Genomic DNA, 243,576 nt, shown 5'->3' with positions numbered 1-243,576 from the left:
TTTCAGCCAGTCACATATGTGGGAATCTAATCCATATGCTCACACCTTCATCAACAGTCAGCAGTGGGTCACTGTGTCAAATGGTTTATTCCGTATGACATCAGAGAGTGAAAGTATGTAAAGTATGTTAGCTTGCTAATTTCTGTATCCTTAAAATTAGCGATTATTCTCATTGCAAAAGTTGCTGAACCTAGTCGCTTTAGGAGATCCAAAACATGAATTTTCCAATTAAGAATCTCAATCTATATGTACACCTAAAAACTTAATATGCTCTACCCAGGCTAATGACTTCTGTTGATGTTTTATATTTAGTGGAGGAACTGTACTCCTTTCAGTAGAAAATTAGATGTACTGTGTTTTTTCAAAGTTAAGAGCAAACCAATTTGCAGAAAACCACTCAATAACTTTTTCAAAGACATTATTTGTATGCTTTTCTTTTACTGGGTTAATAATTATGCTTGTACGATCAGCAAACAGTCAGTTTAGCTTTCTTTCTCAGATAAGAAGAGAGATCAGTCACAGATATCAAGAACAGTAGGGGACACATGATTGAACCTTGTGGAAAACCTAATGTAATTTCACCCTACTTAGATGAAGTGGGAAACTTCTGTAGATCACTTAATCCTTATAAAGAAACTTTTCACTTTCTGTTCTGTAGATATGACTTAAACCACTCATATACTGTTCCATTCATACCATAGAATTGTAATTTCTGTAACATGCTGTCTGAGACTGCCACACACATCTCCCCTTGGGGAACAGAGCTTGTTGGTGCAAGAGGTGAAAACGTTGCTTTTGCAGCCACATATGTTTGTGCTTTGTGCATTTGTGGTGATATCTGTGCAAGTGCAGTGGTGGCGGTACATGACATCAGCATCAGCATGAAGGCAGCAGTGTTTGATATCATGATCCGCTGGTGGGGCATGCAGGGATGTGTTGCTGTTGTAGCAGCTCTGCCTGCTTTATTTATTTCTTCATTTGTTGCCCTTGGTGACGACGTACTGTATTGCTACACTGTCTGAAAAATGGGTTGTGGATTCCAACAATGACTTCTGTAAATAATGTAGGCAACAGGTGCACAGTTGCATTTCACAGTACTTTAATATCGCTGTTCATGCCCCTATAATAATACACAGTTATATGGCCAGTGCACTATTGTTTAACTTTCAATAAGCCTTATTAATAGTTTTCAAACAAACTCTGGTTAACTGCTATGAGGAATACGAAATGAAGTGTTGATGAAGATGCACAGTTCCTAACACTGAGTTTACACACAAGGTCTCATTAACCATGGGAAAAGAAGTAAACAAAACATTCATGGAGATGTACTTGTCATAAAATACTGTTTTTTTGTTTGACAAACCTGACGCAGAAGCATGACGCAGCACTTGATCTGGTTCCAGCTCTCATGGCAGCAGAGACTGTGGAGAGTTTAACACGCACAAAAACACAATGTTGTTGGGGCTCAAATGCAGCTTCTGGAGCTGTGGTGGACACACCTGGTGGCATAGGATGTGGTGTCCAGAGCTCAACGGGGATGTAATAGGGAACCAGCGAAGGAGTCAGTCTGGCCTTGATGCCCAATATGGCAGAGGTGGAGACTCGCGACAATGATTCCTGGTGCTGTGATGGGCAAACAGATGGTGAGAAGGGTAGCAGTGTCTGGAGCTTGACTGGAGATTTGTTATCAGCTGGTGGGGTGGCCCGCCAGATATAGGATCTCAACAGCAGGCAGTGGGCGCTGTGCGTGTGGGCTGCTGTGTACAACGTGTCGTGATTATGACACAGCACAGGCAATTGAAGGGCACACAGCAGCAAGCGTGTGTGATGTAGTCCACTGGCTGCTACAATGTGGCTGGCCAGTGCGCCTGTGTGGGGCTCAATCCGGGTGGCTGCCTGGGTGGGGCAGGCGTAGGCTGAAATGCATGTGGCTGCTCGGTGACAGCTTGTGGCATTCATGAGTCACTGGAAACTGCTGGGGCGAGCTCTGCCTGGCCGGTAGTGTGCAGAGTGCTGTCCATTACCATGTCCTCCACTAGGTGAAAGAAGTGTGCAGCAGCGGGTTCAGTCCAAATGTACCCTAGTTTGACCCTATCACTCAATCTACAATGTCTTCCCATTGCGAGTTATCACACAGTGTCATCGTAAGTAGTGTGGCCAAAGTTTTGGATGTACTGCATCTGTGCACAGCATCACATGCATTCATTGCTGTAGGTCTGAAATGGACAAAGGCTTTGCTGGTGTCACGCCACAGGGGTGGGTGTGGTCAGAGGCCAGCCATGTGACTGGACAGGCATTCTACTAGTGGTGGGACTGAGGTGTCATGTAGCAGTGATATTTCCTCTATAAATTCTATGGGAATGGTGAGCTAGTGACTGTACATGAGGTCTGCAGATGAGACACTGATCTCTTCCTTTGGTGTCACTCACAGGCTGAGGAGTATGAGCAGTAGTGCTTCCATCCAAGTGGTTTTGTGGCACATCAGGGACACCTTCAATGACTGTCCAATGAAGCTGCTCGACCATGCTGTTAGATGCCAGACGGTAGCTTGTTGCCCAGTGTAGCCATGTGCCATACAGTCAGGTGATGTGTTTGAACAGTGCCCAGTTGAACTGGTAGCCACGGTCCATAGTTATGTGGCTGGGGCAACTGGAGTCCGCCACCCAGATGTCAAGAAAGGCAGCAGTGACTGTCTTGATGGTGCTATCCGCCATGGGCACTGCTTCCAGCCAGCAGGTGAAGCAGTTCACCACTGTAAGGAGGCAGCGCTTGCCTAGGGATGGAGGAACCAGTCCCACAGTGTCTGTGTGGACATGAGTGTCGCATCAGGGAAGGCACCAGTGGGTGTGTGGATGGGTCTCCTGACTTTGGAATGCTGGCATGCTGTGCAGGCTCGTGCTCACTGAGGGCAGTCCTTCCATAGTCCAGGCCAGATGAAAAGTGCTGCACCAGAATTGTTTCAGAAGAAACGGGCAATGTATGCCTGTCATAGCTGCACACCAAATCTTCCAGAAGGAGCTGCGGATGGGCACCAGTTCTAGACATAGGCCACTGGAGGAATTTTGTTGGAAACTGTCCAGTTCTCCATTGCCTTCCTGGTCTTGTGTGATGTACTCGTACTTCACCACAGAGGAGACGACTGCAAAATCACGAGAGAAGCATATAGGGATGATGTTGTCCATCCTATGTCCATCCTATGTCAGATGTACTCTGTGAACTGGGACATATACTCCAACTGCTGTAATTGACACAGTGAACAGTTGCTGTTGTTCGTTCAGAAAATATTTGTTATAGGTTTGTGGTCAGTGAAGATATGAAGGGGTGGGCTTCTAACAATGAATGGAAGTGTTTCACTGCCTGATATACGGTGAGCAGTTATGGTCATATAATGGTCATACGCACTCCAAGAGCACTGCACAGCTGACGACTTTCACGAGGAGAAGCCAAGTGGCTGCCAGCTGCCGTCAACGCATTGTCAAAGCACTGCATCGATAGTGGTCTGGCTGGCATTCACAACAATGGCTAACTCTACATTGTCTATTGCATGAGCAAGAAGCACCACTTTGGTGAGGCACCATTTAGATACAATAAAACTGCTCCATTTCATTTCGTGAGTCCAGGTAATGGGAGCCCTTTCTTTTGCCATGGGACCACGTTGCTCTGTAGTCACAGGTTCGAGCACCACAACAGCATTACACAGATGGTGCTGGTAGAAGTTGATCATCCTGAAATAACAACATAGGCCTTTGTGAGTCTCTGGGCATGGCATGTTCAGGATCACCTTCACTTTGTCTGCTAGAGGTGTGGGTCTGTTATGAGTTATTAGGTGACTGAAAAACTCAATCTCATTGACACTGAATACACATTTCAATGATTTCATCACTATGCCAGCTTCACTGAGGTGCCAGAAAACAGTTGTCTGGTGTCTCCAGTGGACTTAGAGAACATCGGTCAGGTACGTGAATCAGCATGGTAACCATTGCAAGACACCATCAGGAAATGCTGCCAAGCCTGGGTAGCATTCATAAGGCTGAAATTCACAAACATGCTCTCAAAGAACCCGAAGGGAGTGGTAGTCATTTTTCTTTCTATATCCTCAGGTACCAAGGGGATCTGCATCTATGCCCTGAAGCAGTTGATTTTACTAAACACAGACGCACACACCAAGGGATGACTAAAGTGCAGCAGATATGGCACTGGATATCTGTCTAGCACTGTCCTTGAATTTAGTGTATGGTAGTCCCAACATGGGCGCCAAAAATTGTTCTTTTTGGGCACCAAATGTAAGATGGAAGACCATGGGCTACTCAGTCGTTGGACAATGCCTTGTTGCAACATTGCCTCAAACTCGGCCTTTGTAGCTGTGAGCCTGGTGGGTGAAAGGCAACATGCGTGACTCGAGATGGGGGGACTGGCGATAGTGATGATATGGTTGAGCGTTCAAAGCTGGACGGCCCCTGGTGCCTCAGATTGCTGAGTTAACTCCAGAAATTTGTTTAGAACATCTACGAATGGTTGTGAGCATGCCACAAGTTTAACAGTGAAGAGGGCAGCCTGCTGTTGCTGTCCTGCTATCTTCAGACCCGTCATAGTGGCGTCTGTAATGTCCGTAAGCAGCTGGTAGTGTCTGAGGAAATCTGAACCCAGGGTCATCTTGTGAGTGAACCTCGATGTGAATGTGTGGCACAGTCGAAAAACCACATTCTGAGGGTGAACACGTAAGTTTTTATGGCAAAATTGTTTTTTGTAGTGTGGCACAGTGTTTCAGTCTTCCTATGATCTTTTAACATGATTTTGGGAAAAATCGATAATCCAACCCAATGTCTACCAGGTACTTCACACTCCCACTCTGTTCTGCCACAAAAGATGCTTCAATATACAACTGCAGCTGGGTGTGTCTATGTTTGGCCACAGCTGGCATTTGGGTGCCAGCAAAGGGTGCAGCACATGGTTGCTTCACTGGCAAAATGGGCGTGATACCAGCAGTCGGTGCTTGGAGTCTTCTCTGATGGCAGCAGGATACCATTAGAGTAGTTGTTCCTCCAGTGCTGGCTGTGTAATCCGCGCCACCCCTAGCCTGATCTGCTGCTGCTGTGATGCCTGCTACCCTCTTGCCATGAGCATTTCAACTGGTCGACGTGTTTCCTGAGTGCTACCACTTGGATGACCACATGAAGGGGTCACGGGGCCAAAAGCGGACAGCTTAACCAACACACGTCCAGTGCTGGTAGCTGCTCCAGCAGTGGTGAAGGGCAGTGGTGTGGCACTGTTTTGCGTAGGTGAATTTTTATGGGCTGACTCATGTTGTGCAGAGTCTGTGCGTGTGGGCTGTGCCTGTAGCTCACCTTCCAGCAACCAATTACAACCCAACAGCTCTTCTAGGTGTCTTTGGAGATCCTCTGAACTATTGAACAAAATTAAGGACTTTGAACTTACCCTAAATGAATTACCCAATTTATCGACTGGGTTGACACCTTCAGTTCTTATAGGCAAACCTTTTATAGGAGAACCTCTAATTAAATGTTTTAATTGGCCTGAACAACCTAGTGTCAACTACGAAGTAAATCAGGAAATAGTTTCTAAGAATTTAATTGGAAATGTGCTACAAAGAGTAAGTAAGCATAACAAAAAGGCTGTGGAACCTCAGTACCAAGTCGATGATCTGGTTCTTATAAAACATCATCTTCACAGCTTGACTCTGAAGAAAGAGACTCATAAGTTTTTCCAAAAATATGAGGGACCTTACCAGGATGCAGAGAATGTAAAATTGTATGTCCTCCAGGGACGTTAACATTCTGAGTTAACTGGTGGAGTAACGACTGTTGGATCCTGAGTTGTCTTTGGTGTCTCTTCCAAAATAGTTTTCCTGACCCAAATTCCTTTAAAATCTAGAATGATCCTGTAAACTTATTGCTTAGAAAACTGGATATGACTATAAAATAGAGAACAACTTAAGAGAATAACAGAAAAAAAGTTATATCTAGATGAAATAAACTGAATACAGTATTATATTTGTGGAAAATATAATATGATGTGACTAGCTGAACAGCTGTTATACTGTAGTGTATAGATTTTCTATTTTGTGTAGAGTATTTTACACCTTTTATGAGATGTGATATAGATGGGAGGGTTTGTGTAAATTTTGAAAGGGGTGGGTATTGAAGCTAAAAGCTTGATTAACAAGAACAGATAAATCATAACCAACACAAAACACACGTACCACCTTTCAAATAACCCTCACAAACAAGTGTGCCTGATTTTTCATCATTTGCTGTATCCGTAGGGTTGCTAGGATTTCCTTTAGGAACCTCAAAGGGTGAAAGAGGGACAAGTCCCTTCTGTAGGAGACAATTTAACATCAGACCTCCTCCGGCGTCTCACTCAAGTACCTGAGAGGTAGGGATCTTGGGGAAGGGGGCTGGGGGTGGGGGGTGGGAATGGTTTCCTGTCTTCTTTCTCTTCTTTAATCCTAGCAGCCACATCTATTTTTTCCTTTCTTACTTCTCATTTGAGGACCTGCCTATTTTTCGCTCTTTTCATATTCATAAACTTCTATTGCTGAAGTCTTTCCTTATTTCCGTGTTTACTAGAAACCTAAATCTTATCTTCAGATACGAGGCCGAAAAATCAGACTACACAAACACACATCCACATATAAACAAATATACACTTCTACACAAACATTAAATTACGTAAGACAAAGCCTGTCACGATGTGAGAACCGTCAGGTGTTGTCGGGGAAAATGTGTGTACATATGGAAATATATGCCCATATATAAGAAGCTATGAGTGTTCTCCATTTGATTGCACATAAGAAGAAGTGCACATAAACAAAGAACAGTGTAAGTTTTAAATAGAGATTAGAATAGGCACAATGAACTCATGCGCAAAGAGAGACAAAAGCATATAAGTTTATGGAACGAAAATGCTACATAACGAACAACTATAATGTAGTAATGAGTAATGGATAAATAAGAGAGAGGCATGAGCAAAGAAAGAAAACGAAAGTAGGAGAGTAATTAGTTGTGTTGATCATTAAGAAATGTCACTGTAAGAAATACTCTGATGAATTGGAGGATAGTGGGACGTAAATAGTATATGTAGACATAGTATCTATTGAAAATATATAAGCTCATAAGTAGAGGAGGACTCTAGGGAGTAAATGATGTATTAAAGAATGAGTGTGAAGTTTAAGATAGATTTATATCTTTACCAGAAGATACTTAGTTATGGTATACATAGAAATGAATACTAGGGGAATGAACCGTGAGGCCTACTCAGAAAGGATAAGTGGCGTACCCGGCATTCACTAAGTATAAAGGGCAGGCGTACCTGTGTGTAGATAGGATGATCTGTGGCCTAAGGGGCATACCTACCAGAATGGAAAGAGGAAGTGCTCTCCTAAGGTCAACCCACTAGCAAAGAATAGGTGCTGATCCTAGGAGAAGGGGCAGTATCATGAAAAAAGTCCCAAATTTTATAGGGATTATTCTGGGAAGTGTGAATTCTGTGAGCGACTAGTATTATTATGTTTAAAGGAAATAAATGAGTGTCAAAAGAACACTTTCATTTTGTCCAGAGTTCCTCTAAACTACAAATAATGAAAATAGTATATACTAGGAGAAAGATAGTACAAAAGATAGAAATAGAAAATAGATTACTCATATGTCATAAACACCTGAAGTTAACGATTGGAAAAAAAGGGGGAAATGAAGAAAAGGGAAACAGTCTTCACAATTCCTAAATATAAGTAAAGCTGACTAAAAGCATGGGTAAATGCTCGCATCTTAAATAACAAAGTAAAATAAGAAAAGTGTAGAGAAACAATAAGCTAAAGATTGTTCAAGAGAGGACAGAGAATTGTTATGGAAAGGAAAGATATGTATATAAACATATGTAATAAATGTATACTGTTAATATATGAAATGTTATTATGAGTGATATTATTTGCATAATGATTATTTATAAAATATCTTGTGTTCAATCTGTGGGGGGGGATATGTAGATATGTAGTGATTCGAGAATTTCTGTGTAAATTCTAGAATCACTCAGCCTTCTACCATCTCATACACACAATATTCTAGATATTGGTGTGGGATGGTAAAATCCTATCTACTGTGTGTCACATGTTCATTGGTGCAGGTTTAAAATCAGTTACGGGAAGAAAGTAGACGTGGCGGATGAACGGCACTGACAAGTACCTGTCGGGCAATCCATAGGTGTTTTAGTGAGTGTCTACATCTACATCTACATCTACATTTATACTCCGCAAGCCACCCAACGGTGTGTGGCGGAGGGCGAAGGAGTAAGGAAGAACCATGGAGTTTATATGCAGCTCTATGCTTATTGTGTCATTGACTATTGTTATTAAAACAAAGACAGTTGAAAAAGAACTCTTCACATAACCTTGCTATAGGCAAGATTTATTTTCTGATTTATGTTAAGAAATGTTGTGGTGTCAAAGCCAACTTTCATTTAACTGTAATTTAATTTGTTTCTGACATTCGACTGTATGAGGGACTTACCGGAAGTTATATATTTATGTTGAAAGTGAGAGTTTTATTGTGTATGAAACTCAAATACATCGTTAATTGACAAAAAGCAAAGTTTGTATGTCTACTTATTTCATAAGTAGAAAGAGTCTAGAAATTCCTGTATCTAGCTTTATATGTGTATCTGTTGTGTTTATTAAACTATTGGAAAGATACTATGGACTTATGTGTCAATCAAATATTTTTTATTATATTTTTTCATTTCAAGAAGTGCCTAGTTTCACATTTTTGAACAATTCAAAGCAAGTAGTCAGTATTAGCATTACTCTGAAAACTTATCAAGATGATACTGAGTATTTGTGAAGAGGTTTTGAGACAAAACATCATCATAGAAACTGCATGTGCAAAATATCTGAGGTTATTACTCATACTGTCTGCTGTGTCAACATTATACTGTTATATTATAGAAACTGCAAGATCCCCAACGCATTTCCCTGTGGCATGCCTGAAGTTACTTGTACACTTGTAGATGATCCTCCTTTCAAGATAACTTGTTCATTCTCACTACCAAGAGATCCTCCACCCTGTCACTAATTTTGTTTGACACCCCATATGATCACGCTTTTGTTAACACGTGTCGTGGCAGTACTGAGTCTAATGCATTTCAGAAGTCAAGAAATACTGCATACACCTGACTGGCTTGCTCCATGACTTTAAGGGCATCATATATGAAAAAGTAGAAGCTGGATGTTGCACGAAAAATGTTTCCAGAATTCATACCAGTTAATATGGGACATGTCATTCTCTTGAAGATAGTTTACTATATTTGAACTCAGAATATATTCTAAGATTCTAATAGATGGATATCAAGTACAGTGATAGTAGTTTTGTGGTTCACTTCTGCTAGCCTTCTTGTGGATGGATGCAACTTGTGCTTTCTTCCAATTACTGTACAACAGCTTTTTTTTCTTTTTTAATCAAGGTATGTATGTTATATTATGGTTAAAAGAGAATATAACTCAGCTGCAAATCCTGTTGAATATAATAGGGATACCACAAGGTCCTGGAGCTGCGTCCAGTTTCAGCTATTTCAACTGTTCTTAATACTACTGACACAAATATCTGTATCAATCATCACAGAATAGCATTAGAATAATACAGTGACAGTAGTTCTGAATTTTTGTGGAGAATTATTTGAGAACAACTTCAGCATATGTGCTTTCACCTTGCTGCTTAGCCTTCAATTACAGTTCTAGTGTCCAATACTAACTTTGGTGCCACGGATGGCCTTTCCCCATGATCAGACTTTCTTTCTTCACAATATTGTTGTAGACTTTCTTTGTGTTTTGTGAAGGTCATTCAATACAATTCTGCTATGGTTTGTAGAGTTTCTGTATCTATACACTTATAGTATGTTTTACACCCATGTAGACTTTTTATAGAAGCTGAATACCACAAAGGATCTTATCCATCATGAACTGTTTTACTGGGTGCATATGTATACAGTACCCAGTGCTTGGTCAACTGTTCCTCCAAACTTCAGCCAAAGTTCCCATACATGCTCCTACATGGAGCTAAATGTTTCAAGTTCCTCATTGAGATGTGTTGTTACTGCTTCTTTATCTACTTCAGTGAACATATAAATCTTCCTACTTATTTTAATTGTACTTTGTACAAAGTATTTTGTTAATGTTGTTGTTGCATCTGTCTTGTGGTCACTGATACCAGTTTGTACATGGACATTCTTAAAGAGGCCAGTTTGCCATAACATATAATACATTTCCATCACTGTAAACTTCAACAGAAGGGACCAAAATTGTATCATTGTGTAGTAGCATATACATTCATTTTCCAAGATTTTTCCCCCTTTTAATGCTATATGTGTAACAAAGACTAACACATTGATCAACAGTAAAATTCAACCCCTGTAATCATAAGCAGTATGTAGCACTATAGCAACAGGTTATTGTTAATACAGTTTACAGACTAGTTTTCTAACAGTTGTTGCTCTTTCATAATGTGTACCTCAATTCCTCCTATATCCATGAAGGTTCTCCTCTATGTTGGAATCCACAGAATGAGATGAATGAATGTTTTTTCACTTTGAACATAGTGATTGAGACATTTCAGAATTGTGATAAATAATGAAATTTTGATGGAAAAGATAATCCGTTAAGGAGTCATTGAAGCTGAATGAAGCCAATGGTAGCAGTTGCTGTTCAGCTGAAATCTACTGCAGGTTCACTGCTAGCAGGCAGGAGTCATGACCACAGCTTGACTGAGGACAAGATAAAAAATTCTTGACCTGCAATGTAAAACCTGATTTTAGGCCAACATATTTTTAACTTTCTGTCTAATTCATTTTAGATCAGTGAGTACATTCCAGTCAAAATATGTGACAATGGGAAGCCTGCAGAATAACTTGCTACAACTGCTGTAATATGCTATTGGAGTGAAATGTTTTACAATCACAAATTTCCCTCTGTGTGAAACAGGTGAAAGTCAGAGTCAGAACTGTCAAGTAAGGTGAATCTGCAAACAGTTTATTGTTAAATTACTTCAGTTTTCCTATTGCCAAAACACCTTTGTAGTCAGCTGTATTGTCATGATGAAATACATGAGTTTTTTCCTTCTTTTTTTGTAATATATGCTTCTGCTTAAGTACTTTTTCATCCAGGTATTCAGAAAAGTTGCTCAGTATTCATCAGATACTGGTTTACACTTTGTTAGACAAATCATGTGAAGAATCCCTTTTGCACCCCAGAAAATACTGGTCATAGCCTTTCCAGAAGCTGAAATTGTTTATATCTTTCTTGACGGAGGTCACTGCTTCAGTTGCCATTTTATTTCTGGCAGGAAGCAGTGGACCCACAGTCACAAATCAGCATAAAATCAGATAGTTCCTATTTATAAAATGGCCCACACTCTGAGAAAAGTTTATTTTTACATTTGTTTTTGGTCACTCTTCAACAAATATATGATCCATCTTATGCAATGTTTTATCATTGTCAGTTCTTCATAATGTACTCTTCCCTCTGTTGTGTCATATATTTAATACACCTTTAATTAGCAATTAGCCATAACTTATTGCACACTTTCTAGATTTTTTTCTGAGGTTATAGTTTCAGAGTGCCCTTAATGTGAATCATCTACAGGGAAATTGTGTCCACCCCATTTGAAAATAACAGCCCATATCTTAAAAAATGAAGAAAATAAAAAAGACTGTTTGCAAATCCACTTCACCTTTGGATTACTTTCACCAACGAAGGAAGGAAATTAGAGTTCCATATCCACCAATAATGAAGTCATCAGAGTCAGAGCACATGCTCAGATCATAAAAGAAATCAGCCAAGCTCTTTACAAAGGAACCATTCCAGAAGTTGCCTTTAATGATGTCAGAAAATACAAATCTGGATCGCTGGATAGGGCTTTGAAATACTTTCCCCCAATATGATTGTAGAGCATCTTGCCACTGTGTGACCTCACAGAATACCATTCGTGATAAACTGTCTAAATAAAGAATTTTGGGACGGTTTTGTATTCAAGATTACATAAAGAACAGAAAAAAGACAAGAAAAGAAAAATAGAATAGAATAGGATAGGATAGAGATGAAATGAATTTATAAAAATTAAGGGTATCTCACTGCTGGGATAAGAACTTTTTGCTTAACATCACATACAGAAAATACTGAATGGAAAATTCTGTACAAGCACTATACAAAATAATTATAAAAGAATTAACATTTCATTGTGGAACTGAAAAGGGGCTCTCTAGAGCATTGCTTTACTTACTTTAACTGTTCATTAAATTTTATTTGCAATTTGATGCAATGCACTTTAGCTGAGGAATAACTTATTACTTCATTAAAGCTAAAAAGTAAAATACCCTGGAGAATAAAACTGATATTTATAGAGAAATTATGGAAAAAATTTAAGTCCTATCTGTGTCTTTTGAACTTATAAGAACTCAGGAAAGCATAAACAGCAGAAAACTCTAATATATAAGCAGCACAAAGACACATTTGAATGGCTGAAGAAGTTAGTATGGTCTTTCAAATGCAAAATATGGCTTGTTGCAGCTCATCATTTTCAAATGAAAAATTCTAGATTTATCTATTTCTTTATTATTTAAAAATGGAAGCTCACTGCAGATAGTGTAAGTGACAGAAAAAAGTGCCTACTAATCTATAACTCTAATATTATCAAAGATAACAAACATTACTGAAGATATTTAGGCATATAACAAATAAATGAAGACCCAATGTAAGCTTACTTTAGACAATACAAAGACTAAGAATTTGTCCTGTTAAAGTTGGATGTCCCTTGAAAAACAAAACAGAAGTGTGGCATTGTTAAAAAGAAAATTGGGTAGCAGTGTATGTTGTTGAAGTTTAATATATTTGAAGGACAGTAGTGGAAACTTTCTATGCAAATATGTGTAAGTTGTTCAGATATAGTGAATTCTTTTTGGTTACAATGGATGTATGAACATTGTTGCCAAACTTAGAAGGAAAACTTTAAAAACAGTAAAGAGCTCTAAATGATAGCTATTAATGACTTAAAAATTGTGGCTACATTTTTTTAGTCATTAACATGTGTCTGTTATCTCTAGAAACATGTTAGAGACTGAACTGAATGAAAGAGACATGCCTACAAAGAGTAAATAAGGAACAGAGAACTTACAAAAACTGAGAAAATCAATTTACATGCTCCACACTATGACTTAATATTTTCCAGTTATTGAATGGAAAAAAATAAGTAAGTGTACATAATTAAACAGTTTTGGTGAAATTAGCAAAGGTGGTTTCCTGTGTCTTAGTGCAGTAGCAGTGTTTCATTAAAGCTGCATACATTCTCCATCATCATTCCAGCAAATATAATGTTTTCATAAATTGTGTTTGCTTTATAAGAGCTATGTCTGCAAAATTTTTATCTGTAGGCTGCAGCTAATATGATGACCTAAGTGCTCAGCTGATAACATTACTACTGCAGTTGCAATTCTTGACAAACGTCTTGGCAGACTAGTCCTATTTCACCTAAGATCTGGGAACTACAAATCTGGCCCAGTGCATTCTATATGATCTGAAATAACTTGGAAGATGCTCTGTGAATGAATTGATCATTCATTAGTACTGCATGTTTACTTGAAAGTCTACAAGAGTAAATTTAATTTTTGTATCCAAAGACTTGTTTCACGTTTAGTTTGATGTGTTTTCAGGTGAACATCTATATGAGAAGACTTAGTACTTCTTGTACAGTCTAAATATTTGAGCAGATACTAAGTTAAACATTAATAAAAATGAATATGGCCAATAAGTATTTGCTTCTGATATTCATATTGATATCTTACAACAGTGTACTTGAAGTAAGTTTGCCTCTAAAACATAGTCTTATATTACAATGCACATATATTTTTTGTATGTTAAGCTTATGTCACGTGATAAGAACTAGACCCAAGGGGTTATATGATACAACTAAAATTTTTGTACTACCAGTATGCAGTATCTTAATTCTTTCTGGCTTATAAGCAAACAATTTTAAATGATTACTTCCTTGAATACATAATTAACATTATAGCAAAATATTTTTGAGTACTTAATATATTTTAGGTATACTAATGAAAGTGTAGAATCAAAAAGTTCTGTTATTGACTTCAGTACAGAAATGCAACCAATCTATCCTCTGTTTTAGTAAATTTATGAATCTTTCAGACATAGTTCATGAGAAGAAGTTAGATACGTACAGAAATGCCGGTAACTTATATGCTCTACAGTGTGGCTATGGTTTTAAAATAACTGTCCATCATAGCTGAGACAAATTCTGTGCAATGTCTCTTTGAAATAATACACATATATTAAATGAAAAAGACAAAAAAAGGAAAGTAAATGTTGTATAATTTTAAGAAAAATATTGATCTGCTGTAGAAACTTCATTGGAGATTATACATACGGTATATCTTACCACATTGTACTGTAGTTCTTTACTAAACCAGGGTAGTACTAATTAATTGTACACTGCTATGTTTTGTTTCAGGCACTGAGACCAAAAATAAAGCGACAAAGACAACCAAATAGATATTCAGTAGATAAACTCAGACACTTTTATTGCTTGCTGGAACGTCTAAATGAACCAGTTTCTGTACGGAAGGGAATTAACAGGACTATAGTATACAAAGTTCCAATGGAGTATTTGGCAAGTTAGGCTTCTGTTCTTAAATATAATGCATTTTAGATTTCTAATATTCTACTGACATATTCTGTATACAATACCAAACAGAATAACCATATTGTATATGACTCTTTTACTTTTTATTTACCTGCACTATTTAAAGGCTAAAATTCTTATTTTGGTAGCATAAAATATTAGAAGTTTAGAGCCAAATGTACATTTTTATCTCACTTGATTTTCAGTTGGATGCAAATGCACAGACTAGACCTACATTGTCATACAAAAAATGCTTTTATGAGAATCTTAAAATATGTTTTTCTTTCCTCTTCTGCAATCTCATATTTTTGCTGCATAGCTCAGCCTTGGCATTTCATTCCACAAAATATGATATTTAAGAATTTTTTTTAATACAATGTGTATGCTGATTATGGTTTGTATATATAATATACGCTGATTATGGTTTGAAAAAAAGTCTTGCATTTGGGTGAATTCTAAATTAAGTGCATAAGATCATGCATTAAAATCATTTTATCTAAGAAAGAGTCTTTTCTAGAATTTTCATATGTGTTTTACATCTGGAATATCTCTCTTGAGGCACCAACAGTAATCCATGTCTACATCCCAACAACTCTGGTATCTCCTCTCTGTCACTCTAATATCTCTATGAAAATGCTCACCCTGCTCCTCACTATAATTTCCACAGTTGTCAGAGAAGTAATCTAAACGTGAGCTGAGAAACTGCATCGTCAATGACATATGAGCTCCAAGAACCTGGGAGTTTTGTGGTAGTTCCTCAATGGTGTTTTCAAACTCTGGGCTCCTACAATTGCAGAGAAAGTATTTTATTATTGATTTCAGTGATACTCATACATTCCTCTCTGTATCCTCCATACTCTCATTGAATTGTGGATCATTCATAAGCTCCGTGATCTAAGAACAGTCAAAAATTTCTGCATTATGTTTGGCTTCACAGACATGTGGGAATTTCTGTTTTAAGAATGTAAGCTACTACTACTACTACTTTCTTAGTACACAGTCTTTATTAAGTATGATTTGTAGAGATGGCAGTAGAATTTCCTGAGCACTTCTGGATATTTTACATGCTCTTTGTTCTTTTGGTTCATACTGAAAAGTAAAGGGAGATACATTCATTAAGATATCCTCAGTAAATTAATTCAATTATGGTCCTTGTTCTAATTAAAAGGTACCCTTAAAGAGACATACTATGCACATGAAAATCAAAGTCATTAACTTTGCCTGTAAATATGTCAGGTAGAAATAACACTTGCAGTATGCTCTCTTCCTTCCCTTGAACTCACAGGTACATCAAAAGTGACACTTCTGTTGCTTTTTACTCCAGCACCACAGAATTTCAACACAAGTGGTGCTTGTCTTCACCGCATGCTTTAACTTCAAAGTATGCATGATACATTTTCGTCACAAAATGAGTAATTTTTAACTTCCTGTGTGGCATGATGACTTTATTACAAATCTAGCAAACTTGCTCAGGATTATTTTTGCACTTTCAATTAATTTTGAAACATTGTTGCTGTTGCTCAATGAGCTCAAGTTATACTACCTTGCAGATAAGTACAAGCTAGAAGCAAGTCAAGTGCCACCTCCATCTCTGTATGCAGAGGTGCCAGCTATGACTGGACTTACAGATTCATTTGAAGATCTTAAACAAAACACAGATACTTCAAAGAATCATTTCATCCTTGTTAACTACTTTTATTTGAATTTCATATATTTCATGTAGCTCTACAATACAGAAATAATTGTGCTTTGTGATAATAAACTAATTTCAAACACTTGAATGGATTATATGCCTAATAAGCTACTTCATAAATGGAGAGGAAGTGAAGAAATATGTGACTGAGCAAAATGAGTTACATTTTTGAATTCACTGTACACTAAATATAAGATGTCACCTAAAAACCCATGACTTCAGAAAAAAGTTTTGGAACACAGACCAGCATTGTACACAATTGATCTGAAACTACATATTACTTAAGATGATGACTTCAAACAAACTAAACACTGAAGTAGAAGCTGGACCACTGATCTTAGCGCACAACATTGAATGTGTCAGATAGGTCTAAAAATAAATGAGACTCTGGTAACAATTGCATGTAGTGTTCCAAACCTCCTAAACAAGTACTTCATTTCTGTAAGTGACAGCTTGGGATTATCAAGTTTGGTGAACAGTGCAATGGAGTATCCGAGACTTTAACTTAAGTAAAATGGAAATGGCACTCATGTCTCCCAAAGAAGTAGTATCTACCATATAATCCCTAAAATCTAAGTATTCTAGTGGTATGATAACATATCAACAAAGTTTATCAATGAGCGCTCATGTGAGTTGAGTTCTGTATTAAGTTATTTGTGTGATCAATCTCTTATCAACAGAACATTTCCAGACTGCCTAAAATATGCTGAAGTTAAGCCTCTTTACAAGAAGGGGGATAAAAAGATAACCATCAAACTATCAACCAATTTCACTTTTGCCAGCTTTCTCAAAAATATTTGGAAAGGTTGTGTTCAAGCATCTCCTTAAGCATCTGACTGCAAATACTATATTGTCCAAGTCACAGTTTGGGTTCCTTAAGGGTTCTGATATAGAGAAAGCTATTTACACTTACAGTGACAATGTACTTAATTAATTAGATATTAAGTTAGAGGCTACTGACATTTTCTGTGGCCTGTCAAAAGCCTTTGACTGTGTGAACCACAGCATTCTCTAATGTAAATTAGAATATTATGGTGTCACCTGCAAAGCTATGAAATGTTTTGAATCTTATCTAGCTAACAGGAAACAAAGGGTGTCATTGTGAAATACCTCTGGAATAAGCAGTCAGTCTTCATCTATTGGGAATTAATTACATGCTGTGTTCCTCAAGGTTCCATCTTGGGTCTGTTGCTTTTTCTTGTGTACATTAATGACCCCTCATCTATTACATTACCAGACACTAAGTTTGTTTTGTTTGAAGATGATGCAAACATTGCAAAAAGTAGCAAGTCAAGTACAGATTTAGAAATAGCTGCTAATCAAATTTTCATTTACATTAATAAATCATTCAAGGCTATTTCACTGTCATTAGACTTTGGAAAGGCGCACTATATGCAGTTAAGAGATTTTTTTCCAGCATGTGTGTAGCATATGGAGACATGCAGATCAAAGAGGTTAAGAGTGTTAAATCTCTGGGATTATAACTCGATAATAAATTCAGTTGGGAAGAACATAACACAGAATTGCTTAAGCTCCTAAACAGGTCTGCATTTGCAGTGAGAATAATGTCAGATGTAGGAGATATAAATATAAAAAAACTTCCATACTTTGTTTACTTTCGTTCTATTATGTCATACAGGATCATATTCTCGGGTAACTCGTCAAACTGAGCAAAAGTTTTTAGCATGCAAAAGCATGTAATAAGAATCATTTGTGGTGTAAATTCAAGAACATTATGTAGAAACCTGTTCAAGAAACTTTGTATTCTAACAACTGCTTCTCAGTATATTTTTTCCTTAATGAAATTTGTTGGAAGTAATATATCTCTATTTTCAACCAATAGCTCAATACATAGTATCAATACTGAGAATAAGAACAATCTACATAAAGACCTAAAATCACTTACCTTGGTCCAAAAAGTGGTCCAATACTCAGGAACACACATTTTCAATAAATTGCCAACAACCATTAGAAACATGGTTCCAGGTAACACATAGTTTAAACAGTGTTTGAAAGACTTCCTGATAGACAACACCTTATACTCTGTAGATGAATATCTTAACAGGGACTGTTAGACCAGATTAAGTAAAAATGTCTGTTAGATTTCAGTTTTGACAGCACTTGTTCACAGCAGTCAACATTAGGTATTTTGTGTATGATAAAGTTATTAAAAGTACATAACAGTGTTTCATTCTGATAGCATATTAATTCTGTAAATATTAGCAGTTCCAGTTACTTTAATGTATTCAGCTATGTTGACTATCTCCTGACAAATGACCAGGATAGTAAGTATTATATTCAGATATTTTATATTTTTTACATTATTCTTTCTGACATATTGCACATGCATGAGAATCATCTCACTTTTTGGGTTTATAGAATGAAAACTGAATCTAATCTAATCTAGAGGAGTCAATTGAAATGTTCATAGTGGGTCTATTCAGCTGGATGTTATTATACTGTTTAGGGCATAACAGGAATATATTGCTGGACTTCAAAGATTATAGAGGATTTCTTCATGAACAATTTGAGAATGTCCAGAAATGCCATCCGATGACACTACAGCATATTAAAAGTACAAGGGAAAATGGTTGCTTCTAGGCCACTCTTTTAATAAGTATCATGAGTTAAACTGATGAGCTGTTGACTGAACTGCTTGCAATGGACCTGACAGTATTCAGGATGTTGTATGGTGCCTAATGTATCAACATCTGTCATAACAGCACTGTAGAGACTGCTTAGTACAGTGATGCCAAAGGCATTAGCATTACAGCTCACATTTCCTGATGAAGGACTGGTCCAGTGGCAGGTGTCCTGCCATGTAATAACTGCATTCTGCAGTACTGGCCTCCTCTACGAACTCTCAAAGGTTGTCACTATACTTTTGTTACAGCCTCTTCAACAAACAGAACATATGCAAAATATCTTTTTGAGTCATGTTTTATTCCAAAGAGTCATCTTGCACTTACCATTCTTCTACATAAATTATGTTATTGTAGTTTATTTTTAAAGATTCGAATACGCAAATAACAAAGGGCATCTTTTGGCATATTTTTCACTTGTTGCTTTTACTAACATTGCACAATTGTCCCTGATGTGAATTTTTCTGGGTAGTTGGTATACTAAAACTACCCTCCATCCAAAGGTTGGTTTCAATACCACAGTGCTTTACTGGTGGGAACTAGCCCTGTTGCAGATGGAATGTCCTTGTCTTCCTTTAACATTATCCAAAAATTCATAGAGGACTTACAGCTAAGCATGCCTCCTAAAGCATGGAGTATGTGAATGGTTGTCACATACAAATCATCACTAGGGATAAAAGGTGCAAAAGTTACAGCAAAAATCGCAAGGTAAACTAAAGTTTAAACACAAAACCTTCATATTTTTTTGTCTGACACACAAGTAATCATAAATATTTTTATGAAAATTGTCTTGATTGTCTTTCAACAAAATGGTTTGAGTAAAAACATTTGTAAATATTAGATCATGTACTCTACAAACCTTGTCTAGTTTCATGAAACTTAATGGCAATTCTTATGTAGGCAGTATATTTTCAGAAAAAAAAAGTTTGTTACTAGGCTGTTCAGACCAACACCTGAAGAATTAACAATTAAGTGACAGTTGTCCCATTATATCGCAAAAGAATTCTCTATGACTAACATGAAGAGGAATATTTTTTTAAATTTTTTGCCTATTTTTTCCAGCTGAAGCACAAATGCATTAGTGATATCCTTTACAAGCAAATAAAAGAACATTGATCTTTAAAAATAAAAGAACATTGATCTTTATGTATACCCTCTCCACTGTTACCATTATCACTGAAGCTCTCCATACAGTTACAGCTAGTAATTTACAAAGTGCTGTTGAAAACAACATATAGTTCAGAATCTGAGTTCCTTCCTTGTGAAATCTAAAGTATTCTCAACACAAGGCACCAAGTGCAATTGTACCTATATATATTTTACACACAGCATAAGTCATGTACAATAGACACCCACAAAATTGTTTCTAATGGCCAGAGTCATTCTAGGGCCCCTCTCCACATTTGCCAATACTTTGCTTAGTAGATTCTGAATTAAAGATTTGTGTGAAATCCATGTAAACTGAGTGCTTGCTTTTCACCTCATATTTCCCTTAAGCTGTTGCAATGATATAATTGCTTTATAAATTCATATTAACTTGTTGTTTATGACTGAACAATGTTCTTGTTTACAGCATTTTTAGAATTGGTAATTAATGTTTGGATATAAATGACAAACAAGTGCCATAATACATGCTGGAGAGCTCTATTAATTACTCATAAATGCTGCATGAAGATGATCATTTAACCAAGAAATATGCAGTATACTTGGGCAATTACAATAATAATAAAGTTTTGTGCATGTTACTTCAATGAAAAGGTATTTAAATAGTTGTGACCAGAACAACTCCTTACGGTTGACAAAAGAAAATGCAAATGATTTCACACATATAAATCACTGCTAAGAAGAAAAGAGCAATAAGTAACGGGAGATTTAAAGAAAAATTACACAATAAATGTGCCTATGTCAGCTCGGTATAATTATCCTCATATTAATGATGATAATTATACTGAGCTGACATTTGAACCCAACAATTACATTTGTTATCCTCATATTAAGTGTTACTGTGAAATGAGGCAACTTAGTAGTGCAGTTTTACATGACCATCATTGGATTTAGTTTGAATTTCTGACTGTTGCAAAAAGTCAGTATAGCGCCATCTATATATAGAGCAGTGAGCAGTTAGTAGTAAAAGTTTGTGTATTTTACTAAGGCTAGGCTGCCAACTTTTCCCATACCTATTAAGTCAGTTCTTTAACTGTCAGACCAGATACAGAATGAGTCACAGATAGGTACAACAGAAAGAATGTGCTACATCAGACCTTTATGCCAAAAGGCCTTCTTCTAATGTAGAGAATACTCGCACATTCACACAAGCACAGCTCACACACACATGACCACTGTCTGGCCACTGAAGCTGGACTGTGAGTGACTGTGCCTCATGGGAGAAGCAGTCTATGGATGGTGGGAGTAATGTGGAGGCAGGGGCAGGGAGGGTAAGGGATAGCAGGGTGGCATGTAGTGCTGCTTGTGAGGATAAGCAGGGATACATTGGGGACAGGGTAGGGCTGCTAAATGCAGTTTGGAGGATTGATGGACAATGAGGTGTGGGAAGTGGAGTGGAAAAGGAGAGAAGTGGAGGAGGGGAAAAAGCTAGTGGGTGTGTTGGGGGAGTAGAATTCTGTGTAGTGCTGGAATGGAAACAGGGAAGGAGATAGGTGGCTGAAGGACAGGGACTAATGAAGGTTAGGCCAGGGAGATTATGGGCAGGGAGATAATGGGAATGTGGGATATATTGCAGGAGAGTCCTCACCTTTGCATTTCAGAAAATCTGGAGTTGACAGGAAGGATCCAGACGGTGAAAGATATGAAGCAGTCACTGAAATGAAGCATGTTGCGTTGGACAGCATGCTCAGCAACTCGGTGGTCCAGATTTCTCTTTGGCACAGTTTGTTGGTGAACATTCACGCAGGCAGATAGCTCATTGGTTGTCAAACCTACATAGAAAGCAGCAGGGTGGTTGCAACTTAGTTTGTCGATCACATGACAGCTTTCAAAGGTAGCTTTGTGTCTGATTGGATAGGTGATGCCTGTGAATATATTGGAGTACATGGTGGTGGGAATATTTCCCTTTCCAACTATTTCCTCTATGGACTCCACAGTTTCTGTTTCTTTACCACATGGTGTGCTGCCCATCATTGTTGACACCACAATTTTCTATACAAACATTTCCAATTCCGATGGTACTACCACTATTGCACGCTACATTTCCCAACACCCAACTGACTCCAAACCCACAACTTCCTTCCTTACATTATGTTGAAGGCATGATCTACAAACACATTCATGGTACAGGAATGGGCATCGTCATGGGACCTTCTTATGCCAACCTGTTGATGGGCCATCTGGAGGAATCCGCCATACCCACTAAGAATCCCAAACCCCTCACCTGATTCAAGTTCATTGATGATATATTTGTGGTCTGGACTGAGGTTGAGGATACAGTATCCACATTGCTCCAGAACCTAAACAGCTTATCCCAGTTTGCCTCCTCTGATCCTCCTCAACCCAACAAGCTGCCTTCTTTGCTGTAGACATCAACCTCAAAGATGGTTGCAACAGTGCCTCCTTCCACAACAGACCTTCCAACAACCAGCAATACCTCCACTTTGACAGGTGCCACCCATTCCACATGAACAAATCCTTTCCACACAGCCTAGCCACTAACAGCCATCACATCTGTAGTGACGAGCAGTCCTCTCAAAATATACCTAGAGTCTCAATGAGGCATTCACACATGAAAGTTACCCTCTCAACCTTGTATGGAGAAAGGTCTCCCATGTCTTGTCTCCCCAGCCACCAGTCACTTCCCACATTTGGACCATCCAGCTGCACAGGAGCGCTCCCTCTTGACTCAGTACCACCCAGGACTGCAGCGCTACTGAATCAAATTCTCCACCAGAGTTTCAACTACCTCTCATTATGCCATGAAAATAGGAGTATCCTATCCACTATCCTTTCCACCCCTCTCACAGTGGAATTTTGATGACCATTGAATGTGTGCAATATCTGTGTCCATCTCTACTCCACCCTCACTCCCAACCCCTTGTCTCATGGCTTATATGCCTGTACTAGAACTAGATGCAAGACCTCTCCCACACATTCTCCCACCACTACCTATTCCAGTCCAGTCATGGGCATCACATATCCCATCAAAGGCAGGGCTACCCGTGAAAGCAGTCATGTGATATAAAAACTAAGCTGAAGCCAATGGGCTACTTTCTGCATGGGCTTGACAACCAACAAGCTGTCCGTTCGCATGAATGGCCCTGACAAACTGTGGCCAAGAGGCAGCTGGAGCACCCACTTGCTGAACATGCTGTCCAACACATTGTGCTTCACTTCAATGAGTGCTTCACAGTCTGAGCTATCTGCATCTTTCCCACCAAGAACAGCTTTTCTGAATTGGACAGTTGTGAACTTTTTCCTAAAATATATCCTGCATTCCTGTAAGCCCCTGGCATCAACCTCTGCTAGCCCCTGTCCTTCACCCACCTATCCCCTTCTCTGCTCTCTGCTCCCACTCCAGCACTGCACAGTTTTCTATTCCAGCAATGCTTCCACTAGTCTGTTTCCCCTCTCTGCTTCTCTCCTTTTCTGCTGCCCCCACACCTCAAAATGGCAGACAGCACCTAACAGTTCTACCCTGTTCCCACTACTTCCCTACTTGTTCCCACAAGCAGCACTATATCCTCCCACATACCTACCCTGCTACCCCACCCTCTTCCTATCCTACCTTCCTCCTTACTCCCACCACCCACAGACTGCTTCTCCTATCAGGCACAGCTGGGTTGCTCACAGTCTGGCTTCAGTGGCCAGAGACAGTGGTCATGTGTATATATATATGTGTGTGTGTGTGTGTGTTCATGTACGTGTGTGTGTGTGTGTGTGTGTGTGTGTGTGTGTGTGTTATCTACTTTAAAGAATATCTTTTGCCCGTAAGCTCAGATATACAGCAGTCTTTTTGTTGTTGTATCTGTCTTTGACTCAGCATCTCCTTTTCATGGCAGTCTGTCCATTTTGTAATATCATCATTTTTCCACCCTGGGCTTTCCATTCTTTGATTAGACCAGATACATGTTAGATTGAATTAATTGGTTCCTGTACTTAGATTGAACTGATAACCCCATATGCCATGGGACAGTCCTTGATGAGTAAGAATGCAGGGGAAACTGATTCCTATTGTTAAATGCTGGCAGCAAATCATAGCTTATGTCAAAACCAATGACACTTATCACATGGGATCAGTAGCAATTCTTGGTCCCTTTTGGCATCTGGTTGAAGTGGAGGATGTTTCTACCCTCTCTCATGGGATAAAAGCATGGTTTGTGATTTACAGCATCATCCCTAGGACTGACTGTGACTCTCTGGTTTAGAGCTGAGTGAAAGTCATAAGCTAGAGGCTCCATTGACTCTCAGTCAATCTAGGCAGCAGAGTCGTTGATCAGTGCTATTGACTATAAAATAACAAGTCAGGCATGCACTATATTTCAAAATCAGCTTCCTAGGTTGCATAGTATGTACATGAGAAGTTTTAGGTTAGAGTAATCCCACCAAATACCAAACAAACTATTGTATGTGGTACACAGTGGAAACAATGAGAAATCATGTACAGGTAGTCAGTTATTATTATGAAAGGGAATAAGCATTAATGAAAGTAAAGAAGAAAATTTAAACGTTGTATCAGATAACTGTGGCACAGAGGTACTACCACTCATTAACAGTGTAAAATTACTCATGACAAAAACTGATTGAAACTAGATCTATCATAATCAGCAGTGAAATAGCTAACTCAGAATGGAAAAAAATACTAAATACAACTGACAGTGGCACACATAAGTTAATGCAGATGAGTAGGAAATTCTATTAAGATTGAATACAGTAATAGTGGTATACTGTTTGACAAAGCCACTTCTGTTAAATATATATGTGTAACATTGCAAACTGATATGAAACAGAATGAGAAAGTAAAGTCAGTAGTGGGGAAGGTGAATGGTTGAATTCAATTTATTGGGACATTTATAAGAAAGTGTAGCTCATCTTTGAAGGAGGCAACATATAGAATGCTGGTACAACGAATTACTGAGTACTCTTTTGAGTGTTTGAGGTTCCTGCCAGGTCAAACTGAAGGAAGACATTGAAGCTGTTCAGTGACATGCTGCTAAATTTGTCACAAGTAGGTTTGATCAACATGCGAGTTTTACAGAGAGGCTTCGTGAACCCATATGACAATCTTTGGAGGAAAGACAAAATTCTTTCCATGAAACATCATTTTGAAAATTTAGAGAAATGGTTTTTGCAGCTGACTGCTGCTGCCACTGTACATTTCAAGTGAGGATCACAAAGACAAGATAAGAGAAATTGAGGCTCATACAGAGATATATAGACAGTTATTTTTCCCTCATTCCATTTGCGTATGGCGTGATGGGCATGTAGTATCCAGAAGGAGGGACATAGCTCTGAATGCACAATTATAAGCCTAAGATATCATAAACAGATGTGGGCATGTACTATCAAAAGCCTCATGAAGTGATGGTTTCCATCCAGGATAAGTGTCTGTCATTCTTGAATGGTTAATTTGGCATAATGGACACAGCCACCTAGATGCAACAGGTTCTCACCCAATTTACTACTGACATTCTTTGTTTTCAGTCCACTAGATAGTGATGTATTTTCCTTCAAAGTCTTGATTTGATGAAAAAAAAAAGCGTGGTTCTTGTACAATCCTGACCCCAAAATGTTGAGTTGCTGCCATTTCTTCTGCTGTAAATTCAGCATGTAAATCCACCTTGCCAATATATTTTGTTTTCAATTGCAGAATGTGGGCACTGATTTACAGTAATTTCTATTAGGAAATAAACCTTTCAATATCTGTTAGTGGCTAGGGTATCTCCATAAGGAGGACTTGTGGTACTAGGTGCAAGTTTTTAGTTTCCACCAAAGGAACTTGCGATATTGATCTGGCCAGTGACTGGGATGTTGTGAAAACCAATGTGGCCTATGCTATCACATGTCTGTTGTACGAGGCATTTTTCCTCATGGCAGATGAACTGCAGGATTGTCTCTAGCTGGACAGCATCTCCATTGGGATGGTGAGATGGACTTGTGACTTTCTGTGACACTGTTATATTCAAAAGTTGTCCAAGTGTTTGGACTATACCTTAATCAACCAAGGGCCACCGTGGAGTCAGTTGCTTTGCTTATGCTCATGTTGGTAGTACTGAGGTAGTAAAGTAAAAGTCTCATCCCTATTAATATGCCAGCAGTTCGTGTCATGGCTGCATAACACTCCTCATGGGTCCTAGTCTGGTTTTGCAAAACATCAATTGGATGTGAAACTCACTCTTTACAGTGCATCTGGCATACAAGACTGCATGATATTCTTGCTCAGAATCATCACAGAAAACATGGTGCAAATGTTTCCATCTTCAGAGGTTTTGGTATTTAAATATGCAATGGGTTTGGAAGAGCTGATGTCCAACTGTGACACTGAGTGGCAGAATGCTGAAACAAAAGTTCATCTCACCCTCATCCATGCAACTAAGTATTCAGAAACAAAATTTTATTTATTATGGATATGAGGTTTATTTAGCCTAGGGGACATAAAAATTAGTCACTGCTTGTAATAAGCTTCTTATGGTTGCTACTGTCTGTGATATTTTATCAGTGGGTTCATGCTGATCCGCACAAAATATATCACTTGCTGTATCCCAGAGAGCTCTCAGCATCCGCCAAGTTAGTATGATCTTTCATCCTTTTGTTTTATATATTCCAACCAGATACTGAGAGTTCATTAATAATTTTGACACAGGCAGCTGAAACTGACGTATGAGTGATGTCAGTTTATAATAATGGTTTATCACTACATTTTTGTCTGCAGCACCTACTGCAAATCATCAACATAATTGTTATAGTTTCATTAGACAATTGCGGTGGAGCACTATGAGTGGTATATGATTGACAACTCCTTAATTGCAGCTGAAAGTAGGTATGGACTACATACATGCCCAAAAGGAATATGTTTGAATTGGTAAGCAGTTCTTCTTTGTATGCCGATTACTTCATTTGTTCTGTGATAATGATCTCTGTAATAGTAAAAGTTTGTTAGGTCTCTAACATCTGGAATAAAAACTAACTGCAAACAGACTTGGGAAATATCTGTAATGATAGAAAAATGTTATATTCAAAGACACATGAGTACTAAAGCTACTTTGGGAAGAAGGTTAAGCCCTCTTTCCAGGACATCATTAGGTGAGGGGTAGCCCTTTGTTGTGAAGATGCATCAAATATGACTCTCCACTTCATGCTGCTGTATCTCTTTCTCATAACTATTTGATGAGCCAATAAAAGATGTTGGTGGAAATTTGAGGTTGGAACCACTTTGATATGTCAGCTTCAGATATAATTTGTCACCTGTGTCTTGTGGGGAGCATTGATGATGTCATTCTTCTCCAGATGCCTCTGCCAAATGAAGAAACATTTTCAGCATTACAGATGTTATCTGGAAAAATAGCTGCCAATATTTGTGGTAGAAGAACTACTCTTTTCTGATCCTTGATAGAATGGGAAGTGTGAAATCCCTCAAGAGATGCAATCATTTTCTACTAATGATCTAGCCAAATTCTAAAGGTGCGAAAGCCATTGATGGGGAGATGAGTGTTGGATCAGTGTCCCTTTAGCTATTCACTTCAATTAGTAGCTCAATGGGAAGATCATCATTTCCTTCTGTGGGATCAGCCAGTAGTTCATTACTAATGTGTGTCTTTTGAACTCATGAGGTACTGACAGATGTCTCAAAAAGGAATGAAAACTATTGAAAATAGTAACTGTAACTTGAGCATTGTTCCATATACTTTTCAACATATGATGGACCAGTTGACGCAAGTATGATATAGTAAATGAAGGCTCAAAGGCAGTGACAGCCAGTGGGTGATTTGCAACAACTTCCACTTTTAAATTACATATTTAAGTTCTGCTGGAGAAGGTAGATTTGCTAAACACATCTAAAACACAATGAGCAAGTACAGGGTGGCAAATATTGAACTATATGAAACAAAATTGTGAAAACTTCTGAACGGTTTGCATTAGGATATTCAAATTGCATGGTTAACCATGGGGAATGATGGGAATTAGTTTGCACATTGTTGGTTGGTTTAGCGATGAAGCCCACTTTCATTTGAGTGGGTTCATCATTAAGCAAAACTGGTGCATTTAAGGGACTGTGAACCACATTTCATGATCAAGAAGTCTCTTCACCCTCAATGCTTCACTGTGTGGCATGCAATGTCCATCACAGAATAATTGGTGCAATATTCCTTGATAGCACAGTGACTACTGAATGATACGTTAAGGTATTGGAAGATGATTTCATCCCTATTATCCAAAAGTGACCCTGATGTTGACAAGATGTGGTTCATGCAAGATGAAGCTTGACCCCATCAAAGCAGGAAAGTGTTTGATATCCTGGAGGAGCACTTTGAGGATCACATTCTGGCTCTGGGGTACCCAGAGGCCACTGGTGTGGACCTTGATTGGCTGTCATATTCCCCAGATCTGAACACATACAACTTCTTTTGGTGGGGCTATATTAAAGACAAGGTATACAGCAATAACCCAAAAACCATAGCTGAGCTGAAAACAGCCATTCAGGAGGTCATCAACAGCATCAATGTTCCAACACTTCAGCATATCATGCAGAATTTTGCTATTTGTCTGTGCCACATCATCGCCAATGATAGCAGGCATATCAAAAATGTCATAACCTAAATCCAAATATCTAGCGATGTTTACATGTTGAATAAAGAGTGTATGCCATAGTTTGTAAATAATTTATGTTTTTTCATATAGCTCAATAATTGTCACCCTGTACATTTTCACCTGTGGGGCCCTGTTACATACACAAGGACTGTCTGCAAGTAAACAAATCCAACACAACTCTGATTCTCATTGTCAGCTCAGTTGTGTTTGGCAGGAGTTTTCACTAGTGTAGAGTACCAAAATGGGCACAGAATACAGGATTAAAACTCAATCCATCAAAAATCCAAGCAGTACTGGTTAGTCAATCTAGACTCATTAGCTTGAAATATCAGGAATCCCTATCATCTTCAATCCTAAATGGGGAAAATATCAGCTTCTCTCCCCCCAGCAAAGAATCAAGGAGTAATAATAGATGAAAATCTAAATTCGAATGAGCACATAACTGCAATGTGCAATAAGACATCAGCATCTCTCCATCACCTACAGAAACTTAAAATGCTCTTCCCTTAACCTGAAAAAGAATCTTCTACATACACCTATACTTTCAATCATTCATTACAGCTATGTTATCCTACAAGGTCTTTCCAAAGAAAGTTCACAGTGCCTGGAACTACTTATGAATGTCTGTGTTTGTTATATCTGTAATGTTCAATTTTTTTATCACATTTCACCACCATATACATAGCTATCCAGGCTGTGTTCAGACAAGCATATAGATTTCCATCTCCTCTCTCTTCTCTACTGTCTTACCAACACACACCATTCCTCATATCTCTCCTCAATCTTAATGCTTTGTCTGAACAAAATGGCAGAAACACCCATTCCCACCAGCAAAAAATCATTTCTCTTCCACTCCATCATTGAGCCACTTTCTCAGTGTTCTTCCCAGTAGCAGGAACTCCTCTTTGGAGTTACCTCCCTCCTTATGTTAGAGAAGTGCATAACATGTCCAGCTTCAGAAGACAGTTAATGACATATCTTCTGAAGCAATAATAATGGCTACCATTGTCCCTGTATACACTCATTACTGCTGTACAGCCTTCTTTGCAATCAGATATTTATCGTTTCCCAGTATTGTTAAAATGGTTCAAATGACTCTGAGCACTATGGAACTTAACTTCTGAGGTCATCAGTCCCATAGAACTTAGAACTACTTAAACCTAACTAACCTAAGGACATCACACACATCCATGCCCAAGGTAGGATTCGAACCTGTGACCGTAGCGGTCGCGCAGTTCCAGACTGTAGCGCCTTGAACCGTTTGGCCACTCCAGCCGGCCCCAGTGTTCTTAGCTGAGGCTGTTTCCTTAAATTTCCTTTCTCCAGAACTCTCTATATTGGGGAACATCTACTTTTTAAACCAATAAATTTTACCACTATCATTATTGTTGTTACGGTCATTATTATTATTTCTTTCCTTTCTCAGACGTTATGTCTGGTTAAAAATGGAAAGCGACCCGGATCTTGATCAAGTGTGACTTCCTTTTAACTGTACGGTATATGTTACATTGCATTTAGGAACTTTCGGGTAATTGAACATGTATCAATAATTACAGATTTCTGTAGTTGTATATATACGTTTGGATGTAGCTGTATTGCGTTGATGCACTGGTGGATATTGTGTGGTATGACTCCTGTAGTTGATGGTATAATTGGTATAATGTCAACTTTATCCTGATGCCACATGTGCTTGAATTCCTCAGCCAGTTGAATGTATTTTTCAATTTTTTCTCCTGTTTTCTTCTGTATATTTGTTGTATTGGGTATGGATATTTTGATTAGTTGTGTTAATTTCTTCTTTTTATTGGTGAGTATGATGTCAAGTTTGTTATGTGGTGTTGTTTTATCTGTTATAATGGTTCTGTTCCAGTATAATTTGTATTCATCATTCTCCAGTACATTTTGTGGTGCATACTTATATGTGGGAACATGTTGTTTTATTAGTTGATGTTGTATGGCAAGTTGTTGATGTATTATTTTTGCTACATTGTCATGTCTTCTGGTGTATTCTGTATTTGCTAGTATTGTACATCCGCTTCTGATGTGATCTACTGTTTCTATTTGTTGTTTGCAAAGTCTGCATCTATCGGTTGTGGTATTGGGATCTTTAATAATATGCTTGCTGTAATATCTGGTGTTTATTGTTTGATCCTGTATTGCAATCATGAATCCTTCCGTCTCACTATATATATTGCCTTTTCTTAGCCATGTGTAGGGATGTGTCTTGATCGATGTGTGGCTGTGTTAGATGATACAGGTGCTTGCCATGTAATGTTTTCTTTTTCCAATTTACTTTCTTTGTATCTGTTGATGTTATGTGATCTAAAGGGTTGTAGAACTGGTTATGAAATTGCAATGGTGTAGCCGATGTATTTATATGAGTGATTGCTTTGTGTATTTTGCTATTATTATTATTATTACTATTATTATTATCATTATTAGTGACAGAAACAGCAGTAGCAGAAGTACTACCAGTATTAACTTCATTAGTTCATAGTATTATACACTCACTTTGTGTCTATAAACATTTAAATCATTTTAATAATATTTGTCACATTAAATTTGTTATTTCTTAGGTAAATATGACATAAAGAAGGTACTGAATGTATGAAACCTTACTCTGTTCTAAGAGAGGGCCTGATGGCTCCATCGGATCAGGTTAAGTAAATAAATAAATAAAATATCCCAAATTGCTGCAGCCTGACTTGTAACGGTTTTCTTGCAAAAGAAACAAAATGCTCTTGCTTTCTTCTGACAGCCTTTTACTGTGTGACCCTGGTTGAGGCAAGGAAAGCATCTATTACGGGATAAGCTGGATATCAAAATCTTGAAGCAGTCACGAACATCCTTCACCTTCTTGTAATCTCGCACTTAGTGGTCAAACTGTTTACAAATGATACGCTAGGCATGTACCTTCTGTATGTCCTGACTTACATTGAACATTGATGATTGCTATGTGTCTTACTATTGTAGTTGATCTGCAAGTTTCCCCACAGATCTTTGGCACCATCAAGACCCCATCTACCTCTTCTAACAAGAATTCCATCAGTTTCAGGATATTCCCCTCTGACAATCATTTTCTCTCCATATGAATTATCAAGTGTTGACACATGTTTTCTGAGAAAGCATGAAGTATCTTTGGAACTAAGAATGAATCATAAGCCTTTAAGCTCTCCCCTAGTGCCTGTACATCCTGGATGTGCTTATTGCATTCAATAAATGTTAAGTTAATAAAATTTAGGAAATCAGATGTTATAGATGTGATGTCTTCCACAAAGTCAAGACACACCTTTATAATTCTATTTCTGTCAACATAACATGAGCATAGAATTTCCTTGGCTTGTTTATAAGCAGCTGCAGTTACAATAACGTCTTGTACCAAGTTTTTGGGTTCCCTTTCCAGATATCTCAAAGAAATACATATTTGTTGACCATTGAAAAGTTCAGGTCTGCCTCAAATGGGGATTCAAATTGATCTCAGAAACAAGTCCAATGCTCAATGTCACTGAAAAATGGCTATAACTTGATTGGTGGCAGCTGAACACACCAACTGCATAACCATGTCAAAATCTTAGAAGGTGTCCTGTTGCTTGGGGCATCTGAAAGTCTTCCTCAAATACTGTATTTTACCTTCAGGATCACTCACTTGACAGAGTTTGTCTAGTCTTCACATGCAAATACATCAACTTCAGTTTCCACTTTGTCAAGTTAGTCTGGATTAGTACTGTCCAAGTGTATTGGTTCAAATGGTTCTGAGTACTATGCGACTTAACTTCTGAGGTCATCAGTCACCTAGAACTTAGAACTAATTAAACCTAACTAACCTAAGGACATCATACACATCCATGCCCGAGGCAGGATTTGAACCTGCGAGCGTAGCGGTTGCTTGGCTCCAGACTGTAGCGCCCAAGGTTATTAAACTAGAAAAAGTTTTCTGCAATCGACTGCTAACATATTCTATCTCATTGTCTGGCAAGAAATCATCAAATTAATTTGATTAAAGAAGCACATAGCATTGGAATGTTATGTTCTTTGTTTACATTTCAAATTAGAGAGATAGATTGCTACTCAGCATAAAGATGATACCTTGAGTTGAAGACAAGCATGACAAAAAGACTTACACATTATACCTTTTGACCAAAACCCTCTTCTGCAAAGAAAACACATGCATATTCATGCAAGCAAATACACCTCACACACACACATGCACACTACCACCAGCAGCTCTGAATGGAATGTGACTGTCACGTGAATAGCAGTCTAGAGTGGGGCAGAGAGAGGGTAGGATAACAGAATACAGTTGGGGGTGGGGGGGTGGGGGGGGTGGGAGGGGGGAGAAGAGCACTTCCTGGCAGGACATGCAGGGACTAGAGATTGCCAGGTGCAGCATTGAGAGGTAAGTGTGTAAGTGTGAGGAAAAAATGTGAGGAGGGGGGAGTGGGGGTGGGGGTGGAAAAGGAGGGGAGCAGAAAAGCAGGGTAGCAGAAAAGGAGAGGGGCAAGGAAGGGGAAAGGATTGGGGGGGGGGGTACCTTGACAGAGGATGGTACTCAGAAAGGGTCAGGAAATGTGAAAAGAGAGGAGGTAATAGGACAAGGGAGCAGAAACTGTTGGTTGGAGGGTGTGGGGACAGTAGCCTGAGGCTAAGATAATTTTGGGAGTGAAGAATGTGTTGTGAAGATAACTCCCATCTGCACAGCTCAGAAAAGCTGGTGGTGAAGGGGAGGATGAAGATGGTAAAGGGATGAACTAGGATGTTCCCATTGCCAATCCCAACCCCTTGCCCTGTGGAAGATTCAGGTGCAAGACCTGGCCAATCCATCCATCCACCCAGCCTCAATCTACAGTATGATAACCTTCTGTCCCTACACCTTCCACCCAGCAGTTTCCACCCCTTTGTCCTATCATCTCCTCCCTTTTCACATTCGCTCACCCTCTTTGTGTGCCACCAATGCCAGTGTGCCCACCTGTACTTTCCCTTCCCTGCTCCTGTCATTTTCCGCTCCTCTCCTTTTCTGTTTTCCGCTTTTTCCCCGTACCTCATCTCCTGATACTGCACTTGGCAGTCTCTAGTCCACGCACACCCCATCAAACAGTGCTCATCTATCTCTCCACCTGTACTCTGCTATTTCTCCCCATTCCCCACCCCTCTAGATTGATATTCAGATGACAGTTGCATTCCTGTTGAAGCTGCTGGTCGTAGCACTCGTGTGCATGAGGTGTGCTTACTTGTGTGAACATGTTTGGGTGATCTTTGCTGAATAAGACTGTAGTTGAAAGCTATAATGTGTAACAGTCTTTCTGTTGTTTCTGTCACCAACTCAACATATCATCTTTACAGCGAGTAGCAACCTATCCTTTTCATATTGTTGATATTCCAATCTGGAGTTTCCATTGTTTGAATTTAGAGATAATTTTTGCTCATGTTTAGTTATAATTGCAATATTGCTAACAGGTGGTTACACTTCATAAGCCTTGATGTAAAAATTCCTCACTAGAGGTCATTCATACTCTGGAATGTAATTTAATAACTATTCTTCAACCCTGTACTACACTACTACAATATTATTCCAATGACTAGGATATGTGCAAAAAGTTCATATAAGTTGATATGAGGGCCATACTGAAAGTAATGAGCAATAATTTTTAAAATTTTTATTTTTTATTTATTTATTTTTAACTTAATCTACATACTTTCTGCCACTTTTCAACATAGTTCCCATATCTTTGCCTATATTTTCCCAATATTTTTGCACGTATGAAAATAACCTTATGATACAACTCATTTCCAACTTCCCAAAGACACTGATGCACTGTCTGGCAAATATTCTCCACCATCTTGTTACAATGGCCTTGCACATTTTCGTTAACAGACTCAAAAAGATGATAGTTGGAGGGTGGAGGCTGTGGAGGAGTCTTCCACTCGAATGTTCTCATATTCCCCACAGTGACATGAGTAGTGTGAGGATGTGAGTTATCCTGTTGCTGGATGATCTACTTCCTCAGAGGGAGGGGGGAGGGGGGTGCTGTGCATTGCATGACGGAGCTTCAGAAGTGCTTGGCTGTAGCAGACAGCATTTATGGTTTGTCAGTGCTGAATACTTTCTCATCAGATGACACTGCCTTTATTTTCTTCTTCAGTGGCGAATGTAAGTGACAACATTCCATTTTCTAGTGTTTTACTTCAAACTCATAATGGTGGAATCACAATACTCATAAAAAAAGATCATTTTCATTTTGAAATCTCTAAAGAAAGTTTCAGGTGATGGCTCTTTCTTGAAGTTTATGATCTTTGGTCAATAAATGTGGAACCCACTGGGCAAAACTTTTTAATAACCTAAGGTTTGAATTATTTTTTCCGTTGCACAATGTCATACTGCAAGTTTTGCAGTGATTTCATTCACTGTGACATGCCTGTCTTCTCTAATGAGCTGATTAACTCTTTCCATGTTGCCTTCCTTGGAGGTAGTTCAAGGGCAACCACTACTAGGCTCATCATGGATATTCATGTTTCCATCTTTGAAGTGTTTCACCCATCTCCTAATACAGCTCATGGCCATGAAGAACTCTCCAAAGGCACACTGAAGCCTGTGACAAATTTCAGCAGCAGATTTTCTCTATTTAACAAGTAATACAATGATGACATACTGTCAAAATGAAATATTGATGTCAGCAACTTTTGGAAGTACTGCCTGTGGTCACATCATAATGCTTAAGTAACTTAGCTAAGAGCATGTGCTATGTGTTACACATGAAGGAAGTCCATTGTTTAGACCCTTAGAATTAATATGTAAGTCATCTCATATTACTGTAGACATCCCAGATTCCAAAAGGTACTGTCCATGGCACTTTTCCTGGGTTTCAGCACCAGAAAATGTGTGGGAGCTATTAGTAAGTGATATAGTGTCAGTCAACATATAACTTTATTTTACACAATACATACAGATCATGGAATATCTGATTGGTTAGCCAAGCGCACTAATGCACTGCTTTCTGTACTCGGGTAGGCTCGTCAACCATGGATCGAATCCACCCCGTGGATTAATGATGGGGGCCGGTATGCCGGCCAGCCTGGATGTGGTTTTTAGGCGGTATCCCACATCTCGCTAGGTGAATACCAGGCTGCCTCAGTTACATGACTTGCAGGCATTTGAAAACGGTTGCACTATTCCATGGCTTACACTAGACACAGACAGCTGGGGTACACTAATTCAGTCCCGGAGGGTTTGTGGTGGCAGCAGGAAGGACATCTGGCCATCCTCTGTAACTAACATTGCCAAATCAATAGTAACACGGCCTACCCCTTGTAGAGCAGGAATAAGGTCCCAAGAAAGGAAGGAAGAAATACACATCATGTAAGTTACATAACACCATTAGCTATAGATGCAAAGGTGCCAATACAAATCAGAGATGCTATTTAAAGATCCCCCAAAAAGTGTTGCTCTGTCTACAGGAGGGCTACAACTTTAGAAATTTTTCATGAAATGGAGGGAGATTTGAATACAATTAGTGTCTGGTAAAAAGATCTGCAAGTGACCCTAACCTATCAGGAAAAGGATAAGATTGCTGCTCACTGTAAAGACGACTTGTTGAGTTGCTGACAGGCACTGCAAAAATTCTGTTACTCATTAGAGCTTTCAGCCAAAGCCTTCCTCAGCAAATGAATAACACATGCCTTCACACATACCGAGCGAGGTGGCGCAGTGGTTAGCACACTGGACTCGCATTCGGGAGGACGACAGTTCAATCCCGTCTCCGGCCATCCTGATTTAGGTTTTCCGTGATTTCCCTAAATCGCTTCAGGCAAATGCCGGGATGGTTCCTTTGAAAGGGCACGGCCGATTTCCTTCCCCATCCTTCCCTCACCCGAGCTTGCGCTCCGTCTCTAATGACCTTGTTGTCGACGGGACGTTAAACACTAATATCCTCCTCCTCCTCCTCCTTCACACATGGAAGCAGACCTTGTGCACACATGTACGTTACCACTGGCATTAAATAATAATAATTTTATGTTTGTTACAGACAGATCGATTTCAAGGTTTGGAACTAATTGATAGGTCTGATTTAACTGTTGGTGTGGAAGAAGTTGATATTAAACCAATAACCTTGCCGGATATAAGTACTGCCATGGATCTTGATTGGAAAGCAACTTTCTCTATTTTTTTACCAAAGCACCAAAAATGTGCGACACAGCTTATGGAAATTTTCTTAGGTAATGTATATTTTTAGTTATTTACAAGCTATTTAATAAACCACATTTCCTGCAAAGGCTAACAAATTACACAAACTAATGTCTTGCTATTTGTTGAAATTTTCTTATATGTATTATGTGCATTAAAAAATGTAAGACGTTTTTGAGACCTTATTTACATTCATTATTGTGTTTTGTCTACATGATCAACATATCCATGCACATGTGAATTTGCACCATTGATACAATGAGAAACAACTTTAATGTACCCTTAGAAAGATCTCTGATATGTAGAAGATACTCTCATAATTATCAAATGGTAGAAAATAATCCAGGTTCAAAGAGAAAATTCATTTGAATGTAGGATGACAGTTTGTTAAGTTGATTTAGGTGTAGATACCAAACTGGGCATTTTGAATTAGGACAGATTGCTACCCACACATGTGTGTCAGTTGTTCACTTATGAATGTGTGTGTGTTTTTCTAAATCTGAATAAGGACTCTGTCTGATAGCTTAGTTAACTTTAGATGTACTTTCAAATGTGCCTGTCTGCCATTCAGTGCCTTCTCTATGTTGTAAATAGCTATCTACCCCAATTCATACTGTTGTTATTTCATCCCAGATTTTTGACTGTTCGATACAAACAGTTGTGAAATTCTTATTACTATCTCCTGGGCTTTTGGATGTTTATTTATTTATTTATTATCTTTTTTTGCATATAGTCACCAAGTGGTGACTTTTGCAAATGTCATAGCATTTTATACAAATTTTGTACAAACAGTAGGAATTTGCAATTCACATGTACAAGATGCACTTGGAAATATATGGTACAGTATTTCATAATGCAACATACAGTTGTTACATAGTATAGGTATCTGAATTTACAGCATGTTGTTACAAAAATAATATGTATTACAGTCACCTCAGAATAGTACACCATACCGAGTGAGGTGGCACAGTGGTTAGCACACTGGACTCGCATTCGGGAGGACGACGGTTCAATCCCGTCTCCGGCCATCCTGATTTAGGTTTTCCATGATTTTGCTAAATCGTTTCAGGTGAATGCCAAGATGGTTCCTTTGAAAGGGCATGGCCAATTTCCTTCCCAATCCTTCCCTAACCCGAGCTTGCGCTCCGTCTCTAATGACCTCGTTGTCGACGGGACGTTAAACACTAACCACCACCACCAGTATACCATATAGATAGAAGAGTTAGGCCAACATGTGAGAATAGCTAGTTTTAATATCTGTATTCATTCAGTGAGTACAAACATTTGAGAGTTAAGAGTGATTTTAATTCCCTTTTGAATACTTTACCTCTGTGGCATCTTATAGCACTTGAAAGTTTGTTAAACCATATCTGACCATAAATCCAAGGACTATGATCTGTTGTCTTTAGTTTGGTTCTGTTTATGAAGAAGCAATCTTTTTGTCTTGTGTTATTATGGGTATGCACATTAGAGCACTTACTTTCATTATTTTTATAGTCCACAAAGAATATACTGTTAGATATTTGTGTTGTACGAAGGTTCCCCTACACGAATCGCTGTATCCTAGTTGATGCATGGTCCTGATTGCTCTTTTCTGTTAGGATTCTGTTCATGTGTCTGCAGCATACCTCTATTCCATAACTAATATATGCAAATATTGTCCCATAATAAGCAGTTTTTAATGTTTGTTCAGAGACTAATTTTGATAGTTTGCTAATTAAGTGCACTGAACTGCTGATTTTGTTGCATACAAATTTGATGTGGTCTACTCATCTAAGATTTTTGTCTAGGCATATCCCCAAAAATTTACATTTGTTAGTGTCTACTTTTTTGATGCCAATTACATTATCAATACAAGTTTGGTCTGAATTACCAAGTTCAAATGGTAATAGCTGGGATTTGCTAATTGATCATGGAAGTAAGTACACTCCTGGAAATTGAAATAAGAACACCGTGAATTCATTGTCCCAGGAAGGGGAAACTTTATTGACACATTCCTGGGGTCAGATACATCACATGATCACACTGACAGAACCACAGGCACATAGACACAGGCAACAGAGCATGCACAATGTCGGCACTAGTACAGTGTATATCCACCTTTTGCAGCAATGCAGGCTGCTATTCTCCCATGGAGACGATCGTAGAGATGCTGGAGGTAGTCCTGTGGAACGGCTTGCCATGCCATTTCCACCTGGCGCCTCAGTTGGACCAGCGTTCGTGCTGGACGTGCAGACCGCGTGAGACGACGCTTCATCCAGTCCCAAACATGCTCAATGGGGGACAGATCCGGAGATCTTGCTGGCCAGGGTAGTTGACTTACACCTTCTAGAGCACGTTGGGTGGCACGGGATACATGCGGACGTGCATTGTCCTGTTGGAACAGCAAGTTCCTTTGCCGGTCTAGGAATGGTAGAACGATGGGTTCGATGACGGTTTGGATGTACCGTGCACTATTCAGTGTCCCCTCGACGATCACCAGTGGTGTACGGCCAGTGTAGGAGATTGCTCCCCATACCATGATGCCGGGTGTTGGCCCTGTGTGCCTCGGTCGTATGCAGTCCTGATTGTGGCGCTCACCTGCACGGCGCCAAACACGCATACGACCATCATTGGCACCAAGGCAGAAGCGACTCTCATCGCTGAAGACGACACGTCTCCATTCGTCCCTCCATTCACGCCTGTCGCGACACCACTGGAGGCGGGCTGCACGATGTTGGGGCGTGAGCGGAAGACGGCCTAACGGTGTGCGGGACCGTAGCCCAGCTTCATGGAGACGGTTGCGAATGGTCCTCGCCGATACCCCAGGAGCAACAGTGTCCCTAATTTGCTGGGAAGTGGCAGTGCGGTCCCCTACGGCACTGCGTAGGATCCTACGGCCTTGGCGTGCATCCGTGCGTCGCTGCGGTCCGGTCCCAGGTCGACAGGCACGTGCACCTTCCGCCGACCACTGGCGACAACATCGATGTACTGTGGAGACCTCACGCCCCACGTGTTGAGCAATTCGGTGGTACGTCCACCCGGCCTCCCGCATGCCCACTATACGCCCTCGCTCAAAGTCCGTCAACTGCACATATGGTTCACGTCCATGCTGTCGCGGCATGCTACCAGTGTTAAAGACTGCGATGGAGCTCCGTATGCCACGGCAAACTGGCTGACACTGACGGCGGCAGTGAACAAATGCTGCGCAGCTAGCGCCATTCGACGGCCAACACCGTGGTTCCTGGTGTGTCCGCTGTGCCGTGCGTGTGATCATTGCTTGTACAGCCCTCTCGCAGTGTCCGGAGCAAGTATGGTGGGTCTGACACACCGGTGTCAATGTGTTCTTTTTTCCAAGGTACACCTTGTTTTACTGTTTCATAGCTGGATTGGAAATGTTTGATCTGACCATTAATTTCATAACTCAGCTTAGGACACTGCTTACAATTGGTCAGGTAAGTGATCAGTAGTTGTATGCATGTGCCATTTATATTGTAAGTTTCCAGCTTGCTTAGTAGTAACTCATGGTTCACAGAGTCAAATGCATTGCTAAGGTCTAGAAATATCCCTGCTGTCTGTATTCCTTCATCCAGGGCATAATACATCTTGTGGAGAAATTTGGTAATTGCTGTAATGGTACTGTGATGTTTTCTGAAGTCATGCTGTGTTTATGCTAGTAAATTATTCTTTGTGAAATAATCAATATATTATGTCAACAAAACAATTTAAAATATTTTACTGAAAATTGCTATTAGTGATATGGGCCTGAAGTTTGACAGCTCTTCTCTTGATCCTTTTTTATGCACGGGTTTAACTGTACTTTTCTTCAATATATTTGGAAATGTGTGCTCCATGATACTACTGTTGATCATATGGGTAATTATTCCAACTAAATCCTTATTGCATTTTTAATTATAATACTACTCAGTCCATCCCAGCTAGATGAGGTCTTATTCTTTAAGTTATTTATTATTTTTCCTATTTCCTCCACACACACTTCCTTGAATTCAAAACCAGTTTCCAGCCTAGGGTAAGGCTTTACCATCCAAGTCAGTCCTGTGTTATTAACTGGATTCACAGATGAAGATATAAAATATTCATTAAATGTATTGCAGATTTTATCTGGATCATTAATATGGTTTCCTTCATGTTGGATTCTGTCAATTTGAGCATCGAACTTAGCGGTGACTTTGCGATATCTATTTATTATATTCTATGAAGTCTTCCCTATATTTGTTGACTGAGCTATTTCCTTATCTAGGATCTGTTTTCTTAAATTTGAGAGCTGTTCCTGAAATTGTTTTCTAGTTTGATTGTACTTATCCTTACATATTTGCAATTTACTTGACTTATGTAGCACCCTTATGTCCTCAATATTTTGCCTGAGTTTAATCATGTAAGCTGAAAGAGTCAGTCTGGTGTGTTTTACATTTTGGTTGTGAGTTACTACTATCTTGATTTCTTTCACTGGGCAGCAAAAATTAAGATATTATAAAATAATATCATAAAATTTGGCCCATTTATATTTGGACCCTCTTTGCTGAAGAACTAATTGCCATTCCTCAGATGCTAGTTTACTTTTAAAATCATTAATGTTTTTCTCTTTAAGCATTCTTTTATGTTCTATGACCTGAGTTCTTTCTTGGAGGCTTGTGTGTTCATAGCCTGCAAATTGACATTTGTCACCTGTTTAGTGGAAGTCCACATTCCAGCATCTAATAGTAGCTTTTACCTCTTTACTTAGTATTATGTAGTCTATTCTACTAAAGTTGACTGAGTGACTCTTATATCTGAATTTACTGAATTCATAAGATTATAGGATTTAAGGGTATCTATTAGCCTGCTGCTGTGGTTATTGCAAGATGTTGCCTCTATATTCAAGTCACCAAGTATTGTTACCTTGTTTGGGTCACAGTGTCCCACTATTCTACTGAAAATATCTATAAAACGCCCTACCTCTGATTTTGGTGGATGATAAATCCCAATAATTTTCTGTTTCACCATGCCCTCTCCGCAACCTTTGATATGGAGTTCAACGTCTGTCACTTCAGTCAAGCTTTCATTATTATACAGATCTAGATTGTTTAATTTATTTACTTTAAGCTGCTCTCTAACAAATACTGCTACATCTCCACCTTTAAGATGCTGTCTACAGTAGCTATTTCCTAGGAAATAGCCATCTAGTTTAAAGTAAATAATTTCCTCAGATTTCAGTCCATGCTCAGTTAACACAACTACATGAGGTGAATGATCATTTACAAAAGTCTGCAAAACATTGAACTTATTTCTAAGATATTGTATATTTAAGTGCATGAGCCTTAATGGTACTTTTAGTTTGTCACTTTGAATTTCCTCCTGTTCTGGACTGTTTATATTGGGCCAAATCCAGTTGGAGTTGGCCCTTTCCACTAGTTTCCCTGCATGTTGGGATTTAGGGTAATAGCCAGTCTGTTTTCACAGCTGTTTTCACGAATTATTACGTCAACAGCTTTGTTTATGTCTGATGCAAGTCCTTTTTTATCAGATAGATTTAAATGTTGAGCATGCGTTGTGAAACTAGTGTTTTCATAGCTTTTGACGTCAAGAAGTTTTTAAACTTGGAGCAAAAATGTTGTAATTTTTGATTTGTTCATCGAATTTCACTATTTAAACAAGACTAGTCCGCTAAAACAAATCTCAGAGGTAAATTCACTACTATCACATTTGTAGTTGATAGCAACTGCAAGATAACGATCAGATTTCTTATAAATGCACTGGCCTTGTTGCAGCAAACATCATTTGATACTGCTATGAGAACAACACAGTCACTTTTAGTGGAACTGGCACTTACTTTTTTTTTTTTTTTTTTTTTTTTTTGTGCTGGTTAAATTTCCGAATGTCGCTCCAGGCTTAACAACAGCCGATACACTCACGTTCTCCTCAGCAGAGTTTGATGCAAAGTTTGAAACATTGCGTGCATGGTTGTCTCCAAATATTTTTAATTTGAATCCATTATCTATTTGTTTTTGCGTGGCTGAAGAATTGTTTTTTGGAGATTTTGTGTTTGTTTTAGTGATTTTTACAACTGCAGAGCTGTCTTCAACATTGTCAGACACAACCTTTTTTTTGTTTGGGTTTTGACTATTCCTGGAACTCTTGTACTCATCTGCTGTTCTTACACTATTTTTACCTGAGTTGTCATGTTCTATTTTTTTTGCTGCAGCACATTTCTTGGGTTGACTTGACTTAACAGTTAGAGTTATTTGTTTTCATTCACTTTTAAATTATTGCTGCTCCCCAGGATTTTGCATTTGTGTTCTAAAGCAGCACATGTTATTTGTAGTGCTTCAATATCATTTTGCAACATTTCAATTATTGAATTCTTGTCTCTGATAATGTTTATATACTTCTTTTCCCACGTTTCAGTTACACACACATCACATGACCACAATTAGTCCACAATTTTTAATTTTATGTTTATTTTGCAACAGTTTTCATGAAACCACCATTTACATTATTTGCACTGGATTCCTTTCCTGAAATTTTTTTTCATAACTTGCAATTGTCACCACTTTTCATGTCACTTTAATCAGAACTATTTACACCCGCTAGTCTGATCGGCACCATCATGCAGTCTTCCCAAGGTAACAGAAGGCCCCTACTATCGTATCCCGCAACTACCCTCCCGACCTGGTACAGAAGCAAATAACCAGAGCCACTTCCTCATCCTCTCAAACCCAGAACCTCCCACAGAAGAAACACAAAAGTGCCCCACTTGTGACAGGATACTTTCCGGGACTGGATCAGACTCTGAATGTGGCTCTCCAGCAGGGATACGACTTCCTCAAATCCTGCCCTGAAATGAGATCCATCCTTCATGAAATCCTCCCCACTGCACCAAGAGTGTCTTTCCGCCGTCCACCTAACCTTCGTAACCTCTTAGTTCATCCCTATGAAATCCCCAAACCACCTTCCCTACCCTCTGGCTCCTACCCTTGTAACCGCCCCCAGTGTAAAATCTGTCCCATGCACCCTCCCACCACCACCTACTCCAGTCCTGTAGCCCGGGAGGTGTGCACGATCAAAGGCAGAGCCACGTGTGAAAGCACCCACGTGATTTACCAATTGACCTGCCTTCACTGTGATGTATTCTATGTGGGAATGACCAGCAACAAACTGTCCATTCGCATGAATGGACACAGGCAGACAGTGTTTGTTGGTAATGAGGATCACCCTGTGGCTAAACATGCCTTGGTGCATGGCCAGCACATCTTGGCACAGTGTTACACCGTCCGGGTTATCTGGATACTTCCCACTAACACCAACCTATCCAAACTCCGGAGATGGGAACTTGCTCTTCAATATATCCTCTCTTCCCGTTATCCACCCGGCCTCAATCTCCGCTAATTTCAAGTTGCCGCCACTCATACCTCACCTGTCATTCAACAACATCTTTGCCTCTGCACTTCCGCCTCGACTGACATCTCTGCCCAAACTCTTTGTCTTTAAATATGACTGCTTGTGTCTGTATATGTGTGGATGGATATGTGTGTGTGTGTGCGAGTGTATACCCGTCCTTTTTTCCCCCTAAGGTAAGTCTTTCTGCTCCCGGGATTGGAATGACTCCTTACCCTCTCCCTTAAAACCCACATCCTTTCGTCCTTCCCTCTCCTTCCCTCTTTCCTGATGAGGCAACAGTTTGTTGTGAAAGCTTGAATTTTGTGTGTATGTTTGTGTTTGTTTGTGTGTCTATCGACGTGCCAGCGCTTTCGTTTGGTAAGTCATATCATCTTTGTTTTTAGATATGTCTTAGATATTTGTTAGGGGAAATTAGAAACACACCGTGTATGGCACTATTTATGAATGAGAAGACTGTTGTTAATAAAATTCATTTGTAGAAGATGTTACATCATATATATTGGTATTAAAAATAGCTTCAGATGTTGTTATTTTGTTAATAGCTCAAATTTTAAATAAAATAAAATTTTTAAGATTAAAAAAAGGAAAAATGCAAAGGAATCTACTAACCCATGTAGATAAGATTGGTCTGTAGTATAAGAGATGACAGAGTCACAATAACAGAGAAGGAAAGTTGCTACTCACCATATAGCGGAGATGCTGAGTCGCGATAGGCACAATAAAAAGATTCACACAATCAGCAGTAGACACACATACACACACGCACTCACACACTCACGCAAACGCAACTTGCACACACATATGCAGTCTCAGAGAGCTGGAACTACACAGCGAGCAGCAGCACCGGTGCATGATGGGGGTGGCGACTGGGTGGGGGTAAGGAGGAGGCTGGGGCGGGGAGGGGGAGGGATAGTATGGTGGGACTGCCATATGGATCCTTCCCACCAGCACCAGCTTTTCTGAATTGCACAGGTGGGAACTTTCCCTGCAATACACCCAATGTTCCCGTAACCCTTCTGGCTTCAACCTTCGTTAGTCACTGTCCTTACCCATCCAGCCACCTCCCTGTTCCCATTCCAGCACTACACAGCTGTCATTTCACCACCACACCCAGTCTTTTAATTTCTTTTTATTTCTCTCCTTTCTGCTACTTACCCCTTCCCCCTCCGCACATTCTCTCCTGCCCTCCGTCTAAACTGCAACACTTCATTGTCCACCACTCCCACCATACTATCCCTCCCCCTCCCCGGCCCAGCCTCCTCCTTACCCCCACCCAGTCGCCACTCCCATCATGCACTTGTGCTGCTGCTCACAGTGTAGTTTCAGCTCTCTGGGACTGCAGACATGTGTGCAAGTTGTGTTTGCCTGAGTGTGAGTGTGTGTGTGTGTGTGTGTGTGTGTGTGTGTGTGTGTGTGTGTCTACTGCTGACAAAGGCCTTAATGGCCAAAAGCTATGATTGTGTGAATCTTTTTATTGTGCCTATCGCAACTCAGCATCTCTGCTATATGGTGAGTAGCAACATTCCTTTTCTTGTATTGCTACATTCCAGCCTGGATTTTCCATTGTTTGATTTTAGATGACAGAGTCATTAATTTTTGGTGTCTACTCATTTCCATCTGCAAAAACAGAATGGCAAAGGCCAAAATAAATGTGACTCTCGAAAATGTAGGCTGCAGAATTAAACAGTGATCTGAATAGTGGGAGTTATGGCACAAGAAACTATTGAGGAAATTGATTGGCATATGTTATTATACATTCACATTCTGTTTAATCCTTTAGAGGTCCCATTTCTTCCAAGTTGTTCCTATTTCATTTGCCAGCAAACACATAACACACAGAAAAAGTGATTTATTTAGTTTCAGTACCAGAACTCCCATGTTTTAAGAATTAATTTTCTTTCTTTGGGTGTAGTTTCATTCTAGCCTTTTTTTCACGGAAAGGTTAATTGAAGTTTATCATGTTTTTGAAAATGTTCCTAAATTTTTTCTCTTCTTGTGTTTTGATATTTCTGATGACGAAGATGTGTTCCTCCAAAACACATTAAATTAGACATTTTATGTCATGTGTGGCCATCAACAGTTTAATTTTCTGGTTGAGTTTAGCTATGGACTCATATAAGATCATGAATAAATTCAAAAATTGATACCAGAAGTCACTGTGAATTCAGTGAAATGCTTGTGCCTCACAGGAAACCTGTGTTACTCTTTAATGACCAGATTGAAATAAGATGCTTTTTCCTTCACCAAAAGAACTTGCTAAACAATAGAGCTTAGAAATACGTATTTTGGTGTGCATTGATGTGAACTGAAAACTTAAATTCCATGCTCAGATGATGGCACAGACTTATTTGCAAACTGTGAGAATGAGTAGCACAGTGGCATGGTCATCATTTTTTAATGAACGCTATATGAAAGAATCATTTTACAAATACTAATGCATTGAATTTAAAATAAAAAAGTTTTTTATTTATTTGAAGGGTAATAAGCGTGTAATAGAACTACTAAATACTTATTTACAATGAACACATTACTGCACTGAACTGGCGCAGAAGTTAGATTGTACTTACACACACACACACACACACACACACACACACACACTTATTTATTATTTACAATGAACACATTACTGCACTGAAATTGTGCAGAAGTTATATTGTACTTATATATACACACACAAATCAGTTGGTTTTACTGAGAAATTCATCAATGGAGTATAAGGAGTTGGCCACCAATAAATCCTTTAGGCTTCTCTTAAACTGAATTTCATTGGTTGTTAAGCTTTTTATGGCTGCTGGCAAGTTATTGAAAATGTGTGTGTGTGTGTGTGTGTGTGTGTGTGTGTGTGTGTGTGTGTGTATTCTGAAATAGGTAACTTTTGAGCAGGACACCATCTCAAAGCTTTGCCATATTAGGGAGTTGAAGAGGGAGACAGAGAGGGGCGCGAGCAAGGAAGGGGGGTGGGGTGGGGGGGAACAGCTGGCTGTACTGTCAAACGTGTCAAATCAGCAAGAAGTGTAATGATGCTGCAAGTTGGTTAGCTTCAGTCTAGACATAACCATCAACTTCAGTGCTCAACAGACTGTGGAAAACAGTGTCCAGACAACTCATGGAATAGCCAGACAAGATAGGGGAGGGGGGGAAGAGTCAAGGCTAAAAAGTCCAAAAAAGTGCTTCTGCTTGGGACTAGTTTTGGGAGGAGTACTTACAAATCCATAAAGAACTCTTATGTAATAACATCAAGTAACTACCAGTTTTGAGCCAAGTGTAAGGCTCAGCAGTGTCATATTTGATGCAGTTTCCCTCGGGGAATATCTTGGTAAAGAACACTGCATAATACTTAATGGAGACTGTAATGTCAAGTATGCAATTGAGAATGATATCACACACATAACCAAGGTTGCCAAGTTTTTCTAAACCAAAGTTGGGATTTTTTCATCACATATGACACTTTTAAATTGAACAAAATTGGAATTTTTAACGTGTGTCTTTAATGTCAATTTTGCCTCAGTGAATCATGCTAAACTATGAGAGGCATACAATACACTGGACTGAATAGCTAATCATTTTCATCTTTGTGAAGCCATGGGGAGACCTTACACCATTCGTCATTAAAATTGGTTATCAGTTTCACCTTTTGCTTCATTAGTTTCACTGGTGATAGATAGACTACAGTAAAAATGCTTCACCATCAGTGACAATAACCAACTCTTTCCATCAATATCTAACTTGCTAGTGAATTCATTGTAACTTAGCCTACTGCAAACCCTGCCCTCACATTCATTGCCATCAACAAGCCACAGCTGCTTCTGCAAACAGAAGTCAGATGTAAAAATTGATTAAATGATGTTTGCAGTTGAAACTATGGATATAGCAATCAGATTCTAAGCTGCACGCATCTAGGTGCATATATTCCATTTCTGTGATTTGTAAATGACATCTTGTTATGCATGGCACGTCTGAAGAAATACCTTAAAATTTTTTAATATCCTGTAGTGATATCAGGAGCTCATCTTTATAATTTAACAAGCTTCTTAAGTTTTGTTGGAAAATATGGAGGTTGGTGCACTTGATGTGAACAGATGTATTTAAGGAGCCATCTGAGAGGTGAGCTGAATATCTAGGAAGGTGGCTTGTTGAGTTGAGAAGGAGTGAGTGAAGTGGGTTTAGGAGTAGGCATTGAGGTTATGGAGGAATGACCAATGGTTTCCTTGCCATTAATCCAGAACCTGAAAATGTCATCAATGTATCTGAACCAGATGTGAGGTTCTAGGAGTTGACTGCATAGGAAGGATTCTCCAGATAGTTCATAAATATGTCAGGATAGGATGGTGGTATGTGAGTACTTCTGACAGTACTATGGATCTGTTTGTAGATTTGGCCTTTAAAAACGAAATACATGTGGGTCAGGATGTGGTTTGACTAGGAGGATTAGGAAAGAGGTGGTGGGCCTGATATCATGACATCAGGAAGCCACTGAGAAAGGTAGTGTTCCATGGTCACAAGGCCATAGCCATGAGGAACAGTGGTGTATAAGAACACCACATCCACAAAACCAGCAAGGATGGGAGGTTATGGACAATAGTTTTGAGGTGTTGGTCAACAAAGGCAGAGCTTTGTTTTGCAGTAGCATTGTACCTACTCACAATGATACAACCAGTAGGGAGACCTTTGTGGCTGGATTTACAGAGTTTGGGGAGTACTTAAAATGTAGGAGTATGTGGGATTGTTGATGTGAGAAGGAGATGGATTCAGGAGCCAGGTTTTGTGATGGACTTATGGTCTTGAGTGGTTGCTGGCCATGTTGGATGTCTGAGTTTGGACCTCGGTTATAAGATATGTATACTGAGGAGTGCAAAAATTGGTGGAGACTCTTAGTGACATAGCCATTAGGATTCATGAGAACTGCAGTGGAATTTTTGTCTGCAGAAAGGATGATAAGGTCTGGACTGGTTTTTACATAATGGATAGCTATGTGTTCCATAGGAGTAATATTGGACTCGCTGGGGAGGGATTTAGGAAAGGAATGTGAGTAATTCCTTATATATTACCATGGGATGACTGGGTGGAAGAGGAGGATCATGGATGCAGGGAGGCTGGGACTGTTTTAAATAAGGTTGTTATGTAAGGTTGTGGTTGGCCATTTTCAATGAGGTGCATGGTAAAGAAATGTCTCCACAAATGGAATGAGTAAAGGAAATAAGGACATTTGTAAGTCCAATGTGGTTGAACTTAGGCTTGGGTCTAAAAGTGAGGCCTCTAAAGTACTGAGACCTCTGCAGGGGTCAGAGTTTTGGCAGAAAGTTTGACAATGGCATTAAGGAGTGTGTTTTCAGGAGCAGTGTATTTTATGGAGAGTGGAAGAAGTTTTTTGGGGATGTGGAAGGTGAAGTATATCAGCAACATGTGGTTGGTGAATTATGAAGTGTTGATTGAGAGGAAGGGAGGGTTGGACCAGAATGGCAGGGTCTTGCTTGGCTTTGGTAATACCATATGGGCATAAGATAGGAGCAGCTGGGACAGCTTCCTCAGATACTGTTGGGAAATCTGTTCCATCTATAGAAGGGCAAGAGTTTCTATTTCATTGATGGTGTTTAGGAAGTTGTCATCACAGAGTAGAAGGATTTTGTGAAACGAGTAGAAGCTGTCAGACATGGTTTGAACTTGGACTGCATGATTATGGAAGACCAGACAGGTGAGGGTTAGGGATTGATGAGATTGGAAGAGGTGAAGGCTCTTGTAGTAGGCTGTGTGACAGCTCAATATGGCAATTTAATGGTAATACCGTTAGATGAGATACCATGAGCTAGACAGTATTTCAGAAAGAGGTTGTGTGACTGGAGTTTTGTAGGGCAAAGGAGAGTTATTAAAATTGGTTGTTGAAATTGTCAGAAGTGAAATGAGCAGGGATTCATGGCTAGATGGTTGGGAGACACTAGGAGTGATTGAAAAACTAGTTAAGACAGGTGTAAAATGAGAAAGTGAAAACTTGGGATCAAAGTGTTATAACAGAAATATATGGTAGGCACTATGGTTGGTCAGGACAGTCCAGAAAGATTGTGAGGGTGATGCAGGGTAGGTAGCACTGAGAAATAATTGTTAAGAACAAAATTTATATGCTGTGCCATTTCTGAGTTAACTAGCATTGAAGTTAGCCATTCAGGCCATTACACACACAAATTCAAGCAGCCTGCTGGAGATGGTGTCACCAAATGTGTTCATTATTTGGTTTCATAAACCAAACAAGAGAGCAATACAATAATTAGATATGGAATGGCAGTAAGAATCGAACTCAAGTTAAAGGCTGAACAGTCTGAAGCACTAAAATCTGTGTCCTGAGAATGACTGACACTAATTGTATCTGGTGGGCCACTTGAATTTGTGCAGGCAATGGCCTGAATGACTAACTTCAATGCCAATTAACTCAGAAATGGTGCAAAATAGCAAATTTTTTCTTAACAATTATTTCTCAGTACAAACTACCCTCCAACATGCTTACAAACTTCTCGGACTGTTTCCAGCCACCCTGCATAGAGAGCTATTTACAAAGCTAGAAGGAAGGTCAGAAAATGTTTGAAAGAAACAGGAAGTAGTAGGTCTGCTCATAAATCAGTATGTTCAGTCTCAATATTATGAGAAGGAAAGTTGCTACTTACCATATAGTGGAGATACTGAGTCACAGATAGGCACAACAAAAAGATTTTCACACTTACAGCTTTCAGTCAATGGCCTTTGTCAACACACACACACACACACACACACACACACAAACACACACACACACACACACACACACACACACACACACACACACACACACACACACAAACCTGCCTGAGACTGCAGCTGTGTGTGTGAGTTGCGTTTGCATGAGCATGTATGTGCGTATGTGTATCTATTGTTGACAAAGGCCATTGGCCGAAAGCTTTAAATGTGAAAATCTTTTTGTTGTGCCTATCTGATGCAGCATCTCTACTATATGGTGAGCAACAACTTTTCTTTTCGTAATATTGTTACATTCCATCCTGGATTCTCCATTGTTTGATTTATGTTCAGTCTCAAATTGACATGCATGAATAAACATGCACAACTGATTAACAGTCAAGTTGGTAGTATGAGTTGTGACGGTTCACCTGCTTTCTTTCTTTCTTCGTTTTTTGTCCTCAGTGTTAACATACTGGCTGAAAAAATAGGAGGTGGAAGTGCAGTACTGTCTACTGTAAGTGATGTAGCTGACAGGTGCACATGTGTGTTCCACAGTTGTTTACTTTCACTTTTCACAACCCCCCTCCCCATATACACATTTAATGCGGCCAGTACACTATTGTTTAACTTTTGATAAGCCTCATTAATAGTTTTCAGTTATGTATATTTTAAAGTTTTTGAAAACTGTTTCTCCATGAGTCTCTTGGGCGCAGTTCACATATAACTCTTAAAGCTCGCTTCTGAGCAATGAACAATAGATGACCATGAATATATGTGAGTCATGGAAAATTCCTACAGATGTGTTGACAGACATCAAAAAACATGTCTAATGAATACAAGAACTAATTTTCATGGGGAAATATGTAAATGGTCCTTACCACTTCGCTCGTCCCACTTGTGTTTTTTTCATGGAAAGATTGTAAAAATAAGATTAGAATAACCACATAAGTAGTCTTTCATTTATTATCCATGCAAATCACTGTGGCTGTGCGGTGTTGGTGTGCAACATGACATCGCTGCAACATTGCAGGTCAGCTTGCACAAACACTTTGCCTGTACCATGCCATGTCAGCACGTGCAGTCGGAGATCAGCCATGTGTGCGCGTAAACCAGTGGTGGGGCCAAATGGTCATGTGGCAGTAGTGGTTCCTCTACAAAGTCCCCTGGAATAGCCAATGACTGCTCGTACACGAGGTCAGCAGATGAAACGCCGATTTCCTCCATGGGAGTAACTCGTAGGCTGAGCAGTACCAGGTGAAGTGCCTCTGTCACTCTCATGTCATGGCAAGTTAAGGCGACTTTTAGCATCCTGTGGAGCCTCTCTACCATGCTGTTTGACGCTGGATGGTAGCTTGTCATTTTGTGCAGCTGCACTCCACACAGTCGGGTGACGTGTGTGAACAGCATGCAGTCAAACTGGTGGCTGTGGTCAGTTGTCACCTGACTGGGGCAGCCGAAGTGGGCCACCCACGTTTCGATGAAGGCTGTCTCGGTGGTGTCGTCTGCAATCGGCATCGCTTCCGGCCAGCATGTAAAACAGTCTACCATGGTCAGCAGGTAGTGCTTGCCATGGGACGAGGGAAGAGGACCCACGATGTCCACGTGAATGTGGGCGAAGTGCCGTGTTGCATCAGGGAACACGCTGATGGGCGCATGGGTGTATCTGCCAAACTTGGCGCACCGGCATGCAATGCAGGTGTGTGCCCACTGATGGCAGTTTTTCCACATCCTTGGCCAGACAAAACATGCGCCCACAAGGGACGTAGTGCTGTTGACACTGGGGTGTGAGAGTCCATGCACATGGTTGAAGACACTGCACCAGAATTTCTCGGGGAGAAATGGCCGCTGCATGCCTGTCCAAGTGTTGTACCAGATCTTGCGATCGGAGCTGAGCACAGGCTCCAGTTTGAGTTGTAGGCCACTGGAGGCATTGTGGCAGAGGCTATTTAGTTTGTCATCACTTTCCTGTATGTCGGCAATGTCCTCAAAGTTCACCAGGGGAGAGATGACACCACACAAGCCAGATAAGCAGTCGGCCATGATGTTGTCAATGCCAGAGATGTGGCAGATGTCTGTGGAGAACTGCGAGATGTACTCCGTCTGCCGGAACTGGCATGGTGAACACTTATTGCATGATCGGTTTATGGTACATGAATATAATAAAAGGACGAGCTTTGACAGATGGGCAGAAGTGTTTCACAGCCTCAAATATCGCTAGTAGCTCACGGTCACAAGTGATCCAAAGGGGTTGCAATTCCGAGAGCTTCCTGGAGAAGAAGGCGAGAGGCTGCCAGCTGCCGCTGATGCGTTGTTGTAACGCCATGTCTATAGCTGTCTGGCTGGCATCTGCTATGACGGCTAGTTCTGTGTCATGCACTGTGTGCACGAGTAGCGATGCTTCTGCAAGAGCATGTTTTGAATCGTTGAAACTTTTTTCCAGTGTGTCTGTCCAGGGAATGGGAGCCTTGCCTTTTGCTGTCAGGCCTTGTAGGGCTTCAGTCAGAGGTTCCTGGATGGCAGCAGCATTCGGTATGTGACGTCGGAAAAAATTCAGCACCCTAGGTAATGATGTAATTCTTTGTTCATCTGTGGACGAGGCATCTCCATGATTGTTCGTATGTTTTTGGGAAGTGGTTTGCAGCCGCTGGGGTTGATGAGGTGTCCGAGGAATTCTATCTCAGCGACTCCAAACACACACCTTGCCGGATTGATGATGATTCCGGCTTCGCTGAGACGCTGAAAGTGGTTGTCAGGTGTTGGTGGTGGAGCTCCGGCGACCTTGAAAACACCAGGATGTCGTTGAGGTACGCGGAGCACCACGGTAGGCCTCGTAGCACACTGTCCAGGAAACGCTGCCAAGTCTGGGGCGCATTTCGGAGTCCAAAAGTCATAAAGAGGCTCTCACACATTCTGAAGGGTGTTGCTATTGTCGTTTTTGGAACATCCTCAGGCGCCACAGGGATCTGTGTGAATGTCTTCGCACAGTCGAACTTGCTGTGCATTACTGACTGCACCAGAGCGTGACTGAAGTCCTGCTGGTGTGGTACTGGGTAGTGATCTGGCACTGTTCGTGCATTGGCACCACAGTTTGTCTTTTTTTCGAGCGAGATGCAAGGCGGAAGACCATGGACTGCTTGTTGTAGCATAGCCTTGAATTTGGACTTAGCTATGGTGAGCCAATTGGGTGCAAGGCGACATGGTTGGCTTGAGGTGGGGGGACCGGTTGTGGTTAATATGTGGTGTACCGTGGAATGTTTGACTTCTTTCAGCGTGCCAGGTGGTCGAGTCAATTCCGGAAATCGTTCTAGTATGTAGGCGTAGGGACCGGAGCACTGCACTGGTTTCACGTTGAAGAAGGCAGCCCTGTCGCCACTGTCCTGCTATCTTCAAACCGGTTGTAGAGTTGATCAGCTGGATGTTCACTGTGTTGGCTAGCAAACTGAAATGCGCCAGAAAGTCCATGGTCAGGATTGGCTCATTGACATCCGCCACAGTAAATGTCCATGTGAGTATGCAGTGCAGCCTGAGGTTCAATTCTCGGTAGTGTGTGCCATACCTTCTTATTGCGGAATTGTTAGCCATGGACAGTTACTTGGCAGATCTTTTGTCCCTGAACATAGGTCACAGTTGTATAGACAGGTCGAAGTGCATGTCTACTAGGTAGCTGACACTGTCATCCTGCTCTGCTATGTAGAGATGCCTCGATATGGCACTGCAGCTGGGTGCGTCTAATTCTGGCTGCAGTTGGCATTTGGTTGTGAGTATGGCAGCTGGAAGTTTGTCAATTAATTGCCAAAGTGAGCGTGGTACCAGCAGTAGCCATCGGGCATCAGTTCGGACATCAGTGATGTACCGCCAGGCTGGCTACTGTAGTTTGGGTCACGTCGTCAGAAGCTAGAACGGCTGTTGCTGCAATTCCTGCTGTGCTCTGGCGGTGAATGCACCAAACACTCAAACTCCATGGTTAGTGATGCCACCTGAGCAGTCAAGTTGCGAACTTCAGTGCTGAGCTCGGCATCCACTGCAGCGTGACCGGGGACAGTGTTTCGACGTGGGCTGACTGCTGGTGCCGGGTCTACAGTGGCACAGGCTGCAGAAGTGGCAGTGTTTGGCACCATTGTGAGTGCATTGAGGACTCTGTCGGCCAGGTACACTACGCCATCCAACTCCAACTTGGGCTGGGCCACAATCACTGCTTGTACTTGCGTTGGCAGGCTGCACACCCCAATGGTGTGTAATAGTGAATCCAGGACCGTACCGAGCTGCGCCAGGTCCCGGAGATGGCGCAGGGACTGCGAGGGCCTCCTGTCACGACATTCTTGATGTTGCATCAGCTGATGCACCCGTTGCTCCTGTGATGCTGAAATATGGTGGATTTGACTGTCCTTCAGCCGCTTATAAGAGGACTGTGTTGGTGGGGCGGTGATAATGTCTTGCACTTTGGCAACGACGTTCTGGTCAACTGGCTTACGATGTGGTCGAATTTCGTGAGCTCACACGTCACATTGTAGCTATAGAACATTGCCTCCACTTGGCTAAACCTCACCAACAGATCACGTGGCCAGAATGACAGCAGCCTAATTAACAATTGTCCCATGTTTGTTGTAGGGTTTGCCAGTTCGAAGGTGGCATGCTTGTGTGAATTTTCGAGGGTTGGCTCCTTGTGGGCTGTTTGTGCCCATATCTCAGCCTCCAGTGCCCAGTTGCACCTTAGCAGGTTCTGGACTGTCCTTTCCAGCTCCTCTGCAGTTATCATCTTACTCGATACAAGGCAAATTCAAACAAAATTTTAACACAAATATCACTTTGCATGAGGCCGTAAGCTTGGATTAGCAGTTCATGGCATGGCAAACGGTAAAAAGAAATGTTTGTCACCACGCATTGGCCTTTATATCACGTCTGGTTACCAGTGTGAGGGGATTGCTCATAATTCGTTTACGATTATTTGTGCGATGAGCCAACCCTGTAGTCATGCCCATGCACTCTGCTCAGAGGAGGCCAAGGTGACTGAATACAAATGAAATGCTGGTGTGAGGCAAACATGTTTATTAAAATCATTGAGACGCGTGCAATCGAGCCTGAAATAGTCCATCGCTGACTGTGTGACCGTGGTTGATGACTGAAGGTGGAGCGGTGCACGATCTGGATGGTTTACACTCCTCAAGACATTGTGTAGCAGTCTGCTCGTGGGCAAGTCTCTGTACGGCTGGCTCCCAGCACTATCCATAGAGTGTGGAGTTTTTCGCAAGTGAGGCAGAAGCAGCTACATAGACAGATGGGCCGGCTTCTCCATGTGCATACGTGGGGAGCCCACGATCGCTTGACACACGTGCTTTGCAGCAAGGCAGGACAGCTCTTCCCATGATGCGTCCAGTGTGTTCCGATGCCTGGCTTGCACTGATTCTCACTTTGTCTTCACATGTCCGGAGCACACTGCGCCGTTCCCAGGCTTTCAGCTAACGGTAAATCTGTGCGTGCGCACTGCAAATGCTGTGTCGGCTGTGATAGTAGTTCTAGCATTCGCATGGCTTTGTGGCGGGCCACCACAATATTGTCTGCAAGACCATTGATATACAACATGAACAGCAAGGGTGCCAACACACTTCCCTGGGGGCACTAGAAGTTACTCCTACACCTGACAATGACTCTCAATCCAAGATAACATGCTGAGACCTCCATACCAAAGTCCTCAATCCAGTCACAAATTTCACTTGATACCCCATATGAGCATACTTTTGACAGTAAATGCAGATGTGGTACTGAGTCAAATGCTTTTCAGAAATCAAGAAATAATGCACCTATCTAATTGCCTCGATCCAAAGCTTTCAGTATGTCATGTCAGAAAGGTGTGAGTTGGGTTTCACATGATAGATGTTTTCAGAATCCATGCTGATTGGCACTGACAAGATCAATGTGTTGTATGTACCTCATTTGTTTGAGCTCAGAATATGTTCTAAGATTCTACAACAAATTGATGTCAAGGACATTGGATGGAAGTGTTGTTGATCACTTCTCCTACCATTCTTGTAGATGAGTGTGAATTGTATTTTTTTCTGAGAACTGGGCATAGTTTTTTGTTCAAGGAGTCTATGATAGATTATAGTTACAAGAGGGGCTAACTTGCTGCAAATTCAGCATAGAATTTGATTGGGATTCCATTGGACCCTGGAGCTTTGTTCAACTTTAACAATTTCAGCTGTTTCCCAACACCATTCACACTAATACTTATTTCATTCATTTTTTCAGTTGTACAAGGATTAAATTGGGGCAGTTCTGCTCTTTGGTGCCACTGACAGCCTTTGCATATGACCATAATTTCTTTGGGTTTTGTCAAATATCATTTGACAATATTCTGCTACAATCACTAAAAGCATCACGCATTGCTCCCTTGACAACCAAATGTGTTTCATTCAATATCTCTCTCTCTATAGACATATGCTTTGTTTTACATCTATTATGCAGTAATCCTTGTTTCTTCAGAAGTTTCTTTATAGTCACTGTACACCATGGAGGGTCGTTCCTGTTATGAACTGTTCTACTGGATACATACCTATCTTGTGCATGGCCAACTATTCTTTTAAACTTGAGACATAGTTTCTCTACACACTCCTGCCCTGTGCTGAAAGTTTCAGCTTCCTCATTGAGGTATGACATTACTGATTTTTTATCTAGTTTACTGAATGTAATCTTTCTGCTTGTTTCAGTTGACCTTTGTACTTTGGTAATCATTGTTGCCACAACCAGCTTGTGATCATTAATAGCTGTTTCGATATGGGCATCCTCGAAGAGGTCAGGGCTATTTGTTGCTATTAGTTCCAATATATCTTCATCATTAGTGAGGTTCTGAACGGAAATGTATGGGTCATCTGGGCAGAATGGCTCCCACACATTGTTAGGTTCATGTGTTCCGAGGTGGGCGGAGGAACTATGAGAGGCTCCCCCCCTCCCCCCCCAAAAAAGACACACAAATATGCATTCTATTACACTGTGATACTTAAGTTGTACAGCAACTTGTTGGATGTGTTTGTGGACAGATACAATGAAGCAGTGGCCTGTCAAGATGCATGTTTGTGAAAAGAATGACAATAATACTATGTCTGTCCTAGGTGCCACAATGTCAATCCCTGTTGTAAACACTTGTTCCTATGCAAAGGCACTGGTAGAGTGAGTCTCACAGGCTGATTTTCAATATGAACTGTAGCTGTGAACAGCAGACCTGGAACTCAATAGTAGAGTTGCTACATGCCAATACTGAACATGAACCTCCATTGTTGCCTATGGCTGCTGCTCATTACAATGTGGAAGTCCACCTCAATCACCACAGTTCGGAGGTTGCTGATTGGACCATGCTTGTGGTTGGCACCAAACTTCAAAGTACCACCTGTGGGGACAGTTGGAAACTCTCAGCATGCCAGGCATGGTTGCATCTGTTGGTGAGGACACAACTCTATCTGTTGTAGGTAGCTTTCAGAGAAACCATTTAGTAAACTGTAATTTTTTCAATTAATTATTGGATGATTAAGATCTCCACTATTGATTACACAGTTATTGAGGGATGTAGATGCAAGTGAACTGTGGTTTTCTGTAAAGTTTTTGTTTACCTCAGGGCATGAGTCTGGTGGGTGACAAAAGGATCCAGTTATCATTTTATCCTTACCCCTGATACTGAGTCTTACCCAAACAATCTCACATGCAGCTTCAATTTCTATCTTGGTGGATTTGAGTTTCTTGTCTACTGGGACAAATATACCACCTCCATTTCCCATTTGCCTAGCCTTTCTATATACACTCAAATTTTCCCCAAAAATCTCACTATTATCAATTTCATGTTTCAACTAGCTTTTTGTACCTAGTACCATGTGAGCTTTGTTGCTTTCAAGGAGTGCTTCAAACTCTGTCACTTGGTTGTGAATGCTTCAGCAGTTAGTAATTACGATTTTACTACTCTCACCCGTGGGAGGCATTTTTTTCTATTTTTCACTGATATGTCTCGGTTTCCTACAGCAATCATTATCTCTGTGTGGCTGGTCCCGGTGGAGGTTCGAGTCCTCTCTCGGGCATGAGTGTGTGTGTTCATCGTTAGGATAATTTAGGTTAAGTAGTGTGTAAGCTTAGGGACTGATGACCTTAGCAGTTAAGTCCCATAAGATTTCACACACATTTGAACATTTTTTGAATTATTATCTCAATTGGATAGAGAGTTGCCTAATGTAAAAAACCTTTGTGTCCAACCCACATACAGTCAGCTACCCGAGTAGCAGGCACTGACGTGTAGTGCAGTTTAAAGAGAGTTTGAAAGACTTTTTGATACACTACTCCTTCTACTGCCAGTTGCTGGAATGACCCATTTAAGATCTCAGAGCTCAGATGAAAGTCATCATTTGTTCCAACATGTGCCACAATCTGCAATTGGTTGCACCTTGTTCCCTCAATGGCTGCTGGAATAGCTCTTTCAACATGTTGAATGAGGCACCCCTGCATACAAACTGAGTGCACCTAGTGTCCTGTCCTGTTGATTTCTGTTATTTCCATTAGGGGTACCATCATTCACTGTATGTTTGAACTGTCCATGATTAATAGACCCAACCATTTTGTGTTTGCCTCCTCTTGACACCTTACAGAACAGGTTTCCCCAAAACAGGTGAAGTGAGTCCTGCCAGCTCACTTACAATTTCAGTTTTAATGAAAGACAGCATTTCAGACTTATTGGTTAAGGGTATTGGTACAACACCCTGAGTCCTCTCTGGTTCCTGTCAACCCTTTACAGGATGCCTAGATATACCATTGGTTTGCCACTTGCAGTCAGGTGGATGAGTGAAGACAGATTCTGTACTTTCTGCAGAGGAGGCAGGATCCACAGGAAAGGATAATACTTGAGGTACCTTTGGTACCAGTATCAGAGGTACATGACTTTCAGAAGCTCTTTTGACACACCAGTTTTCAGCATGAATTGAAGCATGTGCACGAATAATGCTGTATGGCACATTTTGCAGTTGTTGGTAAATTGACAAAAACTGTTAGTTCCAGAGAATTAATATGATATAATAATGTAATAGCAGATATGTATTGTTTGTGCATACAGACTGTGGAAAATACTAATTTCTAGTTTTTAAAATTGCACTAAGCACAGATTTTTCAAAAATAAGTAAGTTTTAAAATGGAATAATGCTTTATGGCAATGGATATACAGTGTTATTCCAGATCAGCCAGTGCTCTGCTGTAATTATAAAGTGTCTAGAATCCAAAAATAGTAAGTAAGAGATTTAAAACAAGATACTAAATAATATTTATTGTAACCTGAATTGCTGGATCTTAGAAGGAAAAAAAATTACAACATTAGTTTATCAAGTTTAGGCTCAAATCTAGTATATTATAGTCAGTTGGCACACTGCAGGTTTTCATAAAACTGCCTGTATTTTGGTTCCATATATTTCGTCATGTCCAATAGATCCCTTTTCTTCTCCTTATGAACTTTCAGTGTCCCGTTATAGAGCAAGCGGAATTCAGAAGGCAATGGACAATTTTTTACTTGATGTTCACAACCATGCTTTACAATACAATGTCTTTCCCATGGGCGAAGCACATTGTGGGTATGGCACACGCTTAAACCTCGAGGATCATCACTACACAGCTTCAACCAAAGTACATCGGTAATTTTCAGAGCTAGTGGCTTCTTCAAAAACAACTCATTGGATCCTATGTCCTTGAAGACTTCCACCATCATCTCATGAATGGTCAGTTTTGAAGGATCGACAAAGGCCTCAGCAATGACGCGCTTCCATTCTGAAGGAACCATAACTTTTGACACTTTCTTTCTTTTCTCGATGACTGCAAAATCCCTGTCACAAGGTAGGAAACTGTGACCCAAACATAAAAACTTCTGATGTATTTCTGTAAAATACTTGGAGCTGATCAGATAGAAATAAAGTGCTAAAACTCTCCAGTTGTTGTTCTGCCTGACACAGCGGTCAGACCAAACAATCAGTTTTCGTTCCATACCTTCTTCAAGTGTATCATAATTGTGCGTCACAAATTTAAGCAGACAGGAAACTATCTCAGCTGAACCTCTCCTTGTGGTGGATTCACCCACAAATTTACGGTGATGTTTCCAGTACCAATGTCATGAATCGTGAACTTATACAACGACAGCTGTCTCTGGTAGAATACCATGGAATGAGTCAATGTAGGACAAAGTAAAACCTGTGGTGGGTCAACACACATAACATGTATATTGTTATTCCTCTTAGCCATTTCTGTATCGTTTTTTAGGTCTTTGTATGCTTGGTCTGCCCTTGAATGATGCAACTGACTCTCAATTTTGATCTTGTGCAGTTCTATTTCATCTGAAGCTGCAATCACTTTGTTAAACAACAAATCACACAGTCTGCAAGTATCTGATCTAGGTGTTCTGAAACACAGATTAAAATCTGTTTGAAACACACTTTGATAGTATGACCTGCTTATTGACTTATCAGGAAACTTTTTGGTAAACGACCGATACATTCTACAGAGGTTGAGATCGGGGTGCAGACATTCTTTTGATGATTTATTCCTGCTGTAATGGCTCATCTGCTTTGGGAAACTCGATATGTGTTGCCGAATAAGGGCCCTGTCGTCATTTGATATGGCCTGTGGCCTATTGCAATGTTTTCCTCTACTGTCTTTAGGAGTGGTTATTCCACCTTTTACTTTACGTAGCTGGGTGATGGAGAATATGTCAAGCAATGTTTTTTGACACACTTCTTTTGAGTAAACTTTGTATTTGAAAGTAGCTTGTTTCCATGAAGCATCGTCTGTCTTACCTCTCTTGCGCCTGGCTGGCACGCCTATTTCCATGGATTTTATTAAGTATATGGACTGCTCATCGTATGTTAAGGCATGATATTCTTTGTACAGCTTTAACTTCATTTCCAGGTTTATGTCCTTGCATCCTTCTTTTAGGCACACTTCTGCATTGCATACACGATCCTGATTCACGAAAACAATCACTATTACTACCTAATATTCAACTAGATTATCAAATTTCACATTCTCTTTTAATAATATAGCATTACTCAGACTGAGTATTCTATTTTTTCGCCAATGATAACTACATAACTGTAGTTAATTTCATTCATGTTACATACTTTTACAGTAATGTTTTCAGAAGATACACATAACATGTCATTAGAGCCATGTACTGTACAGGGCACATCACCGCTTTACAGGACACATATACTTCTCTAAAGACATACACCTTTTTACAAAACCCATACAGCATTATTCCACTCACCTGTGTTGGAAGCTGTTTCATAGGAACTACCTTTCCTTTTCATGATTTATGTTCCAGTCCAGCATCACGAAGCCTTTTCCTCTTAATATCCTGCCAACTACCAATGTTAATTTTCCTTTTCTGTGCATCATTTGCACGTTTCAAACCACTTGTGGTAAGCATCACCTTGCTGCACTCCGCCATTCTTGTAACATACATCATTGTTCGTGCAAAGGCACGAACACTGTGCGTGTCTCATCGCTATTTAGTGCTGCCCTCGGACGGTGAACATGTCAATTATAACAGTAGGCGATGCAGACTGCCGTATACAGCATTATTACATGAGATTCTACGAAATGTCAAAATGTGCCCTACAGCATTATTCATGCACATGCTTTAATTAACTTATGTTTGGTAATTGGTGTTGAGAAAGGTACAAAGCAACAAATCTTTATTACATTGTTAAATAACTTTTTTTGCAGAAGTGTATAAACATCTTACACTTTGAGCTCAACATCTCACTCATTATGGAAGGCTGCTGACTCAATTTTTCAGGCAAGCAAATGGTAAATTGGGGTAAATACAATGGTTACCAAACATCATTGTCATGGTCCTTAACTCAGCTAACAGTGTGTGTATAATCTGTGTAGTGGCTAATGTTGAGAAATGAATGGTATTGTTGGTGTTAAGAAATATACAAAGTAAGAAATATTTTTTACATTGTTAAACAGCTCTTTGGCAAAAATTTGTAAGCAAAACAATGTTGTGCACTAGGAGACTCTACTCCTCATTCAGTCATCCTGATTTAGGTTGTCCAATGTTTCCCTAAATTTCTTAAGGCAAATGACTGAATGGTTACCAGTATAAGGCCACAGCTGACTATCTGGCCCATTATTGCCAAACTGAAGTCCTAAGTATGTTAATGATGGTGTATATGCATTACATTTTCTTGTGAAATAATACCACAACCTGTATAATATCCATGTAAAAGAGGTACCATAAACAGGGGTGTATAGGGATACAAGGGTGAGTAGGTACATCAGCTCATGAAAAAGTTTTATTTGTCACTAATTCAATGTGAAATTATGCAACTGTAGTGATATCTGGCATCTGGAACACCTTATGAATTTGTTCCTTGTTTACTATAATCCTTAAATCATTTCAGAAGTTGGCAACCACGTCCAAACTCATCAGCTGTTTCTGTTGTAGTTTTTTGGTGATAAAACTTGTGCTGTACAAGTGTGAAATAATTTCAAAAGTTTCCAGGTAAATACTACTATATATAAGACACATAATCAGAGATTTATGCTACAATTGTGTTTTTATAGACACTATAAAAATTTTTTCTCTTATGCTGTAGTTTTGTTTTACATTCAGTGGTGAATAGGGGGAGGATGGTTAGGAGGTATCAGTCTGATCCTAGAGGTTGTCACCACAAACATGCTGCACAAGCCATTAGAAAAGGGATGTCACTCCAAAATGCTTCAAACAAATTAAAAATTTCAAAATCTGCATTGAAAAGGTACAGCAAAATGTCTAATGAGAAAACTAGAAACAGGAAAAAGAAAGGAAGCCAAACAGCCTTTGGAGTACCTACTGCAGTGATGATCATAAAAGGTGTTGATGCTTGTGCAAAATGGGGATATCCACTAAGCACCTTTGACTTACAATGTTTTGTGAAGTAGCATTTGAACAAAGAAGGAAGAGTAATGAAACAATTTCAAAGCCATCTTCCAGGTCTCGACTGGGTGCTGTGTTTCATCAATAGACATAAAGATAATGCTCCACAAATATGACAAAATGTATCCCAAAGCAGGGCTAAAGTTAACTCACAGGATATTGTTAATTATTTTGAAGAGTTGAAAATAACTCTTGATGGTGTTCCCCCAAAGCAAATATTAAATTATGAAGAGATGAATATGGTGGCTGACCCTGGAAGGAGAAAACTTCTGTACAAAGGAGGCTGCAAATACCCTGACAGGGTTATGATTCAAACAAAATCCAATGTATGTGTTACGTTGGCTGCTACTGGCAATGACACACAACTGCCATCTCACATAATATACAAAGCAAAACACCTATATGATCTATGGAGTGAAGGTGTTCCTGCTGGGGTAAGGTTCAACAGAAGTAAATCAGGTTGGATGGAGGGCAGCTGTTTTGTAGATTGGTTTAAGTCTATAATGATACCTTATTTTCATTGCTTTGAGGGAATAAAAGACATTATCTGTGAAAACTTGAGCTCTCATCTGTCTCCAGCTCTCATAGATTGGTGTGAAAAAAATGTCCATGTGTGTGTTTTATTACTACTGAACGCAGCACACATTACACAACCTCTAGATGTTGCAATGGTGGTAGGCCATTGAAACAGGTTTGGCAAGAGATACTGGAGAACTGGAAGAACAGATCTAACAACAGATATTGAGAGATTGATATAAAGTACTTTGCTTGCCTTTTGGAACAAGCCCTTGACAAGTCGTCACCAACCATGAAGAAAAACAGCAGATTGGGTTGCAATTTATCTTTTCAATGAGGATCAAGTTCTTGAAATGTTACCATCTGAAAAAAATAGGGGAAGACAAATCTGTTAATAACAACCTGGTTGATTTCTTAAAGAACCAAGGGTAGCCTGATGATAATTTGAAAAAACTAGGGGAAAAAGGAAACTGAATGTACCACCTGGCAGGAGTTTCCATGCACATGACATTGCAAACTCAGTGGATGAATCAGAAGATGAAGATGAAGATAGTGATGGTACAACAACAGTGACCACAGATTTGAAGAAAGAGAAGACTCCTCAACTAATCAGAATGGAGAAGAACAATCTACTGATCACGTTTTACATGTCGGGGAATAGGAAAAGTGAAACTTGAGAGACTTAAGGGACATCCAAAATACTTTATTGGGAGAATTACCAAAGTTGTGCTTGAAGGAGGAGATATGTGACATCAGTTTTGAGACAAACCTCCACAGATGATAGTGTTTATGTTTTCCCAAATGTAGAAGATATATCTGAATTTGATTTCGTTCAGCTGATCCAAATCACGAAAGAACCATTAGTAAGATGAAGCAGACTTATGTTTAAATGTTTTTTTTTTTATATTCTACAGGTTAATTTGTATTTTACAGTCTGCCCCTGGAAGCTGAGTGGTCAGTGCGATGGACTGTCAATCCTAAGGGCCCAGGTTCGATTCCCGGCTGGGTCGGAGATTTTCTCTGCTCAGGGACTGGGTGTTGTGTTGTCCTAATCATCATCATTTCATCTCCATTGATGCACAAGTCGCCGAAGTGGCGTCAAATCGAAAGACTTGCACCAGGCGAGTGGTCTACCCGACGGGAGGCCCTCGTCACATGCCCATCTACCCCATCTTGTATTTTACAGAAGCATTTTTGTATCCCTATTGACCCAAATGCCTTTTACAATATGATTCTGTGTTTATATTTATGATAGTTCCTATTGATTCCATTCATGAGGTTAACAGGGACATTTTTTAATTGCAAATTAGTACAACTTATATTCAGCTATACCAAATATACTTGGTTTCTAGGATTACCATCTCCCTCTGGAATGAGTAAAAGATCTGTTGTAGTTTTTATTTCTGGATTTATTATTTAAAACCCTTAAAATCTGTCCCTATTTACCCCTGGTTATGGTGCACAAATGAATGAAACTACTACTACTACTTCTGCTCAGAAATAATGTTCATAAAATTTAAATTCTTATTTTAATAATTTCTAGAACAATTGGGAGCCTGGATCAGACAGGAATGAATCATGTACAAATGAAACTTTAAGAGTTGATTGTGCTAATAATCCATGAAACCTCAAAGGAAAATCATAGGAAATGAAACTAAAAACAGGCAATTTGATAAAGATTGTATAATATTCATTTTGGAAAAGAAGTAACTTCTGATATGGTTTTCAGTTTGTTTGAATCCTACAGTGAATGTATCAACATTGCTATCAGTTTGGATATGCACAGCATGATAGCAATTTTATGTTCTTACTGTCAAGGCATATCCACTGTCCATGTGATTATGTATTAATTTATTGTAGTCTTAGTTTTTTCTACTGTTAAGTAATGAAAAGGATAGTGAAACAATTTTGAACATTATAAATAACTGATAATTAGTAAATGACTCTGGGGTATTAGCTCTGCAAATAACAAATGTTATTATGATATTTTATTTTTATTTTCTTGTGTGAATTTTGTTCCAGGACTAGAGACAATTGACGATTTCACATCAGCTTCTGTTTACTGCAGAGAGAGAATCAACCCTAATCTATATGTGTATGCAGTAGCAGTAGCTTTGTTTCACAGACCAGACACACAAAACTGGCCTCCTCCATCCATAGCAGAGATATTTCCTGACAAATTCCTAGAGAGAGGAACTTTTTTAAAAGCTAGACAAGAAGCAAATATTGCACCAGCAGAATCAAGAGTGAGTGTTGTTCTCATTCATCACATGTTTTATGACTTGTTACACAAAATTGTAACTTTACTTACTGAACAAAGCTACCATCTATTCAATAACTGTAGTAAATAAAAACTTGTACAAAATGACTTTTCAGGTTATTCATCATACAATGCAACCAACAAATTAAGAACAGAATATTTGCAATATAGATAATAATAAAATATCAGGTATCCATTGCCCAAGGCTACCTCTTTTCTTTAGACAGATAACTTGTTGCATAGCTAATGGAGAGGGAAAATATATTTCCTGACTGCTGTCTAATGACAGATTACCTAAGTGGAAACAAGATTACTTATTAATGGTAACATGTTTCCTGGCTGCAAAAGGTGACTTCACTAATAGGAGGGGGAGAGTTTTAAGTACATTTCAGTCATGATTAAGGGAAGCATGAAGGGTGAATCCCAGTATCCAAGCTAGATGTTCGTGTGATGCAGCAATTAATATTAACAATGTAGCAATATTTATGGACTGCCTTGTGGGGTATAAGTGTGAATTGGTTATTCACCAATCTGAATTGTAGACAGCATGGTGATTCAAGTTTGCAGTATACTTGATCATATGTATTACAGGAGACGCAAAGGCTGACTGATTGTCAAATGACAGTATAGACTGGAGACCTGATGGAACGATTGGTCTGTGAAGCGAAGTGGTCAAGTTCATGCCAAGGTTAGAGTTTCAGAAGCAATCAGATCTTGACAGTGACTGCTGTCAGCTTAGTTGTGCTGAGGATTAGCAATGTTTCCCTGTATCATCAAATTCTTTGGGTTCAGGCAGGCTAGCAAATCATGAGTAGTTTTGTTGGAGGCTCTTCTGCTACATTTACTTTCTGGAATATTGGTATTCGGTCACAGGTGAAAGGAAGTAGAGGAGAGAGTGTGAATGGAAGAGGAAATATGGAAAAATAGTGGACTCACAGAGGTGAGAGCACAGAAGAAAATGGAGAGACCTCTATTCCAAATGGACCCAGACAGATACTGGAAATTGTTGATGTAAATACTGTAACAATAGAATCCTGTTTCCAGTTAAAATTGTGTGTCGCTATGTTACTAACAGGAGCTCTCATCAATTCTTCTTCTGGTTCATTAGGACCCTTCAGGATCACTTGTGGCTTGTTTAGCACATCTTCTTTCTTCCCAGTACCTCTTCATTCTTTCACTTCTTCTGTTTCTTTCTTCTTCTGTTAAGACAACTTTGATTTTAGTGTCTGGCTACCTGTGACCATCCACCAACTCCTTATACTTCTCCCTGTCCTGTACTATTGCCTGCAGATTCCTTTCTTTTATTCCTATGACCTTCCAGTCATCTCTGACTTCCTTCACCTAGTTGTTTCCCATATGACATGTTGCATTCCATATCTTCTTAGTCAACCTCTTCTAACCCATCCTCATGATGTGCCCAGCAAATCGTAACCTCCTCTTCTGTATCTCGCTTGATATTGGTTGAATATTTTCATACGGTTCCTGTTGTGTTCTGTGTATCTAGATATCCCCATGTTGTTTGGTTCCCTATATGTCTCTCAGAATTTTTTGGTCCCCCTTCTCCAGCTGCATACAAGCTCTCTTGCTGAGTGTGATCATTTCTGATGCATACAGAGCAGCATTTCTTACAGTTGCTGTGTAATGTCACAATTTGACATTCCGTGACCGATTTTTCTTGCCATATGTTGTTTTCGCCACATACTGAAGCTTCTGCAAAAGCTGCACCCTGTCTTCTGCCCTACTGTTGCTCTGTATGCCATCAGTTATCCTCTCCCCCAAATGGCAAAAACTGTTGACTTTCTCAACCACTTGGCCATCTATCTTCCAGTCAGACTCAGTGTTCAATGTCTTGCTCTTCTTATATGCAAACTTCAGTCAGACCTTTTCTGCTGCTTTGGCTAGATTTTTTAGTGCTGTCTTTGCCTCTTCTTCTGTCTCATTTAAGAGTGCCATGTCATCTGTTGCATTATGTTTGACCTTTTCCCATATTTGCACGCCTTTGATCTTCATGTTACTATTTAGTTGTCTCCACTGTCTCACCACTTCGTCCAAAACCAGGTTAAATAAAATTGATGATGACAGTCTGTCCTCTTGCTTTTATTGTGCTTTTATTTCAAAGCTGTCTGACAACATACTGTGATGCCTAATTCTGGCAGGAGTGTTGCTTAATGTTTCCTTTATTAATTCATGTGTTGTAGCATCCAGTCCTCCATCTTCTAACACATCAGGCAGAGTACTTCTGTCAACTGAATCATAGAACTTTTGAAAGCCCACAAATGTCACTATTGTTTTTTTTCCCTTTCCTGTGTCTGTGTTCTAGTATCCTTTTTATTCCAAATATTTGTTCTGTACAGTTCCTCCCTTTTTTAAAGACACACTGGTACTATCCTATTGTCAGCCCCAGTTGTTCTTCAACTCTGTTCAGCAAGATTCTTGACAAAACCTTGTACCCTATGTTTAAGAGAGTACTTTCTTGTCCCCTTTCTTTTATGGTGGTATTATAATGGCTTCTTTTCAGTCTACAGGTATCTTCTTACTTCTCCAGCTACCAATTATTATATTGTATATACTTCTTTCCATTTCAGGCCCACCCCACTTGATCTCTTCAGCACAGATACTGTCATTGCCTGATGCCTTGCTTTTTTTTTTTTTTGAGGTTTTTAACTGCCTCTGCTACTTCTGTCCTGATGGGTACATTGTCTAGACTATCCAGACTTTTGTTCCTAGAGTGTAAGTGTGTCCACTTTACTGTTGGTGCTTCTGTATTCAGCAGATCCCTAAAATACCTAGCCATTTCCTCGCACACCTCTATCTTGCCAATTTTTATTGTGCTATTTTGTCCTATTATGAAGGGTTCTTTTGCCTTGAAACCTTTAATTCTGCTTGTCATTTCCTTGCAAAAGATACATGATTTGTGTTTCTTGAAGGCTGTGTTTGCTTCTTCAAGTTTCTAATTCCATCTACTTCTCTTGTCATTTCTGATCGTTTTGCTAGCAATTTTTCTCACATTCTGGAATTTTGACCAGTCTTCTTGCTTTTTACAGGACTGCCATTTCATCCATGCTTTCTTCCTGGTCTTGACTGCATTCTCATGATCATCTGTCAGCCACTCATGCTTCCTTTTCTTATTGTTAGTGGCCAGTTGCATTACCTCTTCTTCCATCATATCTCTCACTCTATTCCAATCACTCTGAACTACCATTCTGTTTGCATACTCTGTTCTGTGTTTCTTCAGAAGATCTATGTTGATTCTGTGGTTATTTATCGTCCTACATTTCCTTGCTCTGTTGGGTATTCATTTGCATTTTATTTTGACAAGGTAGTGATCTGATTCCATCCTGCTATTTTTCCTCACTTTCATTTAGATAATCTCTATGTGATTCCTGTCATGGATTGCTACATGGTCTAGCTGTTTTTCCCCAATCCTGTTTCCAGGGCTGACCCACGTTGTTTTCTTGCTTGCCTTAGCTTGGTAATGGGTGGTCATTATTCTCATCTTGTGTCTCCTACACAGGTCCACTAATCTCTCACCATTCTTGTTTGTTCTCTTGTGGGCTGAATAATCTCCCACAGGGCCTCTAAACTTCCTTTCCATGCCTATTTGTGCAATAAAACCTCCTAGCAAACTAGTGACACCTCTTTTGTCAACATCTGTCACTACCTTATCCAAAGTGGACCACAAATGTTAAGTTCCTGCTTTGACTTTTTTGTTCTTATCGTTTGTTGATGCATGTGCATTTACTATTGTATAGGTTTTGTTTCCTATATTCACCGTCAGATATGACAGCGTCTCATTTATGCCCTTCCACTCAGTGATACTATCCAGGTATCTACAATCTACTACAAAGGCTATGCCAAATATAAAAGGTTGCTTTGCCCCCCCCCCCCCACCCCCCTCAAACCAGGTTTCCCTTTCCCTTTCATCCTTTATATTTAGTTAAAGAGATAATTTGTGTTTTAATAGTTAAATGTGACTTTAATTTTTTCTGTGGATCTGTGATTATGTAAATATTTACTTTATGAATGATGGGAGCTTGCTGAGACCTTTTAACCAAAATATGGGAAACCACTCTCAATCCAAGACTAGGAGACAAGGTCTAAATGTAAATTATGTCTGTATTATACTGTGGCAGTGTAGATCAAATTTCAACTAATAATAATGATGTCGTGTGACACAACGACCTGGCACAAGTCTTTCAATTGGGTGCCACTTCAGCAACTTGTGTGTCCCTGAGCCAATGGCATCTGGAGTTCCCAGGGAGTTATCTGTGCTAGCACTTAATGGGTCCAACAGTATTATTGTTGACAAATGTTATTACCTTATACATGTGTTTGGTAGTCAGTTAAGAATTCAAAAATCTTTGAAAGAGCCCTTTAAGATGACATGTTATTTATTTTATATGATATTTTTATTCTTTATTTTTTACTAACTAAACACTTTATTCATATTAACTGTGTTACTCTAAAAGATGATTCTGCAGGGCAGTGGACAGTGGAAGTAATCAAAGTAAAATATTGCTCTTGTCTTCAAGTTATTCAATGTAATGAAATATGGTAATGACTCCATTTCAGTGTTCACATCACTCACACTGTTGATGGGTGTACAATGTTGGCAATACTGGTTTCAACCCAGTCACTGAAGTTCAGCAATGTTGGGCCTAGCCAGTATTTGCATGGGTGACCATCTGAGGAAAACCAGGTGGTTGGTTTTAAGGATGCACAAGTCACTCAAGTGGCATTCAGTTGAAAGACTTACAGCAAACAGTCATGCCGCATGGCTTTTTTTATCATTCACATTACCGGTACATGTTTTACTAAGATTTGGCAATGATGGTAATAAACATGCTCATATCACGTATTCATGTACACTGAAAGGCTTTCATATGCAGCATTCCTTAGGTTGGCAGTGTGAAATGTTAGCCAGTGATTCTTGGGACTTTCAGGAACAGGATCTTACACAACAAATATAAGAAATCACGGCAGAACTTGGACAGCTTCCATGTCAAATATAGAGGAATACATGTTGAGACAGAAAAATTAACCATATGATTGCCTGGTAGGCTCTGCAAAAGCAGCTACTTTATCCATATCCCTTACATTATGTGCAAGGTCTCAGGAGAGAAGATTGTCTTGCCATATTATGACTCTGTTGATGACTTCTGAGACAGAGTGCTGAAGACCCACAGTCCCCAGCTAACATGTTATTTACAGATGGGTAAAATAATAATTAACCTTAATATTCATAAATGAGCAGATGCAAATTCTTCAGGAATCATAAATGCAAGGCACTACATTAGCTTTAGGGCCAATTTATGGTCAGTAATTTGTGTTACAGATTTTCAGGACTATATCTTTTGTACTTTTAGTCAACACATCAACAGATTCAGCCTATCAACAATTTCTGAATGATAAATTATCTGTGCTAATGGAGAATGTGACCCCTACAGAAAAACAGTTGGCGTAGGTTACACACAGTGGGGCACTACACAATTACTATGCTATGTACTACAAAGTCTTACACAAATGCTTAATTAGTCATGAGTTGATGGGTTGGAGTGAGGAGTGGGGAAGTTGTACTACAGCATGGCCTCTCTGCTCAACTGACTTGAATTGACTGTAATTCTGAATATGGAGGTTTTTAGAAATGCTGATGTATGCCACATCCATTGACAACACAAACATTACAGGAGTGGATGTCACAAACATGGGACTAATTATGAGGACAGCTAGGTGAATTTACATATGTTCATAAAGGTTGTGTGAAATTGAGTGTTAAGTACCTGGAACACACCTTGCAGTCTTAACAGATAAATGGCTATCATAGGACAGAAAACGCCACAGCCCAACAAATATTTGTGGACCTGTTTAAAGGACTTTTAATTTTGACTAATAGTATTTCCTAGAACAATACAGGACACTTTTTAAAAACATTCTGTGCTTCTAAGCATAATACATGCTATCTACTCCAACAACTCTTGTTGGAGCAGATGGAGAGGAATACTGACTTCCTAAACATAACAATTGTTGAATATGCAAAAGAAGGAAAGAACTCAGCTTGGCTGTATGGGAAATGTGTTTCTCACTGTCTTGCTACACATGTGCTCAAATTGTCCCATGGGCTAGCACATGCAGGACTGGGTCTGCAGAAAGGAATAATGGGACACAGAAACATTCTCACAGTTCCTTTATTGGAACTGGACACAACTACACTTAACATAAAATAGGACTACATAAGCTAACGTACTAACTTAAGCTGTCCCAGAAAAAGCACTATTCTTTTCTTGTCAACACTACTATTCACGTGCACAGATCTGGCGTGTATACCAAAGTGAAACTAAATACTAGGTTGAAGGTGTCCGTATCATTTAATATTCATGATTACAGGGGCACTGTCTGTATTTGGCTTAGAGATGGCAGATAGCAAACCGTGAATAAGTCATTGTGGGGGGTACGCAGTGGGTGCTCACAGTTTGAGGCATGAACACTATTTATCGCACAAGACCCTATCATCAAGCCTCTAAGTAATCTGTAGTTTGCAAATATGTACGTGGCAGTCTCTATAAGTTAGACAAATGTGTCAGCACATAGTTATAACAAGCTGGACACACACAATGTATTGTGACAACAAAATACCGTCATGCACTCATAATACAAAAGTGACAAAGGATGAATTTTCTATAATCTTAACCATGCGTGACAGAAACAGTGCAATTAAATACTCTCACTATAGTAGTGAGGGAAATGGCATGCTATCTGTGGGGGTACTGTTACACGTTAACACCTTAACATACACGAGACATAAAGGAAACTGGCAGGCCATGTATGAATTTACTTTATAATAATTACAGTGGAGTAAGGCAATTTATTTAAATTCTTCCTGTACCATGGAGAAGGAACTGAATGGTTATTGCTGAGAAGACAGTGAACATGTGCACTTGTTTGATAATCTGCATAGCAAGAGTGATGCAGTCCATCAAGCCATAGACATTAATACAAGGTATTCCGTGTGGTGGATGTAGTAAGCAGTGAAAATGAAACTCCTTTGCAGTGCATAGGGATCAATTGTAAAACTTGGCTTTTATCAAGAGTAAATAAAACACCCTGCCACAAGCTCTCAATAAGGCTTACAGATGGCAGCAATTACAGTTTGGCCAAAATATGTGGTACTGACTTACCAGCATTGTCTTCACTTAACTCATACCTATCTGGAACACTGGTACGGCAAGGCATTAAATGTTAATTCTTCTAATACAAAACACTCCAGAATTAAAGCTCAGAAAAACATTATCTTGCTTAAAGGAATATGTGAGTCACTTGGTGTTGGCATGGGAAATGATGCTCAGGGAGCACTTTCTGCAGCGTAGCTTTCTGGGAAAACCACTGAGCTGCAGCAAGGAAGTGCATGGTGGAGAGAGACTCCATTTCTTGGGTTTGCTTTTGCTGATGACCTGATTTGGCATTCTGCAATGTGTCATCTACTGTCGACATCTGCTGAAGCACGGTAGTGGGTGCATATGTACTGTAGTGTGTCAACACACAGTTCCCTCCATGTAAGAAGGAGACGGTGTGTGTGTGTGTGTGTGTGTGTGTGTGTGTGTGTGTGTGTGTGTGTGTGTGTGTGCGTGTGTTTGTTTGTTAGCAATGGAGGCAGTGATGTGGTGATTACACATGCTGCAGCCCTTGCTCTGGGGAGCAGCAATATGTTGACGAGGGCCTGCATCATCTTCAGCAGTGAAAGCAGAGGTGGGATGACACCTATGGTCTCTGTGGTCGACAGTAGCATGGATTCAGTGGACCAGCATGTGCTGCAGTTACTGGCACGTGATGATGTGTGTGGCAGGCCAGGTGATGTTTCACGATGAGCCTGGGGCAATGGTGATGACACCGCACACACCACCAGTCAGTGCGGCAGGGCAGTGTTGCACTGCCATCTGTTGGTGCAGTGCAGCATAGTGTGATGTGGAAGTGGGGTTTGGCAGGAGTAGCAGTAATGTACCAGGGAATGGGCAGGTAGTATATGGTTGAGGCACATAGTGTGCCCCCTACGGATGGTATACTATGTAGTGTGTTATGTTGGTTCTTAGGTCTCTGTTGTTAGCACCCTGTGTTGGTAGGCTGAATCATGTATCACTATGGTTGTGTGCACCAGTGTTGTGGTTGTGCTGACTGATCCCTCGGTGCCAGGGTTGAGATGTGAGGGTCTGCAGTTTTGGCCACGGTACAGTCATCGTCACTTTCTACCATCTCAGTCTCGATGGCTGCCGGCATGCAGGGCTCGGGGAGTTGAGTATGAATCCTGGCTTCAGGCAATCAGGGAGATCACAATAGTGGTGCTATGCAGCTGCATGAAGGACTCTTAGTATTACATGAAAGGACAAGATGCAGACCCGAGTGCAGCGGTGGAGCAGCCCCTAGCTGGCATCCAACCAGAGCATTATGTGTGTGCACTTGCTGAGGTCCCAATTTACGAACAACTGGTGCTGTCTGTGTTACTTGAGGGATGCACTGAGCACAGGTGTGCCATTGAGTTATGGAGCTGCTGCACAAAGACTGGCGTGCAGGTTGTAGGCAGTAGATGGTGCTGCTCAAAGAGGCCACCTGGGATGGTGAGCAAACCCAAGTTTCCGTGAGAGTCTAAATGAATGAGAGGTAAACTTTTGTCTGCATCCATGGTGACATGGCAGGGGCATGAGACCTACTTGTCTATAAAGGCCTTGCCCACTGTGTCCACAATTATAATGGACAGCAACATGGCTTTGGGCCACTGGATAAATCTGTCCATGGCCATTGGATGATGGTAGGAGTCATATGACTTTCATAAGTATGTATGAGAAGTGATGATTCACAAGGGAAAAAGAGGCAATGGGGGAATGCACATGCCTGCATACTTTTAATTGCTGGCATGGGACGCAGTCACGGGACCAGTTGTTGCAGCTGCACTGGCTACTGGGGTAAACAAAATGCTCCTGAATGAGTGCAGTAGACACACAGTTGCCATGGAGCCAGCTTGCAGAAGTGTGAGGGATACTAGGAGTGGACACACTCTGAAGTGGGTCACAGGTATCCAATACTGGTGCAAGACATAGTAGTCCATTGGAGTGGTAAGGGTGCAAGATCATCTAAAGCAATCAATGACTATGTTTTCAATGAAAGACATGTGCCACAGATTATTTAATACCCTGTATAATATATTCCTGTTGTCTGAACTGGCAGTGTCAGATCTACTTTCCCTCCTTGCCATGGGGCAGTGGTCACTAGAACCCAGAAATGAAACCCATCCACTGAGGGGCAGAAATACCCAACTGCCTCGTACACACTGAGGAGCTTGCAATCACACATGGCTCAACACTGCTGTGACTCTATGAGCTTTGCTAAGAAAAACACCAGAGGTTGTGAAGTCCCCATGATGCATTGCTGTAGGACTGCATCTATGGCAGTTTTGTCATTGGTAACAATTGTTATGGTATGGTCAGATGGGGGTAGGCTAGGAGGGAACTAGTGAGAGATCTTGCTACATTTGCTACTGTACATGAGAAATGGAAGGAGAAATAGATAAGTGACAAACAATGACTTGAGTATGTAAATCAGATTATAAATTATGTTGTACTTAGTAGATATATGAAGCTCTAATTGACAATGTAAAAACTCAAATGGAAGGTTGTGTGTGTGCCAAAATCATCAGATATTTGGGATTATTATGGCTACAAGAATATTGCATGATGCCTTGGTAGATAATCAGAATTGTCTTATATTTTCATTGTTACTATATATCCAATGGATAAATGGAACCTGCTCATTACATCTTCAGCTGAAAGACTGATTTTACTACAATCACAGATTCCATGTAACCTGTCACCTGCTCCAATTATACTGATTCCATGTACAAAGCTGACTCAATCCTAGTCCTCTTGAAAACCGGGTGATACATATGTCTCATTTGAAGTCCTATTACAGTCTTGATCTGTGGCATAGTAAATTATGGTAGTGATTTTAAATGACATGCTCAGAACTGCATGTATACAGATTATTGTAATTTAGAATTCTGAAATGATGATCTGCTAGTTGTTTCAAATTTTCCAGTATTTGATTAAAAAAATACATTATTAACATGCATAGACTCTCATTGACAATATGTGAACTCTGTTCGAAAAGTGGCAAATTTTCACCTATTAACACAAGTTCTTCTCACTTATTTTTCTTGATCATGACTGTTTGCGACACTCACTATTATGGCTATTTATAAATTCATCCTGTAAATGTGTAGGAAATTGTCTATGAATAATTTATAAAATCATAAAATATAGCTCAGTTAATTTACAATAATGAAGAGAAGAGTAGTTATATGTAGCAATTATATGTATGATGAAATGAAGTCACTTTATTTCATTAATCAATAGATATTGTTCAGATAGCTTTTATGTTAGTTTCCATTTTCATGGATGGAGTTTCAGGCATGAAAATTTATGGTGACTTTTGTATCAGAGTCTGTGAAGATTGTTCCAGAAACAATATTTTATACTTCAAATATTTTACTGAATAACATACGTCTGCGGTAATGATATAGGCCTACATTTGTTAGGAGTGAAAATTTTGAGTGTACCCTGTCTTATAAATATTAAATATTTCTTTGAATAAAATTTTTCTTGAAAGAAGTTTTGTGTGTTGACAATTGACTAAATAAATATCAGAAAAATATAGCCCTTACAGGAATTTTGATGTTTTAGGTAGCAGTTCAATATAGACTAGACACATACTATAATGAAAAAAGTTAAATGTAGTTGAAGTGATATCAGGATAAGTGGATCAGTTTCACCTTGCTAAGTGTCACTCTCCATCTTAGTAACATCCCTAAAAGTGATACAGTTATTTACGATTAATTTTGTATACATTTTAATAGTTCAACTTGCTGCAGGATTCCAACAACTCTCATAGCAATCTTCCGATGTGCAGCCACAATAAAACAAATTATTCCTCTGTCATGTGTGTATAACTTTCTTTGTGTAATCATTAAAAGTACATATTCCAGATGTTTATTCATAACTATTTAGACATGGAGTGTGAATAATCATTCCTATTTATGGTATAGACAGACTGGTATTAATTATGCCTATTTGTTAATATCACAAACAGACATAGTTTAAATAACTGCCTCTCTTGACTTCTTTCAGTTTCATGAAGGTTTTATTTTATGATAGAAACCATAATACGTGTTTTTGCTAAATAGGGTAATGAGCTTGTACTACATGAGTTATTTTCAGTCATCGTGATGCAACTATTGCATCTAGTGAGTAATTGACAATAAGACAAATTAATGAATAATTTTTCTGAAAACAAAGTACAAATGGTGCTTACTTTTCTGTAAAATGGAATAAACTTGTGTTTTCATATATGTATTTCAACATTGGATGCTTTGAACAAATAGAGCTGTTATGAACTGATAATATAAATGTCTGATATTGGACCATATGTTGAAGTTAAGTGAAGTGAAGATAGAATGAAAAAATAATTATGTTTTAGGGGCTTAGATACAGAACAATTCATGTTGTACTAATTTGTTTCTCAGATAACAGAGGCGTAATCAAACAATGGAAAATCCTTGATGAAGTAATGACAATATTTTCATAATATTGTCAGAACAAAGACATGTTTTATTTATTACTAACACCCACTTCACCTGTTATAGGTTCCTATTGAAATTCCTATGGATTACACTGCTTCTAACCTTGAGCCTGAGCATCATGTGGCTTATTTCCGTGAAGACGTTGGAGTTGGACTGGTTTATTGGTACTGGCATATGACATACCCACAAAGAGGACCTCCTGAGGTTTTAAGGAAAGATCGTTCTGGGGAATTATTCTATTACTTCCATCAACAAATCATTGCCAGGTTAGTACACATTTGTTACTCATGGTTCAAACTTTATTTCACTGACAGTACACTGCTGTAGCATAAACTATGTATTGTGAAAGCCCGCCCAGTTTAACCTTGCAGTCTAATGCACTGCTTTCCGGGCAGGAAGGCATGCCGGTTCCCAGCATGAATTCCCCAAGTGGATTAGTGTTGAGGTCTGGTATGCCAGCCAGCCTGTGGATGGTTTTTACTGTGGTTTTCCATCTACCTCAGTGAATGCAGACTGGTTCCCCTTATTCTGACTCAGTGACACTATGTTGGTGATTGCTGTGCAAACACTTTCTCCACATATGCATACACCATCATTACTCTACCATGCAAACATTGGGGTTGCACTCGTCTGGTGGGAGATGTTCCCAAGGGGTCCACTGGAGGATGTACCGCACAATAACACTGGGTTCGGTGTGGGGCGGCAGTGGGGTGAGTGGACTGCTGTAGCCTGTTGTGGGGTTGTGTACCACTGTGGACTATGGCAGGGATGAAGTCCCTACATCATTTCTAGGTCCCCAGTTCCATACAATACAATACAATACAATACGTGAAAAACAACTAGTAATGTACCAGTATGTAAAAAGATGTTTCTTATTTCAGTAGTATAGCTTAGAGGTCATATATTGTTTATAGGGTTACACAGGACAAAAATCCTTGGTGTTAATGATTAAAAGAATGAATGTCTCAGTTTTACACATTTACTTAACTTGCAATATGTTGCTGCTTTATTGGTGGATGTAAAGAAGTTGATGAAGTCCATATTGTTTGATTAACTTTCCATGAAGATTGTTAAGCATTACCAAAATGATGGGTCATCACTTTACTTAAAATAGTGTACACAACACACTGATTTTATCAGACAATATTCGTATCCAAAAAATATAAAAATCTCACATCAGATTGGCATTGCTTCTGAGGACAAAATTCTGCTCAACCATGTTAACAGTAATATGTAACACATTCTCTCATTGTTCATTACATGCTTTTTACAAAATTACAATCAAAATTTTCTTAATTTAACAGATTTAGAAATGGTTAAGGCAATACTCTATTACAGAGTTTCCTGCTTGATAATTATGCTACAATCTCATAATACTATCACACAGTTGATTACATAATAAAGGACATACATTAATTACAAATTACTATATCAAATTACTACAGGTCCCCAGTTCCATACAATACAATACAATACAATGTATTGTAAAAAACAACTAGTAATTTACCAGTATGTAAAAGGATTTTTTTTATTGCTGCTTTATTGGTGGGTGAAAAGCATTTGATGAAGTCTACGTCTACATCCATACTCCGCAAGCCACCTGACGGTGTGTGGCAGAGGGTACCTTCAGTAACTCTGTTGGTTCTCCCTTCTATTCCAGTTTTGTATTGTTTGTGGAAAGAAAGATTGTTGGTATGCCTCTGTGTGGGCTCTAATCTCTCTGATTTTATCCTCATGGTCTCACAAGTTATACGTAGGAGGGAGCAATATACTGCTTGACTCCTTGGTGAAGGTACGTTCTTGAAACTTCAATAAAAGCCCGTCCTGAGCTACTGAGGGTCTCTCTTGCAGAGTCCTCCACTGGAGTTTATCTATCATCTCCGTAACACTTTCACCATTACTAAATGATCCTGTAATGAAGTGTGCTGTTCTCTGTTGGATCTTCTCTATCTCTTCTATCAACCGTATCTGGTACGGATCCCACACCGGTGAGCAGTATTCAAGCAGTGGGTGAATAAGTGTACTGTAACCTACTTCCTTTGTTTTCGGATTGCATTTCCTTAGGATTCTTCCAATGAATCTTAGTCTGGCATCTGCTTTACCGACAATTAATGTCTACTCCCATATAATTTATGGAATTAACTGCTTCCAGTTGCTGACCTGCTATATTGTAGCTAAATGATAGAGGATCTTTCTTTCTATGTATTTGCAGAAATTTACACTTGTCTACATTGAGATTCAATTGCCATTCCCTGCACCATGTGTCAATTTGTTGCAAATCCTCCTGCATTTCAGTACAACTTTCCATTGTTACAACCTCTCGATATACTACAGCATCATCCGCAAAAAGCCTCAGTGAACTTCTGATGTTATCCACAAGGTCATTTATAAATATTGTGAATAGCAATGGTTCTATGACACTCCCCTGTGGCATATCTGAAGTCACTCTTACTTCGTAAGACTTCTCTCCCTTGAGAATGACATGCTGCATTCTTTTATCTAGGAACTCTTCAATCCAATCACACAATTGGTCTGATAGTCCTTATACTCTTACTTTGTTCATTAAAGACTGTGGGGAACTGTATCAAACGCCTTGTGGAAGTCAAAAAACACGGCATCTACCTGGGAACCTGTGTCTATGGCCCTCTGAGTCTCGTGGACGAATAGTGCGAGCTGGGTTTCACATGGTCATCTGTTTCATAACCCATGCTGATTCCTACAGAGTAGATTTCTAGTCTCCAGAAAAGTCATTATACTCACATATAATATGTGTTCCAAAATTCCACAATTGATCGATGTTAGAGATATAGGTCTATAGTTCTGCACATCTGTTCGATGTCCCTTCTTGAAAATGGGGATGACCTGTGCCCTTTTCCAATCTTTTGGAATGCTATGCTCTTCTAGAGACCTAGGGTACACTGCTGCAAGAAGGGGGGCAAGTTCCTTTGTGTACTCTGTGTAAAATCGAACTGGTATCCCATCAGGTCCAGCGGCCTTTCCTCTTTTGAGTGATTTTAATTTTTTTTCTATCCCTCTGTCATCTATTTCAATATCTACCATTTTGTCATCTGTGCGACAATCTAGAGAAGGAACTACAGTACAGTCTTCCTCTGTGAAACAGCTTTGGAAAAAGACATTTAGTATTTCAGGCTTTAGTCTGTCATCCTCTGTTTCAGTACCATTTTGGCCACAGTGTGTCTGGACATTTTGTTTTGATTCACCTACCGCTTTGACATAAGACCAAAATTTCTTAGGATTTTCTGCCAAGTCAGTACATAGAACTTTACTTTTGAATTCATTGAATGCCTCTCACATAGCCCTCCTCACACTACGTTTTGCTTCATGTAATTTTTGTTTGTCTGCAAAGCTTTGGGTATGTTTATGTTTGCTGTGAAGTTTCCTTTGCTACTGTAGCAGTTTTCTAACTCAGTTTTTGTACCACAGTGGCTCTTCTCCATCTCTTACGATCTTGCTTGGCACATACTCATCTAATGCATATTGTACGATGGTTTTGAACTTCGTCCACTGATCCTCAACAGTATCTGTACTTGAGATAAAACTTTTGTGTTGAGCCATCAAGTACTCTGAAATCTGCTTTTTTTCACATTTGCCAAACAGAAAAATCTTCCTACCTTTTTTAATATTTCTATTTATGGCTGAAATTATCGATGCAGTAACAACTTTATGATCGCTGATTCTCTGTTCTGCATTAACTGTTTCAAATAGTTTGGGTCTGTTTGTCACCAGAAGGTCTAATATGTTATTTCCACAAGTTGGTTCTCTGTTTAACTGCTCAAAGTAGTTTTCAGATAATGCACCTAAAAAAATTTCACTAGATTCTTTGTCCCTGCACCCGTTTATAAACGTTTGAGTCTCCCAGTCTATATCTGGTAAATTAAAATCTCCACCCGGAACTATAACATGGTCACGAAATCTATTCAAAATATTTTCCAACTTTTCCTTCAGGTGCTCTGCCACAACAGCTGCTGAGCCAGGGGGCCTATAGAGACAGCCAATTACCATGTCTGAGCCTGCTTTAATCGTGGCCTTCACACAAATTATTTCACATTTCGGATCTCCTTCAGTTTCCTTTGATACTATTGCACTTTTTATCACTATAAACACACCTCCACCTTCATTGTTCAGCCTGTCTCTATGGTATACATTCCAATCTGACTGTTTACTCCTGGTTTCAGCTAACTTTCCGTCCCTAGTACTATGTGGGCATTGTGAACGTTTATTAATGAGAGCAGTTCTGGGACCTTTCTATAGATGCTCCTGCAGTTTACTATTACCACATTAATATTGTTATTCCCTGTAGCATTTCGCCTACTGCTACCTTGTCGCATCTCAGGAGGCGTCTTGTCGGGCCTAGGGAGATAATTTTCTAACCTAAAAAACCCACATGTGCACTCCACACATACTCTGCTACCCTTGTAGCCGCTTCCTGCGTGTAGTGCATGCCTGCCCTATTCAGGGGAACCCTACATTTCTCTATCCGATAGCGGAGGTCGAGAAATTTGTAACCCAGATCTCCGCAGAATCGTCTGAGCCTCTGGCTTAAGCCTTCCACTCGGCTCCAAACCAGAGGACCACAATCGGTTCTGGGAATGATACTGCAAATAGTTAGCTCAGATTCCACCCTGCGAGCAAGGCTTTCTGCTTTTACCAACTCTGCCAACCACCTGTATGAACTGGGGATGACCTCTGAACCCAGACGGCAGGAGTCATTGGTGCTGACATGAGCAACAATTTGCAGTTGGGTGCATATTGTTTGACTAACTTTGCATGAATATTGTTAAGAATTATCAAAATGATGGGTCAGCACTTTACTTAAAATAGTGTACACAGCACACTGATTTTATCAGACAATATTACATATTCAGAAAAGATAAAAATCTCACATCAGATCCACATCGCTTCTGAGGACAAAATTCTGCTCAAGACTTCCATGATATAGCTTCAACCATGTGCCTTAAATAGATTAACAGTAATATGTAACACATTCTCTCATTGTTCATTACATACTTTTTACAAAATTACGATCAAAATTTTCTTAATTTAACAGATTTAGAAATGGTTAAGGCAATATTCTACTACAGAGTTTTCTGCTTGATAATTATGCTACAAATTCATAATACTATGACACAGTTGATTAAATTATAAACGACATACATTAATTACAAATTTCTATAGCATTTCAGAATCAGTTAAATACCAGTTGTTAAAAACATAAATGTTAATACAGTGACACAATGAAGTGTGGTACTGAAAGTAATCTGTAATGAATAGACACAAATGTGATAAGGGTATCATAAACTCTGGTTGACACAATGTGATTATAGTATCACTAGATTCACAGTGTTTAGTCACATTCAGCCGTGGTACGAATGGGGGGGGGGGGGGGGGGAACCTTGTACGTCTCTGTTTATGTAAGACATGTGAATAAGACATAGGAAATCATATGTATGGATGCTATAAATAAAGTGACACGGATCTTTACTTTTTCTGTCCAATATATATTAGCAAATTTGTAATAATGAATCCAGAATACATTTTCTTACAGAATTAATCGTAATATAACAATTAAGTGCAACTACATTCAAAATATTAAATGAAATTCTCAAACTGCTTACAGCAACATGCTTGCTTAAACAAAATTAGAAAGTTATGTTAGTTAGGCAATTGCTCTTTATGCAACTAATAATAATGTTTCTCCAAATCTGGCAATATATTACAGTAAATCAAAATTCTATTTGTGTCTCCTTCACTTAGATGGTATCTTTTTTTGACTAGCTTTAACATTATCTTATTTCTATTAAACAGTTAGTTAGAATTTTAATTATTTCTTCACCAGTACCTCAGATATTTTCTTTCAAGTTGTAGTTCACAGTTCAATCCAGATATTATCACATTTATGAAATTGACTCTAAACAATACCAACATTTCTCTCATATCCTTTGTTTTACATCCGTATATTCTCACACGTCATGTACATTCCATTCTTAAGTATACCTGCATTACTTCATAGTCGCTCCCTAAACTGTACAGAAGCAGTGGTCTAACAAGAATGCCCTTGGGGGTTTATAAATAAGTAAAAATGAGAAAACAGCTGTTTTATGGAGCATACCATTGTAGATTTGTGTTGAACTATTTTTAGTGGGATTTGCAAAGGCCGATGTCCTTACAGACTGCTCTTGGAGTTTGTCTTTTCATCTGTATTATGTTTGTGTATGTTGAAGTTTTTATTTATCTAATTTAAGTTTTTTATCACATATTTACATGTTTCTAAATAAAAATGCAAGTCTATAATAGGATCAAAGATTTTTGAAAGTGAGGCCTGTAGGAATCTGTTTGCTATGCATGGCGCATTGCTGTTATAGCTCTTTCTTGGGTCAAGAAGGTGACTGAGCTAGTAGTTGCACTATCTCAGAATATAATCCCATTCTGTAGAATGCTGTGGAATTGGTCAAAGTATGCAATTCAGTGTGGGAGCTTACTTTGTGTGCAAGTAAACATACGCTGTAGCATGCTTCCGTCAGTGTTGCATTTGTTTGGTTATGTATTTATGCCTTTTATAATCATGTTCAAGCCATATACCCAAAATTTTGTGTCCATTAAGGGTGTAATTGTCACAGGGGTGTTGGGGGCTTCCTCCCATAAAAAAAGTTAAGAAAAGTTGTTTCTCATGTATCTGTTATTTGCATCAAACTGGTCGTTCAGCTCCTCTGTAGTTTTTTTATGTTTGCTTACAGTTTTTTTGGGATCGTCCTGTAAGAAGGATGGTAGTGTCAACTGCAAACAAGGTATTTGTTTGTGATTCAGTGTTTAGATCTAGGTCGTTTATGTACAGAAGGAAAGAACTGGCCCAAGAATGGATATTTGAGGGCCTCTACTTTTGTTCTGTCATTCAGTTCATGTGTTATTGCAATGTTTTATTTCCAATTTGTTAAGCGTGAGTAGAACCATTTTGATGCAATGTCTCTAATGCTGTACTTTAGGAGCTTTTCCAACCACACTTTCTGTTCCAATATGTCAAAAGCTTGGCTTGGATCTAAAAACTACCAGTAGCATTTTGATTTTTGTCCATTGCTTCTAGAGTGTTTTGAAAAAAATTATGCATATTTGTAGATTTATTTTGCTGGAAACTCTGTTGGACATTGGTACGGATTGTGTTCTGATCCATGAATTTCATTAATCTGTTATATATAATTCTTTCAGTGATTTAGGGAAAACCTGCTGGTAAAGAGACTGGTCTACAGTTTTCTAAATTTGCTTTGTCAACTTTTGTAAGAATAGCATCTCTATGCTAATATTAAGACAGCCAGAAAAAATTCCTCTTGATCACATCTGCAAGTAACGTTGCAATGTTTATAATACATTCCTTTATAAAGAAGTCTGGAATATTGTTAGATCTTGAGGAAATTTTTTAAAGGTTTTTGCTACTTGAAGGACTTCATTTAGGGTTGTTTCATAGAGAAGATCATGTGGCAGCAAGAATTTACTTTGTTCTGGTGGTTTATTGGGCTACCTCTCCTATCAACGATTATTAAATTTTTTGTATTGTCTACATAGTACAGCCTGAAGAGTTCTGCGCTCTCTTTGGGGGTCAGTATCTTTATTATTGAAACTGTTCATAGTGATATTTTACTTTTTACTATCGGCTTCCTGCTTTATTACCCACAAGATTGCTTTGCTTTTATTTCATGACTGTGATATACACTGAATTGCCAAAGAAACTGGTATAGGCATGCTTATTCAAATGCAGAGATATGTAAACAGGCAGAATGTGGTGCTGTGGTCGACAATGCCAATATAAGACAGCAAATGTCTGGTGCAGTTGTTATATTGGTAACTGTTGCTACAGTGGCAAGTCATCAAGATTTAAGTGAGTTTGAACATGGTGTTTTAGTTGGTGCATGAGCGATGCGACACAGAAGACCATTTCATGAGTGTACCATGAATATCAGGAATTAGGTAAAACATCAAATTTCTGACAACACTGTGGCCAGAAAAAGATCATGCAAGAATGGGACCAAGGACAACTGAAGAGAATCATTCAACAAATTGCTGCAGATATCAATGCTGGGCCATCAACAAGTGTCACCTTGCAAACCATTCAATGAAACATCATTGATATGGGCTTTTGGAGCCAAAGGCCCACTCGTATACCCTTGATGACTGCAAGACACAAAGCTTTACGCCTTGCCTGGACCCGTCAGCACCAACATTGGACGGTTGATGGCTGTAAACATATTGTCAGGTTGGATGAATGTCATTTCAAATTGTATTGAGCAGATGGACATGTATGGGTTATGGAGACAACCTCATGAATCCATGGACCATGCAAATCAGCAGGGGACTGTTCAAGTTGGTGGAGGCTCTGTAATGGTACAGGGCATGTGCAGTTGTAGCGATATGGGACCTCTGATATGTCTAGATACAAATCTGACAGGTGGCACATATGTAAGCATCCTGTCTGATGACCTGCATCCATTCATATCCATTATGCATTCCGATGGACTTGGGCAATTCCAGGAGTTAATGTTGCACCCCACAAGTCCAGAGTTCCTACAAAGTGGCTCCAGGAACACTCTTCTGAGTTTAAACATTTCCGCTGGCCACCAAACTCCCCAGAAATGAACATTTTGGAGCCTATCTGAGATGCCTTGCAATGAGCTGTTCGGAAGAGACCTCCACTCCCTCGTGCTCTTGCGGATTTATGGACAGCCCTGCAGGACATGGTGTCAATTCCCTCCGGCACTACTTCAGACATTAGTCGAGACCATGCCACGTTGTGTTGTGGCACTTCTGCATGCTCGTGTGGGCCCTACATGATATTAGGCAGGTGTACCAATTTCTTTAGCTCTTCAGTGTAAATTGATCATTATCAATTATTTTTGGTTGATGTTCGGCTTTTCTAAAAATCTGAAGGAGAGGGGGTATGTTGTGGTCTTTTCTGTATCTGAGTAATTCTCTTCTTGTGTTGCTTGAGATTTTTAGAGTTATATTCCTTACCGCGCATGTGTTGAGAGGAAACACTTTTTCAAATTATAGCTGAAAATGTCAGAGAACTTTTCAAACTTTTTTTGTTGGTGTCACACATCTGAGAAATTTCTTTCCATCTTTCTCTTGATAACAAGTGATCAACTGTTTCTACACTCTAAGTGTCAGCCACAGTTCTTTTATGTTTTTGGTTGAACAATAAGTAGTCTGAGAGGGTTACCATATGGGCTATGCATTTTGCAGTATAGGTTGTGATTACAAATACTTGGTCCAGAATAGTAACAGTAGTTTTGATAATTCTTGTTGAGGTCGTTGTTGTTTATTTTAAATCAAAGTGTCTTTTAGGCTGAGTAATAGTACCTTTTCCCAGCTTGTTCCAAGAAAATCTGTGTTAAAATCGTCACACAGTACTGTTAAATTCTTACATACATGTATCCTATTTAGTAATGTTTTAATTTGATTGAGAAATGACTAAAAGTTCCCATTTGGAGTGTGATAAAAAGTGTAAATGTCATGTAACTTTTAACAGACCTCTTCCTATGATGTCCACTGTATATAAGTTGTCCTACTCCTTTGTCCACATGGTGACTTCAGGTACTACAGGAGATTCAAATTTATAGTCCGAGGTCGTTAACAAGTACGAATAGTTTGGTACTTAACTCATATCGATGGCTGCGTTGTTGTCTTCGTGAAGTCTAGAGGTGATTCCACTGCGATGTTCCCGCGGTTTTCTTTGTGTTTGGATGAGACTAACTGGTTTGTAGGGCGATGTGGTATTTTGATTTTTAGAGAGCAAACGTTACATTAGTTTTGCAAATCACTATTTAATTCATTTATTCACATTTAACACTTCTACAATAATATGCAATAAGACATTGTTTTACACCACATCTGTATTCGCCCCTCCTCTAGCCCACGCTTTTTCTCCAAAGTCCTTTAACCACCTCTCCCAAAGATCGACCTCCTTTCCACATGTCCAAAGATAACTGTCTCTTAGTCGTTAAACTCGCAGTCAAAGGCTATATTTACATAAAACATTACACGTAAAGAAATTACTGACATACACGAAAATTACTGACATACACGATCTTACGTTCTGTTACAATACCCCCCCCCCCCCCCCCCCCCACACAAGTCCGTGCATGGCATGCATGGGATTGTGTGTCGTGTCACTATGGAATAAAATATGTCTAATACACACATCATAATAAAATTTCCAGTTCCGAAAGTTAGTAATAAAATTGGTTCCCAAGTGATCTTAGTTATATATATATATATATATATATATATATATATATATATATATATACACTTTCCATGGTATACAATTTGAAAGTTACATTGGCTGTATTGAGCAATAAGTGTAATGAGCTTATAACTAACGATAAAATATGGCACCTTTTATTTAATTGATCATGGTAGCTGAACAGCCGTGTTAAGATGGGTACATAATTATATAGTATATGCATAAACCCAAGTTTACTTCAATACTGACTTAATGCATCTTAGTTAACCTCATTCTTCTGATTGTCAGTGGTTTCTTTAGAATATATTAAGTGAATTGTGGAATGCAGGCATCTCTCACAATCTTTTAATATAAGTGCTTCAACAAAATACCTTATGGCATGGATTGTGCCCAAAACAACCATTAAATCTAAAGAAATCATTATTCTAAAATACACAGGTTCTTTTAACCACATACATAAAATAGACATAATTCAAAATATTGTAATACTTATACACAATGTTAAATGGTTGTCTCTTAGGGAAAATTCATGTATACGTGATGAATGGAATCACATGGTGAATCCAGTGCAAATTCAATTATGTGCGATCAGCACTGTATTTTCAGAGTCAGATTGGTTTACATATTTATGATTTAATGTTTCCTTTATAATGAGATAGCTGAGACGTTCCATATAATTGCGACTATAATTGCAGTATCCTCACATTGTACATCTATTTCAGCTTTATAGGTCAAATTATGACAAACTCTACACTTAAATTGTGTAAGATTGTTAGTATTTATACCTTAACTTTACATCATTATTAAGCAGCGTTTCATTTTTATTTACTCTCCTGTGCTCAAATAGCATATTGCCATGAATAGAAATTATTCCAAATTGTGTAACAGGGTATGGGATAAATTCCTAACAGCTCTTCATTCACTTTAACATTAAATTATCTAAACTATTACAAAATATTCTCCCACAACATAAACTTCAAAATTAGTGTCACATAACCTTCAATCCATCACAAGTGTTTCAAAAGTAATACACCAACATCTGTTTCCATAATGCTCTAAACCTCAATACATTCTTAATTTGCATGATTAAATTTCATGACTACCCACTATATTTTTAACACACTATAACATACCTGGTCTTTCAAAGTACACTCTCATAATCTGACAAGTACCTCCAGTTTGCTTTATCCATTAAATAACGTTCCATCTGACATAGCTTACAAATGACAAGGTTTTGTCTTCTTACACACAATCACTATTCATATCTTATTACTTTAAAAGTGTCCACATCATTAACTTTGGTTTCTGTTAAGAGACATTACTATGACACTGTAGAATGGTTCGTAGCCAGACACACTGATCTCATACCAAATTTAATGAATGGGTATAGTAGAGAACAAAGAGAAATTAGTACAGACATAATTCACATTAACACAAAATCTACTTCATACTTTTAGCTGACCTAGTCCCACACTTTGACATGAAGTTTTCCTTGAATGATAAAACAATAAAGTGATGTAGTTGGGCCAGTCAACTAGTTCTTTCCGAGCAGCATTTTACTTATTAAAGACTATTTTATGGGGTCATGTTTGTAGAGTTTTAACTCTGTAACATTGCGCAGTCCAAATAACTTCTTGGATTTTGGGTAGATTAGCCTGTAGGCATTAGGGTGTGGGTTTTCCTTGATTTCAAAGGGGCCTATATAGATGTCAAAAAATTTCTTTATTTCAGAACTCATCAATCTAGATTTTTCCTGTGTTTTTACTAAAACCAGATCTCCTGCCCTGAACTGTACTCCTTTACTTCTTGCATCATGTCTCCGCTTTCTTACCTCTCCTTGTCTTTTCATAGTGTTCCTAACAGCTGTCTCTCTTTCCTGGGGTGTCATAGTTTGACAAGGTGGGAAATCAACATTCTCAGAAATCAAATTTGCAGGTCGTCTATTAAAAATTACTTCGTAAGGTGAGAAACCAGTGGATGAATCCTGTAGGCTGTTCATTATATCCTCAAAGTCAGTAACATTTTCAATCCAATTAACATGATTTTTACTACAGTATGTTCTGCAGAGCCTTCCAATTTCCCTCATGTACCTTTCTGCTGGGTTACTTGATGGGTGACAAACCGAAATCAAGATATGTTTTATTCCTGTATCTTCAATAAAATTTTTCCATAATTTAGATGTAAACTGTGACATTATCAGACATGATGGCCTGGGGAATACCAACATTTGTGAAATAATGATTCGTCAGCTTGATGATAATTTGTTTACTGGTTGCTCTCTTTAATGTATATAATTTTATAAATTTAGAGAAAATGTCAACTATAACGAAGATGTAACTATACCCTCCCCTTGACCTTGGTAGTGGTCCATATAGATCAATAGCTGTTAATTCAAGGTTTTTATCTGGTAAAATGTTTTGCATCAATCCTTTAGATGTTTGGTTGCTCACTTTTACTCTCTGACAACGATCACAGGTTTCAAGTTTTTTCTTCACTCTCCTACTGATATTATAGAAGTATACATTTTCCTGTATCTTCTGTATACATTTTGTTGCCCCGCAGTGTCCGAAGCTTTCGTGTATGTAACTGATTAACGTGTCAATACATTGCTCAGGCCAACATAGTTTCCAATTGTCTAAGTCAGGTCTAGGTCTCCTAAACAAAATCCCTTTTTGTACTTTATAATACTGATCTACCTTTTCTCCTCCCTTTTTCCCTATATAACTTTTAACCAACTTCCAATTTTCATCATGGTTTTGGTTTCTACGAATATCATTACAGATTTTCAGTATTTCAGCTTCATCTTTTACACCCTTTAAGTACATAAGTTTGAACTCTTTCTCCTCTTTTCCATAAGTATTTTCAACATCTGCACCTACTGGTAGTCTGGAAAGGGCATCTGCAATGACATTATGTTTACCCTGAATAAATTTGATCTCGTAGTCAAACTGTTGAAGGAATAAAACCCACCTTGTTATACGGTCATGATAGAGTCTGCACTCCTGAATGTACGATAGAGCTTTATGGTCACAGAAAACAATTACCTTGTGGCCTAAAAGATAACTTTTAAACTTATTAAATGCCCAGTGGATGGCAAGTAGTTCCTTCTCTGTGACTGTATATGATTTTTCATACTTTTGTAAAACCCGGCTAGCAAAAGCAATAGAATGGTGTTCTAATTTTCCTTCTACTTCTATGTTTCGAAACAAGTGTGCCCCTAAACCTGTCTCACTACTATCTGTCATTATACAGAATGGTAACGACATAACAGGTCTATACAACATTTGACTTTGGGACAGTTGTTGTTTTATTTCCACGAACGCATCCTGACATTCTTGTGTCCAATCCCAAACAGTATTCTTTTTTAGTAAGTTACATAAGCAGTTTGCATTTAAAGCTTGGGTACTAAGAAATTTTCTATAGAATCCAGTGAGACCAAAAAAGGACTTGAGTTGTTTTTTGTTCTTGGGAGTAGGGAAGTTTACAATGGCCTCAAGTTTATCCTTATCAGGTAAGATTCCCTTTTCTGAAATATTATGCCCCAAAAATTTCAGTTCATTAACTCCAAAACAACATTTTTCCAATTTTACGGTCATTCTCCCTTCCCTCAATTTTGAACAGACTTGTCTCAGAAGGTTTAGATGATCTTCCCAGGTTTTTCCAGTTACAAGAATGTCATCTACATATACTATTAATTTTGAAGACAATTCATCACCTAATACAAAATCCAGTGCTCTGATAAATTCAGCCACCGATACATTCAATCCAAAAGGGACAACACAATATTGGTAACTTTTGCCACCATACAAAAAGGCAGTATACTTCCTAGAATCAAGTTCAAGTGGTATTTGGTGAAAACCAGATGTCAAGTCTAGGCTACTCATAAATTTTACATTATCAAATTTGTGCAGGAGTTCATCCATATTGTCAGGATGGTCATTTTCTCTAATCAAAAACTTATTAAGGTGCCTAGAGTCAAGTACAAGTCTAACCCCACCATTTCTCTTAGACACAACTACTAATGGGTTGTTGTAAGCACTTCTACTCCTTTCTATAATCCCCCAAGTTTCCATTTTTTGGATTTCCCTTTCTACATCTTTTTTCCTGGAGAATGGAATGCCATATGGTTTTAGGAAGAAAGGATGATGATCTCTGAGTTGAAGTCTGCACTGATAGTCGTTTACCTTCCCTGGTCTCTCACTGAATGTATCCTGAAATTCCCATAACACTTCTCTTAACTGATTTTTCTGACTTTCACTTAGATTTACAGCTTCCTTCAATTTTACTCCGACTAATTCTTCGAAATTTTGTTCATTTATAAGATCAAAGGATGTGTTAACACTTATGGCTCGATTATCTACCTTGCTTACAACAGCTTTGATATGGTTGCAAGAATTACTACAGTTAAGGATGTACATTTCTGTTTTCAGAATACTATTTTTCTCAGGTTCAGTAATTATAACAGTCTTATCTTCCCAAGAGAAGCTTACACCCACTTTTAAGACCCAATCCATGCCAAAAATGATATTTTCTTCTAACCTTGGGACCACAAGGCAACCCTGCTCAAACTCCACATTTTCAATTTGAAACGTTAACAATACTTGACTCTTAACTACCTTACTTTGCCTACCAGTGGCACCTCTGATTTTTACCCCTACAACCGGCATTTCTACAAAGTTCTTACCATCTCTAATTTTATCTCTAAATTTTTCTGAAATTGCGCATATGGGGCTTCCTGTATCAATAAGACAGTGCCCTTCCCACTGATTTACTCTTATTTTAATGTATGGACAGCCTAATTCCTTTTCATCTGCCTTCCCCTCGGGGACTTCATATAATAAATCTTTTTCAATTTCTTTATAATTTCCATCTCCTTCCTCCCTTTCAGTCTTCATCAGGTTTACCTGATTTTCAGATTCTAAGTTACTAGTGTCAAGTTTACACTTTGGCTGCACACAAAATATCTCCTTACTGTTTATGTACCTTTCACTCAGACTCTTTCTTTTACTCTCCCACCAGCGCGGGCATAAAACTCTACTAATTATACTTAGACGATACCAAAACACTTTGCTACTACAATTCTCATTATACTGGTTCCACAGGATTTCTAAAAATTGGCTTCCTTTACTTTCAATAATATCACGCAAATCTAATTCTTTCACAATATTTTCACTTTTGTTATCACCACTTTGATTAACCATGAGCTCATCAGGAAAGGCATGTAGCAATTGATTTTCAGCTGTCACTTCATTATTCTTATCATATTCCTGTACTTCGTCACCACAACTATCATCAAGTTCCAAAACTTCATTATTTATTTCAATAAAAACATTGTACTCACTTACTGGTTTGCTTACCATACTTTTCACATCAAAAATACTAACATCATCACTACTATGGTATACTTCACTGCCAGTTTCATCTATTTCTCTCTGTTTTTCACTTTCTATGGTTGATTCTTTTTCCTGTTGCTTAGGTTTATCATCAGCTGATTCACTATTACCTTCTTGTGTGAACAACCCCCCCCAATTCTGAACTAAAACATTTGTTACTCTCTTCATTATTAGCTTGCTCTCCCCTTTTTGCCCACCTGTAAAAATCATTTAACATCTCCTCATCCAGAATTGAGTCAGAACTTTGGTCTCTCCTATGTTTATTTTGTGGTGGTCTACTGTGCCACATAGCATCCCAAAATTTTTTATCAAAATTTATATAATTCACTTGGTATTCCTGGTTTTTAACCTGTTTGCTAATGGTACAGTTATTTACAGTATTGGGTTTTGTGTGAAAGTTAGTGGTCCTATTATGTTTAAATCGGTTCGCCCCAAAGCTGTGGACCTTCATTGAGGCGGTCCGGAGTTTTCCGGATGTCTACCTCTATTGTCACCCCTCCAATTTGTATTCATTCTGTTGTTACCTTCCCATCTGTTGTTCCTAGTTACACCATTGCTTTCCCAGTTACTCCCTCTCCAATTAGCATTGTACCCTCTTGTTCTATCATATTGGTGTTCATTCCGAAAATCTCTATCGTCCCTTCTAGGGTTCTCTCCACGGTAATCAGAATTCCACCTCCCACTGTAACGGTTTCCGTTACTAAACTGTTGCACATTTCTCTCCATTGCCCTGTCTAATTTGTCTATATATTTTAGAGACTGGTCTAAACAGTCGTCAGGTCCATGCACTAATTCCCACTGTATTCTTTCAGGTAACCTCCTTTTAAGGGCATCAATTTGCGTCATTTCGTCAAAGGGTTTATCTAGATGCACCAATTTCCTAAGTTGATCCCTGCAAAAGTCTTTCATTGAGTGGTTTCTGCCCCTGAAGATAGGCCCATTTAAAAATTCACTTTTTATTCTACCCTGTCCAGTCTCAGACCAAAACTTATTTAAGAAACTCTTCTTAAAATCATCAAACGTTTTCCACTCATCAAAATGTTGGTTTGCCCAAGACAAAGCTTCTCCCTCAAGAAATTTTTTAACAAATTTAATCTTTAGATTATCAGACATGCCAGTAACAAGGTTGTCAGAGCAGTGTTGCAAAAAATCTACAGGGTGTAAATTATCACAAGGAAAACTTTTTACAGGTGAATTACTACACACACTTCCACCATTCATACATAAATTTCTAGACACAAAATTATCTTGCATTTCAGTGAATCTCTTGTCTATTACACTTAAATTACATGTTACAGACTCTTGTATCTTATTTAATTCAGCATCTAAGGAGTTAACTTTTGATTCTGTATCTAGACTTAATTTGTCTACCCTCTCCTCCACAGTTCTTTGAGCTGCAGTTAACCTATCAATCTCTTTCCCTTGACTTGAGCTAACTTATTTTCTAAGGTCACAAACTTATTCTCTATAGCTTCAATTTTGGAGTTCACGCCCTTCAAACTTTCTCCTAATTGAAGTTTTAAATTTGAGATCTCTTCTTTCAGTACATCACCGTTGCTTTTCATTTTTGCTTCCAGCGCTTCACTAGATGCATTTATTTTCGATTCTAGGAATTCACTATTTGAGTTCATTGCCCTTGTTAATTCGGTCTGCATTTGTCCCATTCTGGCAAAGAGTAAACTTACCCAGTCCTGTTGATCCGGTTTTCTTTCGGTTTGTGAGTCATCTGAATCGTCACTTACACCACACACGTTCGAGTCTAACATTTCTCCAACTTCCTTTTTAATTTCTTCTGATAGCGTCATGATGGCACCACGTGTTCGGATACAGTTTTGACGAAAAGTTTAAAACACACTACTTTTTCTGGTCCAGGAAACGTGTACAATGTTATTCACGTTTTACGAATTATAAAGTTTGTAATGTTCCGCAAACGAAGCGCAATTAGTCCCATCGCATTTAACTGTAATATCCCGGACGAGCCCCCAAGTTTAACAGACCTCTTCCTATGATGTCCACTGTATATAAGTTGTCCTACTCCTTTGTCCACATGGTGACTTCAGGTACTACAGGAGATTCAAATTTATAGTCCGAGGTCGTTAACAAGTACGAACAATTTGGTACTTAACTCATATCGATGGCTGCGTTGTTGTCTTCGTGAAGTCTAGAGGTGATTCCACTGCGATGTTCCCGCGGTTTTCTTTGTGTTTGGATGAGACTAACTGGTTTGTAGGGCGATGTGGTATTTTGATTTTTAGAGAGCAAACGTTACATTAGTTTTGCAAATCACTATTTAATTCATTTATTCACATTTAACACTTCTACAATAATATGCAATAAGAGATTGTTTTACACCACATCTGTATTCGCCCCTCCTCTAGCCCACGCTTTTTCTCCAAAGTCCTTTAACCACCTCTCCCAAAGATCGACCTCCTTTCCACATGTCCAAAGATAACTGTCTCTTAGTCGTTAAACTCGCAGTCAAAGGCTATATTTACATAAAACATTACACGTAAAGAAATTACTGACATACACGAAAATTACTGATATACACGATCTTACGTTCTGTTACAAACTGGAGTATGATAGATACACATAACAACTGTATTTACACTACTGATTTCTACACCTGTCTCTTTGTGCAGTGAGGTACTGAAAACTTAATAGTTTTGAATTTCAGCCTCCTTTTAAGGATTAGCCTGGTATAAAAAATGAAGCAGTCTGCTCTACCTGTGACCAGTGTTCCATGAGGCAGAGAACATTGGCAAAATAAAGTTCAGTATTTAGCAAAACCTCAGTGTCTAAAACTTTGTAACTGGTTGGACATTCTGGTGGTATATGGAGACAGACCAGTCACAGCAATTTATTTTTCTTGATTTTGAATTACCATATAAATTTCCTGAAGGGTAATTCACAATATACTTCATTAGTAACCCCAACCTCTCACCTTTCTAAAACATCATGTCAGTAATAAAAGTACATTCATTTTATTATTATCTGATTGTTAATGAAACTATTTTCAAAGTCATTACCAACATACATTCAGCTATTTTTATTTCAAACAGGACAGGAGTGAATATTGTTTCATTGCTTTGATATAAGATGGCCACTGAACATGTGGGTTGACCCTTCAAAAAGCATTTCTCCCTCAAGAATTATCATGCATTTTTTTGGTTGTAGTGGGATAATCAATACCAGATGTTACATAAGACAAATACTTCCCCACTAATCTCTGTACCTTGAAGGTTGACACCGTCTTCTCCAATATGACTACTCATCAGTTTTTAACTTCATTACTGGAACATGACAGTAGAAAATACAAGGCGAATCCTCCTCTTAGTATTGAGACCAATTAAGGATAGCAATTATTTTTCTAGTCACAAGCAAATAATTATTTGAAAAGTAATACAAACACAAGACAGAATGAACTAGCAAAATAGGAATCATTTAAATATAGTGCTATTGATTTTTCCTTCAGCTAATTGCACAATAATTAAGAATGAATGTCACCATATTCTGAAATTCATCAGCTTAGCATCAATTTGAACTTATGTTATGTTCTCTTAATATTATTGCAAATTCCACAAAAGTTTCAATTCAATAACTAAACTAAGCATTGTATTAGTAAATGAACTAGTCATAAGTTTGCCTATATCCTAGCCAACAAAATAAAAGTCTAGATGTTTTCTGTTGTGCAACAGAAGGGAATACGCCAATAACAAGCATACACGAACATTACAAGCTAAACATATATTTCTGACTTCACAATACAAAAGGCTTCCTCTCTCTCTCATCATTCAACACAAACTGACTGTTCAAAGCACAAATTGTAGAGGCTCCATACCTCCACTTGCCCACATTGATCAGCAGCTCTCTTTGCCCTGATGTTCCCATAGAGTTCCCCGGCCCCTTCCCCAGGGTGTGGAGCGTTGGAGGGTGTGGCACAAAGTTGGCATCTGTGAGGCTTGAGGGTTGTCAGTCAACATCACTGAGTGTTGCATGGATACTGTGTATGTTTGGTATGGTGTGAACTGAGGCAGAAAGTGATGTGGCCAACCATAGCAGGAGGTAGAGGGGCCAGCAATGGTTCTTGCACTTTTGGCAACAGTGTTGAATTTTCTGAGATTTGCATGCTGTTAGGATCCATAGGAAATGTGCTGCTCAGGGTGGTAATTTGCAGAGTGATAATTAGTTGACATGCCAGGGAGAGTTGGGAAGACAATGACGTGAAATTCACTGTTATTGGCAGATGGCAGGTTCTAATGTGGCTGTTGGTGATTGTTCATTATGACATCTGAGGCTGCATGTGTTGCTTCCACAGAGGTCATAGACAACTAGCATTAAGGTGATTTCATCTGGTTAAAAGTCTTGTATGTCAACCATGAGCATTTCTGGTTTGGTGGGTCGTGATAACATCATATGAGGGACATCTGGATTGTTGCCTTCCTGTAGATTGTTCGTATCTTCTTCAGAGATGAGGATCCATGCTAGTTTTGGTCTGTTAATGGATCTTAAATGTACCTGAGAGAAGTGCCTGCATGGTATTTAGAAATGAAGAGGGGTACCTGCACATGTGAGCCAACTTTGCTTCACTGACACTCGAGGCACACATGTGCCCACTGGCAACAACCTGTGTGACACGTGGTAAAACAAAATTTTAGTGACAAACTGAGTCATTAGTTGAAGACCTGTGTGTGAGAGATTGTGTAGGCAATTGAATACTGTGCACCGCATAGATGTGGATAGTATTTATCAGATCTTGAGTTATGACATATCACAAAGGAAACTGACCTCCAACCCCAGGATAGATCACCATTCACTGTCTTAGTTGCTCAGAGAAGAGGTTGTTTGATGCACCATGCATTGTGGTGATTGGGTGGACCTGGGATCAAGCTGATGCAGTGCACTGTGCTATTTCTAAAAGTGAACTGGTAGAGTCTAAATCAGCAAGCATCAGGCGAGAGGTCAGAGTACAATTGTTGAAGTGGAGGTAGTGAGGCACATAGCACTGTACTGAGCTGTCTAATTTGTCAGCAAGACACATTATATGTTGTGGTGCTTACTGGCTGGAAGTTTGGGGTGTGGCCATCTAGTGGGGGCATGGCCAAGCAAGCTGGTGCCACTGCAGTTTGACATTTGTCAGAGCCCATTGTGTGCATGCACATCTGCAAGGGATGTCTCGTGTATTTTCTGACACAGGTCGTCATTGGCCAAGTGTAGTTGCTGTGATTCGACACTGGTCTTCTGGAGTCATTCTTGGATAATGTCGATGGTTTGAGTGATATTAACACATTTTTGTAGAAGTGGATTTGATGCAGGACGTAGGCAGATGTGAGTATTCATTCTTGGCCTGTGGTGTAATTGGTCAAGAAAACCCTAAGATGACCTGCTGTGTGGAATAGTGGAATAGAGCACCATGGGTGAAGTCAGGTGAGAGGTGGAATCTGTGAAGGAAGTTAAACCCTGTCCTGGTTTTAACCACACTGATGATGTAAAAGGTCCAAGGCCAACTTAGCTCATCCAAAAGTGTATCCACACTGCCGCGCATGTGGATAGAGTCTTATTTACCTGCATGTACCTGCAGTCTCAAGTTTTCAGAGTGCAGTTCAAATGTTTGACAAGGAACAGTGCACACATCTGAACCCATGTTGACAAGAAAATATAAGTCTGTGGAAAGGTCATAGATATCCAGATGTCTTTCAGAGGGCGTTGTTTTTATAGAAGAAAGGCAACTTGGTGACATGGCGGAGAGTGGCACACCCATCGTAGTCCACTTTGTCAGTTTTTGGTAAGAACAAGGCTGCAGAGAGTTGTTGATGGCAACAGCATACTGCATGAGACACGAGCAGTGACACAGCCTGCCAGGAAAGGCAAGGGGGGCCAGAAAAGCTGGCTCAATGTTTGCAGCTGGCAGTGTGGTGCTGTGTGTAAACTGGGATTCGACATGTGTGAAAGGGCCCATGACATTAGCTTCACTTGAGATTGGATGGCCCTGAGTTTCTTTGGAGAGTGTGCCAGGTGGACAGTGATGCACAAAGGTATGCTCAAAGTGAGGTGCTGTGTTAGTGAATACAAGCTGTCTGCTTGGGCAAATTTTTTGTCTAACAATTTTGTATCATGTGCAATCACTGCAAGTTGTAGCTGAGGCAGGAGTTTGATAATCCATAATGCCCAAATGGCCGGGTCTGGTATCAAAGTGGGATCCACTAGTGAATGTATTTGATTTCACTGTTGTGAAGGAGATTCCTCTGTGAGCTGCTGGTCAAAAATCATGTGTTGCCCATCTTGCTCAGGCGTGCAAGCAGTCTGTTGCAGCAATGCTGTTTTTGCTGTGTTGTAATTGTTGTGTGTCAGCAGTGATAGGACATCGTCACTGATTAATTCTGCATGTTTGGTGAGGTGGCAGATCAACATCACAAATTCTGAGTTGTCATTTACAACGTCTAGTGAAGTGAATACACTCAACCATTGCAAACCACAATGTCACCTGATCAGACTAGAAAGGTGGATGTTTAGATTGTGGTGCAGCTCTACACTGGCTGTACCACCTGAGCTGAATAGTAAGGCAGGATTGGTGCCAAAACTATTGTTTGCAGCATGGCTGAAGCTGGGAACATGGCTTCAACATTGCACAACAGATGTGCATTTGAACTGATGGCACCAAATGTTGGTGAGTGCATTGCAGTAGATGCAATTGATACGATGTCCATTCACATGGGAACCAAATGTGAATAGTCTGTGAAGCTGGTTGTTGTGTGACCAGCATGTAAGTTCACTAACAAAGGCTCTGATGGTGACAACTGTTGTTTTACATGCATTGTGTCTTGTGTAGTGACGTTTGTGAACACTGTGTTGATGAAGGTAATAAGAACACTGAACCACAGCCAGTGTCAAAGAATTCAGAGCAGTAGAGCTGCGAGAAATGATGAACACAACAAATTTGTGTCCATTATTAACAAGTAATAAAGTAATATGAGATGGTATTTCAAGAATAACTCAGGGTCCTCTGCAGTTGCGTCTCCAATGTAGGTGTTTTCCTCTCTATAGTGGAAGAGAATGCAACAATAACTACCATATGTCAATATTACAAATTAAACAATTGTTTCTAACTGTGCAGCACAAAAGACTTCCTCTCTTTCTTATCACTCAGTGTAAACTAACTGCCCAAAGCACAGAGGCTCTACACCTTGGCTTTGGAATCTCTCCCCCCCCCCCTCCCTCCCTCCATAGTTTGTTGTAATTAATGAGAACTGAGATAATATTAGAAAATTTAATTATCAGATTTTGCTTGTTGTACAAAGTCAGCTTGCTTTCACGTAGAGAAAGTGTCACCAAAGTTTAATCACTTTACATTGTCTCATACTAGTATTATGGTTGATCGAGTTTCATGCTGGGTAGGAGCGTTCCCTCAGACAGATATTACAGTGCAATCAATGGGCAAGGCCTTCAGAATGGCATGGATATTACTTTTTTGGTTGCCAGCATTCCATCACCACAGATCGGGGTGCCAGTTAGAGTTGGCACTCTTCACCACAGTTCATAGCATTTGCGGCATCTCCCTCCATTGCACAGCAGCTTGCTATCCCCAGGGTACTGGCCCAGACCCCATTACAATTGTGTCTAGTAGGAACACATATATAAAAGGGTTGATATGTTTACTAAACACTTGAACATCTCAGAGGTAGAATAGTCAGAACAGGGGTATGATTATCAGCTTCTCATTATCCATAAATCAGGTCAACCTAGCTTAATATCTATACATTTTTCCTATGTATGAAGACCTTTACGTGCTTGCCTTATTGCAAGCGGATATTTACAAAGAAGTCACTGAAAAGAAGGAAAGTTGGTATCCACACATTAATTACAGACCACATGTGTATATGAGACATCACAGCATATTATAGTATAATATATGTACAGATACAGAAATTAATACATCATTAGCAATGTAATTAATTAACAACTGCTAGTGCAATTGGTTAAGAAGGTACACAAATAACCAATGAGAGGAAATTGTGAAAACCCTACCTAGCAATGTAGATAATCAGTGGCAAGTGTTCTAGATACACAAATTCTAGCAATGTTTATGCACAGTATATTTGAACCAAGATTTAATATAAAGAACACAATTGAATCTACATGCAGAAAAAAATAATAACTAATAGGTATTCCTCTATGTACAACATAAATATGCTAGTCAGAATGTCAGTCTCTCATAGGGCATGACTTTGAAATTCGTATCCTCATAACAACACAAAAAACTTCATCCTATGACTAAATGTCTTACTGACATTTTAATTTCAAATGAGTTGGCGCTAGCAATGTCTTCCCATAGATGCAAATGTATATGTGGTGGTGATCCAGCCTGATGAGGTGCATTAATGTTTTTGACTAATTTTGTTTTCTAAACTACTGCACACAATTCATTTACAGTCCATGTATTTGCCTACTCATGTCAACATATAGTCAAAGTGCTATGTTTCTCTTTCCATGTATTTCATCGCTGACTATGAGATGTCATACAGCATTGAATCCATGCTAAATTACATCTCTGTTTTTGCATGCATAATGAAGGTTCTAAAAAAGCAAAGTTTATGGATAACTGCAGAATTATTCTGCTGCCACTAATGCACATTTCCCACAAGGTGTGTAGAATACATGAGAGGTAGGCCATTCCAGGGGTATAGCGCCACTGATTACCATGAAAGGATGTCATGAAGTGGACAGCAGTGGTGCCGACTTCAAGTCTCCATATAGTGTGTACACACCTCACGATATTTACAACCACATATCTACAACTTGTCCTGCAAAACGGCAGTTATTGTCCCCATTATGCCTTAAGCCTTATTTTTATTGGTTAACAAACGTATATTAGCTCCTAAACAACTACAGGCAGATTGAAAGTGCATGGCTTTGTTGCCTTTCTCTAGTTAGTTACGAATGTTGTCAATATGAATAAAATGTGTTTTCAAAATTGCAATATTTTCATACTCCACCAATGCTGCAAGCTGTTTAGGTAAATTAGACCTCCTTCAAATATTATATCGATCTAGTCATGATTCAGAAACTCTTTTGGACCTAAATGACAAATTTCTGGTGACCCTAATAGTGTTTGAAGGTGACGAAGCCTGCCAAGTACTATGCTTCAAAGCACCATGTGCAACATCTTTGCTGTAACACTCTTGGCCCTCAAAGTCGATGTCCAGAAGCAGATGTTCTTCTTTTCTAGTATCAGAATCAATGAAAGCATTATTTTTGACATACTTAGTGAATGCACTCGAACACAAAAAATTGTAAGTGCCTCCTTCGATCCTGATTATCATACAGGTGGAAGTTGACAGAGGAATGACAGGATGAAGGTATTTAATCGGGGTCTTCTGTTAGTATTAAAACATGCATTCTTTGGTGCTAAAGTAGTAGGTTTCATGTAGACTGTGCCGAGACCCCAAAGTCTAGTAAAATAATTTTCTAAACAGTGCTGATTTAACCAGTATGTCAATATAGCTATAGGTTACACTAAGATTTTTAATTCAATTAAAAGAGAACTGTAATTGAAGCTTTTGACATTAAAAACCCTTTCCTAAACAGAAGGGGACTGCATCTTTTTCCTGCCTTCATAACTGAACTGATTTTTTTTAAAAAAGAAAGTGTGTTAGTGTGCGTACTTGATTGAATTGATGACCACTTCTGAGACGAGTCTTTTCATCTGTCAGGAATCTCGAGTTTAGCGCATTGAAAACATCATTTACTAATTCATTCTACGATATCAGCCTGCTGAGCCTTCTTGAGGACAAACTTTACAGCTTACGCAGCACACCTTGAAAATAACTGAGCAATAACTGTGACACTTTGGCGAATATGTCCAGTAACATTCACATATGCTTCTGATAAGTGATGTGTAGTTAAAAAAATCACAAGTGTCACGACTCAAATGGTCCAGTACTATATGATTATTAATAACTGTTCCATTAGTCAGCGAAATTCTTCGCTGAGAAAAAAGTTTCGGAGCAGCTTCAAGAGCGAGGCACCCTTATCTTCTGTTCACTGTCCACAGGATATGAGTAATGTATTTTGTCTATTGTTAAGTTTAGTTGTTTCCGTACTCTCAGACTCTTGAATACCACGTTGCAAGTAATGGGAACAACGCCCAATCAAGCGTCTTAATGGTGTTTTATTATTGACTGCAGCAGCTCATGTGTCTTTGTGATGCCAAAATCATAATATACAAACTGTTTCCATGTTAAAAATAAGCTTTGAACTATCACCATTTGAACATTTTTGTATGGACTGAACCGGAAATAATTCGTCCATCAGTGTTCATTTTGTCGAAACTGAGAACAGCCATCGCTTCAAATGGTTTAATCATAACCACTTTGGCTTTAATCAGATTTATCACTTCTTTTACTTGTCAAATAATAACATACTTTAGGAGAGGCTGATCTCAACGTGAGTGCATTTGTTTCACCCTCTCGACTCATTTAAAACATCTTTCTTTTCTCTCTTTTTTATCAAGAATCAAATTTGGTTGGCCATGAAACACTGCGACAAACTTGCCACCATTTTCTTTTTAGAGCCACATGACTGGTGCTTCATTGTACTTTCTTCAGAAGTGCAGCCTCTGTTTTCAAGATAGAGTTGCTTGCTCTTAGAAAAGGCAATTCACCTTTCAGCTCCTTAATTATTGTCTTTTTTACTATCTGATTTGATTTGATTTTTATTGTTGTAGAGACCTCAGAGATCATATGAGGCATTATGAAAGTAAACATTACAGAGTATAATTGTTACACAAATAATCACAAAAACAAGAAAAATATTACACAATATAAATATTACGCAAATAATTATAGTACCTTCACACAAATACAAAAGAGAGGAACTTCTGGTACAAATTGATATTGCATAGTAAATTTGGCCAATTACAGACTTATTTAGATATAGAAGCACATACAAACTGATCACATAAAGTGTAGTCATACCATATTCTTTGGCTCTCCTAAAAATTCATCAGTTTCATAAATGCTGAGCTCAAGAAGAATTTTTTTTACTTTTCTTTTGAATTGTTGAATTGGAAGATCCCTGATATGTTCGAGTATGGCATTAAAAATTTTTATGGACTTGTATATGAAGCACTTTTGTGTATTTTTTATAGTTGTGGTAGATTGGAAAGAAAATATATCCTGCTTGTTTCTTGTGTTGTAATTATGTAACATGTCATACTGTTGATAACTTGAATAGTTTTCCTTAATATGCATTACACACTGTAGTATAAATATTGATGGTAGGATCGTAAATGTAATTTTTTAAAGCTTGGCCTACAGTGAGCTCTGGGTGCCAAGCTACATATCAGTCTTATTGCCTTCTTTTGTACCCTTGAAGACAGAGATGAAGCTTCCTTAGAGCAAATATTCCTTTGCTAATGTTGCTTCCCACTTTTTCTATATGGCTGCCCTGGGATAATTTTGAATCAATTGAGATTCCAATAAAATTAACAGCATTTGATTTCTGCTCAAATTCAGTGTTATTATTCCACAATACATACAGGTCTTGTATTTTTTTTCAGTAGAAACAAAGGGAATTAGCTTTACACCAATTTTCAACTTAGAGAGTGCACTGGTCTGTTTCATATTTCACCTTCTGTGCTGTTTCTGCAGTTATACAGACTGCAAGATCATCTGCAAATAAATAAGTCCTAGTTGACGGCACAACTAGGTTACATGGTAAATCATTTACATAAATAATAAATAGAATTGGGCCAAGTACAGAACCTTGTGGGACACCCATGCTCACAGGTAAGTAATCTGCACCATTAAAAACCACTTTCTGCGCTCTATGACTTAGTTGAGATTGTATCAGTTCAGGAGCACTTCCTGTAAAGCCACAGAATTGCAGTTCGTTCAATAAGATTTCGTGAGACACAGTGTCAAAAGCTTTTGATAAATCAAAGAGTTTATTCTGAACCACTAGCTTGCTTTCTAGTTGCTTCACACACTGTGTTAAAAGTGATAAGGCAGATTTAACAGTTCCTAACCCTGATCTGAAGCCAAATTGACTGTCAGTGAAGATTTTGTTTCCTTCAAAGTATTTTACTATTTGATTATTTAGTATAGCTTCTATCACTTTAGACTAGATTGACACAACTGAAACGGGCCTAAAATTATCACAACTTGAGAGGCTGCCGTTTTTATGTACTGGAGTGACTTTAACAAACTTTAGTGCCTTTGGGAACTGAGCCTCCATTATACATGTATTTACTACATGTGTTATCAATTCTAGCAGTTGAACTGAATCACACTTTAACATTGCTGAACTTAATCATAAACATCATTACTGAAACTGTTTTTCATTTTCTTCAGTATATTAGTAACATCCTGTACCTTGACCAGTTTAAAGCTAAATGTAGTTTAAGGCTTTGTGGTGTTTCTCAGGTAATAATTATGGTCAATGACTATATTGGAAGTGACAATGACCTTTATTATTTCTTGCTCCTTCTCAGAGAAGAATGTAATTAACTGTGCAGCATTCAGATTGCTGCTTTCAGCCTGTGAATTCATTTTCCTATTGCACTGATTATTGATGATCTTCCACATTGAACTTGTCTTATTTTCAGATTGTAGTATTATATCTTCATTTTTTTTCACCTAGATTCCTTTAAGGCATGTCTTAATCCTTTCTTTTTCACTGTGAGCATGTTTTAATTACTTGAGAACCTGTACTTCTATACCAGTCATAATACTGATCACACTCCTTCTTGATCTTCAACACCTTTTCATCCTTGGCCTTACTTACTCTAAGTGCCTTTTTATTATTGAGTAACTTAATGAGAAAGGGCATATTAGCATATACAGAAAGAATAGATATGAGATCTTCCACCTTTTTATCTATTGCATGTTCTTGATAAACCTGCAACCAATTACTTTGATCAATATGAGACTTAACATATTTAGACTATCATAATTAACCACACATACTTTCTTTCTTGCCATGTGCACTGAGTCAGTGTTACAATTTCTTGTTATATCTGTTCTAAGAAGTAGTGGCCAGTGGTCAGATACCCAGGTCTTAATTACCTCTGACTTGAGGAGCATTAACTCATTTGATACAACTATACTGTCAACACAGGTACCTGTACCTTTATAATCTGGCCTTGTTATTTCAGTGGTTGTAATAGAAAGTCCAAAAGAATCTAATAAATTATTTACATATGAGTTTTAGGCAGCAGATAACTGAAAATTCAAATTGAAATCTCCGCAGATTATTATCCTATACTTATACTTACAGACTGTCTCACATACTGACTCTAACATGTTAACAAAATAATCTGTTGCATTGCCTCCAGTCTTAGTTGAGTATACAGCTACAACTATTACATTTGAATCTGTTAATCTAACAGCTGCAATTTCACAGAGCATTTCTAAAGATAATGCATTAACTTTTGCTATTGTTTCATATTTAATCCTCCCCCCCATTTTTTTAGAAATAACACACACCCACCATGATTTTTATTAGTTCTACAATATTTGTCAGCTAGGGTGTAGCCCTCAGGGCAGTATAGATCTATTTCATCATGTATTAACCAGTGTTCTACGAGACAGACTACATCTATGTGGTAAGTCTCTAGACATCTTTTCACTACTTCCGACTTATTAGATAAACATTGTACATTGGAGTGAAGGACATTAAAACTGTCTGATCTGTGCTTGAGTATGTTTACCTTGAGAACTTCCTCCCCCTTTGGCTTACCACTAAAAAATCATTTAGATGGGAGGGAAGCACTGTTTTCTGTTTACTCACCCTGTTAGTATTTGGTCTTGTTACTGGGATTCATCTGCTGCTGCTGCTGGTGGTGGTGGTAGTGGTTCTGTCATGGATGATGGTGGATTGTCAGCTACTATTGTGATTATGCCTACCATTGCTGTTGGTGCTCCTGGTGATTTCACAGTCTCCATTGTGATTAATTCTTTATGAGATGAAGCTGTGGCTTGACTGTCTGCTGATGTTTATGCTGCTACTGCTGATGGTGGTTCTGTTGTGGCATCTGATATTTGTACTGCTGCAGTTGTTACCATTACTTCTTTTTGAACTGAAGCCACCAATCCTGCTGTGGCTTGACTGACTTCTGCACTTGTTGGTGATTCTGTTGTAGCATCTGATGGTTGTACTACTGTTGTTGTTGATACTGTAGCTGTTGTTCCTAGTGTATTTGCCATTTCCACTGTGGTTTCATGTTTTTCATTTAGTACTACTATTACTGGTATTGCTAGGCCTAACTCTCTAAGATTTTCACTACTTTTTGTAGGTGCAATTGTTTTTAAGGTATGTTTTACCTTCCAGCAGGACTTATTAATATGGCAATGCTTCCACATTTATTATTTATTTATTTATTGTATTTTTTTGCATGGAGACACTAACTGGTGTCTTTTGCAAACGTCATAGCATTTTTTTTACAAGTTTAGTACAGTCATACACACTTATGTGATTACATATACATGATACAAATGTTACACTTTACCTAATAAGGCACAATATTGGGTGTCACCACGTACCTATTACAAAATTTCAGATTTTACACAAATATATATATATATGATTCAATATAATGGAAGGAAACATTCCACGTGGGAAAAATTATATATATATCCCTTTGTGGCACCTTATAGAGCTCGGTAATCTCTTGTACCATATTTGACCACCAATGCATGTACTATGGTCTGTTCTTTTTAATTTTGTTCTTTGTCTGTAGTAGCAGTCTTTATTTCTTGTATTATAGGCATGCATACCAGAGAACTTTGTTGCTTTGTTTTGATGTGTCACAAAAAATATAATTAATTTGTAGAGATACAGTGAGTAGACTGTGAGGTATTTATGATGAACAAAGATTTCCCTTCATGAATCTCTATACCCTAATCCATGGATAATTCTGATTGCTCTTTTCTGTAGGGTTAATATTCTGTTCATATGTATGTCGGCAGCGCAACCCCATATCTCTATCCCGTAATTAATCTGTGCAAAAATGGTTCCATAATAAATTGTTTTTAATGTCTGATGTGGGACTACTTTTGATAACTGGCTGATTATATGTAATGAACTGCTGATTTTATTGCATAAAAATTTGATATGGTTTACCCATCTTAGATTTTCATCTAGGTGAATACCTAGAAATCTGCAGCCTTCTGTGTCCACTAATTCAATTCCACCTATGTTACTGATAGAGGTTTGGTGTGAGTTTGTAAGTTTAAATCGCAATAACTGACATTTAATGATATTAACTTTCAAACCTTGATCTAGGAAATAAGTAATTATTTGATGTAATCCCACAGTTGCTACCAACGTTAACTCATCATTTTGTTTACCAAGAAATAACAGTGAGGTATCGTCTGCATAGGTTACCAATTGGGAGTTGAAAGGTTGCTCTATATCATTTATGTACACTAGGAAAAGGAAAGGGCCCAAAATTGAGCTCTGGGGTACACCTTGTGTGACTGGGTCATATTTGGACTGGAAATTAATGATCTGATTATTGATTTTGTAAGTCAGCTTTGTACACTGCTTGCGGTTAAATAAATATGTAGCCAGCAATTGCATGGATACAGCATTTACATTGTATGACTCATGTTTACTTAAAAGTAACTCATGGGTTACCGAGTCAAAGGCTTTAGTAAGGTCAGGAAATATGCCAGCTGTTTGCATTCCTTGATCAAGGGCACCATACGTTTCGTGAAGAAATTCCGTAATTGCTGTGATAGTACTATGATCTTTTCGGAATCCATGTTGTGTCTCTGTTAGGAACTTATTTTTCAAGAAATAGTCACTAAGTGGTGTCAGCAGCACAACTTCAAATACTTTGCTGAAGACAGGTATTAATGATATGGGCCTGAAATTTGAAACCTCTTCCTTGGATCCTTTTTTTATGCGCTGGTTTAACTGTGCTCCATTTCAATACATTTGGAAATGTATGTTCTCTCATACTGCAGTTTATCAGGTGGGTGATTATTTTAACTAATTCGTTATTAGATTTTTTAATCACGATACTTCTCAAACCATCCCATCCAGATGAGAACTTATTCTTTAGGTTATTTATTATCCTGCCTATTTCTTTTTCACTTACTTGTTTGAATTCAAAAGGTGGCTCTTCAAAGGGGCAGAGCTTTACCTCACTACTCACAATTGTGTTATTAATTGGACTAACAGCTGCAGATATAAAGTATTTATTGAAAACATTGCAGATTTTATTAGGATCTTTAATTGTGTTTCCTTCATGTCTTATATATACAATTTCAGTTTCTGGCTTTGCGAAATTGATTTACAATTCTCCATGAGGTCTTGGCTATATTGTTTGATTGAGCTATTTCACTGCTGTATATCTGTTTTCTTAGATTGGAAAGCTCTTTCTTAAAGATTTTCTTGGCTTCGTTGTACTTGGCCTTAAAAACCTGCAAGGTTTGTTGACTTGTGTAACACATCCAGGTCCTGGATGTTTTGCTATAGTTTGCTTTTTCCTCTTCTATTTAAGTACGATGATGTATGAAGTGCCCTCTGTGCAATATAGCAGTCAAATACAAGTCACTGACATTGGACTACACACCTGCACATTATTGCACTGTTTAGTGTATAGATTGCTAGGGTGTTTTCTGGTTTATCACAACGATAGGGAATTGTACACATCACAGTTCTGGTATTAGTAATTACTGAACATAATCTTTTTGTGGTAATCATAAGATTGTTACTGTTTTTATAGCAGTCGTTTGAGCGCGAAAGAATTACAATTACATCATCTAAGGTAAAGTCTTTTGTTAACTTGTCTACATCCTTCATCACATTCCCAAACAATGCATTGGGTTTGGTTATTGCAGACACACTGAACGGTGCCTCCAGAGTTTCCCTTGAAATTAAAGCACAATGTCTGGAAGAAGGAAGGAAGATTGTGTTTAACGTCCCGTCGACATCGAGGTCATTAGAGACGGCACAATGTCTGCCTTGATCATATGACAACAGTAGAATCATTTTTGATCCATTAACATCACGTTTCACAGTGTCCCTGCTTTCATAGTTAATATTTACACTTCTGTCTACAGTGTTACTGTCACATAACTTCAATACAGATCCGTGATTATCAGTCTCAATTTTAGATACTTCTGTGACAATGTCCTTGTCTATCTCTAGGTCGGCGATCAGCTCCGTGGATATGACCTAGATTTCGAAGAAATCGAATGTCACATAGTCAACAGCACTCTTTAGTACGAATCTGTTGTAGGCTAACACCAGTGCTCTCTTTCATTTGTGACCTACAAGAAAAAATAAATTTTTGTAAACATACATACATACTATCCCGCTCCCAGCGTTTAGTATTAGTAACAAATTAATTCGTAATTTATCTTGTGTAGTACTAGAAAACGATTTAGCCTCCTGGAGATTGTTTCAGTGCCTGTTAGGTATTTTATGCTGCGCAGCAGCGTCGGGTTTAAGCATTTCCCTGACTGGCACACCTCATATTTCATTTCTTAAATCTCGTATTACAGTCACTTGGAAGGAAATGTTCAGAGCATATTCTTGCATGGCCTCTTTAACTTCATCCTTGCGCTTGCATCGAGCAACACACGTGTTTAGACGCATGAAGCCTTCTGCTAATCGGTGATAAAATACTCCCAGAGTTTCGTAAGCAATATTTTTGCACTTAGCAGCAGCGCAATTAGACTTTCTCTTAATCATTTTCAGTAATGACTACGATATCTATACTACTATCCAGGGTGATTCAGCTGCCACTACCGATAGGTTTTATGCCTTCAAAATCCACACGCGAGGTTTTCATATTGTCTCGCTTGCTACCTGCAGGCTGTTCGTCCTTCAGAAAAAAAATAAACAGGAGCTTTCTTGTGGGAAATTTAATGTAGTTAAATTTTGTACTAGGATACGTTTTTGTTGCATGCCATACCATTCAAGAAAAACATAACTGAGGTTACTTTCATATGTTTTTATTGAACATTTAGAAAATTACAGCCTCCCAAAACTAATACCAGTCCAAGATATATCGGCATTTAATTTCTTACAAAAAGATCCTGTCCATAATTCCTGTAGGACTAACTATTTAGACGTAGCAAGTGAGAGAATATGAAAATCTTACGTGTGGTATTTGAAGGCGTTGCGGGTTGTGTAAAACCCAAGGGTAGGGGCAGCTAAATCACCTTGTATAATGGGTTGTTGTTTGTCATTATTACCAAAAATTTCGATAGGTTCTTGATCGATTTACTTCCAATTTTTATGCGATACTCTAACGAACATTCAGATGGACCGAGGCTATATGCTTTTTAGAATAAGTATAACACACACATAAATAAGTAAAATATAAATGGGAAAAAGGTGTTACCAAAAATCTCGAAAAGCTCTTAAACCATTTACTTCAAATTTGGCACCATGCTCTAATGGACATTTAGACGGACATAGGCTACATAATTTTTTTATCGCTGTGGTGCACTTTCCCACTGCAGTGGACAGCTGTTAATATCGTTTCTTTGGCGTTTTTAATCAGTTCTGATATTGTATATGCACGTAGTCCACTCCAGTGGGTAGGACATACTAATGTTGTGCACTGTGTGTGTTTGCAGCTTCAGGACATTAAAAACGTCAGAAAAGCGTCATTAATAGCGTCCATTGCAGTGGACAACTGCATCACCGGATTAATATAGATATCAAGAAAAAGAGAGTAAAATACCAAATTTCCTTGTCACAAATACAACACAGACATAAAGTAATAAGCAAAGAATACAATTTTTTTGTTAAATGTCTGTTAAAGTAGTGCATGTAATCTTACTGAGAAACGGTAGGTTCTATTTTATCGTGTTCCTCATCAAAGCAGTACCACCAGGCTCTTCACCAGTCATTGCAGTCGCTTTATCTGTTGCAATCAACGAAAGTTTTTCCCAACGAAGATAATTTTGTCAATAATGTTTTCTAAGCAAGTAAATATGTCCTCGGCCGGATTTGTATCGTACATTGGCACTTAATCCATGAGTTCCTCCATCTTGCTGAACCCAGCCTCTCAGAAATACAGCAATCTGGGCAACATCCGTTACATTCATGCTTTCATCCAAAACCAAAGAAAAAGAACAAATGTTCACTCTCATCTTTCAGTTGCATTTCCACTTCGTTTGCTATTTCTTTGATGCGTCTGAAACCTCTCCTTCCAAAAGCGGAAGAGTCGTTGGACACAAGATTGTTGAGGCAGCAACAAAACACTCTTTAACAAATTCTGCATCGCTGACGGAACACACTTTTTGGCTATTTTAAGAACTGTGTGATAGCTCACTTTCATTGCACCGTCATTGTGGATGACATGGTTCTCTTCTTGTAGATACGCTACAAGGAAAGAGACTTCGACACCGACAACACTAACGACACGAAGTGAACCAGCCCGTCATGTGGTCACACCTGTAACAACCGGGTAGTGTTAGCAGAACTCCCCAGCATGGGGCCTCCCGGCCAACAATGGCATACGATCATTTCATTTTGTGTTAGCAGAGAGGTGGAGGTGGAACTTCTGTCTGACTGCGCCTACGGGGAAGCAGTGTGGATGCTCATGTGCGCCCGCGCCGGCGGTGGCGCATTTGCACACCACGCTCTAGCGAGCGTCGAGAGTTTCATTTGAGCTGAGACAGCAACAAAGTACCCAATACTTGAGTAAGTCCTCATACGAGTGATCTTACGACATCAGGTGTTTGAAGAGGGCAGCAGATGACTGGTGGCAGAGAATATGTTTATTTACATGAGAGCTCAACTTAGATGAACAGAATATAGCTTTCTATATTCACAACAAATAACTCTGGTAATATTAATAATAAGCCAAAGAAGTCTTAGTCTTGGGTTCTGTCCTATTAATACGCAGCAGAACGTTTTCTGATTGCTCACGTTCGATTCCTCAGCCGGCAGAGTTAGACAAAAGTCGGAACCCTTTGGTCAAATGGCACAATACTTCGGCTCGACCTGTGAGATCCTATAATATCTTAGACAAATAACAGTACTCCATTGCTGAAAACGAGAGCTGTGTGTACAGCATCTGTGCGAACCAGGCCTACTGTCCCCAGATAAGCGGTGTTAACGATACACTTCTGTTACGTATTGACCATTTTGACGCTACTTGGGCGAAATGACATTGTGATAACAGAATGGTAAGAGAAATGCTTGTTCTCGTAGGCAGAAGAAAGGAACACAAGGGGGTAGGAGAGACTCGATTAGATCCACTTCTGCCGCTTACTTCTTAAACTGTCTTTCTTTTTTGGATTTTTTTGCTGGGCAGCTTTTGCGCCTCTCCTGTATTTACGCGCTTGGTGGGGATCCTTCTCACCAACCCCTCAGTATAGTCATGGGTTTAAAGCCTCCATTATCAAGTGAAATGTCAGAACTACCTCTCTGATGCCGTTCTCTTTCGTCACGTGACAGATCCTGAGTTTTGTTTTAATTCTGTTAATCTTATCGGTACATCGGTGTATGAGCTGGTAAGCTGTTTGCATGAAAGTTCTTGCTTTTACCTACTCTTCTTATCTTCGAGATTCTTCCGCGAGTCCGATATTCAATAGACAACGTAGGTAGCCTGTGTATGAATTATGCACCAATCACTAGAGGTCGTAAAAACTTTTTCTTCGAGTCGAAATAATTCTTTGGTTAACTGACATCGTTTCAGTTGCGGCACTAAGTTAGATTCAGTACTATAACACGTGTACGGTCAACGCAAAAGTTCATGGTCAACGCAAAAGTTACTGATGACAGTAATGCGGGTCCCATCTTGTTCCTGCTATGCTAGGGTCATAAACTTCCTACAACAAACACTCTGCCCCTGGCAACAGGCCAGGTTGCTACCACCTTTATTCCCACTTTTTTCAGCCTTCCCCAGCCTTTCTCGCAATAACTGGTTGTAGCAGATGAAACTGACTCGTTGCTACAGACATGCTACTACTCCACATTAATCTGATTTGTGGTCAGAAAGCTTTGATCAACAACGCTTCCTCAAGGAAGAAGCAGAGTCCACAAATAGGGGACAGCAGGTCAAAAGTGGGTACCTTAACTTTTAATTCATATGAATTATTTTCAGTGAGCTATAAGTTTTCAAATTAAGATTCCTGAGATCTCTTTTATACCCGACAACATGATACTGATTTGGTTTGAACTTAAATAAAACCATCTCAGCATGAAAAATAACAACCTCATTAGAAGCAAAATTTTCGATTTGGCACCACCAGTGAGGTAAGACTAGGCACCAACCAAAATGAATTCTAATGAAAAAAACGAAGAGAAACAGAAATATTTATAAATACTACCAAGGGTTATAATAAGTCTCTGTTAAGTACCAAAATCGGTATTCCCACTAAGAAGTTCACATTTTCAAAATATTTTACTAATAAATGCAAAGTTCTCAATAACTAGCCCTAATAAAAAACAAGAACGCACGTTATTAAGAACAGAAATGGCAGACAAAGTAGTTGTCTTCTTTCTCAACAATGGAACAATTTTCAAGAGCACAGCGATGACAAGATAGACACTGGATCCATCTCTCCTTCGACAATGAGTCTGAAAATAGCCTATTGCAAAGTATATATACTTGAAACTTCCTGGCAGATTAAAACTGTGTGCCCGACCGAGACTCGAACTCGGGACCTTTGCCTTTCGCGGGCAAGTGCTCTACCATCTGAGCTACCGAAGCACGACTCACGCCCGGTACTCACAGCTTTATTTCTGCCAGTATCTCGTCTCCTACCTTCCAAACTTTACAGAAGCTCTCATGCGAACCTTGCAGAACGGGCACTCCTGAAAGAAAGGATATAGCGGAGACATGGCTTAGCCACAGCCAGGGGGATGTTTCCAGAATGAGATTTTCACTCTGCTCCTTCTTCGCCTGATGAAATCGAAGAACCTTACTTTTACAATTTTATTTGGAGTTGGTGTAGTCTTTACAACTGTCGTTTGCTGCTTCTTCATCTTCTTTATGGCTTGGCCCTTTTCGTTCTCCGTCTGAAAGAGTTTTCGTTTTATGGTTTTCTTTTCTTCTCTCTCTTTGTTGGCTTTTTTCTTCAGCTTCCAGTTGACTTTGCTTGAAGAGAAGACCCATATTACTGTTTTGCTCTTTTCCTATTAGTGATTTTCTTTGGACTTTCTACCAAGAAAATCTTCAGACGAAGGCCTTAGAAGTTTTGGTGACACAGAAAATAACAATGGCATACCAGAAATTCCAGCAACTGTAACCAATCCGTCCAATGTCTTTTCCAAAGTCCCAAGAGCAGCTACCAATTCATCTTGTAGTTCTGGAAATTCTTCGATTGTAAAAGATCGACAGTATTTGCCTTAGTGCACACTGACTTGAGGACCATCATCTTGAAATGTCTCAGTTTATGATACTTCCTCTTGTGGTGCTTTGCTGGGTGGTTTTCTTTATTTTTTTTGTTTAAAGTGAGGGGAAAACCAAGTTGGCTTGGTTCTGGGTCGAATAGCGTGCCTGGTTTTGCCCCACAGTGCAAAACTGAACGAAACATGGCACTGGCAAGTTAGAATTCGATTTATGTTCGTCACACAAACACTGAAATACACTGGCAACCATGTTTAATCGAATTATTTACTACCTATTTCATATTGGGCAATGTTTCTCTTCAGGACGCTGCTCCAAGAATAGCCAACAACAGAGAAAATTTCAGCAAAAACATTAAAATATTCTAGAAGGAAAATGAACAGGCATCTGTTTGTTGACGACTATCTACAATTCCCTGAATGGCGGCTTCTAGTAGTTCCGAGTATTACCAGGCCAATGCCAGTACTTGTCACGGAGATGTGGACGGACCTGGTTTTCCCTAACTCGCCCCTATGTAAATAAGATGAAAAATAGAAGTTTCTTATTAATTTTACTGCCGAGATATTAATGAAAGAAAATGCTAATTAACATTCCAACAAGCCATAACATTGACAGAATTATCAAGCAAAGGTGACTGAGGCACTTAAAACATTGTCTGAAATTATGATCTAATGAATATACACTTGTCTTGGTCGCCAAAAATTTAGCGACCAAGACAAGTGTGTAATCAGTGCCAACATGGTAGCAAATCTCCTCAAAGACTTCTTGTATAAGGCGATGAAATTATGATTCTCGCATTCTCTGTTGTTGCGGTATTTTAGTACCAATGATTTGGGCAAGCTGATGCGAGGCAGGTCCCTATCTGCTCTGATACTATTCCCAACTAGATTTGCAATGGAGGGTATGCAACGGAGGAGAGACAGTCATTTGCAATGAAGGGGATGATTCAGTGATCTTTATGAATGTTATTTCCAATAAAGTTGGTAGCTTATATAAAATTAATCTTGAATCCTTGCTAGAGCGCTAAGATGAGTTGATAAAATGTTCATCTAGCACATCTTTGAAGCTACAGGGGTTACTTCACCGGTAGGTTTCGATCCTTTCCTATATATAGCGCAGAAAATAGCAGCCATCTTTATTTTGGATAGTAATTCTCTGATGTAATTGACGATTCCTAGGTGTTATGAGCTGGTTTATTCCAGTTTTTGATGGAGTCTTCAGAATGGCAGGGGATGCAACGCCTACAATGATAGCATCAAGTCGATCTTCATTGCACCTCATCAAAGACCCACTGTTGATTTCATGCATCTCACTCACATGCTGTGGTAAGCCTCTGCATCTGGCGAACTTCAGCCTGCTTCTGTCTTTAAGGACCAGCTCTCGTGTCTCTTCCACCATTCAGCTGCCACCACCAAGGAAGGCTTTCATTGGTTGTCTTTCACTCTCGTTTTTACGTTAACGATTTTGATCCTTAAGTGACTCAGAATAGTGCAAAAATTTAGTAGTTATGTTCTTCGTCTAAATTAAAACTTTAAAATCTAAGTACATAATAAATATAGTATTATAACAATTTATATAATAACATAAAATATTTCCCTTTGAATTTGTCTCTAAGCTTTTTTCCTTATGACAAGCTTTTGTCTGATCTTAGTGACACACGCCCCACTATCTCTCTGTAAGGCGTCCATCTTTGTAGCCTCCAACAGTATTGCGTCATAGCTAATAACTTTTTGTAACAACATGTTATATCAAAATATATCAGAACCGTTAACATTGGACCAAAAATGATGATGGTGTATCTGCATTCTCGTAGATTCTACACACTAACTCGAGTAATACTTGAACCGTTGGTGGCTCCAACGAATTTAGAGATTCTGTACAACTGATACCTATGCTTTTGATCTTGGTTGATCGCAAGTCTTCTGCAGCTCTGTCAAACTCCCACATTCGTTGTTTCTATCATACCTATTTTAATAAAAACAGTTCCCAGTCTGAATATTGTACAATTCCTTTATACTCAAGGCAAGCAAAACCTGTGGCTATAAACATTTACAAAAACGGAACTGTAGATATGTGTACAGTTTCATGAACTATTCCAGTGTAAAGCAAATCCACGAACATGTTTGCTGTAAAACTTTATTTTTTAATGTGGATTAAGGAAAAAGTTTTGGTTACACCTCATGTCTATGAACTTGCGAGGATTAATTGTTCTGTACGCTGATACAAGGGACCTGGAGGAATACGTACTCATACAGTATGGAGTCACGCATAAAGTATCTAATTATGTAATACTCGCATCTCGCAAGGCAAGACTACAGATTTGCGCGTCATATTTTCTCATATTCGATGTTCACTACAGGGTCACTAGCAGCTCTACTGTCGTTTCCTGTTTCCATATCGTAACATGGGCCTTGCGTGTCTCATAATTTTGTGGTGTAGACTGCACACCAGACTGGTCGGTTAGTCAAGTGGTATGTGTGTAAGGCTACTAGTATACGAAGTACTACAACAAAGATTCTGTTCTATGCTATCACGCTGGCTGTTTCAGATTGGTATAATGTTAACTATATGAAATTTTTCTCACATTCGACATTATATTACAGAAAATATTGCAGTTACTAACATATACATAGGTTATTTGACAATCTTTAAACAATATTCATTTTTGGTCATGATGAATCATATAATTACTTATGTAATGAAAAGGTAAGAAAATCAATTTTTCAAAGGTGTTAGCTGTTGTAGTGTCAGAACTTCATGCATAATCAGCAGTTAAATATGTGACCAGGTTAAGGGTATTTTGTAAGATATTTTCTTTTCATAGACGATGGTTATCTCAGAGAATGAGACGATTTTGATGGAACATGCGTTTACAGAAAAAAGGTTGTGTCTTAAATATCACGTATTGTGTGTGATTGGGCGCAGTAAATGAAGCTCGAAAATAAGCATGTTTGCGCAAAGTTTATTGTAATGTGTAACACCTTTATCTAATGGCAGACAACGATACACACAGAATAAACGGAAAAAGTCAAAGCATCGAAAGACTGGAAGATAACACAAATCAAAGAAAAACAGTGTTGTTTTTTTAAGATAACATTAACATTGTGCCTGAACACCCTCCCTCAATCCCCTAATTATCAGTGTTACAAAAACAAATTACAAGCTCTAAGTAAGTCCTAACAGCGCTCAAAATTTTTCATATTTTATTTTACTTAGTGGCTTTGTTAGAATATCAGCTTGTTGGTCATTTGTGCTAATGTGCTTTAACATACTGTCTTGGTAAAAACTTTCTCTCTCACAAATAAAATTTTCACATCAATATGCTTTAGTGCATGATGGAACTGAGGGTTCTTGCAAAGGCTTATTTCTGGTATATTGTCTTCATAAAGTACAGCAGCTCTTTGACTGCCAGAAAGACTACGATACAAATTATTGAGCCAACAGGCTTCACTAGTTGCCATGCTTAAAGCCACAAATTCCGTTTTTGTTGATGATAGAGACACATTTTACCTGGGTTCCTCTGGAAGAATCCTTGCAATTAATTGGTGAGAAACTGGATGAGGAAACAACCAAGCTTTGTCGCCATGTGGTGACGTCGACGTACTTTTTATTCAATGACAAATATTTTGAACAGACTGACGGAGTGGCTATGGGGAAACCATTGTCCCCTATAGTCGCCAATCTTTTTATGGAGGATTTTGAGGAGATGGCGTCTTTAGAACCAACCTGTTTCTGGAGGTTTTTCAACGATACGTTTATGGTGTGGCTTCATGAGAGAGAAGCTCTTGACCGCCTCCTAGATCATTTTAGTTCCCTGCATCCTAGCGTCAAGTTTACGATGGAGGTGGAATGTGATGGAAAGCTTCCGTTTCTGGATGTTCTGGTGTACAGAAAGGATGATGGGACACTGGGACACAGTGTTTATCGAAAGCCTACGCACACGGACCGTTACCTGCATGCTTCTAGCTGTCATCCATCGTTCCTGCGGACGTTGGAGAGAAGTGGACCATCTCAAAGTTGTGTTCAAGCAGGATGGCTATACAGATAAACAGATCCGTCGTGCTATCCAGTTTGGACCTTCGCCTGAACCACCAGCAGACACCTGCAAATCGGTGGCTCTTCTACCTTTTGCTGCGAGAATTCCCTTGAAAATAGGAAGAATTCTAAAGAGATATCATATCAAAAGTATTTTTCGTCCGCCAGCCAAGATTAGAGCGCTTTATGGCTCAGTTAAGGATGAATTGGGTCTGAGGAAGCCTGGTGTGTACAAGATCCCTTGCCACTGTGGGAGGGCTTATATTGGTCAAACAATCCGGACCATTCAGGACCGATGTGTTGAGCACCAGCGGCACAAACGGTTGCTTCAGCCTGAGAAATCGGCAGTGGCGGAGCACTGTCTCACCGAGGCACATAGAAAGGTGTATGAAGAGACAAAAATGGTTGCCCCTGCATCTCGCTGTTGGGACTGTGTTTTAAAAGAATCCATAGAGATTCGATTAGCTAATAATCTTATTAATAGAGACATGGGTTGCCTTTTAAACAAGACTTGGAACCCAGTGTGTCAGACATTAAAAACAACGGTCTGTGTTTCGATCGTAGGAATAATGTTTAGTTTTTGATAGCGATATCTCGATTTCGCCTGTTTCCACCACTGGGGCGCTGTGTGTTTACTTGCACTAGAAGGCACCTTCTCACGCACGCGTTGTGGGCCTCCTGCGGCCTATATAGGGGCCGCCGCTTGCGCTGAGAAGTCTGTTCCGGCGAGATAGTGTACCAGCTCTCTCACCTGAAGATGGCGGCCAGTTGGACCGCTGAAATATTGTGTCAAGATGACGTTATGATCCGGCTGCACAAGCAAGAATATTATCAATTATTACGCCGGGAAAGCCTTCGGAGTCAAATCTGTCTTGTTTTTGGCATCTAGTGCCAGTGTCTTTCCTTTGGGTACCAGGAACATAATACGAGTTCCAAATATTTTCAAATCTGCTAAACGTAATTCTCTGTCATAAAGAGCTTCAGAAGGATCTGCACCTTTTACAGGACAGACCAGTTCCATTTAGTGCATAAGCTGCAGTGTTAAATGCTGCGGCCCAGAAATGTTTGGGCATTCCTGAAACCACTGAACGAGCAGCTTCAACCAAGCTGTGCACTTACTTTCAGCTCTTCCATTTTTCTGGGGTGTGTAAACAACGCTTCTTTGATGGGTTACGCAATTGTCACTAAAAAATGCACCTAAGTCAGTATTCATAAACGCGTCCATTATCCCTCCTTAGAACGTTAATTTTCAGACCAGATTCTCTCTCAGTTTTTGCACTAAAATTCCTAATGAAGCCTTTAGCTTCATTCTTCTGTTTCACAAAGAATACTTTGCGATTACAAGACTAGTCATCCTTCAAAAGCAAAAAATACCTTGCTCTTCCAAGTGAATGCATCTCCATGGGTCCACAGATATCTGCATGAACCAGTTAAAATGGGGCATTAGCTCTTGACGAACTAACAGGAAAAGACGAGAGATGTTATTTACCTGCCAAACATTTTTCACAAGTGACAAAGCCGTCAAGGTCCATTACGTGACAAAAACTCTTTCACATGTGTGATGCTGTGCTGGCACATTTTTTTATGCCCGACACTCAAGTTTTCAACACATTTAGACAAACTGACGAGGCCACTATCAATATGGACTGATGAAAGTTCACTAGTGTCATTACTGTCAATGATAGTGTGTGTTTTACCCGCACATATCAAAGTAACCAGATACAGTTCTGACTGTTTCGTTTAGTGAAAACAACAAGCGATACATTTTGTTGATACGTTTGGATAATGCACGAACTTTACGTTGTTCCATGTTTGACACTAAACACATGCCTTTGTCTAGCACAATTCCTACAGAAAGCAGACTGAATTTCAGTTCAGGTACAAAAAGCACTCCACTAAGTACTATTTTGATAAATTTAACTCAGTTCCATGCACACAGTTCCCCAGTTCCAAGTCCAATCACATCAAGAAGTTTACCATCACACACAGTAACTTTCATTCAGCTTTTCACGCTATCCAGTTTCATAAACATTTCTCTCTTATTGCACATATGCTAGCTAGCACCTGTATCCATGATCCAACAACCTTCTAGGTCAACTCCTTGATTTATCACATAAAGGGATTTACATTCTGAGCCTGTCTGCCTTCCTTCGATTTCAAAAGCCTATAATGTGACATCAGATGATCTCGTTTCTTACAATAATTGCACCTTATCGTTTCTCTCTTCGCTTTACTTTTACAATCCTTTGCATCATGGCCCTTCTTACCACAAGCATAACAGGTAAATTTTTGCTGCCTGCTTACACTGGCCAAAGCTACCTCCCGCTGACTGAACTGATTATTTCTCTCTTCCTCAATGAGCAGTCTTGAAGTTGTCTCAGTAAGCATTTGCTTATCAAAGGGGACAGACTCCCTGCTGAACGGAAAAGTTTATATCGCTCTGACAATGACATTAACGCTTTTGTTTTTATCATTTGATATATAAGTGATTAACCCACTTGCTTCAATTTCGTGTTGATTTCTTCTTTTCTCAACATAACTGTAAACACCGAGTCATCACGAAACTGGAACGAGAAATTTTTTTTCAGAAGTGTTGAATACTCAATGCGGACTGTTTTTCGTAGACAGTCTTCAGTTTCGTCCACATGCCGGCTGACGTCATACACGAAATTAGATGAGTGAGTGGTGCTACTACCGTCCGCGTCACAATAACTTCCTGTGCTTTTGCGTCCTTTTTCAGCCATGTTTTTACCTCAGCCTCTTTCTCTTGTGGTGGCTTAATAAAGATGTCGTGACAATATTTAAAAGGCCTTTTCCTCTGAATAACACTTCCATTTGGAATTTCCACGTCGCCCAGTTGTCCCCTCCAGAAAACTTTATACACGGAAACAGATGCGTAGGTTGTTCCATTGCCCCACGCCAACACTACGCCGGTAACGTCAAATTATACTGTTGTGCAGGACACAACCAAACAAATCTCTGTCACTACACTGAAAAACAAACTTATGCACCTGGGCCCATAGCCTACGATCGGGCGCAGTAAGTGAAGCACGGAAATAAACTTTGCTGTACAGTGTTTATTGTAATGTAATGTGTGACAGCTTACAAATAATGGCGGACAACGATACACACACATAATAAACAGAAAAAGCCAAAGCATGTAATGAATGAAAGACAACACTAATCAAAGAAAAACAGTGTTGCTTCTTTAAGATAACATTAACGTTGTGCCACTAACACATATGAGGTAAATAAATGTATGCCAAAATCCACGCCCTACTCACCACTCTGTAGAGGCTGCAAACTGTGATGCCCTAAGAAAGTTACATTCATAATTGTAGAATCAAAGCTATATTCAGGTTTTTTGTTGCCCTAAGCGTGTAATATATTTGGCACTCCCTCATGCCCCTCCCTCCGAAAAAAAAGAAACAGTTACGCTCCAACAAAAAATACTCGAAGTTAGTTAGAATAACGTGTACGATATTCAGACGCAAACACGACAGTTATGTTACTGTATAGCGAGGCTACTTTGGTCCAATATTTAGACACTTTGTACCGATGCTTGAAAATACCTAAGTTAAAGCTAAGAAACAAGTTTGATAATTTCCAAGTAGCTAACTAAAGCACAAAGGAATAATGTCTGAGTGAAGAGGTCTTTGGATTTTCATTTTATAATGAGTTACACAATTTTTAAAAGAGAGGCAAAGTTTCCCATGTGGGCGGGTTACATTTCTCCACTTTCAAAATAAGTTTTAATTCTAGTCGAAAAATTGTGTGGAGCAACGTTAGACACATAGTAAAGTTCAATTTTAACATTTATCGAACAGAAAAAGTCCACACATAAAAATACAGTATTTATTTTTCAAAATTGCAAAATTATTCTTATAAAGTAGTAAATATTAGATTTTCTTGGATATACCATATTCACCAAAATTACAACATGTTATATACTCTAGATACCACAACCTAACTACCACACAATTCAGCCATGTCACTCAACACCACTCAGTTCAGGAATATGGAAAAAAAACACCTATTCACCATGTGTGGTGGATCTATGCCCCCTACAATATCTCTCCATTCATAAAAGAGTTCATTTGGTTTTGATGGACATTTCCATGATTTTTGACTTAGTCATAGCACTTTTTGCTGTCCCAGTCTGATTAAAGTTTTGAATAACACCTGGATACAGATGATACTCATAATGAAAGATAAAAAAAGGCACCGACTTCTCTGTTTACCGGTTTCATTTGTGGTCCTTCAGAGTTCTGTAAGTTTTCCTCTTCTTTTTTGTGCTCTGCTTCCAGAAGACATCTGTTCCTGTAAGACCCCCAGGATTCTTTGCCAAAAGAGTCTTGTGTATAGTGATCTTCATTTCTCTCAGAATGCCAAATTTGCTTTGTTTTACGTTTTCCTGGTTGGCGTCTAGGTGTCGGTGAAGCGGTTTCTGCTGCACCACCCACATTCTCCACCATTCTACTACTGGTACTAGTTGCATGAGAGACAATTTTTTCAGGTGAGACTGGAATCTTTCTTCTTTTCATGTGATCTTTATCCCCCGGAATGTTGAGAGTTTTGTTCCTTTGAAGAGCGAGCAGAAATGAATTATCCAGATCATCTTGTTGTACCTTTCTGTGCCTGATGCGCTCAAGCAATGGGTCAACATTACAAAGAATTGTCCCACACTTCCTAAAGCCACTTTCAAGGTTACTTTTTACGTTTGGCTGCATCACATCAAGAGCCCTTTTCAGCAGATCAGGATCTGGTGTTTAGGAAGAACAGCACACATCATTCCTTCAAGGGATTGCATCCACTCTTTCATACGCTACCTGCTGCCATGCAGCTTTCATGGGATGGAAAAAGGCAACATCTAAAGGTTGAGTGAGATGAGTCGACACATGAAATGAATGTCATTTTCTTTACATGTCAGAAAAAACTGGACGTCCAAATATGTAGAGAGATTTTCAGCAATGACAACCTTTTTTCCTTCCAGTTTCTTCAGTTTGGGAAGCAGTATGGTCTTATGCCAGTCACTGTAGGTCAGTGCACAAACTGAACTAGAATGATTATACTTGCATCCTTTTGGACCTCCCTCCATTCATGTGTCCCACAGCTGCCCAGACTTGTAGATGACATAGGGTGGTAAACGTTCCCATGCTGCCTGCCACACATCAGAATGTAGCAACTATATTTAGAAAAGTTACAAATTCTTTCTGGGTATTTTGCACCTCAGTGACAGATAACTCTGCTTTTACCTGGATCGTCAGCGAGATTTGTCTCATCTAGATTCCAGATATGTGATGGTGTTGCATCTCTAGTTACACTGGACAGATTTTCAATGTATTTATGCAACACAGTTTCATCAATAGCTGCCCTACTGCATTTGATATTGGTGTAAATCTTTCAGTCATTTGAGGATGTGGTTGAAGGAAACCTGTTGTCCAATCTTTCCCTAATATATTGTTGTAAAATACTTTGACATTAGACCCCGTTCTATCCAGATGAGATTTTACTACATAACATAGATCAGCAGCATTTAAGGGGAAGCCATAATCGCTCATCATTTCTATATATGATGCCAAAGCATTCTCCTGATCTTCGTTTTTGCTCCATTTTATGAGTGATGCAAAGTAGGCCCGAAATTGTTGAAAGTGTAAACTTACTTATTTATTTTTGAATTACAGGAAAACTAACACAACCGCTTTATCAGGCAATGTAAATTTTGATTCAGCATTAAATTCTACATCAAATGGTCGTATACTTATCCTTTCAGTAATAAAATACGGTTCTGTAGAGACAACTTTTCAAAGGCAAATTTCAGTTTAATAAATAACACTTCAACTCAATGGCTTCCACTCAACAACTAAGCACAAAAGGCAGATCCAGAAAGTACTGGAAGGAAGACTGTGATGCCATCTATGATTTAAGGCAGAAAGCTTTTAATTTTAGTTAAAGACTTTCCATTCAGAGGGTGTTGAAACTTTTTTCATTTCTGGAGCAAAGTAACTCCCATAGCAGCAATGTAACCCCAATTTACAATATGTTATTAATTGTCCTGTAATAATTTGCTTCATTTAATTGCAAAACGCAGAACAACAGAATATTAACAAACTTTTAAAAATATGAGATGCGAAGAAGCAATAATGATAATGTTGACTGGTCCTCAGCTGTACTGCGTGAAAGTACAGATTCATATTCTTACATAATTTCATTTACACACATATACAACATTTGTAAAGCTGATTTTGACTGACTGGCAAAGACTGGATCATATTCGAATGTTGCTCTCATTCTCCTCCAGGTGAATTCCCCCTAAGCTTTTAGTCTCTTATGAATGAGGACGGTTTTAGAAGTAGGAAGTGGATTACATCCACACGATTTTGACACTACAGTTTACACGTCGGCAAGGGGCAGTGGAGGCCATCTGCCCCTCCTTTTTCCCCAAGAAAATATTGGTATAATCTTCGCAAAGTGAGCTTACATCGTGCACAGTCATCAGATTGACATATAAGTCCATTATCAGTTTGTGGAAAGACGCAACATATAATGGATATTTATTGGTAGCAAGTGTATTCAGAGCTATTTGCTGTGACATCTCAAAACTATTTCGCCCGTCACCGCCATTCACTTGCAACTAAAAAGGTGTACTTTCAATCTAGACACAAAAATAATTTATACGAATCTCATACAAACTAAACTGTTTTCCTGATAAAGTTGTAACAAGCCGATGCTGGTTTGGTGTGATCTACTCCACCACTTAGTGCTTAAGGAATGCTCTGAGAAGGAAAATTAAATCTTAAGCCGGCGAACCCAGGCCCTGCCAGATGTGCAGGTCCCAGACACGCTGTTAGACATCCAAAGAATAGCTGCGGTCGGTGCACCTAAAATATATCAGTGAGTAAAGGGGGGGAACTCTACTTTGGGACAAACAACAGTCTACTACTTGCACGAAAGAATTTATTACAAGAATTACCATACACATTTGAGTTCAAGATGTGGAAACAGTAATCTTAGGAAAATCCTATAAAAACTAAGAAGATCCCGCAGAAAAATAAACACGAGGAAAATATTGATTAGGGTCACAAGCAACTTAATGCCGAAAATCTACTAAAAGTACTTCAAAAGATGTTGCTATCAAAACCAAAACTGTATACTCTGGCAATATAAAGTAAACTACTGTAGCTGGGCAATAATTTGTGTCTGACAGATCACTTCCTGAAATTTAAAAGATCACACATGAATTATCTGGCTGTCATGGACACGAGGGGATGCGAATAATTACCCCAATCTAATGCAGACCTGCTGTCAAAGCATGCTGTTGACATCATTTAACGGCTGAGCAATGGGTCATTTACCTTTTGCAGAATGCAGTGATAACCTCAGCGGCAGTCGGCTGTTGCGTGTGTCGCCTCTCGTACCTGTTAATTTGACAAAAAAACTATGCTGGCGCCTGACTGAATTTAACAGTCTAAAACTTCCGAAGCTAAGGCAAATGGCTTTGTACACTCGTCAAGGCTGGATGACGTGCACGATGTTGCCCTCAAAAATTCTCAGAAGGATGTTGACTGTAACAGCTCTTCTCGTGTCCTCCGGTATGAACAAACGAGAAATCCAGCACCGAATCAACAAAGCGTTCACTGAAAAATATCTCTCTCAATATCACCACAGAGCATTAAGTGCTCCGTGCAAAGCACACCATCTCCAGACAGAGACAGTGGCCTCAATTATCCCTACATAATTGTCTACATTGTCGCTAATTTCCCCACCGTACAGCAGCTCCGGTTCTTTCCACGACTGGTACCGGCCAATGGGCGTGCTTTTTACACAATGCATCGTCACTTACTCGAGCAATAAGAATATCCAAAACAAACTTCTGTGTATGCTGGTTTCTTCCTGTCCAACCAGCGTTCGAGATTCCCTTCTTGCGTTAAAAGCACAATGGGGCTAGGGGCTTAGCATGTGAAGCACACGCACTGTCCACAGCTGTGTCATGTAATTTTACTGTTTAGTGAAGACATGTGACGCTGTATTTTGTGTCCACTAGTTGGCCTTCCTGCAGCGAGGGTTGCTCTCTTATGGTCCGCTAAATGGATTTCTCTGTCACACTTCTACGTTGTCACTTCAGTTCCACTTTACTACCAAAATACTACGTATTTATCTGCTTGCTAATGAGGCAGGAATTGTTAGTACCTTTTTTATGCAAACCATAGGCATGGTTTGCACCTCGTACTAAACAAATTACCTAACTGAGTTCAAAGTGTGACTTGTGACAAAACAAACGAATCGGGTTAACTAATAGAATTGACCTAACTAGGAGATGAACATGTTAGGTGGTAAATATTACCTTGCCATCTTACAATGTCACAAGAACCAATATGAATGATGTTAACACATGTATGATAAAATCCAGCTGGCAGCACTTTCTTATTGTTGTTGATACTTTTCCATACTTTCTTATTGTTCCTGATAATTTTTGATGAGAAAACATCAAATGCATTTTTAAAATGAAACATTTATTTAAAACACCACAATAGTACGGCTGTATTGGTAGAATACCCCAAAACCATCAAAGCACAAGCAACACCACTCTGAAGCGAATTCAAGAAGTTTGTATAACGACAACTGTCAACCCCCAAAGGTGATCAATGCGTATATATAACAATACTGAATCCCGCAAAGTTTTATATATACGATGAAGTAGACACAATATCAGCAAGTTCCTTGATCATCTGTAATTTTGGAACTACATATGTGATCTGAAAGCTCCACTTGCAGCACATACTGGCTCCATTGAAGAGAGAACTGTAATTTACTTTCCCACATAACCGTGTCTTTAAGAAACTTGAGTGAAATGCCACTTGTAGTTGTTGGTCTTGTGCCTCTGTCCCCGCCATGATGAGCCTCGCTATAAGATTCAATATTACAGTATTCATTCTTCTCAAACTTCATGTCCTTCAGTATCCATACGTGCTTAAATGGTAAAGATAACTGTTTTGTATCCATCATACCATATTTCTCTTCACATATTCATAGTGATTTATGTGGGAAAAATTATCGAATTTGTTGACTTGTAAGCCCAGAAAGTAATCGCCCTTTTCTACTGTGGAAACGTTTACCCAATTGTTAAATAAATTTAGTTGTTGCATCAATAGAGTCCATACCCAATCCATCATCAGCTTAAAGCTGCAGTACCATGTTTTCACCATAGAATATACATGGATCTGAATAGCTCTCCCATGATTTACATTCAGTAAGAAATTTAACAAGACTTACATACCAGCATTTTGAGGCTTGCTTTAAGGCATACAGACTCTTCAGCAACTTATGTGTAGGTTCTGTGCCAAGCCCTTTGGTTGATACATGTAGATTTCTTCCTTCAAAATACAATTGAGAAATGCTGTCCTCACACCAAATTGACTTATATACCAATCATGTTGAATTGCAACATTGAGCAAGGCTCTCATCGTCTCAGATCGTGCTACAGGGCTAAATGTGTCAACACAATATATTCCAAAATCTTGGGTATATCCTTTTGTCACAAATCGAGTCTTATGTCGAACCACTTCATTATTTGCATTTAGTTTTGTAGCAAAAACACATCGATTTTCAGTCATTTTATTTGTTTTAGTTTTGTAAAATAGTTTCCACATTTTAATTGTCTTCAGGAGCATTCATTTCTTCCTCCAGCGCTTTCTTCACTCTTCAGAATTTTCTGACTACACTGCTTCTTTATAATTCTTTGTTTCTTACAAAGAAGCACCTTGGATGCTGCGCTGAATCTTCATAGTGAGGGGACTGTTTCTTCAAATTTCGCCATTCAGGTAAGTTGTGGCTTCCTCTATCTTCATTTCTTGTTTCCAAGCTATTCTCTACTTGTCCCTCAGTGTCATACAAGTGGCTGACAATCAGTTCAACACTTATAGCTGCATCTTGGTCCATACAATCCCGTTGGCTATCCTCTTCAATAACATTTCACGTTCACTTTCTGTAACCGCTTTTTTTTCATCTACATCCCACATCAACAACCCATTTTAGTTTCTTGAGTAAGTGGTTGCTGTAATTGTTTCTGCCGGCCGAAGTGGCCGTGCGGTTAAAGGCGCTGCAGTCTGGAACCGCAAGTCCGCTACGGTCGCAGGTTCGAATCCTGCCTCGGGCATGGATGTTTGTGATGTCCTTAGGTTAGTTAGGTTTAACTAGTTCTAAGTTCTAGGGGACTAATGACCTCAGAAGTTGAGTCCCATAGTGCTCAGAGCCATTGTAATTGTTTCTGTTAAACTTTACATCTCTGCGAACGCGCGCGCGCCCACACAAACACACACACACACACAGATTTTTTCAGGAAAAGAACTACTGTATCAACAGTGCTCATAATCATCCAGATATCTTTTTGAAGATTTAGCATCAAACTTCTACTGCGTAGAAATTGAAGTGTAGCACTGTGTTCCAAATATCGCTAAATTATTAAAACCACTTTCTTTCTTCAAAACTTTCTCAATTGGAGTTTTACCTTTAATTTTCGTGGGGTCTGTTAGACTCAAAGTGTATGTCGCAGCCAAAATTGCCTCATCCCAAAACGCTTTTAGTAGGTATTCAGCAGAGAAGAGCCAAGAACATGAAATCTATTTTATCACTCTGCTGTTGAGGAGTATGTGGTGTAGTAATAGAATGTTTTAGTCCACTTGAATCAGCAAACTTATTTACATCTTTTTATAGAATTCCTTAAAATAGTCTGTACATAATTCTTCCACAGTAACATCATCTTGGGTTTTTATCATTGTAATGAACGGTGGTAGCTTTTGTTTCATTTCATCTTTGTGTTGCAAAAGCTACATTATTCTGGAACTGGAAAAATTATCCTCAAAATCAACAAAGTATCGATGATCCCACAAGTTATTTATTCCATTAGTCCAAAATATCTAGAGAAACTGATTCTGCAGGTTTAGTCTGTCGCCAAACGCTAGCTTATGATGTCTATCATACATGCACCCCTCACAAAGGCAACTACCAAACGTTGTCTCTAACTACGATCCTTCAAAAACTGGTGCACATAGTGCCTATTTTTATGGCACATTTTATCGTTTCATCTCTGTAAGATGTCATCAGTTTCAGGAATAACATAAGACTTTTTTTTCATGAACAGGCTTCACAGCCAAATGATAACGGTCATTTTCGTCCTTGGATGTAGCATATGCATCTGAGTATTGTTTAAAAAATTAGAATTTTGGATTTTTCCTTTTATTTGATTTATTCCTTTTTGGGCAACTTTCTTAGCAGAAAGTAGGCTTCCCAATACATCTGCGCAAACTCAAAAGTCTTCAAAATATTGATCTGTTCTTTCTGTCCAATGATTATTTGTATATCAGTTCGACCTATACCATATGCTTTAGTTTTTACACCATTTTTGGCACTATCCATCTTCCTTTGAGTTTCGGATGTTTCATATCAAGTGTACCAACACGCTGATTTGCTATGTGATGTGTCGCACCATCGTCAGTGTACCACTCATCACAGCCCAGTTTGTGTACATTCACAGAAAAATTGTTGCGTCTCATCATTAAAACATCTCCTTAATTTTTGAAGTGTCTGTGTGGCTGCAGTTTCTTGAACTTCTCACTGATGTGCACTAGTTGGCAAGATGACAGTCTTTTTCTTTTTGTCTAAGCCAGTACACTCATTTCATCGACATCCCTTTTTCTTGCATTTAAAACAAATGACCTGTTTCATACTTTTCCTTAAGTGACCTCCTTTCTTTATTCTTTTTATAATGAGGTGTTTTTGATATATATTCTTCAGATTAAATTAGATTGCGCCTTTGTCACTGTTTGTTGATCTTCATTTTCGACACCTATACCAACACTTCATCAATGATCTGTTATTCCCAGCTCATAATTTAAACACCGTTTTTGTATCTTACGCCACGTTTTCTCTACAGCAGGTATATCGTGCCATGTAACATAAATGTAATCGAAGTCATTGGGGAAAGTTTTCAAAAACGGTACACAAAGTTCAGCCCAGCTGGTCGACTTGGCTAACAAAGTAAGTTGAGCTCGTACTTCCATCAAATTTGGCTAGATGGCCATATATACCACCAGCTGCTTCCCACACAATTTCAAGGAATTTGTATCTAATGCAGCTTATCCCAAATCTGCCCCGCAGTCTTGCATTCTCCAACACAAAGTAAAGTAGAATTAGCCGTATCCTTGCCGTGGTCCATTTCGCAAGATCTGTTTAGTAATTTTGCTCACTTTCTTTTGCCTTGATCAGCTTACCATTTACGACGTCAGATTTCGTCGCACTTTAAAAGAGATCTCACTGTGATTCACCCGGTTCCCCGATTATGTTCGCCAGTGAGTTTTACAAATTGTCGTTTTCGTCGACAACTGTGTACGTCGATAACGTCGAGCTATCGGGTTCAACTGTCACACTTCATGAAAACTTTAGTAACCGCGCAAGTCTGGTACCAGTTTCATAAAATATAAAATGCAGTTTTAAAACGAAACATTTATTTGAAGCACCACGAAAGTACTACGATGCTGGAAGAATACCTTAAAACCACACGGCATGAACAACAACACTTAAAGTAAACACAAGACATTTCTGTAACGAGAACTAACAACCTTTAAAAATTAATAATGTATGTATATATAACAACATTGAATAAACATTGATACTTTCAATTTTTCACTCACATCAAATTCCGTAAAAATACTACAAAGAGCCAACTTAGATTACAAATAATAAAAATTAGACTGCACTGTATTATGAATTTGTGCTTTGTTGTGTAAGATGTTATTTAGCCTCAGTACAACAGCTGAATTTTTAAATCTCATAAGTTCTGTTTACGCTCTTCTGCTTTATGTACCAGCATGTTCTTGAACTTATTTTGTTACGTGCCTTACAACGCAAAAAATTGTTAATATTACTTCTAAATTGTTAATGAAATGTTCGGATGTTACATTGCAGAGAAATAACTACCTCGACTGCATAAATTTCACTTTTGTCGACAGAAGAAGAATACATGGCAGGGTAGTTATAAGGTGAAGGGAGAGGGAATGGTGGATTCAGAAAATGTATTTTCCCTTCCTTATGTTTTAAAGATGGAGTTATCTTAAGTGTATTGTTTTCATTGGAGAGCGGAACAAAATTTAGTAATCGTCATAGGGATAGCCCGCACAGGAACCCCGGAATATTTGAATAGGAAGCATCACAGCCAAGGGGGCTGCAAATGGCTGCAACATACATTGCGGCAAGGGTAATGCAATGGTGAAGAATCAAAATTGCAAAAAAGTGAATAGACGAAAAATCTCAATATGTTGAAACATTCTGCATTGTCACTATACATTTGGCTCCTTCCAAATACTGGTACCCTAAGCTGAAGCCTAATCCGTCAGTGTGTAGAGATAGATGTGGATAGTAAAAATAACAATCTTTTACTCACATGATATAATTAAATGCTTTAAGGAGGTAGAAGTACAGTAGGTCATAACTCAACTTGAAGTAACTTATATCTAATTTGTTATGACTGAAGACGTATTTCGCTGATATTTTTACTTTGCAGATATGATTTTGAACGACTGAGCAACAACATGGGAAGAGTAGAAAGACTACTTCACTGGGATAAACCTATTGAAGAAGCTTATTTTCCTAAACTTGATAACATACTTGCGAGTAGAGTCTGGCCTTCACGTCTGAAAAATGCTAAACTTCAAGTAAGAAATTTATTTCATATACAGCTTGCATATTATTAACTTGAATGTGATTAGAATCATAATTACTTATGGAAGATCTGTAAAACATCAGGATATCAATCGAGAAACGGATGGACTCATGATTGACGTTCAAGACTTGCAACGATATCAAGAAAGAATCTATGAAGCTATTCATCAGCGGGCAGCTGTAAACGTGAGTAACATCTTTCATGTGTAACTTGTAACAATTGACTGGGTCAGCTGAGAAAGACCTGCTTCGTTTGTCTTCTCTTCTTTTTGCTTTCTAAAATGGAAGAATATGTGAAATTAATAATTGCATTTGTATAGCATCCAACTTATAGAAGTATTGGCAATTTTTGTCTCGGTATCGAGACACGTCTGTTTAATGATTTTTCTGAAGTTTCGCTAGCACGAATAGCTAGCTTGGCCCAAGTCAGAAAAATCAATAAACGCGGAAGACCCCGAGACAAATGTCAATAGGTAATACGTCAACAAATGCCCACGAAACCCTCAAAATGATCTATATTCATATAAACTATACTTCGGTTGCAAAGACGAATACGTTTTGTGGTTATCCAAACACGAACACGCTACGTACATTTGTCTGTGCGAGAAATACGATTCTTTTAAATTCATTCTGTCGTATTGCAATGTATCCTGCTGTTGTGCTTTATTGCGAGTCATGCTGTACACCAATTTTACTGGAGTCTTTCAAAGCTGTATTATAAGTTACCGGTAGTTGAAATAATTGGGATTCGTGGTATGAATACCAACTTACCCTTTTCTTTATCGGTGAACATTTCCTCAACGATGTTTTATTGAGAGTTAACTATTTTTCTGTGTCTTGTTATTATATGTTACGCAAGGTGCTGTTGTATACGTTCCATGTATTTTCTAATAATGCTTTATGTAACAATTACTCTTTGCTAAGTCAGTTGTCTGTTCTTTCTTGTGCAAGCGTATTTTAAGTGACCCTGAAGTGTACTCCTGTAAGAATAGCAAAATAGTTACTTACCTTTAAAACAAAAATTTATCAAGAGGTCGTGGGTTCAGATACACGCAAGTAGAAAACTTGTTACGTAACTATTCGTCAGGTGTTATAAAGGAGTACACCAAGTCAGAGGGGTGTTGCATATCAGCAAATAGTAGGAAGTAGCGTCAACCGGCAAGTTAGTTGCAGTGAGTGAAAGTCGCAAAATCATTTTGTTGATCGTCAGTCAAAAGACAGTCTGAAAAGTCAGTTACGTGCTTTCACAGATTGTAAATTTGTCTATTATCAGTGGTTTTTATTAAGTGACAACTGGAACTTTTGCTAGAGGATCATTACGGAAAAGGCAATTACTTCTCTTGGTGATCTGGACTGGGCTTCGCATTAAAGTCGAAAAGTTGTATTCATTAGCAACCGGACAGGAAGTTTACCTGACAGGAGGACAAACTGAATAAAATATAAAGTCTTGGATTGAGAAAGATCATGAGGCCCAAATTTTATAGGTTCGAGTGTAAGCAGCAATACAGCCAGGAAAATAGCCAACTGCAAATCTGTTGCTCAAGTGCTTAAAAAATTAGAAACGCTAAATAGCAAGAAATCAGATTTAACGAGTGAAGTTTTGCAGATCTCTATGCATATTCAAGAATACGCGAAAAATTTAGCGACAGAAGGTGAAGTTATGAAAAAGAGTTGGATTATGTCGCGGATTCTTGGAATGTTACTGCCAAAACTTCATCACTTCCGTATTGCGTGGGATAATGTAGCAGCTTCCGACAAAATTCTCGACACATTATCTGAACATTTGCGTCTGGAAATAAACGAGACAGAACAACGTAACATATCCCAAAATGTTTTCATCTCGTAAGAATATAAACACCTTGTCAAAATAAGTCAGCAGGAAAAGTTTACAGTTCAGTGTTTCAAACGAGGAAAAAACGGGCCTCCAAAGAAAGGAATAAATCATGAGCCAAATATTTAGCATATTGAAGAGTCAATTATTCATGTAACAACTGCAATCAAAAGCGTCATTTTTCCGGAATGTCCAGATTTAACATTAGACCGAAATGACACTAACGAATAGCCCGACAGCAAAGAATCGAAAGGTTTCAAACGAAAAGCACTAGTCGAAATGCGACTGTGGAATCTGTGGGGCAATTAGAAAGTAATTTAATGTAACTCTACAGTAATTACGGAGAACTTACAGGTCATGGAAGTTACATAGTGCTTTTAGGGACAAAAGCAGACATACAGATACACATCAGAGACGCCGTATAACATTCCCCCACAACCTCCACAACGTGGTCTACCTCTATGGATGTGACCAGCTGGACAGGCCTAATTAGGCGTCTTCTACCGGCTGTGACAACTGCTTATTGTAGAAGGACGACGTCACTGACTTGGGTTCACGCAACAACTGCAAACAAAATGGTCATTTTGCCATGGAGTGAATAATTGTCTCTACAATATGCTGAATATTTGTCTCAGTATTTATTTCTGCAATGTTTCTTTGCATGCCTGTATTTATCGCATTTGAGACATTGAACTGTAGACTTTTCCTGCTGACTTGCTTTGACAAAGTGTTTATATTGTTCTGAAATGAAAGCATTTTGGGAAAAGTCTGACGGTTCTGTCTCATTTAAGCTATCTTCTTTCAGACGCAAACGTTGAAATAGTGTGTCGAGAATTTTATCGGATACTGCTACGTTATCCCGTGAAGTACGGAAGTGATGAAATGTTGGTGGTAACATTCCGAGAACTCGCTACGAATTCAGCTGTCTTTAACATCTTCACCATCTACGGCTATATCTCCCACTATTCTTGAATCTGCATAGAATTTTTAAGCGCTGACTTACGAGTATCGTATTTCTAACTAATGAAATTTCTCTGCAGACCTACACTAGTTAAATCTGATTTCTTACCGTATAGCGTTTCTTATTTTTTAAGCATTTGACTAACAGATTTGCAGTTTGCTATTTTGCTGGCTATATTGATACTGACATTCAAGCCTATAAAATTTGAAACGCCTTAATTGTTTGCTGGATGGTTTTCCGCTTGTGTCATTTCTGTTTAATTTTACATTTTCATATTACCGACTTGGGTCGTCGTCGACGTTCCATTTGCGCGTTTGACTTGGTGGAAATAGTGGAACAGCATAGTATACTCTTCGCTCCGGTACTACCAGAAATCCTAAGCTGTTTTCTAACAGAGTCTAAATTCGCTCGTCAGATCTGTTAGAACTGGTGGATGTGGTCCTCTTGGTAATGTCATGAGTCTGTTCCTAACGAGGAAATATGGTGATGGTGGGGTGAGGGCAGCACTTCGTCTTCATATTGGGTTGTTGGCTTCGAGTTGTGGGCACAGCCTGTAGCTGTTTCTCACCCGTGCTGCCGAGCGTCCGGATAGCTTTTAGTTGAACCCAGTCTCTCCCTGCTTCCATCTCACCTGCCTATACGCGGAGCTATAAACTTCCACGTTATGCCTTGCTGTGCGAGATATTGGTGGGCCTTATCAGCAGAGCTGGCCGTGCACAATTCCATTACCTTTTTGTTGGCTGCTTGGAATGTTTAGACATTGCCACTATAAATGGTGTGTAGAACACCGTGTCTGTTAATAAAACTTGGTTGTGCCAAGGAAAACCGATTCGTTGTTGCATTGCGTATTTGCTCTAGGCGAACGGCTCTAGTCACAGCACAGGTGAACAGTAAAATATGGCGCTTATTTGTGGTACTTACTACGTCTTTGGCGTACAACAGCACTGCAAAATCAGCATCAGTGACTTGGAAGGGTTTGTGCGATGTCACCCAGTCGTTTGACAGTGGAGTTTCCATTCCTCGACCGGCATCGTCGCGCGTTATTTTACGTGAGAGGCAGCGATGAGCAGCCTTCTTACCGTAATAACTGCAGTATTCTCCACAGAATCGATGGCTTCAAGAGAGCCAGACTCAGTAGCCTCACACGTCCGTGCAGGATCGTACAGCCTCGTCAAGTACCTTGAGTCAGGAAATGAGCCTGCCTGCAGCAAGACAAGTATCAACACAGAGGGTGCGACGACGTGTGGAGCACTGAATGCGCAACGACTATTACTGCGGACTCCTTCGAATAGAGTCACCATGAGAGTATACGCGTGTCATGGTTCCGAGTTGGACGAATGTAGCCAGGTTGCATTTGTCATCGTTATACGCGCCCAGCACCTGGTGTCATGATATGACCTGTCATTGGGTATACACTGCTGGTTCACATGACCGGTAGTTCAAAAATGGTTCAAATGGCTCTGAGCACTATGGGACTCAACTGCTGTGGTCATAAGTCCCCTAGAACTTAGAACTACTTAAACCTAACTAACCTAAGGACATCACACACATCCATGCCCGAGGCAGGATTCGAACCTGCGACCGTAGCGGTCGTGCGGTTCCAGACTGTAGCGCCTTTAACCGCTCGGCCACCCCGGCCGGCTGACCGGTAGTTTGAACACCAGTAGTTACATTTCTGACGTGTTAAGGTCAGTGGGTGTACACTATCTTCGAGGTCTCTCTCATGTTATCTTTTAACACGATTACGTACGACCGCATGATGTGCATGCTGTTCTAAACAACAACTGTACAGAGGGCGTTCGATGACTGGCTTGGCCAATACGTTGATCATGTTCCCAGCATCTCTCACTGACTGAAACATTCGGTTGTGGGACGAATTACAGACTGGCACGCCACAACTCTCTGGGCACTACGACTACTGAAGCCTGTCGTAGAACGGAAGCAACGTGGATTGACGTAACTGTATGTAACATACAGGCTCTCTTCGACATTATGCCCAGCCGGGATAAAAGCTCTGTTGCTACCAGAGGTGTCAGCTGTCTGTACAAAATTTCGTACCCTGTATACCACCGAACACCTACAAATTTCATCATGTTCTCTTCCTGCTACAATGTATAGGCGCAATAACATAAATTTCTTTATTTATTAGCATGCTGTCGTAGTTTTATTGGGCAATAGTGTATTTATATTTACAAGGTGTGAGATCGTCGTGAATGAAGACAGTGATCAGGAAGAAGAGAATTTGTTTCTTTGATCGTAGTTCACGAACACAAAAATTATTGCTAAGCTATCGATTTGGTGGACCTTATCAGCAGAGCTGGCCGTGCACAATTCCATTACCTTTTTGTTGGCTGCTTGGAATGTTTAGACATTGCCACTAAATGGTGTGTAGAACACCGTGTCTGCTAATAAAACTTGGTTGTGCCAAGGAAAACCGATTCGTTGTTGCATTGCGTATTTGCTCTAGGCGAATGGCTCTAGTCACAGCACAGGTGAACAGTAAAATATGGCGCTTATTTGTGGTACTTACTACGTCTTTGGCGTACAACAGCACTGCAAAATCAGCATCAGTGACTTGGAAGGGTTTGTGCGATGTCACCCAGTCGTTTGACAGTGGAGTTTCCATTCCTCGACCGGCATCGTCGCGCGTTATTTTACGTGAGAGGCAGCGATGAGCAGCCTTCTTACCAATGACAGGTTTTATGCTCATCGACTAGAAACAAAGTGTATTTATTGTGACAGGGCTCCACACTGAAAGTGCTACGTACTTGACGCTGCTCAGTGAATACGCCGGCAGTGTCAATGATTGAGCTAGCATCTGAGGGCACACATCAGCGGTGTAGGAGCGAATCTTCAGTACGCTTGACACTGGACGTCAGTGGGCGAGTGGTGGGCGACGTCATCAGAAAACTGGACCAAACGTCAACGCTACATCACTTCGCTTAGTCCAGTGCCGAACGATGAAGATGAGGTTATGAGATACCTTCTGTGATATAAAAAGTCGTAATATGGTGTCAGAATTAAGGAACTATTATTGATAAAGTTTGCTAATGACCAAAGCAAAATCCATAAATTGACCAAGTTTGCATGGTAAGCTGCTGCGAATCGAAAAAAAATAAAAAAAACTGAAAGAAAAGTGTACGTTAAACGTTTCAAAATATCGGCATTATTTTTCTTAGAAAATATGTGCCCTCCTTTTTTTTTGGGTCATCAGTCTTCTGACTGGTTTGGTGCGGCCCGCCAAGAATTCTTCTCCTGTGCCAGCCTCTTCATCTCAGAGTAGAACTTGCAACCTACGTCCTCAATTATTTGCTGGATGTATTCCAGTCTCTGTCGTCCTCTACAGTTTTTGCCCTCTACCGCTCACTCTAGTACCATGAAAGTCATTCCCTGATGTCTTAACGTATGTCCTATCGTCCTGTCAATTCTCCTTGTCAGCGTTTTCCACAAATTCCGTTCCTCTCCGATTCTGCGCAGAACCTCCTCGTTCCTTACTTTATAATTCCACCTAATTTCCAACATTCGCCTGTAGCACTCTAAGGGGAAAAACGAAAAGAAACGACGCACCACGAAGGAATATCCGAATGGGATGGAAATCGATAGATGTAATGTGCATGTACAGACAAACAAATGATTAAAATTTGAGAAAAACTGGACGATTTATTCAAGAGAAAGAGCTTCACAAACTGAGAAAGTCAATAACGTATTGATTTGCCTCTGGACCTTAAGCAGACAGTTATTCGGCTTGGCATTGATTGACAGAGTTGTTGGCTGTGCTCCTGAGGGATATCGTAAGAAATTCTGTCCAACTGGCGCGTAAGATCGTCAAAATGTCAGGGATGGTTGGAAGGCCCTACCCATAATGCTCCAAACGTTCTCAGTTCGGCAGAGATCTGAGGACGTTGCTGGCCAAGACAGCCTTTGGTAAGCATGAAGACAAGCAGTAGAAGCTCTCACCGTGTGCGGGAGGTTGGCTTGGCTCTGAGCACTATGGGACTTAACTTCTGAGGTCATCAGTCCCCTAGAACTTAGAACTACTTACACCTAACTAACCTAAGGACATCACACACATCCATGCCCGAAGCAGGATTCGAACCTGCGACCGTAACGGACGCGCCGTTCCAGACTGTAGCGCCTAGAACCGCTCGGCCACTCCGGCCTGTGCGGGAGGCATTGTGTCGTTGAAGAACAGGGTGGCGCGTCATTAAGGGCAACAAAACGGGGCACAGAATATCGTCGAGGTACCGCTTGGCTGTAAGGACGCCGCGGGAGACAACCAAAGGGTCCTGCCATGAAATGAAACGTTACCCCAGACTATCACTCCTGTATGTCGAGTCATCTGGTTGGCTACAGTCAAGCTGGCATCCCACCGCTGTGAGCCATGTTTCCGGACACGTCTTCACTGGTCATCGGGTCATTTTGAAGAGGGGCTCATCGCTGAAGACAATTCTACGTCAATAAATGAAACTGTAGCATGTTATTGACTTGCTCAGTTTGTAAAGCTTTTTCTCGTGAATAAATCATCCAGTTTTTCTGAAATCGTAATCATTTGTTTGTCTGTAAAAGGACATCGTATTTACCGATTTCCGACTCATTCGGATGATTTCTTGACGATGCGGCGTTTCTGTCTTTTTTGGTTTCGAGTGTGCATGCAGACACATTAAACAATGTTTAGGAAGCGATACATAGAACGTTTTACTTTATGCATGATTTTTTCCTTTCTTAATTTCAAAGAAAATAAAGAAACAACTCCATTTTTCTCCTACAGCAGCGCTGACTTTCTCACTGCTAAAAAAGGTTATTAAATGAAAATTGTTTCATCAATTCATGTTTATATTCAGGCCAAGGATTTGCTAATTTTTTTTGTATACGTATTGTAAAACCCAAGCCATGCTTCGTTTTCAGATATTTGGCCTGGAAAGAAAAAAATCAAGTCCTCATAGAACTTTTGCAGTGAAACGAAGACAAAGCAAACTTTACAGTAAAGACTAAGAAGTCAGAAAAAACACTACTGTAACATGAGTCAATAATCAACAGGTACAGCACACAACGCACAACAAAGAATAATGTAACGACCCTCAGACGAAACACTGTACTGTGACGTGGCTGCCGTCGCTGCGGGAACCGTCCAGCACAGTGCGTCGTTGTGCCGCTCTTTCCATTGCATTTAGCGACCCCATCCATACACGAAGTGCATGTCAGCAAACTCAGTCAGTATACCTGTCCATACAGCTGCGTCAACAGCAGGCATCGAGAGCGAATGGAAGCAAGAAACACAGCGTTTAGGCCTACCGCCGAGACTTAAACTGCTGTTCGCAATTTTCTGGGCAATACACCTACAATGCTGGCAAGAAACCGAACGAAATGCCGTAACTCTGTGCTGGGCGGGCGGAGACCGTGGTTCCTTATACAAAAGTGCACAGAAGATATCCATCGGGTGCACGCTCATCATCGACAGCTTGATGTACGTGACGTCCCGGGAGAATTGGCAATATAAGGGATATGACAACAACCATAATTCGAAGCAAAAATGTCTAGTATACGTGGGCCCTACTATGCATACCGTAAGAGCCATGAGCCCTTCTCCATCTACGATACTGTGAAACAAATTTTTTCTGCTGCAAGTTTCAAGGTGAAAAAGGGTAAAGTTCCCCGTTCTGGCTCTGAACGAGTCAATCAAGCCCGAGCGACCACCGTGTCATCCTCTGACAATGGGGTCACTGGATGTGGTGTGGACGGCCATGTGGTCTGCACACGCTCTCCCGGTTGGAGTCGGGTTTCTTGTCCTTGGAACCGCAACAGATCGGCCGAGTAGCTCCTTAATTGACCTCGCTAGACTGAGTGCACCCCGTACCAGTCCTCCCACGAAGGAAACATCACTGAAACTTCTGTGAACGGAATCCATGCATTTTAGAGCCCATGTTTACTAGACTTTTTTTGCTTCGAACGATCGTTTCTGTCATTTTCCTGAATATCGACCACACTTCCTGGGGTACACTGTATACTGCTTTCTTAGCACAGGCCAATAAGTCATTTAATTATTTAATTATATGAAGATTTTAATGAACATATTAATTTAGGATATTATGTACACTACTGGCCATTAAAATTGCTACACCACGAAGATGATGTGCTACAGACGCGAAATTTAACCGACAGGAAGAAGATGCTGTGATATGCAAATGATTACCTTTCAGAGCATTCACACAAGGTTGGCGCCGGTGGCGACACCTGCAACGTGCTGACATGAGCTAAGTTTCCAATCGATTTCTCATACACAAACATCAGTTGACCGGCGTTGCCTGGTGAAACGTTGTTGTGATGCCTCGTGTAAGGAGGAGAAATGCGTACCATCACGTTTCCGACTTTGATAAAGGTCGGATTGTAGCCTATCGCGATTGCGGTTTATCGTATCGCGACATTGCTGCTCGCATTGGTCGAGATCCAATGACTGTTAACAGAATATGGAATCGGTGGGTTCAGGAGGATAATACGGAACGCCCTGCTGGATCCCAGCGGCCTCGTATCACTAGCGGTCGAGATGACAGGCATCTTACCCGCATGGCTGTAACGGATCGTGCAGCCACGTCTCGATCCCTGAGTCAACAGATGGGGACGTTTGCAAGACAACAACCATCTGCACAAACAGTTCGACGACTTTTGCAGCAGCATGGACTATCAGCTCGGAGACCAAGGCTGCGGTTACCCTTGATGCTGCATCACAGACAGGAGCGCCTGTGATGATGTACTCAACGACGAACCTGGGCGCACGAATGGCAAAACGTCATTTTTTCGAATGAATCCAGGTTCTGTTTACAGCATCATGATGGTCGCATTCATGTTTGGCGACATCACGGTGAACGCACATTGGAAGCGTGTATTTGTCATCGCCATACAGGCGTATCATCCGGCGTGATGGTATGGGATGCCATTGGTTACACGTCTTGTTCACCCCTTGTTCGCAATGACGGCACTTTGAACAGTGGACGTTACATTTCAGATGTGTTACGACCCAAGGCTCTACCCTTCATTCGATCCCTTCGAAACCCTACATTTCAGCAGGATAATGCACGACCGCATGTTGCAGGTCTTCTAGGTGCCTTTCTGGATACAGGAAATGTTCGACTGCTGCCCTGGCAAGCACGTTCTCCAGATCTCTCACCAACTGAATACGTCTGGTCAATGGTGGCCGGGCAACTGGCTCGTCACAATACGCCAGTCACTACTCTTGATGAACTGTGGTATCGTTTTGAAGCTGCATGGGCATCTGTACCTGTACACGCCATCCAAGCTCTGTTTGACTCAATGCCCAGGCGTATCAAGGCCGTTATTACGGTCAGAGGTGGTTGTTGTGGGTACTGATTTCTCAGGATCTACGCACCCAAATTGGGTGAAAATGTAATCACATGTCAGTTCTAGTATAAGATATTTGTCCAATGAATACCCGTTTATCATCTGCATTTCTTCTTGGTGTACCAATTTTAATGGCCAGTAGTGTACTTTTTAATGCAGGTATCTAGATGTTAAGCACACCTCGATTCACAAGTATATCATATCTAAAATTGGTATGTTTACTCAAACCTTCATATAATTATACAGTTATGTGAGTGTTTTAGGGAAATGTCCTCCGCACGTGTTTATGAATCAGTATAAGGCGTGCTGCTGATCACGGACATGCGCCAATAAAAGTTATATATGCTGCTTTCTAAGTATTGAACGTTGTGTTTCTGTGTGTATACTGTCTTTTCTAGAGCAAATGTACATTGATGTTTTGAAACATAGTACTTCTACGGTACTTCGCCTGTTCTTTCAGTTTGTCAGCATTGTGTAAACTTTACCAAACGAAGTTTGTGGGTATCATTCAGTATGAATATTACTTTCGTCATTAATAAACTCGACTGACATTATATATGACAATAGTATCTGTTCCCGAAAGAACAGTTACCGTTGATGACCATCCAGCTTTGCTAGAATGAACTAAAAATTAAATAACACCGTAGCTGCAAAGAGGATTTCCTTCCAGTTCCAGCTGCGTAAGGAGTGCAGGAGGAATGACTGTTTGAATACCACTGAGCGACCTGCAAATAGTCCAATATTGTCTTCACAAGCTCTACTTGAACGGTACGTCGGGGCTCCTTGAAAGTCTAGAAATTGGCTTTACCAGAATAATTTGCACGTATCTTCAAGAGCCCCCTACATCAATTTACTTCAAGAGCTCGTCATCTCAGATTCTTCAACATTTCCGTGACGTCCGAGGTACCCGAGATTTCTCAGATTCTGTATTGTTTCACGTGAATTAATTCTTGACTCATACAGAACTTTTGCAAAGGATGGTTCTCACGGGTTGTTTCCAAATACGCATAGAACAGATAAAGGTCCTACCAGAGGTAATACGGACCAAATGTTTACAAAGATACACAGAGACAAAGTGTTGTGACCACAACCAACAGCGGGAACGCCTTGGGCTGCAGAGCGGGGCCGCCAGGTGGGGAAGCCGCCGGCGGTGGAGCATGCACCACCAGGTAAACACAGGACGAGTCGGACGACAGACCAACGACAACTGACAACAGCCGACCACGACCGACTATGAGCAACACAACAAGGAAGAGATAAACAACGGAGGCTTGTGGAAACCACAACACCAAATACCAAACGTAAATCCACTCGGAACCAGAGCCAGGCAAATGTCAACAACGAGCAACGACAGGAACGCAGTACCGCCGAGATAGAAACGAAATCCAGAGCGAGTACCAGACTGGCTGGACTAGGTTTTTTTTTTTTTTGTTTTCTTTATTGTCATTTCGAAACCTGTATACAGGCAGGCCTGCAGCAGCATACTACGCCGCTCTTTGGCCGCAGAGAAACACAAAGATACAATGAAGACAATTAGAGAAAAAAGATGGTGGAAATATAAATGGAGACAAACACTTTTTAAAATACAAGGTGCCGTTCACGGGCGTAGAGTCCAAGATTAAATTGTTCAGACACTTGGACACAGACAGAAACGAAAATTGTCACACGTGAACGTAGGTGCACAAAACAAATAACACTGAACCACTTAAGCACAAAACGACGGCACACACAGAACACGAGGCGTTGATCTCTGGCGCGCGAATGTTCACGAACTGTGTATGAGTCCGGGGACCCGCCAAGAGAGGAGGAGGGGGGGTAGGAGAGGGAGAGGGGAGAGCAGATGCCATGCGCAGGGGAGACAGGGGGAAGGGAGGAAGGGGGAGGGGTAGCCTGGGGGAAGAGGGGTGGAGGGAGGGGACGGGGGAAAAGGAAAAGGAAGGGAGGGAGGGTGCCTAAAGGAAAGGACACAGGAAGTGGCGGGGGAGGATCAAAGTTGATAGGAGGGGTAGATGGAGGGGAGGAGGATGTCATCAAGGAGAGGGAGCTGGCGGAAGCCACCTAGGGAGAGGGTAAGGAGGGTGGAGAGATGGAGACCGGGTGGGCCGTGGGAATACAGGCGCGGCAGTGGGTGGGGGTGGGAGAGGAAGGGTGACACAAGTGGATGAGGAGGATCGAGTTTGCGGGAGGTGTACAGGATCCGTATCCTTTCAAGGAAAAGGAGGAGGTGGGGGAAGGGGATGAGATCGTACAGGATCCGCGTGGGGGAGGGGAGACGGATGCGATAGGTGAGGTGGAGAGCATGGCGTTCAAGGATTTGGAGGGATTTATAAAAGGTAGGGGGGGGGCGGAGATCCAGGCTGGATGGGCGTAACAAAGGATAGGGCGGATGAGGGATTTATGGGTGTGGAGGATGGTGGAGGGGCCAGACCCCACGTACAGCCAGAAACGAGCTTGAGGAGACGGAGTCGGGAGCATGCCTTGGCTTGGATTGTCCGGAGATGGGGAGTCCAGGAGAGGCGATGGTCGAGGGTGACGCCAAGGTACTTAAGGGTGGGAGTGAGGGCGATAGGACGGCCATAGATGGTGAGATAGAAATCAAGGAGGCGGAAGGAAGGGGTGGTTTTGCCTACAATGATCGCCCGGGTTTTGGAGGGATTGACCTTGAGCAACCACTGGTTGCACCAAGCGGTGAACCAGTCAAGATGGGATTGGAGAAGGTGTTGGGAGCACTGCAGGGTGGGGGGAAGGGCAAGGAGGGCGGTGTCATCGGCAAACTGGAGAAGGTGGACGGGGGGGGGGGGGGTGACGGCGGCGGCATGTCCACTGTATACAAAAGGTACAGAAGGGGGGAGAGGACGGAGCCTTGAGGCACACCGGCGGAGGGGAAAAAGGTGTAGGAGTCGGTGTTATGGATGGTGACGTAGGAAGGACAGTGGGAGAGAAAGTAGCCGATCAGACGGACGTAGTTAATGGGAAGGGCGAAGGTTTGGAGCTTGAAGAGGAGACCGGAATGCCATACGCGGTCATAAGCTCGTTCGAGGTCCAGGGACAGGAAGATTGCGGAGCGACAGAAATTAAGCTGGTTGGAAAGGAGATGAGTGAGGTGAAGGAGAAAAACGTTGGAAGAGAAGGACAGCCGAAAGCCACACTGGGTAATGGGAAGGAGGTGGTGCTGGCGGAGATGCTGGTGGATGCGGTGGGTGAGGATAGATTCCAGGACCTTGCTGAAGACCAAGGTAAGGCTGATGGGATGATAGGAGGAGACGGCAGACGGCGGTTTGCCAGGTTTAAGGAACATCGGGATATGGGAGGTTTTCCACAGGTCGGGGTAGTAACCGGTGGACAGGACTACATTGTAGAGCCTGGCCAGGGTGGAGAGGAGAGAGACAGGAGCTTCACGAAGGTGACAGTAGGTGACACGATCGTGACCAGGAGCGGCGTTGCGTTTTGTGCGGAGTGTAGCAATGAGATCCTGTGTAGTGATAGGGGCATTGAGTTCCGTGTGTGCAATGTTGTCCAAGTACTGGAAACCAGGCGCGAGGGGAGGGACAGAGGTGTCAGTTCGATTGCAGACATCCGGGAAGAGGGAGTAATCGAACTGGGGATCATCGAGGATGGAGAAAACATCAGAGAGGTAGGAGGCAAAGTGATTGGCCTTACTAAGGGTGTCAGGGAAGGGGTGATCATCATGGAGAAGAGGATAGAAGGGGGAGGGTTTAGTTCCGGTAAGGCGACGGAAGGCTGACCCGAACTTGGACGAGTTGATACGCAGGGTAGCATTTAAACGGGTGCACGTCTATTGCCAGTCCCGGCATTTATTAGCCGCAAGCAAATTACAAATGTGTCGCTGGAGTTGCCGGTGGCATCGTAGTGTGTCCGGGTCACGTGTGCGGAGGAAGGCATGGTAGAGATGGCGGGATTCATGGAGGAGGAGGACGGCCTGTGGGGGTAAGGTAGGACGGTGGGAGTGGACGGCGACAGTAGGGACATGGGCTTCCATGGCCTCAGACAAGGTCTGCTGGAGAAAGGAGGCGGCATGGGTGACATCATCAGCATGGTGGTAGGTGAAGGGGTGGCTATCGACCTGGGTGGAAAGGGTATCCCGGTAGGCATTCCAGTTGGCATGGGAATAGTCATGGACATACTTAGGGGCAGGGTTATTGCGAGGGTCGGGGCGGGGGCGACGACCGTCTGAAATGGTGAGGAGGACAGGGAGATGGTCGCTACCAATAGGCTCCAGGACATCCACCGTTGTGTTGCCAAGGAGGTTGGGGGAGGAAAGGATAACATCGGGAGTGGAGTTGGATTCGGGATGGGTGTGCTGGGGGATGGGGATGAGGTCGCCTTGAAGGGAGGAGAGGAACCGATGCCACCGCCGTAACTGGGCAGCAGAACGACTATGGATGTTGAGGTCAGTGGCCATCACGTAGGAGTAGAAGGTACAGTCAATGTGGGAGAGGAAGTCGAAGGGAATAGGGGCGTTAGGGCGAACATAGATAGTGGCGCAGGTAACGGTAAGGCTGCGGAAGAAGAGACTAAGGATCAGGTGTTCGGTTGGGTTGGGAAGGAGAGGTTGGAGCCGAATGGGGATCTGGCGGTGGTGACCAATGGCAACTCCACCATGCGCAATCGGGAGGGGATTATCGGAGCGGTGGAGGAGCTAGAGCGAAGTGTGGATGGTGTGGTGGGGTTGGAGGAAGGTTTCATTGAGGCGGAAGGCATCCACGCGGGGGGTGGCAAGGGTGTGCAGGAAGAGGTTCTTGTTGGCGGGAAGGGAGCAGATGTTGTTGAAAAGGATACGGTGCTGTCGCGCCATGACAGGGATTTAAACAAGGGTGTCAAGACGGGAGAAGGTGAAATGGGCCTGGTTATTGGAGTAGGTGGCGTACATTTTTAGTTGGAAAATGAAATGGGTGGCGAGGGATATCTGTTGGAGGGTGTGTGGGCGCTGAAAAAGATGAACATTCTGACAGATGATGGTGAGGAATCTAATGATGTCCTCAGCGGTAGGGGGCGGGCGAAGGGAATTGCCAGGAGGGGTGGGGGCGTCCAGAGGGTGGACAGGAATGGTGAGTTCAGGAGTGGTAGGAGGGGGTCGGGCCTTACATTTTTGGGAGTATGTAGGATGAGGGAGGTTACAGGTATTACAGGAGGGGGGGGGGGACTGGAGATCGGGGCACTGCCGAAAAAAGTGGGCTTGCTTACAGTGCGGACAGGTGGGGGCCTCACGGCACTCAGATGTCGGGTGTGCATTATACTGCAAGCACCTTTGGCAGTGGAGGGAACGGGAGGAGTCAACTATATAACGTTAGTTACAAGGGAGGCACCCTCCTTCAGGAGACGGTCTATGGAGGGGGCGTGCTCAGAAAAGACCCGCATAAGGCGGGTGGGGCCGGCAGTGTTGTGGATGCGACGAACCGCACGCACCTCCAGATGGGGATGTGCCTGAAGCTCCACCAACATCTCCTCCTCCGTGAGGGTCGTCGGGCAACGCGGGGATTGGGGCTGGCGGGAGAGAGGCGGGTAAGGAGCAGGGGTGAGGGAGGCATTAGGGCCAAAACGGGTGACAGGGATGTGGGAAAGGAGGTCTGTGTGGAGGGTAGGGCTGGGGGAGGAGATGAGCACCGAATCACGGCGAGGAGTGAGGAGGGAGATGGGGGCACCAGGAAAATTCTGCCAAAGGAAGAGGGTGAGGTTCCGGGCTTCAGGAAGGGAGGGATCAGGACAGGAGAGGAGGTAGTGGTAGGAGGAGGGGGTGGAGGAGGAGGAGGAGGAGGGGGCTGAGGGGGTGAGGTTCTGGGCTTCAAGATGGGAGGGATCAGGACAGGAGAGGAGGTAGCGGTTGTAGGAGGGGGCAGAGACAGGTGGGGAGACATCCATGGCATCATGGGTGGGGGAAGGGGGACGAGGCGGAGCCTTTTTGGGAGTAGAGCAGGCAGGGGTGCCACTGGGGCGCTTGATGGCGGCGGAGGAGGTGTGGGGGATGGGAGCGACTGGAATGTGGCGGGGAGTGGCAGGCCCCAGTGCGGGAGGTGGCGCCGGAGATGGTGAGGGCGATGGCGAAGGCGACGGTGAAGACGATGACGATGAAGGCGAAGGGGAGAGTGGAGCGTGCGTCGTAGCCCTCCGGGCGACCACCCAAGTGGGGGCCGGAGAAACGGAAGGAGCAAAGGGAGGGAGTGGAGGGAAGGGATCAGAGGAGGCGTGGGAGGGAGGAGCCGGGGATGGGGCGACAAATAGGGAGGGAGACGGGAGAGTGAGGAGGGGGGGATGGACTGAGGGGGGAGTGATGCGGCACACCACGTGATAGTGGTGGCAGCGGCGGAGGGGGAAGTGTATATGATGGCAGTGGTGGTGGCTGTAGAAGAGGTGGTGGGGGTTGACATTATGAGAAGGGGGAAAAAAACACAGGACAAGACAAAGAAGCAAACGAGAGACTGGCAGGGCGACGAGAAACACAGAGTAGAAAGGGACGGCTGCGACCGCTGGTGGCTGCGACCGCTGGCGGGGACCGCTGCTGGCCGCTGTCTGCTGGCGGGGACCGCCGCTGGCTGCTGGCGGGGACCGCTGCTGGCTGCTGGCGGGGACCGCTGCTGGCTGCTGGCGGGGACCACTGCTGGCTGGACTGCTGCTGGCTGGACCGCTGCACGCCGACGGGCTGGCTGGCTGGAACCTGCATCACCTATCGCTTCGATTGGTACCGGAATAGCACAATCGAAGGGCGGTATTCAACCGAATTACCGCCGGAGATCGGCTGGACTAGGGCAGAGCGTGTCCCTATATAAGAAACTGGAGGGAGCGGCTATTGGCCGCTGTTTGCACGTGGCTTAGCGGTGGCGCCCTCGCTGCGCGAGAGCCGCTGCGCGGAATAGCCGGCGGGGAGGCGGAGCCCTCTATGGGCTGACCACGTCCATTTGTTCTGCCGCGTGTTCGACTTCCGCGGCGGAAGGTACTAGACAATGACTCAGTTATGTTATGCCGTGATGCTACGGACTATGGGACAGATGGCATTTATGGTAACAGAACTGGGGCAAAAACTTAATGTTTGAAATTTACTGTCACCACCCTTGATTTTGATTTGATTAATGCAAGGAGAGAAAAATAACAGTGATCGTAACCCATTGGTGCCCACGCCGACACTGAATTCGTTGTGTGGTTCCGCTTCGTGTGCTTCTACTGAAGTCAATTGATAGCCTTAAGAAGCAGTAAGATACAATTTACTAGTTCCTTATTAGACATGATTTCTCCAGGCTGTACCGACCCGATTATTCTGTGTCTTTCGTCGTCCAGAGCTCTGTATTGGAAGATTAGATGTGGTGCAGTTTCATTCTCCGCACCACAAATTCTACACCTAGGCGCTTCTTCCTCTATACCCATTGCGTGTAGTTTTTTCTTGAAGTCCTCATGTTCAGTGATGCTGTTAGAGTCAGAGTGAAAAGGGGATGCAGTAATATGCTGCATTCTATTTCGGGTGTAAAACCGTTGAAAACCAGTAGATGCACACTGTCGTCCATTTTTAGTTACAAGTAAGTGATCATGGGGCTCCTTTAATAGAGAAAACAGTGACCAAGGCCTTTATTGTATTCTTATTTGTGGCTTGTTGCATTTCAATGATATATGCAAAATGAAAGTACATATCTATTAAAAACCGCCACATGGCACCATGGGATGCATCCACATAATTGACAAGTACTCGGTCCAGCGGCTGGCTAGGTATTGGCTTTGGGTGGTGGTGGCTGCTGCATCTGACAAGCTTGGCGGTTTTGAATCATACACTCAATATCCCCAGTGCAGTAAACTCGTCCTGGTGCCCTTTAGACTATGCACATACACTGTGAGCTGTGGGAAAAGTAGCATTGTTCTGCTGGTAGACGCCATTGTTCCGAGCAAAAACAAACTGCATGTAGGCGTGGACATGTTCCCAAAGGGTAGATGCGTTCTTTTGGTGATCCGTTGTGCCGTCCAGAATGATGAGATCACTCAAAGAATGCCATGAAAACATTCCATGCACTATAACGCTCTCTCCTCTTGCCTGGATGATTCTAACGATTCTTGGAATGTGTCTGCTTTCGGATTTTTCACACTGTACTCACCAATGTCCATCTGTGCAATGGAGCAGCCGGCCGGAGTGGTCGTGCGGTTCTAGGCGCTACAGTCTGGAGCCGAGCGACCGCTACGGTCGCAGGTGCGAGTCCTGCCTCGGGCATGGATGTGTGTGATGTCCTTAGGTTAGTTAGGTTTAATTAGTTCTAAGTTCTAGGCAACTGATGACCCCAGAAGTTGAGTCGCATAGTGCTCAGAGCCATTTGAGCCATCCAATGGAGCATAAAACGTAATTCATGAGTTCTACCATCAGTTGAAACTGTTTGCTGATCAAGTTCAGCATTACAGAACTTCGTTTGAGACATGACTTCAGCATTATTAGCTTACCATGTTTTCGTTTCTGGATCGTAGTCTAATATTCTACTTGCTATCTCCCGATGCAGCTACGTAGTTTTGATTTTACCGTCGCTTAAGTGATGGTTACGAAAGGTTCCGGTCCAATAAAGGGAGTCATTCGCCTATCCTGGCCAGTCTATCAGCTTGTTCATTGGCGGTGATTTCTGAGTGACCAGGGACCCAAGCAGGTTTGTCCTGTTACTTCGTCCTAGTCTCCCACGGGCTTCATAGCATTCTGCAACGCTCTTCGATCTCGTTGCAGGGTCTGATAACGATTTCAAGATGCTTGGCTGCCTGAATAAACTCAGAAGCTACGATCCTTGTGGCACCTACTCAGTTCTCCTTCGTGCACACTTTGACAGTGGATATTTCCGCCTGGAACAATGTGGTCAGCTTCCCTAAAGAGACTGTTCTCTCTAATCTACGCTGTACCCAGAATACTGAGGCCTCAGCGCCTTTATCTGTTTTAAAACCGTCAGTAAACCAGACTGTGTGTCCTGAACGGTGTCGTGGTTTGGTCTTCCACTGATCCCACCTTCTAACTGTTACTCTGGAAGATTGATTGAAGCAGCTAGAAGTTATTGTATGTTCAGCCGGCTTTCACCTGGTTATTCCTATACACCACACTCACTATATTGGTGTGAGATTCTGGATATCCTAAACGAATGCTGTTGTTTCCAGTTTTTAACGTGCCATGAATATAATTCAAAGGCCTCCATACCAACAATACGTGTTCTGCTAATTCTACATGTTACGGCTAAGCAGGCCAATCTCTGCACCTTGCCAAGCTCTTTACAATTAGCAGCCGCCCTCTGTTCTACTTTATTACACCATATTGTAGCCCCATCAATTATCACAGGTCTTAATGTATTGGTGTATATCCAGTACAAAATCCTGGGGTTTAGACCCCAGTTTTTACCACAGGCCCTTTAGTGCTTATAAGAGTACTTTTTGCTTTGGAATATAAATTTTTAATATGAGGGGACCATCTTGAGTCATCCCTAGACACTTCACTACCCCCACTGAGGAGCTTGAGTTTCCAGTATGTGAGCTGGATTCGTTTTCTCGTAAATAGTACTACAACAGTTTTCTTAGGACTGAACATTAGAGTCTATTTTCTTCACCAGTTTTCCACAGTGCCTAGGGCACATTGTACCATTGCTCTAACAATACTAGCAAAATTACCAAGTATTATAGTGAGTAGATCGTCTGCGTATCCTTGGCAAAAGTAGCCTCTAATATTTAATTCTTCAATGACCTTATTCACCACTAGATTTCACAGTAGCGGGGACGAAACCTCGTGGACACCCCCTGATGATGTTGATCGCCATTTCCTCATTCCTCATGGTGGATTCTACCTTCCTTCTACTTACAAGGGAAACATCCCATCGCAGCCCTCTCAGATTTAGTGGTAACATGGCCCAGTAGATAGCCCTTCAAAAACTGAACACAGATCAAGCATAAAACCAGGAGGAAGGTGTGATAAAAAGCAAAACAGAAACAGTGAACGGGCCAAACTAAGCAAGTGCAGTATTGAGCCAATCTCAACAGCAGTGGCGTCGTGGTTAACGCTGGTACGGTAGCCCAGCGTGTTCGGTCAAAGGGTTAGCTCCCCTCTATAATAAAAAATGAAAGAAACTGAGGGAATGTATCAACGGTGAACTTGAAGGGTTGTCATGCGACGTCCGGTGCGAACAAATGCAACGATCAATGACGTACAAAATGAAAGAAAACAAAGTGGTCACGGTGCTCGACTGTGTAGCGGTCGTGACTTGTTCAAAACGGCCTCGTGCCATTTATTTTTTTCCTCACAACACTATGAACTGTCCGTCCGGTCATTGAAATGTTTGTTATTTTTCTGCAATCTTGGCTGTTCTCATACTATACAATGGTTATAGAATATGAGTCATGTGGTAAGAATACGTTACTGTCGCAAGTAAACGCGATGCATAGTGAGAGCGGGCGAGATACCACATAGACGTCTCACAGAAATGACACTAACAAATAAACGGGTGTGGACTATGTTATAAAAAACGAATACAAGAGTCAAACTGACAAAACGGAACGCAACCTCAAAAACGTTAAAAACATATGTTTTGACAGAGCACAGAGAAACAGTGTAATAAAGACACTCTTGCGTTCATTTGTTGCAACTTATGTGATAAACTTACGTTTTCATCATTTCCTTGGGAGTGATTATATTCACGTTCATATGGACACCTAAATCGAGCAAGAAGGACGAACTCACTCACCCGCCGTACAAGTCGGGTGCTTCGATTGGAGATTCCTGTCATATGACACACGTACTGTCATTTATGCTGTGTGTGACGCACCAGACGTGTTACCCGGTGGAGGATTCGACTGACTTGTCGCTTTGTCGTCAAACGTTTTCGGTTTCCTTTCGAAAACCCCCCTTTCGGCTGTAATAGAGTATTTGTGCAGAATCAACTGCAATTATAGGTCCCTTCCTTACACCTCGCTATCGCAAACGGATGTCACACCACGACACAGACACAAATTTGAATAAAGCACAAAAAAAAGAAAGAAACACGAAGGAGGTTCGAATACTGCTCGCCCGCTTGGCAGTCTAACACAGTGACAAGTAGTAAACCACAACAGCCTTGCAATGGAAGACTGTTCTAAATTGCGCTTAATGTCCTTGTACCGTTCACTGTTTCTATTTTGCTTTCTTTTCGCAGTTGAGTATACTTTCTTCTAGTTTTCATGCTTGATCTGTGTTCAGGTCTTGACGGGCTATCCACTGGGCCCTCTTACCACAAAATCTGAGGGGCCGCGATGAGGTGGTTCCCTTATTAGCAGGGTCTTTCTCCACCTGCATATGGCGGTTTCAGTGCCACGCACCTCTGCAGCTCTAACCATGGATTCGTAGGTCAAATTAGTAAAAGACGTCTCGATATCTAGGAAGACGCAGACAGCTATTTCTTGGAAATGTAGAGGTTTCTTCCAACTTCCCAACCAGGTGATGAAGTGTTGTTTCAAATGACTTACCGGGTTGATAAGCGTGTTGGTTTATATGAAGAGTAACCTCAGTTAACTTCTTTCTAACATGCATATTAACCAGTTTTTCTGATGTTTTTAGAAGAAGGGTGGACAGACTAGTCGATCTTATATCCTTAACCTTGGTATGATCATTTTTTGCTGACTTCAGAAAGAAAACAATCCTCTCTGTCCTCGAAACATTAGGAATGATTTCTCCTGCTAGGCTGACCCTAAACAATCTACATCGAAATCTAATTAAATCCTCTCCTGCTTGCTGCAGTAGATCTTGGTGGATACCGCATCGGCGTGGTGACTTGAATGGTGTAAAGTTCCCACCGGCCATAGGATTTTTTTGAAATCAACGCTTTTTTGTCATATTCCCAGTTTTCCATCGCCTGTGAACCAGTGCCTCTAGTTTCTGGCTCCTGGTCTGTGTTATCTGCCAGAGTGCACTTAGGGAAATGAGTCTTCAGGTGCACATCTAAATTCTCTCTCGCTGACCTTATATACCCACCATCCTGCTTCTTTAGAGTACCTCCGGGTTAGTTGGTATTCTAGTGATGCTTTCATGAAGTATGGCGCAACTAGTTGTGTCTTCCATTTCCTCATAGAACACGTTTCAGGAAGATATCTTCACGTGCTTGATCGAAAGGTTGTATTTGATAAAGGCTTCCCTTTCTTCCTTGCAAGGCTAAACTGATTTCTTACCTAGATTGTTGTTCCCTCTAAGTCTTTCGAGATGGCATGCTTCAATAAATTTTTTTCGGTTTTCAAGCCACGTTACTTCTGCTTAATAGGTGCAATGGCAGCGCCGGAGCGTTCCAGAGAAGACTGGAGTGACTCATGCGCCAAAGAAAGTTGGGCAGTTCCTAGCAGCTATGGATTGCCGATGATACACAAGGAAAATGTTCCTCTAAAGCCTACAGTTAGCGCAATCAGTTTACCCACCTACAGATTACCAAAACATCTGGCACGGTTATTAGCATCCGAACTGGACACTGCGAACATCACGTTGTTGATTCGTAGTCATTTGTTGAGACCTCAGGAAAATAAAGATAGGCCAAAATGACGTAATGGTTATTCTGGATGTTGAGTCGTTTTTTACTAGAGTGCTGGTACAAGACAAGTTGGATCTTTTGTCCATCCGATATCATCGAGCTTTTCTGCCATGACTTAGCAACAACGTACTTTCTTTGCCACAAGGAATGTTATGAGATGACGGATGGCATGGCTATGGGATCCCCACTGTCTCCGGCTGACACGAACTTTTTCATGAAGCATTTTGAGAAGGAAACTCTGAACCCTTCCAGGTTGCATCAGTCTTGCTTCAAAAAATGGTTGAAATGGCTCTGAGCAACATGGTTCTTAACATCTGAGGTCATCAGTCCTCTAGACTTAGAACTACTTAAACCTAACTAACCTAAGGACATCACACACGCCCATGCCCGAGGCAGGTTTCGAACCTGCGACCGTAGCGGTCGCGCGGTTCCAGACTGAAGCGCCTAGAACCGCTCGGCCACAACGGCAGGCTAGTATCACTTCCTACGGCACGCTGACGACATCTTTGTGATATGAGCTCATTATGAAAATGCATTGCAGAAGTTCGTCGACCACATGAACGGTACCCATTGCAACATTAGATTTATTATCGAGTTGAAGAGGGATGGTAAGCTTCTGTTCTTGGATGTTTTAGTTGAACGGAAGGCAGGAGGCCGACTTCGTCATTCAGTGTCTCCACACTTCCTGGGAAGGGGTAGTACTATCCTCTTCAGGAAGGTAAGCTGAGACCAATACAATTTCACTCATGTTTCCTTCCTCACGTTGTTTCATTCTAATGGTCACAAGTCCCTGGGACATAATTCTTGAGGGTATTTTTGTTCTGTTAGTGCAACTACAAAAATGCTCAATTTTTTCCCTTGGACGTAAGTCTGCAATCGGCATTAATAAAGTCCTTTCTTAATATAAATGCACGTCCTGGAGTTCTTGAGATTTCAAGCATAACTCAGCTCACTTCCAGTTCCTCCGAGGCGTGAAACGTCCCCTTTATACACATAACTTTTCTGGATCAGGGCCACGTCTATCTCCTGTCTTCGCAGAAAACGACTAAGGGTGGCAGTTACCCCTTTACTCTGTTGCAGGATTACCTGCAATACATGCAGCCGACAAATTGCCGCCATGGTCACTTCTAATATCTTTGATCATTCTGACGGCAACGTGCGAGAATCCTAAGTTCAATGTGCGGCCCTATTCTCGCATTGTCGTCGGGGATTTTTCGCAGACTCAAAGGTTTGGCCGTCGGGCAGAACGTTTTGGTTTATTAACACCCAATCTTCTGTCGAGACCTTCTGGTTCTGCGCCCTTATTTTCTCAGAGAAGGAGTATCCTTGAGAAGTTTTGGTTCCCAAATTGATACCTTTGCGGTCTTGAAGAGGTCAGTCACTGTCTTGACCAACAGCTTCGCCTCCTCCCACGGAGATATCTTGAGCACCATCTCCTTAAGCCACTCCACTGTTCTCATCTCATCAAAGACAAAGTTAAGAGCAACTTTGTTTAAATAGACCCTCCTGTATAGTGGGTATTGCTGTTGGAGAACCACCATCTTCAGAACTGAGACTGATGTTTCCATATTTCCTCCTCAGCTTTTTCTGGATCCGTTTACCCCGCGAAGTGGAAGTATTAGACGCCTCCCTTGTTCTCTTTCACCCTGTCTTATAGCCAGAAAGCGTCTGATTATTTCCTTCACTCTGATACAGTATTTTTTTGGAAATCTCAGGTTCAACACCTTTTAATTCCTTCCTTTTATGTTTAGGTAGCTATTATTTACTTGCCTTTTCTGTTTGTTCGTCGAGACATGTTCTCTTCTCAGCCCCAGACAACGGTTTGATCTTGTTCTGTTTCAACTTCTCAATAACAGTTCCCTGATCCAGTTGCGGGAACTGCTTCTATTCGTTCCATTCCTGACAATTGATGTTTGTGGTCCCATCAAGTCCCTCAGTTTTTGTTTTGTTTTCTGTGTTCTCCATTTTGATCCCACAACAATTGGAGAGCTATTCAGTTGACACCACGGAATCGCACGCAGTGCAAGGCTAATTACTCATACAGATCGCCTGGTATCCCTGACGCTCCGTTAATGTCATATCTTCCCACGTGGAACGCACTCCTCGGCACGGATCGCATCTCACCTTGGGTTGGATACTTGGGGAAATGGGGAAGGGCTTTGAGAGTGGACATGGGAGAGATGAGGCGTTGTGGGACACCCTTCACCTGCTGAGGGCTGGGAGACCCTGCGAGCAGCTGCGCCACAGCTGGCATAGCCCTCCGCTCCACGTGAACACGTAAGCCTCTCCGCCTGCAAGATACGAACTTCGACAATGCAGTGTCCCCCAGAGGGTTATCCCCCTTAGCCAATGGCGTATCTTTCCTGTTACAAATATATACGAGCAAAAGAAGCTACAAATGTTGATGTCATTTGTTCAGACACGTTGTTCCTGTTAACACCGTAAAAATATTTTAAAATCGAGTTTAGTCTTGATTTCACGGAGTACCTCACATGGCTATAAATTTTATCCAAAGTAGTTGACACACAAAAAGTGTATACATCTGCTTTGTAGGGATATTTCCCACTTCTTTTTTCAGAAATGATTTAACAGAAGTGTGTAAGTTTAAAAGTCTTACATTTAAATATGGAACATTTAAAACAGAAACATCTGCTTTACAAGTGGACTGACGGAATAACTCAGGAGAATAATAATAAAAGCGCTGTCAGGTAAAAGCGTAAAACTGATTATTTCAAGGACTATTATTGGATTATGCGAATTATGGTGGAGTACTATTAACCTCAATGAAAAATTACTGCACTATCGCAAGTCCTTTCTAAAAGGTTACTGAGAAATGTATTTTCTTACACAAAACATGCCGCAGCTAAAGTGTGTAATAGTAGAAAATTAAAAAAAAATGTCGTTCTGAATATGTTTCATTGTCACAGCTGATTTTGGAATTTGTGTACTGACTTATCAGCTACTACTCCATTGAATCATTCTTGTTGAGTATCAGTTCGCTTTCTGTAAGTATCTGTGTGTGTGTGTGTGTGTGTGTGTGTGTGTGTGTGTGTGTATAGTAATACCTTTTTTGTTTTTGCAGGAGAATGGAGAATTAGTGCCCTTAACAGAAAGTAATGGCATTGAAATTTTAAGCCATCTGGTTCAGTCTACTGGTCTGTCTATCAACGAGCCTTATTATGGTGCTCTGAATAACGATGGGCATACTGTAATTGCCTTTATCCATGACCCTGATGGAAGACATTTGGTAAGTGTTTAGCTAAATAATTATAATCCATTTTGATATTTCTAAAGAGTTTGAATGGGAACCTTTTTTGAAAGTGAATCTTCATACGTGATTTCTATTAATGAAATATTTATTTATAATTTGCAGTGTGACTCACTGTCAGTGGTTCTAGTCTACAGGTCGAGATAAAAGTGTCTTTCATCCTGGCAAAGTGTTGTTTTCCTTAGACAGCATAAATTTGTAGGAGGTGCACCATTAAACCGTGCGTAAGATCAACAACTAGTCCTAATTTAAAATACATTTTTACTGAAATTTCAATCAGTAGCTCCTGTTTTGAAACAAGAGACTGAATACTTTTCATTTGAAGAAAGCAAAGTTCTGAAACATCGCGTCGGATTAAATCTATGCGCTGGACCAGAACTCGAAGGTGGAACTTTTCTTTTCACGGGCAATTGTTTTACCGACCGAGCTATCAAGGCGTGATTAATGACTTGCCCTCACAGCTTCAGTTATGCGTCTTTTGGCGCGCCGGGACTCTAACCGGGACCTGTACTTCTGTTGGAAATACTCTTATCGGATGTGCACACTTCGTAGCGTGTTGCAGACAATCCCCTATGGTATGGCTAAGTCACTTCTCCGCAACGTCTTTTCTTTCAGGAGTCTTAGACTCTTAAGGTCTGCAGGAGGACTTCTGTGAAGTCTCAAAGTTAGGAGACGAGTTTGTGGCGGAAGTAAAGCTGTGAGAGGGAGTCGTGAATAACTCACCGTTAAAAGCATTACCCGTCAAACGCAAGGCCCCGGAAGGAGGCGTTGTCTGCCACACAGTTTTAATGTGTCGAGGAGTTTCGAAACGTGCACACTCAGCTGCTGGGTGAAAGATTCATTCTGGAAATCACCGGCTAGATGCCTTTCTCTTGACTGTTGATAAGGTAATGAAAACAAGTTGGTCTCTATTTCAGAGTACTTTGTTACTAATTCGTGTTGTGACGATGAAAATAAACGTTTTTGGTCAAAAACGCACGTTGTAGGCTCCCTTAGATCAATGCAATTTGCCCAAAGTTTCTTCTGTGAATACATTCCACCCCTGTTATCCGATTTTGAAAGGTTTGTAAAATATCTGTCAATTTCTTTAGTTGTGGGAATACGTAAGAGTTGAAGTTTATCAAACATGGTGAACAGGCAAAAGTTCCAACGAGAAGTCTACTCGCGTAGTTTTGGTCAATAATTTGTCCCGAAAATGTGGGCAGTATATGTTTGCAATTATTTCATCATTAGTCCAGAAGAATCTCTTTCATATCCCACGAAATATCAGCCATAGTTTGAGACAGATGAAATTAGCATCTTTTTTCTTGTGGTCAACTGAACCTACTGATTCCGGACGTTGGCTTTGACTAACGATGTAATGATTTTGTGGCGTGTGTCATTATATATGTCACTAGCCCGAAGTTTAAATTACGTTGAAAGGTGAGTCGCTCAAGCAGAAGGCCGCTGCTGCTGCTATTGCTGTTACTGTTGCTCGCTCGTCAATTCTCACTTAGAATACATTTTATCACGATGAAACTTCTAGTCTCACATAACGTTTTGATAGTAATTGTGAAGGTGGTGCAAGCCCTTTAGTATTCTCCTGAAAACTGTTCGGCAAACAATTTTTAAGCTGTTTCAGTATTTTACTGACGTTTGTTAGTGATTTCAGACTTACTGCTTGTGAAACTGCTGCGATTACTGTATACTGAGTAAAAAAAAAAAAAAAAAAAAAAAAAAAAAAAAAAAAAAAAAAAAAAAAAAACGAGTATCAAACGTGACTGAAGGTGCGGCGCATAATCCTCATGAATAAATTTTAATTTTACTTCCGTGACCCTTGTGTTATCTGTTCACCTTTCCACACATAACCAAGTTTGGTTCCCACGTAGTATGCAACTGCGATAGTTATTTGTCTGTCACGCGATAGATACTTGCTTAGCTCTAGAAATATATTCTCTGTTTCACACTGTGTTCGTACGTTTTAATTAGTTTTAATAGTTTTATTTGCTGTAAAGTGATATGTTAAATCTTAGATGATTTCTATTAAAAATACATTATATAACACTCTAAGCTGCTGCTTAATTTTTTTAAAGTATACGACCAGTTTCGATCAAAGACTAGTACCCAGCATGCGCTGTACAGACGTGATGGATACAGGAAAATATCACGACAAAGTCTGCTTAAAAACTGTAGTACAAATACAAGCTATATTTACAGTTTGGTTAATTTATTTCCAGCAAAGAAGAAATCCCCTGCCTATGAGAAATAAGAGTAATACTTCTCAAAACTCTGCAATGGCAACGGCAATGCTCTGTGTCAGAAATAATGAATGCGAACGACTACTACAGCTGATCTCTATAAGAAAAGACGCTCCTGTGATCCTGAAACGCGTCAGGAGCGATTAGAAGCCTAATAGCCGGGCGGAGGGGAAGGGGGACGATTGGAAGCTAACGCAACTAAAATTGGACCACAGCATTTGGCACAAACCCTAAAACTGCAACTAATTTTGCAAGCCGATGGATGCTGGGTATGCGAACCACAGATTTCACAAATTGCTAAACACCTTACCGTCCTTCAAAGTAGGTTCAAAAATGGTTCAAATGGCTCTGAGCACTATGGGACTTAATTTCTGAGGTCACCAGTCCCCTAGAACTTAGAACTACTTAAACCTAACTAACCTAGGAACATCACACACATCCATGCCCGAGGCAGGATTCGAACCTGGTTCCAGACTGCAGCGCCTAGAACCGCTCGGCCACCTCGGCCGGCTCAAAGTAGGATTCTCTGAGAACAAAATGGTGCATTTACGTATGATCCTATGGCGGACTGTAACAGCCATGGGTTTCTTTCCATTGAAGGCATTTAGGTGGAAAGTCGAATGTGTTAGTTGGTGGTTTGCAGACGAAACAGTGAAGTTTTCTTTACTAGACCCACTGTTATGCACTTGCAATAAGATGTTTCGTGCTTGGTTCCCATTGCTCCCTATATTAGCGTTCACGTTGTGAGAAGAACGAAAATGCACTAGAAACTATCCCTGGTATTTGATTAAGGACATTAAACAATGGGGACGGCTACTCCTTGTTCAGAAGACGCAGTGTGACGGTGGGTCATAGAGAAAGTAACTGAAAGTGATTCTGTTGCAAATGGCTTGTTATAGATTCCGTCGTTTCTTGATAAAGGTATTTAATTACAAATCAAAGTTGAGTGCTGCAGCAGTACGTATACAAGAATAGAGGAAAGTGGTGTTTAATGTGCTGAACAAGGTAGCTTCTGAGATCAGCAAGGATCTACGTAGAGAATTGAGAAAGTATGTTACACATGTCATCCCTCGCTAAAATCATTGCGCAAGAAGAATGGCGCATTCTCAGAAGGAAGCGCATGTTCTGGATTTCCTGCAGACAAAGCTCTGCTTCGGTACGGTTAACAGTTGCACCACAGTATGGGAGTCAAAATGAACTGCTAATAGAAACATAGTCCCAAGTCGAAGTACGTAAGCCAGTATGATTCTTGTGGGAGAAACGTCTAAATTGCAGGCAGGTTTACAGTGAAATTCTATTGCTATACGAACCGAACGCTATGTCGGATCCAACCGTAGTGAAATTGTGCCAATAGTTTGACCAAAGTCGCACAGATGTGGATGATGCTGATCTGGAAGTCCAAAATGGTTCAAAAATTGGTTCAAATGGCTCTGACTACTATGGGACTCAACTGCTGTGGTCATCAGTCCCCTAGAACTTAGAACTACTTAAACTTAACTAACCTAAGGACATCACACACATCCATGCCCGAGGCAGGATTCGAACCTGCGACCGTAGCGGTCACGCGGTTCCAGACTGTAGCGCCTAGAACCGCCCGGTCACTCCGGCCGGCTCCAAAATGGTTCAAATGGCTCTAAGCACTATGGGACTTAACATATGAGGTCATCAGTCCACTAGACTAAGAACTACGTAAACCTAACAAACCTATGGACATCACACACGTCCATGCCCGAGGCAGGATTCGAACCTGCGACCGTAGCAGGAACGTGGTTCCGGACTGAAGCGCTTAGAACCGCTCGGTCACAGCGGCCGGCTCTGGAAGTCCAGACCTTGTATCATGAGACATCTATCTCTTCAGCTGACTGAAGGATCATCTGGCGGAAATCTTCCAACGATGAGGACGTCCACACAGCGGCTCTCGAATGGTTCTGTGACCAAAATATAGATTTCTGTCGTCGAGGAACTGACCGTTCTTCACAGAGATATGATGACCATGCTGAAAAATGGTGTCGTGTATCTGTGTCACTTTGAACTGTAGAGCAGCATTCAGGAAAATTTACTTGGTCTGCCATAATAATGTGTAACATAACTTTTGAAGCCCTGCGTAGCCGCTCTCCACCAACCGGTCCGCTACTGGAGTAGCAACGGAAATGATTAGCATATCCCTAAATCGGCGTACAAGACGTAGGCCTCAGAGTAATTTTTACCGTAGTTCATCTTGTGAACAGTCGGTGTATATTTAAATGACAGTAAGTCCCTAGTGTAGCTTGCTGACTTGAGTGGACAGTATAAAAGGGTGCAATCGATTGACTGAGTTAAGTTTAACATTTCGACACTTATTCATTTATTAATAACTTGAGTCAAGATGGTTGCAAAAGTGCAGTTTTACTTGAACAATAAAACTGACCTAATAACTGAAATAAAACTGGGGACAGAAAAATATTTTAAACTCTCTAACTCAATAAAATTCTACAGCATTTAGTACCACAAACATAGCGACCATTGGAACAGTAATTCCAGTTTTTACTCAGTTTTAAAAACGAAATATTTATAGAAACATACAGTAATCGAATTTTCTAAAATGACGTCCACTAGTTTGCTTTTAAGTCTAATAAAACTTTAATTCAACTGTGTTTTAGAAAAACACATGGTCATTTCATCAATTTACAACCAGGTCAGTACCAAATCTTAATTTATCTAGAACCAAGAGGACAACGGTAACTCCTCTGGGATAGTGCGTTGGATCTCCAGGGCTCATTCTGTCATAGCTTCTTCGTATGAAAATCAGTGCGCTCCAACTCATGCACATCTAAGGAAATGTTACAGACTACCCTGAAACAACTCAGTATTAGAAACAGGAAACCATGGCTTCTCAGCACAGCCAGACAGTGTAGTAGTACTACACATAAGTCTGATAAGCGGGCTGTGCATCAACAACGTGCACTCGTCCAAAACCTGTCGCTCCAGAATAACATTAAAATGCAATGGGCAGTAACAAATCACCGTACCTGTTTCTATCTCAGCCATAAACGCATCAAGGCCAGAATTCACTGTGTGCATCCCTGTTGGCTGGACACACTACAATCATTGCTGTAAGTTCACTCTGCACCGTCTTCAGAAACCACAATAAAGCAGGCCAACGATGACTACATGCATGTGGCCGGCTCCATGAACAAAGCACATTCACAACTTGGGGCAGCGCACACATACAAAGCGAGCGAATAACTGCCTTTCCTTATGGCTCCATGCACCGGCTGACTTCTTCCCCGTTCTCATTGCTGCCAGTGAGGGAGCAGACCACAGGGCATCGGGAAGTATAGTCGACCTATGACTTGGGCCTGGTAGTGCCAACCTAGGAAATAGTGCCGCACACAGCCCATTAGTAAAATAGTAAAATCCACTTAACTCCAACCTGACCGCTATCGATCATTGGTGATGTGGTCAAATGGTTCAAATGGCTCTGAGCACTATGCGACTTAACTTCTGAGGTCATCAGTCGCCTAGAACTTAGAACTAATTAAACCTAAGAACATCACGCACATCCATGCCCGAGGCAAGATTCGAACCTGCGACCATAGCGGTCGCTCGGTTCCAGACTGTAGCGCCTAGAACCGCACGGCCACTCCGGCCGGCTATTGGTGATGTAACGATAACTTTACTATCATTTCTTTTACGAGAAGTTCTTCGTTATTACACCAATACATTATCAAAACACGTGCGAACTGCTCGAAAAATGTCAACACTGGGGAGTTACCATGCAAATAGTCGAGACAGTAGCCTATAAAATTGGCTGGATGGACAGTATACGTACGGTACACAAAGCATCGGAATACTTAATGAGCATGTGGCCATCAACGTAATTTTTCCATTTTTGTCCACCAGGTATAATAACGAAGAACTTCTCAGTATAGATGTGTGTTAGTAACGTTATCGTCTCATCGCAAATTATTTGATGGATTTTACAATTTTTATTGGGGGTATAGCACCAGTTGCTGACGCGAGAGTAACCTCTAGCAGCAACGGAGCATCTGGGCTGATGTTTAACAACATTGTCTAAGTGCACTTTTATTTTCTTCGAGTATCAACTTCTGCATGACCAGACTTGCTAATGTTCTGTAACTGATTTTGCGGTCATTAGTGTAAATTGAAAATTTCGTAGAGTACATTTTAATGCTATCTTTTATCTTTCTTGTTTATGTTTTGCGTATCTCGTAACTTTGTTAGCGCCACAGTCGAATAATTTCATTCCTTGCTGCGGGCTGTTTGTAATTTCTAAATTAGTCGTGAGTGTTTTGATCAGTATACATCCTTCGTGATTTTGTACAGTTTTCACACAGTACTAAATGGAGAGGGACTGTATTTGTTGTGTGGGAACACAAGGAGAATTGCGTACTCTCCGGAAACAGCTGAAAGCTGCGGTAGTCTCGGCTGACAGTGTTCAGGCTGGTACTTTAAGCTGCAGCGACCTTGGAGCACCAGTGGCGAAAGATGTGATACTTTTGGTGCCGCTGGAATCCCCCTAAAACCACAATGTGAGTATGTAGTCAGGTACGCAACATCAGAGTGGTTTGTCGTCACTCGATGGTGAGTGGCGGACAATGTCTGCGTGGATGACGAAAGAGGAAACTGGCAGCACAGCTTCCCCTCACGCTTTAGCAACAGGTATGAGGTGTTGCCATGTGTAGATAAAATATCTGAGCCAGTATGGGATGCCTCGTTTGTTTCTCCAGTGTCCAATTTTTCGGCCAAGTCTCGACAAGTGAATAGGGAAGCAAGCTTGTTACTAAAAGATCCAACGTTATGCATTAGACTTGGAAAGGAGGCCAGTATACAGTCGATGTGTTCGCTTGGAGGTCTCGTATGAGATGTGGACGGTGCTCTGATAGCGCAATTGAGTGCACTGGAAGAAACCAGCTGCAAATCGTTGGTCATGGCGGCACTAATGGAGCTTGCCGATTGGGTTCTGGAGCAATTGTCGGTTCCTTTAGAAGGTTGATAGCGCCGGTTAAGGCAGCTAACACTGCACTCAGGGCGCAAGCACTACTTAATATTTGCAGCATCACACTTAACGATCGATCGCGGTCCTCTGCTTTGGAGCCTAGTGGAAGATCTAAACCAGAGGCATGATAAGAGTTTTGTGAGAATAGTATCGCCCTGCTTTACTGAAATGTAATGCGGAGGCTACGTCTGGTAATGAGCATGGCTGGGGCCAGGTTCAGATGCGTAGAGGAGGGTATGGACAGAGTGAAGGGTAGGTGGAAAGAGCAGTGAGTGGGGAGAAGCGTGAGTTGCTTGAGCAGGTGGAAGGCGTTGAGAGGATGTTGCAGGTGTAAAAGGTAGAAGGGGAGGCGAGAGGAGGATATTGCCAGAGAGAGGGGCGAAGGAAATGGACGAGAGGGGAAGGAAGAGACGAAGATATAGGGAGAGTGAGGAGGAGGGGAGAGATGGAGGTGGGAGGATGAGGACATACCGAGGCAGGAAGAGATCGACAATGAGAGGGGGAGGAGCAGGTGTTTTGAATGTGTGTGTTGAATGCATAAAGGTGATAATGACCATACATTGTTAGCAGGTTGACTGAAACCGGAAGTGTATAACAGCGAAATCCTAAATTCAGTTTTAAAGCGTATCACAAGGATGGCGACATATTTATTGCCGCAGGGAATTTGACAATATCTACTTAGATTATTACACATTCTGAACGTGAAATACGTGAAGATGGCGATGATCCGTTCTACTCTACATTTACGATATTTATTTGGTGTTTTGATGTGTCGGCATTGAATCGTCATACCTGAACTTTACTTAAGTGACGCCATTTGCAACAAAATTCTACTGGCTGTTCAAAGACTGGGTGATTCAATGTTGGCAAGCAGATTAGGTTCATTTAGTCTAGCTATTAGCTAATGACATAAAAGCCCATATAAGAAGAGTAAATTGTTGCAACGTTTCGTTAGAATGACAATGGACTGTGGACCAGGGCGGTTCAAATGCCCCAAAGTGCTTAAGGCAAATGCTGTGGTGATTCTTTTGAAAGCGCACGGTCGATTTTCTTCCCCCTACTTGCCCAGTCCAAGCTTGTGTTCCACATCTGATGATCTCGTCGCCGACTGGACGTTAAATTCCGTGTTCCATTTTCTTTACAACGTTCATCAGTTACCAAGCTAAGCTCTGGAGAGGTGATAGCAGTCAAAATAGTGTGGGACAATAAGCTGATCGCATGGAATGTTTTACAACAATTGAGAACTTATTTATTAAACTGTAAACTCCATAGGATAATTAAAATATTTGTGCCGGACGGCCTTATTTCCTCAAAATTGAGAATTCAACTTTTCAACAAAACAAAATAGGTTACCCTAAGAAAATTAGAAACTGTATTTAACGGTAATGGACTCGGTTCCTTAAAACCGCTTTAAAAATGAACGTTGACTTCGCTGGATTTAAAATACAAAATCAAATCATTGCCTTAAAACTTCTTTTTCATCCCCGTGAAATAGCTTTTATGCACAAGATAAGCTAGGACAACAATTTAATTACAGATTTTATTTTAAAAAATTATCAGCAAGGACATATACACCACAGACTATTAAATCACGGAACTGTTACTTAAGGGTGCACTCTTACTGGTGACCGTTGTGTCACATAGGAACTAACTTGATCAAGAAGATCACTTTGAACAATAACGAATCTGAAATGCACATGACTTCCATCAGAGGAAATTACAACATTTTACACATGCGTAGCCGACATGAAGTCCGCAACTTGTAGTCAGACAGTGTGTCACACAGACAAATGCTGACGAATTTTCTTTTAATTTGTTCAACGAAGAAACTATCTTTCTTGCCCGCAGAAGTGTCACCATTAACTTCCTTAAAAATAAAGTTATGAACTGGAATCGTCGGTTGAGAACACCTTACTGTCCACCGATAAAGTACTCGCTTCGAAATAAGCAGTACGTGACAGAATTAAGCTTCTAAATGGCCTTGATACAGCCTTGAGTTGCTCCCTACAAACTTGGTGCGAAGATAGAGTTTCCAGTAATATTCTACAGAATATAATATAATTGGCATTTAACTGTAAGTGCTAAAAGCGAAGTCATATTCATTCCTAGGTTCCCTCTAATAGTAACAGATGTTATGTAAGTTGAAGGTGGAGGGGAGGAAAACGATAGGAAGTAGTAGGTGCTACTGATGTCAGCTGCGTCGGGACTTTATGCGGAATGAGCCGCGAGGCCTGAAAATGGCTGGCAGACTGGGATTCGAACCATGGATCTCCTACTTACTAGGCAGTGGCGTTAACCATTGAGCCACCCGCACACAGTGTTTATTGCACTTGCGCGGACTGTCTCGTCACGCCTCTCGGCGACCCACACTCCCACCTAGAGCCACCTATCGCAGTCCCTGTCCATGTCCTCCATGCTTGCTACTTTCAGATTCGAACGTAATTCTGCATCAGCACTGAAGGTGATGGATTCACTGCCCATCGAGGCGAATTAATAGTATGTAAGTGTGGTGTCTCTTCTTTCTGATTATGTCCGAGACGACAGACACCTCACATTCATATAAGTTACATATTTGCTTTCCACGGTCAAGTGTCTTCATATTTTTAAAATAATTGAAAAGCCACGAGCGCTTCAATATCGTTTATTAGACGACCGGTTTCAGCACTCTGAAGGCGCCATCATCGGATCTGAAACGTTGATTAACATTTATAAAGCCATATTGACATCATGGCACATGAGGTAGACCATCTGATAAAGATAATTGTCACAACCAATAAAAAATAATAAAAAACTGCTCTCATGGTGGTTCTTTCCATAAAAAATAAAACTGAAGTCACCAGATGAAACTATCACTGCTCCCTAACACCGGTCGGCACCATCTCTCATGATGATGCCGACTGGTGTTAGGCGAGCAATGGTATATACCCCGCTATCGTCATGTCTCCTGTTTACTATCCTTGCCAGCTGCGCAGTGAAATTGCGCTGCAGCATCATACATTGATCTATAGACCGCCGAAGTTTACAATTCTGCATTTTGCTTTGTTACCTGTACGAATATCAATTTGTGAACAATCTTCGTGGTGCGTGACTTTTTTTTTCTTAGAGTGTACACGTCGCCTACAGCGTAAATAGATACAAAAGGGTCACTTGCATTTCATCACAACTTTTACGTTTTATTAAAAAAATGCAGCTATGATGAAATGTAAATCTACCCTTTTTACATGTTTATGCTGCAACCTTAAGTAAGTACGACCAGTCGTATCTATCTTCTTCTGATATTAATAGGTGTGTCACACTGTCAATGAGTGGCTCTTCGTCAGAAGAGCGGCTCCATCTTTTTATTTTTCTTTGTCTAATTTTTTCTGTTGTGCAGTGATGATGTCTCAAACGATTAACACTATTTTTTAGGAACAATCGGGCGTAATGGGAGGCATTGCAACGTCAGTGAGAGATCCCGTCTTCTACAGATGGCACAAATATATCGATGATATCTTCCAAGAGTACAAAAACTTGTTACCCAGGTACACTGAACAACAGGTAATGTTCAACGGTGATCTTCCTCAGTCCTGTGTACTATGTGTTGTTAGTAGTTAGCACTACGTTCTCGTGGCTCCTGCCTCATATTGTGGGTTCGCATTCTGCTTCTATTAGTTGAAATGTGGGTGAACAGGCCAGTAAATTCAGCAACTACATCGCAGCGGGTATTAGGAATACAAACTTGGAGATGATTGGTGCAGAGGCGATAAGCGGAAAACGGTATCATGTTACTACTGTTACTGTATGAACCTATTCATGTTAATCATCGGAACTTCCAGCGTCTTTCCATCCACTAACAGCTATGTTTATAGCCATTTTCATTACTTCTGTCAATATCTGTAGCCACCACAGCAGTACTATCCAAGTTCTAATTTGTTAGTTCGTTAGCTAGTCAGTCAGTTTTTTGTTCCGTGGATGATATTCCCGATAAAGGTTAGGATGTACAGCATGTCAACAGAAATATTTCTGTGGTTTCAAGCTAGACATTTATAGATTCTTTTCTGTAAAAATGACTAATTATTTCTATTCAAGATTTCCTCTATGGTATAGAAGGAGTTGTTAAGGAGAGACGTCGGTAATATATATTTGAAAAGACTTCTGCTGTTCATCCGACATTTTATTTTTGTGGGTACATTATCAAAGAGTTTTATAGCTGCGTATTTCACTCCTTGCTGTGCCAAAGTTAGATTCATTGAAGTGCAGTGCATATCATTTTCTCTTCTAATGTTCTGCTTGTGAATATCTGTCCCTTTCAAACTAAAATGGATTGTTGATAAAAAGTTTGATAAGAATAAATATACAGCGAGGCGTGGTTAATATTCTTAGATGCTTCAAGAGATGCCTGCAAGATGTATGTGTCTAAACCCCACACATTTCATTTTACTTATTATTGTCGAAGGAGTACTCTTTACCTAAGTGAGGAATTACCCACAGTATTATCCAGTAAGACATCAGTAAATGTAAATATTCAATTTATGTTAACTTACTGACTTAAGTATTTCCAAAGTTGGCTATTATTCTTAATGCAGAAGTAGTCGCACCCAAACACTTAAACAACTCATCTATATGGTTTTCCCACTTTCTAGTTTCTGTTATTATGCACACCTAAAAAAGTAGATTTTCGTACTATGTTTATTATTTCTTGTTGGTGTAGTAGGTGAATAGGAGATGGAATATTCTTAACATTACAAAATTAATGAACTGTGTTTTTTTTCAAAATTTTTAGCTAGCATATTTGCGCAAAACCAGTCAGTAACTCTCACGAAAACATCATTTATTATATTCTCTGTTGATGTTTCCGTTCTCGACTTCACAACAACGCATACCGTCAGCAGACTGCACTAATTTCGCCTCCTGACTGAAATAAAATCACACATGTGCAGCTACGCTATAGCTCCAGAATTTCCCCATCTGCTTGCATGTCCTTACGATTAGCAGACACTGATGTGGGCCGTTGGTGATGAACGGTAGCTCCAAGTCTGAGGTCTGCACTATCTATTTCAGAATTCCTTACTGAACATATTTTTTGTTTCAAAATGTTCTAAGACACCGTAAGAACAAGGACTATTGCCCGTTTAAATATTAACCTTAGATTTACGTTTACCACCACGTTTCATAATCATCTTTCTATCCATTTCAGACACTTTCGAACCACTGCAACTAAATAGGTTGTTTGGTAAGTAAACTTCTGTCTGAGGTCGCAGCAAACTGACTAGAAGCGGCAAAAGGAAGAAAGACGTGCACTGTGAATGCGGCGAGACAGAAGCAATGTAGTGTCTATCACAAAGGCATGCGCTTCCGTTTCGGTTATTTGCTTGTTGCTATACTTGTTAAGTGACCGGCATTCTCATGAAACAGGCATCTATCTATGATTTTCAGGAGGAAAGAAGAAAGAATACGATTGAACGTTCCGTTGCTCATGGTCGTGGAAGGATTGCGCAGCAAATTAACCGTAACCTTTCAAAGTAACTATTTCGGTATTTACCTGAAGTGATTTAGGGTGGCCAGAGTGGGATTCGAAGCGCCGTCTTCTTGAATACGAGTTCAGGGCCTTACCACTGCGCACCTCTCTCGACTTTACAGTAGGTCTGTTGTTCAGCCTAAACCTGGCTATTAAGATTTATTTTACTCTTAGTCTTACTCAATTATTTAAATACCTGGATGAATACTTGAAAAGTACACCTCTGAATTCCTTCCCATTCTAGTCCAAACCGAACTTGCGTTCTCTCTCTAATGACCACGTCGTCGACTGGACGTTTATCGTTGAAGTTCTTTCTTGTTTAATTTTGTGGCTTATTTGATGAAATGTACGCTTGTTTTTCGTTTTTGTTTTTGATTTTAGAGATTGTTACGCCTTTAAAAACTGATCTTTACTGATGTCAGCTCATACGGTTGAATTCCAGTGACAGTTTCTAACATTGGCATTACCTTCGCGTTTGTGTAACCTGTATTCAGTATAAAGAGATTCACATGCCACAAGGAGTTTTAGATGTCTAGTAGGAAAACACTGATAGTTCTCTTACAGAATTAAATTTCTGTTGACATCATGTTCTCTGGAAATGTAGTTATGGTAAATAATACGTTTTTTGTAAAAAGAAGAAGTTCGAGTTTCTGTTCAAATGGCTCTGAGCACTATGGGACTCAACTTCTGGGGTCATTAATCCCCTATAACGTAGAAATAGTTAAACCTAACTAACCTAAGGACGTCACACACATCTATGCCCGAGGCAGGATTCGAACCTGCGACCGTAGCGGTCACGCGGTTCCAGACTGCAGCGCCTGGAACCGCCCGGCCACTTCGGCCGGCCTTCGAGTTTCTGTGTTCAGCTTCTGCTCATGCATCGTCCACTGGAGATAAGCAAGACGAACTCGTTAACCGAAAAATGAGCGACATTTTAATCGACCAAGTCTACTTTGTTTTGACAGGCTGTCACCACCAAGCCAACATCTCGCAGCTTTACAAAGATATTTCTTTCTGCAGCAAAGGGAGCTTGTATAACTGCCTGGCTCTGAGCGGTACTAACTCCGTTTGAAATTGCTGCATATTATGTACTCTAAGTTTTTAATATGTTGTAAGCTAGAAGTTTCTTTCAACCTAAATGAAACTTCGGTGTGTTGCCTTTCGATCGGAGTGATTTCATCACCAGGAACGGTGGTAGCTCATTCCTCGTATCCTAACTCTGCTAACGCCAATTACGTCAGCGATAAAAATACGAGTAAATTGACTATTTAAAATTTGCTGTAAATACGAGAAGTTAACAGACTTACTGTGCAGTTATTATCGATTTATTAAATATTTCTACATTAGACTACTACAGAAATATTTAGCACCTTATGATCAGTAATGTCTTGCTAAAGAGATTCTGTTAATATTTCCGTCGTTAAATGGAGTAACATTACGATCAAGCTAGTTAATCTTTACAATTAGTCTTGGTTTCTCTACCTTAATATTGCTGCAGTTAAAGAGTATTTTTGCACCAGACGCGTTTCGCTTTAATTTATAAAGCATCTTCTGTGGTCATTCTGGAAACATCGATTCATAATATGTCTCTACATTTTGCCATTTATGAATTAAAAACAGCAATTACTTAGATTACTGGCTTACTATTTAGTTACGGAGTTTTGACCTCCTGTTTACACTTTTGCAAACACCACTCTCACCTTCACCGTTAACGGAGGTTGAGGTCGAAAGAAAGTTGGCTACACATTCACTTTCGGCAATTTTTCGTCTTTTTTAAACCCGCTATTTCTCACGTCGTTTTGGTGTTTTTTACATTTTCCGCTCTCACCACTCTCTTTATATTTATCTACATTGAAGCGCCAAAGAGACTGGTATGGGCATACGTATTCACATACAGAGATACGTAAACAGGCAGAATACGGCGCTGCGGTTGGTAACGCCTATATAAGACAACAAGTACCTGGCGCAATTGTTGAAACGGTTGCTGCTGTTACAATGGCCGGTTATCAAGATTTAAGTGAGTTTGAACGTGGTGTTATAGTTGGCACATGAGCGATGCGACACAGCATCTCTGAGGTAGCGATAAAGTGGAGAGTTTCCCGCACGACCATTTCACGAGTGTACCATGAATATCAGGAATCCAGTAAAACATCAAATCTCCAACATCACTGCGGCCGGAAGAAGATCCTGCAACAACGGGACCAATGACGACTGAAGAGAATCTTTCAACATGACAGAGTGCAACCACTCTGCAAATTGCTGCAGATTTCAACGCTGGGCCTTGAACAAGTGACAGCGTGCGAACCATTCAACGAAACATCATCGATGTGGGCTTTCACAACCTCATGAATCAATGTTCAAGCTGGTGGAGACTATTTAATGGTGTGGCGCGTGCGCAGTTAGATTGGTTGGGACACCTGATAAGTCTAGGTACTACTCTGACAGGTGACACATACGTAAGCATCCTGTCTGATCACCTGCATCCATTCACGTTCATTGTGCACTCCGACGGACTTGGGCAATTCCAGCAGGACAATGCGATACTCCACATGTCCAGAATTGCTACATAGTGTTCAAAATGGCTCTGAGCACTATGGGACTTAATATGTTAGGTCATCAGTCCCCTAGAACTTAGAACTACTTAAACCTAACTAACCTACATACATCCATGCCTGAGGCAGGATTCGAACCTGCGACCGTAGCAGTCCCGCGGTTCCGGACTGCAGCGCCTAGAACCGCACGACCACCGCGGCCGGCTGCTACATAAAGGCTCCAGGAAAACTCTTCTGGGTTTAAACACTTCCGCTGGCCACCAAACTCGCCACACATGAATATTATTGAGCATATCTGGGGCGCCCTGCAACGTGCTGTTCAGAAGAGATCTCCACCCTCTCGTACACCTACGGATTTATGGACAGACCTGCAGGATTCTTGGTGTCAATTCCCTCCAGCACTACTTCAGACATTAATCGAGTCTATGCCACGTCGTGTTGCGGCACTTCTGTGTGTTCGCGGGGGCGCTACACGATATTAGGCAGGTGACCCATTTTCTTTGGCTCTTCAGCATATTTTGAAAGGTATCTGTTCTTTCGGACATGTCCAAAAGAATAGACACGGCCCATACTTGCGCCTTGAAGGCTAATATGATGATTCAGTGTAGAAGACGCTTTGCCCGACTTCATGCGGGGTTCCTCATAATGCGACGAGCAAAAATGAGGACAAGGGCTGGGGGACGCTACTTCGGTAGTGTGTGATAAATGGGAATTTGGGTTGAGGAGGAGGAATCTTTGGGTAGTCCATGCAGTTGTGTCTAATCAATGTGCCAAGGTGGCTGGATGATTAACACATCAGCCTAGTAATCGAGAGACTTGGGTTCGAATCCTGGTCTTGGTAGAAATTTACATTTTCGCTAATGAATTCCTTCATTGCCGTTCAGCAGAGATGTAGGTGAATTTTTTTTTTCTTTGGGGGGGGGGGGGGTGAAGTGGAGAGGCAGTGATCACGACGAAGCAGCTGAGGTGTGGTGTGTCTATGACATATATTACATACCAAAATTTGATGGAAGATACATAGTTCACACCAGAAGAACATTTGGCACTAGACACAAAGATCATGGAAGCAAAGGAAAATCATTAAACTTTTGCGAAGCTAACACCAATATTGTTGTTGTAGGCTACAGTCAAATGGTTCAAACGGCTCTGAGCACTATGGGACTTAACATCTGAGGTCATCAGTCCCCTAGAACTTAGAACTACTTAAACCTAACTAACCTAACGACATCACACACATCCATGCCCGAGGGAGAATTCGAACCTGCGACCGTAGCGGTCATACGGTTCCAAACTGAAGCGCCTAGAACCGCACGGCCACTACGCCCGGCGTAGGCTTCAGTCCAGAGACTAGTTTGATGCAGCTCTGCATGCTACAACACAAGATGTGTTGTGTGCGTAACGTCGAAGCAATCTCTACAGTGAATTACGTTGGCAATCTGTGACAAAATACAATGTGCAATAGTGTAATCACAATCAACAGCTCCGCCATTACACCAGTGATGCAAGTGAAGCAGCAAGACCGAGCGAGGTGGCGTAGTGGATAGCACACTGGACTCGCATTCGGGAGGGTGACGGTTCAATCCCGTCTCCAGCCATCCTGATTTAGGTTTTCCGTGATTTCCCTAAATCGTTTCAGGCAAATGCCGGAATGGTTCCTTTGAAAGGGCACGGCCGATTTCCTTCCCCGTCCTTCCCTAACCCGAGCTTGCGCTCCGTCTCTAATGACCTCGTTGTCGACGGGACGTTAAACAACACTAACCTAACCCGAAGCAGCAAGACGATGAAATCGCTGTGATACCATGCGTAGTCAACCACAAGGAAGAAAACCAGCAGAAGACACCACTGATTTCGATTTCTAGCCATACACCCCCCCCCCCCCCCAAATGCCGCAGCAGCCGCTACAGTAACAAACAACGGACAAAGAGTTCTAGATTAATCTAGTTTAAGACTGTTTCTTTTTAAGTAACATTTCTCTGTATGTATGTATAAAGGCCTGAAGAACATGTTCGAAATGCGTTGTATTATGTTAGATTAAACATAAAATAAAAAGTGACTGGTAGCAGAAATTAGAAATAAATAAATATTTTTGTTTATTTTTGGAGGATTTGTGGGCTACAATATTCAATCTCACTACGACAACCCTGTGTTCACTAATCCTTGTATCTGTTTTGATGGTCGTTATTAACTCACGATTATTTGTTGCTATTTGTTGCTACGACCCTTGTAACTGCCATCTGATTTCTGTACAAATTGTAAATAGCCTTTCGCTCCCTATATTTTACCCCTGCCACCATTAGAATTTGAACGAGAGTGTTCCCGTCGATGTAGTCTAAAGTTTTCTGTAAGTCAACTATTGCTATAAACATAGGTTTGACTTTCCTTAACCTATATTGTATGAGAAGTCGTAGGGTCTGATTTTCCCCGAGGTCAGCTTCTACCAGTTTTTCCATTCTTCCGTAAATCATTCGTATTAATATTTTACAGCGGTGACTTATTAAACTGAGAGTTCGTTAATTTTCACATTTTTCAACACCTGCTTTCTTTGGAACTGGAATTATTATATTCTTCTTGAAGTCTGAGAGTATTTCGCCTGTCTCATACATCTTGCTCACCAGATGGTGTTTTGTCATGGCTGGCTCTCCCAAGGCTATCAGTAGTTCTAATGGAATGTTGTCTGTTCCCGGAGTCTTGTTTCGACTCAGGTCTTTCAGTGCTCTGTCAAACTCTTTACGCAGTATCATATCTCCCATTTCATCTTCATCTACATCCTCTTCCATTTCCATAATATTGTCCTCAAGTACATCGCCCTTGTATAAACCCTCTATATACTCCTTCCGCCTTTCTGCTTTCCCTTCTTTGCTTAGAACTGATTTCCCATCTGAGCTCTTGATACTCATACAAGTCGTCCTCTTTTCTTCAAAGGTCTCTTTAATTTTCCTGTAGGCGGCATCTATTTTACTCCTAATGATTTATGCCTCTATATCCTTACATTTTTCCTCTAGCCATCCCAGCTTAGCTATTTTGCACTTCTTGTCGATCTCATTTTTGAGACGTTTGTATTTCTTTTTGCCTGCTTAATTTACTGCATTATTATATTTTCTCCATTCATCAATCAATTTCAATATCTCTTCCGTTACCCAAGGATTTCTACTACCTCTCGTCCTTTTAACTACTCGATCCTCTCTGCCTTCACTCTTTCATCTCTCAAAGCTACCCATTCTTCTTCTACTGCATTTCTTTCCCCCGTTCTTGTCAATTGTTCCCTAATGCTCTCTCTGAAACTTTCTACAACCTCTGGTTATTTCAATTTATCCAGGTCCCATCTCCTTAAATTCCCATCTTTTTGCAGTTTCTTCAGATTTAATCTACGGTTCGTAACCAATAGTTTGTGGTCAGAGTCCACATCTGCCCCTGGAAATGTCTTACAATTTCAAATCTGGTTCCTAAATCTCTGTCTTACTATTATATAATCTATATGAAACCTTACAGTGTGTCCAGACCTCTTCCACGTGTACAACCTTCTTTCATGATCCTTAAACCAAGTGTTAGCTACGATTATGTTATGCTCTGTGCAAAATTCTACCAGGCGGCTTCCACTTTCATTCCTTACCCAATTCCATATTCACCTACTACTTTTCCTTCTTTTACTTTTCTTACTATTGAATTCCAGTCTCCCATGACTATTTTAAATTTTCGACTCCCTTCTATATCTGAATAAATTCTTCGTCGTCTGCGGAGCTAGTTGGCATATAAACTTGTACTGCTCTGGTAGGCGTGGGCTTCGTGTCCATCTTGGTTGCAATAATGCTTTCACTATGCTGTTCTTAGTAGCTTTCCCGCGCTTCTACTTTTTTTTATTCATTATTAAACCTACACCTGCATTACCCCTATTTGATTTTGTATTGATAATCCTGCATAGATCTGACCAGAAGTCTTGTTCCTCCTGCCACCGAAGTTTAATAATTCCCACTGTATCTAACTTTAACCTGTACATTTCCCTTTTTAAATTTTCTAAACTACCTGCCCGATTAGGGGATCTGACATTCCTCGCTCCGATCCGTAGGACGCCCGTTTTCTTTCTTCTGATGACGACGTCCTCCTGAGTAGTCCCCGCCGAATGAGGGACTATTTTACCTCTGGAATACTTTACCCAAGAGGATGCCATCATCATTTAACCATACAGTAAAGCTGCATGCCCTCGGGAAAAATTACGGCTGTAGTTTCCCCTTGCTTTCAGCCGTTCGCTGTACCAGCACAGCAAGGCCGTTACAAGGCCAGGTCAGTCAATCATCCAGACTGTGGCCCCTGCAACTACTGAAAAGACTGCTGCCCCTCTTCTGGAACCACACGTTTGTCTGGCCTCTCAACAGATACTCTCTGTTGTGGTTGCACCTACTGTATGGCTATCTATATCGCTGAAGCACCCACCAACGGCAATTCCATGGTTCATGGACACAAATATTGACGCAAAATTACCATTAGAGACAGAGACATGGTAATCATAAAGATAATCAGCAAAAAACACCTTCCACCCTACAGGAAAACTACCACATTAGTAACACCATGGCATAAAATAAACAACTGATAGACGATCAGATTAACACGACAAGCCACACACTTTAATAGCGCTGAATACAGAATTAAGTGTAGACGTATTAAGTAGAAAAAAATGGCTCTGAGCACTATGGGACCCAACATGTGAGGTCATCAGCCGGCCACGGTGGTCTAGCGGTTCTAGGCGCGCAGTCCGGAACCGCGCGCCTGCTACGGTCGCAGGTTCGAATCCTGCCTCGGGCATGGATGTGTATGATGTCCTTAGGTTAGTTAGGGTTAAGTAGTTCTAAGTTCTAGGGGACTGATGACCACAGTGGTTAAGTCCCATAGTGCTCAGAGCCATTTGAACCATTTTGAGGTCATCAGTTCCCTAGAACTTAGAACTACTTAAACCTAACCAACCTAAGGACATCACACACATCCATGCCCGAGGCAGGATTCGAACCTGCGACCGTAGCGGTCGCGCCGTTCCAGACTGAAGCGTCTAGAACTGCTCGGCCACACCGGCCTGCTAAGTACAGACATATGACCATGCTACACCGTGTGTCAGCTCACTGCAACCTCTTACCCATTCAGTTTCCATTCACAATTAGCGGAACGCCAATTTCATAAGAAAATACTGTTTTTAATCTATAAATACCAAAATGTAGACAGCTTATGTATCCTTATCTCCAGAATGACCATAGATAATACCTTATAGGTAAAAGCGAAACGCATATGGTGAAAAATACTCTTTAATTGCAGTAAGCTGAAGACGGAGAAACCAATAATAATTTTCTCTATAAGCTACTGGCTGAAGATGGTCATGCAAACGAGAAATATTATTCTCGTTTTAAGATTGGTCTTTTATAAACTGCATATGGGCAACGATTAGGAACTAGAGATGGCAGATAATTCTATGTGAATGTCATTGCTCAGGACAAGCTAAACTGTACTAGGTGGCCGACTAGCAGGAGCCTCTGGCGTGCGAGGTACATGGTATGAATTCGAACGAACAAAATTTGCATTTTTACCAACAACAGGAGGAAGAGCAAGAAATTCTAACTCTTGAGGTTAACATACACTCATACTCATAAATTAATTATAATGCTGATACATGGTGAAACAACGCTCTTGTGGGCGGTTTGCGGGTTGAAATCAACTCGGGGTATGACCATGCGGTGCATTTGACCTGCGGTCGTCGCAAGATGGCGCTGGCAGCAATCCACATACGCAGAGATGTGTTGGTACATGTCAGAGTACGGTGCAGCGAGTAAGTGTGCAGACGTTTTCAGACGCGCTAAGGGTGACTGTGTGTTGAAAATGGCTCAAAGAACACATATTGCTGACGTTATGAGGAGTAGAATACTAGGGCGACTGGAGGTTGGTCAAACACAGCAGGTCGTACCACGGGCCCACTGTGTGCCAAAAAGTGTGATCTCACGATTATGGCAACGATTCCAGGAAACGTGTCCAAGCGCTACAGTACGGGACGTCCACGGCGTACAACACCACAAGAAGACCGATATCTCGCCATCAGTGCCCGCAGACGGCCACGGAGTACTGCAGGTAGCCTTGCTCGGGACCTTACCACAGCCATTAGAACAGTTGTCTCCAGACACACAGTCTACAGACGACTGAACAGACATGGTTTATTCGCCCGGAGACCTGCAAAGTGCATTCTACTGACCACTGGTCACAGGAGAGCCTGTAAAGCCTGGTGTCAAGAACACAGTACATGGTCACTGGAACAGTGGTCCCAGGTTATGTTCACGGATGAGTCCAGTCAGGTGTATGGGGACGTCATTTTACACCAGTATGTTCGCCTTTTCAGGTGTGCTGTGGGTCCCACCTTCCTCCTGATGGATGATAACGCACGGCCCCACAGAGCTGCCATCGTGGAGGAGTACCTTGATACAGAAAATATCAGGCGAATGGAGTGGCCTGCCTCTTCTCCAGATCTAAACCCCATCGAGCACGTCTGGGATGCTCTCAGTCGACGTATCGCTGCCCGTCTTCAAACCCCTACGACACTTCAGGAGCTCCGACAGGCACTGGTGTAAGAATGGGAGGCTATACCCCAACAGCTGCTCGACCACCCGATCCAGAGTATGCCAACCTGTTGTGTGGCCTGTGTACGTGTGGATGGTGATCATATCCCATATTGATGTCGGGGTACATGCGCAGGAAACGGTGGCGTTTTGTACCACATGTGTTTCGGGACGGTTTTCTCAACTTATCACCAATACCGTGGACTTAACACATCTATGTCGTGCGTGTTTCCTATGTGCCTATGCTATTAGCGCCAGTTTTGTGTAGTGCCACGTTGTGTGGCACCAAATTCTGCAATTATCCTTAATTTATGAGCATGAGTGTAGTTTTGCCTTGTGATCTTGACAGACTGCTAGTGTACATGTTAACGGTAGAACTTGTTAGAACTTCAAATCATACACAATGTGACATTGTGAACCCACTTTTGATGAAAGTGGAGGACTGGTTATTAATTGTCACGTGTGAGTTGAATGAAATCTCTCTATTTCTTTAAACAGTTCCAAATAATAAAAGGGTGAAGCCCTCTAGGTTGGTCAGCGGCTGACACCCGTTGATGACGGGAGGATGGAGGCGCCCCTCGGTGCTGCTGGTAGAGTCCTGGATCTCGGTCTAATCTCAGAGACACATCTTGCAGGACCAGATGGTGAGACTTGACTCTGGTCGAAACTGCAACATGCTGTGGCAGGATCCGTGAAACTACCACCTCATTTACTACTTTCGTTCTGCAAATTACTTAGCACAGACTAAATATCTGGCGACAACAATAACAAAACAAAGTTCCTTCAACATAAACATAAGAGCTTAAAATTCAGTAAACAGGTAATTATTATTCAATTTCTTTCGCTTGTGCCTTTGTCCCACAGTTTCCGCAGGGTCGGCATTGTTACGATCGGATTTGTCATGGGTTATCTTAAGAGGCGAACGGATGCCCTTCCTGCCACCATTCCGTACCCCCCAGGATGGAATCAGTGTACACCAGCAGTCTGCGTCTAGTGTAAATCGTGAGATAGTGCGAACGTGTATCAAATGTCTGTGAGTTGTGTAACTGAGGCGGGACGTGGGGACCAGCCCGGTATTCACCTAGCAGGATGTGGAAAACCGCCTAAAAATCACCAGGTAGACCGGCACCCTGGCCCTCGTCGTTAAGTTGCTGGGCGGATTCGATCGGGTGCCGGCGCGCCTACCCGAGTCCAGGAAGCATCGCATTAGCGCTCTCGGCCACCGTGGTGGGTCAGATAAATGTTATTCAATTTGTGGTCCCTTACATAGAACGAGTATGCCCTTTGGTGCCTCTGGAGTGCGATGCCAACGCCAGGAACACAACTACTTTACACTACTATATGCTTACGTATCACAGCCCTCAAGAGCGGCAGGCAGCTTAAATACCGAGGCTTCATTTTATCAACTTAAATGGCAGGAGAAGCAGAGCTAAAGCCTTAGCAAAAAAACTTTTAAAAGTTGCACAAGTTCCGACGTCGTCGCGAATGGAACAGTGATCCAGAAAGTGTAGAATAAATTTCTTTGTTTCACGTCTATGAGTACAAACATGTTTTTAACAACATATCTGAAGATGGTCATTGCTGACCGAAACCGGTGGTCTGAGAACCTACAAGTTTGTGATCATAGATGTCAAATAAAGACATTTATTTTGAAATTTACTGTACTTAAAAAAAAGAGTTAAGACTGGCCAAGTTCATAACTACTCTGCTTAAATAGATATAAGTTACTGCCACACAGGCTGCCAAGTACGCCCACAGAATCACATGAGCTACAGATGCCGATGAACTTAACTATAAGTGAACGTGGTCGCGCGGGCAAGGGCAAACACCGGACAGGCTGTAACACGACTGACCGTGGGGTGCTGTGCAGTCCAAGTCAAGTAAGACAGTCCGACCGTACGCAGATCAGTACTTTCGGTCAAGCACGCTTAATTAAAATAACGTGGTACACCGCTATTGTACTCGAGCGGGACGCCCTACTTTACACAAAAGGTCTCGGCAGTAACAGCCGCAATAGAAAAAAAAAACAATACCAATTACAAACAGCACAACTGATCTCACAACGGCCTGCACTGTCGGGAACAGCATGACCATCCGACAACACACCACAGGGAAGCGTAAATGTTTCACCGTTTTGCAAATCACACTAAGGCGGTAGCCCACCAGTTCTCTTTAATCCGATAACAGGGAGAAGACAGGAAAAAATCGATGCATATCACCCACTTGAGAGATGACCAATAACTCAGTAACGGTCGTTTCCGTCACATTTCGACGGCAGGTGTGCGTTATAACACACCTTCCAAGTGATAGACTTAAACAAACAACATTGCTGTTGTACCCAGTCCTTACAGTAATCCACAACGGGAGGACCAAACAACTTCTTAACGGCTGCGTACTATATCGACGTTTCCTTCAAGTAAACCACTTTAAGACAGCGTTAACCACCTTACTGACAACGGTGAAGCTGCGTACAACGGAGAATGACCGGCCACTGATTTAACCACCACTCTTGTCTACAATTTGAGCAAGCCTGTATCTTGACTGTGGCCAATGCAATAACCAGAAACAGCGCGCAACAACGTTAGGACCCTACATACAACGACGTGCTTAGTAACACCAGACAATAGAGCTTTTCACCAGACTACGGCCGAGCTATCGAAACCCTCAACAGTGGCCTACACCACCGCTTCATCGTTGCCGTAGCGCCCCTATCGAAAGCTGTGTTCGCAAACACGGGCGGTCAGGAACTGAGAGCCAGCCCAGGCGGGCACCACACTTCGCGGCCACCGCGGACGCCGCTGTCGCCACTGCATGGCGACGCGCGCATGCAGGATGTCAAACTCTCCGTCGAATACAGAGGAACTACACATGGTAGCGCGATGGGGAGGAAACCAACCGACTCAAGTGATATTCAAATTTTCAGAATTTACGGAATTCCTCAGAAAAACACTAGACTGCATCAGAGTAAGCAGCAGCCGACTTCCCGCACTCAGTCGTGCTTATCGTGGTCCTTTAACACTCAAATGCATGAATAAAATGGCCAAGGGTCACTCTAAGCTCCACCCCCCCCCCACCCTCCCCAGTTGGGCAATACCTTTGATGCCACACACGCATCTTCGTTAATACTTCGCCTTCGACACCCCTCAGATTCCACATCCCTGCTAAAAGGAATTCCAGCACCAGTGTATGCCACTCAGTTGTATAGTGTCGAAGGGTTTGGCTGCTCGCAGGCGCCAAGGTATTGGTAGGGGGTTGTCTCTGTACAGGTATATTTTTAAAGTGCTCAACAAGGGTACAAATGGCACCGACGGTGTTGCCAATCTGGTGTGTGTGTGTGGGGGGGAGTGGACCTTGCCCCGCTTTATTCATGCATGTGTCAATGTCGCACCCCACGAGATCAAACCAAAGGACGGCGCGAAACGGGAGGGTTGAAAAATCATAAATACCGTTTGCTGCTTCGGATCACGTGCAAGTTTGGTGTCCCTCCACGCAAACGTTACTTGTCTTGAATTCGAAACTAAAGGTCACTGGAACTTCTGCAGATTTACGCCATCTTTAATATTTCATCAATTAACTGATTGATGATCATGAAAATTGCTCCACCCCGCCATTCGACAGTCTTCTACTTAGCAAGTTATAGGCGGCTTCCGTTGGCTTGGGAAAATTAGTTTTAATGCATAAATTGGCAGATTAAGTTCATCGCATTTTTAATTAAAGTGCACTCATATTTGCATAAGCCTTCCGAATCTGTGGTTGGAAACACGGTTATAATTTTATTTTACTATATCTCCTTTTAATGGGGCGTGGCTGGACAACTGTAGAAACTTTGCTACGTACTCTAAACGTCTCCGTAAGTCTCGGTGTCACAAGCGCGAATTGGAATAAAGTATTCGGAACCTGCCGAGAAACGGGGAAAATGTACAGGGACAGTAGTATAATTTACGATCAGGAAAAGTGAAAAAGGAGGACGAGTACAAGAAATTGGTCTTGAAAGGATCTAAATTGGAAAATGACGTGTATATCGGTGTAACATGACTACTACTGAATTTTTATGTTGATGGAAGTGAAAATAAAATTCAGAATAGAAGCAAAATTAAAAAGAAAACAGGTATCAAGAACATGGTTCGTTCAGGTATTGCACTTTAGGCTGGAAAAAAGAGAGCTGGAAAAGAAGTCAAGGAGCCCTTTGATCTCAGAAATTATAAAATGGGAACATGGCTGAGGAAAAATTAAAATCTGTACGTTTGCAACACAGGACAGTAAGAATTAAAATTGCAAACCACAAAGAATAGTCTTTGCGTCCGCGGAAACTTATTGGACGAACTCTACTTCGAAACGGAAGACACCGTGCATCTTTCACAATGTGCATGGCTTCCAAATACGAGCAACGAAATCTGCGATGGCACCTGACGAGGACAATTAGGGTAGCTGAAAGAGAAAATGACAGCTCGACTGGAAAGACAAAAACTAGTAAATCAAAAGTGATTTGGCTACAATAACAAGCGCGTAATGAAGTCGAACTCATTATTAATGGAAAACAAATCAATAAGGGAGAAACTGACGCTAGAAAATAATAACGATTTACACAATCATTAATACTTTCTAGAATAATAAATTGCTTTAAGTTTGTTATTATTGTTCTTGCAGCTAGATTTTCCAGGAATCACGGTGACTTCTGTGGAAGTAGTTTCAGAAAACGCGCCAAGGAATGAGTTCGCCACATTTAGGCAGAAGAGTGATATTGACCTGTATAGAGGACTTGACTTCACACCCCGTGGACCAGTGCTTGCTCGTGTTACTCATCTGCAACATTCTCCTTTTTCGTATCTGATACAGGTGAGTTTTTCTATATCTGACTAATATTTTTGCCATGTTTATGTTAATGGTATGTTTGTAATACGAGTTCTCGGAAGATAACCGTATCTTTTATTCGGAAAATTTGTAGTAAGTTCCTACGGGACCGAACTGGTGAGGTCATCGGTGCCTACTTAATCTAACTTAAACTAACTTATGCTAAGGACAACACACACACCCATGCCCGAGGGAGGACTCGAACCTGCGACAGGGGGAGCCACACGGACCGTGGCAAGGCGCCCTGTACCGTGCGGCTTTCCCGCGCAGCGTATCTTTTACGCTGCACGATGCAGCCGCAAGGAGGCAGAGTACAAATCCTAATTTAACTTTCGAAAACTGCTATATCATGTGACTAGCTCATTTTAAACGTTGCAGTGCTATTCGTATTCAATTTTAGACATAGAAAAAAGTCGGTGAACGCGAGTAGAAGAAGGGGATGATCAAGTTATATCTGGTTGGGTTTTTGGAACGCAATGTAATGACGCCTCTCGTGGAGTGGTTGTAGCAGCTACGGATTACACCGTTTCATTTATGATAATAACTTACGGACTCGCATAACCCAAGCAATTTATTAATTTTATTTTGTCACGATGGTCTCACGATTCTCGCATGGTTTTGCTAATATAATGTTAGCAAAATAATAATAATATGCGAGTCGATTGACAGAGGTGCTAAGGGAATTATTATTTCATATGGTACAGCTTCAGTGTGGAAAATTCAGTCTACAAAGTGGCGAAATAAGTGATTGTGTTATAATGATAGAAGCTTACGAAATGAATTAAAATTTGTTCCACGCCAATACTCGAACCCTTCCTTAAGTTATTATCATAGATGAGACTTAAATCACTCAAGGAAAATTGAATTATATTAGACCTATAGATCAGCTAATCCTGAGGTACAGGCAGGATCTTCCCAGTACGTCCAACGCTGGGTTGCTATTCCAGTACCGGTGAGCCTCGGCAATAGTGACGATCTAAGGAAGGGAAAATAAACTCAAGTTCTGAATTGAAGTTAGGGAGGACATCGGACTAGAATAATCCGTGCAGGTGTGTGACTCTTACCGCTGCAGTGGTGTTATGGCGCAAACGCCTGCCTAGTAAGCAAGGAGACATAGATTCAAGCCCCAGCCGTGTCATAAATTTTATTCATTTCTTAAGCTTCTATCATTATCGTAGATAAAGATGAGTCTCAAGTGTCTCAAGGAAAATTTATTGATTGTGTTATGTCAACTCAGGTTGGACAAACTCTCAGAAACGACTTGGTAAAATAAAATTGATGAAAACTGGCTGATTGCTGTGTTTCTTCAAGTGACTGAAACGGTTTATTCTGTGTATTTCTACGTTGGCTTATTGCTTGGAATTTTATTGCTCATTGGTCCCGAATGTACTTCAGACTGCACATTAGCAGTCACAAATTTATAAAAGCTGTAATGAGGAAATGTTCGCATGCAGCTAATGTGAATCTCATTACACATGACCAAATGCGATTACTAATGTTTTCATTATTCTCGACTCTGAGACGGGACCTAATGATTTCTCTCTTACTTCTCCTTTCTCCTTCTTCATGACTTCTAATTAAATCTGCAATTAAGAGTCATGACTAAAATATGAAGTGTCGAAGGAAGTACTGAAGCATAAACATATCTTTCTTTGCTAATTTCTTAATGTTGGAATTTCAGACTGCTCTATACATAGACTTTCTTATGTCAGTCATCTTGCATGCATATGAACGGTATTATTCTCAACACTTCTAGTAGGCCTACAGGTCACTCACCTGGCAAGTATCAAACGATCCTGGCTGAGGGGTTGGTAGTGTACTAAGTTTATAGAGTTAATAGATCGTTGTTTCTAAACACATCCTTTTTCGTAGAATCATATCGATGATTAGCAGTCTTTCTCTGTTGATACCAGAAGCTTGTTTTACTTACGAAGAGCTGAATTAGAACTGCTATCTTCGAGACGGAGCTCTCCTGCCACCAGGTTTAATGCAGCAGTTCAACGTATAACTTGACTAGAAAGTCTTGAAAATGTTTTCTTGCCGTCAGCGTGATTACCCTTTTGTAAAACCGTGTGTACTTCCATTTGTGTACTGGTGGTAACATTAAAAATACCCACTGTTGGTAAGTAAAAGAGACATGGAGATTTTTCTTAACTAACATCTTCATCTAAACCTTGACAAACCACTTTATGATGTGTAATGGAGTGTAAGATAAAGAGCGACAGTGATCCAGGAACCTTGAAGCAGGACGTATTGACGCTCATGATGCAGGCGCTCTGGGAATGAAGCGAGTGTCAACCGATGATCTTGTTCGGCGATTGGATAAGGCGATCCAAGGGAATCGTTTATGAAGACAATTGATAATAAGTGAAGAGGAATGTTGTAATAGGCGTTTTCTTCTTCATGTTAATGCTTGGCCTCACGGTGCAGTTGCAACATAGACACTCCTGCAGCATTTTCGATGGGAAAGTGTGATCACCCACCATACAGCCGGAACTTGGGTCCCTCTGATTTTCATTTCTTTGCACACATGAACCACTGGCTCTGAGGTCAGCATTTTGGCACAAATAACGAGTTGCAGACCAGAATAGAGAATTTCCGGAAAGCACAGGCGGCTACCTTGTGTCACGAGGTTATTGGAAAGTTGGTACCACAAAGTGACAAACGGCTAAGTCGAAGTGATTACTATGTAGGCATATAGCTGGAACCTGTTGCTAAAAGCTGAAAATAAAACATTTTTGAATTTCAGTGTGGTTTCCATTTCGCTACTGATCTGACCTTAAAATAAAAATAGCCCTTGTACTACGGGCACCATGCTTCGAGGACTACTATCACTTCCACACAGGCCAAATCTAGTGACGGATGGTGCGCGGGAAGACCAACTATTGGTAAGCTTCGTATGACGTCGAATCTTCCCAGTGTTACTTTCGCAGTCCGTTCACGATACATATTGCCTGAGAAAAAAGTGAAGCGTCTAGAAGGGGAAGAGGAACCGAAATAAAAATTGTGAGGGTACGTATGTTATTTCGGCGATTACAAAATCGAATCAAATTTATAAAGAATTTGGCAATATGAGCCCTCTAATCACTATGAAGTAGCACCCCTTCAGTCCTGGATGCGTGCTCTGATTTGGTTGGGAAAGATGACATGAAGCTGCTGTGTTCTCTCCTGTGGCAAGCTGGCACACAACTTCTGTAACTGCTCATTTATGCCGTGGATACTGACACTGGTTCTAATGGCTCTGAGCACTATGGGACTTAACTTCTGAGGTCATCAGAGCAAAAGTATCCGACAACCTGGCTGAAAACGACTTACAGGTTCGTGGCGCCCTCCATCGGTAATACTGGAATTCAATACGGTGTTGGTCCACCCTTAGCCTTGATGAAAGCTTCCACTCTCGCAGACATACGTTAAATCAGGTGTTGGAAGATTTCTTGGGGAATGGCAGCCCATTCTTCACGGAGTGCTGCAATGAGGAGAGGTATCGATGTCAGTCGGTGAGGCCTGGCACGAAGTCGGCGTTCCAAAACATCCCAAAGGTGTTCTATAGGATTCAGGTCAGGACTCTGTGCAGGCGCCGGCCGCGGTGGCCGAGTGGCTCTAGGCGCTTCAGTCCGGAACCGCGCTGCTGCTACGGTCGCAGGTTCGAATCTTGCCTCGGGCATGGTTGTGTGTGATGTCCTTAGGTTAGTTAGGTTTAAGTAGTTGTAAGTCTAGGGGACTGATGACCTCAGATATTCAGTCCCATAGTGCTTAGAGCCATTTGAATCTGTGCAGGCCAGTCCATTACAGGGATGTTATTGTCGTGTAACTACTCCTCCATAGGCTGTGCATTATGAACAAGTGCTCGCTCGTGTTTAAAGATGAAGAATTGCTCTTCAACAGTGGGAATCAAGAAGGCGGTTAAAACATGAATGTAGGCCTGCGCTGTGATAGTGCCACGCAAAACAACAAGGGGTGCAACTCCCCTCCATGAAAAACACGACCACACCATAACACTACCGCCTCCCAAGTTTACTGTTGGCACTATACACGCTGGCAGATGACGTTCACAGGGCATTCGCCGTACCCAAGCCCTGCCATCGGATAGCAACGTTGTTTACCGTGATTCGTCTCTCCATACAAAGTTTTTCCACAGTTCAATCGTCCAATGTTTACGCTCCTTACACCAAGCTAGGCGTCGTTTGGCATTTACCGCCGTGATGTGTGGCTTATGAGCAGCCGCTCGACCATGAAATCCAAGTTTTCTCAAATGATCAAATGGCTCTAAGCACTGTAGGACTTAACATCTTAGATCATCAGTCCCCTAGACTCAGAACTACTTAAACCTAACTAACCTAAGGACATCACACACAGCCATGCCCGAGGCAGGATTCGAACCTGCGACCGTAGGAGCAGCGCGGTTCGGTCTGAAGCGCCTAGAACCACTCGGCCACAGCGGCGGGCTCAATTTTTCTCACCTTCAGCCTAAGTGTCAGAGTACTAGCAGTGGATCCTGATGCAGTTTGGAATTCCTATGTGGTGGTCTGGATAGAAGTCTGCGTATTACACGTTACGACCCTCTTCAACTCGGCTGGCAGTCAACAGACGAGGTCGGCCTCTACGCTTTCGTGCTGTATGTGTCCCTTCTCGTTTCCATTTAATTATCATCGGACCTAGGGATGTTTAGGAATGTGGAAATCTCGCTTACTGACGTATGACACAAGTGACATCCAATCAGCTGACCACGTTCCAAGTGCGTGAGTTCCGCGGAGCGCCTCATTCTGCTCTCACGATGACTACTGAGGTCGCTGATATGGAGTACCTGGCAGCAGGCTGCAGCACAAAGCACCTAATACGAAAAATGTATGTTTTCGGGGGTGCCCAGATACTTTTGATCACGTGGTGTATATTACATAGGGGACAGACTTGGGATATTACTGCCCACGGGAGAACATTAACATCGCACAAGGAATTTGTAGATACACACGTCTTGTGTGGACGGGATTGTGCTGTTGAAAAATGGCACCACGATATTTATGTATTGCGGCTAGTCTCCAACCAACGCTGCCAGATGAAACAGAATGTTGCAGGGAATCCATTACCTGTTCCCGGGTGACAGGCGCAGTTATGAAGGGGTTACGATGTGCTTGGTGCACAAGATGTAGTCGACGCAACTTTTGCGAATAGTATGCTTGCCCTCACGTTCCCACGCAGTCCAACATCGGGCCACTGTTGTTTGGGAACACCTAAAAAATTAATATGTTGCACGATTAGACAAGCCGGCTAAAGAGTGACCCATAATAAGGCCACTGTCAAATGTTGTCAGGTGATGGTAACACGCTACCTACCAGGGGACCGTGGTACCTCCGTGTCCTTCACACTGATCACTCAACATCTGACTCTCGTCAGTTTATACACCCTACTAGGCCTGGTAACAACACTAGACACGAACAACACTAATGTACTCTCGCGGTCGTTCTGCCTGTCTCAGAGAATTGCAACTCTAGTCATTTACATACCCACTGAGGGTGTGTGCATGTACTAAGTTACACTGACATCCGACTTCTGGGTGCATCACATTTGTTGTCAGGAAGTGTATATAAGTAGGAAGAAGCAATATGTTGCTTCACTCTTCTACGGAAGAATGGTCTCGGAATTTCAATAGTAAACCACACCGAGATACACAACGCCTCTCTTTTAGCGCATACCACTCGAATAACATAATCATCTCCGTGCCGCTTTCGCACGTATTGAACGAACTCGTGACGGAGCGTGTTACTCTTCTTTGGAACTTCTCTGTTCCCTCTACAAGTCGTACCTGGTAAGGGTCGTAGGTAATGCTGAAATTTGCTGTGACTGTATTTTATTTGTAGCTCCGTTACTTTAACAGTTAGAACATTGTTCCTTCTGACATAAATGCAACAGAGTTTTTAAAAATCATGTGTACCACATTGAAGAGACTTTGATCTTGTTTTGGATGTTGGTAAATGTACTCTGCTTGTGATACCACCGATTTGGTGAGTTTTAAGCAATGAAATGTCTTTGTAACTTCACCCTACTCCAGGCCAGTGTGCCTCTATTGCAAGCGTCTTGCAGCAAGGGTGCCCGTTTCCGGACGAACACTGTATTACATCTAATGCGTTTATACTGTCAAATGACTTTGCATAATTAAAGACGTCTACCCCGATTTACAGGGTGACAATTACTGATCTATATAAAAAAACGTAAATTAGTCACAAACTACGGCGTGCACACACTTTATTCAAGATGTAATTGCCACTACAGATATTCGGTATGCCTGCCATTATTGGCGATGATGTGGTGCAGACGAATAGCAAAATTCTGCATGACCCGCTGAAGTGACGGAACATCGATGCTGTCGATGACCTCCAGAATGGCTGTTTTCAGCGCAGCAATGATTTTGGGGTTATTGTTGTGCGCCTTATCTTTAATATAGCCTCTCAAAAAGGAGTCCCATATGTTCCGATCCAGAGAACATGGCGGCCAATCGAGACCCATGCCACTGGCCTCTGGATACCCCAGAGCCAGATTGTGGTCCTCCAGGACATCAAACTCTCTCCTGCTCCGATGGGGTCGAGTTCCGTCTTGCATGAACCACATCTTGTAAAGATCATGGCCACTCTGGACAATGGGAATAAAATCATCTTACAAACCCTTCACGTACAGTTCGGTAGTCACCGTGCCATCAAGGAATATTGCACCGATTATTCCGTTATTGGATATTGCACGTCACACAGACACCCGTTGAGGGTGAAGAGACTTCTCGATTGCGAAATGCGCATTCTCAGTCCCTCCAACGCACCAATTTTGCTTGTATGTTGTTAAAGTTGTGGGGAGGTTTTGATTCTAATAGTGTAACAAACTTCCAAAATGGAGAGAAGGCAGTAAATGTAGTGATTTATTTTCATTTTTTTAATGAAACTCTATGGAAACTAATTTCACGCGTATTTTGGTATAAGAGAAGCAGCTCTTGTTGATTCTGAGTGAGAGTTTACTGCAACTACTTCGAAGGACGACCTACAGTCTCTTGTATTGGTCGCGAAGACGCAACAGATCTCGGCAATTCACTCGCCGTCTCCCGCCACGCTGTACAAAATGCTATTCTGTGTCTTGCGCTTGGGACTGTACCGAAATGCTTGCAGTTTTAACGTGGGATCCATTTTAGAGCAGGCTCGTATTATCTTACAGAATAACGGAATTGATAGAGCCAACATATGTAGAAGCCGAGTGAAGAACTTTACAAGATCTCAGCCAGCGCAACTGTTATTTGGATCGTTTAGTTTTCTCATATGCTCTTGTATCAATTACGACAAATGTTTTTTGTCTTTATTCTTTTTCGTTATTTTACCGTTCTAAATATGCTCACTTTTTTCTTAAAATACAGGTGGAAAATGCAGGACCTCCGGTAAGAGGCACCGTGAGAATATTTTTGGCACCTAAGTATGATGAAGGAGGTCTGCCTATGTTGTTCCGAGAGCAAAAACTTCAATTCATTGAAATGGATCGTTTCAGTGTTGACCGTAAGTAACGTTCATCTCTTCCCATATGTAGGAAACAGATTAATCTTGTTTCCTACATATTGTATTAGTGAATGGACTGCGGTTAGTAATTGAGATGTGCTCACTAACAACTTTTAAACTGATACTGAACCTCAAAATAGCTTATACTTTCTTACAAAACTTTTTGTTAAGCAACAATTCTTCAGAGTTCAGTCATTACGTATGTATTTCGAAACATTCAGTTTCTCATGTGCTCTGATATTACCAATAGCAAGTAAAAGAACACTATAGCAACTGTAACGAACCATACAAATGTTGGCTTGATTCATGCTTTCACGCGGTATGATCGGCCCCAATTGAACAGCTCCATCAGAAGAGTGAATATGGAGCCAGATCACCCGCTTCGGGTAGCTACCGTATTTTGTCAGGCATAGGTTTGGTTCCTGTTGATGCTATTGGTAGATGGGACTTCACAAGGCATAGCCTGCATCTCAGTAGGAAAGGGAAGAGTTAATTGGCTGGGATGATAGCAAAATCTTTAAGAGGAGTCACAGAAACTCATGGGAGTACCTCTTTTTTAGGCTATGATCACAGTCCAATGATTAACACGATGCATTTAAGCTAAATGCGAAGCTCAGACAGGCAGGTACTAAGGAAGTTAAAATATCACAAGATCCACATAAAAGTACAGTGAAAAATAATGTTAGTATGTCACAAGATTCTCACAAAAACACAGTGAAAAATAGTGTTAGTATATTGCATCAGAATATCAGGGGATTAAAAAACGAAGTAGATCAGCTTGTTGTTTGTTTAGAATATTGAGAATCTGAGGGTGGAATACATGTACTATGCCTGTCTGAACATCATAAAGTCACAAATACGGAAAAGGTAAATGTGGATGCATACAAGCTTTCACCACATATGAGTAGAGACACTGTAGAGAGAGGAGGAACTGCAATATACATTATGATTTATCATAGTGTGAAAAATTTAGAAACTAAAATATTTTGTGACGAGCAACGTATAGAAGCATGTGAGTCTGAGCTTAAACTAAATAATGATATTTTTATAACTATAGCTGTGTATAGGTTGCCATACTGAAATTTTCAGCTATTTTTTTTGAAAAAACTTGGATTCTTTGTTGTGCTATTTGTCAGCCAGAGGGAAGAAAATTATTGTTTGTGGGGATTTCAATGTAGATTGAAAGAGTGTTATAGAAAGCTTGACACTGACTTGGTTATTTCAGTTTTACGTCAGTAATTGATTTCCCACTCGGGTGGTAGAGGAAAGCAGCATACTGATAGATAATGTTTTTGTAGACCTAGATTAATTTAATGAAATAAAAACTTTTGCTGTTACGTATGGTCTGTCTGATCGAGATGCACAGATATTTACAGTATGTGACATAGGTCCATACAATAAAATAAAACAGTCGTCCAAAATGGTGAGTTCAACTAACGATTTAACAATTGCAAATTTTGGGGAAAGCTTGCAACAGTTGGACTGGGACGAGGTGTACAGCGAACCTATTTCATGATACCTTTGTGAGTGTATTTAAAAACAATTTCCTTAAGGAAACAGTGAAACATAATTGTAAAAAACTATATAAAAAGCCATGGCTTACCAAAAGGAAAAAAATATCTTGAAAACAGAAAAGTGAAATGTATCTTATCACTAGAAGGAGTAATTATCCAGAAAAATGAAACATTATAAAAACTACTGCACTGTAGTAAGGGAACTTATTAAAAATTCCAGAGGTATGTGCATTATGTCTGAACTTAGCACCACTGATGATAAAATTAAAACAATTTGGAATATTGTTAAAAGGCAAACAGAGCAACTGAGAGTACAGGAAGACTGTATTTCTCTCAAATCCAATGAAAAGTTTGGCAACAAAAAGTCAGAAATTTTTAATAATCAATTTTAAGTGTTGTAAAAAAAATAGGATCTAGCTATTCATAAGAAAATGCAAGGCCGCATATGGAAGAGTCAATACATACGCAATTTGATGAAACTCTAATTGAGCCCATCTCGCCTACTAAAATTAGGAAAATAATAAATTCATTCAAAAGTAAAAACTCCCATGAAATTGATGGCATTTCCAACAGAGCACTGAAATTCTTCTAGATAAGTTAAGTATTGTGGTATGAGTGGGACAGAGCACAAATGATTTAATTCATATTTAATTGTAAGACTGCAGAAAGTTGAAATTAACAGTACAGATAGTCTGCAAAAATCAGCAGAGTGCTCTAACTGGGGATGTATCAAGAGTGGTGTCCCACAGGATTAGGACTTGGGTTCTTATTGTTCTTAATATGTATTAATGATTTGCCACTCTACATTCATGACGATGCAAAGCTAGTTCTTTTTTCTGATGATACAAGTATAGTAATCACACCCAACAAAGAAAAATTAGCTGAGGAATTGTAAATAATGGCTTTCATAAAGTTATTAAGCAATTCACTGCAAATAGACTCTCACTAAATATTAAGAAAACAGTATATACAATTCTGTACAGTAAATTGCATAATGCCATTGATAAATATAGACTTTGAACAGAAGTCTGTTGCTATGGTAGAATATTCAAAATTTCAGGGTGTGTACAGCGATGAGAAATTGAATTGGGAGAAACACATCGATAATCTGCTGAAACAGTTAGGTTCAGCTACTTATGCTATTATGGTTATTGCAAATTTCGATGATAGACTTGTCAGTGAATTAGCGTGCTATGCCTATTTTCATTCTATGCTTTCACATGGCATCATATTTTAGGGTAATTCATCATTAAGAGAAAAAATATTCAGTGCAGAAGAGCGTGTAATCAGAATAATAGCTGGAGCCCACCCAAAATAGCCCTGTAGATATTTATTAAAGGAACACGGGATATTCGCAGTACCTTTGCAATTCATATATTCACTTATAAAATTTGTCATTAATAATCCATCCCAGTTGAAAAATAATAGCTAGAAGAAAGGATGATCTTTACTGTTCTGTGTTGAATCTGACTTTGGCACAGAAAGGGGTGAATTATGCTGCCACAAAAGTCGTTAGTCATGTTCCAGATAGTATTAAAAGTCTGACAGATAACCAATCAACATTTAAAAACAAATTAAAAGAATTTCTGAATGACAGCTCCTTCTACTCAATAGATGATTTTTAGGTATGAAGTAATAAGTGTAAAAAAAGAATATATATATATATGTATATATATATATATATATATATATATATATTTATATTTCTGTAATGAAAACTTATGTTAAACTGACAGGTTCCACATCATTACGAAATGTCGTATTCATGATCTATGTAACACATATTAATGTAAAGCCATGTACAATAATGCAAATGTAATTTGTGTCTTGAATGGTGAAGTCAAACGCAAAGTTTACATAGTTCCACTGCTTGTACTTACAGCACGTCTATTTTACAGTGCTTCCTGGTACCAATAGATTTGAGCGGCCGTCTGTACAATCAACTGTGACAGTGCCTATTGAGCGCACTTTTATTAATTTGAACAGCTCCGATCCCACGAATTCAGATGGTTTCGTCTACTGTGGATGTGGATGGCCACATCACATGCTTGTTCCGAAGGGAAAGCCCGAGGGACTTGTAGCCGAACTATTCGTAATGGTGTCTGACTACGCTAAAGATCACGTATGTAATTAATAATATTATCTGTCAAACTGAACTCCAACTGGTAATCAAAATAAGATTTATTTTAAGCGTTATCACTGTCATATGATCGATCTTTGCCTACTGATTAACGAATGAACTCCACGCATAAAATGTTCCCTTGTCGTCCAGAATCCGACGTGCAATTGAACGCACTTAAGTATGTAGTTTGATATAATGAATACCCTTGCGTAAACAAGATTATGCGTAATGCTGATAAGAAGAGAGTAATTTCTTATCTCCTATTTTGAAATTTCGAAGTGTATTGGCTGTCCGTATATTGAGAATCTGGCAAAGTTGAGTTCTTCATTATTGCAGTTTGGCCTTGTTCGAGTCATGTTTTCTTGATTTGTGTTCCAAATATTTTTCATTATTTCTATTTGAGAATAATACTTTAAACAGTGTCTACCAAGTATTACAGCCTTTCGTCAATCGTCAAAAGTAGTTAATTTTGTTTCTTCCATGTAAATCTATAACAACAAACGTGTTACGAAAAATTTCATCATTCCATTTGTTTGTAACATCTATTACAAGAGAGGTTCATTGTTCTTTCTGTGAAATGCATATATTATTGATGTTATAATACTAAAGGGAGTGGTTCAGTCCTTAACCCTTGCGACTACTCTGACGTTACCTTTCAGCATTAGGCTTTTAAGCGCTTTCGTTCTCAGTTACAATGAAGACTTTGCAGGATTGTCCTTCTTTGATTGTGTTGAAACGACTTTGTTATTGACGGAATGTGATAATTTCCACTGCAAATACAACATCACCCCGTTTCATTGTTTTTTTTTTTTTTCCTCGTCAGTCGGCATCACAGGTAACGACCATTTTGCTCTTCGTTTAGCTACAAGTGAACAGAAATAGCTTGTTACAATTCAAGTCTCCTTACAGTTTGCCTCCTAATGGAAGTAACTTTCCTGACAACCTTGGGCTAACGTTGCTTATCGCCGAACTTCAGGATTACTTCTACAGCAGATTCAGTTTAAATCAATAATTAGTAATTTATTTTCCTTGTACATTGCTGTATTTGTCAAATACGCTTACATACCATTCCTTACGTTATGATTAAGACTGCAACGGTGACTGGGGAACTAGGGGTGAATACTTCAGTTGTTAATTACATTAATTACTTTGCTTCATAGAACTGCTACTGTACAATCATGCTTACACTGAAATTCAGAGCATTTGAGTTTATGTCAGTAGCGATCAAGTTTGTGGTCAGTTAAGATCATTTCCTGTCTAAGGAAATGAGCGTTGAAGAAAATTCAAGAAACCCTCACTGGCCCTTCTTGTGGTGGTTTGCCATTTCCCTGCACCTATGCGCAATGAAGTGTCAGACGTGAATGTTGTGTGGATGACAACGCTGAATGTTTGCACAGTGCAGTTATTGTGCCTTGATTTGGATGTAAAGAACAGAGAGATTGCTACTCTTGAATAACAGTAGGAAACGGGTCGGCGAACTTAACGTCTCCCTCCCATGGACGAATCACTACCATCAACAGTTGCTGCATGTTCTGACTCCATGAGAGACTTCGATGTCCTTTGGAATTTAATTCAGAACTTGGGATAAAGTCTGATGATGAGGAACTACGGGCCACCATGTCTCCTCTCACTGCTGGCAGTGAAAATTTATCTAGAAGCAGGATTCGAATCAGTAATGTCCAAGCCAAAAGCAACTGCACAATCATACGTTAGCGATCTCGGCTACTGAGGCTGCTATGTCAGGGTTAGACGTGCCAGTTGCACTGTTATTAGAAGACTCTAACAGAATAACTGAAAGAAGGCACTTGGGCGTAGTGTGCGCTGTAAACAGCGACAGGTAGCGGCAGATTTCGTGACGGCAAAGCCCTGGTGGAAGTTGCACTCTTGGAATTACGTGCTGCCTCTCAATCTAGTGGCGCATCTCAGTAAGCAGTCTAAAGTGGCACGATGAATTATGGCAAGAAGTGAGCTTTGCACTCGTACAAGAATTAAATTTATGTGAATGTTTCAAAGTTCAAGGGATGAATCAGAAACAAAAATAATTCCAGGAGGAAGACATTTTCTGAAAACTGGAACAATTCATTGTTCTTTACAATGAAGTCAATACATCTCTCCACAACGTACGTACAAGAGCACACTAAAATTACCGCCATCTGCATGGAAGAAAACCTTAGATTTTTAGGGAGGTAAGGAACATGATAGCTTAAGCAGTGGGTACAGCACAGTGGACGCCTTGCAAGTCGTGGATGAAATTATAGATTGCTGCAATGAGTGTGAGTTATCACTCTGTGTGGATATGATCGAATCTGGGCTAGCTTACGGCTAAGCATTAACGTATCTTGAGAGTGAAGGCACTGATTGAACTTATTATAGTATACTGAAGAAAATGTCGAATTCCATTTGACTACTTCAGTACAACAAAAAATCGATGATTGAAACAGGAATAAGGCAAAGAGATTTCATCTCGGCATGCTTATTAGCAATCTTGTAGTAAGTGTTAAGAATAAGATGAAGAAGAAATACTTTGTACATGGAAGATATATAATGCTTAAAAGCTTTGTAAGACGTGGTGGTCATATCCTGCACTTATAATAAAAGTCTCATCTTTACTATAAGTATTTACTATGTTTCTTTTATCCTCTACTTAAGCTAGTTGATATTTACTTTTGATGCGATACTTCGTATCCTTTGAAAATGGCTTAATGCTGAAAGGTATAAGGATTGAATAAACATAACAAGTATTCGTTTTTTTATTATTAGTGAATAGATGTTAATGGAAGGTATCTAAATCATTTCTAATGCATTGCACTGTTTACCTCTTGAAAAACAAGCTCCAGTCACGAAAGGAAGAGCTTCAAACAGTATTTTTTTGAAATGGCCGTATAAGTCAGCTGCAGTAAGTTCAAATTAACATATAATCAACAGTGAAGTCACAGAATCGGTAGAGCGAAGTTTGCGTATAGATCAGCTGAGGACAACCACTGGATGGTCGGCGTAAGAAATAAAAAGAGGAATAGAAGTTCGACTGGAGTGCTTTTCATCATCTAAATAGAGAGTTTTGAAACGAAACCTCCAATGCATCGAAAACATTAAGTTTACAATTACTGTGTACTAAAGATGTTGACTTATGTAAAGTGGGACATGGAATTTTAATGAAGAAAATTTGAGTGATTTCTCTAAGATAATTGAGGGACGTATGTTGGTAATCACTCTGAGATAATTGAGGGACGTATGTTGAGAATTAATGGGACAGGCAGGAAAGGAGACGTAATATCAGGGAACAGAATGGCTTCGAACACGTAATTATGATCGTAATGAAATGAAGATGGAGGCGAATGGACAGTAAAGGGAAGGAGGAAGAATTTTTTTATGGATTTAATGAGAGAGTCGTCGACTTAATGGAGGGTGGCAGACGCCAACTGAAAACGCGTACATCAAAATCCTTGCGTATTTCTGAAGACTATAATGAATGGAAAAGCCTGGAGAAATGTTTTATCCAACAGCAAATGTTATATGTCATGATGTTTAAGAACAATATATACAGAATGTTCGTGATAAAACTACGAGGGATACCCATAAAGTTTTAATTATTACCTAAAAAAAGTCAAGCTCTTACCATGAAACTTCATGATGGAGTTCATTCTTCTCTACATATATAACCTCTAATGCGATACATGTTTTGCGACAATAAATGATTTGGCGGAGACCTTGGTTGTATAGGTCTGCATTTTGGCTTTTCAGGAAACTTAACAACATGAAAATCACCTCGTCGTTAATCTGGAAAATCTGCCACGCAATTGTTTCCTCATCCGATGAAAGAAGAAGTCAGTGGGTGCCATGTCAGGAGAATACGAGGGAGTGAGCCAAAATCTCATAGCTGAATGAAGCAATGTATGTGACTGGGTGTAGCGCGGAAAGAGCTGGGGCGTTCTGAAGCAATAACACCACCTTGGACAGCTTCCCGTAGCCTCGGTAACATATTCCTGTGACGGTCTGCCTCTGTTTGCACTACACCCATGCAGCCCCAAAAAACGCTCGGCATCATCTTGATCGATGATATTCACATTTTCGTGTTTTATTGTCAGTGATGAGTCTGCTTGTTTCCACTGCTTTATTTGCTGCACTGTCTCGGTTTCAGAGTGATAAGCCCAACGTTCGTTCATGGCAGCTAGTTGGCTAAAGTCACGTAAATGTAAGTGAAACAGCTGCAGCATTTCCGCTACAGCCCACATTTGCAGGCCTTTTTGAATGGGAGCGACCAGTCACGGTAGGTGACGGACGACGACCTTAGTCACGTTCAAAACGCCGTGCAGAACTTTGAAAACTGACCCTGACTGATTTTCTCTTTTTCCACAATCACCTCGATTGTGATATGCCGATGTTCGAGTACCAGGGGCTCCAGTTATCCATCCGTTAACGATTCTTTACAGAGATGGACTGCCAGTTCGTCAATCAGACTTATTTACCCACACCGGAAGCGCCTGCGCCACCTAACCACAGTCATATTATGGTGAACTGTTGCCGTATACTTCCAGTAACTCAACACGGAATGTAGCAGCGTTGCTCTCCTTCAAATGTCCTTCAATGGTCTGCTGCATTTTGTTCTTGATCCTCTAGCTGCGAGCTGCGCTACTGATAAGCAGTGATCTAAATGTGTGCCACGATTGCTGACTGCAACTAAACAAAAAACTTATTGCATAACATTATTTCGTCGAGGTACTCGATAAAACTATGTATGACTACCTCTGGTAATCCAACCGGGAATTTAATAGCATTCTGTGAAAGCTATCTGCCATTTCGTCATGTGACCAAAATCTCTCTCCAGTGTATATTAATCTACACTCATGCTCATAAATTAAGGATAATGCTGATACATGGTGAAACAACGCTCTGGTGGGCGGTTTGCGAGTTTAAATCACCTCGGGCATGACCACGCGGTGCATTTGACCTGCGGTCGTCGCACGATGGCGCTGGCAGCAGTCCACATACGCAGAGATGTGTTGGTGCGTGTCAGAGTTCGGTGCAGCGAGTAAGTGTGCAGACGTTTTCAGACGTGCTAATGGTGACTGTGTGTTGAAAATGGCTCAAAGAACACATACTGATGACGTTATGCGGAGTAGAATACTAGGGCGACTGGAGGTTGGTCAAACACAGCAGGTCGTAGCACACGCCCTCCGTGTGCCACAAAGTGTGATCTCAAGATTATGGCAACGATTCCAGCAGACAGGAAACGTGTCCAGGCGCTACAGTATGGGACTTCCACAGTGTACAACAGCACAAGAAGACCGATATATCACAATCAGTGCCCGCAGACGGCCACGGAATACTGCAGGCAGCCTTGCTTGGGACCTTACCGGAGCCAAGAGGACTGTTGTCTCCAGACACACAGTCTACAGACGACTGAACAGACATGGCTTATTCGCCCGGAGACCTGCAAGGTGCATTCCACTGACCCCTGGTCGCAGGAGACCCCGTAAAGCCTGGTGTCAAGAACACAGTACATGGTCACTGGAACAGTGGTCCCAGGTTAAATTCACTGACGAGTGCAGTTATAGTCTGAACAGTGATTCTCGCCAGGTTTTCATCTGAACCAGGAACCAAATACCAACCCCTTAAGTCCTTAAAAGGAACCTGTATGGAGGTCGTGGCTTAATGGTGTGGGGTGGGATTATGATTGGTGCATGTACACCCCGCATGTCTTTGACAGAGGAACCGTAACAGGTCAGGTGTATCGGGACGTCATTTTGCACCAGTATGTCCGCCTTTTCAGAGGTGCAGTGGGTCCCAACTTCCTCCTGATGGATGATAACGCACAGCCCTACCGAGCTGCCATGTAGAGGAGTACCTTGAAACAGAAGATATCAAGCGAATGGAGTGGCCTGTTATTGAGATCTAAACCCCGTCGAACACGTCTGGGATGCTCTCGGGCGGCGTATCACTGCACGTGTCACACTCCTAGGACACTTTAGGAGCTGCGACAGGCACTGGCGCAAGAATGGGAGGCTATACCCGAGCAGCTGCTCGACTACCTGATCCAGAATATGCAAACCCGTTGTGCGGCCTTTGTACATGTGTTTGGTGATCATATCCCATATTGATGTCAATGCGCAGAAAACAGTGGCGTTTTGTAGCGTATGTGTTTCGGGACGGTTTTCTCAACTTATCACCAATACCCTGGACTTACAGATCTGTGTCGTGTGTGTTCCCTATGTGCCTGTGCTGTTAGCGCCAGTTTTGTGTAGTGCCACGTTGTGTGGCAATTATCCTTAATTTATGAGCATCGCTGTTCTGCAATTCAGAGTTAAGGAGTCTTAGAAACGACTTTTTATACTAAGATCTGGAGATGATCGGAACTAGTTATCTAATTCGCGAATAAGCGATCTTTACGAGTAAAGATTTTCGAAAGAACTCGATATTCACTGAAACTTTTTATTGCCCGGGGTCAAATATCACATTCCGCATCATACCGATATCTTGTTTAAATCATTTTGTAGTTTGTATTGACCAGGTGACTTGACGGTTTGCCCGCATCTCGTGGTCGTGCGGTGGCGTTCTTGCTTCCCACGCCCGGGTTCCCGGGTTCGATTCCCGGCGGGGTCAGGGATTTTCTCTGCTTCGTGATGGCTGGGTGTTGTGTGCTGTCCTTAGGTTAGATAGGTTTAAGTAGTTCTAAGTTCTAGGGGACTGATGACCATAGATGTTAAGTCCCATAGTGCTCAGAGCCACTTGACGGTTTACCAGAGCACCATTCGAGAGGGATCTTCACGTTGTCTCTCAAATCATTTATACAGATTAGAAACAAGATAGGGTCTGCGACACTTGCTTGGGGAACATCAGATATCACTTCCGTTTCACTTGATGGCTTCCAATCAATTACTCCTAATGGTGTATTATCTTCAGAGCAAGCTTTGCTTTGGTGTTTGCTTTAGTTCTTAAGGCAATGTCTTTGTACATCACAGTACACTTCCAGTCTGTTTTACTTTCACATGCCTGCCGCATTTTCCAGTGTGCTGATAGCGGGCGTATGTCGGCAGGTGGAGCAGCCGCCGCCCTCCGGCTGCCGGCAGCCCGAGGTGTACTGCGGGTGGCGGGGCCGCCGCTACCCAGACACGCGCTCCATGGGCTTCCCTTTCGACCGCATGCCTCGGCCCGGCGTTGACACCTTACAGCAGTTCCTCACTCCAAATATGAGAGTGCAGGAGGTTAAGATAAGGTTTACCGAGAAGATACTTCCCCCGCAATCTGCCCCGTTTAGAGTTGATTCCACCTGATTCGGAACCTTGTGTTCGCCAAATAACTCCTTAGTTACATGCACATATAATTGTAAAACTTCGATATGAACTAATAAAAATAAAATTACACGTAATATCATTTAGTTTCGGTAGCATTACAAACGTGAATTGTTATTATTTTTTTAACCTATGTAATAGTGTGCTGTATTATAAGAATGAGCTACTACCATAAGTAATTAATTAAGGTCTTGATCTGTTAAGCCGTGCCCTACCATATGAATGTTTATGTGCTTGTGTACAATAGGAAATGCGATATGCCCACGAATAACGAAGTAGTCACATACAAACACTATTATCTAATATAAATACAACGGTAATGACTGTGCATATCGGGGTATTCTAACACCCAACATTAAGGTCTCAGTGAGCACTAATCAAAATCTAGTCCAAAAGTTACATAGTGTGTATACTTCCAATTGTAGCCAAAAGCTGTGCAATGAGGCAGTTCCCTCCTATTTTTAATCACTGGATTCTCGAGAAGAATAGTTAGACAACTGTTTCATTAAAGCAATGAAATGATGACATTATTTGTTATTTTTTATGTTCTACACAAAATCTCACTTTTTTATTTGACATTTGACTGTATGTAACAATGTCGACCTACTTTTGTCTGTATATGACAGTAAGAGCAATTTCGCTGATCAGATTATGACGACGTGTAAATCCTGGTGACTGGTGTACACGGAATCAGGTAGTAAAAGTTTTATTGATCAGACGATTGTTCGTCAATGAGCTGAAAGTAGCTATAAAAATAAAAGTGTTTTAACGATCTTGACTTTTTTATCCACATATTTCAAAATATGTCACAATTGTATAAAAACGCAGTACACAGTCTTGAGACGTCGCCAGCAGCCAGCACAGCGCCCAGTGATCAATCTTTCTTCAACAGCAATTTAAGTGATACAGAGACGCGGTATTTAATATTTGGTAAGTTTGAGCCTATAACGCAACGGACTGGAAAGATATTACTCCATGCTATAGCTCAACCTCCATTTTGCTAAAAGGGAGCAGTCTGTGAGCCTCTGTGTTGCCATGCACGAGGATACCATTGTACTTTATAATGCACTCCAGTTTCTGTACGCGGAATGATCGGAACAAAATTTGCGAATATTTAGAACACACGACTGAAATAAGCTACACATTACCTATTAGTCACCATGGAAAGTATCTGTAAAGACTCAACCAGAATAATCATCACTGCAAGACTACTACTGCAGCAGACCAAAAACCAACCAGACGAGAACAGAACCAGAAACGGACAGAATGGCCATCTCCCATTCGAACTATGAGGCCTCGTGACTAGACACCTGCAAACGTTTCCTGTTGGCTGAGGGCCATAGTGTTACTCCAAAGATGTAAATACGCTCCAGTAAGACAAAAAGAGACAGCTCAAAGAGCTTGGCTAGACTAATCGAAGCTGACGATTGTATGAACTTGCGAAACATTGCAAAGATAAAGTCGTGATTTCAGGAAGCAAAAAGTCCAGTTGAACAAGCAACTTTCAGACGCCAATGTTCTTGTTGTTTTGTATCACAAGAGTACATGCCATGTTGTAAGCTCGATTTCAAGAATATGCGCACACAGTACAACGAGAAAAAATTTAGAATCAATGATAGCTAAACCATTTCATGTGAATACAGTGCTGGCCATTACAGTTGCAACATCAAGAAAGATAGAAAATAACGAAATTTTTCTTACTGTGCCTATAAAGTGTAGTAGAAAGAATATATGATTAAATTTGTAGCTGGTTTGGAGTGTATTGCGTTCCAGGTTCAGTGCACGAAAGTGCTACCTCAGGCATCAAAAATTCCAGTGACTGAGCATGTCTAACTAAGCTTGGATGACAGATATGAGAACGTCATTCGTTTTTGGTTCAAGTACGTTCCAGAGTTAACCAGTCGTAGTAGCTGGCGAGTGGAGGTGAACCATTTTCTCGCCAACACACGACCAGATGTTTTTAATGGGTGACTGATCTGGAGCCACGGAAACAGCCGAATATCGTCTGTACCGAGGAAGTTCAGGACTGCATGGGGAACAAGCGGACTTTGACTTACCGTGCTGAAACACAATATCGAAGATAGAGCTCAGTCACAGGCATTAACACGTCCGAAAAGTAACGCTTGCTGTCCAAATTACCGGCTGTGTGAAGCAGATGTGATTGTGTTACGTACCCCCTGACACCCCACCATGCCAGGTGTTGGGCCGGTATGATGAAGACAAATGCAGTCCAGAACTGTTCGTTTCCTTCGGAGCCTCCACATACGGATATGCCCCACGGGATTCATCTCAGTGTGGGTGCCTGTCTTGCTTCAGACTAGATCATTTGCTGACTGAAGGTACGTGACGTCGTTGTACGATGCTGCACGGCCGAGCTAACATATCTATCCCTTTTGGCGCTAGTCTCTGAGGTCCTGACTTGCACTAAGCATGGCCCTCCTGAACCCGTCGCTCTCATATTCAAGTGTGTCACTGGTTCACAAACAACGAGAGCAGTAATTTTGTGGAACGATAAAGTGCAGTTTCAGTAGACCATGAACCTGACGTTGTCGAATTCCTACACCTGCTGGTACACATTTCGCCGTATTACACGAGGCACAACACGATCTCTCAACAATCGACCAACATTCAAATGCGATCTCTGACTTCGAAACCCGCTGAGCTATTTTTCCTTATACAGGGTGGTCAAAAATAGTCTAAAAACTTGTAAGGGTGTTGCTCTGTAAGTTGTGCTGAGAAACAATTATTAAGTAAAGAAATCGATACGTTGCGCCGTTTTCGAGTCAATTAGCACTGAAATTAACCAATCAGGGCGTTGCACACCAAAAATTCAAGCAGCCCTACAGAGACGGTGACAATAAATTTGTTCTTCGTTTGGTTTCCTACAATCGAACAAGAGGGCGATACAAAAATGGGACGTGGGACGATAATAAGGATCTAACCAGAGCCAAAAGATCAGCAGTCTCGTGCGCTATCATCTGCACGCGGAGAAAACGAACAGTAATTGTATCTGGCGGGCCGCTTGAATTTGTGCGCGCAACGGCCCGGTAGGCTACCTTCAGTGCTGATTAATTCGGAAGCGGCGCAACTTATCAGATTTTTTTCGTTAACGACTATTGTCGAGCACAACCTACGCTGCAACATTCTTAGAATCGTTTCAGACTTTTTGTAACCATTCTGTATATAGAACATACGCTGAGGTGACAGAACTTATAGGATACCAGTAACACTGTGTCGGAACTCCTTTTTCCCGGCGTAGTGCAGTATCTCGACGTGGTATGGACTAAAGGCGTGGGGACCATCTCCAGAAATATTGAGCTATGCTGCCTCTATAGTTGTCCATAGCTGCAAATGTGTTGCCGGTGCAGGATTTCGTGCACGAACTGATATTTCGGTTACGTCCCAAAAATATTCCTTGGGATACATGTCGTGTGATATGGGTGGCCAAATCATTCGCTCGAATTGTCCAGAATGTTCTTCATACCAACCGCGAACAACCATGGCTCTGTGGCATGGCGCATTGTGATGAAGTCCATGTAGCCGAACGTAATCATTTCCTGTCAGTGATCAGTTCAGTTGGACCAGAAGACCCAATGTACTCCATGTAAATACAGCCCACACCATTATGGAGCCACCACCAGTTTGCACAGTGCCTTGTTTACAACTTGGGTTCGTGGCTTTGTGGTGTCTGCGCCACACTCGCACCGTACCAACAGCTATTAGCAACTGAAATCGGGACTCATCTGACTAAGCTACGGTTTTTCAGTCGTCTAGGGTCCAATTCGAAAAATGCAATCCTGCAACTTCGCAACAAAATCGTGCGGAATTTTCGACGTAAGTACAGTAACCACTTAACCAAACATATTTATTTACGCTGTATTTCATCGTTTGGAGGTTAGTTATTTTCACATAGGGCGCTTCTAACACTGTTTTCTACCGTAGGGCAACAACACACCAAAAATACTTCGCCACAATGGAATAATAAAAATCGAAAACGGACGATAATGTGAAGTGTATATTGAAAATCATGTTAACAGCCGTCTGATGATGAACTTGCCAGTTCGAAACCGGTAACGGCGCTATTTACCTAAATAAATAGCAGTATTAATAGTGGCTGGTTGCTGTTTTCTTCTTTGTAAGAATTAACCTATATTAATTGTACACAGCCACGGTCTCACCATGTCAGTTTTAGACAAAATAGCAGTGAGAAATAAGATCACGAACTACATACATTATTTTCATTGACTGGAAACAACACAACGGGAAACCTGATAGTGGATAAGCACTATGTTTTCACTGTCGCTTATGGCCTTACACAGTTTCACAGACAACATCTTCGGCGCGATAGCTGTGTGATTCATGGGAGAAATCATGGTATGTCAAAACAGTTATCCTCATATGAAGGCACTTTTCTGACAGAGGAGGCAAAATCTGGAAAATCATTAACACCCACCTCCACCTGGTGTTCAGTGCTTTCAGGTAGACGATAGAAACCTCCTCGCCTCTGCATGAATGCAAATTTACTGGCCATCCGCATATGAATAATATTGGACACATCAGCTTAATATATCAACTAGTTTCAGGTCAAGTTAATTTCATACTTGTTGTTGTTGTTGTGGTCTTCAGTCCTGCGACTGGTTTGATGCAGCTCTCCATGCTACTCTATCCTGTGCAAGCTTCTTCATCTCCCAGTACCTACTGCAACCTACATCCTTCTGAATCTGCTTAGTGTATTCGTCTCTTGGTCTCCCTCTACGATTTTTACCCTCCACGCTGCCCTCCAATGCTAAATTTGTGATCCCTTGATGCCTGAAAACATGTCCTACCAACCGATCCCTTCTTCTAGTCAAGTTGTGCCACAAACTTCTCTTCTCACCAATCCTATTCAATACCTCCTCATTAGTTACGTGATCTACCCACCTTATCTTCAGCATTCTTCTGTAGCACGACATTTCGAAAGCTTCTGTTCTCCTCTTGTCCGAACTATTTATCGTCCACGTTTCACTTCCATACATGGCTACACTCCATACAAATACTTTCAGAAACGACTTCCTGACACTTAAATCTATACTCGATGTTAACAAATTTCTCTTCTTCAGAAACGATTTCCTTGCCATTGCCAGTCTACATTTTATATCCTCTCTACTTCGACCATCATCAGTTATTTTACTCCCTAAATAGCAAAATTCCTTTACTACTTTAAGTGTCTCCTTTCCTAATCTAATTCCCTCAGCATCACCCGATTTAATTTGACTACATTCCATTATCCTTGGTTTCCTTTTGTTGATGTTCATCTTATATCCTCCTTTCAAGACACTGTCCATTCCGTTCAACTGCTCTTCCAAGTCCTTTGCTGTCTCTGACAGAATTACAATGTCATCGGCGAACCTCAAAGTTTTTACTTCTTCTCCATGAATTTTAATACCTACTCCGAATTTTTCTTTTGTTTCCTTTACTGCTTGCTCAATATACAGATTGAATACTTACATTAAACTATTTACTCTAATCTCATCATAAGTTGGAGCACACACTATAATACTGCACACATTACTGACAAACGTTTTCAGCTGACACCAAGACCATGATGATACCCCAACTGCTCCATTACGGTTACGTGGCTTTTCTTTTTTGTCTATCTGAAAACCTGAGTCATGATCCCTAAGCAGTGAAGCAGATGCTGAGCTTATGAAGCTGAAAGGAGAATAACATCCTCCATTACAGATCTTGGTCACACTATTTTTCAGTGACTCATCTTATACTCTGAAAAAAACTTTATATAATGACTGAGATGTTATGTTTCTCAATTTTTACCAACCCTACATTTTTGTACCAATTCCTACATTTTGTTATTTAAAAAAATCTTTGCTGTATAATATTATTTAAGAAGTATCCTGTAACGTCCTCTCTAAACATGTTTTTTCAAGCCACAATTCACCTCCAGGAGCTGCTGGTAATAATTAATTTACTATATAATCAGTTTCAGTCCACAGCCCACCGTCAGATATTCTGTACGTCAATATAAAGAATACATGAAAATCATTAAATATTGCACTGTCAGTATATAACTAACTGGAACACATGTTTACGAAAAACTCGCAAAATAAAACAGAAGGGGTAGAGGGCCAGTTGTGGCGTGAAAATTTACTGAGGTCAAAACATAAAGTACATTTTAATAATAGTTTACTGAAAAAAAATCTCAAACTTCACAAATATTGAAAATATAACAATAACGGAAAGACAGGAAACGAAACACTTTATGACAAAAAAACCTTGCAGTTCAAGGAGTTATCGAAGAAAAACTCAATAAAAACACAAAAATCGACTTAATGCCAAATGACAAACGTCATCAACAATCGCAGTACAAATGAGTTATAAATCAAGCCAAATTAATCCAGAATTACTCAACAGCTCGTGTAGAACAGTATGATGAACTTAGCACCTGCTAAACTGACTCAAGGTCCAATTAAAGGTAAGTTTAATCGGTAAGCCAAAATATTTTAAGTAACAAGCAGGTGCAGTACAGTACACTACAGTTAACAAGATAATGATGCAAGGCCAATCCAAAGTGGTAACTCTGAGAACACCAAGAATAGTTACAAACTAAGAACGTAAATACACTAAGAAAAAACAAAATGACGCACCACAGAGGAATTATCTGAATTGAATGGGATGGAAATTCCTGGAAATGATGTATATGTACAGGTAAACAAATAATTTCAGAAAAATTGGATGATTTATTCAAGAGAAAGAGTTGATCCACCTTTGGCCCTTGTCCAAGCACTTATTGGGCTTGGCATGATTGATACGCGTTGTTGGATGTCCTCCTGAGAGATATCGGGCCAAATTCCGACCAATTGGTGCGTTAAATCGTGAAAATCTCGAGCTGGTTGGAGGGCCCTGCCAATAATGTTTCAAACGTTCTCAACTGGAGAGACATCGACAACCTTGCTAGCCAAGGCATGATTTGGCGAGGACGAAGCAAGCAATAGAAACTCTAGCCGTGTGCCTGTGGCCATTATCTTGTTGAAATGTATTCCCAGGATGTCGTCGACGTACCGCTGTCCTGCAAGGGTGCCGCAGATGACAACCAAATGGATGGTGCTATGAAAGAGAAGGGCACCTAAGATGATTACTCTCGGTTGATGGGCCGTATGGCGAGAGAAAGTGAGGTTGATGTCCCATCACTGTCCGGGACGTCGCCAGACACGTCTTCATTGGTCACTGGAGCTCAGTTCGAAGCTGAACTCATAACTGAAGACAATTCTACTGCAGTCAATGAGATTTGAGGTGTGTCTGGAGACGCCTTGGACAGCAGTGGGACAAAAAGATTACTGTCGCTCGCCATACGACATGACAACCAGGAGTGATGGTCTGGGGTGCGATCATCTTTTATACCAGGACGCCTTTGGTTGTCATCTGCAGCATCTTTACAGCAAAGACGCACTTCTGCGATATTATATGGCGGGTTTTGTTGCCGTTCATGGCAAGCCATCCTGGGCTTACATTTCAGCCAACCTGCACTCGATGAGAATTATTACTGCTTGTTTTCGTGTTTGCCAATTGAACAGAATTTATGAGGATAGCCCTCAGGGCACTCAACAGCTCTTATCAATCAATGCAAAGCCGAATAACTGCTTGCAGAAAGGCCAGAGGTGGAACAGTGCGTTATTGACTTACTTAATCTGTGAAGCTCTTTTTCTTGAATAAACTTTCCAATTTTTCTGAAATTGTAATCATTTGTTTGTATAGCCAGAATAAAATTTCCTTTACAAGTACTTTTAACAGCATTGTAAGTAATTCCGTTTAATGACTGTGACACTGTGTTACTACTGCCGTATTTGGCTACCGACTGTAAACTTTCACTATGTCATCTTTGATGTTGTATGAGCCTAAAAGGAGTATGAAGTATTGAAAGTTATCTAAATAATGATTGGTGGAAGTTCTGTCTCTAATAGTAAGATCTCAACTTTAATAATTAAAGAACCGTCGTAATGAAACTTGTACTGTCGCAATGTGGAAGCAAAGCAGAAGTATTGAAAGTTATCTAAATAAATATAAATAATGATTGGTGGAAGTTCTGTCTCTAATAGTAAGATCTCTACTTTAATAATTAAAGAACTGTCGTAATGAAACTTGTACTGTCGCAATGTGGAAGCAAAGCAGCTGTGAAATAATTACGAGTTAATTGTCGTAATGTAGAAGGAAGTGTTTCATACTGTAGAAGTTAACAATCTGACTGCAAGAATTTTGAACTGCACAAACTACCTGAATAATGAACTTTAATGTAAAACCTACGATAATTAGTTTGCCAAACTGATTCCAGATCCATGAACTAAAAGTGATGCACAATACTGAAAATCTAACTGCTTCTGAATGATATAAGTTGGCCCTGTTGAATAAAATGAAACATCAAATTGCAGGGTGACACTGAATAACAGGAATGTTTGAAATGAGTAGTGGCAGCGATGGGCAGGTGGCAGCACTGCGCGCTCGTGACAGCGAGTAAACAGTCCGCTATTTCAGTAATCATGGATCAGTGGAACGGACAACAGCGTACTTTAGCCATAAAAATGTTTTATATAAACAACGATAGTTTGGTAGCGGTGCAGAGGGAGGGTCGACTTTTTTTATAGTTTAGAACGTCATGATGCCGTTCGGTGGAAACAAACGATAAAATGTTGGATTATTAACGTTGAGGAGACTGGATCTGCCCTCAAGAAGACGCCAACACGACGACCAAGCAGTGTGCGCTCTCCAGCAAACATTGATGTTGTACGCGAGTCTGTCTTACAGAGCCCACGGAGTCCAATTCGTAAGCAAGCTGCAGTGACAGGAACATCCCGGAAGAGAGTCCGCAGAATTCTTCATATTGATTTAAAATTTCATCCGTACAAACTACAGATGGTGCAACAATTGAAGGACAACGATTACCGGTTACGAGTAGGATTCTGTCAACAAATGATAACAAAAATAGCCGGCAGCGGTGGTCTAGCGGTTCTAGGCGCGCAGTCCGGAACCGCGCGACTGCTACGGTCGCAGGTTCGAATCCTGCCTCGGGCATGGATGTTTGTGATGTCCTTAGGTTAGTTAGTCCACCTTAGGGAGGTAATGACAGTGGCACTTAAAGTGCCCTCCGCCACACACCGTTGGGTGGCTTGCGGAGTATCAATGTAGATGTAGATGTAGATGTAGGTTTAAGTAGTTCTAAGTTCTAGGGGACTGATGACCACAGATGTTAAATCCCATAGTGCTCAGAGCCATTTGAACCATTTTTTTGATAACAAAAATAAACAATGGCGATGAATTTCTAAACAAGTTGTGAATGTTAGATGAGGCACATTTTCATCTCGCAGGTTATGTGAATAAACAGAGCTACCGTTACTGGGCAAACACAAATTATAATGATGTTCATGAGCGCTCTTTATACGCTAGTAAAATGAGAGTATATGGTGTGGTGTTTCATCACGTAGGGTTACCGAACCGTCGTTTTTCACAAATGAACAGGGAAACACAATAACTGTCAATGCCGATCATTACGTGGAGATTTTAAGAACTTTCGTTACACCTGCACTGAACAATTTTCCAAACGTTCAAGAAGCACGGTTTCAACAGGATGGAGCGACATCACACACTGCACGGCAATCAATGGCATATGTGCAAGAATTGTTTGGTCACCGTGTAATTTCAAGATACGGTAACATTCCCTGGCTCCCTAGATAGTCAGATTTATCCGTTTGTGATTTTTTCTTGTGGGGCTATTTCAAGAGCAGAGCCTACACGACTCGACCAAGAGCGCTGGATGAGTTAACAAAGAGAATCCGGGATGCAATTCACAGTATCCCATCTGAGATGTTTCAGCGGTCAGAGAGGAATGTCAACAGTAGATTTCAGGAATGTATTCGTACAGGAGGAATCCATTGAAAGGACATAATTCTTAAAAAATGATAAATTCCATCAATGTTTCGTAAATGACAAAGTTGTAAGGTTTCAATTACTAGGAATGCAATTTCTTTCCTTCATCTCTTCTAGTTTTATTTGATTGTCGAAATGTTCCCGTTTTTCTGTGTCACCCTGTATTTAGTCGATACCTCTATTCTGCGCAAATCTGGCTAATGGGTTGCAGTACTGACCTATTTTGCGCGGTTGTACGCTAAAGCTGCAGATTACTATACCTACACAGAGACAATCTTGAGGTGCAATGAGTTCTCTGTTAGCTGCAAATCGAAGTATACTATTGGGAAAACCATGATCAATTAAAAATTGTAAGAGAAAGGTAGGTAAAAAATTAAATATGGGCATAAATGACAACATTGAGGTTTTTTTTTTCATACTGTGAAAAACTGTACAAGGTTGATCTTAAATGTAATGAACATCGTAACACCCAAACAATATATTTTCCTATCCTTCAAATCTAGCAACTCTCAATGCAATAACCAAGTTAGTCCAATAGCGCAGAGAAAATGAAAAAAAAAAAAAATATCAGTTCAATATTTACCTCTGACATCCCACTTCTGGTATACACTTACTTCCATTAAACATCCTCATTCACAAATCAGTTTCTATTACAATCTTGATATAATCATGTTCATTTAACACATTGATAAATGGAGAGTTTACATTTGAAACATACCACTACCAATGCTTCGTCATTCTAATACAACTTAACAATATCTGCACACTGCGCCCTCCCGCACACCAGAGATAATAACCTAAATTCTGCGATACAGCTTTACAACGTCGCTGCTCGCTCACAATCATTTCAGATACCAAAATTATACATGACACCTGTCAATAGGCTTTCACCTGATCCTTTTTCACCTTACATCCTATGATGGCTGTCTATGAACGACACCAATAGACATATTTATTGTACGGTCGCAGGTTCGAATCCTGCCTCAGGCATGAATGTGTGTGATGTCCTTAGGCTAGTTAGGTTTAAGTAGTTCTAAGTTCTAGGGGACTGTTGACCTCAGATCTTAAGTCTCATAGCGCTCAGAGCCATTTGAACCATTTTTTAATTGGCTAGCCGTGAAGAGAAAAAGCATTTCAGCGGTTGCAAAAAAAAAAAAAAAAAATAAATAAATAAAAATAAAAAAAATAAAATGATTCAAATGGCTCTGAGCACTATGGGACTTAACTTCTGCGGTCATCAGTCCCCTAGAACTTAGAACTACTTAAACCTAAGTAACCAAAGGACATCACACACATCCATGCCCGAGGCAGGATTCGAACCTGCGACCGAAGCGGTCGCGCGGTTCCGGACTGTAGCGCCTAGAACCACTCGGCCACCCCGGCCGGCTCACTGGTTGCATACACATTATCAGCATTAATAAACTAATTATACAACAGGCTACACAAATGCAAAAAATGGTCGGTATTATCACGAAAGTATGAGTATCCTGAAAGAGTGTGCTGATTAGATATATTTAATTTGCTGAAATGTACTGCTGACAAAGGCAGATCTACTTTCGTGACCATGTTTTTCGGACGACGTGAACTCGCGCTCACAAGGCACAAATGGCTAGCTTCTGCATTCCTGAAGCGCACATTATTCTCAGCTGCTGACAATACACTGACCATTGCTTACTTTTCTCAATAACAACTATTTTATTCGCGTATCACAGATTGTCAGTTTGGCAAGCAGTAGGTGAGTAACCAGCATCTGACATGTATCTGTCATTCCGCCTGAAGGGAACGCTCGTCATTATTTTAATACCACTCAGATGAAGAAAAGGAATAAAAATCCATTGGTAAGTTCCCATTCCAATCGTTCAGTATTAAAAATACGATAGATTATGGGGATTCAACCGACTTTCCAACAGAATTGGCGATTTATTTTTGTGGAAATTGTTAACCTTTTCTCATTCGAAGAAACATCACCATTTATGAGTAATGGACACATTTATCTTGTTGACAGGTTCAATTGTACTTCTTTTGCCAAAACATAGTATAATTTGCACAAATTCCTTTTTGCAGCAGGTACTGTGACAGAATTCTGAAACAGAGTGTCTCATTAAACAAGTAATTGGCGGCCAGAGAGTTAAATATCTTACAAAAAACCTCATTGTACCGGTTTGCGGTAACATAAGAGAAGAAATTTCATGTTTATTTTCATACTAGGAAACTCTTGTCTCACTAGCTGTCGATAACTCTTAAAAAATTATAGTCACTGGAGTGAAAAAACTGAAACAGAAAGTACAGCTTCTGAAATGTCGCCATTGATGAGAAAGTTTACGAACTGGCAAAATACTCTCCTCCTTATGTGCCATCATTGACCAAAATCTCATTTCGATGTCTGGAGTGGTTTAGTAGATATGAGGGATGTTGTGAATATTTCATTCTCGCGGGTGTGAGATCGGGAGGGAACGCGTTACATAGGATCCATTTTCTCGGGATCGGAGACAGATAGAGACCTCCTCGAAAGTCTACAGAAAAATTCAATATGTTAGCTAAATTTCATATGCTTCGACATATGGTGTAATATGCACCAGACGCAAAATCATAGCAACCTCTATTTTTCATTGGAATTTTTTCGAATTTTGCGTATCGTCTTACTAAAATGTATACATCACAATAAGTATGACAATTAGCGACATGATGAGCACTTCACCACGAAGCTGACATATAACGCTGCAAATAAGGCAAAAATCAAATATTTTTACTGAATAGTTTCTGTAAAATTGTTTGAGAAAGATTACAGGATGCGCGCGCTTTGGTTCTGTCACTGCCAATCGGCGCATGAGAGGGATGTGTACGCGTCTCAGTACGCGCAGGACCAGTGCGACACGTGAGAAGCTTGCGCGTCGCGTCGTGTAGTCTGGCTATAAGTTTAACATAGTTATCTGGGGTCGTTCTTTGGTTATCATCTTCCGTAACAAATTCTCACGCCAGGCGTTATCATACTCCCGTTCCACGTCCAGGAAAACAGCAGTGGTTTAAGGTCTCGTATTGACATTCTTCGTGACATGTTCCGTAATTCTCAACACTTACAGCTCCGCCGAAATCTTCCGCCGGTAGCCATACTGCTCTGGTCGGTTAGTCTCATCTACAGTTAAAATGCCCTGTAGTATGTCCTTCATGATTCTTCCGAAAGTTTTTCCAGGACTCCTCAGTAAATTTATCGGTCTGTGACTGGCAGGTTAAGTCTTTCCTTGGATTTGGAATAGGAATGACGTCTACTAGCAGTCATTTTTCTGGGAAATAGCAGTTGAGCAAGCAGCTATACTAAATTTTAGTCAATAGGACACTTGATTTCATTGGTAGTCTCTTGAGTTGTTCATTTGTTATTGCATCTGGACCAGGTGCTTTGTTGTTCGCAAGATTCTTTAACTTGGTCCTCGTCCGCTGGGTGTTGTTAGTCGAAGTGCATTCTTGATCTGTTATATGGCTACCCGTCGCGCTGTTTGATTAGTTCTTATAGCGTACTCTCTTTTCCGGACGACCAGGCTTTTGCTTTTTCGAATGGGTCGTTTGTGAGTTCGTTCCCAGTCTCCGGCGGGTTTTTAGGTATTTTCTCCCTCTCAGTCTTCTAACAAGTTGCTACCATCTCTAGTTTGTAGCAGATAATTCGGTATCTAAGTCTTCGCATTTCTCAGTTTCCCGTTCCAGTCATCGCACCAGTAGTTCACGCTGCACTCCAATTACGTCCCGTCTCGAAACTGTTGCCACCTCTTTCTGGTTCAGTTTTTCTGGTATTTGAGTTCCTGTGATAACGAAGGTAATGCCTCCTGTCGCAATCTGTCGGGTATTATCTAATGGCCTCCATGGTCGCTGTTAGTACCTTTTCGATTACGTAGTCAATAGCAGTATCTAGTTTTCTTTAGCAGCGACGTTTATAGTTAGTCTGACGTCGTCGTTCTTATATCTGTTGAACCTGTTACAATCAGCATCAGTCGTCTTGCAACGCAGTAGTTGTTTTATAGCTGCTTGGATTTTTCTAGGCTATGAGTAGGCTCGAGAGATCCCCATGTGGTGGGGTCAAGATCTTCCTCCAAGTTCAACAGCTGCTCCCCCTGAACTCCCTCTGGTTGAGTGTCATATCGAGTGTTTTACGTTGAGGTCACTAACGAAAAATATTTTCTGGGAACCGTGAAATATCATCTGCGAGCTGGTGCGCTGCTGGCGCCAGTCTCCATCGATTGTCATCCCGATCGTGGTGAGTCGATTTTCGATGCCTGCTTGTCTTCTTCGCATCTTTGGCGGCGCGCGCGCTCAGCAGGGGCTTGCCTTCGGGTATCAGCTGTGTGAGCGACAGTGACGTTTGGCGCTGGCAAGTGACCGAGTCGGTACGACGAAGGAGCGTGGGCAGCTGCTGCGGCGTGTTTCGCCGTTTGAATGCAGAACCGCTGCCGATGGTGATTGGGATTTCCTGGAAATCTGAAGTACAGATTTCCTTCGCGCATGTTATATGTTACTCAAAGTGAACGAACTGGAGTCGTCGAATTGTTTCTTGGTGCGTTCTGTTCACGTTAATTGAATACCCGAGTGCACTGGAAACTATCTTGGTTGTTTCAGCTATTTGCCACTGTACTTGGTCTGAGCGCCTGATATGTTGACGGTATTTAAGGGAGTGCTAGCTATGCACAACAAATAGACATGAAGCTTTGCTTGATGCGTAGCTAGAGGTCATGCCAAATAGTATGTAAGTCTACGCCTGACTTTCAAGAACGGGCCGAAATAATTTTCCTCTTTCCTGTTTCTATGTTATTTTTTTATTACTTTGCTCTAGGGAATTGGCTAATCAAATTTCAAGAGCCGTTACTGGGCAAGTGGTCACCTAGGTTAGTCCGGCTTGAGTTCATTGGTGCCGTGTGTAATCAAAGGTTTATTTATAACCAGTTGGGCAGATATGTTCGTCTATCTGATGCGCCAGAACGTTGTCTGCCGCTGATGTGTTTATGTTTCAGATAAGTGGCAGTGGTCGACGTGAGCAAACACCGATCGGGGTATCACGGTGAAAGAGGGAAATTTAAGGACCTGGATCGGTGTCTGTGGTTACGTTGCTGGTGTCCTGCAATTCCGTCTTTCTGGTGGAGCGTTGTGGTTTTCTGGAAGCTTAATTGTAGCCCAACGTTGAGTATAGATCCATTGTACCTTCTCGTTCGTGAATCTCCTCTATCTGGAAGCACCTTTCGGTCTGCTCGCGTCCATCACTAATGTTAAACGTAAAAATTGTAACGGCTCCATGTTAAGAATATTTAATATCGTATTATTATATTTTGGACATTAAATGTATGTGAACCTCGTACCTGTGAGTAATACTAAAGAGAAGCTTAGTCGAGTGCATTAATCTGATAATACTTTTAATTTGTTACAATTGCTTAACATCAGTCCATGGAAGATGTTTTAGAATTTGACGTGGGTTCTGTGAAAACCAATTCCTATGTAAGTCATGAAGCATTCAGTTATATCAGTTAAATTTGATTAATGGTGGTTTGATGAAAATTGTTTTAATTAGTAAAAATTGATTGAGTAAATTTTGAAAGAGCTGGGTCTGTCACATTGAAATGCATTATTGTTCCAATCTGAGTACTGCTGCTGGTTCTGCAGACCAGATCCCTTTTATTATAATCGTGTTACTCTTGTATTCATTAACAGCATATGTTTGTAATAAAGAAGTGTTTGGCAATTACAAACTGGTTATGTGTTTAATTTCGATGTGTCTAAAGTAAAGACGCATCGGTCTGTACCTCTTGAGGTACTAGCTGGACATTTGGTCTTAAATAAGACGCTACCAAGGTTACTTGTCCTGTTGTTGTCTATATGGTTACTGCCGTTGTCTCAAGTTGTTGAAACGGTCGCAGCCTTTCTTCCCGATGAGTGATGTTGTCGCGGAGGAAAAATGCCGTCCCACCCCCTCTTCTATTTTGTCTGTACGTTCTATAGCCTCTCATAGTCCGTAGTCGGAAGGTTTCAGACATTCAGTGATGTGTTTCTGTTAATAACAGAACGTCAAAATGTTATTGGAGTCCTGTAGTTCCGCTCTTGTTTCGAACTCCAATCGCATTCCAGACGAAGGTTTTTAAATCTTTCGTGTTTCTCCTTTCCGTGGTGTATGGTACTTCCAGTCAACGATGTTCTCTAGTTCTTCGACTAAGATAATTATCTTGGTAATGGTGTCAGGTGCTTACGTGTTGTACGAGATTGTTACCATCTCGTTTTCCCGGTTGCTCAGTACACTTGAACACAATTTTCCTCTTGAGGGCATTCTTCATGGTGCATCTTGGTGTTTGGTTTCAGTCCATGCTGATGTGCTGGCATCTGTCGTCACAGTTGGTTTTTTTTGTCGTTGTTGGTGTCAATATTTTCACAGCAGTCAAAGTTTTAGCTTTTGGTTCAACACTTGTTCGTGCCTTTTGGACTGGAATGGCTTCTGGCGTTTCTTCCATCCTTTTCAATCCGTTGGATGACCATCCTGTTTGCAGTTTCCTTACTTCGTTGGTTTGTTCTTCGGGGTACAAACTTCACTGTTGTGGCGTGTTCCGCGTCTAACGCATCTTGCCGGAAGCGAGCAGTAGTTTCTTGTATGCGTCCATCTTTGACAATTTGTACACTGAGGTGGGATCTCTCGTGGAATGTAATTTTTTATTGTGACTTTTACGCAAATTATATATTTGTCATCGTAGATGGCATCTAGTTTCTGATTTTTCGACAGAGTAGCCGTAAATACGGGTTGCGGAACCATACGTCCAGTTTTGGGATCCTTCTCGGAGCGTGAAACCTTTGCTGTAGGGCTTCTTGTTCTTCTGTATCTGTTGGCAGGTATTTGATAATCTCTTGTCTGGTTCCTGATGGGTGTAGAACGACTTTTGTTAACTTGGCAAGAATTGAATCCTCTTGTGTAGTCTTACATGAGCGGGAAGGCGTGCCGGTCCCTGGCACGTATCTCCCCGGCGCTGAACGGTGGCGCAGTTGTTGATCGTTGCACGGTCTGATGAATTCCGATTCTTTGTTCATCACTCGGATGGGAGTGCACGAATCCGTTGTCTTTGCGAACAACTCCTTGATACCTGTACTGCAGGACGGTACCTCGATTATGCTCTGGGAAACATTCACATGGTCATCTAAGTGTCCAGTGGAGCTTGTGCAAGGCACCATGACGGTCAAGGAGTATCGTACACTGGTTGCAGAACACGTACACTCCTTCATGAAGATCATGTTTCCCAACGGCAGTGGCATTTTTCAACAAGATAATGCGTCATGTTACAAGGCTAGGAGTGTGATGGAGTGGTTCGAGGAGCACAGTGGCGAGTTCCAGTTGATATGCTGGCCCCCAACCCGCCAGATCTCAACCCTATCGAATACATCTGGGATGCGATTGAACGTGGCGTCAGAGTTTATCTCTACCACCCCTACCCGGAATTTACGGGAATTAGGTGGCTTCTGCTGCGGTGTGGAGTCAATGTCCTCCAGCGACCTACCAAGGTCTCGCTGCTTCCATACCACGACGTACTGCCGCTGTTATCCATGCTCAAGGTGGACGTGTCAGCTGTTAGATAGGTGGTAATAATGATCTGGCTGATCAGTTTATATCTATACTAAATTCCACAAGAAAGATTTTTACGCTTAATTAACAAGAAGAATTCTATCGAAGTTATGTGAACTGGCGTGCAGCAGCAACATCTAGAGTGTCAGAATGTAGGCACGCCACTCGTCGCTGCATGACAGTCCAACTCGTTTCCTCAGAGTCAGCATGTATGTCACAATGATGTTCATGGTACTCAAAAGTTGTAACTTGGTGGCGAAGCTTCTATGGCTAATTCTTATGACTGTACTGCATCTACTCGTGTATGGAAATGTTGTCATATTTGCTTAAAATTTGTGTTTGTGTATTTGTATAATTTGGAAATATTTGTACGTGAATCTCTCCGTGTGTGCTTATTTTCAGTATTGAGGATGGTTATCGTTCACTAAAATTAACAGCCTGATAAACATTTATGGTCAGTGACTGGATTTATAACAAAATATTTGTGGTCAGTGACTGGATTTATAACAAAATAAAATTGATTTATTCCGGTTATCAGTATAACGTCTCCAGAATGAGATTTTCACTCTGCAGCAGAGTGTGCGCTGATATGAAACTTCCTGGCAGATTAAAACTGTGTGCCCGACCGAGACTCGAACTCGGGACCTTTGCCTTTCGCGGGCAAGTGCTCTACCATCTAAGCTACCGAAGCACGACTCACGGCCGGTACTCACAGCTTTACTTCTGCCAGTATCTCGTCTCCTACCTTCCAAACTTTACAGAAGCTCTCCTGCAAACCTTGCAGAACTAGCACTCCTGAAAGAAAGGATATTGCGGAGACATGGCTTAGCCACAGCCTGGAGGATGTTTCTTTTCTTTCAGGAGTGCTAGTTCTGCAAGGTTCGCAGGAGAGCTTCTGTAAAGTTTGGAAGGTAGGAGACGAGATACTGGCAGAAGTAAAGCTGTGAGTACCGGGCCTGAGTCGTGCTTCGGTAGCTCAGATGGTAGAGCACTTGCCCGCGAAAGGCAAAGGTCCCGAGTTCGAGTCTCGGTCGGGCACACAGTTTTAATCTGCCAGGAAGTTTCAGTATAACGTCTATTCATTAAAACTCACACGTACTATTTGCTTCAGTTTCACTATAAGATATACTACAGGGGATGGGCAAAATTATGTTAACAGTGGTAGTAATGGGATGGTTGTGTTTGACGGTTAACAACGCAGGTAAGGCAAGTGTCGAGCTGGACTGTGCGTTTTCATTACGGACTAGGCATCAGTGCAGGTTGTTTACGAGTAGCGCACACATTCGTATTTGCATTCAGAGACCGAGATCGACCTAACAGACTTACAAAGAGGGAAGATTTTGAGGCCCCGATTAGCTAGAGCATCGGTAACGAAGACAGCCAATTTATTGAATGTTTCAAGAGCAACTGTTTCAACAGTCACGACAGCCTGCACAAAGCATGGAAAGACATCATCGTGTAAACATAATAATGTGCGCAAATCAAAACTAAATGACAGAGATCGTCGTCTGCTTACACACAAATTGCGTCAAATCAATAAAAAACTACAGCGGCTAAAGTGACTGCAGAACTCAATAGCCATCTTCGAGACCCCGTATCTATCGACACTTTCGGCCGAGAACTCCATCAAGCGAATATTCATAGACGATCTGTTATACCGAGACCATTAGTGATGACAACCAACTCAAAGAAGCGTAAAACATGGTGTCAGGGGCGTAAATCATGGGCGGCTGATCAGTGGAAAGACTTTATATGGTGCGAGTCAACGTTTTCGTTATTTTCAATATCCTGCCGGGTTTGCGTCTGGAGAATACCAAAAGAAGCCTATAATCCTGAATGCTTGATTCTAACGGTTAAGCAAGGAGGTGAAAGTGTGATGGTGTGGGCAGCCATGTCATGGGATTCTGCTGGTCCCATCACTGCTCCCAAAAGCCGTGTTACAGCCAACGATTATGTTAACAATTTAGGTGATCAGGTGCATGCCATGATTCAAATGTTGTTCCCCAACAATGATGCCACATTTCAGGAGGATAATGCACTCAGTCACACAGGCAGGACAGCAAACTCGTGGTATGAGGAGCATGCAACTGAACTGCAGCGTCTTCCGCAGGGCAGCACAATCCCCGGACTTGAACATTATCGAACCCATGGGGGAGGTATTGGAGCGCAGACTCCGGAACAGATTTCCACCTCCAGCAGTTAGGAGAGGTTTTGATCGAAGAGTGGCGTAACATTCCACTGGGGCTATAGATCATTATATGCCCGTATTCCAAGAAGAATCGTAGCTGTACTGTGGGCAAATGGGCGTCCAATCCCTTATTAATAAACCATTCCCAAGTAAGTACAGGTATTCACATTATTTTGCCTATCCCCTGTATTTCTAACAGCAACAAACACCATCTCTGATCTATCCTTTGAAAAATTTCGGTTGAACTTATCTCCAGCTTTAGCCTGCTTTCAGTGCTTGTAATGATTTGAGTTAGCGCTTGGAGCTCTGCTTCTTCCGGCCCCTCCCGCCGGAGGTTCGAGTCCTCCCTCGGGCATGGGTGTGTGTGTTGTTCTTAGCATAAGTTAGTTTAAGTTAATTTAAGTAGTGTGTAAGTCTAGGAGCCGATGACGTAAGCAGTTTCGTCCCTTAGGAAGTCACACAAATTTGAATGTGTTGCTTCTTCCCCAAAACAATTACTACTGTTCTACCTGTGGTTCCTAGATATACCGTTGTCGTTTGTACTGTACCCTTTAATACTGAAGCCTTTTTGTTCTTTACCGAAACTCTACACAGCCTTCGCTATACAATTAGCCGCCTCTTTTATGTAGTGGACACCAGGTATATTAAGCGGAACCCTAAGAAGCAAGTCAAGGAATCTGCAGGCTACATTGTCGCAGAACCATCTGAACATGTGATTCAGGCCCTCCAATGCTGCAGATGGTGAGCTCTGTTCGTATCTTGCAAGTAACACTGGCAGTCTTTACCACTTCAGATAGCCACCCGAGCCGAGAGAGAATCTCTTCTGATCCAAAACGAGACACATCATTAGTACCGATATGAGCCACCATCTGCAGTTGGCGGTACACTGTACTCTTCATGGCATCCAGAACGACGTGCTTCACATTTGGAATCACTCCTCTCGGTATGTACACAGACTGCGCACTGGACTTCTTCCTTTCCTTAGCAGCCAAACCCTTAAGTCACCCAGTTATGCACTAACACTGGCACTCCCAACTACCAGTAGTCACACCCTCTCTGAATACCTGGTTCTTCCTGGCCGAGAGGCTTTGTATGAAACAGGTAAAGCGACTGTAACTGGCTCTGGATCTTTATCAGCTGCAGATAGCGCCTGGACCCTGTTTGTTAGATGAACTGGGTGGGCCTTTTGATCGACTCCTGGGAAATCTTTCGCTGACTGCCACATCTTGAAACAATTTCACACTCGACAATGGCTGAGGGGTCAATCTTATTGCTGGCATTAACCGGGGCAACCTTGGTAGTGGACTGATCGGAGGACACGTGGAATGTGTTGGACGTCCCTTGGATCCCAACGTTCTCCCCCTGTGATGCCCATCACTGCTAACAGCCACCATCTGTGTGACAGAGCGGTGTCTTGCCTGGAGCTGTGACCGAAGGGTAACCAGGTTAGCCTGCGTCCGAAAGCAGCAGTCAGTCTCTATCCATACTAAAGACGGCAGAAGCATACGCTACACAGTTATACAAGTAGGACTGTGCAGTGAAACAAGCAATAAATTTACGAATTAAACTATTAAGGGCCGGCCGCTGTGGCCGAGCGGTACTAGGCGCTTAAGTCCGGAACCGCGCTACTGCTATGATCGCAAGTTCTAATCCTGCCTCGGGAATGGATGTGTGTGATGTCCTTAGGTTAGTTAGGTTCAAGTAGTTCTAAGTCTAGGGGACTGATGACCTCAGATGTTAAGCCCCATAGTGCTTAGAGCCATTTGAACCATCTTTGAAACTATTAAGGACAAACGTAAATGAAAATAAGTCGGTTCTCTCAGAAACTCATAAAAATTTGCAAACGAGCGCTGTACTTTCCTGTTATCCTGATGGAACAAGAACTGCTACCTTACTGAACCCTAAGTGGTGTTGGGTGTTCAGACCAAAACAAATGAAAGCATGTATCGATAGAGACACGATAATTATACACGTCACATTTGTTAAAACGCACGTCTGTGCCTAGTAAGCACACAAACGAGCAAGAAATTTACGAATTATACAATTAAGCACAGAGATAAATGGAAATAATTCGCTTCTGTTTGAAGCTCGTATAAATAATTCAAGAAAGAATGCTGTACTCTCCTGCGGTCTTGGTGGAATAAGAGCTGGCGTTTTATTGCGCTTTAACTAGGGCCTGGACGCAGATGAACTGGGTGGGCTTGTGGCAGTACAGGCGGCGCATCTATACACGCCACAGTTATTAATACGTGGGACTGTGGCTGATAATCACACAAACATGAAAGAAATTTATGAATTAATATACAGCTAAATGAAAATAACACGCATTTGTTTGAAGATCGCATAAATAATACACACGTGAACGCTGTAGCCTCCTGTGGTCCTGCTGGAAGAAGATCTGCCGCCTTACATTCAAAGACGGACGTTGCTTCTTAAGTTTCACACTTTCAATGCATTTTACAAATTTTAGTTTCGTCTGTTGGTTTATTAGGATGAAACATTTAGCTTGGTTAATCAGATTCTGAAATATTTTAAGGTGGCCCCTCCCAGCTCGTAAATATAAAACAGAAGTCACAATCACCGCCAAGAGCTACTAAGAGGGTGTATTTATTACACATAAAGTATCCTGTATACCAATGGAAAGATAGTCATATTGATGGTTCTTATTTCTCCATAGCACTTCTTAATTTTGTTATAGGCGTCATAGAAACATTTGAGATGTGGTGTACATTCGAATGTTGAAAATTAGGTGGACTGAAAAGGTAAGGAATGAGGAGTTTTTCCGCAGAATCGGCGAGGAACTGAAAGGATGATTGGACATGTGTTAAGACACCAGGTATTACCTTCCATGTTACCAGAGGGAGCTGTAGAGGATAAAAACTGTAGAGGGACACAGAGATTTACGATTGCAATACATTCAGCAAATAATTGAGGACGTAGTTTGCAAGTGCTACTCTGAAACGAAATTGCTGGCACAGGAGAGAAATTCGTGGCGCTCCATACCAAAGGAGTCAGAAGACTAATGAAAGAGAATAAAAAAAAGCGGCATCAATCCATTTCCTCCTCACACATGCTTCAACAGAACTGTTTCAACAGAAATTTAAAAAAAAATTACCCCCTTAGTAGTTGAATTTCCAAAAATGCTGAAACACAATTTTTTTTATTCCGATTGAGAAACCAGATACCAGTTTTCGTAGTTTTTGCTTTGAAATTGCGTTGATAGCGAAATACTTTCGAAAAGCCTTTCATCTCCTATTTCACCCTTTTAGGGGTGGAATATCGGACAATCCGTTGTTAAACGATGCCTACACCCTCTCTAAATTTCAAGTATCTACCTTTAGCGGTTTTGGGCTGCGCGACGACGTGTCGCCGGCAGTTGTGGCCGAGCGGTTCTAGGCGCATTAGTCTGGAACCGCGCGACCGGTACGGCCGCAGGTTCGAATCCTGCCTCGGGCATGGACGTGTGTGATGTCCTTAGGTTAGTTAGGTTTAACTAGTTCTAAGTTCTAGGGGATGACCTCAGATGTTAAGTCCCATAGTGCTCAGAGCCATTTGAACCATTTGATGACGTATCATTGAGGAGTCATGTCTCGAAAGTCACTGCTTTACATCAAGAACAAGACTGGTGCTAAGATGATACCTTCAGGCATTCCCATATTGATTTATTTTGGATATGGTAAATGTTTAACCGAATTTTCCCTTCATATGACGACTGTACTATCTCGTACTAATTAACTTTTTATACCTGGGATTCACAGTCATGTAGGACTTTACAAAAGCCATCATATTTACGCTAGTGACTGTAACACTTTCTTTATTTCACGACTGCAGTTTCTGCCTTAGGCTATTATCAAGTGAAGATGCTATGGCTATTAGGCAATGTCAACCTAAAATGAGCTGACACTTTTATCTGTCGTCTTTAATAGTAATGACAACAATATACAAATGTGTCTGCTCATTTTAGGTTGACATGGTCTAATAGCCAAAGCATCTTAACTTGATAATGGCCTAAGGTCGAAATTGCAATCGTGAAATAAAGGAAGTGTTACAGTCACTGGCGTAAATATGATGTCTTTTATATCTCGTACGAACTTGATTATTTCATGTAACGTGCTTCCATCGCTGTAGAACAACACTTCCTTTGCCTTAAGCCTCGGTCTATGGCTTCAATGTAATCTAGGCATTTACCTTCTTACGGCTTCATAAAATAAAATGAAACGAGCTCTGTTTCGTGCACGATTGTAGGTGGACGTTACGGGTCTCGGTGTAGGAGCAGAGCGATGTTCCGCGGAGAGCTGGTTTGGGTGGACAGCAAGGGAGGCGTCGCCGGGGCGGCAGTGGCAGGGCTGCCTGGCGCTGGCGCGGGGCTCGCTAACTTGGGCCGTCCCCTGCCGCCTGCAGCTGGCGTCCAGCTGTCTCCTGGCCGCGGCGCCCAAGTCTGGCCGGAGAACTGCTGCCGAGGCCACATTTACACGTTACTCCTTCTGGTCTGACGACTTTCCGCCACAAATACCTGGTAGTTATAATTAAAGTGCAGCTACCCACAGACGTCCAGTGTTGCCTGTAATTATCGCATGCTAGCGAAACTTAGAAGATATTCTAATGCGTTAATGCGGAACCGATTTACACCGGAAAAAACGTTAGCTCCATTTTTGGCCACCAGGTGCAAATCTGGCGCTGTGAACGCAAGAAAAACGTATAGAAATCTTTCCGTACCTAACGGATTAGGAACGGAACGTTGACAGCAAAGGTAAGAAAAATGAGGAAATCACTATTTTTGAGTCATCAAGTCTTCTCACGAGTTTGATTCAGCATGCCACTAGCGCCACTAGTGCCAACCTCTTCATCTCAGAGTAGCACTTGCAATCTACATCTTCTTCTTCTTTTTCCAATCTGTCTTCCTCTACAGGTTTTATCCTTTACAGCTCCCTGTGTCGCCATGGAAGTTATTTCCGGATGTCTTAACAGATGTCATATCATCCTGTCCTTTCTTATTGTTAGTGTTTTCCATACATTCCCCTCCTCTCCGATTCTGCACAGAACCTCCTCATTCCTTACCCTACCAGTCTACTTAATTTTTCAACATTCGTCAGTAGCACCACATCTCAAATGCTTCGATTCTCTTCTGTTCCGGTTTTCCCTCAGTCCATGTTTCACTACCACACAATGCAGTGCTCCAAACATTCATTTTCAGAAATTTCTCCCTCAGATTAAGTCCTGTGTTTGATACTAGTAGACTTCTTTTGGCCGGGCATACCTTTAGGCCAGTGCTAGTTTGCTTATGATGCCCTCCTTACTCCGTCCGTCATTCTTTCTTTTACTGCCTAGGTAGCAGAATTTCTTAACTATTTCTATTCCGCAACCACCAATCCTGATGTTAAGTTTCACGCAGTTCTACTTTTGCTAAATCTCATTACTTTAATGTTTCTTCGATTTACTCTCAATCCATTTTCTGTACTCATTAGACTTAATTTCATTCAGCAGTTCTTATAATTCATCTTCATTTTCATTGAACATAGCAATATCATCAGCGAATCGTATCATTGATATCTTTCCACCTTGAATTTTAATTCCACCCCTGAACCTTCCTTTTACTTCCATCAATGCTTCTTCAATATATAGACTGAACAGTAGGAGCGAAAGACTGCATCCCTGTCTTACACCTTTTTTAATCAGAGCGCTTCGTTCTTGGTCTTCCATTCTTATTGTTCCCACTTGGCTCTTTTTCTATATCACCCGTCTCTCCCTATAGCTTACCCCTATTTTTCTGAGAATTTCGAACATCTTGCACTTTTTGACATACGAACGCTTTTTCAAGATCGACAAATCCTATGTGACTTGATAGTTCTTTAGTCTTGCTTCCAATATCATCCGCAAAGTCAGAACTACCTCTCTGATGCCTTTACCTTTCCTAAAGCGAAACAGATCGTCATCTAACCCATCCTCAATTTTCTTTACCATTCTTGTATTCTATTATTCCTGTCAGCAGCTTGCATGCATGGGCTAAATCTCGCACCTGTCAGCTCCCTATGGTTTTAGAAATTCTCTATTTGATCTTAACTCTTCCAAAGCTCTTTTAATTTCTGATTCTGATACTAGATCTCCTTTCTTTATATCAACTTTTTCTTCTTTTTCTTGTATCAATTCACCAAACAAGTCTTCCTTCTCGTAGAGACTTTCAATGTACTCTCTCCATCTAGCAGGTCTATCTGAATTTGGCGCTGGAATTCCCATTGCACTCTTAATGTTACCTCGCCGAAGATTGTTTTGACTTTCACAAAACCGTAAATCCGGAGCGAGGCCTTCGGACAATTGTTTCTTTTTCGTTTTCATCACATTTTGCATGTAGCCATTTCGTCTTAGCTTCCCTGTCCTTCCTATTTATTTCATTCCTCAGCGGCTTGTATCTCTGTATTCCTGAATTTCCTTGAACTTTTTCATACTGCTTCTTTCATCGATCAGATGAATTATTTCTCCTGTTACCTACCGTTTCTTCGCAGTTACCTTCTTTATACCTATGTTTTTCTTTCCATCTTATGTGGTTGCCTTTTATAGAGATGTCCATTCCACTACAACTGAACTCTCTACTGAGCTATTCCTTATCGAAGTATCTCTATTCTCAGAGAACTCGCAGCAAATGTCTCCATTCCTTAGTACTTCACTATCCCACTTCCATGCACATTGGTTCTTCGTGACTACTTTCTTATACTTCAGCTTACTCTTCATCACCACTAGATTGCGACCTGAGTATATATCTGCTCCTAGGTTCGCCTTACAATCCCTTATCCGATTTCGAATCATCTGTCTGACGATGATGCAATCTAGCTGAAAGCCTCCAGTATCTTCCGGTCTTTTCCAAGTATACTTCCTCCTCTTGTGATTCTTGAACAAAGTGTTCGCTTCTACTAGCTGAAATTTATTGCAGAATTCAATTAGTTTTTCTCCTCTCTCATTCCAGTACCAAGCCCATGTTCTCCCATAACTCTTTCTTCTACTCCTTCCGCTACAACCACCTTGCAGTCCCCAATAACTATTAGATTTTAATCTCCGTTACGTACTTAATTACCTGTTCAATAACCTCATATACTTTCTCTATCCTTCACGTTCAGCCTGCGACATCTGCATGTGTACATGGATTAACGTTGTCGATGTTGGTTTGCTGTCGATTCTGATGATACTAACCGTATCACTGAATTGTTCACGGTAACACAATCTCCATCCTATCTTCCTATTTTCCCGTTATAACATTTTCTGCTGCTGTTGGTGTTACCCTATACTGATCTGACCAGAAACCCTCGTCTTCTTTCCATTTCACTTCACTGATTTCCACTGTACCTAGACTGAGCCTTAGTATTTCCCTTTTAAGATTTTATAGCTTTCCTACCACGTTCAAGCTTCTGATATTCCACGCCGCATCTCATAGGACGTTATCCTTTCGCTGATTATTCAGTATTTTTCTCATGGTCACCTCGCCCTTGGCAGTCCTGTCCCGGAGATCCGAATGGGGGACTACTCCGGAATCTTTTGGAAATGGAGAGATCATCATGACACTTTTTCAAATACAGGCGACATGTCCTATAGATGGACATTACATGACTTTAAAGCAGTGGTTTCCATTGCCTTCTACATCCACATGCCGTTGATCATTGCTGATATTTCCGCCTTTAGTGGCAGTTTCTCATCCGAAAGGCAAAAAATGGTCCCGAACCTCTGTCTTCTCTTACTCCCTCTTTGACAAGGCCGTTGGCAGAATGAGTGTAACTTCCTATACCGGAAGTCTGCGGCCGCCAATGTTGATTTTTATTCAAAATTTAAGGGGTGGCGAGATTCTAACCCAGGACCGAGGACGTTTAAATTACCAATCAAAGATGCTACCCCTTTTTTATTTTTTATTATTTTTTAAATTTAGTTCGATATTGTCCGTTTCGTTTGGTCTGGCCGGACGTCACTTGACATCCGTTCAAGTTGATCATTGGTTCCTTTACTCAGTTTTTTATTACAGAGGACAAGCGGCTCTCTAACCAAACCATGCCGGTCCAAAATCTATATTTCGGCCTTAGGCCATTATGAAGTGATACAAGTATTAATAATCATTACACGAGTAGAACAAGTCGCCCCTAGACCACGGGCGAATGAAGACATTTTTCTTATTATATGTCATTTAAACAATTTGTTCATTACACTCACCAGAGATTTCGAAGAGACGCTGCATCTGCAAAACGACGTGATCAACAGTTACTTGCAGCAGTTCCACTGGAATCTGAGCAACGTGTTTCTGTATCCTGGCCTTCAGGTCAGGTAGAGATCGAACGTGATCCTGGAAAACGCGGTCTTTTGGATTTTGCCAGAGCCAAAATTCACATGGATTCAGATCAGGTGATCTTGCACGTCTTACATCTGGAAATTCTCTGGCGATAACGCGTTCGTGGAAGTTTGCAAGCAGATCTTTCGACAACCGAACGACATGACGTGTTGCCGCATCTTGCATGAGTAAACGGTCATTTCCATAGAGTTGCACTCTTGCAGAGCAGGAATCACATGTTGTACAAGGAGGTCTCAATAATGTGCAGACTTCACAGTACGACTGATAGGCGCTTGGGATGGACGGCTCCCGAATAAAGCTGCTTGTCCATGTTCAGCATACAGTCACATAAGAGGAGTGCAGTGGCTCTTCATGCAGAACACGCAGTTCAACAGCACTCCAAATTCGGCATTTCTGTGTAATTCACTGCACCCTGTATTGTAATATAAGCCTAGTCACTACATAGAATATTGCCCACTCAGATGTCATTAACTTCGACCCATGCCAGAAATCGAAGAGCAAATTCAGAACTTTCCTGCGAATGATGATATTTTAGTTACTGCACCGTTTCGATCTTGTACTCATTGCTGTGGCTACCCACTTCATACATCGTAGCGCCTACTACATCGGCATCCCACTTCACAACCAACTAACGCGGGGTGCCTGCATCGCAGGGCGTATATTCACCAGGAAAACCTACGTCGTCTGTGTTGTCAGCACAAGTTTTACCGGCAGCCACAACACAACAAAACATCAGGTCTCCACAAACGGCCGTCAGAGACCGTTACCTATTCTTGGAGTCTGCAGAACAGCTTCACCAAAGGTCGCAGCTAGCCCAGGAACTATGATACGCCAGGCACGTGATCGCAAATAGTTCCGGCAGATACATTCACCAAACGGGCTTTATAAGGCAGCGCACTGCCAGCCAAAGGGAGTTCGACGGACCGCTTGGAAGAGCTGCCGTCCCGGCAGCCACGTCCACACGCCTCTTCTAGCAGGCCGATCTCTTGCTGATGGACTTGGTTTAGTCGACGAACATCTAGTCATTGTAGAATTGTTTTTGTGATAGCTCCCTGTGAAGAGTAGGGTCTTTTCTATTATTATTTGTTATTTTATATTTGTGTCGATCCGCAGTTGGGATCAAGTCTGTTGTTCTTTTGGAGATTGTATTATTGTTTCGTTTTGGTGAGTCCAATAAATTGTTTTCGGGCTTGTATTTCAGCATTTCTATTCTGCTAGCGCAGATACTTCACTCATACCAGTGTAATGCACTGGGCACTTCTCGTGACACTGCACGAGCACTAGCACTACATGGGGCACATGTTGTATGGTCAGTTACTGTAACAATAACTTCGTCAATAGCTTCCACCATGATAGGACGTCTGCCTCTTCCAGATGACACACCAAGCCCACCTGTGTTTTCGAATTTTATTATCAACTCCTTTAAATCATTTAATGACGTCCGGCCTGTCGTTAGACATTTCGGTCGCGATACTCTCTCGCTGCATGACTGTAACTGCTGCCATGCACATAAAACAGTTTCACTAACAGCGAACTGTTTCTCTTCCATTCTCACGTTATGGCTTGTCAAACGACGGCGTGGATATCATGAGGTTATACAATCAGTGTATAGTGCAAGATCTGTCTGCACCTGGTGGCCAGAACTGGAACTAATCTATTTTCCATCATCAGATCGGTTCCACATTAACGCATTAGCATTTCTACCAAATTTCGCTGCCATACGATAATTACAGTCCACATTGGCCGCCATCAGTTGCTGCACTTTAATTAGAAGCATCCCATATGTTTTCAGACTAGCTAACGAGCAAATAGGTGAATGAGAGAGTGACAATGAGTGTTAAAATGCGTGCATAAGTATTGAGATATATTTCGAGTGTTTACACGCAGTGTTGAACACTGGTGTGAAGAGTCATGTCATACTAAGCACAACACGGCCCCAGGAGACAGCATCCTAATCATAAAGCCTCTAGGCTTGACAAAGACATCAATACGACGAAGGAGAAGGTCCACAAGTTTCTGTAGGAAAGCTACCTCTAGCAGAAGCCATTGTTTGCTGCTTAGGTACCACATTCTACTTTTAGAAAGGAAACAACTGTGATCTCTAGGTTACCATTACCAATTAATAACACTGTAATATTATAGTAGCAATGATTGCCAGGAGGGAAAATTATCACAAACGCTAAGAAGTGATGTAATCAAATAGGATATACGAGTACATATGATAAAGTAGATAATTCATAAAGTGTCAGATACGTGAGAAACGAAATGTGATGTCGCTCACACTCGCTACACCTAACTGATCTATAACTGAAATTACGTAAATATCAACAGATCAAAATGTAGTCCATAAAAGAGTAGCAAAATACTGAGAGAACTAAGAAGCACACTCCGTTTAAAAGAAAATTCAAGAAAAAGTGCGGGGGAAGGAACAGCTGTGCTTCCCACCTTTATCGAATGTTGAAGCCGTACGTCTGTAAAACATGTTTTTGCTAATCCTACAAAAAACCGCTACAACATTAACTCGTTTAATGTGTGCTAAACTTACACGCAACTATGTTTCGCTAAGTTCTGAGCTGAAACGAAACTGAAAAAAGGCCGAAAGTTTAAATCCCGTAATTCGTTTACGCTGAAATAGCGCACTACACAACCATCTTGTGACCTCTGAGCGAAGTTTCAACTAAGAGCTTTTGTAATAAGCAGACCAATTGTTGAAAGCACTGGAAGCTGCTAAATTTTTAGGGATGAGACTCCGACGGAATTTCCGTTTGATTGCAATTGGCTGCAAATCGAATTAGCGTAACTGTCTTGTGGAATGAACAATGGAACAGTATCTGTAAAAGGATGGAAGTCATTTCCGTTTACAAGAATGGAAAACGACAGCCGTGTATTATTACATTCCAGTACCCAAAGGTTTGTAAGTGGTAGGTTCTCGGAACAATTCCGAAGCGCGAATACAGCAACGGCTCTTGAGCAAGGTACTAAATCTCGACAAATCGGGACGGGTTTAAGTAGTGCGGCTCATATTAAGTCAGGCTTGTTCTCTCCACACATCGCCTCTTGAAGGGTTTCAATGCCAGCTTAAGAGATTTGTGTGAGACTTTGGGTACCACGTCATACTAGCATATAAAAATAAACTAGCTTGCGTATGCATTTATTCGAATCTTCTACTGGTCCATCTCTTCCTTCTGCCTCTCTGCCCATCTCCACCGCCCCGCTCCTGTCCACTTCCTCACCCTCCTCCTCCCCCTCCCCCTTCCCCCACCTTCTGTCCATCTCCTCCTGTCCTCTCTCTCTCTCGATCTCTCCTACCCCTCGCTGTGTCAATCTGCTCCACCCCCTTCTGTCCGTTTGCTCCTTCCCTCTCTAATTCTATCTTATCTTTCCCTTCTCTGTAAGTCCGTATCCTCCTTCCTCCTCCACCCTCTTTCTGTACATCTGCTCCTCCCCCTTCTCCTTGTTCATCTCCTCCCCTTTCCTTTCTGCGTCTGTCTCCTCCTCTCCACTCTCTCTGTCCGTCACACTCACCTCAATAGAATGCTCGTGGTTTTTCCCCTACACTATTTCTTTCCAGGTTATAACTAATATTTGTACCAAATTTGCCTGCAATCATTGCAGGGGTTTGGGGTGACCCGCGGCTTTGCCCGTACACTCACCTTTCAGATATATTTCACACATGTTTAACATATTTCACGCATATTTGTACACGTATTTCACCGGTATGTCTAACCAATTTCGCTCTGCACTTTCATTTTCAGACAGCTCAGTGTTCATTACCTCGTATCTCCTGAACTATATGCTGTAAAATAATATAATTTTGCAGGCACATCCAGTGGTGCATTGGCCTACTGCTTCCTATTGTGCTGTGAATAGCGTTAGTAGTAAAGAAGCAATAAATTAAAACGCTGTCCATGACGCGGCATTTTCTCATGCAACTCAGTGTTTTTCTCATGCAACTCAGTGTTTATGACGTCATATCTCCTGAACTATGTGTCGTACAATGGCATATTTTTGTAGGTACATTGAACGGCATATGTAGATACTGTATGAGAAATATATGGGTAACAGAGTTAGCAGCAAAGAAGCATTAAATTAAATCGTCATGTACGATGAGGCAGTTTTTCACGCATCTCGCAAAGATCCCCTTGAGTGCGAGGTCGCAAGTTCATTGAAAGTTCATTTGAAAGTGATGTGTTAACAATTATGACAAGAAAAATATTAGCTGCTAATGACTCACCGTGTACATCAGGAGGGCTACAGAAAATGGGTGTCATGGAGGTGCAGAGGTCAACCTTCTATGGGATGTATCTATTACACTTTAGAAAATGGACATTAGTAGCAACGAAGTAATAAATTTAAACATCTGCGTGATGCAATGGTTTCTTTTTCAGTCTCATTGTTTGTGATGTCATATCTCCTGAACTAAGTGTCGTATAATGTAATGGCTTTTCTGGTACATTCAGTGATATACACTCCTGGAAATTGAAATAGGAACACCGTGAATTCATTGTCCCAGGAAGGGGAAACTTTATTGACACATTCCTGGGGTCAGATACATCACATGATCACACTGACAGAACCACAGGCAAATAGACACAGGCAACAGAGCATGCACAATGTCGGCACTAGTACGGTGTATATCCACCTTTCGCAGCAATGCAGGCTGCTATTCTCCCATGGAGACGATCGTAGAGATGCTGGATGTAGTCCTGTGGAACGGCTTGCCATGCCATTTCCACCTGGCGCCTCAGTTGGACCAGCGTTCGTGCTGGACGTGCAGACCGCGTGAGACGACGCTTCATCCAGTCCCAAACATGCTCAATGGGGGACAGATCCGGAGATCTTGCTGGCCAGGGTAGTTGACTTACACCTTCTAGAGCACGTTGGGTGGCGGAACAGCAAGTTCCCTTGCCGGTCTAGGAATGGTAGAACGATGGGTTCGATGACGGTTTGGATGTACCGTGCACTATTCAGTGTCCCCTCGACGATCACCAGTGGTGTACGGCCAGTGTAGGAGATCGCTCCCCACACCATGATTCCGGGTGTTGGCCCTGTGTGCCTCGGTCGTATGCAGTCCTGATTGTGGCGCTCACCTGCACAGCGCCAAACACGCATACGACCATCATTGGCACCAAGGCAAAAGCGACTCTCATCGCTGAAGACGACACGTCTCCATTCGTCCCTCCATTCACGCCTGTCGCGACACCACTGGAGGCGGGCTGCACGATGTTGGGGCGTGAGCGGAAGACGGCCTAACGGTGTGCGGGACCGTAGCCCAGCTTCATGGAGACGGTTGCGAATGGTCCTCGCCGATACCCCAGGAGCAACAGTGTCCCTAATTTGCTGGGAAGTGGCGGTGCGGTCCCCTACGGCACTGCGTAGGATCCTACGGTCTTGGCGTGCATCCGTGCGTCGCTGCGATCCGGTCCCAGGTCGACGGGCACGTGCACCTTCCGCCGACCACTGGCGACAACATCGATGTACTGTGGAGACCTCACGCCCCACGTGTTGAGCAATTCGGCGGTACGTCCACCCGGCCTCCCGCATGCCCACTATACGCCCTCGCTCAAAGTCCGTCAACTGCACATACGGTTCACGTCCACGCTGTCGCGGCATGCTACCAGTGTTAAAGACTGCGATGGGGCTCCGTATGCCACGGCAAACTGGCTGACACTGACGGCGGCGGTGCACAAATGCTGCGCAGCTAGCGCCATTCGACGGCCAACACCGCGGTTCCTGGTGTGTCCGCTGTGCCGTGCGTGTGATCATTGCTTGTACAGCCCTCTCGCAGTGTCCGGAGCAAGTATGGTGGGTCTGACACACCGGTGTCAATGTGTTCTTTTTTCCATTTCCAGGAGTGTATTTGACTACTGTCTGCACTCTGTCACGAATACAGTTAATAGTAAAAAGTAATAAATTACAGCATCATGCTTCATATGGGAGTTGTGCTGTATGAACAGCGCAACTGCGGTAACCGATAAACATCTTTTCCTTTCCTGTGCGGGTCGTCAGTGAGGAAAAGTTTAGTAACCGTTTGAAATTATGTGTAAACACTGTTGAAAATCTCTTATTGCTCTCATTCTCAAACACTGGGTGACTAAGTATGAGTATTCTTGCGTCTGGGGCTACACTGCTTTTTCACCTCTAACCCTTTGGGAGGTGGATTTATCTCCACAGTAATTCTTCCCAAGCAGTAAGCGATATGTGTACCAAGTTTTGGTTGAAATCGGTCCATTGGTTTAGGAGGAGATGTGGAACATACATACATACATACATACTGTATGTACATACATGTGTACATCCACTTTTATAATTTGTACGGATATGGAATCGATCGGAAGTGTATTTTCCATATTCCATTGCCTCGAATAATTATCACCTATTTTGATCAAACATCGGAAATTCTGTTATATAATTTGGGACAATAGTAAAATTTCTACAGGGGAAAGAAAGAAGAGGTGACAGAACTATTCATTGGTGGGTAATTTCTTGGTTTTCCTTTGGGAAGAAAATATATCGGTAACGACAGTAATGACCTTAACAAGCTTCAAGGTTTTAATCAAGTCAGTTAAATGTTGAGCATTAGGAATGAGAAATGCTGTGAAAAAAGTACAGATAAATTCATTTGTAGCCACGTGCTACAGAAGTCACTTAAACCGAACAAATATAGGGAGATATGCAGCACATCCATGAAAATCACGTTAACGGGAGTTCTAGTGTGTTTGAAGCCGCCATAATTTGAGTACGAAGAAAGAGACTGAAAGAATTTAGAGACGAGCTGCAGATGGCGGGCTTAATCAATACAGGGGTGTTCTGGGCACAGTTGGGGAACTATGTTAAGAATGAGAGAGACAGAGAACGTTTTTGTCGTAGATAGCAGCTATTTTCACTGAGGTCCATTCACAAATGTAAATGAAAAGGCTGCAGGTATTGACAGAATAGACTTTTTTTTTCCGTAGAATACTCCGAATTTTTGTTTGTAGATGGGTATGAAATCGCTGTGTACAAACCATGACTGACGCGTCGCTTGAATTTTTTGCTACAGACAGCAGCTATTTTTGCTGAGATCCATTCCCTAATGGAACTGAAAAGGCAGCACTACTAACAGAATGAACTTTCCTCCTACATGCAATACATCGGATTTTAGATTATGGATACAAATGAAACCGCTGTGTAGAAAACATGAATGGCACGTCGCTTGAATTTTTTGTGAAAAATACTGCGAAGCATCTTGCAAACCTGGTTCAATAGTTCGCAAATATACATACAAATGACTGACAGACTTGTGTACTGTACGTGGGAAACAGGTCTCACTTCCGTAATAAACAACAGATATTCGTTTATTGACTGCTTTCTCCTATCTGACCTCTTGTCAGTCTAAAGCAGGTACTGTAATACATCCGTTATATTGAATATCCTCTACACAAGAGTATATTTTTTAAATAACAAAAATACTAAAGAGAGCACTTTACACAATATTACTTAAGAGTAAGTGCATAAAAATGAAACTTAGCAAATTAGGAAAAGAGAGAAATAAAACAATCAACTGATAAATTAAAAACAAAACTGAAAGTGATAAGCTTCTTTTAGAATCTTCTCATAAACGGTGTAGTGTTGATGGCCTTCGGTTTGCGGCTGCCTCAGAATTTCTGTAGTTTTATGACCGCGAAGATCTTCTACACTTAGAGCGACATTTACATTTTCTACAGATATTATCACCAATTGCTAATTACACTGCGTGCTTCAAAAAGATTCATCCGAATTCACAGCACTATATCTTCCACATGAATGAAACAGCGTATTGTGCAGAAGATACAGCCTTACGAAATCGGGTGAACCATTTGATGCAATCTGTGTTATCTGTACTACAACATAAGGAGAAGACATTGTTTAATGCTATTACCAGAATTGAGGAAAAGTTCTTAAGCAATTTAATGCAAATTTTTACGCGCTGTTACACAAACGTTTGGTCGGACATAGGCTGTAGATGTACCGTATATTAGGTTAGTGTTATACTGGAGTCAACGTAGCCTCTGAGGGCCGGCAACCCATATTACACCACAGAGAACGAGTTTGTCTGTGTCCAAGGCGTACCAAAAGCAACATTGTAAACACCGGCAATTTACATACAAAATGGAAACAGACATTCCGAGCACTACTTCCTGCAGAGGGAGATCGAGCCACGGCCTGCAGGAAGTATCACTACGCCAAAACCTGATTGGCTGGAGACAGTTATTTAGGGGATAGAACCAGCCCCGAAGTTCAGTTCACTCCGGATGCTGACCTTGTGTACTTCGACTGCTGACGATTACGTCTTCGTCTCTGAACTGGATTCTTACTAGTGTGTGTGTGTTACCACGAACCCTTGTGGAAAATTCGAAGTGAACTTTTGTTTGCCTCAATAAGGAGACTTTTACTGGCATCGTTATTGTTACCTTTCGTTTGTTGTTCAGTCATCAACCTTGTGAAATTACATCAATAAAAGTTGTGTTTCTGAAAAATTGCGAATTGTCAGTCACAACAGTTAGTGCGTAAGTTTGTAGCATTTTTGTTTCGCATTTTGATATTCCTGTTGCTATGGGTTCCTTTATCGATTGTCGTTTTTTTTTGCAGTTAACTGTTGCTATTTGAGTTTACCTATTATGGGGCGGCGGTTAGAAAATTTACTGTTGTATAAATGTTATGTTTGAATGTAGAAACATTGCATTTCCTGGCCGTTTTACCATATGTGGGGCGGCGGGTGGAATTAATTGTTATATAAGTGTTCCTATTATTTATGCTGTTGTTTTGCCGTTCTCAACACTGGCTCTCTAACTACAATATTGGCAACCAGAAAGTGATTAGCAAAACGTGAAGCCTGTAGTTAGAATTCCTAGTGCCCACTTCATCTGAGAAACACACTTATAGCTGCAGCTTATAGCTCTGAGAAATTAGGAGATTGTCTGAGATTCATAATCAAAAACGATTTTCTAAAAATAGTTCAGTATATTCTGAAAGTCACAGATGAAAAAAAAAAGAATTCACACAATCTGACTAACAGAGCAGTTCAGAATCTAATGCGCTGATGCAACTATAACTGTCCAAATTAAATGTTTAAATGAATGCTCGCCATAATTTGATGATAATGCTCATCAAACGCCACGCTAACTAATTGTAGAATGTCTGTCCCGCGACGGCACGTGAAAATACGACATACGAAAACTGAAGACAGATCATTAAAGTCATCCCAGAATTAACACTTCACTCGAAAATAATTTCATGGTTACGCGTATCCCGAGTAACTTAATACGGCATCCGAGGCTGTTTATAGCAATGATACAGACGCGACGCGACTCCCGACACAGATGGTGTGCTATTCAGCGTCTGGAGAGAACTGGGGCCTTGCTTCCTCACGCAGCGTTCTTATATATAAAGCCGTGGTGCGGACGGCTAAGTGAACGCCTGATCAAATCGGCTCTCCCGACTAGCCGCTGGGCTAGTAACGCACTACTTTAAGTTACTGAATAAATCATAGCTTCTTTTGCTGATGGCAGATGAAGCTCTCAATTTAAATACGCAATCAGCACACACGTAAGTAATCATAATAAAAGTTGGACGTGGCTAAGTTAAATATTTTGGGCGAGAGAATTAATTTAATTACACTGCACGCAGTAGACGAGCTCTGAACTTGCCCTTTGGAGATACGCCATCGCTATAGTTTTATAGTTATTCAAATGAAACTTCTCACATCTTTATGGTTATAGCGGATCTCCATTCTACTTAAATATAAACATCCTAGCCTTATTTATTAACCTACTTAATCCATCTTGCTTCCTTAATTTTTAAGACAAAAACCAGAAAATATTGAATTTCAACTAAAATCTTAATTTGTGAGATCCAGAAGACTGTTTCTATTAAATAATTATGAAAAAGGAATCTAAATATAAATTTTTAAGTCTCTAACTCTTTTCTGTTGCGCCAATGATTTTTACAGAAAAATGTCCAAATTTCGAAAATGGTTAAAGTTATCGAACTGATATTCAACACATATTAATTTAGTATTACTCCTGACATGCTAGAACCGTTTCAGGTTATTCACTTGATTTTTTAAGTATTGCGCAACATTTATGACGTCAGAGCTAGTTACAGCGGACTAGGCTGGCACACAATGGAAAGACTGATGTGAATTTATTTCAGCGTGAGTAGGCTGCTTCCCTACACTATTGTCATTTTGTCATTTGGAGATAGTGACTGGAGCTGTGGACACTAGAACATGGACTGCCAAGTGAGTTCAGTGTAGGATTGGCAGCAACCGAGGCAGCCAGAAACATTTGCGACGTTTTCGGGGATAATGACATTGGACAGAGACGGCAAGAAAATGGTTTTCTCGGTTTAAGGAGGATCTTTTTGACATTAGTGACGCTCTGCGTT

General features: G+C 41.0%; 1 protein-coding gene across 1 annotated transcript; it reads left to right on the top strand.

Moving 5' to 3' along the window:
- The first annotated feature begins 27,033 nt into the window (after nucleotides 1-27,033).
- LOC124775684 (phenoloxidase 1-like) lies at nucleotides 27,034-205,850 on the top strand. The gene is made up of 12 exons (XM_047250512.1): nucleotides 27,034-27,060; nucleotides 36,809-36,998; nucleotides 66,518-66,741; nucleotides 78,439-78,641; nucleotides 133,938-134,088; nucleotides 134,180-134,281; nucleotides 159,820-159,984; nucleotides 170,650-170,778; nucleotides 186,522-186,710; nucleotides 194,113-194,248; nucleotides 197,661-197,884; nucleotides 204,919-205,850. The coding sequence occupies exons 1-12, from the start codon at nucleotides 27,034-27,036 to the stop codon at nucleotides 205,153-205,155; spliced, it is 1,977 nt and encodes a 658-aa protein (XP_047106468.1). The 3' UTR covers nucleotides 205,156-205,850.
- Nucleotides 205,851-243,576: the final 37,726 nt, after the last annotated feature.

The sequence above is a fragment of the Schistocerca piceifrons genome, chromosome 2 (genome assembly GCF_021461385.2).
Source record: "Schistocerca piceifrons isolate TAMUIC-IGC-003096 chromosome 2, iqSchPice1.1, whole genome shotgun sequence".
Lineage (NCBI taxonomy): Eukaryota > Metazoa > Arthropoda > Insecta > Orthoptera > Acrididae > Schistocerca > Schistocerca piceifrons.
This window is presented reverse-complemented; position numbering and strand designations above follow the sequence as displayed.

What these genes read in the sequence shown, in the direction of transcription:
- LOC124775684 (XM_047250512.1), top strand. Translation starts at nt 27,034, where the DNA reads ATGCCCAAAAGGAATATGTTTGAATTG. An exon ending in TTGCACCAGCAGAATCAAGA is followed by an intron (nt 66,742 to 78,438) that starts GTGAGTGTTGTT and finishes CACCTGTTATAG; the next exon opens with GTTCCTATTGAAATTCCTAT. An exon ending in CCAGGTACACTGAACAACAG is followed by an intron (nt 170,779 to 186,521) that starts GTAATGTTCAAC and finishes TTGTTCTTGCAG; the next exon opens with CTAGATTTTCCAGGAATCAC.